At 39.8% G+C, this 287,413-nt stretch overlaps 2 protein-coding genes across 9 annotated transcripts; both read left to right on the forward strand.

The window, feature by feature from the left end:
* Positions 1–13,420: 13,420 nt before the first annotated feature.
* XPR1 (xenotropic and polytropic retrovirus receptor 1) lies at positions 13,421–215,096 on the forward strand. 2 transcript variants are annotated; one of them, XM_046682621.1, is made up of 15 exons: positions 13,421–13,649; positions 39,090–39,141; positions 139,968–140,069; positions 149,880–150,103; positions 153,016–153,165; positions 153,432–153,515; positions 158,286–158,367; positions 165,031–165,221; positions 165,432–165,611; positions 172,508–172,679; positions 174,091–174,285; positions 199,376–199,542; positions 202,957–203,096; positions 208,749–208,970; positions 211,868–215,096. In XM_046682621.1, the coding sequence occupies exons 1-15, from the start codon at positions 13,581–13,583 to the stop codon at positions 211,926–211,928; spliced, it is 2,091 nt and encodes a 696-aa protein (XP_046538577.1). In that variant the 5' UTR covers positions 13,421–13,580; the 3' UTR covers positions 211,929–215,096. The 2 variants fall into 2 exon arrangements, with proteins under 2 accessions (XP_046538577.1, XP_046538578.1); XM_046682622.1 differs by having other exon boundaries at positions 165,432–165,491.
* Positions 215,097–246,360: 31,264 nt separating this feature from the next.
* On the forward strand, positions 246,361–282,802 carry KIAA1614 (KIAA1614 ortholog). 7 transcript variants are annotated; one of them, XM_046684038.1, is made up of 10 exons: positions 246,361–246,497; positions 248,257–249,203; positions 249,938–250,001; positions 259,384–259,527; positions 267,191–268,755; positions 270,458–270,614; positions 272,293–272,551; positions 275,536–275,663; positions 276,421–276,605; positions 280,956–282,802. In XM_046684038.1, exons 1-10 carry the CDS (start codon positions 246,460–246,462, stop codon positions 281,147–281,149), a joined length of 3,681 nt encoding a protein of 1,226 aa, XP_046539994.1. In that variant the 5' UTR covers positions 246,361–246,459; the 3' UTR covers positions 281,150–282,802. The 7 variants fall into 7 exon arrangements, with proteins under 7 accessions (XP_046539994.1, XP_046539995.1, XP_046539998.1 ...); XM_046684039.1 differs by having other exon boundaries at positions 272,350–272,551; XM_046684040.1 differs by lacking the exon at positions 246,361–246,497 and adding an exon at positions 247,094–247,616.
* Positions 282,803–287,413: the final 4,611 nt, after the last annotated feature.

Genomic DNA, 287,413 nt, shown 5'->3' on the forward strand with positions numbered 1-287,413 from the left:
TATATCAACTGTATTTCTCTGGCCTCACAAATCTATGGGAAGAATTAGGGTCACGATAACAGCAATGAAACAATGTTTCTTTGGCTCTGTCCTACTCTGCAAAATTCCGCTCCTCAAATTCTGTATTCGTTTCCTAGGGCTGCTGTAACAAAGTACCACCAACGGAGGCACTTAAAACAACAGAAATTTATTGTCTCACAGTTCTGGATGCTAGAAGTCCAAAATCAAGGTGTCAGCAGGGCCGTGTTCCCTCTGAAACCTGTAGAAGAGAATCCTTCCTTGCCTCTTTCTAGTTTCCGGGGTTGTGGTCAATCCTTGGCATTCCTTGGCTTGCAGCAGGAGCCTTCCACTCTCTACTTCTCTCATCACCTGGTGTTGTCTTGGTATGTCTCTGTCTTCGCTTGGAGTTTTCCTTTTCTTATAAGGACACCAGTCACATTGGATTAGAGCCCACCCTAAGGACCATATCTTAACTTGACTACATCTGCAATGACCCTATTTCCAAGAAGGTCACATTCTGAGGTACTGTGGGTTAGTACTCCAACATATCTTTTTGGGGGACACAATTCAACCCATAATAAATTCTTTCCAAGTAGCTCTCAAAGTGCCCAGGAGTGCCCCTCGGGGTCATGAACTATACTCTTTGTTTCCACACACTTTTCTCCTCTCCTGTTTTGGTTTGTTACAGTGATGGCTCTCATGCTGCCACCAAGGTCAATATACTACTGCAAATGCTTCCAAACCTGTAAAGAAACACCAGAGGGACAATGCTCACTGAAAGTGCCAGTGTCTCCTTGATGCCACTGCAGACTCGTGTCTTCTGCACCTGCTATGATCCAGCTATGGGTTGGTCTACTGTGACCATTCCTAGTCCTCACACATTCCACATTGTGACCTGACCCTCCACCCGTACCCCCCCGATGGTTTGTAGACTGCTCTACCTTATGCTTTGCTTTTGTCCACTCTTCTGCAGGTCCTGCTCCCTAGGCTCAGCTGGGCTGGAGGACAACCACGATGACATATGCTGTTTGGGACTTAATCATCCCTCTCATTGACACTGACCTTGAACCAGAGTCCTTGAACCAAATTTGTGAGCCTTGCTGCTCTTCCCTTGGTCTGATGGTTGTTATGGTGCCCCTTGGTACAAATAAAACCTCTACTATAGCCAGACATGCCCAAAAATGTCAACAGGAATCCTAGGGTGAATGCAGATTAGCTTCTCAAGCCAAGACTATGGCTTCCTATGGTATATATTTTAATTAATTTTATACAGAAATTTATCCACAGCATGATGCGTATCATCGATACCTACTGGGTTAGGCTGTCTCCTGGATCTGCTGCTCAAGATTTGAAATATTGTCTTCTGTCCTATTAGAAAGGGCTTTCTCCACACACTTCACATTTGGTCTACTCTCCTTCTCTTTCCAAGCCCTCTGAATCCAGCGAGATGGTTGATTTCAGTCCACAGCCCCTTGTAGCCAATCATAGCCTCTCATGCACGTAACACAACCATGCCCAGTAATGTTCAGCAATAGTATGTCTTGATTTCTTTTTCCTGTAAGAGGCCCTGTCATTAAAGTAATTATAAATGTTTGTACCTAATCCTCAGTATGACAGTTTTCACTTTCACCACAGTAAGAAAAGGGTTGACTGTAATTACACCTGGGTGTCTTTGATCCTAACCTACCCCTCCAGGTGTGATACCTTTCCTGCCAACCAAACTATCAATCTAAAGTTGGCTAATCAATTAACAAATATTTTCTGAGTGTTTCTTATGCGTCCTGCAGTAGCAGAAAACAGACAAAATGATCTTTTTGGCAGTTATTATTTTAAACTCTTCAAATTCAGATGATTTCAATCATCCATTCAAGAAGTACTGAGCACTAATATGTGTCAGGTACTGTGCCAGGCACTAGGGGATACAGTAGAAGCAAAACAGACATAATCTCTATCTTCTTAGAGTCTACCATCTGTTGGGGGGCCCAGACCTTCACAATCTTACAAATAAGCATATGTTTACAAATTTTAATAAGAACTGTAAAGGAAGCATATAGGGTGCCAGGTATTATATTATAGAGAGAACCTAAGTTAGATTGGGCATGGATGGTCAATGATGTTTAAGCTGAAGTTAAAGGATGAGTGAGAAGGGAGGAGAAGAATATCTCAAGCAGAAGAATAGCACATGAGGGGTCAGCTCAGTGGTGTTGTCGTTAAGTTTGTGCACTATGCTTAGGCAGCCCAGGGTTCATGGGTTAGGATCCTGGGCATGCACATACACACCACTTGTCAAGCCATGCTGTGGAGGCATCCCAAATACAAAATAGAGGAGGATTGCCACAGATGTTAGCTCAGTGACAATTTTCCACAGGCAAAAAGAGGAGTATTGGCAACAGATGTTAGCTCAGGGCCAATCTTCCTCACCAAAAATAAAAAAAAAGAGAGAGAGAGAATAGCACATGGGAAGGCTCTGAGGTAGAAAAGAGCTTGGTGCCTCAAAGAAACTGAAGAAAGACATGGAGCAAGAGCACAGTGAATTAGGAGGAAGGTGAGAGTAGACGAAGGAGAGAGAGAGCAAGGACAGATGCTGCATGGCCATGGTAAGGATTCTGGATTCTACTATGTGAACCATGGGAAGCAATGAAAGATTTTAAGCAGGAGAAAGACGTGATGGGATTTATGGGGGACACCAGCTAGGAAGCTATTATTACAGTTAAGGTGTGAGAATATAGTGACTGGTGCTATGGACTAAGGAAGAAGTGAACAGATTCAAGAGAAATTTTGGAGATGGAGTCAACAAATTTTTTTCTAGGGGAGTATGAAAAGAAAGCATTAGCCAACATAGATCACTGAATTATTTAGGTTTGAAATGAAATAATCCAGAAGTTAACCTCCAGTTCAGCACTGAAGTCACCACTAAGAATCTGTCCCAATGTGTTTCAGGGGCTATATCATCGAGTAAGACCCAAACCTCCAGTTCACTTGCAGACAGAAAAATCAACGTACATTTTAGTGCACACTTTGCCTGGGGCTGTGTGGTCCATTTCAGGATTTCAGGAAGTGAACAGATGAAAGTTGTTTGCTCTTTTATTTTTAAGACTGTCTTCATAGACCAGCTTTCAGAGATATACAGAGAGCAGGAGCAGGAAATGATTAATGTTTTTCTTTTTTTAAGATTTAAAATTTTTTTTTTCTCCACAAAGCCCCCCAGTACATAGTTGTATATTCTTTGTTGTGGGTCCTTCTAGTTGTGGCATGTGGGACGCTGCCTCAGCGTGGTTTGATGAGCGGTGCCATGTCCGCGCCCAGGATTCGAACCAACAAAACACTGGGCCTCTGCAGCAGAGCGCGCGAACATAACCACTCAGCCATGGGGCCAGCCCCTATGAATGTTTTTCTTAAGTAGGCAGTCTTCTGCTTGATGTCTCCTCCCCCATTCTTTGCTTTTTCCTGGACATTCACTAGCAGGAGATTTTAGGAATTATCTTCAAAATACACCTAGCAATGTACACCCAAATCTACACTCCTTATGTGCTCCCAGTCACGCTGACATACTCCACTTTCCACAGACACACCCTTCTCCCTGTCTCCCCAGATGTGATTCTTTTCGTGGCCCCCTTCCCCACCCCTTCTACGCAGATCAGGCTCTCGGAAGACAGCTGGAAAGAAGTGAAATGGGATGCACTGGTGGGAAGGACAAGCTGGGCTTCCCTAACTGGTTTTTCTTAACATCAATCTGTCACTAAAAAAGAGGAACTCCTTCCCTCAGAATCAGCACAAAACATATCTTTGTTTTAATTGCCAAGTCAGAGGTTTTTGGCAGCTTGTGGAGGTGTCTTGTGAAGAGGGGGATCTTGCCTCAGAGACTGGTACCCTCATATCAGGAACACTAAAGACTTACAAGAGAGGAATACATTTCTGCTCCAACCTCTCACTTTCTCTAACCTCTCAACTATGTTAATTTAAAAAGACAAAGCTAATATGCCCAAATGTTGATAGCAGTTTCTCCTGGGTGATGAGATGGGGGTCTATTTTTTCTACTTCTTTTACACTTTTTGATGTTTTCTAAATTCTCTACAACTAGTGTGTATTCATTTGATGATTAAGGAAAAAACCTAAAATTAAAATCAAACATCCTTGAGGTTGGGAATTTTTTGATTGGCTGTATTTGCAAGCGAACAGAATACCAAAAGGCTCTTACGTACCCCAGGAGGACTCTTGGTACATTTGATAACAAGACCCCCAATCTCTGAATCTTCCGACTTGTCACTTTTCTGGATAGTCTATATCACCCCTTGCTTACAAGTCTCTCACTCTAGCTCAAGTTTCCAGCCATCCCCAGTGTTGGGGAAAGAGCCTAGATTCTAACAACATGTTTTTATAACAAGGATGGATCTGCATTGATCCAAAAATTGTCATGCTTATCACTCCTGGGGTGGGGGGGAAGCATATACTTAAGAAGATATTTATATTACTAGGTGGAGTCTACTGTGTTAAGTGCTGTTAAGAGTGAATAAAATAGGAATGGTTCCTGTCCCTAAGGAGCTAGCTGCAATTTGGGAAAGGTTATTTCTCCAACTTTATAGATGGAAGTGTTGGCAGAAAACAGCGACTCTTCTTCTTTGATCAAGACATCTGTGGGACTCATAAAAGACAAAGGCATGTCAAAGTGAGCTACATAATGGCCTGCAGCAATTTTTATAGCCTGAATAAAAGGCAAAAGCTCTTTTAAGTAACCAAAACAAATAATCTAAACCATGATTCCGTAATCATTTGGATTCAATAACAAAATAAACAAAGCTTGTACTTTTTCATTCTTTGCAGTGTTGTCTGGTTTGTTTTGCTTTTCGGTCAGAGCTTAAGTACAGATAACACAAAGCCACTGTAGCAATTTTAAGCAGGAAGACCTGAATACAAGGAACTAGGTGCTTACAAATTCATTGGACGGGCTGGAGGAGTGGGCTGCTGTCTGGGAAATCAGAAAAGCCCTAGACGAACTCCTGACTCCAAGGGGATGTTCATTCCTCTTCTAGTTTGGTCACAATACCACTTTTACATCCTATAACATAAAGTCTGACTTATAAAGTTCACCACCTCCAGCAGAGTACCATGAAATACTAGAGAAAAAGGAAAGGGTAAACAAAGGAAATTCCTGACTATATGCATGACAAAGCAAGGAAGAAAACGGGGCAGCTAGTAGAGACCTTATTTCTGCATCTGGTCCCAGGGCCATAGGTGGTATTTACAACTTTCTTCCACTCCCATCTCATTTTTTGTTTTTTACCTTCAACCAGCACCTCAGATAGTCCTGCTACTTTATCTGATGGGAAAACCCAAACTTCCATCCTAAGCGGTCTGAACCCTTGGTGATCCTGCCTGTGTTGGGCTGGTATATCTTTAATTAATTTTTGCTACTGGGCAGAGCAGCACAAGAGGGTGCTCTGGAGGTTCCCCTTAGTTCTAGATCCCCTCCTACTCATCTAGTTCATTTTTAGTGGACACTCTGTTTCCCCTTGAAAATCAGGACCAATCACTCCAGCAATACAGGAACCCCCTTGTACTTGTTGATTTAACAACATGAAGACCCATATTAGCTAAATGGCTCTCTCAACTTCCCCTTTAATGGAACCATTGTTGAGTCTTCAGGTGCAAGCAATCTTTCCCTGGGTTTTAAGCCTTCTAAATCACCAGAGAGGCAAGCATTATGAGAAACAGATACAAAAACTTTGTGATTGGCTCTTATATGTAATAAGAGATGGTACTACCCATCCACTCCTTGGTTTCTAGACTCATAACCTCTGGGAGAAGCAGTATCGTATATTGGTTATTGGTTAGAGCATTATCTCATTCTATAGCATAGCACTCCAACTACTGAGAGTAGTGTCCCCTCACTGGTACCATAACTGAGTCTTCAATAGGTTATAACACCGTTCTGTAAGGTCGTGTGCTTGTAGGTGATGGGATACACGGTGAGACCAGTGAAATCTATAGACATTTGCCCTTCCTCTGACTTCTTTGGTAGAAGAATTATTAAATGGGACACTGTCATGGTAAATAGAGACGTTCACTCACGGTATTTCTGGCAAAAACATCGTTGGCAGAAAAGGCAAATCTATATCTACAATAATTACCTACTCTAGTGAGGATAAGTTACTTCCTCTCTCCCCAACTCCTATGATGGAAAGAGATCAAGGTAATCAACCTGCTGCCAGGCATCTAACTGGTCTACCCCCACCCCAAATATGGTATTATGTTAGAGACTCAGTATTGGTCTCTGTTGGCAGGCTAAGCAATCAGCAGTTGTCAGATCAGCCTTGGAGAGGGGAAGGCAATATTTTTGAGCCCCTATGTATCCTTCATCCCTGCCACTATGAGCATTTGATCCACAAGCCCATTGACCACGACCTAGGGTAGCTGGGGAGAAAGGCAGACTGACGTTCATAAAAATCATTCCATGTATCTGATTATTGAGTACTTTCTTGGCAACAGCTATGGGTGAAGTTCTTAATCTCTATGACCCATTCAGGGTTCTTGCCCATGAACAGGGAAATCTGACTCTTGTTAACTTAAGCAGAAATAGATTTTATTGGATAGTTTTGGGTTGCTCACAGTATCAATATGCAGGCTGGTAAACAAATCTAAGAAAAAGGCAGAAGCCAAGAAAAGCTTAAGCCGAGGACAAAGCGAAAGGCAAAAGATCTTGGGTCAAACTTGATGCCTCTCTTTTGCTCACATCCCCCATCTAATCCACCAGTAAATTCTGTTCACTCTATCTTCAAAATATACTCAATTTCTAACCACTTTTCATCGCTCCACTACTAGCCGGGTCCAAATCACCATCATTTCTTCCTTGGATTATTATAATACTGTCTTTACCAGTGTTCATATGTTATGGGCTGACTTGTGTCCCTACCAAAAAGATACATCGAAATTCTAACCCCCAGTACCTGTGAATGTGATCTTATTTGGAAGTAGGTCTTAGCAGATGTAATTGAGTTATGATGAAGTCATACTCAATTATGGTGGGTCCTAATCCAATAAGACTATTGTCCTTATAAGAAGAGAAAACAGATGCAAGGAGGGAGAACAGCCCTGTGAAGATTCAGAGACACACAGGGAGAATGTCATTTGATGATGAGGGCAGAGACTGGAGTTATGCAGCTGCAAGCCAAGGAATGCCAAGAATTGCCAGCCACAATAGAAGCTAGGAGAAAGGCATGGAACAGATTTTTTGATAGAGCATTTGAGAACACATAAGGCTGCTGAAACCTTGATTTCAGACTTCTGGCCTCCAGAACTGTGAGAGACTAAATTCCTGTTGTTTTCAGCCACTCAGTTTGTGGTAATTTGTTATGATAGCCCTAGGAAACTAATTTACCTTGGTTTTTCTTTTTCTCCTCTGAAGACTACTTTCCACACAGCAAAAATATATATGATTTATCCGATTGATGATGTCACTCAAAAACTTCCATTTCCTCAAAAAGATAAACATAGAATTACCATATGATCCAGCAATTCCACTGCTAGATATATGCCCCAAAGAATTTAAAGCAGAGACTCAAGCAGATACTTGTAAACCAATGTTCATAGCAGCATTATTCACAGTAGTCAAAAGGTGGAAACAACCCAAATGTCCATCAACAGATGAGTGGAAAAACAAAATGTGGTGTATTTGTTTAGCACTAGCAAATAATATAAATGGTTAGTGATTACCACTAACAAATGGTATATTTACCACTAACAAGTGGCAACAATGGAATATTATTCAGACTTAAGAAGGAAATGCTGATACATGCTACAACAGGGATGAACCTTGAAAAGATTATATTAAAGGAAATAAACCAAATACAGAAGGACAAATATTGTATGATTCCACATATATAAGGTACCTAGAATAGGCAAATTCATAGAGACAGAAAATAGAGGTTACCAGAGGGTGGGGGGAGGAAGGAATGGAGAGTTATTGTTTAATGAGTATAGAATTTCTATTTGGGATTATGAAAAAGTTCTAGAAATAGGTAGCAATGATGGTTGTACAACATTGTGAATGTACTTAATGCCAGTGAATTGTACATTTAAATCATGGTTAAAATGGACAATTTTATGTTTTGTATATTTTACCACAAGTTTTATAAATGCACAGAAAAGAAGGATGGTTATTACCACATGTAAAGGAAAACAAAATCCCTAAAACAAAAATTTCCAAAGGCTTCAATTCACTCAGAGCCCAAGTTTTCACCTTGGCCTACAAGGCCCTGGGTGATTTGGCTTCCAACTACCTGGCTGACTTTATCTCTCCCCCTGAAACACTTTTTAACCACACTGGCATCCTTGCTCTTCCTCCAACACACTCAGCACATTCTAGTCTTGGGGCCTTTGCACTTGCTGATTCCTCTGCTTTGAAGCCTACTCCTCAACAAGACCCCCATTGTCAACCCATATCTACATAGTTCTCTCCCTCCCTTCCTTCACATCTCTGGTTGAAAGTCACCTTATCAGTAAGGCCTTTCCTGACTACCCTATATAAAATCATACAGCAATCTTCTTATCTCTCACTCTGCTTTGTCTTTCTCCATACACTTATCCCCAACTATGTGATTGCATACTAGTTGATTTATTTATTGTCTGCATCCTCCCAGTTGACTGAAATCTCCATGAGGTCAAGGACTTTGTTTTGTTCACTGTTCTATCTAGCACAGTGCCTAGAACAGTGCTTGGTAAGTAGTAGCTGCTCAATAAGGATTTGTTGAATGAATGAATGAATGAATGAATGAATATTTAAATACTCTTCTGTAACTTGCAAAATACCCTTCTTGCTCCTTAGAAAACTCAAGGTGTACTTAATCAAAACTGTGTCAAAATAAAGATATTTCTAGAAATTACTGAATTGAACTGTTTGAAACTTCATTTGTAAATGCTCTATGGTAACATTTTTTGTTGTTGAGGGGGGTGCTTAGTGCCCTGGTGCTGTTGTTCTAAATATTTTTGGGGTATGGAAACTTTTGAGAAATAATGTGGACGCTTTCTCGAGAAAAATCTTCAAATGCACAAAGTTTTGCATGTAATTTTACGGAGGTCGTGGACTGTCTGAAGCTCCTCTGTTGAACGCTATTAGGTCTATAAGCCTATCATCTTTCAAAGCTGGCCTGGGCCCCATATAATTCCGAGCCTGGGCTGCACTGGGAACGTGATCTTTTTACTCCTTTGATGCCCTAGCTTATTCAGCTTCAGTGGGAGGTGTAGCTTAAGATTTGATCCCTCTGCAGGTCAGTTCCTCACCCTTCAGCATGATCACCAGTCTCATTTGCTCAAGCAACACTTTGACTTTATATTTATCACACATAATTCTAAGCTTTAGAACAGTTACTTTGTGGTAAGTATAACTGTTCCCCAACTTAGAATTATGTGTGATAAATATAAAGTATTCAGACTCAGCACTTATGAATTTCTAGATAAATTGCTGAGTATGCTATTAAATCCTCACTTGTGGTCATCCTGCAACACGTACACAGAATAAACACAATTTAGGATGCACAAAAGCAAAATGCTGTTCACTGCTAAGCTTTCTGCAGCCCTCCATACTATCGAAGCCACTTTCACTGAGGTTACTAATGACTCTTTAATACTAAGCCCAATGGCCTAGGAGTCACTCTACTCAATTTCTTTGTAACATCTGACATTGTTGGTCACTGCCTCCCTTATGAAACTTTCATCTTTTTATGGCTTCTTTGACACTGTTTTCTCCAAATTGTCATGCTGCCCACTCTGGCCACACCCTAGCTTCCTTCCTTGTCCCATCTTCTTTATCAGGCTCAAACCAGGATGTTCCCTTGAACTTCTTTCCATTTTGGTGTATGCTCTTTCCCTGGGCAGACTTACCAGGACTTAATTATCACCTAATGTGAATGGCTCCCCAGTCTTCAGGCTTGCTCTCTCTTTCCAGTGCTCTAGATCTGCATTTCCAATTGAAGTACTACATTTCTCATAGATTCCTAACTATCGAACACATCCAATAATGCCCCAATCCTGCCTTCCACTTCCATTCCTTATCTCAGTTCATGGCAGCATCATCATAGCACCAGTCACTAGAGTTAGAGTCACATGTCACACCTCTTTCTGTCCATCACTATGACTGGCCTGGGTCATTCCATCAACAGGCAGCACAATGTAGTGGTTAAGAGCAAGACTCTGGAGCTGGATTGCCAGGGTTCAAACCCAGCTCTACCGCTTACTAGGTAGGTGGCCTTGAACCAGATTCTTAACAGCTCTGTCTCAGTTTACTCATCTCTAAAATGAGGATAATGCTAATAGCTACCTCCTGTGGTCCTTGTGATGATTAAATAAGTTTGTATTTGTAAAGCGCTTGGAACAGTGTCTGGCACAGAGTAAGTGTTACATGGGTGATTGCTAACAAACTGGTCTCTAGTTTGCCCCCACTCTAGTCCATTCTTCACACTGCTAACAGAAGTTTTTGAGGGGCTGCCAATTATTGAGTGGTCAACCAGAGGCCAGTCATTGTGGGAAGTACTTTATATACAGGATCTCATTTAATCCTCATAACAATCTGTTAGGGAGGTGTTATTCCCATCTGAGAGATGAAAAAACCGAGGTGTTAAGCGCTAACGTACTTTGCCCAAGGTCACACAGATTATAAATGCCAGGGCTGGGATTTTATTTCAGGTCTGTCTATTCCCTGCGCTAGTGTTCAAAACCAGGAAGCTATATTATATTGCTTTCCCAAGCCTGAGTTAGTCACTTATTCCTTCAAAGATCCCGCACTGCCTATACTGTCATGATCTATTCCTTCACAATCTTGTTCCCACTTAACTTGACTTCCTGAAACTTCCCTCTATGTAGACTGCCTTTTCCTCCTTCTTCCCTCTCTCTCTCCCTTCTTTATTTCCCTTATTCCTTCAACATTTATTGAATGTTTGAATGCCAGGCACCATGCTAAATTGGGGAAAACAGGAGAAATGAGCAATTTGTCTTCACAGAGCTCATAGTCTGACACAAATTATTATTGACAATATGTTGAGGGGAGTGCACCAAGGGGATATGGGACCCAGATTGAGGAAAAGAGGGGATAAGGAGAGTTCCCCTGAGGAGGTAACATTTAGCCACCTTAAAGGATACTCAGGTCAGACAACTTCTTGCCATTCTTTAACAATACTGACTTCTTGCCTTTTGCCTTTGAGATTTTTGGGGTGTCTTTCTCCCTGTCAGATCATTGTTTAAGACTGTATTTCAAAACCACTTTCTCTGGGATGCTATCCTTTCCTTCCCAGTCAGTTGGATATTGGTTTCCTTGTACATGCCTCAGTTACAGCACATATCGCATTGTAGTCTAGCTACTGGTCTATTTGCCTGCCTTTCTGACTGGATTGTGATGTCCTCCAAGGAAAAGACAGAGTCTTATTCATTTTTGAACTGTCCTTCATTTCCAAAGTGGCACGACTGGCATATCATAGTGTTCAATACAGTTTTGTTAAATGAAGAGTTATTTGCCTATTTACAAAAGAAAGTGTAAGGCAAGGGGGCCTTCTGATTCAGAGTAAAACTATTCAGTTCACCATCATCATTCGCACTACCTAGCACAGAAAGTAGGTGCTCTGCAGAAAGTAGGTGTTCCATAAATACTAAGTATGTGATGGTTCTGTGAGTGAAATATCTGATGCAATGCTAGGAATGAGGAAACATTATTAAATATGCTTTTGGAGATAAATTAAGATTTTCATGTCCAACTGAGTGTCAGGGCTCTGGATCAGCCATGAGAAAAATTAAGAATTGTTGGTTATAGAGTATTGAGGATTTCCTTTCTTCCCTGGGTTGGACCATGGTTCCAGAATCTAGTGTACAGTTAAGGCACCAAGATATGCTTCTGTTGGGAGAAGGATGCCATGGTCTACAGCAGTTGCTGCCCAGAGTCTACCATTCTAGTCCGTATCCGGCTAAAGGCTCAGCTATCACTTTTGCAGCTGTTCCTGGTTCCGTCTTCCTAGGCACACCATGCAGTCATTTCCTCTCTGTGGTTGTTCCTCCTTCCTGGGAGTGTAGCCCTCTCTTTTGCCTCTCTCTTTCTCTTGGCAACATTGACCTCCAGTAGAGGCAGCACAGTGAAATTGTTGTGGTGGCCAGAGGGCTATGGTGCTGAGGTGTGGAGAGTCCTTACTCCTTCTCTTTTTCTTCTTGTTTTTTGACCCTGATTACCCTTTCACTAGAAGTTGAGGCTTTTGTACAACAGAAGTCAGAAAGACTCATAGCCTATGCCTATTTTCCATCATGCCTCATGCCTCTTTTGAGGAAATGATTGCAGAACCCCTACTAGCATGAATTAAGAGGGAGGGAAAGGGGGAAAATACATGGAGGAAAAAAGCCAACAGTAGAGACTGATAGCTCAGAATACTGTCCTCATCACAGTAGTCCGCTAATCTCTTTGAGTCTCATCAAAATTGTGAGAATTAAAGGACGAAGTACGTGGAAGGGGTTTAGAATAGTGTTTGGTACATGGACAGTGAGTGCTTACTAAACATGAGCTATTATTATCCAGGACTCCTCCGCTCAGGAAAAGTCCTGGGTTTCTGTCCCAACTCAGGTCCTCCAGGACAATCTCTCCTACACTCATAGTGCCAAGCTGTGTGAGTGATCTATTCCCCGTGCTCCTTGAAGACAGTTCTGCCTGGATGCCAGACCCAGTTCTGGTCTCCCTAGGGGTGGGGTTACTATCGTACCTCTAGGGGATTCTCTTTCCTCTCAACATTGATTTCCCTCTCAACCGCACTCCTAATCTCTAGGAAGCTCAGCCACAAGTCAAGGTGGTACCCTCCCATCCTGGTTTTGGCCCAGGTGTTGTTACTGGTCTTTCTCGTAGCCCATGGGACTAGATAATTACACTAACATTCAGAAGCAGCATGCCAATTTTGGCACTGATGCCTTTAATTAAATTCAACAAGTATTTATTGAGCACCTAGAGCGTGTAAACTATAGTTCCTTTAAATATATTTGGCCCTTAACTATTTAGTCTGTTTCAGTTACTCAACTTGGACTAATCCTGATCCATCCTTAACGGTTTTATGAAGAATAAATATTAAAACGGAAAAATATTGCTACAGTTCTTTGCAAAAATAAATGTCTCGTGTGGATTATTGTTGCTACAGTATTAATATTAATTGCAATAACAACACTGCTGCTTCCCAAGCAGGCGGTAGAGAGCAGCTGTAACGCCAACAGGAGGCAGACGGAAGAGGTCAGGGGAGGTGCCTCCAGCACGTCCGGCCCAGAAGGGGCGGGGCCTTCAGGAACGTACCCCAACCCCACCCCTTACTCCGCCCCTTTCGTCGTGCGGCGTAGGCGGTTACCATGGCGATGACGTCTAGAGGGCGGGGCGGGGCGGGGCCATGGAGAGGAGGAGGAAGATGGCGGGAGGGCGGCTCTGAGGAGACCTCGGCGGCGGCGGAGGAGGAGAGAAGCGCAGCGCCGCGCCGCGCCGGGGCCCATGTGGGGAGGAGTCGGAGTCGCTGTTGCCGCCGCCGCCGCCGCCGCCTGTAACTGCTGGACCCGAGTGGGAGTGAGGGGGAAACGGCAGGATGAAGTTCGCCGAGCACCTCTCCGCGCACATCACTCCCGAGTGGAGGAAGCAATACATCCAGTATGAGGTACCGGCGGCGGCCCGGGTGTGGGAGGACTCGGAGGGGCCGCCGTCTCTCCAGTCCCGACCTCCACCGCCGCCTTCCGCTCCCGCTCCCGCCCCGCGCCCGGGCGGACTTTGCCCCGGTGCCGCGGGGAGCCACTGCGGCATCCCCGCCGCGGCCGGCCCCCTCCGGGCCCCGCTGACCTTCCCCTCCCCCGCAGCCCCGCCGCCGCCGGGGTAACGGATATGCAGGCGGCGGGCCGGGCGGGAGGGCACAGCCCGGCCGGGGCTGGGGAACGGTGCTGGAGGGCGAGCCGCAGGTGGGGGCGTCGGGGTGAGGGCGGCCCGGGGTCGCGGGGGGTCCGCGCCGATGCCCCCTGCCCGCGCGCCTTGACCTCGCGTCCCCACCCTGGGCGAGCGCCCCCTCGCCAAGGTTAGGTCTTACTTCTCTGCTCACCTCTCGCCGAGGAGTCCTGCTCTTCCGAGAGGAGCCCCTCCGGTGATTTCCTTCATTCCACAGAGCCCTTCGGCTTTACCCCGGTTGCCCAGTGTTGACAAAGGCTTTGTAGCAGGGTTGAAACTTGATTTAAACGTCTATCACATAGGCAGTGGTTACAGGATGCAAACGGATTGGAATCAGCTATTCTGTTTTGGTAGCAAGACGGGGACTTGTCTTTTTACTGATTGCATGAAGTGTACAAAGTAATCCCGTCTTTGGTTTGGGCTGTTCTGTTGTTTTGGAATAGAGTGACGGGGGAAGAGGAAGGTGGAAAGAAGAGAATTATTAAAATTTTCAGCTTCTCTTTCCTAAAATTTTTGTTAGCTAGGGAGCAAAGTACTATATTGTAAACAACGTACTTTTAAAACATACTTGTGTATTATAGAAGTCATGCCCCCCCCCCCCCCAATTTCTGTGATAACAGCTCCTGGGGGGGTATTTAAAAGATAGTGATGAGGAACCTAATATTGATATGGGGAAAAGTAAAGATAATGAACCCATTTATATATTCAGAAGGCAGGATACCTGAGGGGCTTTAAGCATTGCAGTAGGTTATTCTCAGTAGCTGGCAATTCAGCTCCTGGATAGAGAAAGAAAGGCTTATCTATAACCTCCAGGAATTCACATCTGTGTTATGTGCAGGAACAAAGAGTATAAAATCAATATGAACACGAATATGCTGGTTAGATTTTATGAACTAAAATCTTTTAGTTCTCCATTTAATTTCTATTTAAGTTCAGTGATAGAATGTTTAGGCAATAACATGAGTTTATTTATTTATGTAGCATTTGTAATGATTGAAGAAAACAGGGAAAGGGTAGATGGGCTAAACAGAACCTAGCAGATTGTAAAATAAACTCACCTTGTAATATACAGAATTTGATTATTGCCAGAAATGAAAGGCCTAGAATTATTAATGCTTTCTTGTCAATTAATTTTCTTACAGTGTTTTGTGGGTACATTTTGTGAGAATGAAATAAGAGACTAGCTTTTCAGCCTGTAGAGTTTTTGATTTATTGTTTCTAATAACATTCGGTCAGTTTTAAAACCTTGGCTAGAGTCCAGACGATGGTTTTTATTGAAAGGAAGGTATTGGTCTTTCATCTTTTTAGTAGTAATTTTCAGCACCACTGCCAGTTCTTCATAGATGCACAGAATACAGCATGCTGAAGCAACATCTTATAGTTATGTGGTATGGAATGCTTGGTTTGGGCAGAAGTAATAGTGGCTGGTTGTATGCTATGATTCATTTTAAGTATTACAGCACTTAATTGTTTCATAGAATTGTATTAATTTGGAATATCTGGGGCTGGAAGGGGAAGCATAAGATTTAGTTTGAAAATGCAATTACCTTTTGATTTGTAACGTCAGCTTTGTGACCATAGTAATCACAGTAATTCTGGGACTCCTCATTCATAGACTCCATTTGGATATTGGTCCTGAATGGTTACTCTAGGTGGTCACAGAGGGACAAAATTCCTGGGCATATGTGTGAGTGCATTATCTTTCCTGGGCCAATTATAAATTATTTTTTGAAGAATTCATTTATTGTGGATAATTGAAATTTTATTCTGCAGGGAGTCCCTACTGTGTGACTCCTGTTTTGGATAAGCTCATTGTTTGGTAGGCAAAATTAAATAAGGGCCACTTTTCTTTGTGAATTGGAGCCCTTGAAGACATTTTTTATAGGGTTGGGATCTGTATTGTATATTGTTTCTCAAGAGCTGGTGCTGTTCTTTTAAAAATACTTAAAGAGGCATCAGTAAGAGTATTTAGAGTCCAGGAATTTTGGCAGCTTAAAAACTTTGGGGAAAAGGGACATCATAAAAGATCTTAGCCTTTGTTAGAGAAAAGAAACTTCTCATAATGCAGCAACACGCAGTTTCTCATGTATGAAGATGATGCTCTTGAAGCACTTAGTAGAACACACTTGAATTTGTTTGTCAAGCACCAGTGGTGAAGTTTTTGTGTATTGCTCCTGATTTCTAGCCTAGGGTGCTTTCTAGTGCAGTGAACCACTATAACTGTTCAGCTTCTTTCATTTCTATGTCATTTTGCTATATTAAATTTTATTTGAAATAAGCAGAGCATTAGATAGAAGCTGAAAATTTTGTTTTACATCTGTAATTATATGTATAATGTATACACGGTCACACAGTAAGTGCTAGTTCTTGTATTTGTTAGCCATGAGACCTTGGGGACAATCTTTTTGCCTTTCCAGGGCTCTTTCCTCTTCCATAAAGTAAGAATACAGGGTCAGAGCTTTTCAAGGTCCATTGTAGTTCATACATTTTTGATTTAACTTTTAATGGTTTTTATTCCTTGGATTGCTAAAATTATTAATGTTAGTGACCCATCAGTATCCTAAAAATTATTAGAGTTTCTAATTTAAAAATGAACTGTGGAGTTCATAGACTGAGTCTTCATAGGCAGAATAAAAGAATAAATAAATAAATAAGTAAATGAATAAATAAATAAATCAAGCATAAAAGAATAGAGCAACATGGAGAAACCATATAAAGAAAATCTATTTGATCCACTTGTGAATAGTTTTTACAAAGAACAAACACAAATGAGCAGAGACTATCCAGATGTTGGTCGAGTAATCTATTTGAGTATAAATCTTGGTATATAAAATAGAACATTAATAAATCTTTATAAAAACACTTTTTTAAAATTTAGAATGAGTGATTGTATATTTTAGAGTTCTGTATTAATTAATCAAAATTAACTTAGACCCGTTGCAACCAAATAGACTAGAATGACCATGTTAATATTTTACAGAATATTAGCAAAAGAAGCAAATATATTTGGTGCCTTAGGCTGCTGACTTGTGTTTTCTTCCCTAGGGTCCTGTGCTGCTTTGGTTTCTCAGGAACCAGGAATGGTTTTTTTCATTGTATATTGTAGTTTCATAAGATACTAAAATAATGAGGTATCTGAATTTCAGGATTTTAAAGTTTAAAGGGAATTTAGAGATTATCTACCTCCTTGTTTTTTCAGGCAGGGAAACTAAGGTTCCAAGGAGGTCAAGTGGCTTGTCCAGAATCATGTATAGATAGCTAGTCTCTTGAGCAGAGAGGTATAAGCATTGGGAGTCACATCACCCTAAGCTGTGTGACCCTGAAGAAATCACTTCCTCTTTCTGTGCTTTAGGTTCTTCATCTGTAAAGTGAGACAACTGGACTTAAAGGTTCCTAAGCTCACAGCCCTATATTTTCTATGGACCCATCCAGCTCTAAATTTCCATACTTTTTTTTTTTGGAAGATTATCCCTGAGCTAATATCTGCTGCCAAACCTCCTCTTTTTGCTGAGGAAGACTGGCCCTGAGCTAATGTCTGTGCCCTTCTTCCTCTCCTTTATACATGGGTTCCCTACCACAGCATGGCTTGTCAAGCGGTGCCATGTCTGCACCTGGGATCTGAACTGGCGAACCCTGGGCCACCAAAGCAGAACATGTGCACTTAACCGCTGTGCCACTGGGCCGGCCCCGCCATACATTTTTATGGTTTAATTATGTTTGATATATGAAAAGGACAAAACTTAAAGGACTTATTAATAGCGTCCTTTTAAATTAATAGTGTTCTTTTAAAACTTTTGAAGAGAATTAAATCCGTGAATGGAAAGCTGATCCAATGAAGCTGTTTTATTTAACTGAAATGAATAGGAATTGATAGTCATGGATTGATTTTTTGTTGCAGGATTTGGGAAAGGATAGATTCTGCATAAACTGTGCATCCCTTATTTTCAAGTCTAAGGAAACATTGCTGTAACATTATTGTGATTTTCGTTTATAGAACTCTCCTGTGAGAACACTTGTGTTGCAGGCATCAATTTCCCAAAGGTATTATGTTGATTAGTTAGGGTTAACTTGCCTTGCTGGAACTTGTTTGAAATTTCCAGTTTGGCCACCCGATGGGGCACAAGCCACACTTTTTCTTTCAAGCACTTCTGCAATTGAAAGTACTGTATAGCACATTTAAGATAACACTTGTAAATGATTGTGTCAGTAAGATGCCTGGCATTTACAAATCTTTCTTAAATGAGTGAATGAATGTGGTGTAAGACAGGAAGCTATTACTGTTCTTTATTATCTTTATATAATAAGATGTGTTAGGGTGAGTATCCTGGAAAGATTATGCTTGTCCATGCATCCCTGAAGGTTGGTTTTGGATCAGCTTTTGGTTGAAGGCCCAGATCATAAGAACCTAAGAATCTTATTTGACCCGGGGTCACCATGGAAAATTAGTCCTGGCTTCAAATCCAGTACTGATCTGGAAAGCGTTTGAGAGATTGACTGAGTTGTGCTGGCTAGGGGTTTCTAGCTCCCAGAGGAGAGTACCCAAAACTCCTATGGAGTAAGAGAAGACAGTATTAGAACTCTTAGTTATGTTCATTTTTATTCATAAGGCAAAGAAGAAATAGAATTTTACTAATATTTGATAAACGGATTGATGCGGTGACCTTGTTTAGGAAGTATTCTGAGGGAAGGAACGAGAAGGATTGTTAATAGTTTCCTTTTGTTTGTTCACTTTCAGCAAATAGCAGTTAATCCAGTTTATGGTTAAATGAATTTATGGATATTATATAATTTTGACTAAACTAATCCTTATAAAATAGATGTGACTTAAAAAAGACTCCTATAAAGAAGCCTCAAAGATTATACCGGTGATGAAAGCACACGTGAACAACAAGAAAATGGCAGGGCTGCTAATTCTACTTCTAGTACTAGCTTTTTGTCAGCCAAACTACAGATACAAACAATGACGCTTTAATAGACTTGACAGGAAGTTTGCCAAAAGATTTCAAAATAATTAAGATAATTCTTTGAAATAAAGTTTTACATCCACTGTCATCCACAGTGAACTTCACCTTAAGTATATATTATGTATTAAGAGTATTCTGCCTTTGTGAGGTCTGTTTTTCAGCTTTTAGCCGTTATAATCTAGTTTCAAAGTTAACTGAATCCTGAAATTTGAAGTACACCTTTGAAATACTGTATTACAAAATGTTAAACTAAGTTTTGTTTTGTGTGTGGTTTGTTTTTTTGTTTTTGTTTTTTTTTTGCTGAGAAAGATTCCCCCTGAGCTAATATTTGTGCCAGTCTTCCTCTATTTTGTATGTGGGTCGCTGCCACAGCATGACTGATGAGTGGTGTAGGTCCGCTCCTGGGATCTGAACCTGTGAACCCAGGCCACTAAAGTGGAGTGCGTGAACTTAACTACGCCACGGGGCTGGCCCCATAAACTGAGATTTTAAAATGAAGCTTTTCAGTTATATTGTTCTCTAAAAGTATTGTTATTGATGATAATGTCTTAGATTGAAAATATTTTGTACTATTCATAAATGAAAGGTAAAAATTACTTTACCATTGTCTCATCTTTTAAATAAAACTTCTATTTAAAAAAATTTTGTTTTATAGTGTACACAGTTGTAGAAGGATATAATTTATAAATAAGCATACATATATTGGATGTGCATAGTGAACCTTTTTTGTTTTGTTTCTTTTGATAGAGGTGTGACATAAAAGAGTTTGGAAGACTTTGCTCAAGTTGTACAGCTTAACCAAAGCTGGTTTGTGGGAACTGGCTCTTGGGATTGAGAGAGTGTCAGAATTCACTGGGGTTCTTGCCCAGTTCTCTTTGCCTTTGCAGGTCTTCTCCTTACCTCATTAATGCTAAAGAAGCCAAGTAAGCAAAGCTCATCAACAGATGCCTTAAAAGATTGTTCATTCATTCAACAAACATTTATAGGGGTTCTACTATTTGCTGTAGGCTGATAAACTTTTAATTAAATTCTAGCTCTTCACTGTTTTAAAAATAGAAAAAAATAATATTTTTCAGAACATGATTATAAGTTTGGATCACCTGTGTAAATGATATGAAATATTTTTCCTTAGCTTTTCAAACTTTTGTATTATACATCTTTAAATCTAATTTGTTTATAGGAGGAAATTTAGTTACCTATTTTTTTCCCATCACCAAGCAGGTGTAGTATCTATAGAGGTTGATCAGAAAATCCTTAAAAGGTGTTTATTTATTAGAGGCCAGAGAAAAATATAAATAACTTGCTGTAAGCATAACTTATGATTTTCACATTCTCTGTAAGAAGAGGGACAATATGTTAAGAAAACATAGTCATCTCTTATTTATTGAGGATGACTCTGCCGTGTTTAGAAAGACCCTAGACCAGGAATAAAGAGATATAAGTCCTTAGACCTGGTTCTGTCACTGGTTATTCGTAAATAATTAGTGAATAAGTGATCTTTTTGAAGATTGAAGGGCTGAAATGTAAGCATACAGGAAAGTGGGAAGTTTTTAGATTACTGTGTGAATTACTTGTTTAGGCTAAATTGGTAAAGTTGTAATTCACAGAGTAATCCATGTGTTTTGTTTTCTGTATCTTAGAGCACTGGTTCTTATACTTTTTGGTCTCAGGACCACTTGAAACTCTTAGAATCTTTATTGAGGATTCCAGCGTCTCCTGATATATGCTATATGAGAAATTAAAACTGAGAAATATTTAAAACACGAGAGTATACAAGCACACCTTCTACTAGCCGTGAGACATGACATCACATTTCATGTAGCCTCTGGAAAACTCCACTGTGTACTGGTAAAAGAATGAGAGTGAAAAAAGCAAAAGAAGTTACAGTATTATTATGACAGTAGTTTTGACATTTTGGGTTCACTGAAAGGGTTTCTGAGTGTTGCTGTCGTAGAGCATGGGACTCCTTTCAGAAAGGTTGGAGATGGCCTGAGAATAAACTCTAGTCTTAGGAAGTGTATCAGAGGATAAGGGAATCCAATAGGTGAGGGTTCTCTAGCGTCTCTCCCACTACAAAGGACGATAGAGAAAAGGAAGTTGGCTTCCCTGAGATTGCCAGGTCTATTCTCTTTTCTTTGAATTGAATTAGTGGAAATGTGGTCAGCTTGTCATTAAGGCAAAAGGAATTAACATTTATTGAGCAGTTAGGAACCAAGTGTCAGCTGCTTTACATATGTTGTCATTTAATCTTCACAACAGTTTTGCAGGATAGGTGATTTATCATCTCCATTTTACTGATGAGGAAACCCAAGTTTAGAGAGATTAAACAGTTTTTTCCTGGCTACACACCTAGTAAGTAGTACAGCCAGAATTTGAAATCAAATCTGTCATACTTTGGAGCTCCTGCTTTTCTATGGGAATTGTAAACAACAACGGTGGTGGTAGCAGTGGCTGTAATGACAGCTGTTATTTTTTGAGTGCTTACTGTATGTCAGGCACTATTGCAAGTACTTTAAAAACGTTTTCTCTTTATAGCAAGCTATTTAGGTAGATTGTTAGCTCTCTTTATAGATTGGGGAGACTGAGTCTTAGAGCTGTTAAGTAACTGGTTATGTTGATACTGCTAATTGTGGATAGCAGAGATGAGATTGTAAGAGCCCCTGCTCTTAATTCCTACATCATACTGCTTTGTGTAAAATAAAAAATAAATTTGTCCATTTATACATGCATACATTTAAGCATGGTCTGACCTGTTCTTGAGCACCTGAAGTAATGGCTGGTCTAGGATTTTTAGTCCCAGGTCTTAGTCTGCATGATTTGGAGGTAGTAGAGTGTCGTCTGGAGGTCAGAGTTCACTTCTTTAATTTATATTTTCCTCAAGATTATCAGTGTAACTGTTATTAGGTGGGCAGCTGGTAAATAGAGGACCTTATGAAGATGAGCTATAAGAAAAAGATAATGAGATGTAGTGATAAGGGTAAAAAGAGGAAGCTAAAGAAAAGTAGACATAGCTGTCACTATGCCAGAGTTGTGGGTTTTGGCTTTTCGATCTTAGATCATAGAATGTTAGACCTGTAAGGAATTTCAGAGATTATTTAGCCCAATTCCCTTTTTTTTTGCTTAAATGGGAAATGAAATCCAGAGAGGTTAAATGATTCAAGATCACATGGCTTGGTTAGTGGCTGAGTTAATACAATCACCCTGATTCATTTTATTGCTTATTATTTTACGTTGTATTCTAGTATGTTAGTAATGTATACAGAGAACAAACTGAATCCAGACTGCCTAGATTCATATTCCAGCTCCACAGTTTACTAGCTGAGCGACCTCAGGCAAGTCACTTAACCTCTCTGTGCTTCAGTTTCCTCATCTGTAAAATGGGGATAATAATAGTAGTCATAAGACTTTTGTGAGGATTAAATATGAAAAGTGCCTAGAACAATGCCTGGCACATAGTAAGAGCTATATATTTGCTATTAAAATTATTTCTGCTACAGAGCTCAGCAGTATTAGATAATGTTAGGTTAACAGAATCTCTGTAAGGAAAACCGAGCCTCAAACTTTGTCCCTCTGGGCTTGTACGGGTTCATGTTTTCTTGGAAAATGGCTTCATTGGTTTTAGCTGTTACTCCTGTTATCTGTGGTATTTATACTAGTAAATTGTCCTTACCCTTTTAATACAGAGTAAGGAAACTAGATGGGAACAATTATGTAGTTTTAAAATAAATTAATTCTCCCTGGTCACTTGTAACTTGTATTCATTTCAGTTACATATAAACCGTGTCCGTGTATTCTTTTTTTTTTAAATTGGGGGAAAGGCACATGTGTATTCTTAAGTATGTCTAAATAGCTTAAGTGAGTTGCTTTCGTTTTTAGTGGATATCTAATTTTAGTTCTTTTCAATTATCTAATTAAAATTTAATTTTTAATATTAGAATTCGTTTTAGAGTTGAAAAAGAACTTCTCAACCCCTCTCTTTTACAGATAAATAAATTGAGGGCAGAGAGGCCAAGATATGTGGTCAGAGTCTCACAACCAGCTGACTATAATAAGAATATTGGCCCTTGGCTCACTGCTATACCTTGCTAAGGCTTATCACTGCTGTATAAACATTTCTTTGCTTTTAAATTTTAAGAATGAATTTTCTTTGTGCGAGTCAATATGAATTTAAATGTTCTTGTTAATGATTACTTAAATACTCTGCATTGATGCTTTTATCTGAATCTCATCCATTAGATCACATTTAAAATAGTTCTTGTATTTGCCAATTAAAAGACTGAGTAAATTATGAGACTCAAACCTTAAAAATATTATTGTCTACTCAACTACAGAAAATTAGCCATTGTCTAGGTAGAAACCTACCTTAGGTGAGATGACAGGACTGAGGAATTGTGGTAAGGCTTAAGGGGTTAGGTAGAGATGAGAGCAAGACTGAGGAAAGTTGAACAATCATTTGGCCATTCCTCTGTAACATATATGTCTGTGTTTGAATGGTAACACAGGTTACATGTGTGTTACTTGTACAGGTACAAAGGTGTACCTGTACACCTGTATACCCCCCACACTTATAACACATTACCAAGCCAAAGTCAGGGTATATATGACTAGAGAAAAACCAGAATATGTATTAAACCAATTCATTTAGTATTCGTGAGTATCCCTTCCATTTTTTTAATAATAAAATAATAATGATGATAACAACAGCTAATGTTTATTGATTGTTTCTGGTGTGTCAGGTATTTTACGTTTAATCCTTACCCTTAAAGTTAGGTTTTGTTATCCCTGTTTTAAGAAGACACTGAGTCTTAGATTAAGTAGGTTGCCTGTGGTCACAAAGTGAGTGGTAAAAAAAAAACCAGAATTCAAACACAGGTGTGTCTTTATTTCAGAGCCTGGTTTCTTAACATGGTGTTACACTGTCAGGATCATGCATGGAAAAGTAAAGATAAGTGAGTTCCTGCCCTAGAGGAGCTCACATCTTGGGTGGTCTCCTAATCATAGTATACTGTGATTAGGTTACAGAGGAATGGCCAGTTGATTTTGCTCTGGAGATCAAAGGTGTTTATCTTGGAAAGTTTCTCAGAGGTGGTATTTGAACTGGGTAGAGTAGTCCCCCCTTATTCACGGAGGATACATTCCAAGACTCCCAGTGGATGCCTGAAACTGTGGATGGTACCAAATCGTATATATACTACATTTTTTCCTGTACATGTATACCTATGATAAAGTTTAATTTATAAATTAGGCACAGTAAAAGATTAACAACAATAATAATAAAATAGAACTATTATAATAATATGCTGTAATAAAAGTTACCATAGATCTTAGCAACCTAGCATACAATTATTTTTCTTTCCTTATTGTCAAAAACTTTTCCTTTCGACTTAAAGGAAGCACTTTACGGCTTCTCTTTGGCATATCTGAATTGCCTGCATCACTACTTTTGTGCTTTGGGGCAATTTTTAAGTAAAATAAGGGTCACTTGAACAAAAGTGCTGCGGTACTGGGACACTCAATCTGATAATTGAGGTGGCTACTAAGTGACTAATGGGCAGGTAGCATATACAGTGTGGATACCCTGGACAAAGGGATGATTCATGTCCTGGGTGAGATGGCGCAAGATTTCATCATGCTACTCAGAGCAGTGCACAATTTAAAACTTAGGAATTCTTTATTTCTGGATTTTCCATTTAGTATTTTCGCGCTTTGGTTGACCACAGGTAACTGAAACTATGGAAAGTGAACCCATGGGTAACGGGGGACTACTGTACTAGAGATTGAGTAGGGTTTGGTTGATCACAAGGTGAAGAAGGGAGAGGGCACTGGGGGCCATCTAGGCAGATAGAGTAATATTGACCAAAGGCACAGATAGGTGGAAGCATGCAAGCATATTAATGAAATCTGGTTTAGTAGCTGTGTTGGAGAGCTGATAGGGTTGGAAATGTGGATTGGGAGGGATTAAGGGGTGAAGGACCTCGAATACCATACTTAGGATTTTAAACGTTTCCTGGGTGTGAACCATCAAGGATTTTAAAGAAGAGATTATAGGGGAGGGATCAGTGCAAAGTGATTTGTATAATTTAGATCTTGGAGGATGCATTGGAGAGAACAAGACCAAAGACAGGAAAACCAAATAGTATAGCCAAAAATAATGAGAACTTGAATTAATACCTTATTTAATCAATTTTAATATGTACTTTTCCCAAATTTTAACATCTAAAATCAGGATATATCTTATAATTAATGGCTGTGTTATAGATAATTGGCAGGCTTTTTTTCTTTCTTAGAAGCACATAAAATAATGATATATATTACTATTACTGGTATCTTAGATTTGATGAAATATGGTAGTAATAATATATAACATTTACTGAATGCCTACTCTGTGTCAGGTGGAATAGTAGATACCTGTCAGTATCCAGCATCTGGCAGTGTCTGGCATAGTTAGCAACTTTTTTTTTTTTTAAATAACAGAAAGTGACTGAAAGGCCATGGGATCTGCCTGAGATGTCATTAAGGGATGAGAAAGAGATTCAGAAGAGCATGGTTGAAGGCAGTGAATGGAGAAAATAAGAAAAGTTCATGTTTGTCACCTATAAGAAAAGTCATGTTTGTCACCTACAGAGTGTGGCTAGAGCTCTGGGAATGAATTACTTTGGTATCAATTTTGAGAAATTTCTTATTCTTTTAGTTTTGTTGAATTTATGCATCTTTTTGATTACACCTTTCTTTTTGAGTAGAATAAGCATATTTGAAATATGAATATTTCAAATTATGCTGCCATTAGATATTTGCTAAAGAGGGCTGCAAAATGTTTTCTCTAGGATTTATTTTCTTAGTATCATGGATTTTCAAAAATTCAGTTCTTGATAGATTGAGAAATCAGGAAATACATTGATTTAGAGACCACCGAAATTGAAATTGTAATAACCCTGTGAGCTTGGGCAAGTCTTTTAGCCTTTCTGTGCCAGAGTTTTCTCATCCTTAAACTGAGGATAATCATAATGCATACTTTAGAGAATCATGTGAAATGATACGAATTAATATTTGGAAAGCACTTAGGACAGTAAGTATAATACTTACTATGTGTAGTAACTTACTACAGTGTCCTAGTTGATTCATTTACTTTTGAGACAAGGGGGAGAGGGGTCAGTGAAACTATAACTAGGAAAAAGCAACTTAGATACTGTTCATTTCGATTTTGAACAAATGGAAGATGAAAGAATTTTACCTTTTTAAAAAAGTCTGGTATTTCATAGAACAGAAAGTTTATATTACTACTTGTTGATGGTTGTTGATGATAGTAAAAAAGATTAATTTATAAAGTTTTAAAGGTTTGTTTTTTGATAGAGATGAAAAACTGGGAAGAAAATTGATAACTTTTTCCTTTTTCATTTCACACTTTTGTTGTAGAGCCTTGTTAGAATTTCAGAATTGATTTGTAAGCATACAGTATTAGAGAAGAAAATGTTATAGGGAAAGAAATTATCATCAAATGCAGTATTTTGAAGTTCTCCGTTGACCTTTCTTACTTTCATTTTAGAGACAATATTATTTAAAATGTTTTAGGTAAGGAGCATTTATTAAATCATATTTAACCAACTATAATAACGATGATTTAAAATTTTTAACAATATGATATCAATAATTAATAGTAATTTAATGCATATTTTGTGAAGCTGCCTTGTTAAACACAGAATATCCTATTAAAGTACCATCTCCCTTCCAAATTGTGTAAGTTGCAAATGTACACAATATTTCAGTAGTTAGATGTTTTTATTCTCATTAGTATTTGAAATTAAATAAAAATATCATTGATAAAGATAAAGTAATACTATTAAACATTTTCTAGTGTATCACTTTCTGGTGGGCAGCACAGTGATTTATGTGGGTGCTTCAGTATTTGTGCTTTAAATAACAGAATTTGAATGAATAGCCAGATATAGGGAGTGAAGGAAGGAAGAATTCAATATAATGGTTTAAACTAAAGAAACTAGTACAAAATAGCTACTTTTGGGGTGGTAAACTTATGAAATTAGGTCTTAAATATCCTCATTTCAGGTGTGAAATGTTTATATGTAGAGCTATGTAGCTAAAACTTGAAAAATTGTTGAAAAGATAAGATTCATTAAAATCGAGGTAGTAGTTAAAGAATTAATTCACTAAGGGAAAGTATGTAAGGCAGGAAAATAGAGATGCAAATAGGGGAGATCTTGGAAAGACATTGTCACAGGAGTCAAGGGTCTTAAGGGTAAATGGATTAACAGCAGTGACATACTTTGTAGACAGGTCACTGAGGAGGAGGATTAAGGATAGGCCTTTGGACATGACAAAAGGAGGTCATTGGTGAACTCTGAAGGTAAATTGTCTTTTGCTAACTTTCCTCCAGGTTTTAAGAAGTTAGAGTCTTTGAGAAAACACGTGTATTTTTCATTTGAGAAATTTGGCTGTTAACAAAATGAGGAAAATAAGATAGAACCTTTAGGAAAGAGCAGGATAAAGCAAAAGGTTTTTTGACGCTACGTGAGATCTATTCACATATGGAGGCAGTAGAGAAAGTAGCTTTAATTTTATCTAAATTTTTTGCTTTAATTGCATTTCCCTCATTTATTGGCTGTGAGACCTTTAAAAAGTTATTTTATTTCTATGAATCTAGTTTTCTTGTGTGTAAAATGTAGATAATATTTGCCTTTCAAGATTGTTGTGAGAATTAGGCATAATAATATATGAAAGTGTCAGCAGGGACCTGACCCAGAGAAGATACTTTTCAATGAAGAATAGCTGTTAATTTCTATCATCATTAAAAATAAGCCATAGCGGGGCTGGCCCCGTGGCCGAGTGGTTAAGTTCGCGCACTCTGCTGCAGGCGGCCCAGTGTTTTGTTGGTTTGAATCCTGGGCGCTGACATGGCACTGCTCATCAAACCACGCTGAGGCAGCGTCCCACATGCCACAACTAGAAGGACCCACAACGAAGAATATACAACTATGTACTGGGGGGCTTTGGGGAGAAAAAGGAAAAAAAATAAAATCTTTAAAAAAAAAAATAAGCCATAGGAGTAACTTTTATTCATTTATTCAACAGACATTTATTTTAGGGTGTTGGACTCAATCTTTTAGTATAACAAGACCCTCTTTCAATGTCATGCATTTTCTTGGAAACTAAATGATGGCAGCTGGACTTTTAGAATCCATTGTTTGAGAAATTACATTCTGACAAAATGAATCAACTCTATTTCATAGATTCTAAGATTCACATTCCCCTGTTCCACATTCCAACATCTTTGAAATTGGGATTCATTGTACAGATGTCATAGTTTAATTGGTAGTCTTTTTCTTTCTTTTCTTTTCTTTTTTTTGAAGATTGGCACCTGAGCTAACAAGTGTTGCCAATCTTCTTTTTTTTTTTTCCTTCTTCCCAAAGCCCCGCAGTACATAGTTGTAGGTTCTAGTGTGAGTGCCGCTGGTTGTGCTGTGTGGGATGCTGCCTCAGCGTGGCCTGATGAGTGGTGACATGTCCGTGCCGAGGATCCGAGCTGGTGAAACCCTGGGCCGCTGAAGCAGAGCGCGTGAACTTAACCACTTGGCCTCGGGGCTGGCTCTCTTTTGTTTTTTAATGGTACATAAAATAATGGTGTGTCTTAACAATTGATGGTCTCTTAGACTTGGTGAAATATGGTAGTATTTTATTAAGTACAAATATTTTCATATATTTTGACAAGTAGTAGTATATTTGTGGGAAACATTATTTAGCCTATAGAAAATACCTAATTTATTAAGATTTTGCAGTATTGAAATTGAAGCTGTGAAGTGATCTGAGACCCATGGATTAGAAGCCATTTTTTATAGGCATATAGGAAACAGCATTGCTGAACCTTTGGGTTGCTTTTTGTTTTTTTCAGATAAACTGGCAACTAAGAGCAGGAGTGAGAATTTTATGTTGCAATAACTATTATATATTTGGGCAAAATCTAACATGTTTTACCAAGCCATATAAACCTTATATTTTAAGAGGGGTGGAAGCCAAAAGCACTGAGAACTTTTTTGTGATTGGTAAGTGAAAGAGATTTGAATTTTGTATGGAAATAAAAGATAGTGAAAATTGGGAAAAATAAGAAAGGACTGTGCATTTTGATAGTTCATGAAACTGCAAATGCTATAACTCAATAAAAATAACAATAACTAACACCTAAAAAAGTTAACTAATGTGGTGATTTTGGACTTTTAGGTTTTCCATTACAAAGTCTGTGCAGTTTATGAACATATTGTGAACTTGTGCTAGATGCTGTGGCCTGTAAAAATTGAAGTGAGATTGTTCTCTAATTTCAAAGAATTTACAACTGTTACCACAATAAATGTAAGAATGAACCATACAGATTTAATTAGTTAGAAGAGTGCATTTGTTATAACTTTATTTTATCGTCAGAATAGGATCCTTAGACAAAGAAGATGCTGATTTATTCTTCTGGTCAGTTCTGCTTCAGCTCAGAAATGTGGCTATATGACTTCTCAAGGGCATTCAGTGTAAGTTAAATCACTATGTTGGTGGCTCTGACATAGGGAAATGCAATTTTGCGTGTTATTGGTAAATAAATCACTTATTTGAAGTTGTCGTAGTTTTCCTTTCCATAATTTTATATCTTTATAGGAATACAAATCTTAGCCACTTTGATCAAAACAAGCCAAAGATGTTGGTTATGATCTAATAACGTGTACATTCTATTATATAAAAATACTTTTCAAATTTAAATTCATGTGTTAATTATCTATTGCTGTATAACAAATTACCCCAAAACTTAGTGGCTTAAAACAATAATGAACGCTTATTACCTTATACTCTGTGTGTCTGTCAAGAGTTTGGAATCAACTTAACTGGGTAGTTCTGGCTCAGACTGTTTTGTGAGGATGCAGTCAAGATGTCACCTGGGGCTGCAGTCATCTGAAAGTTTGATAGGGGCTGAAGAAGCTAATTCTAGGATGGCTCACTCAAATGGTTTGCAAATTTGTGCTCGCTTTTTTCAGGAAGCCTCAGTTCCTCACCACTTGGAGCTCTCCATAGGGCTGCTTATACTTTTTCATGGCTGGTTTCCTCTAAAGTGGGTGATCAAGAGAGCAAGATGAAAACCCAGTGTCTTGTATGACCTAGCCTTGGAAGTAGTACTTTGTCACTTATGCAATATTCTATTGGTTATATAGGTCAGCCCTATTTAGTGTGGAAGGGGATTGCACAAGAGCATTACTATCAGTAGGCAAGAATCATTGGTGGTCATCGCAGAGGCTAGTTACCATCCTTGGTGTAAAAATCTAATGGTTTGGAAAAGTGTTGGAAATAAAAGGGAGAGTATCAGAAAATTGAGAGGCCAAAATTAGAGGTAAATCTTAGAAAATAAGATTTTACTCCAAATAGTGAGCCTATGTGTCTCTTTCTCAAAGAAGCATGGATTATAGAATAAACACTACTTGGGCAAGATACTTTAATAACCTCTCTGAGTCTCAGATCGTCAGTGGTAAAGTGAGAATTATATTTTAAAGAGTTGTAGGCCTCTGTTAAAGTAGTGCATTTAAAATTTAAAATACTCCAAACAATATCTGATAGTAGGCATTCAATAAATAATTATTATCACTTTTATTGTTGATCAATATTTATGGGCATCATGTCCTCATGTGTGCTCAACGCAATCTAACCTAGCTTCTACCCTGTCACTGCTGAAACCATTTTTTGATGGTCACGAGTGAGCTCCTGATCCTCAGATCTAATTACCTCTTCTTAGTCTCTTCCTTCTTGATCTCTAAGCAACTTTTTATTTCTCTTTCCTTTAACTTAAGGTTATATTTTATTAATCTTACATGTTGATAGTTTAAGTTATATCCTGTAAAGTAGAAAGTCAGAGTCTAGGGATTCTAATGTTAGCTATTTTTCTTTCATTGTAATTCAGTTGTAGCATTCCGGTTAGATAGATAGACATGTAGACAGATAGGTAGAATAGGCCATCCAGCTCAAGAAATAGAACAATTATTAGTATAATGAACCCTTCCCTGATTGTTGTTTTATTTAACTCAGATGTTCTCAGTTTTTAAAAAAAATTTAGTTCCAGCTTTATTGAGATGTAATTGACGTATACCATTATGTAAATTTAAAGTGTACAACGTGGTGATTTGATACATTTATACATTGCAAAACGATTGCCACCATAGCTTAGCTAACACGTCTATCTCGTCACAAGTTACTGTTTCTTTTTGTGGTGAGAACATGTAAGATCTATTCTCTTTGCAACTTTCAAGTATATAGTGTAGTATTACCATAATCACCATGTTGTGCCTTTGATCCTCAGAATTTGGTAATCTTATAAATGGAAATTCGTACCCTTTGACCAGTATGTCTTCTTTTCTCCCACCCCCCCAAACCCTGGTAACCACCACTCTGTTTCTCTGAGTTTGGCTTTTTTAGATTACACATATAAGTGATATCATACAATATCTGTCTTTCTGTGATTTATTTCACTTAGCATAATCCCCTCAAGGTTTGTGCAAGTTGTTGCAAATGGCAGAATTTCCTTCTTTCTCGTGGCTGAATAATATTCTATTGTGTGTGTATATATACCCCCCAACTCACTCCCCCTTCCACTGTTTTCTTTATCCATTTATCTGTTGGTAGACACTTAGGTTGTTTTCATATCTCCGCTATTGTGGATAATGCTGCAGTGAACACGGGAGTGCAGATCTCTCTTCCCTGAGCAGTTTTTGATAGTTTTTAATCTCTCTTCCTTCTTAAAATGCTCCTTTAATTTTTGTGGCACTGTGTACATCTGAGTTTTTCCTTATTGTCTTCTCTGCTACTTTGTATTCCAAAAGATTCTGTACTTGGCCCACTTCTCACTTTCTGAGAAATTTCATTTACCTAGAGCATAGGCAGTTTCAGATCATCTTTATATAGATGATTTCCAGCTCTTAACTGCTAGCTCTTATCTGTCTTCCAAATTGTAGATCTCTGTTTTCATCTGTCTGCTGACCATCTCAGTTGTCCTGTGGATAACTAAAGTGGTTTGTCAGTGCAAACTCCTGTCTTGTCTTTGCCCAAGCTTTTTCAGCTTGGTTAATAGTATCACTAATCATCTTTCTTTTCACCTCAGCTTAGTATCTTGGAGATCTTTAATTCCCTTAGTTCATGTTTAGTTGTTTGCCTAATCTTTCTATTTTGCTTTTTGGTATCTCCTTTCTTTCCCATATTTCACCTCCTTTTTTTTTTTTTTCCCATTGCCACTACCTTACTTAGGCCTTCAATATGCTTCTTCTTTTTTTTTTTTTTTAGTATTCAACATATTGTATTATAATTTATCTATTTATATGTCTGTCTTCTCCTTGTTTGATTCATCATTATTTCTCTAGAGCCTGGCATAGAGCATGGAGTAGATATCCTCTAAGGTTCATTGAATGAATAAAGCTCATTAGCTTCCTTAATGATGATACTAAATAATCTAGAAATATTTATGGTGTGCTTCTTTTATACAAGTTGAAGCAAGGTGGCTAAAACCCTGACTTTACAGTCAAATGGGGAACAAGTGACACAGATAAATAATTAAAACATAAGGTGGAAATATTAAGTGCTATAAGTGGTTTCAAATAGAGTACTTCAAGATTTCAGAGGAGGAAGTGATGACTTCCTTCTGGAGGAATCAGGACAAAGCACAAAAGAGGTTAAATTTGATCTAGACCTTGAAGGATGGTTAAGATTTGGAAATTAGATTTAAAAGATGAAGGCAGGTGTAGAAGATTCTAGGTAGAGGCAATAGTGATAATCAAAGGCAAAGATGGAAGAAATATTGAAGACTCTAAAATGAGCAGTAAGTAATTCATTTTGGCTTGAGGGTCAGGTTGTGAAAATGAAATTGTTCTCTCCAGTTTGGAAGATAAGCCTAGAAAGATAGACTGGGCCATCCTTGGTGCCTTAGAGGCCAGCAGAGGAGTATGGGCTTTATTTTGTGGCCATTGGGAAATCCTTGTAAGTTTTTAAGCAGGAGAATCAGACTGGTGCTTTGGGAAGATTGATATGGCAGCAGTTTGTGAGATGTGTTAGAGATCTGAAAACCTATAGGTTGGTACACCAGTTGAGAGTCCGTTGAAATAGTTCAGCTGAAAGGATAGGAGAGAATGAATGTAAAAGAGGTTGTGGTAGTAGCATTGACTGAACCAGATCGCTGAACTCTGGAGTGGAAAGAGGAGAATGTAAGCATGTTAACAAGACTAGGACAGGGATTTTTATTTTCCTTGTGATGTATCCAGGTACCTAGAAAAGTACCTGGCGTGTAGCAGTTGCACAATAAATATTTGCTGAATGAGTGAGACAATGATAACTGAGATTTTGAATCTGTGTGATTTGGATACTGGCAATGACATTAACAGAAATAAAGAATGTGAGAAGAGCAGTCTTTGGGACGTAAATGAATTGAATTTTAGACATTCTGAGTTTGTATTAGCAGACATGTGGCTGAAGATATAGATTTGGGAGATATCCACAGAAATAGTAAAAGCCATTTCAGTGAATATCATTGTATGTTAGTGTAGAAATTTATAAATGTGAATATAAGATGACATATTGCAAATTAGTTCTTCCTATTATAAATGTATATGTTTTAACTTTTAATAAATTCACTAATAATTTAATGTAACAACTTTTGCGTATTAAATTGCCTTTTGCTAATGGGATACTTTTAAATTCCATGAAAATTTTGAGTCATGCAAATCATTTTAATATACTGTTGGCTTTGGATTGTTAAGTATGTACAGGAGCACATTAGTTTTAAATTTTAATATATTAGACTATAAGAATTTATGTGAGAGATTTATTGACTTTACAGATTATTTCTATGGCCCAAAATAGAGCTAGGTTAGTTTATTTCTGTGTGAGGATAGAATTGGAGATTAATTAGATGGTGATTCTTTGTACAGGACACATGAGAATACTAGATGCCCTCTTTTGAGGTTTATAATTTGATTTACAGAACTGTCCTTAGAATTTTAGTATCAGGAAAACATGACTGATTTCTAGATGATGAGACAGAAACCAGGTCAGATGTAACTGACTTCCACATTATTCACAGACTATCCAGTATTTCTGTGTGAAAAAAATTAAGAAGGGAATGCAAAAAGAGGAAGTAGAAACTGAAAAAGAGATAATTGGAGAATGTTTCTGGGGTGCTGTAAATCAGCACATGATGTATGTATTTTTAAGAATATATCAAAATTTTATTGTTCGAGAGTTCCATTTGGAAAAGTTTTCAGATAAAAAAAAGTCTGATGTAAATTTTACCCAATTGTTAAACACTAACAATATTCTTTGCCCTTCCTCTTCAAATGCCTGTGTTATTTTATTGTTTATTAATCCAGTAATTAGATTGCAGCATGCTGACTTTGAATGGATCTTGAAGCAAACGAGAACATAGGTTCTACGTTGTTATTATCACAACGTAGAAAGTGGGAATTTTTCTAGCTCCTGAACTCCTTGGTCTGTGAGATGGTCTGTGAAACCCATCTGTGCTTTGTAAAGGAGATCAGAGATCATCTACTATGGGTTATTAAAAATTAACAACATAAGAAATTTGTATTGGCAATATTATTGAATATATATGTTAAGTTTGAACTATACCCTATTTTGTACAATAGAGATGTTTCAGAAAGTTTACGTAATATAATTAGGAGATGTTGCTTTAAGCATATGTAAACTGGGATCTGCATATATTTTCTTAGGAGTTTGTAGGTTTCCTATGAGAATTAAAAATATAATGTGTTCATGTCAGCAATCATCTGAAAATGTAAAAGGAGCATATTCTAGATCATCTAGATGACCATCTTATAAACTAGTGATGCCAGCCAAGAGATTACAATCCCTATGTTTATGCTTGTTTGGTAATGTTGGCTTCAGGTACTACTCTACTACTTTGTGAAGAGTTAGTAAGAGCTGAGGCATATCTAATGTGTAAGTGATGTATTCCTGTCCAGTAGACGGCCAAATGATGCCACAGCCCACTGTATGACGTAAGTTTTGTGACAGTTCACATTCTATTAGCTAACATTCTTTGAGCATCTTCTATGTTCTAGGCACTGTTCTAAATACTCTTCATGTGTAATCATGAATCATAATTAATATAAGGATCTGTGTTTTAGGAGTTCTCAATTCTCATAACAGAGCTGTGAGGTATGTGTGATCAGTATTCCTGTTTTACAGATGAGGGCACTGAAGTACACAAAAGTTAATTTTCCCAAGCTTACACAGCTGATAGTAGAGTTGGTTTTCATACACTTTGTCTGACTCCATCGCTCCTAGCCACTCTGCTATGCTCGTTCATAGTAGAGAGAGGTACTAGGAGAATTACATCACATCTAACACAAAGTCTTACTGGCATTCCACACTCAGAAGAGGAGGTGTATTGGCAGTCAGCATTGTAGTCATGTTACCAATTGAGATTTTGTTTCAGCAAACATCTTTTTTCCTGTCATGTTAATGTTGTTGGTTGAACACTAGTGGTTTTCTGTTTGTGTTTGTATTTAATTTATAAGATTTTACTGTTATATGAGTTGTTATAAGCACTAAGAGTTTTGTTGTAGTTTATGTATGTTTCAATATCATTATTACAAAAATAATTTAACACTCAGATTACAGTGTAGAGCTGCTGATATAAAGGATTGCTTTGAATCCTTTGGAAATCAAAGAAATCTTTTGTAATGCATGTGAATACATGTTGATTTCATTTATTATACAAATTCAGAGTTATCTATGATGTATTGGATTTCTTTAAAGTGAGGCAGTATGAATCAAGGACACTCTGAGTTTGTTCTTTTTTGCATTTGGATGTAGTGCTCCCAACCCAGGCAAGTGCTCTGAGTGACTCATATTATAGACAAACAATCCATAGGTACTAATATGGACAATTCGTTGTAGGCTCTTTCCCCCTGCTAGTTCCCAATTGGAGCCTATTCTCTTGTTACAGACATAGGATGGTATCCTATTTATGGAGTTCTCTAGAAGCTATTACTGTAAAAACATAGAGGGTCTCTTTTTCAGAGGAAGACTGAAAGTAATAAGCAAAAAGAGTTGTCCCTGATTTCACTGAGAGTTGTCTTGATTTAAATCAAATTATGAGTCAGTTTTATAGTCAAAATGAAGACTATTATCATTTTTCTCTTTATAAAATTTTAATCATCTTTTAAAAACTTAATTTGGTAGCCTTTCCTTTTGAAAATTTAATTCATTTTCATTACATGTCAGAGATTCTGGTTAGTGTGCTTTCTCAGTGTGCTTTGTTAATCATCTTTAAAGTAATTTTCTCCAAGAAAGAAACCCTTCTAAATTCAGGAACTGTTTATTGAGCTTCTACTGTGTACAAGCTGCTCAGCTAGTCATTGATGGTTTATTGATAGCATCATTTAATTTGAGTACACATGCCTATTATATTCCAGAATTAGAAAAACTTCATTCAGATATTTGAGTCTCTGACATTACCTGCTCTCATGATTGATTTATTTCCATAAATATTCTCTGGCTGGATTTATTTGTTCCTTTCTTCTTCTACTTCTAGAGGTTTACTCTGCTCTGAGCAGTCTATTCATTTACCTTCTTAAAATATCCTATGGAAGAACTGTAACATAACCACCACTCTACACTTGTATAGGACTTGAATATAAAATTCCAATCTGTAAACTGAAATAAAGACTTTCTGATGTTTGATAAGATCTTCTACACTTAACTGGAACTTCAACTGGAAGTTAGTTGAGACATCTGAAATTGTAAAGAAAATAGTGAGCCTATATACATTTTTCTTAAAAGAAGTTCCATACCTTTGTCATATTCAGTTAGGGCTTTTGTATATAAATAAATTTAAGAATTAATGGTCAGTAAGCATGAGGCTGAGCTTCAAATGTAATCTTAGAAAAGCTGTGGCCCACTAATAAAGGTTTTCCAAAAAGATTTCTGTTTGCGTATTTTCTATCATGACTTCTGATCCCAAATGTGTTTCTTTTTACTGACACCAACAACCCTTTCTCCAACATCAAATGGGTGTCTAACGATTCAGTTCAATTCTGACACTAACTCTCTGGAGTTAGTACAGACTCTGTGGGTTAAGGGCTTAGTCCTGCAAGACTGCCCCTGCTTAAGATGCCAGCTGCAAATGGGGTACCCAGGCTACCCACACTTCTGCCTGGCTGACTACAAATTTGGAGATTCCCACCCCCTCACCCTCAGTTTGATAATTTGCTGGAATGACTCACAGGACTCATGAAAGTGCCATGCTTACCCTTACAGATTTATTGTAAAGAATACAACTTAACAGTCGAATGGAAGAGATGCATAGGTAATGGCGTGGGGACAGGGGTGGTGCAGAGCTTCCATGCCTTCTCCCAGCATATCAATGTGTTCATTAACCTGGAAGCTTTCTGAACCCTGACGTTTTTTGGAGCTTTTATGGAAGTTTCATTACATAGGCATGATTGATTACATCTTTGGCGCTTGGTGATTGAACTCACTCTTTAGCCACTCTCCTTTCCTCAGAGGTCTGGGAGTGGGGCTGAAAGTTTTAACCCTCTAATCACAGTAATCAGGTGGTTGGGTTTTCCTAGGTCCAACCACCATGCTGAAGCTATCTAGCCCTGCCTCCTGCCCCCCATGAGCCATCTCGTTAGTACTCAAAAGACAGTAAATCCCAAAGGTTTTTGGAGCTTTGTGCCAGGAACCTGAAACAAAGGGCAAGTATTTTTTTATTATACCACAACTGTATTACTGTATTGCCTAAAATTCTATTATAGTGAATCTTATTGAATATTTTTGGATTTAAGCATGTGTGACATCAAAATTTTTATATATACATAATTTTCCTACAAAAATTTTTTAGAAAATATAGGTTAAAATGAACAAAAATGCATTGATTTAAAATTTTTAATTTTCCTCGTTTCATTGGGAATCTTTTTTACTGTATATTGTCAGGCTTGGTTAGACAGGGAACTAACAGGTTGGTCACTAATCTAAAGTGAATGGTAAATTCACTAGGGAAGAATATAATTTACTAGATTGAATACAGAGTGGGTTACCCTGGAGGTTTATTTCTTCTTTTTTGTTTTTTATATGCTTTAATGACTCTCTGCTAGTGGTTCTGGGGAGGGCTAATTTTGTCCCCCAGGAGACATTTGGCAGTGTCTGGAGATGTTTTTGGTGGTCGCAACTTTGGAGAGGGGGGTTGCTGCTAGTATCTAGTGGGTGTCTAGATGCCAGGGATGTTATTAAAAATCCTATTATGCACGGAATAGCCCCTGACAACAAAGAATTATCTGGCCAAATGTCATTTGTACTGAGGTTGAGGAAGGCCGATTTAAGAGTGGCTAATGGTTAGATGGTATTTAAAACTTTGAAGCTATGGGACTGGATAAAGTCACCTAAGCTTATGACCAGCTCTTCAGCTCTAGAGCCTTATCCACTTAATTGATTCTCCCATTTTGATAGGTGTGGAGAAATGCTTTTCATTCCTATCTCAAAACCGCTTATTGAGAGACCAAACTGCAACCATCCAAATTACCTAAATATGATTGTTAGTTAATTTACTAGTTTGGAAAAAAGCCCCCCGAACCTGTACTATCTTTATCGTCCTGAACTCTTGTGGAGGACTTTGCAGACCTCCACTGAGAAGTATTTGTATTCAAGGTGAAAAGAATTCTGGAGATAGTCTACTCAGCAGTATGAATGTACTTAACACTACTGAACTGAAATCGTTAAGATGGTGATTTTTATGTTACGTATGTTATCACAATTAAAAAAATGTTTTTCCCAGCATTTCGTATTTTCTTATGGAGTGTTCCATTTTCTTCTTCTAGGACCATTATTCTCAGCTTCTATCACTATTTTCTTTTAGTCAAGAGAGTTTAGGATCTCTCAGGTGATTTTTTATTCTTTTCAAATGGCTTTTAATTTTTAAAGCATACAGATTAGCTTTTGTCCTAAAGATTGGACAGTACTGGATTGACATGAAAGTATAGTATTTGGGTTTTAGCTTTTTAAAAGTTATTTGAAGTATTTCACTAAGTTCTTAATTTAGGGAACCATATGTGGTCATTGTTTGGTTATTGAAAAAGAAGTAATTCAAAAGAAAAGCTTCAAATGCTTTTAGTTTAAAGATTACTCAGGATTTCATGTATTTCTTTTCTTTCTTTTAATAGGCTTTCAAGGATATGCTGTATTCAGCTCAGGACCAGGCACCTTCTGTGGAAGGTAAGATGCATTAACCCCTACATTTAGTTGCATAAAACTTCTTTCTAAGGAAAGATAATTTAAACTGCACAGTATAAAACTAATATAACCAGCCCTATTATATAGATCTTTTTTTGCTTTTTATAATATATATTATGATTACTTTGTATTTCAATTAAAATTTTTTTTTGTTTAGCTCACATTTAGTCTCTGAAGGATCTCTTAATATCCTTAAATCACCTTAGTATTGTGAATCACAGATATTGGTTTAGAGTCAAAGTTCTTATCTGTGTTGTGCCCCGCCCCCCCGCCCTGATGTAGTTTAATAACTTTCTCTCCATCCATCCATCCATCCTTCCATCCATCCTTGCTTCCTTCCATCATTCAGTGAATCATTAGTCCATAATTAGTCTGGACATCACAGCTTTTCATTTCTATTTATGCCATGTCTTTAGACTGGGACTAGTAAAACAATGGAGCATATTTACTCTGTGTGTCTGTGTGTTTTATAATCCTGTATGTGTATGCTTGTGCACAGTTTGACAGTCATAAAATGACTGACCTACAGACAGTGGTTCTCTCTCCAATTATCTTTATTGATCCTTTCTTTTCTGTTACCTCAGCTTCTGCTCACCAGCTCATTCTTTATGGGTTTAACCTTTGATAGGTTTGGAGACTTGTAAATTAAAGTTTTAGGAGTTCTTATATCAGTAAATAATTAGGAGCTAATTCAACAACTATTTCTTGAGGAAGTGTAACTTCTGAGGCTTGGTATTCTTTTAAAATTTTGCATCACATTTTTTCAGGAGAGAGGAGTGTGAAAAAGTGTATGCCAAAAATATTCTAATGTGTACAGATTTATATTTTTATGATATACCAAACTGGAATTCTATGAAGTCATTCTAGAAACAGTCTTTTGGAGGCTTATTTTTATGGCATATAACAGGTGCTGAAGTTGTTTAATAAAACTACGGATCTATAATGAAAAATCTCATTGTCTTTGATAACATAGAAATGTACATCTTTCATCTCTAACTATTCTGAATTCAAATGTGCTATCTTCAAAATCTCAAAATCTTTACCAGGGTATTGGCACTTAGATATTAGTGTTATAATATGTCACTGAATTTGGGTTACAGTATATTTTAATTTTCTAATATATAAATGAAGAGACTTAAAGATTTATCAAAATGTTTAGTTCTTTATTGGGTTGTTATCTCTTATTTTTTTTTTTTTTTAAGATTTTATTTTTTCCTTTTTCTCCCCAAAGCCCCCCGGTACATTGTTGTATATTCTTCGTTGTGGGTCCTTCTAGTTGTGGCATGTGGGACGCTGCCTCAGCGTGGTTTGATGAGCAGTGTCATGTCCGCGCCCAGGATTCGAACCAACGAAACACTGGGCCGCCTGCAGCGGAGCGCGCGAACTTAACCACTCGGCCACGGGGCCAGCCCCTGTTATCTCTTATTTTATGTGTTCTAAAGTGTACCTCCTCAAAATGTTTTAAGAATGTAAGAAAAATGAAATTACATGGAAGTTAAACTGATTCTCTCACCTTGTGTAACTTGCTTTAATGTATTTTTTTTTAGTTTTATTGTCAGATTGACCTACTTTAATTTTTTTTAAGTTTTACCATCTGATTTGTAACAAACATACTCTGAGATATGTTGTAAGTTATGATGATCTTTATTCCTCCCTCCATGCTAGATCATGTTGCTAGTAATTTTCATATACTTTTAGCAGTTACTAGAGAAAAATTGAATTCTGTGAAAGTATGCTAAAATGACAAATATTTATAGTTAAGAACTTTTCCTTTATCTTATTGCGTAGAAACATTAACTTCTTTGGACCGTGTTAGAAATAGGGAGTATTGTAGGCTGATCTTACAGAGTATGTGCTGCTTTCATACGGGAAATATTCTGCACTTGTTTGTTCTTTCTACTCTCAGATAATCAGACTAGAGCTGTGTAGTTTTTGTCTTCTTAAAATGAAATTTTCTCTTTTCAGACACTGGAGAATTGAAGGTCTTGGAAAGTGGTTTAAAGAAACATTGTATGTAGTATTGAGGTTAGAAAAAGTTATTAAAAGGACTATAATTTTGTCTCTCATTTGCTTTGTGATACTACATTAACTTACTATCTTTTATACGGTGTTAAGTTTAAATGATTATTTCTGTCATTCTTTTGTTCTTGCTGTTGAGTTTGTATCTCTAGGCTTTTATTTAGCTGTTAGCTATAAAGTAATGCAACATGAGCAGATATATCAACAAAGTCCAAAATAAGACTTTAAACTTTTAACATTTTTAAAGGGAAGAAAAGTTCAATAGACCTCCATTATTTTTTTGAATATTGTCTTTCTCTCTTTTCTTCACTCTCCTTTTTTCTACATCTGAGGTTTTAGTAGACTTAAAACCTTTGGTGCCAGTGAGAAAGTTTTCTTTTAATCTTAAAACTGTAGCATACCATAAATTGGTGGTTCTCAAATCTGCTGCACATTTAACTCAATTTACCTGTGTTTTGTTTGTTTCTTTTACAAATATTGATACTTGGTCCCCATCTCAGGCTAATTAAAATTGGATCGAGGGGTGGAACCCGGGTATTGGTAGTTTGACAGTCTCCCCAGGTGATTCTAATATTAAAGCCAAAGTTGAGAACTCCTGCCATAAATCTTAAAATAATTTTAGGTCAGTATGGTTAATGCTAACTTCTTTTACACAGTAATTAACCAGTGGGTTTATAGGCTTCTTAAGTTCATTGATAGTTTGATTACTCTGTTAGCATATGGGGAGTATTTTTTGTATGTTTATAGCATCTAGAGGACATTTATTTTTACAATGTTTATTGTATTGAATCGAATCTAAGTAATAGCTGTACTGATTATGTACATATATTAAATGGTTATAATTTAACATCATTGTTAGAATGTAAGAACATTTTTGCTGGTTTGTTACTTAAGATGAGTTATATTAAAATAAGTAGCTTTCTCATATTTCACACTACTTTAGTTTAAGATGGAGAGTGAAGATTGGTTTATTTGATAAAAGTGTATTAGATAGAAGGCATAGTATATGAAAGTTTTTGTTGATAAGAAGTTTACCACAGACACTATTTTTTATACTGTGAATTATTTTTTTCTAATTTGGTAGGACATTTTGAGATACTGCCTTTACTCTTCATTGATAAAGTGGGCTTTTTTCCCATTTGAAAGTAAACCAATCAAACAAAATAATTTTAGTGTGTTAAGAAATCAAGCAGTGTTTACTTAAAGTTGCTTTTATTACTCAAACAAATAAACATTCAGATTCATGGTTATTTTGCTTCAGTCATCTTTTGAGAGTGAATTTCATGAACTATTTTTACATTGATTCATGAAAAATAGTTCCTATTTTTATTTAAAATAAATTTCTTATGATTGTAACTGGGAAATGCTCATATTCTGAAATAATATATAAGAATATATCAATGCTTATGTAAGATTAAGAATGCTTAAAGACTTATTCAGGCATTCTTTTTTATCACTTTATATCTAATCTCCTTTGATATATATATCATGACCTACTCTGTGTAATCTCTGTTATTTTTGGTAACCATTTACATTTGGGAGTATATGACTGAGAAGATGACTTAAAATTCTGTGTTAAAGCTTATACAATGTGTTGATTTTCAAATAGTGGCATAAATAACCACACATTTTACTGTTTATTTTGTTAGCTTTTTCTGCATAAAGACTCGTAGAACAGCATGCATGACAGTAGAATAAGGGTATTAAAATGACTAGAATTGTGGATTTGTTTTTTCACGTGTTGGGGCAGACACACACTTAGAGTCCTTAGAGTCAGTCCTTCAGGGAGTAATGTTTTGAGGAATTTTTGGAAAATGATGCTGAAAACCTTTAAACTGTAACGTGTTTTTACAATTCCTGCTGTCACTGAGGTATTTGGTATTTGGGTATTTGGGACAGATTAAATTAAGCTGTAAACTAGAGGTTCCCCATGAGTGAATCAGTCACACCTTAATAATCAGGATTGTTTCGATGCAAGACAATTTATTGTAGTTATGAAAACAGAACTCTTAATCATAGTACCTGTTTGACATAGTCAAATTTGACGAAATATGACTATGTCAAATTTTCATTGATAGAGAGCAGTGGAAAATATAAATTGATGTATTTTCACCTTTTTTCTCATGCTTTTTTTGTTTCTGTTTGGTGTCTGAGTTACTTTATGGAATTAATCTACTTGGGTAAATATTCATATCTTTCTTTTGGGGGAACTTCCCCCTTCCCCAGGATACTACTGATACATATAATTTATGTACATATATATTTATGCACTATTCATATAATTTATACACTATATTAATTATTTTAGTTTTTACTCTGAATTAATTTCAAGTAAAGCTTCAAACTTTATTTTGCCATCCTCTTTTTAAAATGTAGTATCTTTTGTTTAGAAACATGAACATTTTCCATCTTATAATGGAAAAATATGAGAATCTGATAGTCAACTTAGGTCACAGAATTAAGAGATCATCGACACTTCTAATTGAAAGGGTCTTTAAAAGATTGTTTTGCCTAACCCTCGTTTTAGATTTGTGCTATCTGAGACCAAGCCAAGGTTGCGTGGCTCAGAAAAGACAATCAGGATTACTAATGCTGTATGTGACAACAAAAGGAGAATTCCAGAGACTAAACTCATATTGAAACATAAAGAGACTTTTTATATTGACTTTGCATTTTTATCCAAACGATATCTTTGGATAAAATTTTTAATTGGACATTTCCTTAGGTATCTGTATTTTATTTTATTTTATTTTTTGAAAGATTTTATTTTTTTTCCTTTTTCTCCCCAAAGCCCCCAGGTACATAGTTGTATATTCTTAGTTGTGGGTCCTTCTAGTTGTGGCATGTGGGACGCCGCCTCAGCGTGGCTCAAGATGAGCAGTGCCATGTCCACGCCCAACACTCGAACTGATGAAACCCTGGGCCTCCTGCAGCGGAGCGTGCAAGCTTAACCACTCAGCCACGGGACCGGCCCCCTGGTCTCTGTATTTTAAAAAGATTTATGAAGCATGACTTACTTTGAATAATACAGAACTGTTTGACTTGTGTCAGTTAGCTTGTATCTTTCAAGAAATCTCTTTCTACTAATTTTTTTTTATTACTCTATGTAGTTCCCAGAAGTATTGGGGAAGGTTTATAGAATTAGATAAAATATATTAGGTAACAGTAGTTACAGAGGTTAGAATAAGGGGAAAATAAAGATAGAACAGTGAGATAAAGCTCCAGTAAATTTAATTTATAGAATAGCTACCTTAAAGATCCTGGACCAGAAAAAGAACATCAGGTACAAATTAAAGAAATCTGAGTAAATCATGAACTTTCGTTAATAATGTATGATTATTGGTTTATTAATTGTGACAAATGTACCATACTCATGTAAGATGTTAATAGGGGAAACTGGGTGAGGGGTATATGGGAACTCTGGACTACCTTTGCAACTTCTCTGTAAATTTAAAACTGTTCTAAAATAAAAAGCTTATTAAAATAAATAGATGCCATAAGGTTATATGCAGTTGTCAGAATCTAATTGTAAATTCAACTGAATTTTCTGGAGTTCAGAAGATAGAGAAGAGCACGATTAATTTCAGAATTCACATAAGGCAAATTTATACCAGTTCCTCAGAAAAAGACCAGCTTTTACTAAACATGAGATTTGAAAGAAATTCTTCCTTTGGACCTTCATGAAGAGCGTTTTGTTTGGTATGGTGAGTAGTATCCCCCAAAACAATTTTACAAATAGCGTAACAGTGAGTTTCATAAGGCTACTGCTTACAATCCAAGGGTGTAATGTAAAAATGTATTATAATGACCTACAAGGTCCTAAATATTTCTAGTCTTATGTCTATGACCTCACTTGCTGCCGTTTCCCCCTTGTTCACTCGGCTTCAGTCATATTGCCTTTCTTTCTGTATCTACATCAGGCCAAGCTTGCTTTTAAATAGGACGTTTGCTCTTGCCCTGTGTCAAGAATCATTAGATCGTTCCATGGCTGTGTCCTTCAAGAGGCCATATGAATATCCCATCTTATATAGCCACTCAGTTACTTTATATTACATCATCCTGTTTTATTTATTTCTTTGCTTAGCATTTGTCGCTTTCTGATATCTTGTGTTTTTTCATTGATTTATTAATTCTCTTGAACCAATGTAAGTCCTTTTAGACCAGAGATTTTGTCTTTTTTTTTTTTTTTTTTTACTGTTTCATACCTGGTATCTAAAATATTTGCTGAGCACAGCAGTGTGTAGGAATAAAAACGAATCCTTTCCCTCAGTCTTCCTTGAAGCCAGTGTACTATTTATGGGAAAAAAAAGAGTAAATTAAGCTTAGCTTGCTTCTTTGTTTTTATTTTGGTCTTTTGATTTTTAATTTTAACTTCTCTTGATCTTTAGATGCAGAATTTTACCTCTGATTAGATTGCTAAGCGTATCATTTATTGTTGTTTTATAATGCTGACACTGTAATTTTGTAAGGTATAGTCTGAGGTGACCCATGTAGCATTTCTTTAAAACCAGTGATGATATGAGATCCCTAGTTTAAAGATTTCGTGTTTTTGTGGCATTGTATTGTCTTGATGCCAAGCATAAAGTTTCTCCTGATTGCTGAGAAATTATATTTTATAAGGTATTTAGTGACCATATAGTTTTTGTAAGACATTAAATTACGACTTCCCATGATTTTACATGTTTGGTATGCCTCCTTTCAAAGATACATAAAATAGGCATAGAGTTGAAAAATTATATATGAATTGTTGATTTTTTTCATATATGTCTACTGAGTGGAATATAGAGATTATTTGAATTAAAATGTAAAGACCTATTGACGCTTTGATTGTTTTCCTCTCACATTTTGCCTCCCTTGTTATCTTATAAAGTATTCCTTTTGCTGGGGAGTATACATAGCTAATGTTAATACTGCTCTCTGATTCACTTAGCTTAATACGGCTATCTGACTTTCTGAAATGGAGTGAACAGATAACAGCTAAGGACATAAGTCACTGGTCACTGACCACAACTAGACTAACCTCTGCTTTCTGCCATTTCTTCTTTAGTTCTCCCACTCCCTTCCCAATCTTGTGAACAGATTTTGTTGGATAATTTTTGCTTCTGTTCCCTCTGCTTATTTAACTTGGTTAGCAGATGTGTTACAGTCTCCCTAAGCTCCTTAGAATTCAGCTCTTAGTGGCGTTGAAGATGAAAGTATGCTTGTAAATTATTCATTCTGATTATACGCTCGAAAGGACAGAGTCCACTTCAGGCATCTTCTTCTACTTCACCTCTGTCCCCAGGTCTTTGTTGTTTTAACAGATGTGAGCTTGCTTTTTAGTTCTAGAGGATAGAAGACTGAATTGCATTTCTAAAATTCATGAAGTAGTTTTTGCATATATAGGATTACTGTCAAATCTATGCATTCATAATACATTACTTTTCTCATGTTATTTATAATCTTCTGTCTCCCCTTCCCCCAGTTTTCCATTTCATTATCCTGTATCACCTCTTTAAAAAATTATTTACGTGACTTTTCTGACCTGGAAATCATGTGATATTTATAATAGGGAGAGCCATATCTAATTTGCTACATTTTCAGCTGGACAGTAGCAGGAGAGTATCTTTTCTCAGTTCCACTTTTCTGTTAGTGTTATTTTGTCTAGTCATGTATTGTGGATTTTTAAAAATCCTTCTGCTTCTGGTGGGTTAATGTTGCATGATAAGACTGTGTACTAGGGACTAGTAGAGAGTTTAACCCCTAAAATGAAATGCTAGATTCATTTGTAGCTGCTGCAACCTTGTTTTGAGAGCCGTAAAAAAATGTAGATAGCTAAGAGTGGAAGTTGAGACAAGAGCCAAGGCAACAAGATAATTGTCATCTCTTCAGGAATGAAATATTTTCAGTCCTCCATTAACTTCTTATAGAAAGGATGTAAAGACCTGATTGATATTCAAAGCCATGAAATGGAGTTATTTCTGAAGGGTCTGCTTATTTCATGTTTACTCTGGAAAAGGATTGCATCTTCATTTGTATTGTGGAAGTGACAACTTCTAGATAACAAGTATTATTACCTTCAAAATAAACATGTATTCTTTAAAGATGCCACCATCCTCAAACTAGTTCACTAATAGGAAAGATGTGGTTCTGAATAGTAAATAGCATTACTATTCAAGTTGACAAAATATCTACTTCTGTTTCACAGAAAGAGAATTAAATGTAATTTAATGCTCATTGCTAGGATATCAGATGATATAAATAGGTAGTAAAATTATTGATAGAAATAATAACAGCTTTGAGTAGCATACAGGTAGGAACCTAGAAGAAATGAAGAAGAAATATTTTGAACACAATCTTGTAATCCTTTCTTTGTGACACCGAAGAGTATTTACAATATTTTTGATGTTTAAAATTTTCCTTCACTTGTAAAAATCAGTAACTTATAGAGGCACTGTATCAATTATTACACAGTGCTATTTATTTTTTTATTGTTAAGTTTGAGAGACGGTCATAAAGTAGAGAAGGGATAATTACAAAATATTAAATCATGAAACAAAAAAGGTCTAGGATTATTGGTATATATTCTACACGGTAGAGGAAAAGATAGAATACCAAAAGAGTCAATCTGGTGATTTCAGATAAAATTGCCTAAATTAGCTGTTAGAAAACTGGAACAATTGTTGAAGCTTAAAACTGGCAGAGTTTAAAGTAAGGGAAGTTCCACTTTATGCTCTTTTTTGTTTTCTTTAGGCAGGGTCCCCTTAGGTGTTTAATGAAAGAATGCCAATGAGAAAGGTAGAAAGAACCATAGAAAGTTAGGATCAGAGAGTAGTTTTCCAGCACTGAGTGAGAGTATACATCATTGAATAAAAGAACCAAGAATTCCTGACCTCAAAATGGAGAAGGTACTCTAAAAATCATTTAAATTTACAATAACTTCTAATTATTGAGGCAATCTGAGGAAGGACTAGGTAGTCAATAATTGAAAGAGTAGATAATCCCTTTTATTAGTTTTCTGTGACTGCTGTAACAATTAGCCACAAACTTGGTGGCTTAAAATAAGAGAAATTTATTCTCTCACAGTTCTGGAAGCAAGAATCTGAAATCAAGGTGTTGGCAGGGCTGCATTCCTGGAATTTGGGGAGGAGAATTTGTCTCTTCCAGCTTCTGGTGATTGCTGGCTTCTTTGGCTTGTGGCCACTTCACTTCAATCTCTCCCTTCTCCTCCATTTCTCTATTCATTTTCTGTGTATCTAAGGACATTTTTCGTTGGGTTTAAGGCCACCTAGATAATTCAGAATGGCTTCATCTCAGGATCCAAAATTATATTGCACAGACCCTTTTCCCAAATAAGATAACATCACAGAATCGGAGGATTTGACGTGGATATCTTTTGGAGGGGGTGTATTTTAAGCCTACCATATTCCTAAATGTAAATTGAAAAAATACATTGTAATGTTCTGTGTTCAAATTGTGAACCAGAGCTAGAGGTCCAAATGAAGCATTTGCTTTCACATTCTAATCTACCTGCTTTGAAAGAAGCAGTCAAATGGTGTCGAAGAAAAATTCAGCTATGACACCCAGAAAATGAAAACCTAGCTAGTAGTCAGACTTGACTGTGTAAAACTTAGTAAAGGACAGTTTATCTGCCTCTAACTGGAGTTACCTACAAATTATTCCAAACCATCCCTCTTAAGAATTTCTTTTGTATTTCCAGTATCCTTTCTTAGGGAAACCAAAAAGCAAACCCCTTTCTAGCACACAAAGTAAATGTCCCCTCCTCCACCCCAAATTTTTGTTATGGAAATTTTCAAAAACGTACAAAAGTAGATTGTGTACAGAATCCATTTACCCCCTCACCCAGCTTCAATCATTATCAATACAATACCTAATCTTGTTTCATCCTCCTTGATTATTTTGAAGCAAATTCCAGAAATTACATCATTTTATCTGTAAATGTTTCTCAAGGATAGTCTCTGCCTCCATTACCAAAATACAGTTATCACACATTAAATGTTAATAGTAATGTCTTCATATTAAATATCAGACAAGGTTTATATTTCTCTAATTACTTTATCCTTTTTAAAAAGATTTATTAGTTTGAAGAAAGACTCAAATAAGATCCATCATATGGTATGTTGTGATTGATTAATAAGTCTCTTAATTCTCCATTGTTCTATAGTGGCACCACCCAGTATGGTAGCCACTAGCCCCAGGTAGCTATTTAAATTTAAACTAATTAAAATTAAAATGAAATATTCTGATCCTCCATCACACTACCTATATATCAAATGCTCAGTAGTCACATGAGGTCAGGGGCTACCATATTGGATAGCACAGGATATGTCTCTCATCAAAGAAAGTTCTGTTGGTTAGAGCTGCTCTATATAGGTTTCCTCTCCAACTCTTTTATTTTTCTTGCGTTTTCTATTTTCCTTTTTAAAATCTTATTATTATTTTGTGGAACAAACTGGCTTGTTTGTTTTTTTTGGTCTCCCAGAGTCTAGATTTTACTGATTGTACTTCTATGGTGTACCTTAACGTGGTTTCTGTTCTCTGTATTTCCTGTAAATTTGTAGTAAATCTAGAGGCTTGATCTAATTCAGACTAAATATTATGTATGTATATATTTTCCCAAGAACACTTTATAGGTGCTAGTGTGTACTTCTGTTAGGAGGGCTATATATCATCAGATGTTTCTCTCTTTGTAATGTTACTAGCTATGGAAGATCATTGCCTAGCCCTAGATCCATGAATTCATTAAGGTTTACAAAGTGGTGATATTCTAATGCTGCTGTGTTTTATTAACCAGAATTCTATAAAAAGAAACTTCCTTCATCCACTGGTTAGCCTTAGCTACAGATTGTATAGGAAGGGTAGGGCAGTTGCCTAATTCTTTCCCTTTATTTTCTAATTTTCAAAATAATATTGGTTCTTGACATTTTTAGAGATGACCAGTGACTTTTTTTTAAGTTTCATAATGAATTAATATATTTAAACACATTTGGTGTGTTTTGGTCCAGTGTAGTTTTGGTTTTTTTTTTGGTTTTTTTTGGTGAGGAAGATAGGCCCTGAGCTAACATCTGTTGCCAGTCTTCTTTTTGCTTGAGTAAGATTGTTGCTGAGCTAACATCTGTGCCAGTCTTCCTCTATTTTGTATCTGGGACACCGCCACAGCATGGCTTGGTAAGCAGTGTGTAGGTCCACTCCTTGGATCCGAACCTGCAAACCCCGGGCTGCCAAAGCAGAGTGTGTGAACTTAACCACTATGCTACCAGGCCGGCCCCTGGTCCAGTGTAGTTTTTATCCTTATTAATGATTAAATTTTCAACTTTGGCCCAGTGAGAACCTCTTCAGGTGATTCCTTAGTCGTTTTAATATGACCCTCGTTGTAGTCGTTGATAGCTTCTTTTCTATCTGATATGATAAAATTTTCCAGACTCATCTTATATGTTTGCGGCCTGTGACCTGAGATCAACCATTTGCCAAGGAGTCTTGGTTCTTCTAGTGATAACCAATGAGTCTTAATTCCTTTAGAAGCCACATAATGGGCACTTCTTTCAAAGTGTCATTGCTACTAAGTTATTCATTGTTTTAGGTTTTCTTTTTCAGCTGAAAGAAATACATAATATATACATAATATATACCCACACATGCATGCACATAGACACATTTATAAATATTTTATATATATATATTTTTAAAGATAAAATACCTCATTCTTTAAAGCTTAGATTCTTAGTATACTTAGAACTTGAAAGTGTCTGCTCTAGCTGAAAAGGTGAGCTGTGGTGATTTTTAGGATTGAATAATACTCTTAGGCATGGTAACCACAAGTATAGCTGTTTGAGATTAGAGTGTTGGGCATAGCCTACCTATACTGATTAAATTTCCATTTTCTTCAGTGAAGGTTGAAAGGTGAAACCTAATTTTCACCTACAAGACTGTGTGCCAATTTCTGTTTCCTGATGAGAAATTGATCACCTATGTGCTTGTTATAAGAGGTGCGCACCGGTGAGGTTGGAAAAGGAAATTGTATTTATATTGGTGTGTTATCACGTGCACTTAATTTTGTCTGTATACCCAAGACACATGAATCTTATTTGAAGTTGAAATATCTATGCTTTGAATCAGGGCATTGCAAATCTAGTGTGATTAGAGATATTTAAAAGTTTCTTTTGTTGCACAATTGCTCTGCAATTCCAACATATGTTCTATTAGGCTATTCACAAAGGAATCTGTTGGTTGTTATAATGAGAAAATGAAATAGCTAAATTTGTGCATTCCTTTTACAAAGAATGGAATAAAATAAGGTAATTTATATTGTAAAATTTGTTATTTTTATACTCTTATTTTTTTGGTACAGGATCTCTGTCGTCTTAATAGAACCATGGGTTGTTAGCTTTTTAAAAGACTACAGCTAGTCTATTACGTAAAGAAATATATGATATGGTCCACTGGTGACGTGATAAATAAATTAGGGTATTTACAGCAGAGAGGGACTTTTAACAATACAAGAATAACACAGTGTATTAGGTAGATATTCTCTGGAGCAGTTTATCCACAGTGAAAGTAGTAGAAGAATGATTAATGGAGGAGTGGGGTTTGAGTTGCTTCTTGAAGCATAGTTACAGCTGTAGGAGAGGGCCTTCTAGGCACCGAGGACCAACAGGACAAAACCAACGGGATGCAAGTACATAAGGCATTCAGGGGAGATTCAGTAGAGCACTTTAAGTGAAACAGAGGGTTGTTGCAGAACAGTGAACTGAAAGAATGAGGCCGAATTTCCAAGGAGCTTAAATTTTTTTAAAAGTTGGACTTTATTTGGTAGACAGACCAGTATACCCCAACATTTAGGGCCGTTAGTCTAATGTAAATGAGAATTTAGACATCATTATGAGTTCTTCGTTCTGGTTCAGCACTATCCAAAAGTAGGTAGTCTTGGTGCTGTTTTTAACTGATTTCACAGTTAGAAGTCCAGAAGAATGCAGGCTTTAGGTATGGTACCATCTAGTCTTCAGCTCTCTTACTGTTATGATTCTTCTAGTTGTGTCCTTTTCCATGTTGGGGGTCCTCCAATTGTCTGCCAGCAATAAATAGGGCCACATGCTCCCTTCTTCAAGAGTATTGGAAAAAGCAGATTCATAATTTTTAACTAGCTATATGAACCCAGAATATGCACAGAAGGATTCTTTTTTTTTTGAGGTGAAATTGACATATTTAAAAATTAACCATGTTAAAGTGTACTGAAATCCAGTAGCATTTAGTACATTCACAGTGTTGTGCAACCATCACCTTTATCACGACACAGAGCATTCTTAAATGGAATTTAGTTAAACTGAAAACAAGATTTATGATAATATTGACATATGTTTTTGCTAGCTAATTTTTCAGTCAGTGTATGTCACTTGTAGAAATATATTTCTTTTTTGATCCTTCCTTGCATTCATATTTAAGATATATAATTTTGGGGAATCAAAAAAATAACTGTCAGGATAGAATTTTTCTTGTTTTGATAGTAATTGGAAAAATAAGCAACAAGGTCAGAAAACCTGAATGGGTTTTTTTGTTCACTTTTGAATAGAATGAAATAGTTTATTTAATAGTGGAATTGTTTTTCAAATAAGAACTATCCATGGTGGCTTTTGGATTTGGGAGGTTCTGCCTTTTAAAAGTGCTTACACAACACTATCCGAAATAGGGCTGTGAAATATAGGAGGACCTCTTTCTCCCTATTCTTATCTGTAGGTTGTGTGTTAGGGAGCTAGAAGGGTGAAGTTTGTGTTCCTAATTTCAGTTTTCTTTCTTTTTTTTTTTTTTTTACCCCAACTCTCCAAAGAATCTGCACTTTTATTTGGAACATCTCAGTAGAAGCAAAGTGTTGATTGTTGTAAACATAAATTCTGGGCATTTGTGTACAATATTTTAGAAAGATTTTAACTTCTATTTTTTACTAAGAAGAGATCTATGGGGTTCTGATTTTGCTTGTGGATATCTTCAATCTCTGTACTAATTTTTTGTCACGGTCTCTTGTTCTCTCTGTGGAGGTGGTGGTGTTGGTGCTGAAGCAGTAACATGAGGAGGATGGCAGTGGTATTTCCAATTAGTGTTTCTTATTTAGGTCTTTTAGAACCCCTAGTGAGAAATTAGAATAAAACAATTAGGTCAGATTAATTTAGAAAAGCTAAGTAGACTATTTAAGGCACTGTATTCAGTCAATATGATACTGTTTTTAGATTAATAAGTTAAAATGCAATTTAATTGGACATATATTACAAATAGGAATTTTCAGAAGTGATGGATTTAATCACTAGCCAATAGTTTTTACCTGTTGTTCTTGTGGATAGTAGCATCTGACTTTCCCATCATCTGTGATTTACAAGACTGGTTCTAAAGAAGTAGCTTTAATTTTCTGCTTTTGTTTTATTTAACACTTAGTGACTCCTGTGTGTGTTTGAGGTAATGAAAAAGTTTGGAAATAGTTGTGATGGTTGCACAACATTGTGAATGTACTTAACACCACAGAATTGTACATTTAAAAATGGTTAAAATGGTAAATTTTATGTCATGTTATTTTACCACAATTTAAAAAAAAGAAAGAAAAATCAGTAAATAGATATTTCTGGAATGATTTCTTTGTAATTATAAAATTTTTTAGGGGAGATTTTAATACAGAGTGATTTTTAATGCTATACTCCTTGCATAACTGACTCCTGCTTTTAGCCCTAAATATTCAAAAGAAGAGGAAAATGGAATCTGGTTATGACTTTTCTTAAATGTTTTTTATGAATGTATTATTTAAAATATCATGCAATTGAAAATTACAAACTATTTCATAAAGATAACAGTTAATTTTCTGTGTTGTAAAATTAAACATTTTGTTTTTATACAAAAAATTCCCCCAAATGAAATGAAGTCTAATTTGCATTTTTAAAAAGATAAGCTTCAAATACCTGTAGTCTTTCAAGCATGTAAAGTGACAAAAAAAGCAGTTTTTCTCTCTTTTTCCTGGTTAATATATATATTTAACACCTTTATTGAGGTATAATTGATATTTAAGAAACTGTATATTTGTACATTTAAAGTGTGCAATTTGATGTTATGGCATTTGTATACAGTGATGAAACCATTGCTATAAACAAGATAGTGAACATAACCATCACTCCAGAAAGTTCTCTCACACCTTTTCATAATCGCTCTTTCCCACCCCTGCAAATCCTCTTCAGTCAACCACTGATCCACTTTCTTTCACTAACCATCAGTTTGCATTTTCTAGAGTTTATGTAAATGTTTTGTTTATATAGTATGTACTCTTGTTTGTCTGCCTTCTTTGATTCAGGCTAATTATTTTGAGATCCAAAGTGGTTGTTCCATTTTACATTCCCACTTACAGTGTATGAATATTCTGTATTTTCCGTGTCCTCACCAGTACTTGGTATTGTCAGTCTTTTTGATGTTAGCTGTTTTAATAGGAACAAAGTGGTGTCTCGTGGTTTTAGTTTGCATTTCTCTAATAACTATTGATATTGAACATTTTCCTTGTGCTTATTTGCCATTTGTATATCTTCTTTGGTGAAATGTCTGTTTAAATCTTTTGCCCATTTTTAAAATTAGGTTGTCTGTTTTGTTATTCTTGAGTTTTGAGAGATGTGGGACCGTTATCAGATGTAGACTTTGCAAAGATTTTCTGCCAGTTTGTGGCTTGTCTTTTCATGTTCTTAAAAGTGTCTTCCCAGGAGTGGAAGTTTTAAAATTTTGATGTAGTCCAGTTTATCGATTTGTTCTTTTATGTGTCATGCTTTTGGTCAAATCTAAGAATTTTTTGTTTAATTCATGGTGCTATGGACTGAATGTATTCCCCCCAAATTCATATGTTGAAGCCTAATCCTTAATGTAATGGCATTTAGAGGTAGGGCCTTTGGGAGGTATTAGGTCATGAGAGTAGAGCCCTCATGAATGGGGTTAGTGCACTTATAAGAAGAAAGAGAGAGAGCTTGCCTCCTTTCGCTCTGGTCTCTGCCACGTGAAGATACAACAAGAAGGCAGCTGAATGCCACCAGAAAGAGGGTCTCATGAGAACCTGACCATGCCAGCACCCTGATCTTGGACTTCCTAGCCTCCAGAACTGTGAGAAATAGATTTCTGTTACTTAAGCCACGGTTCTGTGTTATAGTGGTCTGAACTAAGATGCACGGTCACAAAGATTTTCTTCTGTGTTTTCATCTAAAAGTTTTATAGTTTTGGGTTTTGCATTTAGGTCTACTGTCCATTTTGAATTAATTTTCTGTGTATGGTGTGCCATATGAAACAAAATCAGTTTTTTTTGCATATAGGTATCAATTGGAACATCATTTTTAGAAAAGACTATCCTTTTCTTCACTGCATTGTCTTTGCATATTTGAGAGAAATCAGTTGTCTGTATGTGTTTGGGTGTATTTCTGCATTACTATAGCTTTAATAAGTCTTGAAATCAGGTAGTGTTAGTCCTCCAGCTTTGTCCTTCTTTTCCATGGTATTTTGGGTATTCTAGGTCTTTTGCATTTCCATATTAATTTTACAATAAGGTGTCTGTTTCTACGAAAAAACCTGCTGAGATTTTGATTGAGATTCTGTTAAATCTTTAGATAAATTTGGGGAGAATTGACATCTTAACTACATGATGTCAATTCTTTTTAATCTTCTAACCTGTGAATAAGGTATATCTTTTCATTTACATATTCTTTAATTTTTGGCAACGTTTTGTAGTTTTCATTGTACAGGTTTTTTGTATCTTTAATCAGATTTATCTCTAAGTATTTAACATTTTTTGATGCTATTATAATGGTATTGTCTTTCCATTGTTAGTATAATAGAAGTACAGTGGATTTATTTGATGTATTTTTTTACCTTTATTAAGATTATCTTGTATTTACTATTTTTACCTAAAATGAAAAGAAATAAAATTACCTCATGATAGCTCAGGAGCCTCTGTGGATGTGCTGCCCTCCTACCGTCCTGCGTCCTGTCTGGAGGTGGGAGCCCAGGGAGCAGTGCTACTCTCACCAAGATCAGGAAGGAATATAATTGATTTTTGTATATTGATCTTGTATCCTGCAGCTTTCCTAAAGTTACTTCTTAGTTCTAGTAGCTTCTTTGTTGTTGTTGTTGAGGAAGCTCAGCCTTCATCTGCCAATCCTCCTCTTTTTGCTGAGGAAGACTAGCCCTAAGCTAACATCTGTGCCCATCTTCCTCTACTTTATATGTGGGATGCCTACCACAGTGTGGCCTGATGAGCGGTGCCATGTCCACACCCAGGATCCGAACTGGCGGACCCTGGGCCACCAAAGTAGAACGTACACACTTAACCGCTGCACCACTGGGCTGGCCCCAACTAGTAGCTTTTTTTGTAGATTCTATCAGATTTTCTATACAGACCATCATGTCATCTGCTAATAAAGACAGTTTTTCCTCTACCTTTCCAATCAGATGTCTTTTATTTCTTTTTCTTGCCTGATTACACTGGGCAGAATCTTTAATATAATGTTGGATAGAAGTGGTGAGAATGGACGTCCCCTCTACTCCTTGATTGCTGAGAGTTTTTATCAGGATTAAGTGGTGTTGGACTTTGTCAGAGGCTTTTCCTACATCTATTGAGGTGATCAAATAGTTTTTCTTTCCTTAGTTTGTTAATTTGGTGAGTTAGATTGATTGATTTTCAAATGTTAAATCAACCCTGCATTCCTGGGATAAACCCCATGTATTAGTCTGCTATACCAAAATACTATAAACTGAGTGGATTATAAACAACAAATGTTTATTTCTTATTGTTGTAGAGGCTGGGAAGTCCAAGGTCAATGAGCTGACAGATTTGGTGTCTGTTGAGAGCCCACTTCCTCATTAACAGCCATCTTCTCACTGTAAACCTCACATGGTGGAGGACTTGAAGGATCTCTGTGGAGTCTGTTTTTTTTTTGAAGATTTTATTTTTCCCTTTTTCTCCCCAAAGCTCGCCGGTACATAGTTGTATATTCTTCGTTGTGGGTCCTTCTAGTTGTGGCATGTGGGGCACTGCCTCAGCATGGTTTGATGAGCAGTGCCATGTCTGCGCCCAGGATTTGAAGCAACGAAACACTGGGCCGCCTGCAGTGAAGCACACTAACTTAACCACTTGGCCACGGGGCCAGCCCCTGTGGAGTCTGTTTTTTAAGAGCACTAATCCCATTGCTGAGGGCGTAACCCTCAAGACCTAAGCACCTCCCAAAGGCCCCATCTCCTAATACCATCACATTGTACATTAGGATTCATATGAATTTTGAGGGGACACAAATACTCAGTTTGTAGCACTCCACTTTGACATTGCATACCTTTTTTATATTTTGCTTAATTAGATTCACTAAAATTTCATTAAAATTTTTACATCCATATTCATACAGGATATTTGTCTATAGATGTCTTTTCTGGTAATGTCTTTGTCTTGCTTTGGCATCAAGGTAACGTTGCGCTCATAGAATGAGTTGGGAAAAATTCTTTCCTCTTCACTTTTCTGGAAGGGTTTATATTGAACTGGTATTGTTCCTGCTTAAATGTTTGATAGAATTCAGTAATGAAGTCATCTGGGCCTGAAGCTTTCTCTGTGGGGAGGTTTAAATAGGGGTATTTAGATTATCCATTTCTTCTTCAGTGAACTTTGGTAGTTGATGTCTTTCAAGGTGTTTGTACATTTAGTCTAAAGTGTTGAATTCATGGGCATAAAGTTGCTCAAAATATTCCCTTATTATTCTTTTACTAGCTTTAGAATCTGTAGCTATATTACCTTGTTCATTCCTGATATTGGCAGCTCGTCTCTTCTTTTTGTTAACTGATCAGTTTGGCTAGAGGTTTATCAATTTTATTGTTCTCCTCAAAGAACTAGCTTCTGCTTTCATTTCTTTTCACTCTCTTTTTTGTTTTCTATTTCATTGATTTCCTCTTTGATCTTCATTATTTCCTTTTTTCTGCTTACCTTGAGTTTATTTGCTTTTCTTTTTCTAGGTTTTAAAAAATTTTTATTTTATTGAGGTCATAATAGTTTATAACATTGTGAAATTTCCGTTGTACCTTATTGTTTGTCAGTCACCATATAAATGTTTAGCCCCTTTACTCCTTATGCTCACCTCCTAATCCTCTTCCCCTCTGGTAACCACTAATCTGTTCTCTTTGTCCATGTGTTTGTTTATCTTCTGCATATGAGTGAAATCACATGGTGTTTATCTTTCTCTGTCTGGCTTATTTTTCTTAACATAATACCCTCAAGGTCCATCCATGTTGTTGCAAATGGGACAATTTTGTCTTTTTTATGCCTGAGTACTATTCCATTGTGTGTGTGTGTGTGTGTGTGTGTGTGTGTGTGTGTATATACACACAACACATCTTCTTTATGTATTCATCAGTCGATGGGCACTTAGGTTGCTTCCGTGTCATGGCTATTGTGAATAATGCTGCAGTGAACATAGGAGTGCATAAGTCTCTTTGAATTTTGATTTCAAGTTCTTTGGATAAATACCCAGTAGTGGGAAGGCTGGGTTATATGGTATTTCGATTTTTAATATTTTGAGAAATCTCCATACTGTTTTCCATAGTGGCTGCATCAGTTTGCATTCCCTCTAGCAATGTATGAGGGTTCACTTTCCTCCACATCCTCTCCAACATTTGTTATTTTTTGTCTTGGTAATTATAGCTATTCCAGTGGGTGTAAGGTGATGTCTCATTGTAGTTTTGATTTGCATTTCCCTGATGATTAGTGATGTTGAACATCTTTATGTACCTGTTGGCCATCTGTATATCTTCTTTGGAAAAATGTCTGTTCATATCCTCTGACCACTTTGTGATAGGATTGTTTGTTTTTTTGTTGTTGAGTTGTGTGTGTTTTTAATATATTTTGGAGATTAACCCCTTGTTGGATATATGATTTGCAGATATTTTCTCCCAGCTGTTGGGTTGTGTTTTCGTTTTGTTCCTGGTTTCCTTTGCCTTGAAGAAGCTCTTTAGTCTGTGTCTCATTTGTTTATTTTCTCTTTTGTTTTGCTTACCTGAGTAGACATGGTATTCGAAAAGATCCTTCTAAGACTGATATCAAAGAGTGTACTGCCTATATGTTCTTCTAGGAGTCTTATGGTTTCACGTCCCACCTTCAAGTCTGTAATCCGTTTTGAGTTGATTTTTGTGTATGGTGCAAGATAATGGTGTACTTTCATTCTTTTGCATGTGGCTGTCCAGTTTTCCCAACACCATTTATTGAAGAGACTTTCCTTTCTCTATTATATGTTCTTAGCTCCTTTGTCAAAGGTTAGCTGTTGATGTGTGGTTTTATTTCTGTGATTTCAGTTCTGTCCCATTGATTTGTGTGTCTGTTTTTGTACGAGTACCATGTAGTGTTTTTTTTTGGTGAGGCAGATTAGCCCTGAGCTAACATCTGCTGCCAATCCTCCTCTTTTTGCTGAGGAAGACTGGCCCTGAGCTAATGTCTGTGCCGTCTTCCTCTATTTTATATGTGGGATGTCTGCCACAGCATGGCTTGGTAAGGGGCATGTAGGTCAGTGCCTGGGATCGGAACCTGCAAATGCTGGACCACTGAAGCAGAGCACACGACCTTAACCACTATGCCACTGGGCTGGCCCCCCATGCGGTTTTGATGACTATAGCTTTGTAGTATATTTTGAAGTCAGGGATTGTGATGTCTCTAGCTTTGTTCTTTTTTCTCAGGATTGCTTTAGCTGTTTGGGTTCTTTTCTTGCCTCATAGGAATTTTGGGATTCTTTGTTTTATTTCCATGAAGAATGTCATTGGGATTCTGATTAGGATTTCATTGAATCTGTAGATTGTTTTAGGTAGTATGGACAGTTTAACTATCTTTATTCTTCCAGTCCATGTGCATGGAATATCTTTCCATTTCTTTTTGTCATCCTCAATTTCTTTAAATAATGTCTTATAGTTTTCATTGTATAGGTCTTTCACCTCCTTGATTAAATTTATTCCTAGATATTTTATTTTTTGTTGCAATTGCAAATGGGATTTATTCTTGAGATCTCCTTCTGTTAGTTCATTATTAGAGTATAGAAGTGCAACTGAGTTTTGTAAGTTGATTTTGTACCCTGCCACATTGCTGTAGTTGTTGATTATTTCAAATAGTTTTCTGATGGATTCTTCAGGGTTTTCTATATGTAAAATCATGTCAGCTCAAATACTGAGAGTTTCATTTCTTCATTGCCAATTTGGATATGTTGTATTTCTTTTTTTTGGCCTAATTTCTCTGGCCAAAACCTCCAGTACTATTTTGAATAACAGTCGCAAGAGTGGGCACCCTTGTCTTATTCCTGTTCTCAGAGGGATGGCTTTCAGTTTTCACCTGTTGAGTTTGATGTTGGCTTATGTCATATATGACCTTTATTATATTGAGGTACTTTCTTTCTGTACCCATTTATTGAGAGTTTTTATCATAAAGGGATGTTGGATCTTTTCAGATGCTTTCTTTGCATCTATTGAGATGACCATGTGGTTTTTATTCTTCATTTTGTTAATGTGGTATATCACATTGACTGGTTTGTGGATGTTGAACCAGCCCTGCCTCCCAGGTATAAATCCAGCTTGATCATGGTGTATGATCCTTTTAATGTCTTGCTGTATTTGGTTTGCCAATGTTTTGTTGAGGATTTTTGCATCTATGTTCATCAGCAATAGTGGCCTATAATTTTCCTTCTTTGTGTTGTCCTTGTCTGGCTTTGGGATCAGGGTGATGTTGGCCTCGTAGAATATGTTAGGAAGTGTTCCGTCTTCTTTAACCTTTTGGAATAATTTGAGAAGGATAGGTATTAAATTTTCTTTGAATGTTTGGTAGAATTCTCCAGGGAAGCCATCTGGTCCTGGGCTTTTATTTTTGGGGGAGATTTTGATTAGTGTTTCAATCTTTTCACTTGTGATTGGTCTGTTGAAATTCTCTATTTCTTGATTCAGTTTTGGGATGTTGTATGAGTCAAAGTATTTGTCCATTTCTTCTAGATTGTCTAATTTGTTGGTATATAGTTTTTCATAGTATTCTTTTATAATCCTTTGTATTTCTGTGGTATCCATTGTAATTTTTCCTCTTTCATTTCTAATTTTATTTATTTGAGCCTTCTCTCTTTTTATCTTAGTGAGTCTGGCTAAAGGTTTGTCAATTTTGTTTATCTTCTCCAAGAACTAGCTCTTAGTTTCATTGATCCTTTCTTCTGTTTCTTTTGGTTTCTATTTCTTTTATTTCTACTCTCATTTTTATTATTTCCCTCCTTTTACTGACTTTGGGCTTTTTTCTTCTTTTTCTGGTTCTATTAGGTGTAGTTTAAGATTACTTATTTGAGATTTTTCTTGTTTGTTTAAGAGGGCCTCTATTGCTATGAATTTTTCTCTTACGACCTCTTTTGCTGCATTCTGTATGAGTTGGTATGGTGTATTTTCATTTTCATTTGTCTCCAGATATATTTTGATTTCTCCTTTAATTTCTTCAGTGATCTATTGGTTCTTCAGTAGCCTGTTGTTTAGTCTTCACATGTTTGTCTCTTTTCCCAGCTTTTTTCTTGTAGTTGATTTCTAGTTTCAAAGCATTATGGTTGGAAAAGAGGCTGGATATGATTTCAGTCTCCTTAAATTTGTTGAGGCTTGCCTTGTTTCCCAACATATGGTCTATCTTTGTGAATGTGCCATGTGCACTTGAGAAGACTGTGTATTCTGCTGTTTTTGGATGGAGTGTTCTATATGTAGCTATTAAGTGCATCTGGTCAAGTTTTTCATTTAATTCCACTGTTTCCTTGTTGACTTCCTTTCTGGATGATCTATCCATTGATGTAATTGAGGTGTTAATGTCCCCTACTACCACTATTTGGTTGCTGTTAATATCTCCTTTTAGGTCTGTTGATAGTTGCTTTATGTACTTTGGTGCTCCTATTTTACATGCATATGTATTTATAATTTATGTCCTTTTGGTGGAGTGTCCTTTTGTCATCATATACTGCCCCTCTGTCTCTTGTTGCCTTTTTTATCTTGAAGTCTGCTTTGTCCGATGTAAGTATGGCAACACCTACTTTCTTTTGTTTGCCATTAGCTTGGGGTATCATCTTCCATCCCTTCACTCTGAGCCTGTTTGTCTTTAGTGCTGAGATGTGTTTCCTGGAGACAGCATATTGTTGGGTCTTGTTTTTTAATCCATCAAGCCGCTCTGTGTCTTTTGGTTGGATAATTCAATCCATTTACATTTAGAGTGATTATTAATATATGAGGGCTTAATACTGACTTTTTATCACTTGTTTTCAGTTCTGTATTTCCCTTGTTTCTCGTCCCATGTATTTCCGACTACCAGTTCAGTTTGGTGGTTCTCTATGATGGTTTTCTCAGTTTTCTCTTTATTTATCATTTGTGTCTCTGTTCTGATTTTTTGTGTAGTGGTTACTGTGAAGTTTATATAAAAGATCTAGTAGATGAGATCGTCCCTTTTCTGATAGCCTCTTATTTCCTTAGTCTATGCAGGTTCCATCCCTTTCCTCATCCCCATCTAAGTTATTGTTGTTACAACTTGTTCCATTTTGTGTTGTGAGTTTGTGGTTAAAATGAAGTGATTATAGTTATTTTTGATGTTTTCCTTCCCTTTAATGTTATAATTAAGTGTTATCTAACCTGTTCTGATAGAGAGTTGCAATTTTTTTATTTTGTCTGTGTTTACCTCCTTGCTCAAGGCTTTGTAAACCCTTTCTTTTTTTTTTTCAGGTATGAGGGCCTTGTTGATCATTTCTTGTAGAGGGGGTCTTGTGGTGATGAACTCCCACAGCTTTTGTTTATTGGGGAAAGTTTTTATTTCTCCATCAAATCTGAAGGATATTTTTGCTGGATAGAGTATTCTGAAAGTTTTTGTCCTTCAGAATTGTGAATATATTATTCCACTCTCTCCTAGCCTGTGAGGTTTCTGCTGAGAAATCCGCCCAAAGCCTCATAGGGATTCCCTTGTTGGTTATTTTCTTCTGCCGTGCTGCCCTTAATATTTTTTCTTTGTTGTTGATTTTTGCCAGTCTTGCTAATATATACCTCGGAGAAGATCTTTTTGCATTGATGTAATTAGGAATTTTATTAGCTTCTTGTGCTTATAATTCCAGCTCCTTCCCCAGGTTTAAGTTATCTGCTATTATTTCTTTGAACAAGCTCTCTGCTCCTTTCTCCATCTTTTCTCCCTCTGGAATACCTGTAATCCTTATGTTACATTTCCTAATTGAGTTGGATTTTTTTCAGAGAATTTCTTTTTAGTCTTAGTTCTTTCTCCTCCTCTATCTGAAGCATTTCTGTATTTCTATCCTCTAAATTGCCAATTATGTCCTCCATAATATCAGTTCTGTTAGTTAAGGCCTCTAGGTTTTTCTTTATCTCATTCATTGTGTTTTTCATCTCCAACACTTCTGATTTTTCTTTTTATGGTTTCAGTTTCTTTTGTGAAGAATTCCCTCTGTTTGTTAATTTAATTGCTGATTTCATTGAACTGTTAAAAAGCTTGTTGAGTTTTTTTTATGATAGCTATTTTGAATTCTCTGTCATTTAGATTGTAAATTTCTGTGCCTTCAGGATTGATTTCTGTATGCGTGTTATTTTCTTCTGGTCTGGAGTGTTAATATACCTCTTCCTACTGTTTGATGGGTAGATTTGTGCCTTCGCATAGTTGTAGTATCTGATTGTGGATTCTACCTGCTGCCACTGGGTGGGCAGGAGCTGTGCATTCTCAGCCTGCTGTGTTCCCTAGCAGCTGTGCCTGTCCTTTGGAAGCTATGCTGACAGGGCCTGTCTGTGTTTGCATGCTCACCACTGCTGCTTTACAAATGTGTGCACAGACGCTCTGCTGGGGTTTCCTTGCTCTGGCTGACCCGGCCAAGTTGGGGCGCCAGGCGTGGGGAGGGGCACTCTGTTTTGAGTGCATGATCCCAGAGGCGCTGCCACTCTGCACTCGCTCTCTGCCTTTTGGGGTGCTTGGCTTGGTGAAGACGCCCCTGTGATTGCTTAGCCTCCTCGGTGTGGAACTTTCTCACAGGCTGGGAGGTACCTATGAGAGTGCAGGTGTTCTTGCAGATGGCAGCCCCCTCCTCCCTCTCCTCTCAGAGCCACATATGGTCCCATGCTGTAGGTTGCTGCCTTTGGGGGAGTGAGAGGAGATCCCTTTACCTCTTTCCACTGCCTCCCTGGGGGTTCCAGCACCTCTACCTTCAGATATATGAATATGTGGATCTCTCAGATGTCTGTTGTGTTGTGTGAATGTCATCTGTTGGTTTATGAGTGTCTTTTTCATTGTATCTTGCGGGGAGAGCCTAAGGGAAGAGCTCACTCTGCCATGATGCTAACGTCACTCCTCTTTTTCTAGTTTTTAAGGTGGTAACTTTATTTCCAGTGTTACCCTTTTCTGTTGATTACCCATTCTAATTAGCCTATGTCTTTGTTGAGAATGCTGATAGTAGTATGCTATTCAGAATCAACTTCTTCATGAGTTGGAGAGAATAACTAATATTCTGTAGTATCAGTTCGAATCCAGAAGGCTAAGATGGTGGCCTAAGTATATTAAGATGTAGGCTGATTAAGGAAAATCTCAAGTTGTATATTCAGTACCAGAAAATCAGTTTGGAAAGTATGAGATAAGTGAGACCAACATTAGCACAGTATTGGTAAGAGTGGTCAGTAGAATCCATAGTGCCTGGATACCATGTATGGTTATTTGAATGTAATGTGGCCTCAGAAAATCTAATTTGATCAAAATTTTTATTAATATAAATATAATGTTTAGAAAAAGGAAGGTAATAATCCCACTCTTTAGTGAACATTTTCTAGAATCTCATATTTAATTCTGAGCACCACACTAAAGGGTTTAGACATACTAGAACTCTTGGCCAGAGTAAGCAGATTTGTAACTGGACAAACCATTCCATGATGAGTCTTTGAATCAGATGTTAGAGTGTTTACGGATCTTAGAGACTGCCTTACGTTTCAGTTTAGGAAGCCAAAGCCAGGAACTTTGATTTACTCAATGTTACCCCAAAATCAGTGGCAAGTGTTGAAGATTTAGTTTTCTGTTTCTGGAGATCATTTCAGCATTTTTTCCTCTGAACCATCTTGTCATCAAAATATGGTCCAGAAGAGGCATTCGAAAGGTCTTGAAATCATCTGTATGAGAAAAGATCAATGATCAACACTAAAATGTTACAGTGAAATTGTTTTAGTCTTAATAGAAGATTGAGCTGTACATATGGTTCCAAGTTGTTGGAGGTAGGTAGTCAGTGAGAGACTGAACTGGACAATCCCTAGTGTGGAATGTTGTAGATGGATTCATATATCAGATAACCTTTGGGCTATATCAGCTGTAGAATTCTTTCTATCTGAGTCTTTTTCTTCTTTTGATAGCTGTCATAGTCACCATTGTGAGCATTCATGCTGCTGCGATTTCCCCCACAACTAAAGTAGTGCTGCCACCCGCTTGGAATTCCCAGGAGTGACTTGTGAAAGACAGGCACTCTTTCCACTTCTTAGGCAGAATTACTTCTTCCTGCCCACATTGGGGTCATTTTCTTCTCCTTTTATCTAGATATTAGGGAGGATCATTGGAAAGTTTTGTTACTTCTAGTTTATAAGAAGAAACAGAATTTTCTCTCTGTTTTGTTTAGAAGATGACTTTTTTTCTTCTAGAGCATTTGTGCTTCTACCCCACCTGTATTTCCCAAGTTGGTGCCTCAATTTCATTGCTCTTTATATATTTGAGTGCTAAAATGAGTCTTTTCTTTGTTTTTTTTTTAAGATTTTATTTTTCCATTTCTTTTCCTCAAAGCCCCCCGGTACATAGTTGTGTATTTTTAGTTGTGGGTCCTTCTAGTTGTGGCATGTGGGATGCTGCCTCAGCATGGCCTGATGAGCAGTGCCATGTCTGCACCCAGAATTCGAACTGGCGAAACCCTGGGCCACCGAAGCAGAGCACTCGAACTTAAACACTCGGCCACGAGGCCGGCCCCTAAAATGAGTATTTTCTAAGGGTGACATGTCTAATGACATATATGACAAATATAAACTTATACTCGCAGATGTAAGTAATAAGAGATTTTAGAGATTATTTGTCTATGTTTCATAAAGAATGTTCTCTGGTATATTGAATAATTTATGGTTTATGAACAGAAAGTGCTCTGCGGCCAAATAAGTTCGGGAAACATTCAGTAAAACAAAAATAGGATTTTTTACTATTGTTTGTTATTATTATTATTATTAATTCTAGGGAATTTTAAGGCTTTTCCTCTTTACTATTTAGTATACACTGTGAATCTCAAACAGAGGGAGATATAGTATTTAATGTTTCCCAAATTTATTTGACCTTGAAACTTTTTATCTTTTTAAGGACTAAATTTCTGTGAAGCACTTTGGGAAAGCTGACATTGTCCGTTCCCCTTAATTTTGAAGATGAGGTAACTTAGAACTAGAGAGGTGAACCATATTTCCTAGAGTCACTAGTTAGTGATTGAGTAAGAAACCACAGTTCTTCTGATCACTTTCAGCGTTCTTGCAACTACAAGATGATGTACCTTCTTTTTATATTTGACGTATTTCTCATTCAGTTACTCTTTTTCCTTACCTCTTACCCACTCTTTTTCCCTCTTTCCTACTTTTTTGCTCACTTGTCAGTCCTCTCTCATTCTGTTACATGATGAAGACATTTGAAATTGGGATTTTATATGGCTTCCAAAATCATTTTTTTCCTCTTAGAATTACGCTTTCATTTGTTGGTTGAAACCTAAATATAGTGTGTGTTTCAAAAGCAGTTTCCATTGTTCCATTTTTAAAATATATTCTCACAACTGTAGATATCTTCAAATGTATGTGAATGATTTTTAGTATTTTCTTTAATTTCTAACAATGCAAAGTAAGACACTAAGGTTACTTTCATTCTGATGTCTAATGTAGGAACTAAATATGGAAGTTTTGGTTGGTTGCTAAGTTAAGTTGGAATATGAAGTAATTTGAGAGAGTGGGTTGCTTTGAGGAGTTAAGGTCAGAGTGGAAGGTGGACCTAACTGACATGAACGTAGTCTTATTTACAGTAGTTACCTTGGGAGGCTGTTTTTTCTCCTTGCGGTTTTCAGTGAGAAAGCTGAAATCAAATGTACTTTGTTTTACTAAGATAGTGATACTGGTGTATGTAAAAATATTTTCAATATGAATTATTGAAAACATTTTTATTTTCTTGGTATTCTAAATTTCACTTGTTTAGTTTTAACTTTATAGTGAAATATAAGTAGCTACCTCTCTTTAAGAGACACTTCTAACTTTTTAACTGTGGAACACTGAGTAGGCTCAAATTGTGGTTGTGGTTACTTTTTAATTTAATTCTTTTACTGATTAATATTTGGAGTGCACTGGATGTTGCTCAGTAATAGTTGTTTCTTGGTATCGTTGACCTACAGGCACTGTATGACTTGTTGGTTTGTGTGGGAATTTAAGTAACAGTAAACATGAGTCAATTAATTCAGTGAATGATTTCAAATTCATAGGATATTGGTGAATAGTGAGCCAGTGCTTGGAAGAAAATGAGTAGAGATTGACTTAAATTCTGAGGCACTGTTGTTGTTGTTTTTTTTTAAAGATTTTATTTTTCCTCCTTCTTCCCAAAACCCCCAGTACATAGTTGTGTATTTTCAGTTGTGGATCCTTCTAGTTGTGGCATGTAGGACGCAGCCCCAGCATGGCCTGACGGGGTGGTGCTAGCTTCACCCCCAGGATCCGAACCAGCGAAACCCTGGGCTGCCGTAGCAGAGCTTGTGAACTTAACCACTCGGCCACGGGACCGGCCCCTGAGGCACTCTTGCTGGTGCTATTAACGGGTTAACAATTATCAATAAAACAGTTTCTTCCATAAGTATAAATAAAAGCTCTCTGTTGATAAATGTAATTACATGAATTTGCAACATTTTGCAGAACTTGTTAATGGATTTTGTTACCTTACAAATTAACTTTTTGTCAGTTGTGCTTTTATACTTTGTTTGTGTTTATATGAAAAGAACTGTACTTTTGGCATGGTTGCTTCAATCCTTGGCTTCTATCCTGATGTCATATAGACTCTGAATGTAGTCAAGACCACAGGGTTATAGAGTAGGAATCCAGATTATTTAATTGTGCAGATGTTTCATAGTGATTGTAAGATTTGGTAAATATTCTATGTAGCACAAATTTTCTGTTACAAGTGATTTCTTAATAGTGTTTTCAAATTAAACCTCATTTTGTTCTATAGCATTGATTTTATGACAGTTTTTAGTTTCTAAGACTTTTTAATTTTACCTTCTCAGTGTTACAGCTCTGCTTATGGTTGCTTTTGTTTGTTTGTTTTTCATAATTAACGGATAAACTTTATCGAATGGCCACTAAGATCAATAACTTTTTATCGTCAGTTCCTATGATGGTAGGTAGATATGACTGAATCTTGCTCCATGCTGCGAGTGATAGGGTTCAGGACTTTGTTTTATAAGCAGCCATTCCCTTTCTTCTGCCCTTCTTCTTACTTGCTAATTGAATTCCAGTTTTCTTCAGGTTATGAGCTGCTTTATTTATATAGTTCAGGGGAGGATGAGGCCTTCTCAGTCTCAGGGGATGAATTGCATTTGGTCTAAGCCAGACGTTCTTAAAATGTGGACCTCCTAGGGGGTCTTTGACACTTTTGAAGGGAGTATGTGACATATAAACTATTTTCATGATATGGAATAAGATGTTACTTATTTAAAAAAAAATCTCATTCTTTCTTGAGTGCATAGTGGAGTTTTCCAGAGGGTACATGACGTGTGATGCCCAACAGATATGAGAAGCCAGACATTAGAGAGATTTACAGAAACGTAAAACTTTGCCATTCTTTCCACTGTTCTTTTTCATTTTGGAAAACAGTTATGTTTCATCAATATGTTATTTGCTGTTTATTTTAAGTGGATTTATAAGTATAGTAAACATTGTCAAATTTTATTTCTATTATGGTAAATAGCGATAGGTATTATTCATATAAACTAAGCTTTTTTGGGGGTTTTTAATAATATTTAAGAGTCTATAAGAGGTCGTGAGACTAAAAAGTTTTAAAATTACTGGTCTAAGCCACTGTTTGGTTGAGGAATGAGCTTGTGACTCTTTTGCCAAATAAAACCTGAGGCAAGGGTTTCTGCAGTATAGATTTCTGTGTAGGTTCCTTGTTTTTATAAAAAGAGATACAAGAGAAGAAATAAATCCTTTCCTGCCTAGACATTTGTTGTGTGGTGATATTATGCCTGGAGCTGCTGCAGCCATCTTCTGACTATGAGGCAAACAGCTGGCATGCTGAAGGTGGCTGAGCAGAAAGTCTGAATCCTTGATGATGATGTTGACCTGAAATTAACCAACCCCGGAATTGCCCTACTTCCAGACTTCTTGTTATGTGAGATAATACATTTCTTTCTTGTTTAAGCCATTTTTATTTAGGTCTTACGTTATTTGCAGCTGAAAGCATTTTTTCTGAAACAGTTTCATTCTGACCTAACAAATTCACTAATATTTCTATATATAGTGATGTTTTTACCTGAGATATAGTTCTGTGTCAGAAACTTTTGTTTTCAGAGATAAGAATAGGGATGCTGATCTCTGGACAGACCAATTGCTTTTGCCTTTTTGATTTTCTGCATCCTGCTTCTGTGGTTTTGTTTTTTTGTTTGTTTTTTTTTAAAGATTGGCACCTGAGCTAACATCTGTTGCCAATCTTCTTTTTCTTCTTCTTCTTCTCCGCAAAGCCCCCCAGTACATGGTTGTATGTTCTAGTTGTAGGTCTTTCTGGTTGTGCTATGTGGGCTGCCGCCTCAGCATGGCTTGATGAGCGGTGCCATGTCCACACCCAGGATCTGAACTGGCAAAACCCTGGGCCACTGAAGTGGAGCACAGGAACTTAACCACTTGGCCACAGGGTCAGCCCCAGTTCTGTGGTTTTGGAATGCCCTTTCTCTTGAAATGTAACCAACAAATTCCTACTCCTAGCTAAGTGTTGTGTCCTTCTCTGATCTTTCTTCGTTTGCTTCTCATGAAACTTTTTTGCATAATTTTCTTATAGTACTGATCATATCATCATAATTATTTTTTACTTGAAGTTTTCTTCTAATAATTCAAGAATTCCTTAAAGGTAGGGCTTTATTTTATTCAACTTTATATTGCTTCGTAATATGGTTTCTGATATATAGCAGATGGACTTGTAGGAAATGTTTGAATGAAATTGCAGGGTACTTTTGGGAAGCTGACTTGGTCACATCTCACTGAACCAATTAGATTAATCTTTAAGTAAAGTGACAAAGCCTGGAGAACTGCAAACTGTTACCTGAATTTTGGATTAGATTATCTCAGAGAAAAATTCTGAGAGAGATACTCCCGTGTATGCCCTTAAACATGTAGAGGATGATAGGAGTGGTCAGCTAAAGGTAGACAGACATTATAGGGAAAGATGTAGGGAGATTTTGGCAGATGTGAGTACCCATAATTTATAAACATAATCAGCATTATGGGAAAAGATAAAGTAATAGTATGGAGAAAATTTGTCGACTAGCAGATGAGAGAGTAGTAGGAGGCATCAAGTGATATAAGTATAAGCAATTTTGTCTAAGAAATAGGAATGAAGAGAGTGAGCCAGTTTTGAGAAAAGTCGAATAATAAATTTGGCTTTGTCTAGCGTGTATATAATAATTGATTGGGTTGAACTTTTGATAGTTCTTTATTTGTTGTTTAAAGTTTAAAATAGTTTAAAGTTTAAAATCTTGTGTTTATTTAAATGTTTATTTGTCTCCCCAAATAGATTGTTAGCTTATTGAGTCTGGTGGCAGTGCAACTTAAACTTCATTATGTCTCCTTTGCTTTGCTTTGAGGATTTAATAAATGTCAACTGATTAATTTTGTTGATCAGCAAAGCACCTGATGTATTTAGAAGACCTTTCACTCATAGTCTAATAATTACCCTTGGCCTCCCAAACTTTTTGTTAAGAATGGAATCTGATTCATGTTAGGCTCAGAAGGTCAGAACATCTTTAAAAAGAGATGTGAGACACTAAGGAGCAAAAGAAGAAATTTATAAGCAGGCTTACCTGTCATCAAACTCTTATGATGAACTTGCTCCACAAATAAGATAATGATGTAGTTTGCAAAGTGAAACAGTACAGTTCTAATTTAGTGTTATAGTTATTACTGTTACTATTACTATTGCTCCCATTTTCAGATCTCTTGTATACCTTCCAAATATCACTCTGAAGAAGTAATTCTTTTCTTTTCAATAAAGTCTTAGAATATGAGTATGGAGAATGAGTATGGAGATACTGGTGGAATGGGTAGTTGTAGGTGTTGATACTGTTTATCACACTTGAGAAAGTTGCCTTCTATTCCTGTTTTACTGAGAGATTTTATTGGCAGTAAATGTTAGCATTTTTCAAATGCTTTTTCTACATCTATTGAGATAATGATATATTTTTTCTTAATTTTGTTAATATGAAACAATCAGTTACATTGGTTTAATCAAATACATTGATTTATTTTTGAATGTTAAACCCAACTTTGTTTTCCTGGGATAAATCCCACTTGGTCATGACATCATTTTATTATATATTGCTGTATTAGATTTGCTAAAATTTGAAGGATTTTTGTGTCTGTTTTCATGAGGCATATTGGTCTATAGCTTTTTTTATTAATATTTTTGGTTTTGGGATCCGGTAATGTTGGCCTCATAAAATGAGTTGAGACCTGTTTCCCCATCTTTTATGTTGTAGAAGAGTTTGTATACGAGTGGTATTATGTTTTTCCTTAAATGTTTGGTAAAATTTACCAATGAAACTGTCTAGCCCTGTAGTTTTCTTTATGAAAAGATTTTTCTTTTTTTATTGCAAGTTCAATTTATTGAGTAGGTATTACAGATATATTTCTTCTTGAGTGAGCTTTGTGGATTTTGTCTTTCAAGGAATTTCACTATTGCCTCTAAGTTGTTGAATTTATTTACAAAAGGTGTTCATAATAGTCCCATGATATCTTTTTAATGTTTCCAGGATCTGTAGTTATAGCTCTTTCATTTTGGTATTGGAAATTTGTGTATTATCTTTTTTCCTGATCATCAATAAAGGTTTATCAATTTTATCGATCTCTTTAAAGCACTATGTTTTGGTTTCATTGATTTTCTTTATTGTTTGCTGATTTGTATTTTATTGATTTCTGCTTTTTTCTTTTTCCTTCCTTCTTCCTTCTTTGGGTTGAATTTTTATTCTCTTAATTTCTTAAAGTGTAAGCTTTTGTCTCTACTAAAAACTTTGTAGTTTTGTTTTACTCCCAGCAGCAGTCCTCTGCACGTGCAAAGTCCAGGTTCTTGGCTTTATGCCAGAGCATCAAATAGCAATTGTGCAAGGCTCACTGGCTGCAGAGGGTCAACTCACCTCTCTAAGGTTCTTCCCTCTCTGGAATTAGGTCCCTTACCTCTAGTTTCTGCTCTTTCAGCAGCTATTTGCTACCTTAAAACAGATGACTTATGTATGTTATTCAGTTTTCTAGTTGTTTAACATGTGGGTGCTAATTGGCCTCCAGCTATTCCTTCCTGCTCAGAGGTGGACCTTCATTAAGTGCATTATTTTTGAGTGTTCAGTAATTTGCTCATCTTCTAGGAGTGCGTATTGGTTTACAAAACCAAGTTATGCCAAACTGACCTAATTTTCTTTTGAAGTTAGAACTTCTAATTGAATAGAATGCCAAAGGCATAAAATTTCAGGAAAATAATTTTTAAAAATCTATCATGCTATGCTTGTGGACAGGATGGAAAAATGTGAGATGAATGATAATATGGTTCAGGAGATTTGTAGCTGATTGAACAGTGTATATCAAAGAATGTTGACAGATTTGTCCCAGCCAAAAAGGAAAGTTTTAGTGTAATATTTTTAATAATGGTTGTGGTTTTTGTTTTTTGCTTTTTTTTTTTTTTTTTTGCTGAGGAAGATTAGCCCTGAGCTAGCATCTGTTGCCAATCTTCCTCTTTTTTTGCTTCAGGAAGATTAGCCCTGAGCTAACTTCTGTGCCAGTCTTCCTCTACTTTATATGTGGATCACTGCCACAGCATGGCTGACGAGTGGTGTAAGTCTATGCCCAGGCTCTGAACCCACGAACCCAGGCTGCTGAAGCAGAGTGTGTCAAACTTAACCACTATGCCACAGGGCTGGCCCCTGTAGTTATTTTAATGAACATAATTAAGTCATGGTTTAAAATTTGTGTTTCATGAAGCAATTAAAAAAATTTGTTTCTCTTGACAGAAGACACCTACAAAAAGATCTTGATGAGTTAAAACAATGATTTTTACCTGGGTGTGTCCCTCAGAACCACCAGGAAATTGTTAAAAATATACAAATACCTGGATTCCAGTCTATATGTACTGCATCAGAATCTTTGGGGTGGGGTGGGTCGGGAAACGTATTTTCAGAACAGGATTCTAAAGATTGTGATGGAAACTTGGAGGTAAGAATGATGAGTTACATTTAGTGGCGTGCTAGAGTCATTTCACATAAGCTTGTGATGATTGTCTGCATCTCTTCCCATCTCTGTCTTCAGTGTTGGTAGTTTGAAATTGGCTGTGATGGGAGTATTTACATTCCAGAAATTGGCAAATGCTACAAATCAGCCCACCACTTTGGAGAACATTTACCTGCACACTACTAGTTATCTGTAATAGGATGGGATAGATGTGAAATTTAAAATACCTGTAGGATGGAAGAATTGTAGCATGATTACAGTTAATATAAAAAATACCTGGGGATTTACCTGTTTCTTTGGTATAAGCCAGAAGTAAGATACAGCTTTCAGAAAAAGTTAATGCTCTATAATAAATTGTAGAACAAAAATGGTGATAGTACTACTGTGTGAAGCACTAAGCAGACCATCTTTTTCTGAAGTATTGTAAATGGTGATGTGTTGTGTTTTTAGAAGGATATTGAATTTTTCTAGAAATGAACTGCTAGTATATGAGAATGAGTTTGAAAATTGTCGTAAGGGTAACGATTGAAGAAAAGTTTAGTATACTTAGAGGATACTTCATGGCTCTGATGATGAACAAGAATGAGAATTATTTTATGTGACTAAATAAGGTAAAATTTGGGTCAGTGGGTATGGAATGGCAAATTTTGCTTGTTAGAACTTTCAAATAATTAACATTGCCCAAAAGTTAAATGGATTGAGATGCAGCGAATTTTGGAATTGGTTGTCAAGTGGCTACTACACAGGGATATTGGAGGGAATTTTTGCATTTGGTAGGAAGCTGACTAGATCAGTGATTCTTAACCATGGTTGCAGACTAGAGTCACTTGGGGAACATTAAAAAAACAAAAACACCTCAGTGTACAGCCTGCTTCCTAAATTGACTAAATCAGAATCTTGGGACTGGGGCATCTGTATATATTAAAACTCGTCAGCTCATTATAATGTGTGGCCAAGTGTGAGAATCACTGGATTAGATAAACTATAATTTATTTTCCAACTTAGTTTTGCAACGTAATTCTGGCCATTGGATGGTAACACTTTGTTTTTCTGCAACAGATTTTGAATCATCCTCATTTGTAGAAATACTTAGAAGACCTGGGATATATATAGGTACCAAGGAAATGCATAGACATAGATTTATTGAATCTAGGAAGAGAGGTTCTCATTCTGGAAACACTAGTTTGTATAATTGAAACATTTGTATCATAATTTCATAATGATTAGCTATAAAATAATTGATTTAAAGTCCAATATGTTTAAATCAAAATACATTTAAAAATTATAAAACAGTAAAAAAAAAAATGAATATATTTACAGCTTTATTTCCTAAGGTTAAAATGTGACGCTGATATTGGCAAAATGTTAATAGTTGAAGCTGGGCATTGGGCATGTTGAGGCTCATATTCTCTCTACTCTATGCTTTATTAATTTGAAATTTCAATAATAGCTTAAAAAAACCCAAACTAATGCTAGTCTTATTATACTTTGAAAGAGAATGTGTAGCTGGTGTGTCCTGAAAACATATGCAATAGAATTTAATATTTTCCTCTTTTAAAAAATAGGTTCCTATATAATTTTATGTGGTTATAGTCTTTCTAGGAAAAAGAAATTATTAGTACACTATATTGGATCCTTGAGGCCCCTTGGAAGCTCACAGAACTCTATGAAATTCTGTCAATGAGAATATTAATATCTGAAGTAAGAGAGTGTAAATTATATTTGCTAATAATATGCAGAGAGAGAGAGAGAGAGTTTCCCCTATAGCCATAAAAACCCCTGGCGTGCAGAGCTCAGTGTTATTAATAATGTTGTGCTAATTCCTGGCTCTTTCTCATGTGCTATTAGACTGTAGGGATCATGCCTGTAAGTAATGAATTCGTGAATACAACCCCTGCTGCCCTGGGTAGAGGTGCTGTGAGGGGAAGCTTCTTTTTCTTTCCCCTTCCACTGTCCCTGGGTTCCTTCCTTTCTTCCTGCCTGCTTTCATTTCTCCTTCTCTCCTTTGTGCCCACTGCCTCTCTGTCTCCCTTTCTTAGTCTTTTTTTCCCCTTTCACCTGCCGCTTCTCTGTCCTGGTATCTGTGCCTGTCCTTGCCTGTCTGTCTTTCTCCCCCTGACAGTTTTTCTGTGTCTCTCTGACTCACTCTTTCACTCTCCCTGTCTTTCTAATGCTATCTGATTCACCCCTGTCTGATCCTCTGTCGTGTGTCTCCCCTCATTTGTCTGTCTTTTTCTGTCTGTTGGTCTCTCTTTCCCCCCATCAGTATCTTCCCCATCCTTGACTACTGGTCAGTCTGCTTCTCTCCCTGTTTGCCTTTTGGTCGTTCTCTCTCTCCCTGTCTGTCTGTCTCCCGGTTCATCATTTTGTCTCTCCCTGTTTGTCTTTCTGTCTCTCTTTGTGCATCTGTCTCTCCCTGACCATCTGTCTCTGTCTCTTCTTGTCTTTGCCTTTTTTCTTTATTGTTCTCTCTGCTATGTTCTGTTCTATAAGCTCTCTTTGTTGCTCACTGTTGCTCTCCCATACCTCCTGTCTGTCCCTGACTCCCTTTCTCTCCCTTGCTCATTATCTGTTACTTGTTCGGTCTCTGTTACTAACCTTTCACTCATTCTTTTACAGAATAGAGTCATTGCTGATATCTGCTGTACCTGAGGTGCCCAAACTGCACAGAGATGCCCTGGGTGCTAGAGGAGTACCAGTGAGATAGTTGACATTTTTGAGGGCAATATAGCAATACTTGACATCTGTTGGAAACTGCTGAAACTACAAGTGCTAGGTAGTTCACAGTTTTAATGTTAGATCTCAGCACATTCCTTTTGATGTTATATATTCAGTGGTTTTTGAGATAAAATGCAAGTACTGTGAGAACCACTGAAATTAGAGAATGAAGATGGTGGTGTCCAATATGATTTCCATCTTTGAGAAGTTATACAGTGCCCAACATGACATAAATACTTATTAAGTTATTTGGATCTAATTACTTAGTAAATGGAAGTATTAGGTATTTCTTTGGCCTAGGGTCACCATGAAGAAATTGCTGGGACAATTGTGGTGTGATTCAGGTAGATTCTGAAACTGTGTCCCCAGAGAGGATATAAACTGTGGTATATTATGTGGCCCATATAGTGGTTATAATGGGGGACTTGATAAAAGCACAAATTCCTTGTGTGGGGGACACTTCAAGTTAGAGGTGAGTATAATTCCTGAATATAATTTCTGAGTAGGAAAAACTCACTTCTCCTGTGTGTCTCTCCTTTACTCCTCACACAGAGTGCTTCAGTTCTGATGTTTCTGGTCACCAAATGGGTAGGCCCCCCCCCCCACCCCCCCCCACCCGCTGAAGCAATTCTCTGTGAGACCAGCTGGGTGTCCTATAATTCCATTCAATTCTGATACCATCTATCTGGAGTTGTGTTAGATCCCACAGATTAAGGGCTAGTCCCACAAGACTGGTCCTCCACCCCTGCTTCAGATGCCAGTCGCAAGTCCCAGGTTATCACTTGTACTTCTGAGCAACTGGCTATAAATCAGGATTCCCACAAACCCCTCCTTGGATTTGATAATTTGCTAAAGTGGTTTACAGAATTCAGGGAAACACATAGTGTTTAGCAGTTTGTTATAAAAGGATATGATAAAGGATACAGATGGACATCCAGATGGAAGAGATACTTAGGGCAAGGCATGTGGGAAGGGGTGCAGAGCTTCCATGCCCTCTCCAGACATGCCACTCTCCCAGCAATGCAGAGACTCCTTAAGCCTTGTACCTTTGGGATTTTTATGGAGCCTTCATTATGTCTGCATGGTCAATCATTAACTTGATTTCCAGCCCCTCTCCCTTTCCTGGAGGATAGGGGATGTGGCTGAAAGTTCCAAACTTCTAATCATGGCTTAGTTTTTCTGGCGACCAGCCCCCATCCGGGAGCTCACCAACCATTCTGTCAGGTTTTATTTCACTATCCTTTTTAAAGGATATTTTCACCAGGAATATAAGGTTGACAGTTCTTCTTTCAGCACATTAAAGATGTCATTCCTTTGCTTTCTGCCTTCATTATTTTCTGATAGAAAGTTGCTTTTTTGAAAGTAATTATGTCTCCTTTCCTATGGATGCTTTTAAGGTGTTTTTCTCTGTCTTTCATTTTCAGCAGTTTTACTATAGTGGGCCTCAGTGTGGTTTTCTTTGTGTTTATTCACCTTGGAGTTTGCTGAACTTCTTGAATCTGTGGACTGGTGTTTTTTTTTTTTTTTTTTATTCATTTGGGAACTTCCTCAGCCATTATCTTGTTCAGATATTGCTTGACCCCATTCTCTCCCTCTTCTCCTTCTGAGACTCTGACTTTGTGTAGGTTAGCCCATCTCCATCCCTCACGTATCTCTAACACTCTTTGGGGATTTTCCGTTTTCTCTTTTTAACATGCTTTGGTGTTTTCTATTGAACTATTTCCAGTATCCAATCCTAGCTTCTGCCACGTCCAGTCTGCTATTAAATCCATCCATTGAATTCTTAATTTCATATATTGTACTTTTCAGTTGTACAATATCCATTTCATTTGTTTTTATATATATTGTTTTTCTGATTTTTTTATCCTTTCATCTATTACGTCTGTTTCCCTCAATATTTTCTTGAAATATTAATTATAGATATTTTAAAGTCTTTGACTTCTAAATCTAATATCTGTATGATCTGTGAGTCTGCTCTGTTGTCTGGCTTTTTTCTCTTGGTTATCATATTTTCTTGCCTATTTTTATTGTATGCAGAACACTGTGTATAAAAGAAGCTTAGAGACTTCAGATGATGTCGCCCTTTTCTGTGTTGGGCAGATAGATGAGGGGCTGAGTACCTCAGTCCAGTCAGGGATTGTGCCAGGGTTGGGCTTGGATACAGTTTTAGTAGATTCACTAAACCTCTGGATGCCCTTTTTCCTAAGTCCTGGCTTTCAGGTGCTTTTGATCGAGAGCCTGACATATTTGTCCTCTCAGTCCTGAAATGCTACAGGAAATCAGCTCCGCTTTTCAGATGTTCTCAGCCCACTCTCCAGCCTCCTGCCCAGTGTACTTTCAAAATCTGACAAATGTCTTGAGGAGCACGCATACTCATCAGTTGTGTGCTTGAGGCAAGGCCCCTCTGTCTGTCAGGTTTTGTGTCCTAAACTACTATATGCTCAAGTTTATGGTCCAGTACAACCACTAAAAGCTTTGTGGGTTTCTCTTTCCCTCATCAGAGATTCCCTCTCTGGCTAAGTCCAATCGTTAGCCCATACCCTGATTCAGAAATTGACTCAGTTTGGAAACCAAAAAACAACTGGTGATCAGCAGCTCTACCCTGAGCAGTTGTCCTCTTTTACGGCTCCCACAGCTCTGATACTTGTACAAATCAGATTTTTAAATTTATCCAGCCTTTTCTAGTTGTTGCAGTGTAAGTGTGTGCTTTGACCTACTACGTTCTTCTCAAAAGCAGAAGTCTGTAAGCATTTTTTTTTAATTAAAAGGATGCTGTAATAAGAAGCACTTTTGAAACTATAAGCCTATTTCCCATATACATGATTTAGATGAACCGTTTGTCTGTCCTCATATACACTTTTGACCTTTACTCTGACAATACCAGTCATTTTTATTCCTTCAGATACAGAATATATTTCGAAGGAAATTTTTTTTGTTTCATGATAGCAGAGGTGACTTTGGTAGCAAAAGGTAGCAGCAGAAGTAACATAACAAATTTTGCAAAGGAGCTGTCAGACAGACATGATGAGAAAAAGACAAGAGGGAGCTGGAGACTGTGGTCAGTCTAAAGTAAAAATTTTTAAAGATTTTGAAGGCAAAATACTCTAGAGGATCAAAAATTGCAGTAAGGCATAGTTTCTGTCCTCCAGATGCTTATATTCTAATTGGGAGATTTAAGATTAGGACTTAGTATATTTTAAGTGCCATTTGAGAAAAAGGGTGCAACAAGGAAGTTTATTGCTAGAGAAGGTAGTAGGGAGAAACGGTGTATATAGCTGATCTGACTGGAAGGTCAGAAAATGATATTTTCTTCATACTATTGCTGTCTGCATAGTAAGCCATTTTATTACTCTGTCATTCTTTCGGCAGTATTTATTGAGTACCTGTACTATGCAAAGAGATAAAGTTGTAAGCAAGACAGATATGGTCCCTCTGATTATCGAGTTTATAGTCTAATGATAGAGAAGCATCTGTTTGCATCTATTACAAGCATTTGCTTGTAATAAGTAATATGAAGAGGTACAGGCTTCTTTGTGAGTGTATAGTGGAAAATCTGTTGAGTTGGGGGTGAATAGTTTGAGAGAGTTTCCTTGAGGAAGTGACCTTTGAGGGATGAGGAGGAATTAACTGGGCAAGGGGTATAATTGGGGAGGTTGTATACATTGTAGGACCGGATTCAGAGAGATATCCCAAAGGTGAGAATCCCTGGGAATGCAATCTAGACATCTTCCACAAAAGTCTGTTCTATGAAATTTAATCAAATAATCAATTTACATTATTCTTACATGCTACAAAAATGTGTACATGATTATCATTTCAATAGGCAGTCTTGTGGGACATAGAATTTACTTTTTTTTAAGTGTTCAACAAATTCCTTAATAGCTGGAAATACTGTGAAAATTTGGCTTTAGCAGTTTACTCATTTATCAGTACGTAATGCATATTATAAATTTGATACCCTCTGTTACACAAGTTAAAATTTATTAGGATCTACACAAATAGGCTTTAATATTGGCAGCCATCAGTTGATTAGCCTTCAAAATAAGCATAGATTCCTTTGGAGTTTTGAAAATTTATTTTGATTTTAGCTTTATTTTGGTAGAAACTTTCCCTAATAAGTTTAGATCATTAAATTTCCTTACTTTTTTTTTTTTTAAATTTCTTTGGATTAGCAAATGAAACATCCATGAACTTTTCCCATAATTTTCTGCAGAAATAATGAAGTAAACAGTTGCAAATCAAGATTAAGCTATTCAGTCAGCATTCTAGTGCAAATTCTGTTCACTTTTATACCAAATTTGTTTCTGCCACCTTTGTAAATCACCTCAAATAGTGTCCTTTAGCCTATTGGAATTTATGAGTTCCTTTGTTTTTCTTTAATTGAGGTTTGGCTAGGTATAAGCTTAATAGCATTAATGCTCTATGTGATTTTTATGACTGCTTAAGGAATTGTATAATGAATTAGTATTTTGTATATAGTCAACTAATATGTCCAAAAAAAAAGTAGAGATAAGAGAAATATACGAATGATAAACATAAAATTGACTGATATACAGTAGTGGTCTTAGGCATCATTAACAGATAGATGGTAGTATTTAGTATCAATCAACAAGTATTTGTTGAATGCCAGAAATTTGGGAATATAGAACTGGTTCTGCCTTCAAAGATCTGATTATTTCTTTAGAAAGGTATAACTAGGTGCTCACTTGGGCAGTCCATGTTTTTGTAGTTCCCTTCCCTGGAAGACCTATCACCATGGATAGACAAATAGTATTAGATCAGATTTGAGATACCAGTCATTTTCTTGAACTCTAATTGTACAAATTTCTTTTTATTCTGCTGTATTCTTTCTTTGTGCAGAAAAATTTCTAATATTCCACCTGCTATGTGACTATAACCATAATTCTGATTCTTCCCCTCTGTGAGTACCCCAGAATTCATCTTCTGATTGCCATGTTTACCTTTACTACAACATTAGGTCTGATCATTTTATGTGAGATAAATTTGGATGCATTTTGCTTCTTTCAGCTATATCACAATAATATAATAATAATATTATAATACTGACTGCTAAATTTGATCAAATGCCTTTTCAGTATCTATTGATATGATCATATGGGTTTTCTCTTTTAATTTATTAATGTTTCACCCTCCCCCCCTTTACATTTCTGGAATAAGCCATGCCTGGTCATAGTATATTAATTATTCTTTTGAACATTGCTAGATTATATTTTATGTGGGTTTTGCTACTTGCTGTTATAGAAGTAGCCTACAAGTTACGTAAGCTCTCTGTTCCTCAGTTTCTTTACCTATAAAATATAGATTATAGTAGTTACTGTATCTAGTCTTGTATGAAGATTAATTGAGGTAATATATAAAAGTACTTAGAATGGTGCCAGGCCCATGGTAAGGTCTAGATAAATATTAGCTATCATAATCATCATTTTTTTCCTAAGTGCAGGGTGAATAAGATGGTGAAGCCATCTGATCTTGAATGATAACTTTCCGCTCATTTCTGTAGTAATTCGACTACTCCAGTGTCCCACTTATTATTGAATAGTTTTGATGTTTCGTATTTTTCTGGAAAATTGTTCATATTCTTTAAGTTTACAAATATTGCCGTGTTTGAGGTATACTTTTTTTTTTTTAATGTCTTTTTAAATCTCCTGTATCTGTGGTTCTATGTCCTTTCTCCTTCTTTAGCTTGCCTCTTTTGCTCTCCCTGTTTTCCTAATCAGGCTTTTGGATTTATTTAACACCTCCCACACCCTGTTTTGTTTTTTATTGCATTAATTGTAGCTTTTGTCTTTACTGTTTGGGCTTAATAGGTTTTGGTCCAAGATAGCCTCTTTTCCTTTTTATTGCTTTCTAGATATTTTGAAATTTCCTTTTAATATCTTCTTTTGTCCAAGGGTTACCTAAGAGTATATCTCTTAGTTTCTACGTAATTAGGATTTAAAAAAAATCATTTTTATTATTTGGTTTCAACTTTATTGGACTGTATTTAGAGGATGTAGATTTAAATATTTATGTTTTTAAAATTTATTAAGGATTTGAGAATGTTCCATAGTTTTATATGGCAGTCTGAAACTGTAAGACTCTCTTTGTATATATTTGTTGAGTTATATTTAACAATTGTATTTTTTACTTCCTTAAGCATTTTTTGTCTATTTTATTTGTTTATTTATCTTTTGGTCTATTAACTCCTGACCTGGATAGCAGGAATTTTACAGGATAGATCCGTATATGGGAATTTTTTCTCTTTAATAGTGAGTCCTCTTGGTCTACACATCTAGGTTTTTATATAATTTATTTAAATAATATATATGTGCGTGTATATATATAATTATTTGTTTAAACTTATTTAAATTGCCTCCCTTTCTAGACACCTACCATTTGCCTTTTAGGTCTCCTGGATCTGTCCTCCAAATCTCCTATCTTTTTTCTCATGTTTTCTGTATGATATTTCTTGCTCTGTGCTTAAGAGATATTTATTCCACCATCACTTCCAGGCTACAAATTTGGGTTTGAGTAGTGAACAGTTACTTAATCGTTAATCAGGAAATCGTGTTTTTTAGAAATTGAAATTTCTTGTTTCTTATACAAATTTACTTTGGTTGTCTAATTATATTTTTTGTTGTTTCATCTCCTCCTCCAGCGTTTTATTTCACTGAGTCTTCTGATTACTCTGTATTCTGTTATTCTGTATTCTGATAATTCTTATTATTTGCTTTCTTTTGGATCTCCTTGGCTTTGTTGGGCCTTTGAACTTAGGTCTGGAGGTTGGACAGTTTGAATTGGTGGGAATCCTGTGGTTGAAAGCAAAGGAGTTCGTATACCCATGGATCTATAGTGGTAAAAGACAAGTAGGTTGTTGTCAGTCTCCTTCTGATGGATCTAGAGGAATCCTTTTGTTTGCTATTCTCTCTGTAGGGAGACTCAATCCATCTGTTTAGTTTTGGGTGGTTAGGGGAGGCGTGGACCACTAATGCTAGGCTGATGTCAATATTCTCTCAGGATTCCATAGTGTTCTGAATGCCAAGGGCCTCCCGAGTTGCCTAGTTTTTCTTCCTCTTCCTGAGCTCCAGTGCTTGTCTACAATTGCTTGTCCAGCCCATGGGGGAGAAGACCACACACCAATTGTCTCTGCAGGGATCTCAGTAGATATCAAGTCCTCAGTTACACTCAATTGCTGGTCAGTCACAGCAGTCATTTGTTTCAGGAAAGTCAAATAGCTTGGAGTTAGGACTAGAGTATAAGGAAGGCTGCACTCAGGTTACCCTGTTCCCAGAATCAAATTGGCTAAAATTTTGATTGCTGAAATCATCACCATCCATTCAGCTTCCCCATTCTCCACCTCCCAAGAAGAAAATGGCTTAATAGTGACCATAATAAAAGTTTAGAAAGTTGAGGGGCTGGCTCTGTGGCTGAGTGGTTAAGTTCGCGCGCTCCGCTGCAGGCGGCCCAGTGTTTCGTTGGTTCGAATCCTGGGCGCGGACATGGCACTACTCATCAAACCACGCTGAGGCAGCGTCCCACATACCACAACTAGAAAGACCCACAACGAAGAATATACAACTGTACTGGGGGGCTTCGGGGAAAAAAAGGAAAAAATAAAATCTTTAAAAAAAAAAAGTTTAGAAAGTTGAAAATATCTTTCTTGAAGATTATTTTTATATTTTCCAAAGATGTGGCCTTGGATCGTTCAACTTACAGATTTTTTTTGATGCTATTCCCTCTTACTTAATATATGTTGATAGTTACCAAATTTTCTCAGTGACAGGCCCCTGTATAGATAGTTATGTGTATTTTTTTACTCACAAGAACAACTGAGAGGCAGACTTTGGTTATTTACATGTGAATATTTTGAAAGAGATTTTCTCAAAAATGAACAAAGTAAGTATCACTTCAAGAAAAACTGACAATATCCATTGCCAATAAAAAATTTTGAGTGTTTAACTGAAAATTAGAATTTTGAAAAACTTTTATCTGCCACTGTAAGCTTGACAGCTTCCCAATACTCAACACTTTTTTTTTAAAGATTTTTTAGTTTTAATTTTTCCTCCTTCTCCCCAAAGCCCTCCAGTTCATAGTTGTGTATTTTTTAGTTGTGAGTCCTTCTAGTTGTGGTGTGTAGGATACTGCCTCAGCATGGCCTGATGAATGGTGCCAGGTTCACGCCCAGGATCCCGACCAGTGAAACCCTGGGCTGCTGAAGCAGAGCACGTGAACTTAACCACTCGGCCACAGGGCTGGCCCCTTAACACTTTTCTTTTGAGACCAGCGGTAGTATTAACTGATGCCCTTTTTAAATGTTATATAAGGAAATGTCTCAGCTTCTGAATAATCTGTATAGCTTAGTGAACTAGTATTTTCCAAATGACCAGTGTGTGATATTATAAAATTATGAATGGATACAAGATTCATTCAAAGTATAGGATAGACAAATGAATTTTAATGTTAACAATATGAAAAAAAGATACACTTGCAACTAACCTTTAAGAAGCTACCACTTGTTGAGTTTTGGTGGTGTGTCAAAAAAAATATTCACAATGATCTGAAAAGGATATTAAAATAACTATTCTCTTGCTCAAAAACTTTTTGTTGTCTATCAGATAAAACTCATACTTGTTTACTTGGCTTTCAAATGGGTTTTCCCTAAGTTGACTTTTTAGCCATACCTCTCAGTATTCTCCGAAGTTAAACTAGATTACTTGCTGTTCCTTGAAAACTCAACATTTTTTAGTGAGTTGATTTATACTTATGCTGTATCTTCTTCCTAGAAAGAATGCAGCTGTCTTCCTATATCTTCCAATAGAAATTTTGTCTAATTTTATAAATTCATTTAAATGTCACCTTTTCCCTAAAATTTTTAAAAATTTTTTTTAAAGATTGGCACCCGAGCTAACAACTGTTGCCAATCGTTTTTTTCTTTTTCTCCTGCTTCTTCTCCCCAAATCCCCCCCATAGTTGTATATTTTAGCTGTGGGTCCTTCTAGTTGTGGCACGTGGGATGCCATCTCAATGTGGCCTAATGAGCGGTGCCATGTCTGAGCCCAGGATCCAAACCGGTGAAACCCTGGGCCACCAAAGTGGAGCGTGTGAACTTAACCACTTGGCCACGGGGCTGGCCCCTCCCTAAAATATTCTATAATACCCTTAGTCAGAAGTAATATTTTCCTAATACTCCTAGCAGTTTCTTTTTCCATCATGGCACTCATCAAATTCTAATTTGTATTGTAGTTATCTGTGTATATATCTTATTTAATAGCTTCTAAGATATTAAGGAAAGGATAGGTTTGTACATCTTCTTCCCAATATACTCTGCTTGTGTACAGTAGGTGCTCAACAAATACTGATTTTTATGGAGATTATTACTTTATGTTAGTTATGCTAGTATAAAAGGGTCTTTATGTTGCCTTTCTCAGTCTGGTAAATAATTTCAAGGCTTGTGTGGTGTTAGTTCTTTTCTTTTTCTGTTTTTAACCTAAGTCATGAGTTCAACATTATTTGTCTAGGTAAGTGGCTTTGAGTTTTGTCTGTCACATAGCTTACGTTTTAGAGCAATGTTTCCTAACATGATAGGATGTACAACAGATAGGATTATTTTGAGTAGTACACTTAGTAAACAGTTTCTATTTTAGTACTTATATGTTATTTTACTGTATAATAGAAAAAATTAGTACATCATGATTTCACAGGGAGTTAGTATTTTTTTACAAATATGTTCCAGAAATTGTTAATAGTTTTAATCTGGCTTATCCTCTGTTGGTGTAATGAGACTAAAGAAATTATGGCAAGAAAATAAGTATTTTATGATTATCATATTTCCTTAGCTAAACACATCAGATACTTTAAAAAGCCTAGTGCATTGATATGAAACAATGCAGACAAGGAAGAAATATTACCTTTGTTTTAAAATGCTTACCTATCATCATCATCATCCTTTTTTTATAGAGCAGGGAAACTGAAGGGACATTATATGTAAGAATGGGAAAAATGGTGTCTTTCTCGCAGTTTTACTCTTTCTCATATTAAGTACTGTGCTCTGTAAAACTCATTGCAACTTTTACTACCTAAGAATCGAATAGGACAGACATGTTTTTTTCAGCTCAGTGACTACAACACTTTCTTCCTGGTGTGTAGTGCATTCAGTGACATACCAGAAATTGTTTCTTAGGTTTTTTTAATTCTTTTTTTTTAAAGATGGGCACCTGAGCTAACATTTGTTGCCAATCTTTTTTTCTTCTTCTTCTTCTTCTCCCCAAAGACCCCTAGTACATAGTTGTATGTTCTAGCTGTGAGTGCCTCTGGTTGTGCTATGTGGGACGCCGCCTCAGCATGGCTTGATGAGCCGTGCCACGTCCGTGCCCAGGATCTGAACCAGCGAAACCATGGGCCACTGAAGTGAAGCGCACAAACTTAAAGCACTTGGCCACACGGCTGGCCCCTTTTAATTCTTTATTAATGTGATTTAATTATCACATTTTTCTCCATGAGTTACACACAATATTTATACATGGACTACAGGGAAGAGCTTAAACCTATATCAGAAATGAATGTATTTAACTCTGTTTTGCAACTTGATGCACTCCCATGTTCATTCTCTGGCCTTAACAGCAGAACTGGGGTTTTACTCTCACCTCTTAAATGTCATAAAAAATTAAGTCTCCATCAGGTATTACACTTATTACTTTCTATATCAGAGATGCTGTTATTCTTATTTTATCCTGCAAAGGGTTTTTGGCTTAGTTAGATTTAGCTAGTTTGAAGACAATAAATCCAGAATTACAGTATGGTCAAAGGAATTCTTAGTTTAGTCTCAGCTTTGCCTTAAACTCACTATATGACTATCTGTGGGCCTCAGTTGCCTCATCTGTAAAATGACAGGAATGGATTATATGATTGATAAAGTCCATTCCAGCTTCAATATCTTATGTTTTACCTCTTCTACTAGAAGAACTGTGAGCGTTGTAAGTATGCAGTTCTAGCCATAAGCCTTGAATCTCTCAATCCATAATAATTACAATGAGGACCCTTATTAAAACAGATAGCCATCTGCTAGCAGTGCACTGGCAGATACACATGGGGGCATAACTGACTTGGTAACATCTTAGAAATGGCCCATATAAATTAGCCACAATTCAGAGAAAATTATAAGATAAATAGTAATTCTAGCTTGTATAAACTGTTTAGTTATCCCATCTCACTTGGAGTTAGATTCTATAAATATTCTCCTTTGATCAGATAAATACCAGGGTTTAAGAGACTGACAGGTCTATAAGGGATTTGTTAAGGTTATTGTTTTGTTGTCCTCCCCCATAATCTGCATTTCTAATTTTCTCTTATCCTTCAGATAATGACTCATCTGCCATAAATATCCCTAAATCAGTCATCCAAAACTAACTGAACAGCAATATCCCCAATAAACTTTTGCACGAAGGCTACTTCTTAGGTTGCAGTAAGTGGATGGTAGGACTTAACAAGTTTCCTGAATACGTTTTGGATTTCTTCACTACCATTAATGTAATGGTTTTCATTAAAATTTTTAACTATTACTTTCACTATTAGTATTAACTAACTATTATGTGACATTATGGGAGAAAAATGTTTTGGGGAGGTGAAGCCCATTTTGAGACATGCTCTACTTATTTAATAGTGTTTTATAGTTTCCTTTCCTGGTCAGGGGTGATCCGTTAGTTTTTAATTTCTTTACCTTTAGAAAGGCACGTTTTTGCAAGGAACATTTTATTTTGGTGATACCAGTTATAAGGCTAGGAAGCCAATAAAACTGAGGGCTGTAACAAAAAAAGAAGAGTCAGAAAACTAGGAAATTTTTTTTTCTTTTAAATTAAAGAATAGACACACTGAGCAGAAAGTAACGCTGATAAAAATAATCTGGTCTTTACATAAGATCTTGTGTTAGGAAATCTTCCTGGTGTCCTTGCTGATACTTATAAATCTTAAATAATATTTTAATTTTTTTACTCCATGTGCTTTGTGCATTTAAAGTTATTTTCCCTTTGAGGGAAGTTTTTTTAACTGAGAAATTAAATAGTTCTGATGGTTTGAATCAGAATACACAATTAGAATTGTTCTTAGTTCGTTTTTTCTGTTGTGTATAGCAAATGGTTAGTATGTGTGTGTGTGCGCACACGTGCAATATCAAGACAGTGGTAATCAGATGACTTAAAATGTTTTGGTTCTTTATTTTGGATCAGGATAGTATGATGGAATGCGATGACACAGGTAATGTGGCTTAAAAGTTAAGACTTGTTCCCTACTAAATGGAATCAACCTATTCTGGTCGCAGCAGTAGTTGTTTTTCTCACTTTTATTATTGAAAAATTTATTTTGTCTGTGTAGGTCTTAGAAATAAAGAAGAGCCCTAGTGAGATATAGTATAGTTTCTAATATGAGTAAAATATAAGTGCTCTAGTAATAAATACTGCATAAGAAATCATTTTCAAATTTAAAGTGTCAGACTATATCTACTTCATTGTACTGTATATAATCTACTGTAATGGTGAGCATAGTAAAGGAGTGTTGATTGATGAGTGAAAAAGGCTGTTAATCCTCTCAGATTGTTCTTAGGACAATGTTCAGTTAAGTTAAATCTCTTGGAAATTGTAAAAAAGGATTTCTTTAATTTCCTGAATATTATTGACCATATTGGTATCAGTAGTGCTAGTTTTGTAACAGATCAACCCAAGATTCAGTGGCTTACCATAATAAAGATTTAATTCTCATCACACAAAGTCCAGTGTGGATGTGTCTGATGAGGACATTCTCCCAAATTTCTTCCAAAAAGTGATTTAAGGATTCCGTCTTCTTCCGTCATGTATTTCCACCATTTGCAACCTGTGATCTCCAAGGTCACCACAGAAACAGAAAGACAAAGTAGGATATTGTGTGGGAGATTTTAATTGCCCGGGCCTAGAAGTGGAGTATATCACTCCATCTGCATTCTGTTGGCCAGAACTCTGTCATGTGGCCCCACCTAATTGCAGAGGAACTCGAAAATATTGCTTATTTGTATGCCAGGCAGAAGAGGAGATACAATTATATTGGTAAGCAGTAGCACTCTCTTCCACACTGATGCTTAGTAAACTTGTTTATTTGTCAAAGTTGCAGTATTCAGTAAGCATTTATTGCATGCCATCTTATATGGAATGTAGTTTTCTATAAATGAAGAAATCAAAGAATTTCATAATTTTTGGGGGACAAGAAAATATACACTGAATGACTGAAAAAAGCAGTTTTTTGAAAGGTACAAAACAATATAATATATGTTTGTAGATCAAAAATGATTGGAACGAATTGAGTACAGTTGGGGAAAAGTGAGTTAATACCTGGTTCAAACTAGTTTTAAAGGTGGTATTAAGTGAAAGAGGAGAGCATAGAGCTTTTCAGTTGAGAAGGATGAAATCTAGTGGAGTGTTAGCAGGTAGACTTGCAAGAACAGGGATTATGTAAAAGAATCTGAAGGATAAGGTTGGAGGGTACGTTAGTATTCTGTCTGAGGATCAAAATGTTTGGTTTTTAATAAATATTCGTATGTTTTAGCATCTTTCTAACATTTTATTTCTTAGAGATCAATAGAGCCAAAGTGTGGTTTATGAGAAGGTAAGTGCTTCTGACAGAAGAAAGGAGAGGAGACAGTGCTAGGAGATAAGAGAGGAGCTGCTTTTTTATATGGTAATAAAGTTTATTAGATTGTCTTTTAAGAAATATTAAAAGGAAAGCAAGGTTAGTTATCTAAACCAAACTAAAGCATAGTGTCTTAGAAAATAAACCTGATTAATGAGGAATGGCAAATATAATTATATAGTGACATAGGATAGAATTTCTGAAGACTTTCAAGTTCCATTGTCTTAAAGCAGTAGGTGATGTGACAGCCCCTTAACCTTTTTGGAAGCTTTCCCTTTTTGGTAGAGGTATAACATAAAAGACTTGAGGAAATAGGCTACAGTAATTATCTATCATCCAATAAAAGAAATTTGAAAGCTGTTGGCATAAAGTAACATTTATAAATTGATGAATTAGAGCAATCTAAGGTATGATTTTGTGTGTGGGACATGAAAATGCATGTTATAATTTAACATTATTAGATCAGTGATTTTCAAATTGTGGTCCCTGGACTAGTAGTATCAGTATTACCTAGGCATTTGTTAGAAATGTGAATTCTTGGACTTCACCTCAGGTCTGCTGAATCAGGGGGTGGGGCCTGGCCATCTGTGTTTTAAGAAGCTCTTCAGGGGATTCTGATGCATGCTGAAGTTTAAAAACCACAGAGTTAGAATGTTATTGTCCTTTCTTGTACTGGCTAGTAAGTAAAATCCTGTATATATTATTCTATTCAAGAGTTGTGCCCTTATAGAGTATCTTAATCCGTTATACTATCCATATCAGAATGTTTAAAAAGTAGAATTAATCAGGGAGTAAAATCAGACCACGTAGTGGTTAGATGTCATTAGAATTTAGAAGGAAATTCCTCCATTCTGTGCTGACACTGGAGAAATCCAGGTTGTAAGATTTCAGTGTTTTAGGTAAATTTATCTTCCTATTTTTTCTTTTTGGTACCATTTGTTTACATTTGCCAACAAGGCTGAAGGGTGTTGAGTTTAACAGACTGAGAGTAGACTTAGGTAGTTGTTAGTAGTTGGTCTGGAATGGCACTTGGGATAGTATCAAAAGTAGGTCTTTGAAAGAGGTGAGGAAAGAACTTGTGCCTGTCTTGGATATGAGCAGGGGCTGGAACCATCATTTTGCCATTGGTTATGCGGCTCATAGTTTGAAAGACATTGTGCGAACATACATAAAAGACACAGTATTTCTTAGACACAGTATTAGGGCTTACATTTTTGTTATATACAATGAGCATTTAAATAGAAATGTTTAGAGGAGAGAGTTAAACCTTAAATTAGAAGCATTTAAAATGTTACTAATCTAACTTAGTTGGACAAAAATGTAATTTTATTTTGTTTTTAACTGATAATTTATGGTTATTAACCTGAGATGTGACTGTTCTTTTGAAAAATCCTGCCTAAGAAAGCTAAATGCTTGACCATCAGAAGACTGGTCCTAAAATAGAGTTCAGACTGTTTTTCAACTTGACACAGTTCTCTCTCTTGCTTTGCTTTCCTCCTGAAATGATGTTTCCATTTTTGGGATGCGAAGAGCTATGATTATTTATAGACTAGTGTATTTTGGACAGGTGGTGTGTTGACATAGATCAGTAGAATTATCAAATGTCCCCCACATTTAATGTGAATACATTTCATTTTATCATCCCTTTGTATTTAAAAGAACAAAATAGTTATGTTGGGTGAATGAAGAACATTCTCTTTAATTTTATATTTTAACACAGCAGGCATCCTCTATATATTAGGAATTTCCCACAGTTTTGGAATGATAGAGTTGCTAGTAAACCTTATAGCTTTGTCATTGAAAAATTTTAAAGACTGCTTTTGTATCTTTTTAAAGAGCATACAAATTATAGACATCTTCCCCCTCTTTCCCAGTTTATTCATTCCATTTGACAGGACTTTTTCTTTTCAGGAAGATTCTCCTTGAGCTAACATCTGTTGCCAATCTTCCTCTTTTTTTTTTTTGGCTTGAGGAAGATTAGCCCTGAGCTAACATCTGTGCCAGTGTTCCTCTGTTTTGTATACAGGTCGCCACCACAGCATGGCTGACGCGTGGTGTAGGTCCACGCCTAGGATCCGAACCCATGAACCCGGGCCACTGAAGCGGAGCATGTCGAACTTAACCACTATGCTACAGGGTGGGCCCTTTGACAGTAGTTTTTTAGGGAGTCAGACCCTGTAGGAACCTAAAGCATTCATAAATTATCAAAGCTTCCCATATTATATAATTCCAAAATTGTAGTAAAGTTGTAACTGTTGGCAATACTGTGTAACAAAAACTTTACAACTTAAAAAAACTTCTGAAGTTGAGAATGTGCACATATTTTTCAGCTCTAAAACCATTATTATATTAATTATGTAAGTAACCCTAGAGTCAATACTCCAGTTATTATACTAGGGCCATTTTGCCACAAAAGGCACCAAATGGAATTCTTTCAGTTGACCCATATATGATAGCCGTCTTCTCTAGCAAGAGTCCACATAAAAAACCTCTTTTACCTCTTCCTTGCAGTAGCCAGGCACTGCTGTCATTTTGTTACTTCTTGAGAGCCCCTGCCTCTTGAGAACCTACTCCCATCTGCTTGGAGACTGGACGATAGAATATAGTCCCATTCAGAAAGATACTGATAGTGAACAGTCTCTTCCTTTTTCTCCCCTTACCTGTCTTTAGCTCCTTCTGGAGCCTCCTCTTTGTTCTGTATCCATTAAGCCCTCATCATCCAAAGCCATCCTCAGTTTTGTCTGTTCTTAATTATACTGAGTTAACAACTAACTTATTGTAGGATCATGCAGATCCTTCATCTGCTAGGAGAAGTAGTTAGCTTGCCTCTTGAGACATTTGGCTATTTCATGATCTTGCATCACGTGGTTAAAAACCTCTTTCTATCTGGATATTGTGTGACCATTAGTGCTCATCAGTCTTTTCTCTTCTTACAGTATTTCCTCTTTTACCCTTCCTTTTATGAAGTAAGATGGAGAGAAGAAGAGTGGATTCTCTCCTGAACATGTTCACACTTAGTGTAATAAAAAACCAGAATCACATGCCAAATCCTGGAGGTGAGTGAGGGCAGGTGGTCAAAAAAAAAAGAATAGGCAATGGTTCTTATACAGGAGAAGATTCTTAAGTGTCTAATTCAATGAAGTAAATGTTGTAAGAGAAAAGAACCAAGTGCTGTGAGAGTCAAAAGGTGGCATTCTGCTCTGAGACAAATTTGGGAGGATATCAAAGAATATCTAGAGAAGGTGACATTTAAGCAGGGCCTCGAAGCAGGGCTAACTTATCTATTAGGCACTGTATGTACAGTGCCTAGGGCCTGCAGTTCTCTTAGGAGCCCACAAAAAATGTGTCAATTTTAATTTATTTTAAAATCAGAAGAAAAATGAGTGTAAGAAAAATGAATATATAACAATGAATCTGGCTTGGACTATATTCATTTTTATGCTGATGTAGTTGTAAATATAATTTTCGTTATTTTTTAAAATGGAGATGGTGTGTTACCAAGGCAGAAGTGCCTGGGACTCGCAAAAGTCATAATATGACCTGCCTTGAAGGGTAAGTAAGGGTTTGTGGGTGCTAGGGGCTGAGAGGCAAAATCTTTAGTAGGAAATTAATAATTAAATCACAGATTCACTCTGAGAATCTTAAACAAACATGATTTCTCTTACACATGTTGCAACTAGTTGAAGCACAGTGATAACTAGAGAAATAAACAGTACTTGATATGCTAAACCCCCAAATAAAGATGCCATTATTAGTTAACGAAGTAGTCATTATGTTGAGGTAATATCTACCGTAGTATTTCCTGTGTTATCATCAATTTAATGTCAGCCTTTAAGAAAAAAATTAATAAGATGTACACATCATTGATAACAGAAATGTGGTTAAAATATAGTGGTGTGGAAAGCACATCTTTGATTCTAAGAAACAAACACTGTAGTTTTTTTATTGTACAAACTCATTGCTATAAAACTCACATCTCAGCATAAAGTGAACCTCCATGGTGGAACAAGCATTGACCATTTCAGACCTTGATTTTTATTCACTATTATAAACTATAACCTGTGGGTGTAGGATAGTGATAATTATTATTTCTATTTTACAGATAAGAGAGACAAAGAAAGATTGGAGTATCTTTTCCAGGCTCAGACATTTAATAAGAAAGAAGCACGGCCAGGATTTCGACCCAAGTTGTCTTGATTCTGGAGCCTTTGCTCCTAACCATTACAATTCCAAGTTGCTAAATTCAATTTTGGACATGTTGAGTTTAACGTGTTTGTGGGATAGCCTATGGCAGATGTTCGGTATAGTGTATAAGTCTGGAAGTCAGTATGTAGTGATATGGGCCAGAGAGAAAGATTTGGGTGTCTTCCTCATATAGGTGGTAGACTTTAGGAGGAAGAACCAACTGTGAAGATTAGTATCTCAGAAACCAAGATGGAGTGAAAGAGTGTCAAGAACTATTAATGGTCAGTATTGTGAAATGCAGCAGAGGAGTCTCAGAAAATAAGGACTGAAAAGGATCTGTTGCCTTAGCAGCAACAAGGATGTCTTTGGTGACTATGATAAAAGTTAAAGTTTTACTTAATCAGCACTGCCTCTCTGTAGTACAGGAGAAGTTGGAGCATAGGAAGATTAACCTCAGAATGAGACCTTATTTGGAACTAGGGGTTTCGCAGATGTAATTAGTTAAGGATCTTGAGATCTTTGTCTGTAGTGAGCCAGTGAGGAATAACAGATACAATTTAGTTCCCTTAACTACTCGTGAGGGAGATTTTATTGTGGCTTTGTTGAATAATGCCTGTTGAAGTGCAGAAACACACTTAAATTGAGAAATACATCTTGTCAGACAGAATGTGTCTGTTCTGTATTTAATAGTCCAAGTTTGTTTGAAAACTGTGTGATCAAAGAGTGTATTTTTAAATGGTTTTAAAACAGATTTGGTGTTATATTATGGCTCTTTCTAGACATTTAACTTGTTTAGACTTAAGAAAAATTGGTTTCCAATTAACACCAGATTTCATAAGAAAGAAAATATTAGCTAAATAATTAATTGCGTGAAATGACATGTATTCCAAACAGAAACAGGCAACATCTGTTAATTCAATTGAGAGGACAAGATTGAACTCGATTGTTCAGTTTTTTAAATTTTTTTTTTTTGAGGAAGATCAGCCCTGAGCTAACAACTGCCAATCTTCCTCTTTTTGCTGAGGAAGACTGGTCCTGAGCTAACATCCGTGCCCATTTTCCTTTATTTTATACGTGGGACACCTACCACAGCATGGCTTTTGCCAAGCAGTGCCATGTCCGTACCCGGGATCCGAACCGGTGAAGCGGAGAAGTGGAACATGCGAACTTAACCGCTGTGCCACTGGGCTGGCCCCTGATTATTTAATTTTTAAATTAAGTAGTGTTTAGAATTTTTATTTCAAGTATCTTTTAAGTTCATTTAGTGACTAATACTGTATCACACCAGAACTTGAAGTATTTGATTTGTGTATGGTCATTAAATATTTTATTGGTTGATAAAATGAAAGCTGGTCAGTTGACATTCACTTAACTTGAACTCCCTGTTAAAAGCTTCCTTCATTTACAATATAATGATAATTAATTATCTTAACTCGTAATAACTCTGAGGCACTGCAGTTTTAAAAATTAACTTGTAAATAAGATAGTAAAGAATAAATTCTGTTCAGAATAGTTTTATTATATGTTCCATTGAATTCTAGTTATTTGAAATTTTGTTTTCTTTTTTAAAGATTGGCACCTGAGGTAACATCTGTTGCCAATCTTCTTCTTTTTTCTTTTTCTTCTTCTCCCCAAAGGTCCCCAGTACATAGTTGTATATTCTAGTTGTGAGTGCCTCTGGCTGTGGTATGTGGGACGCCACCTCAGCATGGCCTGATGAGCGGTGCCATGTCTGCGCCCAGGATCTGAACTGATGAAACCCCGGGCCACCGAAGCAGAACATGCAAACTTAACCACTCGGCCATGGGGCCGGCCCCTGAAATTTTGTAAAGCACATTATAATAAGATATTTCAGAAGATTTTGAAGGTCCTCTAGTTTCAGCTCCCATCCTTTGCATGAATCTCTTTTACGTTATTATTGAGATGGTCACACAGCCTTCTTTTCACACCTCCAGGGATAGGGAGATCATTACTTTTCAAGGTGTATGGCAACCACTTGTAGACGAGGAAGAAATTTTCCTCTACCTTTCTAGATTCTTCGGCTAGTCTAAGAATTAGATTGACATGAGACAGAATAACAGGAGAAAATAAAATTTAATAGGTGGAAAAACATATGGTTGGCAAACAAATGTTTGCCATGCCTTGCAAAGACAGTGGGACATGGAGAGGACTTTGATCAAATGGGCCTTGCTAGGTTCCTCCCTGTCTACCACACCTAGTTCACATTATACTATAGTTATCTATGCTGATAGCTCCTTCCTGAAACAGGCCTTCTATCTTAAATTCTTTTAGGCAGTTAGGGGGAAGGTCAAAGTTTCTTCCTGAGTCTTTTGTTCTTCAAAATAAGCCAAACAGACACTTTAAAGGGTGGCAAGTTCTAGTCCCCTATACAGTAATATGTGTCTACCACATGCTAGACGCCAGGGATGTGATACAGTAATGAACAAAATAGTCACTTGCCCTGTCTTCATGGAGTCTATAATCCAGCAGCGATTTTGAATAAGTAATTAGAAGTTTGTAAGCACTGTGAAGAAGAAATAACAGATTATAAAAGAATATAAGGGAATTTAACATAATCTCGGAGGGTCAGAGAATATTGCTGTAAGGTGTTAATGCTTTAGTGGATGATGCTTGGAGGATGAATTAGCTAGGAAAAAGGTGGGGAAGTTTTTCAAGTTGAGGAAACAGCATGTACCAAGATCTAGAGTTGAGAGCATGGCACATTCAAGGGAACCTGAAATAATTACATTGAGAGGGCTTTCTCCTCATCTCTGCAGGAACCTAGCATGTCTCTTATATATTGAGGAATATTTTGAGGACTGAAGGAACCCTTTAAGGATTTGCCGCTTTGGAAGGTCAGCATCAGCAATGGTGAAACACTTCCCTTCAGTGACTTTATAAGAGTCAGACATCAACAAAATAGGGACAGGATGTGAAGAACCTGTGAGACATTGGTGACCTCCCATAAATAACTGGGTTTGGGGTTGGGGTGGGGATTGAAGACCAAAAGGAGATTTGAGGCATTATGCAAATAAGGGCAATAAGTGGTAAACATTGGAGTTATCAGTAATACACCTACAGGTTGATAAGGCTGGAGAAAATTCAGGTTATATATTACCTAATATAGCATTTTCTAAAACAAGTGATTTGACAAACTATCTTCTTCCTCTTTCATTTCCCTCTTTGCTGGGAAATGGTCTCTTGCAATAGTAATGATAGAAATTGATGTTATTTGATTGCTTGACATTTTTTTTTGTTTACACTTATGTTCCCTTTTTTATTGAGGTAACATTGATTTATAACACCATATAAATTTCAGATGTACATCATTATATTTTGATTTCTGTATAGACTATATCATGTTCACCACCCAAAGACTAATTACCATCTGTCGCCATACACATGTGTCCTTTTACTCCTTTCATCCTCCCCTCTCCCTCTTCCCCTTTGGTAACCATCATTCTAACCTCTATATCTATGTGCTTGTTTGTTGTTGTTGTTTTTATCTTCCACATATGAGTGAAATCATGTGGTATTTGGCTTTTCTCCATCTGACTTATTTCACTTAGCATAATACCCTCAAAGTCTATCCATGTTGTCACAGGTGACAAGATTTCATCTTTTTAATGGCTGAGTAGCGTTCCAGTGTGTGTGTGTGTGTGTGTTTGTGTGTGTGTGTGTGTGTGTATACCACATCTTCTTTATCCATTCATCTGTTGATGGGCATTTAGGTTGTTTCCAAGTCTTGGCTATTGTGAATAATGCTGCAATGAACATGGTGCAAATATCTTTTTGAATTAGTGTTTTCATGTTCTTTGGATAAATACCCAGAGGTGGAATAGCTGGATCATATGGTATTTCTATTCTTAGTTTTTTGAGGAATCTCCATACTGTTTTCCATAGTATCTGTACCAGTTTATATTCCCTCCAGCAGTGTATGAGGGTTTCCTTTTCTCCACATCCTCTCCAACAGTTATTTCTTGTCTTTTTAATTATAGCCATTCTGATAGACATGAGGTGATATCTCACCGTAGTTTTGATTTGCATTTCTGTAGTAATTAGTGATGCTGAATGTCTTTTCATGTGCCTTTTGGCCATCTGTATATCTTCTTTGGGAAAATGTCTGTTCATATCCTTTGACCATTTTTTAATTGGGTTGTTTGAGGTTTTTTTGGTTGAGTTGTATGAGTTCTTTATTGACATTTTAAATGTTATTTTTTTTTAAGTTAACATGTAGTAAGGTTGACTTTTTTGGGGTGTACAGTTCTGTGAATTTTAACACGTGTAAATCCGTGTAACCATCACTACAATCAGGGTACAGAACAGTTCCATCACCCCAAAAAACTCCTTGCGCTATCCCTTTGTAGTCACACTCTCCTCCTACTCGTAACCCTGTCAACCACTGATCTATTTTCCATCAATAGTTTTGTCTTTCTGAGAATGTTATATAAATAGAATAATACAGTATGTAACTCTTTGATACTCGCTCCTTTCAATAGCATAATTCCTTTGAGAGTCATGCAAGTTGTTGCTTGTATCAATAATTCATTCTTTTTCATTGCTGACTAGTATTCCATTATAATGGATATGCTACAGTTTGTTTCCATTCATCTGCTGAAGGAGATTTGAGTTGTTTCCGGTTTTGGGTAATTATGAAAAAAACTTCTTTAAACATTTATGTACAGGTTTTTGTGTGAATGTAAGTTTTTTATTTCTCTTGATACTCAGGAGTGGGATTGCTGTGTCATTTGGTAAGTCTTTGTTTAACTTTCTAAGAAACTGCCAAACTGTTTTCCAGAGTGGCTGTACCATTTTGCCTTCCCATTGGCAACATATGAGTTCTAGTTGTTCTGCATCCTCACTAACACTTGGTATTGCATTTTTCATTTTAGCCATTCTGATAAGTGTGTAAATGATATCTCATTGTAGTTTTATTTTTTAGTGTCTTTATTATAATTTGCACAATATAAAAATTACTCATTTAAAGTCTACAATTTAGTGGTCTCTTAGTATATTCACAGTTGTGCAACTATCGCCACAATCTTAAGTTTAGAACATCTTCATCACTGTGGTTTTATTTATTTTTAACTTTTTATTGAGATTATGATAGTTTACAACCTTTTGAAATTTCAGTTGTACGTTATTGTTTGTCAGTCATGTTGTAGGTGCACCACTTCACCCTTCGTGCCCATCTTCCATCCCCCCTTTCCCCTGGTAGCCACTAATCTGTTCTCTTTGTCTACGTGTTTAACTTCCACATATGAGTGGAGTCATACAGAGATTGTCTTTCTCTGTCTGGCTTATTTCACTTAACATAATACCCTCAAGATCCATCCATGTTGTTACGAATGAGATGATTTTATCCTTTTTTATGTCTGAGTAGTATTCCATTGTATGTATATATACCATATCTTCTTTATCCAGTCATCAGTTGATGGGCACTTAGGTTGCTTCCGCATCGTGGCTATTGTACATAATGCTGCAGTGAACAGGTGTCCATGGGACTTTTGGAATTGCTGATTTCAAGCTCTTTGGGTAGATACCCAGTAGTGGGGTGGTTGGGTCATATGGTATTTCTATTTTTAATTTTTTGAGAAATCTCCATACTGTTTTCCATAGTGGCTGCACCAGTTTGCATTCACTGTGGTTTTATTTTGCATTGCTCTAATGGCTAATGGTGTTGAACATCTTTTCATGTGCTTATTTGCCATTCTTATTTCCTAGTCTTTTGCCCGTTTTTTATTTAGGTTGTCTGTATTCTTACTATTGAGTTTTGAGAGTTCCTCATATATTCTGAATATAAGTCCTTTGTTGGTTTTGTGACTTCCAGATACTTTCTCTCAGTCTATAGCTTGTCTTTCATTCTCTTAACAGTGTCCTTCGTACAACAAAAGTTTTTGATTTTGATGAAGTCCAGTTTATCAGTTTTTTCATTTTGGTGTCATGCCTAAGATCTCTTTGCCTAACCCCCAGTCACAAAGATATTCTCCTTTGTTTTCTTCTAAACGTTTTATAGTTTTTCATTTAGTTCTTTCATCCCTTTTGAGTTAATTTTTGTAAAACGTGTGAGGTTTAGGCCAGTTCATTTTTTTATATATGGATGTCAAATTGTTCTAATGGGAGTTTTTGGAAAGACTCTCCTTTCTCTTTTGAATTGCTGTTGCACTTTTGCTTTTTATACTGTTAATATGGTGGATTGTATTGCTTGATTTTCAGATGTTGAACCAGTTTTGCATTCCTGTGATCTATCCCATTTGGTTGTGGTGTAGTATTCTTTCTCTATATTACTGGATTCAATTATCTGATATTTTGTTGAGAATTTTTTACATCTCTATCCATGAGGGATATTGATCTGTCGTTTTCTTTGCTTGTACTGTCTTTGTCTAATTTTGCTATCAGGAGAACACTAATCTCCTAAAAAGAGTTGGGAAGTGTTCCCTCCTCTTCTGTTTTCCACAAGAGATTGTATAGAATTGATGTTACTGCTTTATTAATTCTTTTGTAAAATCCACCATTGAAACCATCTGGGTCGAGAAATTCCTTTTTTGGAAAGTTTTTAGTGATGATTTCTTTAGTAGTTATAAGACTCTTTAGGTTATCTGTTTCATTTGGGTTGAATTTTAGTAGTTTGTGGTTTTCCAGGAATTGGCCCATTTCATCTGAGTTGTTGAATTTATGTGCATAGAGTTATTTGTACTGTTCCTCTATTATCTTTTTAATGTCTGGGGCCTGTTGTTATATTCCTTATGTCATTTTAAGTGTTGGTAATTTGTCTCTTCTCTTCTTTTTTCTCTGTTAGTCTTGTGCTGTTTTGTTTTTTTTTTTTTAATCAATTTTATTACTCCTTACGAAGAGCCAGGTTTTAATTCTACTGTCTCTCTGCAGAGTTTTTTGTTTTCAATTTCAGTGATTTCTGTACTTATTTTTTTCTTTTTTCTGATTGCTTTGGGTTTATTTTGTTCATTTTTTAAAGTTTCTTAATGTAGAAGTTTAGATTATTGGTTTGAGACCTTTCTTCTTTTCTTATTAAACATTTTTATACCATAGATTTTCCTCTAAGCACTACTTTGCTGTATCCTTCAAATTTTGATATGTTGCGTTTTCATTTTCATTCACTTCAAAATATTTTCTGATTTCCCTTGATACTTCTTTTAGATCTATGGGTTATCTAGAAGTGTGTTTAATTTCCAAGTGGTTTTGGAGATTTTGCTGTTATTTTTTATTATTGATTTCTAATTCTTTGATGGTTTAGAAGATACTTTGTATAATTTCAGTTATTTTAAATTTACTAAGACTTATTTTGTGACCAGGATATGGTCTGTCTTGGTGAGTGTTCCAAGTGCATTTGGAAAAGAATAAATATGTAGACTTTGATGTTGTTGGGTGGAGTACTATTTAAATGTCAGATCCAATTGGTTGATGTTATTGTTCTGTTCTTCTATAATCTTGCTGATCGTATTTTACCGACTACTGAAAGAGATGTGTTGAAGTCTCCAGCTATAGTTGTGGATTTGTCTCTTTATGTCTTCTATCAGATTTGGGAAGTTTTCAACTATTATGTCTTGAAATAATTTTTTTCTGTACTGCATTCTTTTTCCTTTCCTTTTGGGACTCAGGTGACATTGATGTTAGATCTTTTGGGATCCCTCAAGTCTCTGAGCTCTTTTACCCTCCCTCTCATTTTATATTTCTCTGTGGTTCAGATTGGATAATTTCTATCGATCTATCTTTAGGTGTACTGGCTCTTTCCTGTGGCATCTCCATTCTTTTGTTGGACCCCTTCAGTGAGTTTTTATTTTAGTTGTATTTTTCACATCTAAATGTTTCGTTTGATTCTTCTTTTTATCTTCTGTTTCTTTGCTGGAGCTTTCTATCTTTACATTCCTTTCAAGTATATTTGCCCTTACTTGATGAAGCATTTTTGTAGTTTTTGTAACATAATTCCAACATGTGTGTCATCTTGGAGTTGGTGTCTGTTGTATTTCCCATGTGTGTTGAAATTTTCCTGGTTATTTGTATGCCAGGTAATTTTGGATTTTATCCTGCACATTTTGAATATTATATTATGAGACCCAGGGTCTTGCTTAAATCCTGTGTAGAACGTTCTTCTATACAGAAGACTGGCTTGTTCAGGTATAGGTACAAGTTCTAACCTTCTGTGGTTTGTGATTTTTATGTTAGCGCCTTTTGCAAAGCCTTTGTTGTGCTGTTCAGATATGTCCTATATGTATTGTCAACCAATGGCCAATCTGATACCTGGACAATTCTCAATGTCTATGTATGTTGTTTAGGTGCAGATCTTCACATATCCAGCTTAGAGGTGATCCCAGGAGTTCATAAACAAGTTTATGGGCTTGCTTTCCCAAACTCTTCTCTCTGTACATTCTCCTTGGTACTTTCCAGTTCTCTGGAGCACCCCTTTTTGGTCCTCTGGCCAGATAAACCAGGGCTGTATTTACTGCACTCTGCTGAAAAATTCCTGTGACTTTGACTGTGTCTGGGGCCAAGCAGTACAGTGAGAGAGAGAAAAATAGCAACAGGGGGCCTTCCCTCCCTTCAGTATTTTAGGCTCTGCAGGTCCCTTTTGTCCCCACTGTCACTGCCAATGCTACCACAGAATTTCTGGGGGGCTAGGGTGCAAGAGAGAGGTTGAAAGAAAAAGAAAAACAGAGATTTCCCCCACTGAGTGTGAGAGATCCCTTTGCTTCTTTTCAAGTTAGATTTTAGAGGATTTGGGGAGCTTAGTCTGTCTGAACTGTTGCCCACTTTTGGGTTTGGGCTGCGTTAAGTCCAGGCCAGCAGATATTGAAGACGAAAATATTGGTAAACTGACTGTTGGTTTGCTGTTACTCAAATTCTGGTCTTTCCCCCCAGATTGTCTGCTCCCATTTACTTTTCAGAGTCCTCAAATAACTGCTGCATGCATTGTTTAAGGTTTTATAGATGAATTCAGTGGGAGAGACTGATGGTGTTTGCTTACTGCATCTTACTCAAAACCAAAACATTCATTGCTTGATTTTTTAATAGGACATTTAAAATACTATCCCCTTCTCCTCTAAGCAAACAAAAAACTGACCTTGCTAGAACTGAGCTATTCTTTAGTAGATTTCCTTAGGTAATCTTCATAAACCTCTGAAAGAGGATCTTTTTTTTTGGATACGGGACATGAGTACAGGAATTACTCAAACATCTGTTGTTTTGTATATAAAATGCCAATTAGAACTGGCTTTAAAATATATTTATTTTGTGCAGCATGATTGAAATCAGCTTTATGATATTTATGGTTCATATTTCAAATTGAAATCTAATAATTCTATTGTTCTTATGACAAATGGTCTTTTATTCTTAATCATTAGTAATTAATATCTACTTGTTTAATATTTGCAACAACTACTTCTTCAATCACAACCTATTTAGTAGATCTGGTCAAGGAGTCTAAGTTTTATATAATTTCATCGTGTGAATCCAAAACTTAGAAATTGATATACTTTTTTTTAAAGAATAGTAATCTTAACAGTTTAGCTTCATGGAGTTATTGTAGTTGCCAATAAACAGCTTTTATCTTAGTTTTTATCTTCACTGGCTATCAGGATATGTACTGGCTTTCAGAAGATATTAAGAGTATGGGGGAGGGGCTGACTTGGCCGCATAGTGGTTGAATTCACGCACTCTGCTTCGGAGGTCCAGGGTTCGCGGGTTCGGATCCTGGGTGTGTACCTACACACTCTTCATTAGGCCATGCTGTGGAAGCATCCCACGTATGCAATAGAGGAAGATTGGCACAGGGACAGTCTTTCTCACCAAAAAAAAAAGAGTATAGGGAATAAAAAGGAAACTGATTTTAAGGCACTTATTGTTCAAAGCTCTCATCTACTCATTTGGTAATGTATTATTTATTTGTACTTTTTAGTCCATACAAGTTCACAGATGAATCTGTTATATAGTTTATAATTTGCCTTGTGTTAGATTTTTAGTATTCTTAAGTAAGTATAGGGATTATTTGTTGCTTCTTTAATACTTACTATTTTCCACTTGATAGAGATACTCAATAAGTTCTCTGGAATTTAGACAGTGAATTTTAAAAAATAAGTTAATAAGGAAAGCTTTATTACTAATTAAATATATGATACAGAAATATTATTCTGATTTTAATTGAACTTACAAGGCAGAAACATTGAGATAATGCAGATGTCTGTAGAGGGTAAATAGAGTACATATACACAGACAAAGAGAGACCTTATAGCCATAAGAGACAAGAAGACTGACCAGCCTCTCAGTTGCCATGGCTTTCCAATTCCCATGAGGTACACCTCTATCAAGATTTCTGTGGATGGAGCCCTAGCTTTCCTACCAAAATCCTTGTGGCCGTACAGCAGACCTTCTCTTATTTAAAGTGATTAGAATGTGTGTTCTTTGAAATAGAAAGAACATAACAAAAACAAATTTCCACTTAAAGATTTGTAAAGAAAAAGGTCCTTGTATAAATTTTAATATTAAAGTTTGGTATAAATTATATCTTTGATAACCTGGTATGATAGAGCACAGATTTAGAATCAGTCATACCCCAGCTTGAATCACAGTGTTACTACCATTTACCAACTATGTGATCTTGAACAAATCACTGCTGAGTTTTAGTTCCCTTGTCTGTGAAACATTTATATGGTATCCAGTATGGTATGAAACCATTTATATGGTGTCTTGTGAGCTGGCTTATACTAGCTCACAAGAGCCAATTGTTAAATTGTTAAAACTGATTGTTAAGCGCAGCCATCATTGAACATTAAATTACATAAACTTGTAATTAAATAAATTATGTTAAAAACAAATGCAATAAATGCTGAAAACTCATCACTTCCTAATTATTTTGCTACATTGTATGATTATATTTGTGTCTATTATATTTGTGTGGTGAAATACTATATAATACTGTGCTGTTACTCTTCCCAACTCTGTGTTTGGTGCTGTCACATTGGTAGTTTGATTTCTGTCATGATAGTGTTTATATCCTGGCAATTGGCAAGTACCAGTTGGCTAGAGCTAGATACATTGTTTTGTTGGTTGTCTAGATTTAAGAAAGTAATGGAGAAAATGCCAGTAAAGCAGATTTAAACTTAAAAATTTGTGGCCTGTTATTGTGAGCAGCCCAAGCAATTGAGGAAATATTCTAAACTGTTATCTAATCCAGCAAAGAAGTTGTTCATGTCATTGATGAACAAGTGAGGTTATGACATACATTTCTGTTGTTTCACTTTCTCTTATTTCTTAATGTAAATGAAAATATCAAACAATGTTAAGGTTAGAACTGCACTCATTCATCGTTGCAACCCTAGGTTGGCTTCTCATGACTTTGGTAAAATCAACAAGAACATTCTGTGAGAATCAATTTGCTCTATGAAATTTACAGTAAAGAGCATTGTATATTTTATTGTAATTTTTTGTTTTTGAGGAAGATTGGCCGTGAGCTAACTACTGCTAATCCTCCTCTTTTTGCTGAGGACGACTGGCCCTGAGCTAACATCCATGTGCCTCTTCCTCTACTTTATACGTGGGACACCTACCACAGCATGGCTTTTTGCCAAGCGGTGCCATGTCCGCACCCGGGATCCAAACCCACGGACCCCGGGCCACTGAGAAGTGGAACACACGAACTTAACCGCTGTGCCACCGGGCCAGCCCCACTCTACCTTCTTTATATGTGGGACACCTCCCACAACGTGGCTTGATAAGTGGTGCGTAGGTCCGCACTTGGGATCCAAACCGAACTCTGGGCTGCCAAAGCAGAGCGTGCGAACTTAACTGCTACAGTGCTGGGCCAGCCCCATTATTATAATTTTTTAGTTGTGTCCTGTACATCTTTTATATCAGTAAAATTTATAGTAAACACATATACATTTCATACACACACACACTCACATATACACTGAGAGCTGATTGTTAAATGCTTATCAGCACACCACCATGTCTAGCATGGGGCAGGCATTCATTAAATACTGCTTTCTCCTTTTCTTTTCTCCCCTTTGGCCTTTTCAGACAGAATGAAAATATCTGCCATACTTAGTGTAATCACAATTGGTGAAAGAAAATCTTAACACTGGCTTTAACTTCAAAGCTGTTATATCCTCTAGTATTATCACTGTCATCAGTATTAAGAATGTACCTTAGTTAAAAGGATAAATCAAGGGAGGAGGGAGTATGGTTTTCTTTTAAATTCCATATTCTGGGAGCTTTCAGATCTAAAAGTACAAATGCTTCATTATATTTCAAAAAGGTGCTTAAAGAATACAATGTGTTTTGAATATTGAAAAATAACTATGAATCATAGCACTTATCAACATTTTCTTGAAAATGTTTTCCTAAGAAATGGGAGTAATTTAAGTTTTGGTTTTAGTTTTGAAACTTTTCATTCTTTTTATCCTTTGTTCCCCTTCCAGTGTTAATAAGGAAATGATTTTATAAAAAGCATTTCAGCATTGGGTAAAGTCACAGACTGATTTTCTTTTTCAATCACTCCAAAGATTCCTTATGGATTCTTTGACAACTTTACATTTTCCGTCATTATGATGATTTTTCTTTCCATTTTTAATCTGGCATAAAACATTTTTTAAAGCCCCTATTTGACAGGTGCTTTTTTTCTTACACATTCAGAATATATCATGGGGATCATATTGTTAGTCTTCTCACTTCCCCTACCTTCATCTAGTTTAAATAAGAGAAAAGTAGCTGTATTTCTGTAGTGCATAGCTGATTGCTTTTCAGCTCCCAAAGGAAAGAAACTAATTGCTGAACATAGAGAAGATGAAACATTGAGATAGCTTTCTGTGTGGATTTAATATGTTACTAATCAGGAAAAAGTAAGCCTTTACACGTTTTAATCTTATTATTGCCAAAAGAAGAACGTGGAGTAATGGTGTTTCCTCCTCACGTGTGTTTGAAAATATACACAGGAAGGATTGAATTATGTTGGCATCTTTGTAGAAAACCAATTGACCATAGATTAGATAAGTGGGTCTATTTCTGGGCTCTCTATTGTATTCCATAGGGTTTCACTGTCTTCATTACTATAGCTTCATAGTAAGTCTTGAAATCGAATAGTATAAATCTTTCATCATTTTTTTTTTAATTTTCAGAATTGTTTGGCTATTCTAGGTTTTCTGCATTTCCAAATAAATTTTAAAATCTACGTGTCAGGTTTTGAAAAAAAGCCAGCTGGGAGTTTTATTGGGATTGTATTGAGTCTGTAGATCATTTTGGTGAGAATTGACATATTAACAGTGTTGAATATTGTAATCCGTGAACATGATATATTTCTCTGCTTATTTAGGTCTTCTTTACTTTGTCTTTCCAGCGTTTTTAGTTTTCCATATAGTTTTAGTTTTCTACATTTTTATGTACACATCTTGCACATATTGTGCTAAATTTATCCCTATGTGCTCTCCTAGATGGTCATGTTTTTAAATTTCATTTTATGATCATTGGTTGCTAATATGTAGAAATACAGTTGAATTTTGTGTATTGTCCTTATAATTTGAAACCTAGTTAAATTCATTTATTAGTTACAGCAGTGCTTTTATAGTTACATTATGCTTTTATAATGTACATATACATTATATTGTCTGTGAATTAAAACAGTTTTAATTTTTTTCATTTCTGATCCATATGCCCTATATTTTTTATAATTGTTAACCTATAAGCTACAAGGCATTTCTTATTCATTTATGTGTCTTTTGTTTGATCATTAGTAACCTCCTTAAATTGAGATTATAATGACCAAATTTTCTTGCTATTTGTAAATAGAGGAACTCTTTGGTATAGCTTTTCTTAATAAGGCCAATCATTCAAAACATGCCTTTCAAATTAGTACCTAATAAATAATACTTGGAATGAGTTCATTAGAAAAATGGAAGTTTCTAATATTTACTGCAAACTGAAGCTGTCTCTTTTAAGCTACTTTTACCTGGTACTGTTTAAAAATTTAAGATAGATATTTTATATTAGTAGATTTACTTTGTGAGCATTAACATTAGTTTTATAAGTAAATTGCAATAAAAGGGAAGCCAAACCTGCTTAGATCATTTTAAAATTTTCTGTGTGCTTTATAGTATTATAGTTGTCACGATACATTATTGTTTTATACGTTTCCTGGAAAATTTAATATGGGTAATTTTCAGAGGTAGAATAATTTCAATGAACCAATAGTTCAATTTGTGGTGGCAGACCCTCTTTCCTGTAAAATAGAAAGTGCAGATGGCAGTAATCATTGAAATAAATCTCACCAGCATGTCTACAATTTTAAGTGTGTAACGGATAGTGAGCTCATCCTTCACATAGACTATTGAAAATTGTTTCCATCAAAGAGGAAGGAGAAAGGAAGAGTTAATGTCTAGGGGAATAAATGTGTCGCCCATAAGTCTGGGGATATGAGCTTGGACTCTTATAAATATAGAAAGCAATGCAATGATAACATCATTTATGACACTTAGTAATGGAAAAAGAGGAAGGAGATAGTATGAATAAGAGTGAAAATAAGATTGAAGTTTGAAGTGAAAGTTGAATGTTTATGGCATTAGTTAACATTTACTTGCAGACTTGAATGCTAGCCATGGCTGGCAGAAGATGCAATGGGATGGAAAAGAAACTTTGGTTATAAATAAGAACAGAAGAAATATGACAAAATAAAACACAGTAGTTAGCTTAGATGACTAAATTTTAAAAAGGATTATTTATTCTTTTGTTTTTGTGGGATTATATGGCTAAATTTGTTCTCTTTGGCATAGTTTTATTGTAGATGCTAAAATTATTTGGATATAAAGTTTACCATAAAACATTAGACAATATTGGTATCTCCCTATTCTTTATCTTTTCTGAAAGCTTTAGCAATAGAACTTATTACCAAAAGTCATATAAGCTTGATTTTTGGCATATGAAACTGGCCTGATTTTCATCTTCTATACGTAACTATTCCTATCATGTTTCTTTAGAGATTTTTAGGAATTTCCCCATTGTTCAACCATACACCTTGGTTAAACAACTTGATTGTGGTGAAAAGCCTTGATTGACTATAATTTTAACTGAAGATTAACTTATTTTGATTTAACAGAGGGAGAGTGCTCATCCATAGACTGTCTTTGAAGTGTCTTGATTGTCCAGTAAAATTGAACATTGTTATTTCTTTTTAGAAATATAACAATTCCCAAATTACAGATCTTCTAGCTTGTTACTAGATCATCATAGGCGGTATCAATGTACTTTTCAAGTGTACTCAAAAATATAGAGATAAGGTTATTGATAGTGATCTTAGATAGGCAAAGTGAATCGTAGAACTAAAAAATAATTCTTCAATTTGATATTAAAACATTAAGACTTAGAAGTTGATAGAAGTACCGTATAGTAAAGAAGTATCACGTATCTAAAAGTTGCTTTAAATGATTTTAGAAAACTAAAGCAGAAGATAGTTTAGTTGTACATTATGTAGAAAGAATATGATGTTAGCAGCGGAATCCGAATTTGAAACCTGGCTGCCACCCTGTTGACTTTTCCAAATCACTGTGAGCCTAACTTTGCTCTGTACAAAATGGTAATTGGAGTTCTGACAATTCAAGATTGTTGTGTGCAGTCCTTAGCACAGGGTCTAGCATATTGTAGACCCTCCACAAATCGTAGTTGAAGCTCTTCTGAAAAAAAGTGGAACAATTAGAAAGTACTTGTTAAGGTAGTCATCTTTAAAGAGGCAGTTTTGAAAATGTTAGAACTGCAACTTCAGTTGCATTACTAATAAATAAGCTGTAGAAGACTGGGGCAAAACGGGCTTCTCATTGTCTGAGCTATGGCATTTCTCATTGGCTGGGCTGTGGAGGGTGGGGAGAGAAATCTTCCTTTAGTAGTAAAGTAGTTTACTTCCTTTTGGAGATGCTAGCATACATGTCTTCCTGTTTGGAGTAACTGATGACATATTATAGGGCATGAGCGCCCCCCCCCACAGGCATTACCGACTCTACTTTAGTTAAGGTTTCTTTTCTTAATTTCCACAGTTATCACTTTAATATATATCTGTATAATCAACATATTGTATTTTGGTTGACAGAAGGAAATGTCTTCTACTTTTAGTATCGTCCTAGCACAGTGCTAAGCATGTATTCGTATATGTGGTTGACAAATGAGTATTAAATGTATTTTAAATATCACTTTTATTTCCTCAACTTTCACAACTGATGTTCCTCTTTCCCACCACTGAAAGCTATCTTCAAACACATCAAGCTTTCTTTAGAGCCTTTGTATTTTCTGTCTTCTTTGTCCTCACATCTTTTGTTTTGTTTTGTTTTTCTTCTTCTCCCCAAAGCTCCCAAGTGCATAGTTGTGTATTCCAGTTGTAGGTCCCTGGCTCTCCTATGTGGGACACTGCCTCAGATGTACCACATCATGGCTTGATGAGTGGTACTAGGTCCACACCCAAGATCAGAACTGGAGAAACCCTGGGCCACCTAAGCGGAGCATGCAAACTTAACCACTGAGCCATGGGGCCAGACCCCTGTCCTCACATCTTTGCAAGGCTAACTACTTCTTGTCATTCAGGTCTCAGCTCAGATGCCACTTCTTCAGAGAGATGTTCTTGGACCACCATTCTAAAGTCATTCTCTCTCTACTTGTTGTACTTGAAATATTACCCAGTTTCATTTTTTCCTTAGCCATTATAGCAATCTGGAAGTATGTTAATTTATTTAATTACCTGTTTATCCTTCCTGTAGAATATGAATTCCGTAAGAGCAGGGCCCTGATATGTCTTACGCTATATAGATGACCCCTTGTGGAAAAGTTAATATCATTTTTAAGTTTTTGTGGCCGTGATATTTGAAAAATACATCTCACAAAGAAGAATAGATCCAGATGGAAAAAGTCTGCAGTGCAAACTAATTCAAATTATTTATTTTTAAACCCCATCCACTAATTAATTCAAAGAATTTTCTTTAAAATTGCCAACTAAATTTCTTTGATATATCCACTAATTGCTATTACAAACCAGTAGAATCTGTTCCATCTTTAGTTTTTTCACATGAATTGAAAACCATTCACATTCTTCATTTGGGTGATTCTTTTTTAAATCTATAAAATTGTTTCCAAATTTTTATTGTGCAGACAGGATAATTTTTATTGTGTACTTTTCAGCAACAATTAAAAAATCCAATTTCCAAGTACCCTTTTCCAAAAAGCTGTTTCTGTTAATGCAAATCACATTTGAAAAGCATATACTTTGTTACTTATTATTAAAATGTCATCTTTACTTTGAAAGGACGGATGAAATGTTTTTTAAATTTTTTTTTAAAAGATGGGCACCTGAGCTAACATCTCTTGCCAATCTTCTGTTTTTTTTTTCTTCTCCCTCCAGTACATAGTTGTATATTCTAGTTGTAGGTCCTTCTGGCTCTGCTGTGTGGGACGCCACCTCAGCATATGGCTTGATGAACAGTGCTAGGTCCGTGCCCAGGATCCAAACTGGTGAAACCCTGGCCTGCTAAGTGGAACGTGTGAACTTAACCACTTGGCCGTGGGGCTGGCCTCTGTTTTTTAATTTTAATGTCTGCTATGTAGCACACTACTGACAGCCACTTATTACAGAAAAGTTCAATAGATATGGTACTTTTTTTTCTGGTTTTAGGCTCAACAGCTGTTTAAAAGTACTTTGACATGAGGTGACCAGCACATTTTTGTGTTCAATGAAAGATATTATTACAAACTACCATATGGATTTCATTACATTTTTTCCCCACTACTTTTTAAAGGTATTTCTTTATTAAAATAATTAGTGACCTTCAGGAGTTCGTGTAGTACTTTCGGCACTTCTGACCTCAATTTCTTTATTGCAGTAGCTTGCTTAATATTGATACAATGGAGTATTTTCAGAAATTCTTTTCTTTCCCTTTTGCTCACCTTAATCCTATAATTCTTTTTATTTTAATTCCAAAGAAGCTGCTTCAGCTACATGTCAATGTTTTCTCATGAAACATTGCTTTTATTAAATAAGATTGCTATTAAGACTGTATCTTCTCTAATACATATTTCCTTAGTGTATTAACAAAAAACTTTCCTTATATATCACTATTAAAATATGGCAATTTCATAAGCTGAGACCTACGAGAAAATCTGGTTTTTATCTAACCAAGTAGTGAACATTCTTTAATTTATTCCTTCTATTTCTTCAAGGCTTCACGTGTTTCTCAAAACTACATGTTGAAAAATAAATGAGGGTTGTTTTTTTTTTTTTAAATTTTTTATTTTTCCTTTTTCTCCCCAAAGCCCCCTGGTACATAGTTGTATATTTTCAGTTGTGGGTCCTTCTAGTCGTGGCATGTGGGATACCGCCTCAGCATGGCCTGATGAGTAGTGCCATGTCTGCGCCCAGGATCCGAACTGGCGAAACCCTGGGCTGCCGAAGCGGAGCGTGCAAATTTAACCACTCAGCCATGGGGCTGGCCCCTAAATGTGTTTGTATTTCCGTGTTCTCTGTGCTTTGTCTTAGCATTTTCTTTTCATGGCAGGAAGAACCAGTTTCTTCAGTGGTATGTGGTTCTTTGTAACTGAAGAAACTGCAAAAGCAGCTTCCATATATTTTTCATTATGCTTTCTAAAAGTTTGTCAAGGTACTTTGAGTATCGTATGACTTCAAGGCATTGTTCACAAATTTATAAAGATTTATCTCCATGTTTTAGATACTTAGTTGTTAAATGCCCTGTTAATCTTAAGGGTGTCATACTTCAATTAGCTAGAAAGTGCACATCACAGTATATACCTAGGACAAAGTTTGTTGTTGATGATAATGTAAACTCATATTTCAAATAGCTTTCTGGATATTTTTGCTTTTCATTGGTCAACTTTGTCAGGTCTGGATTAGATCATTACTAATTTTGCTTCGTAATGTGACTGATTATGATCTTGTATTAGGAGTAGAAGTGTTGGCTCCACTCTTTTCATGGTGTTTGCTTGTGCTTTCATTAAGATATTCTATCCATGGTTTTGTTTTATTTTTCTGCAGTACTTTTTCTGGTAATTTAAATTAATTTTTTCAATAGGTAATATATGTAGATGGTACAAAATGCAAAATATACAAAAGTGTGTACAATTTAAGGTAAGTTTTCCTCGTATCTGTTTGCCTAGCTACCCAGTTCTCCACAGAGTAGTCACTGGTACAAGTTTCTTATGTGTTTTTGAGATATTCTCTATACAATTTTTTCTTCTGTTTTACACAATATTTTGGACCTTATTTTTTTCTACTTACTGTGTTTTGGAGATTATTCTATAAGTACACAAACAGCTCCCTTTAAAAAAATTCAGTATAGTATTCCATTGTAAAAATTTCCTATTTGTTTGGTCTTACTATAATGGACATTTAGGCTGTTTTCAGTCTTTTGATATTATGAACAATGCTATAATGACTCTTTTACATGGTTTTACACCTCTGCAGCTATATCCGTAGTGATAATTTGCTAGAAATGAAAATTGCTAAATTGCCATCCATACAAGTTGTTTATGCTTTTATCAGGAATGCATGCGTGCTTTTTTCCCTTACACCTTTATTAACACATTATACTATCAGACTTTATCTTTGCTCAATAGGTATATAAAAAGTAGGTCATTGTGTTTTAATTTGCGTTTTACTTTTGTGAATGAAACTGAGTAATCTTCATATGTTTAATAGCCATGTACGTTTCCTTTTCTCTGAATTGCCTTTTTATATTCACTACCCAGTTTTTTTCTGTTGGATTGTTGATTTTTTAAAATTGATTTCCAGAGAATCTCTTCATATGTTAAGGAAATCAGGTCTTCATTTTATGAGTTGCATATACTTTTAGCCTAGTTTGTGGTTTAGTTTTTGACTTGTGATGATTTTTTTTTTTTTTTGCCATTCAGAAAATGATTTTTAGGTAGTTCAATTTATAAAACTTTTAAATGTATAAACTTATAAACTTTTGTCTTGATTTCTTTGAGACAATTAGAACCTCGTTATTTTCTTCTGGAACTTCTGTAGTTTCACTTTCTGTGGTTACTCTTTGATCCATTTAGAATTTATTTTGGTGTAAAGTATGAGGAAAAGATTCAACTTAGTTTTCCTTTCCCAGATGGTAACTCACTTTATTTGATTGAAATGCCAAGCAGGAATATTTTTAATCTACTTACCCATTTTGTGAGGGTTAGTTTGACATTTAATAATATAGTCCACAAATCCACTTATTAGGGCACCTATTAACCTCAGCATGGACTTGAATGAATTAGCCAGGGTGTTTTTGTCAAAAGGTCTGTGTTGTAGAATTCCCAGTTCTCTATTAGGATGCCTCATGTATTGAGAATAAACATGACCATTAGACATATGGACCAAATAAGGGCACTAAATGTCTGTCTGCATTTTACATATTAGTTAAGCTTAATTAATTAATTTTTTGAATAAAATATGCAGATAGTTACTCAATTATGTTTTGGCCCACCCCAAGTGATTACTTTGCACAATTTCAATTGTGCCACTTTGGAGACCACTGATGTAGGCTATGACTATTATTAAAGTTCCAAAGAGGGGTGTTTAGCATAAATACTTTTTTTTGACAGCTACTGTGAATAACTGAATGCTTTATATTAAGTGCTGTAATGAGAATCAGATGGCATTAATGTGACATTGGCCATGTTCCTATTCCTTCTAGGTTTTTAACATCTGCATCTCTAAAATGAGTTTCATATCTGGTAATACTTCAGGTATTTTGAACTCTAAAATTATTTCATGGTATCAGAATGCTTTGTAGAGAAAGAGCTTTCAAGGATGGGTAGGTTTTAACCAAAGAATGTGCAGTCTAGGGAGAGATTATATGAATATGACTGGAATCCCTAACATACTCAGTATAATATATAAATAGATCCATTGCCTTGGAGCAGTCCTTTGTCGCTCTCACTACTCCTATATTGCTACTGTCTAGGAATAGTGAAGAGAATTAGACCTTGTGCAAACACTCAGCTAGTAAGTGGCGGTAGTAGGATTTGAACCTATGCCATCTGGCTCCAGAGTCATTTTTTACAGCCACAAATCCATCAGATTCTAAATGATCCTTCATTTGCATCAGTTCTAGCCATCTGATCTTACATATCTGTGTTGATTTCAGTGTTCATTGCCAGGTCCTTATGCAAACTGTTTCCCCTATTTGTTTATATCTCTTCTATCTCTCTGACTTCTAGATCCTTCCTAGTCTTCAGAAATCCACATAAAGGGGCCAGCCTCATGGCCGAGCGATTAAAGCTCTGCTTGCTGCACTTCGGCAGGCTGGGTTCGCAGGTTAGGATCCCAGCTGTGGACCTACTCCACTCATCACTCATGCTGTGGAGGCATCCCACGTACAAAATAGAGGAAGATTGGCACAGATGTTAGCTCAGGGCTAATCTTCCTCAAGTGAACAAAAAATCCAGATCAAGTTCCATCTGATAGTCCTTTCAAATATATGCCCCCTTTTCTGAACTATTAATGTGTTGATAGTATCATGAGTTTTACCATTTCATCATTCTTGTTTTCTTTATGGTGTTAACTTATAGTCTTCAAGGAGGTAACAAACTGTTGAAATTTAAAAGAGAGTAGAAAAAAAAGAAAAAACAAAAACAAAAGACCCCTGAGATAGAGAGAGCTTAACTGACTGTTGTCATGTATATAGCTTTATCATTAATTGACTTGAGTAGAACTTAAATGTTCTGTCTCCTGGTCGACTTTTTCATTCTTCCCTTCTGCCTCCCAATTTAGTAGGTTACAATTTAATGTTTATCTTATTTAATACCTAGGAAGATTGCATTTGTTGGTACTATAGACATACCCTAATGCTATGAGAGCAATAAGGCAAAAATGATTTTGATTTCCAGAAAATGCTATATAGGTACATAACAGATGTTTTCTGTACAATTTGGTGCTAGCAGGAAGGATTACAATTAAAATTAGCAAGAATGAGGATAGTTTTGGTAAATCACCTTGCTTTTCTGATACACACAGTGTATTGTGCTGTCATTAAGGAAAGGGACAATGAAGCTGGTGCATAATAAACATGCAGTAGACATTTTTTGGTGTGTTTAATTGTCAAATATAGTTCTAAGTAGGAGATAAACTTTTGTGCTTCTGACCCAGGTTTGAGATATAAACTTAAAGGATATGAAATGTAATTTCAAAAAATGGATTTTAAAGAAATGGTCATTACAGTCAGAATTGAATTGTTGTAAAGTATTTCTAGCATTTTTTTTAAGAAAACCTTTTGGAGAAATTGTAATTTGAAAATAAATTGTGCTTTACATTGCTGGTGGCTTAAAACTGAGAACATATTTATTCTGGAGGGAGGAAGTGATTTCAGAGGTAAAATATAAATAAAAATCATCAAGTTTTTGTTTTGTATCCCTAAATTAACATGTTTATATCTTATGCCTTTTATTTCTTATTTTGGAGTGAAAAAATTAACCAATGAACAATGACCTACAAATTTATTGGCTATTTATGAAGAGTTTTCTTCATAACTCTGTTTAATATAGCTTTTATTTATCATATAAATTTGTTCCCTATATATGGAGGCCAAAAACTCATGGTGCTGTATATAGTTTCTAATGCTAAAGCTGCAAATGTTCAACTCAAAAGAAAAGAAAAAAGCAAATTCTGAAGAACTTTCTCTTTTTCCTTCTTTTCTCTCTCCTTCCATTCCTCATTTGATGAAATTCTTGTTAGAGCCTACAAATGACTGTTTGGATTTAAGAAGGGAGAGGGAAATCTTACTAACTGAGTTCCAAACAGATAATTTCTCTTTGTTACTTTTCAATAATAAAAAAGTTTTTATGTCTTTCTAATAAAGTTTGAAATACAGCATTACAAAAATTGAATTGCTGACAGTTTAAAAGCAGTATAAGTAGGGGCCGGCCCAGTGGTGCAGCAGTTAAGCTCGCATGTCCCGCTTCTCGGTGGCCCAGGGTTCGCCGGTTCAGATCCCAGGTGCGGACATGGCACCGCTTGGCAAAAGCCATGCTGTGGTAGGCGTCCCACGCATTAAATAGAGGAAGATGGGCACAGATGTTAGCTCAGGGCCAGTCTTCCTCAGCAAAAAGAGGAAGAAGATTGGCAGTAGTTAGCTCAGGGCTGATCTTCCTCAAAAAAAAAAAAAAGCAGTATAAGTAGAAGAGCTTTAATAATAAGAAAAAACTCCCACCCACTTCCTTCAAAATAAAACCATTTTAATAGGAAATTGAATTTAGATATCATAGGCATGACTGGTTAGAAAATAATTGAAATTTTATTCATTAAAATGGAACTGGGAATTGTAGTTTTCATAAGAGAATAGACTGTTAAAAGATGGATCTATTCAGTCATCTTTATAGTGTAGAAATTAAAAAAATATGTTAACTGGTCATTCTCAGTACATTTCTCTTTTTTAGTCCCCCCTTATCTGTGGTTTTGCTTTCTGTGATTTCAGTTACCGTGGTCAGCCACAGTCTGAAAATACTAAATGGAAAATTCCAGAAGTAAACAATTTATAAGTTTTAAATTGTGTGCCATTCTTAGTAGCACGATGAAATCTCATGCTGTTCTGCTCTGCCCCACCTGGGATGTGAATCATCCCTTTGTCCAGAGTATCCACGTTGTAGACACTACGCATCCTTTAGTCACTTAGTAGCTGTCTCCTCTGCTGTCGAAGTATTGCAGTACGTGTGGTCAAATAACCCTTATTTTCCTTAATAGTGGCCCCAAAGCTCAAAAGTAGTGATGCTGACAATTCAGATGTGCCCTAAGTGAGAAGAGGCGGTAAAGTGTTTCCCTTAAGTAAGAAGGTGAAAGTTCTTGACTTAATAAGGAAAGAAAAAAAATCGTATGCTCATGTTGCTAAGATGTACGATAACTTGTATTAAGGTATATTGTTATAATTGTTCTATTTTATTATTAGTTATTGTTAATCTCTTACCGTGCTTAATTTATAAATTAAACTTTATCCTAGGTATGTACTTATAGGAAAAAACATAGGATACATAGGGTTTGGTACTATATGTGCTTTTAGGCATCCACTGGAAGTCTTGGAATGTATCCCCAGTGGAAGAGAAGAGTACTGTATATTTATTTGAAAAAATAATATTTGATGATATTTTTAATATAATAATGTCCAAGTGATCATAAGAGAGAGTGAATTAGAAAAATTGGCATATATCTGGCATGGTCATATTTTCCCCCTTCTTTTCCGAAAATTTGGGGATTTAGTTCTTGATAAAATTTGATTTGGATTAATTCCCTACCTTTTTTTTTTTTTTTGAGGAAGATTAGCCCTGACTAACATCTGCCACCAATCCTCCTCTTTTTTTTTTTTTAAGATTTTATTTTTCCTTCTTCTCCCCAAAGCCCCCCAGTACATAGTTGTATATTTTTAGTTGTGGGTCCTTCTAGTTGTAGCATGTGAGACGCCACCTCAGCGAGGCCTGATGAGCAGTGCCATGTCTGCACCCAGGATCTGAACTGGCGAGACCCTGGGTGGCCGAAGCAGAGCCCACGAACTTAACAGTCGGCCACGGGGCTGGCCCCATTCCTCCTCTTTTTGTTGAGGAAGACTGGCCCTGAGCTAACATCCATGCCCATCTTCCTCTACTTTATATGTGATACACCTGCCACAGCATGGCTTGACAAGTGATGTGTAGGTCCGCACCCGGGATCTGAACCAGTGAACTCTGGGCCACCAAAGCAGAATGTGCAAACTTTACCACTGCACCACTGGGCTGGCCCCACCTTTTTAATAGTGCTTTTACATACATCAACACATTGAGAACACAGAAACAGGTTATTGTAGGAGTTCAAAGTTTGGGCTCAAGACCTAGGCTGTAATCCTAGTTCTGCCACTTATTAGCCTTTTGTCCATGGATAAATTTACTAAGTTTTTTAGATTTGTTTTCCCATTTTTAACTGCCCAGTGGTTATAAATGTTAAGAGAAATATCTAGTTTGCCTTAGAACACAGTAAGTTTTCAGTAATTGCTAGCTGCAATTCAATTCTTCCCCCTTCTCATGAAGTCATCAGGACAGATACTATTACTTTCATTTTACAGATTTAGATTGAAGTTCAGAGAAATTCAAGTGACTTGTTGAAACTCATACATCTATTAAATGTTTAGAGGTTGGTACTCAATCACTGTTTTGACTATTCCAAGTCCAGTATGTTGATTTTACTTAACAATATTTAAATCCAGAGGTTGGGAAATTTAATGAAATTCTTCAAAAACTTTCTGTGAATAAATTACCACTTTGGGAAATCTGTTATTTATCTTGGAAATAATTTTATCACTTTTAATTACTATAATTTTCTTAAGTCTCCCTTTTAAAACTGTAAATATTCCCGTACTCTTCTTTTTTTTTTTTTGAGGAAGATTAGCCCTGAGCTAACTGCTGCCAATCCTCCTCTTTTTGCTGAGGAAGACTGGCCCTGAGCTAACATCCATGCCCGTATTCCTCTACTTTATCTGTGGGATGCCTACCACAGCATGGTGGGCCAAATGGGTACCATGTCCGCCCCTGGGATCTGAACCGGCGAACCCTGAGCCGCCAAAGTGGAACGTTCGCACTTAACCACTGTGCCACCGGGCTGGCTCCCATACTCTTTGACTTTATCTTAATAATCAGATTTATGAACAAAAAATGCAAGGGTAAAATTGTTTATTCTAGCACGGATTAAAATAGCAAAAATTTGAAAAAATAATATAAATTCCAAATAATATGAAAACAAAAACTCTAGAACATCCACATAAGAGAACATTATAAATCCATTAAAATAATGGTGTTAAAGGATATATACTAACATAGGAAAGTACGCCAAATGTAATATTACATAAAAGGGTATAAACTACGTACATAGATAATGATCCCGATTCCATACAGCACATACACATACATATATATTCATTGGAAGAATATACCGAAATGGTGGCTGAGATTGTTATGAGGTGTAGGAGTACGGATGATTTTTTTTTAATAATAAGGGCTTATTACTCTTATCACAAGAAACTTTTTTTTTTACATTTCCATTTAAACTTACTTAGTAAAGATTTGGCCTAAAACTAAGGTTTACTATGGAGTTTTATTTAGTATGAGCACTGTGTAAACACTGGAGACTGTATATTATGTCCTGTTCATAGCTTTCTAGGAAGATCTGCTTCACTCATAGAAGCTTCATATGTCTGTTTCTGAACTTTATGTGTCAAAAATAAATGGCCAGAGCTGGTGCTTCTGTATGAAGTCCTCAAGCCCCATAATTCTGTTACAACCTTATTTTGGGGGATACCACCTGAGTTTAGATTGGAGACACGACTAAGATTGCATTTATACAATTCTTTGTGACTCTGAAAAGGACAAAAGAAGAGGATTTTGTACAATGAAAAAATAATCATCAGGTATTTCACTCGGCAGGATTTATACACACTACCCTTTCACAAAGTTAAATGAAAAATATTGAATGTGAGCCTGAGGAGTACATAAACTTTGCTACAAGAATTAAAGGCTTCTTATTCCAGTGAATACATTCCACCTATTAGACATTTCAGGCTCCTTCCTTTAGTAACTGGAGCTGTTTCTTAGTGTCCTTAAGGCTCTAAGCTGTTGTTGTCAATAATGATTCTCGGAATTTTGCCCCAATAACAGAACTTTACTTCCCTTTCTGTGAATAAAAAGTCTATGACTAAAGATTTCAGTAAGTTTAGAAAAAAGCAGTGCTTTTCATTGGCTGACATTCAATAAGTTCAGTCAACTGCAGTCTGCTTGGACTAATTTGTTCCAGGCGTCCTGGAACAGGAAAGAATAGCTGTTGTATCCCCTTCTCTTTACTTCAGAGATTTTAGCATTCTAAAGCAGTAGGTCTTAACTTTCTTTAAGGTGAATAAATCCCTATAAGTATTTTAAGAAAAATGTATATGTCTTTTGGGATATTTAACATTTTACATATAGTTTCAGAAGGAATTCCTTATAGTTTATCTGAACTTCTGGGTGAGAGTGCCAGTTTTTGGGGTGTCTTTTGATTTTATTTTTATGTCTTGGGAACCACCTCTTTTTGAATAGTGTTTGTCCTTTTCTAAGGAAGAATTCCTGCCCTGTTGCTTCCTAGAAATATTGTATTAATTAATTATTTATATTTTAATACCTATTTTTCTTAGTTTGATGCTTTTTAAATGTTAAACAAAAGGTCTGATTTTCTTATGAGAGAGTCAGTGAGGTACTAATTTATGTTCAGAGTTAAACACAGAGAATGTGGAGTTGCAACCCTCTACACACACAGCGTGTCCCCCTGTTTTGCAAAGGAGCAAATCATTACTTTGAGATAGACAAAGAAAAGGTAGGATTAAATACCTCTTACTCTCAAATTAAGTGTAATCTTTATTGGAATAATTATGTCCTTTCCTAGTACTTATTAAGTAAAAGTATATGATAACATCAGGCCCCTGGGAAAAATATGGGAGCCCAGAGCTGTACAAAATCTAGTGACCTTGGCATAAGATATAAAAGAGAGCTAAAAGATGTTCAGATGAATTAAGTTTCTAATAGCTGAGTCATCTGAAGAGAATTGCATTTATACAGAGTTTGCTCATTTCTTTTAAGATCTAAATTGCATAATAAAGTTGCCTAAATGTAGAAGTTAAGTCTATAGTGTCTTGACTCCCCTAAACATGTACTGTGAGTCTCCTGGTGACAGATATCCTAAATGTAGGTAGAAATTATTCACCTCCATGGATGTATGGTGTCTTCTACCTTAAGTGTAGAAATGATTATTAGTTGAGTTCTTTCATTGCAAGCACTCGAAGTTACATGATTAAGTAAAACGAGGATTTGTTGAAGGATGTTATTATAGCACATAGAATTGAAAGAACAGAGTAGCTAGATCAACTGGAAAGAAAAAATCAGGTCAACTTTGGTGCTCCCAGGAGTAGAGCCCGTGGACTTACTTTTAGAGCATATCTATCAAATTATCTGTGGTGAAGGTCATCAATATTTGTTGGTTTTTTAAATTCAGTATTCTTTCTTTTAAATAACTATTTTTGGTTTTGAGCTTGTTACTATGTTTATATCTAAGTACTGTTAAATTTTGATAGTTTACTCTTCATTAGCCAGCATATCTCTGCAGATGTCCTTGCAGTAGCCTTTTGCTTCAGTGCTCAGTTTCTTCTTGGATTTGTGTTTTCTTGTAGGTTTTTGTCCTTTGAAGGTGTCTCTTACTAATAAGATGCCTTATTTCTTTCAGCATTTTTAGGTGTTCTGTACTGTGAAGGTTCCTCAGTGTGTCTAGTCTGCTTTGTTTCCAGAAGTGAAAGTCTCAGTCTCTTCACCCTCAACTCAAAATAATCTTGTTAAAAGTGCATCAGATTGTATTACTCCCCTGCTTACAAGTCTCACATAGCCCCTTCATCTGCCCCCTGCCTCTCTCTTCAGTCTCATTCTAGATTACTTTCTCTTTCACTTGGTCTGGTTCAGCAGTACTGGATATTTTCTCGAGTCAGCCATGCTCTCAGTTCTCACATGCTGTTACCTCTTCCTGCCCCACGTCCCTCAGTTTCTTCTTTATATCTCAACTGAAGTGTCTTTCCTCAAGAAGACTTGCCACTTTACACTGGCTTGTTAGTACCTGTTGTCATGCTTCCCCTGGCATCCTGTGCTTTCCTTTTTATTACATGCACTGCTCTTCTAATTACTTGTTGAGTATCTGTTTTCTCTCAAAGGGCAGGGACTGTGTTAACCTCTTGATGACTATATTCCTAGTCAGTAGCTCAGTGTCTGGCACACAGTAGACATTTAAAAAGTATTTACTGTTGAATATATAACATTGCTATTTAAGACTTGTTTTAGACTGTATTATAAATTAAGTAGCATGGGGAATGGTATTACAATTAAATTATTGTCTTGACTAGGTTTGAATTGTTTTTTATTTTTTAATTTGTATGCCTTCAAATCATAGACATTTCAAATTAACCTTTTTTATTTTGAAATAGTTTTTTTATTTTTGAGGAAGACTACCCCTGAGCTAACTACTGCCAATCCTCCTCTTTTTGCTGAGGAAGACTGGCCCTGAGCTAACATCCATGCCCATCTTCCTCTGCTTTATATGTGGGACGCCTACCACAGCATGGTGTGCCAAGTGGTGCCATGTGTGCACCCGGGATCTGAACCAGCCAACCCCGGGCTGCTGAAGCGGAACGTGCGCACTTAACCGCTGCGCCACTGGGCCAGCCCCTGAAATAATTTTAAACTTGTAGAAAAGTTGCAAGAATAGTACAGAGATTTCGTGTATATTCTTCACCCAGTTTCCTAAATGTTGACAGTTTACTTAACCATAGTGCGATGATCAAAACCAGGAAATTAACATTTTGATACAATATTATTGACTAAACTACAGACCTTATTAGAATTTTATGGGATTTTCTCCTTGTGTCCTTTTCTGTACAAGGATCCACTTCAGGATTCCACGTTGTACTGAGTTGTTTGTCGGTTTAGTCTCCTTCAATCTGTGACAATTCTTTAGTTATGACTTTGATACTTTGATGAATAGTATACGTTGATGAGTTATTTTGTACAATACCTCTAAGTTTATTTTTGTCTGATGTTTTTTCATTAATAGATTCAGGTTATGCCTGTTTGTCAAGAATACCACAGAAGTGATGTGTCCTTCATAGAGCACCATTTCAGGGGGAACATGATGTTGCTATGTCATACTTTATTGGTGCTGTTAACCTGGATTACTTGCCTAGATTAGCGTCCACCCAGTTTCTGCGCTGTAGTTGCTATTTTTCCCTTTGTATTGATAAATACCTTCCTGCTCCTCAAACTTTTGCCCACTGATTTTAGCACCTATGGGTGGATCTTGCCTGCAGCAGCTTAATACTTTGGTGTTTGCCTAATGATGATTTTGTATTTCTCTCATTCCTTCTACATTTTTTAATTAGAATTCTTATGCATGGGAGAACTGTCCTTTCCCCCATATTTTTTGCTTATAAATTATTTATTTATATCAATATGGACCTGTGGATATTTGCTTTATTCTATAGACTGTAATACAGTACTATCATTTTATTTTATTGCTTTGGCCATTAGGATGTGCTTCAGACTGGCTCCTATGTCTTTTTGACATGCCTCCATCCTTTTGTGAGGATTGCTTATTTTCAAGTATCACAGGGTATTCCAGGCTCATCTTGTATTTTCCCTGCTCCAACCCTGGAGTCAACCTCTTTTCATGAGAGCCATGAGTTCTTTTATTGGAGAATGGTATTTAGAAATCAAGATTTGAGTCCCAGGTGTCCTCACTGTTTTTAGAGTATCATTGCTCCTACACTCTGATAGCAGATATAGCTAGGAAATGTGTGTGTGTATTAACCCTTGCACATAGGCATATCTATATTTCTGTATGTGTCTGTCTATCTGCCTGTATATTAACAACTCTGAGTTCACATTGATATATCTCATTCCACTCCAACACACAAGGTTCATTGTAACTTTTTCCCTTTTCTGGCTCCCCAAGGCACAGTTCTCTAGTACCCTTTCTCCTATTCTGTGCCTGAAATTTACCTGATACTCCTTGTCCCCAGGGATATAGACTGTTTACAGTCAATAATTTACTGTGTTAAGTATGTTTAGAGTTGTTCCAGTCAGTCATGTCTCTCAGAACAGTTATTTAAGAGGGTAAGTGTCAGAGAACAGGTGAGATAATATGAACATGAATGTTGGGGCTGAGGGAGGAGATCGTTTTGGGATGCTTAAGGAGAAAATGTTCAGGCAGGAGAACAGCTTGTGTTAAGGTCCAAAGATAAGAAAAGTATAGCTGGTTCAAGGAACTGAATATAGTTCAGGATAGCTATAGCGGTCAAGACATAAGAGTTTCTAGTTTCATACCATTGTGGTTAGAAAAGATGCTTGATGATTTCAGCCATCTTAAGTTTAGTAAGACTTGTTTTGTGGCCTAACGTATGATCTATCCTGGCGAGTGTTCCATGTGTGCTAGAGAAGAATGTATATTCTGCTGCTGTTGGATGGAAGGTCTGTAAATGTCTGTTAGGTCCATCTGGTCTAACTTGTAGTTTTTGTCCCCTGTTTTCTTATTGATAATTCTGTCTGGATGATCTGTGCATTGTTGAAACTGGATTGTTGAAGTCCACTCCCGTTATTGTATTGCTGTCTATTTCTCCCTTAGATGGGGTGTCCAACCCCTGCTCTCCTCTGGGAGAAGCTGGGAATTGGGAGTTGAAAGTTCCTTCCTGATTGTCTGGCACTTTGCCAGGAGTGGGATTTATGGCAAGAGTATGTCTCAGCCTTTCCCACCTGTTTCGATATGGGTGAGGTGGGTGATGTGGGGATTTTTTCATTTGTCCAATGTGTAGGAGTCACTCAGCTAGTTTCTGGATTTCTTTCAGAGGGAATTCTCTGTAAGTAGCTGTAGATTCAGTGTATCTGTTGGGAAAAGGTGAATTCAGGGGCCTCCCGTGTTGCCATCTTGGATGGAACCCCTAGTCCATGTGTTGAACTAAGAGAGATTCAGCTGTAAAATATCCTTTAGTTGCCTAGATGGCAAGTTAGTCTATGTGCAATTAAGAGCCCAAACTGATTTTTTGGATCAGAAATTAGTTAATTTTTTTAAAAAGATTTTATTTTTCCTTTTTCTCCCTAAAGCCCTCCGGTACATAGTTGTCTATTTCTTTTTAGTTGTGGGCCCTTCTAGTTGTAACATGTGGGATGCTGCCTCAGCATGGCTTGATGAGCAGTGCTACGTCTGCGCCCAGGATCCGAACTGGTGAAACCCTGGGCTCCCGAAGTGGAGCATGCAAACTTAACTACTCGGCCGTGAGGCTGGCCCCTAGTTAATATTTTTTAAATTGAATTGAATATGTTCTTTTTTCCTCAAGGAAATAGACACTTTTCCACCTGTCCAAATCTTCTGTTTAAATATATAAAATCACTAAGCTTTTTTAAAAATTGCATTTTAGTAGTGAGTTGTTTCCTTAATTTCATTGTTTTATATACTTTTCCTTCGTTCTCTCATCTGTCTCAGTATGATTCTGGGATGTATTTTCTTAATTTTCTGTCAGTCATTGTCTTTATCAGACAAGTAAGTGTCTGCTTTTCTGGTCTAATTTAAAGAATACTGAATGGCCCCAGAATATAGAGGAGGAGAGAAGCATATAAAAATTTAAATACAAAACTGGCTTTGAGGGAATTTGAGCTAAGAATTTAATTTGTGTTTAGTCAGTATGTTGCTATGAAATCAGAATAAAATTTGGGAATATTGGGAAAATTTTTCAACAAAGATGTAGTTTATGGATCTTAAAGAATTAACAGAGTAAAACATACCTTGATTTTTCAATACTTTTTTTGTTACAAACTTGTGTTTCTTAGCTTTTTATATCTGACTGGAATATTGATGATATGTTCATCATAAATGTGTTCTGTCTTTAGCTACATGCCTGCCACTTGAGAGAGAAATGAGATGGTTACATAAGTGTAGTTCTTGGAAAACTTTATTCCTGGAATAAGTAAGCACAGTGGTTATAATTCTTATGGTTCATTCTTTATATTCATCTTTGCTAAAAAAAAAGACTGACAATTCAGTTAAACTAATCCTGTTCATCTTGGATAATCATCAGATATTGTGTGTTTGCTTTGTTTATAGTAACTCCAGTCTTAATAATATATATAACCTGTTGCTTTGCAGAAGTGAAAAAAACTGTGATTAGTAATAGTGCAGCTAAAGGTGGATCTAACTAGATAGATTTGATTAACAAAGTGGCTTTAAATAATGGGCATATACTTTACAGTTATATAAAATAATTAATTAGGCTAACAGAATTAGCAAATGGAAGTCCTTCAGTAAAGAATAGATAATTCTCTTGAAAATATCATCTGTATACAAATTAGTATTTGTCATGTTGGTTTAATGAAGAACAGTGCTGGGAAAAAGTCCTTTTTTATTGTCCTTTTCGGGAATCCACTTCTAGATCTTTCATGTATACTAATTCCTGAAATTGATTTGCCTGAGTTATTGCCAGCAGTCAAGGGGTCCCCTTTCAAACGGCCTTTCCCTGATTTTATAAAAGAAAGCATTGTCTCTTACTAGTTCTGAGTTTTGTTATGCTGCATTGCCTCTCTGGCCCCCTAATAAAGGACTAGCCTGAAGTACTCAAATAACTTGGTGTAGAAGTTGAGAAAGGGAGTAATTAATGGGGCAACAAATCCTTTTGAAATCAGATTGTTTTTAATGAAATTGAAGGAAGACTTAATTGTCAGCTTATAAATTATTAAAACTAATTTTTAATGATAGATCAATATGCAGTTTTTGGAAAACACTTGGAAAGAGTTCAAAGAATTGACATTGCTACAATAACCTTTGATTCTGATCTTCTTATTTATGTGACCGAAGTTTCTTAGCACTTACATCTATAAGATGAAAAATAGGGGTAGAAATGCTTCTTAATTGTCTCATTCTACAATATTCATAATCTAGTAAATAATGTAATATTAATCATTCCAGCAAATAATATAATATTTATCATTCTAGCAATACTGTAACATTTATCAATGGATATATGAACTGATTGGGAGAAAAAGCTCTACCCATTTAAATTTGAGATTTATTTTCAAATTCTCAGTAATATTTTACTTTTTATGTTTAATATTTATCAAAGTTTATTGCATATTTGTGTTGTATTGATGTAGTGTGTTCTAATCATTGTAATGATAGCCCAATCTAGAAGAAATTTTAGTATTCAGAGCTTTATGGTTAGGAAAGTTTTTGTATTTAAATTTTAATTTACATACATTTAATGGCTAGGAAGTATGATAGAATGATCAATAAATGATTTTCAAACCTAAAAATATACTAGAATAAATTATGTAATGTAATGTAGAATGGAAATAGAAGTTCAAGAAGAAAACAAAATTATGTAAAATTTCCAACTGTTAAAGAAGAGCTTATTTGTGTATTCGATAATGAATGATGGTATGGTGCTTATCATATTGCTATGACATTTAAATTCCATTAGTTACATTTAAAATAATGTCATTGTTTTAAAGTGCAAATAATTACAATGTACCAGAAATTACATTGATAATAACTATTTAAATATATTCAAAATCTTTTCTCATAAACGTAAAAATATGCAAGATACTTTTTCAAAATTCAGAGATTACAAGAGCAAAAAACATTTTAAAACACTGATATATACCACTTGCTTTCCTATTAGTTATGCCCTTGTTGGAATTATTTATTGCTATTTCATTTATTGGTATTTTTTGCCTAGCAGATGTTAGGTAAATATTCATTGGGGTGATAAATTGTTTCAGTTGTATCAGAGCTAGCTCCAGTGACGTTAATGTCATCTCAATTACGTGTCTCTATTGTGAATTAAAATAATTTTTTGTTGTTGTTCTACCAGGACTATTTTAAAAGCACATTTAATTAAAGCTCATATGGTGAAATCTGAAGATAGATCAGAAAATCTTGTTTAGGACCACTTAAGCCTAGTTGGATTCAGAATCATTTTGCAGAAATTAGCAGCTTTAATTATGGGATGTGAAATTTGGAGCTAGAGGAAGACTTAGAGATTTCCTAGTGAAATGCCCTCAGTTGTCAAAGAGAAAACACAGAGCCAGAGAGTCACTTCCTCAAACTAATACAGGTAGTTGGCAACGGAACCATATCCATTGAGTCACTAAAATCTATTGGTTTTTCCCTCCAGAATCTCTCTTGAATTTCTCTGCTTCTTTCGCTGTCTCTAGTACCCTCATTTAAGTTCAGGCTGTCAGGATCACTCACTTGATATCTACTGTACTACCTCTGATTGGCCTCCCCATATCCTTTCATTTACGAAGCATATCTGATCACAGTCATTCTTCTGCTTCAAATCCTTTAGACATGTCTCCTTGGTCATAGGAAAAAAAACTAGTCTTTTATTCTGCAAGGCTCTAACTGATCAGGCCCCTGCTTGCCTTTCTAGCCTTAACTGCCATCTCTGTCCCCCCTTGTTCCCTGAATTTCAGTCACACAGGCTTCTTCAGTTTCTCAAATGTACCATGCTCGTTTCTTTCTATGGCATCTTGTTATATGCTATTCCTGCTGCTTGAAGCGCTTCTACTGCTCTACTAAATGCCTACTTATCCTTCAGATTTCATCTCAAGTGATACTTTGATGAAGACTCCCACATCTCCCCTCCCCCCAGGCCTTGCAGACTGGATAGGTCCCATTGCTGTTTTTTCTCGTCTTTACTTTTTATTCTAAACCCATATTACAGTTTGTATATTTGTGTGATTATTTGATTAAAATCTGTTGCCCCAGATAGAGTATAATCTCTGAGGGCAGAGTTTATGTGTATTTTGCTTATCATTGTATCCCTAGCACCTGCCTCATTGCCTGGTGCATCATAGGAGGGACTCAATATTTGTTGAATGAATGACTCCCAAGTAGTTCTATTTCTACTACACCAATGATTATAGAGTAACATTTTTTATGTTTAAAATCTTCTTTGCCGTATGCTTTATATATTTCACCCATCTGTTGATGAACTAGCATTTGGGAAAAAATAGAATTTCAAGTTATTTATTCCTAATTTGTAAATCACACTTAAAAAAAAAACCAGAACACCTTCTTTTCTTAAAAGCATGAAACCAATAGTGCTAAATATTCTTCCTATATTTGATGGAACCTAGTCACATGTTAATTTTTATTCATCAGCTCTCTGATTTATGAGTACTTTTTGAGAAGCTAAGAAGTCGTAGAAATTATTGCATATGGAATATAACAAAAATGCAAACCACGTGGTGGTGATATTAAAGTAAGTGCCTCTCAAACTAGTGTTCCACAGAATAATGTTCCTGAAAATTTTAATAAATACTCACTACCCCCTCCTTTATCTTCCCCCTGCCTTTTCCACCTCCATCCCCAAGAAGGATTGTATTCTTATAGATACGTTGACAAACAACATACTACCTCTCCCTCTCATACTAGCAAAGTATATTATAGTAAAGTTTCTTTTGACTTAAAGCAGAGTTTCTCAACCTTGGCACCACTGACATTTTGGACTGGATAATTCTTTGTTGAGGTGGAGGGGAGAGAGAGGATGATGTTCTGGGCATTGTAGGATGTTTAGCAGCATCCCTGCCCTCTGTCCATTAGACTCCAGTAACACCCTCCCAGTTGCAACAGCCAAAGATGCCTCCAGATATTGTCCCCTGGAAGGCAAAATCGTCCCTAATTGAGAACTATTACCTTAAAGAAATCAGTTTAACTCTATTTATACTATTTCCCAAACTCATTTGAATTCCTTGGAATTCTTCTCCTTCTCTTTCTTCATCCATGTACCTAATGTCCTAGGAAATGCTATTTTAAATTATCATTTAGTAAAAAAACCCTGATTCTACTTTTTCCCCCTGCTATTTTAGACTCCTCCTTAAAACTCTTCAGTACTTTCCATTGTATTTAGAATCAAATCCAGGGGCTGGCCCAGTGGCGCAGCAGTTAAGTTCGTATGTTCCACTTCGGTGGCCCGGGGTTCGCCAGTTCGGATCCTGGGTGCAGACATGGCACCGCTTGGCACCCCATGCTGTGGTAGCTGTCCCATGTATAAAGTGGAGGAAGATGGGCATGGATGTGAGCTCAGGGCCAGTCTTCCTCAGCAAAAAGAGGAGAATTGGCAGCAAATGTTAGCTCAGGGCTGATCTTCCTCAAAAAAAAAAAGAATCAAATCCAAACTTAACATGGACCTTTCTGACCTTTCCGTGTGTAAAGGCCTTTGCCTACCTCCCTAACCTTAACTCCTGTCACTACCTTCTGTCAGTCCCGTTGTGGCCTGCTTTCAGATCCTCAGGCACCCCAGTTTCTTTCCTAATTTACTGTTCCTTCTGTGGGGAAGCATTTTGCACTTGCTCTTTCTTATCCATTAGGTTCAGGTTTCAGATTAAATGTCATCTCCCAAGGAAAGATCTTTTCTGATCATCCCTTACCCTGCCAAAGGACAGTCATCATTCCAGTACCTATTCTCTGTCTCAATACCCTGTTTATTGCCTTCACAACACTTTCCAGTTTGTAATTCTTTGTTTGTTTATTTGTGTGGGTTTCTTTTTGCCTTAGTCACTAGCATGCAAATTCTATGAGGGCAGAAGCCACATCTATCTTGTTCATCATTATATCCCCACATTTAACACAGAGCCTAAAATCTGATAGGCACAATAATTATTTGTTGAATAAATAAATGAATAAGTTTTAATTTATCAGTCTTTCTGTTAAAAGGTTAAACTTGGAGTTAAAGTGTATTTTTTATTGAGATATAATTCAGATACTATAAAATTCACCCTTTTAAAGTGTATAATTCAGTGGTTTCTAATATATTTAGAAAGTTTTACCACGATCACCATTATCTTAATTCCACAACATTTTCATCACGCCCCATTCCCCCTTCCCTCAGCCGATGCCAACCACTAATCTACTTTCTGTCTCTATGGATTTACCTGTTCTGGATATTTTATATAAATAGAATTATACAATATGTGGTCTTTAGTGTCTGGCTTCTTTTCCTTTGTGTAATGTTTTCAAGTTTCATTCATGTGGTAGCATGTAATAGTATGCCTCATGGCTGAATAATATTCCATTATATGGATATATGTTTTGTTTATCCATTCATCAGATGATAGACATCTGGATTGTTTCCACTTTGGGGCTATTATCAATAATGCTGCTATGGAAGTTCATGTATAAGTTTTTGTGTAAACATATGTTTTCACTTCTCTTGGGTGTATACCTAGAAGTGGAATTGCTGGATCATATGGTAACTCTATATTTAATTTTTTGAGGAACTGCCAAACTGTTTTCCAGAGTACCTGCACCGTTTTACATTCCCACCAGCAGTAGATGAGCATTCCAATTTCTCATCTTTGCCAACACTTGTTATTGTCTCTTTTTTTTATTATTGCATCCTACTGGGTATAAAGTGGCATTGTGGTTTTGATTTGCATTTCCCTAATGATTGATGATGTTGAAATGTTTTCATGTCCTTATTGGCCATTTGTGTATCTTTTGGCAAAATGTCTATTGAGATTCTTTGCCCATTTTTTTAATTGGATTATTTGTCTTTTTATTATAGAGTTCTAAGAAGTTACTTATATATTCTAGATACTAGACCCTTATCTAATAAATGGTTTGCAGATATTTTCTCCCATTCTATGATTGTCTTTTCACTTTCTTGATATTGCCCTTTTAAACATAGAAGTTTTAAATTTTGATGAAGTCCAATATGTCAGTTTTTTCTTAAATCGTTTGTGCTTTTGGTATCATATCTAAGAAACCATTTCCTCATCTAAGATCATGAAGATTTATGCCTGTTTTCTTTTGAGAGTTTTATCGATTTAGCTTTTACATTTAAATCTTTGGTCCATTTAGACAATTTTTGTATATGGTATGAGGTAGGGTTGCAAATTCATTCTTTTGCACTTGAATATCCTTTTGTTGGAGCTTTTTTAAAAAACTTTATTAAAGCATATAATTTTTACAAGAATTATTAACGTTGTTTCAACATTTACAATTCAAGAAAATAATGTATGGCGCACATACTGTGTATCAGACATTATGTTGGGCATAGGATCTATAAAGATAAACATGATATAATCCCTATCTTCAGTATGTCACAGATCTGGAAATTAAGAAAATTGAAAGTAGTAGTAAAAATATGAATGGAACATAAAAGATATTTGAAAGAATTAATAGTGGTTTTAAAGAATTGGTTTTTGAGAGATTGCATATGAAAGTAAGATGATACTTCTGGTATAAAAAAAAAATATTCCTGAAAAGTGCTGTAAAAAGCACTTGAATGGTGGTTGCTATGCAGTATGAATATTTTCCCTTGATTAGTACTCTTCAAGTCCTTTGCTGTTAGCTTAGTAATTTAGCGGGTGGGTGAGAAAGAAATTGTCTGTCATCCACAAATGTGAGATAAAAAACCACAGTAGAAATGACAAAGAAATCTCTCCCTCATTCTCTCTCTCTTTAGTGTGACTGACTAATTAGTATTGACTTAGAGCAAAGTTCTCTACAGCACTGCTCTGAGTCATTTTCACCAATTCTGGATTTTTTTCACCCCTTTGTCATCCTTTTTTTTCTCTTGATGCTACTCTTGTAATTGTTGATATATCTTGATAAGATTTGCACTTATTTATGCTAGGTTTCTTTGAACTAGGCTTAGTCTTTTGTGATAAATTAATGAATTCAGGACAATTTAAGTCCAACTTATTATTTTGCTAGGGCTGCCATAACAATACCATAGACTAGGTGCCTTAAACAACACGAATTTATGTTCTGACAGTTCTGGAGTCATGAAATGCAAGATCAAGGTGTTGGCTTTTCTGGTGAGGCCCCGCTTCCTGGCTTGCAGAGAGCCTTCTTGCTATTTCTCACATGGCCTTTCCTCAGTGTGCACCTGCACGAGATGGGGTGGGGAGGGAGGAAGAAGGGTGTTTCTGATGTCTCTTCCTCTTTTTCTTTTTTTTTAAAATTTTTTTCCCTAGTTCTATCGAGAAATAATTGGCATACGTCACTGTTTAAGGTGTACAGCGTGACGACTTGATTTACATATATTGTGAACTGATTGCCACAATAGGTTCAGTTAACATCCATCATCTTGTATAGGGACAATAAAAAGAAAAGAAAAAAATTTCTCCTTGTGATGAGAACTCTTAAGATCTATTCTTTCAATAACTTTTCTATCTATCGTGCAGCAGTGTTAATTATAGTCATCATGTTGTATATTACATACCTAGTACTTATTTGTCTTATAACTGAAAGTTTGTACCTTTTGACCACCTTCCTTATTCCCCCTCTCCCAACCCCCTGCCTCTGGTAACTACAAATTTGGTCTCTTTCTCTATGAGTTGTTTGTTGTTGTTTAGATCCCATGTGTAAGTGAGATCACACAGTATTTTTCTTTCTCTCTCTGACTTATTTCACTTAGCATGATACCTTCAAGGTCCATCCATGTTGTTGTAAATAGTAGGATTTCCTCACTTTTTACATCCATGCTATCGTAAATAGTAGGATTTCCTTGTTTTTTATGGCTGAATAATATTCCATTGTGTATATACTACAATTTCTGTGTTCATTCATCTGTCGATGGACACTTAGGTTGTTTCCATGTCTTGGTTATTGTAAATAATGCTGCTGTGAACATGGGGGTGCAGGCATCTTTTTGAGTTAGTGTTTTCATTTCTTTGGATATATTCCCAGAAGTGGAATTGCTGGATCATATTGTAGTTTTAATATTTTGAGTAATCGCTGTACTGTTTTCCATAGTGGCTGCACCAATTTACATTCCCACCAACAGTGTGGAAGTGTTCCATTTTTTCCACATCCACGCCAGCATTTGTTATCTCTTGTCTCTTTGACCGCCATTCTGACAGGCATGAGGTATTAAGGTAGTCTTCCTCTTCTAATAAGGACACCAGTCCTATTGGAATAAAGCCTCACCCTTAACGACCTCATTTAACCTTCACTCCCTACTCAAAGCCCTATCTCCAAATACAGCCACATCGGGGCTTCGGGATTCAACATAGAAGTTTGGTGGTGGGGGCACAATTCAGTCCATAACACCCATGTAACACATAGTAGTCACTTTGATATTCTTTATTTTGTAATAAGAAAACAGTGAATCTCTATAAAACTTTAGATTGTTACTGGAGGGGTAAAAAAGCTGTACTGTTATGTAGGCTCTCTACACCAGTATTTCCTTACCTATAAAACAAGGAAATTGGGTTAGTTGATTTCTGAACATGGAAATTCTCTGTTTTTCCAATTTAGAGTTACTGATTTCTAACATTATTCAGTACATAGGTTATAGGAAGAATCATATAATAGAAATTGATGTTCTGTAAATCTGCATTCTACCGACTTCTCATAACTGAATTTGAAAGGCTTAATCATTCCATGTACCTCTAAATTCTGATACAGATACTCTTTTCAAATAGCTATGCTGGTTAGGTTTTACTGTGTATAATTTAAAGATTTGGATGTGACATGTTTCTTTTTTTCTTCCAGTCAATAATACCCTTTATTTATACAATGTAATTTATTTATCCATCATGAATACATTTCATTGTGATAGATTCGAACAATACAATAAATGTAGATAGCAAAATGTGAGAATCTCTCATACCTACTTCTCTCTCAAAGGCGATAACCCCAATTAACAATTTGGCAGGCATCCTTCCAATCTTCTTTCTATGAATGTACATATGAATATTAATTTATGCACATATTTTTTCATAAGTGAGATCATGCTGTACATATTCTGTTTTTTAAACATTTTCCTCAGCAGTGTGTCTGGGTTTTTCATAGATATCAAGATGTATGTATATCATTTCTTAAATGGCTGCATAATGTTATATGATATTATTATAATTTATTTAACTATTCCCCTTTTGTTGGACATCACTTTGTTTTCTTTATCATTATTAAACATAATGGTGCATGCACATCCTTGCAGATACATCCATTTATGCAGAGATTCCTTTAGAATATATTTCCTTCATGTGGGATTGAACACACTGAAAATTTTGATAGCTACTGTCTGTCTTCCTAAAAGGAAAATTTACATTCCCACCACGGAAAGTGGGAGTGTTTATTTACCTTCACCATTCCCAAAATAATATCAGTATTTTATAATTGCTTCTAATCTGATGGTTGAAAAATTGTATTTCATTATTTTAAAGTAGCATTTATCTGATATCTGGGATGTTGAACATCCCTTTATTTGTTCGTTCTATGAATTGCTCTAATTTGCCCATTTTTCTTGTGGAATATCCTTTTAATATTGATTTGTAAGAATTTTTTTTAAATGTATTTTGCATATGAATCCTTTATTTTAAATGTTGCAAATATGTTTTTCATGTCTGTTGCTTGTCTTTTAACTTTGCTTATAGTGTCTTGTAGAATGCAGAATTTTCTCTTTTTTTAACTATTTTTACGTATATATATTTTTAGGAAGATTGGCCCTGAGCTAACATCTGTTGCCAGTCTTCCTCTGTTTTCTTTCTCCCCAAAGCCCCAGTGCATAGTTGTAAATCCTAGTTCTATGTCCTTCTAGTTCTTCTATGTGGGATGTCGCCTCAGCATGGCTTGATGAGCAGTGTGTAGGTCCACGCCCATGATCCAAGCCAGCGATCCCTAGGCCCCAAAAGCAGAACACGTGTTTACCATTATACCACCAGGCAGGCCCGGATTTTTCATTTTGTGAGAATGTCAGTTATTCCTTTTATGACCTCTGTTTTGTGTTGTGTTTAGGAAGGCCTTCCCCAGGTAGAGTTACTTAAATTTTTTTCTAATATTTTCTAATACTGTTTCTTTAATTCCATTTGGAGTTTTTAAATGGATGGCCAATTGACTCAATCCTATTTCTTATACAGTCCATTCTTTTTTCGCTGATTTGAAGCCCCTTTTATCGTAATCTAAATCTCTATATGTAGATATATTTCTAGACTCTCTATTCTGTTCTTTTTGTCGTGTTTTTTAAAAAGTCCTTTACCAATAGTGTACTTTTCATTACAGTAGATTACTGTGTCTTTTGAAATCTGAGATGACAAGAACATTTTCCTTCATTTATTTTGCACAGCTGTTCTTGCTAGTTTTATCTATAGTTTTTTTCCTCTTTTCTCTCTGTTTGCTGTTACTTAGTGTTACTATAACCTTACTCTACCCTGTTCTGATTTGTGGCTGTTATATGTGAACTAGAAAACTGGATAACAGACTGCTGGTTTTTAGATAAAACATTCTCTAAATTGAGGAAATGAAGAATTCATACAAGCTTGATTCATGGGTAGAATATTCATGCTTTAATACATAAAATTTATTTCACATGTTTTGGTTTCTCAAAGGCTTAAGTTTTTTTGTTTCTAGGTGCTTAGTAATATTTTAAATAGTTGATATTGCTGAATATGGAACCTCTATGTAAATACTAATATATGTTAAAATTATTTTCAAAACAGAATCTATGTTTAAATCACTTTGCTGAACAGCTTTGTTTATTTCTATCACTTTATGTTAATGAAAATTGTCTGTTAATAGATAAACAAAGTAAATATGAACAAACTCATTTTTTGCTTTTAGGTTTTCTCTCCTAACAATACAATGGAGAATAAAATAAAAAATTTGAAAAGTAGGTAACTAAGTAGAATAATATGTTACTCTTGTTTTAAAACAGCTATAGCTAGATTCTATTATAAGAGCAGCATCTGTTACCATGAGGCATCTTTAACTCAAGGTCAGCTTAAAAAAAAGCTTTGACGGGCTTTATGCTTTGAAAAAATAATTCTTAGTGGCCTTGGGCAGCTATAGCCTATATTGTACCTAAATTGCTGAGCTTACGTCAGGGACTTAAAATGGCCATCCCTTCTTTACTGCAAAATCGATAGAATCCTGCATTATCTGTTCAGTTCTAAAGCATAAGAGATAGGGAAGTAGATATGTATAAATAAAAGTTAAGAATTTGTGTAGTGCTAATTTGTTTTACATTTGTTTTATTCAAATTAAATTAATAGATTTGATATGCTTTTTTAGAACGTCATTTTAAGCTTTTGTTTTTCTTGAAAATATCTTTGGTACTATGAATTTGTGTGTGTGTGTGTATTGCGTATTACTCAGGGAAATATCATTTCACTTTTCTTGGACAGGTGAATTATTTAAGGGTTTCTGGAATTGCACTAAGATTTAGAGCATATAGGGGACATAAAAGACCCTATACTTTGTGTAGACGTTTCAAGCTTAGAGTGCCTCAGAGATCTAGAAATCGGATAGTTCTATATTATGTTTGGCATCTGGAGTCTAGTCATATCTCACTTGGGCAAGAGATGTACCCTTTTAGGCTTAGGGGTTCCTGAAGCTACATATATCTGTACTTATAGGATTCAGTAAATTGATAAGCTTATATGACAGAACTCACAAAGTGGATCCAACCTGCAAAGACATGTATTGATTGGCCCACATAGTGGTTCTTTTAAAGTTGAGGTCATAATAGTTTACAACATTGTGAAATTTCAGTTGTACATTATTGTCAGTCACCATATAAGTGTGCCCCTTCACCCTTTGTGCCCACTTCCCAACTCCCTTCCGTCTAGTAACCACTAAACTATTCTTTTTGTCCATGTGTTTATCTTCCACATATGAGTGAAATCATATGGTGTTTGTCTTTCTCTGTCTGGCTTATTTTGCTTAACATAATACCCTCAAGGTCCATCTATGTTGTTGGAAATGGGACGATTTTGTCTTTTTTTATGGCTGAGTACTATTGCATTGTATGTATATACACCACATCTTCTTTATCCATTCATCAGTTGATGGGCACTTGGGTTGCTCCTGCGTTTTGGCTTGTGAGTAATGCTGCAGTGAACATAGGAGTGCATAAGTCTCTTTGAATTGCTGGTTTCAAGTTCTTTGGATAAATACCCAGTAGTGGGATAGCTGGGTCATATGGTATTTCTATTTTTAATTTTCTGAGAAATCTCTATACTGTTTTCCAAAGTGGTTGAAACAGTTTACATTCCCACTGGCAGTGTACAAGGGTTCCCTTTTCTCTACAACCTCTCCAACATTTGTTATTTTCTTCTTCTTCTTCTTCTTCTTTTCTTTTTTTTGAGGAAGATTAGGCCTGGCTAACATCTGCCGCCAATCCTCCTCTTTTGCTGAGGAAGACTGGTCCCGAGCTAACATCTGTGTCCATTTTCCTCTACTTTATATGTGGGACATCCGTGCCTATCTTCCTCTACTTTATATGTGGGACGCCTGACACAGCATGACTTGACAAGTGGTGCATAGTTCTGCACCTGGGATCTGAACTGGCGAACCTTGGGCCACCAAAGCAGAATGTGCAACCTTAACTGCTGCACCACCGGGCTGGCCCTGACATTTGTTATTTTTTGTCTAGGTAATTATAGCCATTCCAATGGGTGTAAGGTGATATCTTAATGTAGTTTTGATTTACTTTTCCCTGATGATTAGTGATGTTGAACATCTTTTCAACATAGTTTTTTAAAAATATCTAGATTTATGGCTTCTCCTGAAAAATTGTAAGATCTGACAACCTGGGCCTCATATTACCACATGGCAGCAACTAACTAGATGAGCATGTGCTTTCCAGTTTGCCAGAATCCCTACCACTCCTTATCCTGAAGGTGTCAGTTGTCATTTATCACTGCACTTGCGCAATCACCCACTTGCCCAACTCATTTATCTTCCTACCCAGCAATTAAAGGTTTGGAATATCTAATTTATAATCATCAGTCTGTATGTTTTTCTCTGTGTCCGATGCACATAAAGTAAAAATGAGTAGATAGCAATTCAGTACAGTTAGAACAATCAACTCATTTTTTTCCAGAAGTGTATTACATATACATGTCTTCATTTTCTGTTGCATTTGATCACCTCTGTCTACAGTACTGTCTTCCTCTTCTGAAGTCTTAGAACACTTTTCTCCATCACTGTAAATTTATTATAGTAGAGATTTAGAGAGTCTCATTCAATTAAAAAATGGTTATGTTCCTGTGAAGAGGCCTTTGATTAATGTTTTCTTAATATGGTTCACAGGTCCTTTTTTCAGAGAAATACCTTTATTGTTGTCATTTTGGAGATTAAGAAAGTAGTAATTTAAATTTTATTCCTCTAGTTTTCCTTATTGGCCTTTGGACATTAAATTTATTGTTTTCTTTGCTTTCAGTTACAGATGAGGACACAGTAAAGAGATATTTTGCCAAGTTTGAAGAAAAATTTTTCCAAACCTGTGAAAAAGAACTTGCCAAAATCAACACATTTTATTCAGGTGAGTAGGATTTTGGTACAACACACAAAAGACAATTTCTGCTGCTCAGATAGGAGAAACCCTACCATGTCACGGTTTAAACTTCTGATCATCATTTTAAAATTGAGGCTTGTTTTCCTTGCTATACTGCACTTAAAGGATATTTTCTTTAGCTGAGGCAGGACTGCATCTGGTATCTCGATGTTTAAACCTTATGTTTTCATTGCCTAGATTCTCTGGCAGTTGAAAGGATTTCGGGACCTCAAAGTGAAGCAGTACCATGATAGAGCTTCACTGTAGCCCAGTCCAAAGCTTTAAAGAGTCAGAAACTTGGTTTTATCATTTCTCTCAGAGTTGTATTACACAATTGGAGCTTATTAATTATGTCAGTTTTGTTCCTTTCCATTCCATGGAACACTCCTATCTGTTTCTCTACAGCACAGTCTCCAGTGTGGCATCTGCGAGATGCTATTGGAGTTGAGAAGACAATATTAAAAAACAATACCTATTTGTTTATGTCTGACCCTTTTAAATTTTATTTTTATATATATTTACTCTCCTGCTCCTTTAAACATCTGTTTTTCCATCTCACAGAGCTCAACTTCCTTGACTCCCTCATTCTGTTCCAGTTGATCACGTCTCTCCCAAAACTACTTCCCTCTCCATTAATCATTTTAACCACGTTGTCCCTTGTGTTTTTAATCCCTTTACCTTGTATTGCTTCTGCCTGGTGAAACTCCAACTGTGGACCAGTTCAACCTTTTACCTTCTTCATGGCTATCCCCAGGCTGCTTAGGACACCTGGAAAAAAATTACATGGCAGAATAAGTTTGAACCACTATAAATTCATTCTTGCATTCTTAACTATGTCCTCAAAGCTGCCTGTGGGTCCTAATCATTGCTCCTTTCCATGCTCCAAAGTGCTTGTCTAAACCCTATGCTATTCTCTTGAATTCTCTGACCCCACCATCTTCCCCATCATGCTCATTATACCTCCTACTTTACAAATAAAAATAAGGCCTTCAACTCCTGTTGGTGTATAATATGCAGATCTATGCCACTTCTCCCCCTAAAATACCTGTAGGCATTCTTACCCTTACTTATCTTCTTCCAATCTTTGTAGAAAAGATATCCCTCTTCAGTCTATGGCAAATCTCTACAACTACTGACTGAATTTAAGCTCCTCAAGACCTTGCTCCAGTAGTTATTTCCTCTAAGAATTGTTGAGTAAATGCATTTTTAAGTTCCCTTTTTATTGGTTTAGTCTGCTTAGCAAGTCACTCCCTTCGAATGAAAAATAAAAAGGAAGCAAATGTCTTGACTTTATGTCCTCCTCCTCATTTTGTTTATGTCTGGACTTCTTCCTAGGCAAAGGGAACAGTTTATACAGAAGCACAGAGCCATGAAAGGGCATGGCATATATGTGTGTCCTTTTCACTATGTTACAAGCACCTAGAAGGCAGAGACAAAATAGAAATATTATTTGGAACCATGCAGATGGATAGATTTTCAGCATGGGGAAAATGTTCAGAAGGAATTGCAATGTTCAAGGATAAAGGTGATTTCCACAATTAGGAGGTTAGGAGGATAAAGAGGAACTAGCAGTGTAGACAGAGAAGGAGAAGACAGCCATGCAGAAGGAGGAAGAGGATACTAAAAGAGGAAGGCATTTCAGTGGAAAGAGTGTTTAGACTGAGAAAAGGCTGTTAGGGATGATCTAAGGCTGTAAATGAAAAAATATATAAGGTCAAGTTTATTAGCATTTTTCTTTTACTATGATTTGTTTTGGAAGGATCTCTGACCCCAACTCTAAATGGATAATTTAGATCATAAAGAATAGATAACACCTTTTAGTTTACAAGGAAAATATCTTAATAATAGATACATACTTTTTATATTTTGACTTACAGTAAAAAAATACATAAAAATTATGACCCATTACACATAGACAGATACATGTTTTATATATGTTTATGTGCATCTGTATGTGTGTATATGCAATATATTTAAATAATTTTTTATGAAACTCCTATCCTTACTACTCGTAATATATTCTATTTTCTATATTTAATTATTTCTGTTTAATTTGTTAAATACTGATTTATGATCTACTAAATTGCTTTCATGACCCCATATTGAGTTACCACCCTCAATTTAAAAAGTAGTATCTTAGACTTGGTTACTTCTCAAAAATAATTTTAAGCTTTTTATGATTAAAAATTGGGGGGCTATGATTTAATGACTTCCATTCTCTTTGTGTGTTGGCAGGGCCATTAGGGCATGTCTCTTGATGTCATCACAGAGTAGGTACAAATTGATAGTCTCCAGACTGACTTTTTCCTAGGTCAGGAAGTGATGGGTAACATGAAGACATGATTGACAGAAATAGAATTTGGCACTTGTCCTAAACAGTATCATTTTTCTCCTTATTTAGCTGCCTTCTCCATGGCAGATTGTCTTGTAGACTGCAATCCTCAGACACTAGGGCACATGAAAAACTATAAATAATACAAGAATGAGTTCAGCATATAAACCTACCTCTGCCCACTTACATCTCACAAACTATTTAATAGTCAGTTAAAAGTGGTCATTTTTTTAAGTGTGTTATGGTCTTGACTAGTACCTTTAAATACCCCAAACAAAGCATAGAATGAATACTACGAAAATGCGGATATTTCTTTTCATACCAATTCTATAACGTACCAATTACACTTTGGATTTTGAACCTTATTCTTTTTTTTAGAAGTTGTTTACCATTTAACCTTCCTAGGCCTCCAGGTACTTGGTTGTAAAATGAGCAAATTGATTCTCAGTCCTTTAGGGTTCCACATGTGAGGAGTCAGAAGCTATTTTCAATATTTCAGAAAACCTGATGTAAGTTACTTTACTGCTCTTTATTTTTTATTACATATTTTTGGTTAATAAGATATGGGCATTTATTTAGATTTATAGATTAAAATCTTTCAATATTTGAAGACCCTGGGAGGAGAGGGAACTTTTTTAAAGGAGAGATCCTTTTTGGTGATAGCATTGCTGATTAGCATTGCTACTCGTCTACCTGAAAGTCTCCCAGGCCTCCAGGCCTCTTCTAGCACTAAAATGGTATCAATCCTGAAGGCTGTCGTGTTAGATACCTTCTTTGTGGTGACCAGTATTATCCTTTTCCAATGGCACTACTAATCTTTTCATGTTACAATTATCTTTCTCTTTTCTTGAACCAGTTTGCTTTCTCTCACCATTCAAAATACTTACCTTTTAAGCAGTGTTTTTATGTGCCTACATAAAAAAAAAACTTAGAATATATCTGTTACTGTTAATATTTCACAATTAAAACAGGCAAGCCCTTTTTAGTGGTTGGAGTGTTTTAAATAGCTAAGTGCTTTTTCTTTTGTTTCTAAATAATTTCAGTTCTTTCTGACCTCATTTTTTGGCTTCAGTTACTGTAGTAGGAACTCACAGCAATGTTATGTGCTTTTCCTTTCTTTTTTTTCCTTTTAAAGATTAGCACCTAGGCTAACATCTGTTGCCACTCTTTTTTCTTTTTTTTTCTTCTCCCCAAAACCCCCCAGTACATAATTGTGTATTCTAGTTGTAGGTCCTTCTGGTTGTGCTATGTGGGATGCTGCCTCAGCCTGGCTTGATGAGCAGCGCCATGTCTGTGCCCAGGATCTGAACCGGCAAAACCCTGGGCCGCCAAAGCAGAGCGTGTGAACTTAACCCCTTGGCCACGGGGCTGGCCCATGCTTTTCCTTTCTTTACGAGGACGGACAGAAAAGGGAGGGAGGGAGGGAGGAAGGAAGGAAGAAAGGCAGGTAGGCAGGCAGAAAGGAAGGAAAGAAGAAGGGAAGGAAGGTTAGTTTCAGTGGTGTTATTTATAAGTAGGAAAATTATGGCAATAGAACCAGATTTATTTCTTGGTTGTAAAATATTTTCAGGCATCATAAGACCAATTGGATAATAATTACTCAGAACTGTTGCTATTATACAGTCTTGCTATATGTTTATTTTTCTTTATTCTTATTGAATTTGAGGCATTGTATGTTGTTATACCACTGTGTGTGTGTAGTGAAACAAAAGAACCTTTCACTGAAATACTAAATGTTCGTCTTACAAGTGATTATATGTATCTAGTACTCAAATAGCTAAACTATGACTTAGTGGCTGGTTTTGCTCTTTGCTTATATATGTGTTAAAATGTGGATTAAATATATGTTTAATTAATTAAGATGGTTATAGGTCTGTAGTATTGTTTAAAATTCCCATCGTCGGGGCTGGCCCCGTGGCTGAGTGGTTAAGTTCGCGCGCTCCGCTGCAGGCGGCCCAGTGTTTCGTTGGTTCCAATCCTGGGCGCGGACATGACACTGCTCATCAAACCATGCTGAGGCAGCATCCCACATGCCACAACTAGAAGGACCCACAACGAAGAATATACAACTATGTACCAGGGGGCTTTGGGGAGAAAAAGGAAAAAAAAAAAAAAGAGTTTAAAAAAATAAATAAAATAAAATTCCCATTGTCTTAGCATTTCTTCCTATATCATGATTCTCTTGAATTCATTACAACAGAATCAGTTACTTAAGCTATTGAAGGATTAGGAGTAGGTGGGAAGTAGGGAAAGTGAATTAAAGCAACTAACTGGTCTGTCTTGCTTTCTTGGAAAGACATCTGATGAAAGTTAAAATTATAATTATTTATCTACAATCAACAATAAATTTTGCTTTCTTCATTTTGTTAAAAAAAAGTGAGAGATTTCTATTAAAAACAAATCATGTGAAACCAACTTCATTTTCTTTCTCTATTCTTTTTTCTTTCCTCTTCCTTCCCTCCTATCTTTTCTTTCTTTCTAAGCCTGACTTGGGGAATGGCCATAGTCCTGGGGTAACAGTTTCAGCATGGTGTCTTCACAAAAAAGCAGACTATCATCTAAATTAATACTCTTTTAAACTGTAGGTTGTGACCCAATAAATTGGTCAGGAAATTAAAATACCTGGGGTCATCACAGGCATTTTCTAAAATATGAATAGAATAGATAGTAGAATAGAAAATATCAGAGTACATGTAATGTGTTTATTTATCAATTATCTGTTTTTTTAAGTTTATATACAATATGATAAATGGTATTTTAGAGTTTTGCAAAGTACTATGGAAACCGACATGAAGAAGCGTTGACTTTACTTGGAGGAAAAGAGAGGGATTGAGGGGAAAAAAAACCCTAAAAGAAGTAAGGTTTAAATTAGGTCTTAGAAAATGCGTGGGCATTTGCCATATGCTCTCGGAGGAGCGTGTTTGGGCATAGCGGTGGTGGGGGGGGGGGGTTGGAGTGTCGCGTTCCAGGGCAAGGGAAAAACCTATCCGAATGCATAGTGGCATTAAAGTACATGACATTATTTGGGGTGTGAGGAGGATAACAAATAGTTTACTGAGGCTGGAGTTGTAAGAGAATAAGAAATGAGTTGGGATTAGAGAGAAAAGTGGAAGAATAGGATGTTTTATTCGCATGTGGAGATTTCAGACTTCAATATTAGAGGTGTAACAATTTCAGGTAATAAGAATTCCAGGATCTTGAAAGTTCTCATCATAAGAAAAAGAATATTTGTAACTGTGTATGGTGATGGATGTTAACTGGAATTATTGTGGTGGTCATTTTGCCTTATATACAAATATTGAATCATTTTGTTATACACCTGAAACTAATATAATGTTATGTCAGTTATACCTCAGTTTAAAAAAAGGAATTCCAGATAAAAGCAGTACCAAAATTGCATGTAATATAACAAGATTAACTATCCTGAATCATCTACAATGGGTCAACATTCTTATAAACTTTGTATTTCAAATAACACTGAAGTCTGTAAGGCATTCCAGTTGATAGCAGTGCTAACACAAGCATTATGAGCAAGGAGGGCACATCCATATCAAGAATGGTTTCATTCTGGAAAGGACACATCTCTGCCCTGTGCATGATAGAAAGTATCCAGTGCACTCAACCTGACTCTAGGTGGCTGAGCTGTGCCAGTGGGGAATGGTTCGATATCTGCGGCTCATTGCTGGTCTTTGCTACCAGGTGAGTAGCTGCATTGTTAGGTGCATAGCTACATACCAGGTGCTAGAGGCTGTGTTGATTTGCTCTAGTGATGATGCCACATCTAGAATAGCAGCTGCCATCAAAGCTGCCATCTTACTAATTTTATAATAATCCACATTCTTCAGGATCCATCCAACTTCTGCACAGACTAAACAGATAAATGGGGATGTGATAGATATCATCCCTGTATCTTTCAAGTCTCTGATGGTGGTACTAACCTCTGAAGTTCCCCTAGGGATATGTTTTTGCTTCTGGGGTAGTATCTTGATACAGATAAGTGCCAGGAACTTCCATCAGCTCTTCCTACCATAATGGCCCTTACCCCAGCTCAGAATTAATATGGAGATTCTACCAGTGACCTGGCGTTTCTATTCCAATTATGCATTCTAGAACTAGGGAAGTAATCATAGTATGAGTCTACAGAACAACCGGGTCCACTGTGAGTTAAAACTGGTCTAATATTCCATCTATCACCTGAACACTATAAATTTCCATTTGACTGCTGGACCAAATGGCATTTGGAGTCTCCAGAAATTTGCATCAGTTCAGAATATGGTAGGCATAATTCTAAGGTGGCCTCCAAGATCCCCTCCCCATGATGTACACATACCTTCTCTCAATTATTCAATCAAACACTAACCTAGGTGCTGCTGTGAAGGGTTTTTGTGGATGTAATTAAGGTCCCGAATCAGTTCACTTTAAGAAAGAGAGATTATCCCATGTGAACCTGACCTACTCACGGTGAACCCTTAAAAGGGACTGAGTTATTCCTAAGGAGAGAGATTCAAAGCACGAGAGGGCTTTGACATGAGAGTGTCTTCTCTCTTGCTGACTATGAAGATGAAGAGGAGTAAAGGTACTCTCTAGAAGCTAAAAGCAGATCCCAGGTGACAGCCAGCAAGAAAACGAGGACCTCAGTGCTACAGCTGCAAAGAAGTGAATTCTGCTACAACCAAGTGAGCTTGGTTGTGGAACCCAAGCTCCAGATAGGAAAGCAGCCCAGCTGACACCTGGAGTTCAGTCTTATGGACCCTGACAGGACCTAGTAACATCATGCTTGGACTTTTGACCTACAAAACTGTGAGCTAAATAGTGAGTTTTGTTTAGGCCACTAAGTTTGGGGCAATTTGTTCTATAGCAATAGAAAACTAATACAAAAGGCAATAACTAGAAATCCTTGAAAAGTCTGGATATTTCCCTTTCCCCAGTGCACAGTTACTCTAGTAAATGGCCACTAGCCCCTTTGAGGAAGGCTTGGAGGAAGATTTACAGTATAGACTTTCGGCAGTGCAGCAGGAACCATCCAAAAGTGAGCCTGGCATCCCATTCAGCATGAGTCTTTGGGGGCCAGCTCTGGTGGCCTAGTGGTTAAATTTGGCACACTCTGCTTCAGCAGCCCAAGGTCAGTTCCCAGGCATGGGCTTATACCATTTGTCTGTCAGTGGCCATGCTGTGACGGTGGCTCACATACAAAAGAGAGGGAGGAAGATTGGTGATAGATGTTAGGTCAGGGTGAATCTTCCTCAGCAAAAGTAAAGATAAAAGTAAAAAAATAATGACAACCTTGTTTAAAAAAAAAAAGAGTCTGGGTCTGTGAACTTTCCAGCTTAGGTCTGGAAACTAGGCAAGAGGTCATGACTCTCTATTATGGTGACTAAAATCAAGTATTTGGTTACCAGACCTGGAGTTTTTTTATATTATATTGATTAAACAGTATTTCAGTAGGTTGTCTATGTATTTCCTTCCTAAGCATAACCATGATCAATTAACCACAGCCAAAATCTTTGTGCGGTAAAACTTTCTGATTACTGATTTGTCCTGTTGCATTTTATGGTAAATGCACCCACCTTGTCTTTGATGGTTAAGTGCTTCCATCCGACCCTTCTATTCCAGGATCCTGTCATCTCCACTGAAATCAGGGAGCCCATCTCAACGAACATATCTCCCATGGTCATACCTGGCCAACAATGGAGAGCAACCACAGAGCTTTTTGAGGATGCAGGTGCTCTCCTCACTGATGTATTTCTCTACACCTTAGTGAAAGGAGTATTTTCTGGGCCGCCTCAGCAGTTGTAGTTGGTGTTGATATTGATGGATGAAATTTACTTGGAAGGAGGAATAGAAACATGATTTGGGTTTTGAATACAATTTGAGGTCATAGGATATACAAGAAATAATAAATAGATTATCAAATGTAAGAAAAGTAAATGATTGAGGATGGAGATGAATCTTGGAAGCATCTTCTGGGAGTAATTTCTCTAAAAGAAAGAGCAGTGAAGCATGAAGAAGCAGTTAGTGACAAGATAGTGTAGCAGTATACGAACCAAGGAAGAGGAGAACTTTGAGAAAGAATTAGCTGTAAATAATACTTTGTTGTTATTGTATGATTACTATCATTATTATTGAGTGCTAGCAATGTTAGATGTTCTATGCTTCATTTCATTTAATCTTTACAACCACTTTATGAGGTAGTATCTCTATTTTGTATTGGTACTGTCTCTATTTCATCTAAGAAAGGCTTACAAGAGTTTCAAAAAAAAATCTTGACTAAAATCATACATCTAGTTAATGATGAGGCAAGGATTTGAACTGAAATTTGCCTGCGTTTAATGTACTAAATTGTAACCTTGGAAGAAAAGTTACAAGAGCATTATTTTTAAATGTAAGTACAACACAAATAAATAAATAAATAAAGTAAATCCAGCCAGGTACACCAAATATTTTTTTTCTTATGTATAGTTTGCCACTCTTAGTCTCTTCTTGTAATACGTGTCTTGGAGAATTAATGAGGTGTAGTGAGAAATGCAACTGAATAGAAATCTCGAGCCCAAATTCTAATCCTGTTTCTGCACTAACTAGAGAAGTTTCTGAATAGCTTTTTAAAAAACTTGAGATATTCACATATTATAAAATTCACGGTTTTAAAGTATACAATTCACTGGTTTTCAGTATATTCACATGGTTGTACAACCATCACCACCATCTAATTCCAGGACGTTTTCATCACCCCAAAAGACTTCATACCCATTAGCAGTCATTCCTCTTTCCTCCCTCCTCCCAGACCCTGGCAGCCACTAATCTACTTTCTGTCTCTATGGCTTTGCCTGTTCTGGACATTTCACATAAATGGAATCATACAATATGTGGCATTTTGAGTCTGGCTTATTTCACTTACCATGATGTCTTCAAGATTCATCTGTGTTGTAGCATGAATCAGTACTTCATACTTTTTTATGGTATATTCCATTGTATGTGTATACCACATTTTGTTTCTCCATTGATCAGATAATGGACATTTTGGTTGTTTCCACTTTTTGACTATTAGAAATATAAATTTGTGTATGTGTACCAGTTTTTGTGTGAACATATGTTTCAGTTCTCTTGGTTATATACCTAAGAGTGGAATTGCTGGATCTTAAGGTAACTCTGTGTTTAACCTTTTGAGAATTACGTTTGTACCATTTTGCATTCTCACTCTTAGTAGCTTTTCAATTCTATAACATAATCTATAAAAAGAAAGTGTACACCTGAGGTTTTGTAGGGAGGGAAGTGTAGGGTAGAATGAAAAGAGGGTGTTAATACCAAAACATTTTTTCCTATCCAGTTCTAAACATTAGTTGTAACATTCTTTTCCTAGAAATTTTAGGGAAACAAACTAGAATAATTAGTAAAAATTCATAAACAGTGAGAATTTTTACCAGCTTTTTTATCTTGATGATTTGACAATTCTGTTTTATTTCTTACAGAAAAGCTCGCAGAGGCTCAGCGGAGGTTTGCTACACTTCAGAATGAGCTTCAGTCGTCACTGGATGCGCAGAAAGAAAGCACTGGTGTTACTACTCTGCGCCAACGTAGAAAGCCAGTCTTCCACTTGTCCCATGAGGAACGTGTCCAACATAGGAATATTAAAGACCTTAAACTGGCCTTCAGCGAGTTCTACCTCAGTCTTATCCTGCTGCAGAACTATCAGGTACTTAGATTCTTACCCTGGAGAATGGAACCTTTACGTAACTGAGAAATTATACTAAATGGAATTACCTTAAGCTGTACTATTGGGCCAATCCAAAAAGGGAAATCCTTAGTATGTCATTATTCTTTAGGTTCTTATTGGGATTCCAGATGCTCTTATTGGCTAAAAACCATGTTTCAGAGGTGATAAATAGAGTTAGCAAGACTTGTATTTTTGGAGATTAGTTTTCTAAAACTTTTTTGTACAATATTCAGGAGTAGCCTTTGACTCAAGGACTAACAGTTTGCTTCCTATTTTTAGAGGCATCTCTGGTAGTGGTGAGTAGAAAAGAGGAATAACATATATCTACCCAACTACTGTTGGCTATGTAAGAGCTTTTATATTCCTCCTAACCTATAACAAAATTTCCACAAAAGCAACTGGACAGTTAACTTTCCTGCAACTAACACTAATAATACAAAAGATACTGACTTTTCAACTTCCCACTAAGAATCCTTGCAATTTTATTATCCAGAGGCTGCAATATAACTGAATCTTTTAAAAAAAATCTTGCAAAAGAAAAGAAATTAGATCACAGCAAATGTGTGTAGATACTGAATGTATTGCTCATATTTTTAAAACCCAATCTGAAAAATTCAACTGCTATATATACTAAATTATGGAAATACAGGGCATTCATTTATTTGTAATTCTTTATAGTTCTTTACATAGTTAAGTCTATAAAGAATTTATTGAAAAACAGATTATTTCTTCAATAATAAACATTTAAATAGGCAAAAGCATCTCCCTAATCTTTTCTCTTTTTAATTTTTTTTTGGTGAGGAAGATTGGCTGTGAGCTAACATCTGTTGCCAATCTTCCTCTTTTTGCTTGAGGAAGATTGTTGCTGAGCTAACTTCTGTGCCAGTCTTCCTCTACTTTGCGTGTGGGACACTGCAACAGCATGGCTTGACGAGCAGTGTGTAGGTCGAGCCTGGGATCCAGAACCCGTGAACCCTGGGCCGCTGAAGCAGAGTGTGCGAACCCAACCACTATGCCACTGGGCCAGCTCCAGCATCTCCCTAGTTTTAGGTAGACCTTATGCACTATTCTTTTTCCATTTTATTCTTGTGGTTATTACTTACAATCAGTGGTTAGGATCATCACAGGATGATATACTATGTAAAAACTAAAGGTTATACAACAAAAGTATTACCAAGGGTAGATATTGGAATTTTAAAATAAAAAGTAATTATAATCTTATATCTGTAGTAATCTAAGTTGTTAATGCATGAACTTATTTCCATCTCTCCTTTTCATAATTTTACTTTTTTCTTTGGTGATTTAATATTTTATCATTCAAGGAAGAACCTAGTTGGAAAATAATTTTAGAATAGAAAAGTAATTATATATGTTATATGCTGGGAAATTCCTTTCCTTTGAAATTTATCCATAGCTTTATAGTTTACTTTTTTAAAGAACAAAAATATTTTTCTTCTGTTTTATAATGCTATAAAACATTAACATTTCATATTTCGTTAATTATGCTTGCCTGTTACAAGGAAATAACCCCTGTTAAATTTTATTAACTTTCCCAGAAGCTTTTGTTTTTGGTTGTTACAGAAAGCTCCTTGGGAAAACAAAAATAATTGTTAATTATAAAAAGTTCTGATTTATCCTCTGTTCTTTGAGCCTGTCTATTCTGTAAGAATATATTTACTCTGAGAATGAGGAGAAAGGAAAATTGGTTGAAAGAAGTCTCCAAGTCATGGTGTATGCACCCCAAGGAGAGTTTAAGATGATCCGTTGAAGTATGAGGAAGAAAATTATAAACCAGCAAGCAAGCAAAGCCTAATTTTGGAGTAATGCTCAGTTTTTTTATTGATGGGAATATCTAATCAGCAAATCTGGGAGACCGCTAATATAAAGAACCTTGCAAATCCACAGTTTCCTGCTTTTTTGCATGTTGATCAAAGAACAACTGAATTTCAGAATGTAGAAAAGTATAGTACTTTGATATTGTAGAAATGGAGGAAAAGTTTGAGCTCCTACCCATTATCAGCAAAACCCTGTAAGTATGATCACTTTTTTTGTACTGCCTCTTCCTTACACTCCCATCTCCAAACTAAGAATGGATGGAAGCAAAATGAGTTAAGAGACCTGGACAATCTTCCATTTTCCATACTGATGCTTACATGTTTGCACAGTAGAAGGGAAACACATAGCTATGCCAGTCCTTCAGAGAGCAAAGAACTAATAAATTTATTCAGTGCATGATAAATCTAACATATTTTCTGAAAATATTCTTTTGATCAAAGAAGCAAAATGATATAAATTAGCTTTTTTGAGAACATGTATGTAGGAAAACAGAAATAAAATTGTTTTGAGTTTAGGACTTCCGTTAATTTACTTGAAATAGAAATAATAGGGTTCATGGGGCCGACCCTGTGGCCGAGTGGTTAAGTTTGTGTGCTCCGCTTCGGCAGCCCAGTGTTTCACCGGTTCAGATCCTGGGCACGGACGTGGCACCGCTTATCAGGCCATGTTGAGGTGGTGTCCCTCATGCCGCAACTAGAAGGTCCTACAACTAAAATATACAACTATGTATATTTTGGGGGGCTGTGGGGAGAAGAATAAAAGAAAAGATTGGCAACAATCGTTAGCTCAGGTGCCAATCTGAAAAAAAAGAAGAAGAAATAATAGAGTTCATAGTCCAGGATTCTTTGTGTTACTGATAGCATACTACCTTGAAATGAATAAATGAAATAAGAAAGAAGAGTCTTATTCTTTTAGTAGCAAATGCTTTTGTGAAAGCATTGCTATGTTCCTCGGTACTTCATCCAGTCAGCTCTGTCAGTGCATAGTGCTCACTGTGTTTCATCTTCTTTTATGGTGGTGGAAATTATAGTAGTGTTTCTCATTTCTCTCTGTAGAATCTGAATTTTACAGGGTTTCGAAAAATCCTTAAAAAACATGACAAGATCCTGGAAACATCTCGTGGAGCAGATTGGCGAGTGGCTCATGTAGAAGTGGCCCCATTTTATACATGCAAAAAAATCAACCAGCTCATCTCGGAAACTGAGGTACAGTAATTTCATTTATATGCCACATACTTTCAATAGCATTCATGTGTTATTTTTAATGAAATAGTTCTTCATTTCTATTCTCCTTTTGTAATTAGTTGCTAGCTTTGAGTACATATATTCTTGCTCAGATTTTTTTCTTTTGCCTTACCGTTATACATTCACCAAGAGGTTATTGGAATATCGTATATATAAATGGTTCAGAATTATTTATGCATTAAAGTTTAGTATAACCTGTGTCAAAATTTAATAATGTGTCTTTCTAGGCTGTAGTGACCAATGAACTTGAAGATGGTGACAGACAAAAGGCTATGAAGCGTTTACGTGTCCCTCCTTTGGGAGCTGCTCAGGTTAGTATTTGCTTTCAGTTGTTTGGTTGGTTGGTTTTGCCTGTTTCATAATCAACACAATCTGTTTAGCTGATAAAATATGCTAGTTTCATTAATTAAAAAAAAATGTTTTGGCCAAAGTTTATAAGTAGTTATTACTATTGTTATTTTTCTTTTAAAATACTGGATGATCTAATTTCATAATCTTACTTCATAATGAATTGTAGTATCTTCCCACCTTTCTCGTCTTATCCTGTACTCCTTCTCTTGTTTATTCTTATTGACAAGCTAACTTCTTGGTCTCACCAAATGATTAGGATGAGATATTTACTTGATGATATGAGGGTGGTTCATATGTGCTGGACTGCTACATAACTTCATCCAAACTGTAGTAGTTCTACCTGAAAAAGCATTTATCAAATGATATCTACACTGTAGTAATACCAAAAAACGTTTAAGTGACATCATAAAACAGGTCTCAAAGAAAGGATTTAAATCATAGAAAGAAAGTTATGTTCTCTAACCACAATGGAATGGACATCAATAACAGAAGCAGCTTCCTCATTCTAATAAAAGGCATTTATGAAAAACCTAGAACTAGTACCATACTTAACGGTGAAATACTGAATGCTTTCTCTCTGATTAAGGACAAAAAAGGATATGCACTCTTACTGCTTCTATTCAACATTATACTGAGATTATAGCCAGTGTAGTAAGGTAAGAAAAGAAATAAAGGGCCTTCAGATTAAAAAGAAAGTAGTAAGGGGGGCTGGCCCCGTGGCCAAATGGTTAAGTTCGCGTGCTCCGTTGCAGGTGGCCCAGTGTTTCATTGGTTCAAATCCTGGGCGCGGACATGGCACTGCTCATCAAACCACGCTGAGGCAGCATCCCACATGCCACAATTAGAAGGACCCACAATGAAGAATATACAACTATGTACTGTGGGGCTTTGGGAATAAAAAGGAAAAAAATCTTTAAAAAAAAAAAAGTAAAACTCGTGGGGTTTTTTTTGCTCGTGACATGATGGTCTGTGTAGAAAATCATATGAATCTATAGAATTGTCACTAGAAGTAATAAGTGAGCTTAGCAAGGTTCCAGAATACAAGCTCAATATACAAAAGTCAATTGTATTTCTATATACCATCAAGAATAATTGGAAATCAAAATTTTAAAAAACAATGCTGTTTATAATCAAAATATGAAATATTTAGGGATATATCTGACAAAAGATGTGCAAAACCTTTATACTGAAAGCTGCAGATCATTGCTGAGAGAAATTAAGATATATGAGAGATATAACATATTCATAGATTAGAAAACCCAGTATTTTTAAGATAACATTTCTTTCTAAATTGATCTATACATGTAACACAGTCCAACTCAAAATCTCAACAGAATTTTTTTTTTTATAATCGATAATCACATTTTAAAATTTATATGGAAGGGGCCAGCCTGGTGGCGCAGTGGTTAAGTTCGCACATTCTGTTTCAGCGGCCCGGGGTTCTCCAGTTCGGATCCCTGGTGCGGATATGGCACCGCTTGGCAAGCCACACTGTGGTAGGTGTCCCACATACAAAATAGAGGAAGATGGGCATGGATGTTAGCTCAGGGCCAGTCTTCGTCAGCAAAAAGAGGAGGATTGGCGGCAGATGTTAGCTCAGGGCTAATCTTCAAAAAAAAATTTATATGGAAATACAAAGGACCAAGGATAGCCAGAACAACTTTGGAACAACTAAGTTGAAGAATTAACACATCTGGTATCAAACTTATTATTAAAACTGCCGTAATCAAGATAGTGTGGTATTAGTGTCAGGAGAGGCAAATAAGTTAATGGAACAGAATAGAGAGTCCAAAAATAGACCAACAAATACATGAACAACTAATTGTCAATAACAATGCAAAGGCAGTTCAGTGGAGAAAGGATAGTCTTTTCAACAAATGGTGCTGGAGCAAATGGCTTCCATATGCAAAAAGAAAAAAAAGAAGAAACTCCACCCATACTTCACACCATATACAAAAGTTAATTCTAAGTGTATCACACACCTAAATGAAAACCTAAAACTACAAATTTTTGAAGAAAATATAGGAGAAAGTCATGGTGACTTTGGGTTATGCAAAGATTTCTTAGAAATGACACCAAAAACACTTCATCAGAATAAAAACTTCTGCTCTTCAAAAGATGATCTTCAGTGAATGAAAAGAAAAGCAACAGACTGAGAATATATTTACAAAAACATCTGATAAAAGACTTGTATCCAGAATATATAAAGAACTCCAGTACTCAATAAGACAACAAACAGCTCAACTTAAAAATGGGGGAAACATCTGAACAGACACTTAATCAATGATGTTTGGGTGGCAAATAAGCATGTGAATAGATTCTCAGTATCATTAGTAAGTAGAGAAATGCAAATTAAAATCACAGCTAACACACACCTATTAGAATGACTACAATTAAAAAGATTGACATATTAAATATTCGAGGAACAAGAACTCTAACATCTCATATGCTGCTGGTGGAATGTAAAATGATATAACCACTTTGGAAAACAGTTTGGCAGTTTCTTACAAAGTTAAACATTCACCTACCATATGAGCTAGCCATTGTACTCCTAGGTACTCACCCTAAGACAGATGAAAGCATGTGTCTGTGTAAAGACTTATACACAAATGTTCATAGCAGCTTTACTCATAATGGCCTAAAACTGAAAGCAACCCAAATATCTATCAACAGGTGAATGGAGAAACAATTTATGGTATATCTATACAATGGAATATTACTCAGCAATAAAAAGGAATAAATATTGATATGTGGAACAACATAAGTGCATCTTAAAATAATTAGGCTTGAAAGAAGCCAGATCAAAAAAGAGTGCATACTGTGTGATTTTGTTTACCTAAGACTGGAAAATGTAAGCTAAAACAGGGGCCGGCCTGGTGGCTCAGTGGTTAAGTGCATACATTCCGCTTCCATGGCCCAGGATTTGCCGGTTTGGATCCCGGGTGCGGACATGGCACTGCTTCCAAGCCATGCTATGGTAGGCGTCCTACATATAAAATAGAGGAAGATGGGCACGGATGTTAGCTCAGGGCCAGTCTTCCTCAGAAAAAAGAGGAGGATTGGCAGCAGTTAGCTCAGGCCTAATCTTCCTCAAAAAAGAAAAAGAAGAGAGAGAAAATGTAAGCTAATATATAGTGACAGAAAGCAGATCAGTGATTGCCTGAGGATGAGGTAGGTATGTTAAGAGGAAAAAGATTACAGAAGGGCATGAAAAAATTCTTGGGGTGATAGATATGTTCATTGTCTTGATTATGGTGATAGTTTCATAGGTGTTTACATGTATGAAAACTTATCAAATTTAACACTTCAAATATGTGTAGTTTATTGTATGTCAATTTAGTCAATAAAACAGTTTAAAAAAAACAGGCATATCATAGTCAAACTGCTTGAAAATAAAAGGTAAGAGAGAAATTTTTAAAGCATCCAGAGAGGAAAAGCACAAATTGTATACTTCAAATATGTGCAGTTTATTGTCTGTTACTTATATTTCAATAAAGCAGTTAAAAATAAGAAAATTAATTTTAAAAGATCAAGATATTTTGGAATGCATATAGAAGTGGTAAAGCAAAGGAAAACATGGAGGTGGTTCTCTCTCGTGAGGAGGAAGGTTTTGGGATCTGGTAGGGATAGGGACTTTAAAGGTAATGGAAGTGTTCTGTTTCTGAAGATGGGCGATAGGTTAGTATACTTTATTACTTAATTCCTAACAGTCCAAATCGTTATTTCTGTTCTTTTGTATATATGATAAATTGCATAATTTTTAAAACTAAGGAAAATTCTTTTTGAAAAATACAAATGACCATCTTCCTTCTGGATGCTTAGGATGCTAGTCCTAAGCTAACAATACAGATATCTACTACTGATAAATAATTCAGAGGTAGTCTCAGTGCGTTTTTTCATTTGAAGGTTTTTAGAAAACATTTAAAGTATCTTAAGTATAATATCATCTCTAACAATGACAAAAGTTTTTAGTAACATTTATAGCAAATATTTAAATCCATAAGATTCTCTCTCTCCATGTTTTTCATCCCTTTACGTTTAAAATATCAGGCACTTTCCTTTATTTATTTTAGAAAATAGATTTTAAAAATCATTTTCTAAATATAAAATTACGTTATAGTAGAGAAAAATATTTTTTAAGCTACAGACCCTGTAGCTTAAGATTCTTAAGCTACTTAACCTACTGTAGCTTGAGATTCTGAAACGCCAGTCTCTTGAGAATCTCTAGTGTATACTTAAAAATTCACTTTAAATTACCTCAGTATAATAGTGTAAGTACTATCAAAATAAGTGTTCTTATTTTTACCATTTTCTCTAATTATTATTCATAGTACCAACTATGTGAACTCTAATTGAGTAATACTGAGTTAGAAAGTTTAAAGAGATATACATTGTAAAAATGAAATTTCATCTTAAATCTCTCCTGTAAGAAAAACCCAGTGTGTATATATATATATATATATATATATATAATTTGATGCCTAAGATTATAATCTTTTTCATTTAGTGACTCAGATTTCTGAAAAAGAATTCGAATAACTGACAACTCTCTTCTAGTATTAGAGAATGATGAAGGATGTTATCTGTTTAGATTTATAAAAATTCAGATCATAAAATATTTTTGTTTTTGTGGTAGAATTTTCAGGCTCATACTACTGATTTATTACAGCTTATACTGAATGTATTCAGTATTTTGCCCTATACCCAAAGTGCTGTTTTTCTGTCCACAGCCTGCACCAGCATGGACTACTTTTAGAGTTGGCCTATTTTGTGGAATATTCATTGTACTGAATATTACCCTTGTGCTTGCCGGTAAGTAGTTTAAGTTTTGAATTAAATTATTCTTACTAATATGCCTTTGTCATATTCTGTCCCTCTGTAAGAAATCAAGCTTGCAACTACTAAAGCTACTGAAAGAGATCTGTCAGGGCTAAGTATTTTGTTCTTAGAAATGATGTGTTCGGGAAGAGGGATTTGGTCATTTGTTTTGGTTTGGTTTTCCCTTTGGGTATAGTTATCCTTTAAAATATTGCTAGTTTATGACTTCTTACTCTCCATCATTTTCCGGTTTTTATGTACAACTTCTTCAGACTTTTTCAGAGTTTGGTTATCAAGAACCTCAGCTCCTTTGATTATGGATGAGAGTAAATAAGATATTACAAAATTCGTATACTAAAGCTCATTCACTTTGCTTTTTGGAGACTCACATTCTTTCCAGAACCTATTTATAATTACTTTGCATATAATTTTAAGAATGTTGGTTATATAATTTCCTAGTCAGTAGCAGTTGTAAGTTAGAAAGAGGTAGGAGGAATTGCTAGAAGCAAGTACACTCCTAACATCAAGAAATAATCTAACAGCAAGGGAGGCATAATCTTACTAAACCTCCCAACAGAATTTGACATACCCCTGAGCAGCATTTGATGTTGTTGATCTCTTCTTGAAATTCTTCCTTCAATTGGTTTTGCTAGGAAATTGCACTCTGCTAGTTTTCCTGTTAAACTTCCCTGGCAGTTCTTTCCCAGTCTCCTTTGCCAGCTCTTCTTTTTTTGTGACGTCTAAATGTTGGGGAGTACCACTGGGCTCAATCCTCAAATCTCTGTAGAGAATGTCTACATTCATTTCCTACCCACGCCGTCTTATTCAAGCCTAGATAGATAGCATCTATATGCTAATGACCCCCAAGTATATATACTTTTTCCTCTGAAGGATATCTAATTGGCTACTTGGGTGTCCAATAGGCATCTCAAACTCATATGGATGTATTTTTTTTTTTACCTCCACATATGCTTTGCCTTCCATATGGCCTCACCGTTCGTGAATTTCTCAAGCCAAAAACCTTTAGCATCTGTCTTCCCTGATACCCCATCTTCAATCCATCAGCAAATCCTACTGCTCTGTCTTCAAAATATATCCTGAATCTGACCACCTCCACCAGTGTTACCCTTGTCTAAGCAACCGTTTCTTACTTAGTATACTGCAACAGTTTCTGAACTTGTCTCCCTGCAGCCACTCTTGCCTCCTTATAGCCACTAATGTCTTTTTTTTAATATAAGGTAGATCATGTCACTCTCCTCTTCAAAATCAAAATCAAAATTTGAAAAAAAAGGCTTCTCTCACAATAAAATTGAAACTTCTTACTATGGCCTATGAGACCCTACAGGATCTCACTCTTAGGGGTCTTTCTGACCTTGTATCCTAGCGTCCTCTCACATTCAGTTTCTCTTAGTTTTACTGTTTCCATCCACTCTTGTGTTGTTACTCTTCCTTCACTCCCAGATGTGAGCCCTTGCATTTGCCTAAAAGGCTCTTCCCCAAGATGTCTACCAGGCTTACTCTCTCACTTCTTATAGTCTCTATTCAAATGCCACCTCCTCAGTAAGGCCTCACCTGATCACCCTACACTAACATACCGTGTTCTATCCCTTTAGCCTACATTAGTTTTCATCAGAGTACTTGTAATTATATGACATAATATTACATATTTATGTTTCTTATCTGTTTTCCCACTGGAATGTAAGGTTCTTGTCTCTCTTGTTCACCATTATATTTCCAGCACATAGATCACTGCCTAGGACATAGTGTGGGTTCAAAAAATATTGGTAAAAATTTGAATGGATGGAAGAGAAGGACAGAGATGAAATCAAATGATATACAGAAAACACACACACAAACAGCAAGAAGACAGACTCAAAGGTTCTTGCAGTAGAGGGCTTTTAATTAAGGTAAAAAATCCTGGTATACCTCAAGAGCCTGTGTACTTATGCTTATAATGATAGCTATCATTAAGTACCCTCTGGGAGATAAATAAGGATAGACAGCTAGCTTTAACTATATTTACCCTTTCTCCCTTATACACACACAAAGATCAAACAGAAGGGTTCTGAGGTGAAAGAACATAATGCACAACGCGAAATGCATAAACCACACACATTAAATAAATCAGACTGTTTCAAAAAAACACAATCTATATTTACAAAAGAAAAAACCTTATTATCATTAATCATTAATAAATTATGCTTAGTGAAGTCTGCAAAGAATACATGACTTAGATGTTAGTGAATAAATATCCATTATATTCTGTTTTGGACTTTGAGTAATCATAATACTGCCTGAACAAGGAAGGTCTATATTACTGTTATCCTTATTCCTGACTGCAAGAACTGTATATTTTTCATTTTTGTATTTCAAGTTCCTAGCAGAGTGCCAGGCATATAGCAGATGTTTAGGAAATACGGTACTGAACTCATTATTTCTCATAAACATTCTTCTTAATTAAGATTGTCAATTGTACATTATGAAATTATAACCTAAGTTGTAATGGCTTTTCGAGAGCATATGAACTTTACCTATTACAATGTGTTTTCATTTGTATTTTTACAGTTCTCCTTCCCACCAAATACTAAAAATTAACTCTAATAATCATGGTCTACTGTAAGCTCATGATCTCATATTGGTATAATTTATGGACGTATTTTAATCTAGTTCTGTTTGTTTAGGTGAATGCAGTCTATTTAGATAGAATACATGAAGATACGACCATAAAAAACCTAGGCCAAGATTATCAAGCTAGCTGTTGTGGAAGCAACACTGACTTGGATTCAAAAGGCCTTGCCTTGGTTTCAGTCCCAGCTCCACAGTTTGTCAATTGTTTTGGTTTTAAGGACATCACTTAACTTTTCTGAAACAATTTTCTCATTTGTTAAATGAGCTTAATACCTTAAATTTACAATGTTGTTTTAGAATTCCTTCATTAAACAACTAAATTTTATGTGTCTCACAATTATGCTTGATACCCATGAGTCTTAAGATAGAAAAGAGAATCCCTTTCCTTAGGAAGCCTAGTGTTATGTCAGGGAGATTAAGACAATAATAACATAAGATGGAAAGTGTTAGATGTTCTAAGCAAAGGAACAAATGATTACTTTTAAATGAGAGCATTAGGGAAGACTTTATGGAAGAAATGGCGTTTATGCTGGACGTTGATGGAATGAAAGCATTCCAAGAGAAGGAAACAGTTGAGCAGAGATTTAGTTGAATAGGTAGAGGATGGGGCATAGGAGGAGGGAGTGGATTATGAAGGAGAGAAGTGATAAATGCACCTAGGGTGAAGGAGAGTCTTAGATGATAAGAGTGAAAAGATAGCTTGAGATCAGTTCATAGAGATCATCTAAGAACTCTCAGTAAAACATGCTTATAGTCCTGAAGCACTGCACCAATGTCGAGTATACGGTCTATGTGATGGGAGTTGTTTCTTTCTGTGGGAAAAACTAGTTGTTTGTGTGTGGAATTTTTTCTTTTATTTCCAAGATGAGCGTGGTAATAGCATCATCATCATCATTAAAATAAGAAAAAGAAAACTTCATTCTTTTTATGTGAATGAATTGAAAAGTTTTTTAAAATTCAAGGACAAGTTGAGGTTTTTTTCTTTTGTGAATATAGACTATGTTTTTTTGAAACAGTCTGATTTATTTAATGTGTGTGGTTTATGCATTTAGTATTGTGCATTATGTTCTTTCATCTCAGCACCCTTCTTTGTTTGATCTTTGTGTGTGTACAGGGGAGAAAAGGTAAATATAGTTAAAGCCAGCTGTCTATCCTTATTTATCTCCCAGAGGGTGCTTAAAAGATAACGGTGTGGAGAGTTGAGAGAGAAACACAGCAGTAGTAATGCATGTACAAGCATGATTCTTTTTTACAAACATTCACATAAAAAAAAAATAATGTGCATAATTGCTGTAGTTTCTCAAGGGGACGTGACCTGGTGTTTAATAATTTGTCTGAAAATCACATATTCCAGACATTTAGTTTCATGAAGGTGAAAAGTTGCCTGTTTAGATTTTTTTAAATTTGTTCTCTTATAGAGTCCTAGTAACTTTTACTTAATTTGATACAGTAACAGTATACCACATTTCACTTTTTGGTTTGACAAAGATAAGAGTGTGACCATTTAAAGTAAATATAGGGGTGTGAAATAGCAGGTACTCATACACTAGTAGTAAGAGTTGGTTATTGCAGTCTCTTTAGAGAAAAATTGGGCAATATATGAAAAATTTTTTAATACAGTCACTTTGATCAAGCAATTTTATTTCTAGAAATTTATCCCACAAACAGTTGTATGTGGGTGCAAAGACACATATGAAAGGAGGAGGGTATTCATTGCCACGTTGTTTATGATAGCAAAATCCTAGAAACCATTCAAATGTCCATCAGTTGGGAACTAAGTAAATAAATATTACTTTTATACAATGGAATACCATGAAGATTTTAAAATGAATGAGTGAAAATGGGTACAACACTGGAGAACCGTTTGGTAATATCTACCAAAACTGAACATATACTGTGCTGGGTTGTTTCTGCTCTTTGGCTAATGTGAATTTTGCTGCTATGAACATGTGTGTGCATGGCTTTGTACCTCTTTTCAGTTCTTCTGGATATATACCTAGGAGTGGAATTGCTCAGTTATAATTCTATGTTTAACTTTCTGAGGTACCACCAATTGTTTTCTACAGAGGCTGCACCATTTTCTCTTCCTGTGAGCAATTTCTACGGGTTCCATTTTCTCCACATCCTCACCAACACTTGTGATTTTCCTTTTGTTCTAATTATAGCCTTCTTAGTGGGTATGAAGTGGTATCTTGTTATGACTAATGATATTGAACATCTTTTCATGTGCTTGTTGGCTGTTTCTGTGTTTTCTTTGGAAAAATGTCTATCCAAGTCCTTTGCCCAATTTTTTCTTTTTTTTGAGGAAGATTAGCCCTGAGCTAACATCTGCTGCCACTCCTCTTTTTTTTTGTTCTTGAAGACTGGCCCTGAACTAACATCCATGCCCATCTTCCTCTACTTTATATGTGGGACACCTGCCACAGCTTATGGTGCCATGTCCACACCCAGGATCTGAACTGGCTAACCCTGGGCTGCTGAAGTGGAACATGCACACTTAACCACTGCACCACTGGGCCAGCCCCCTTTGCACAGTTTTTAATTGAGCTGTTTTATTGTTACAAGAGTTCTTTATATAGTCTAGATAGGAGACCCTTATAAGATATAGGATTTGCAAATATTTTCTCCCATTCTATAGATTGTCTTTTCGTTTCTTGATAATGTCCTTTGACGCACTAAAGTTTTTAATTTTGACGGAGTCCACTGAATCTATTTTTTTCTTTTGTTACTCATGTTTTGGTGTCATGTCTAAGAATACATTGCCAAATCCAAGATCATGAAAAAAGAGTTTTATAATTTTAGCTCTTATATTTAGGTCATTGATCCGTTTTGAACTAATTTTTTTGTATGGTATGAGGTAGGGGGTTCAATTTCATCCTTTTGCATTTGGCTATCCAGTTGTCCCAGAACCATTTGTTGAAGAGAATATTCTTTTCCATTGAATAGTCTTGGCCCTCTTGTTGAAAATCGACGAGCCATAGATGTATACAGTTATTTCTGAACTCTCAATTCTGTTCCATTTTGTCTACGTGTCTATTTTTATGCCAGCACCACACTGTTTTGTTGTAAATTTTGAAACCGTGAAATGTGAGTCCTCTAACTTTGTATCTTCTTTTTCAAAATGTTTTGTCTATCTGAGGCCTCTTGTAATCCACATGAATTTGAGGATCAGCTTTCTATTTCTATTAAAAAAGACCGTTGGAATTTTTCTGTGGGTTGTATTAAATCTGAAGAACACTTTGAGAAGTATTGCCATCTTAACGATATCAAGTCTTCTAATCCATAAACACAGGATTTCTTTCAGCAATGTTTTGTAGTTTTCAATGTACACATCCATCACCTCCTTGGTTAAATTTATTCCTAGATGTAGTATTCTTTTGAGTGCTGTTGTAATTAGAATTTTTTTCTTAATTTCATTTCAGGTTGTTCATTGCTAGTATATACAAAGACAACTGAATTTTGTATGTTGATCTTGTATACTCTGCAACTTTGCTGACTTTATTAGCTCTACGAGTTTTTTGAGCATTCTTTGGGATTTCTATTTATGATTTTTGTTTCCTGACTATTGTAATGTATCAGTGGTCTTTCCTTAGGAATCAGGATGTAAAACTATATATAGTTTTTTGTTTATAACCTCCTAATTAATCTTCTTGCTACTTTACTTGTTACCTTGTAGTCTATTCTTCACATAACAGCTAGAGTAGCCCTTTAAAGTTATTAATCTGGTAATTTCACTTAAGTGCGAAAACTTTCATTGGCTTTATACATTTATGCAAAACTAATGGAATAATGGACTAACATGCTAAAAGTAAAATTTTAGGAAATTTGTTCTGGTGGAAATCTGCAGAGTGAAATGAATGGGGAAAGAAACTGCAGGCAATTTTATCAGGCTCTTGAGATAATCTAGGTTTAGATTTTATTTATGAAAAATTCCTATGCCAGGGCTCTATTATTGAGAATAAAGAGAAAAGACAGTTAAAGGAGACATTATGAATTTTCTGACTAACCAATCAATTAATATTCTTTCAGCTATATTTAAACTTGAAACAGATAGAAGTATATGGCCCTTGATAAGAATCTATCGGGGTGGCTTTCTTCTGATTGAATTCCTTTTTCTACTGGGCATCAACACATATGGTTGGAGACAGGCTGGAGTAAATCATGTGCTCATCTTTGAACTTAATCCAAGAAGCAATTTGTCTCATCAACATCTCTTTGAGGTAATCAAAGCAAGACATAAAGTCCCACAAGTATAGTTTGCATTACCTGTATAGCTGGTTTAGTAAGTATTAAAATCCATCTTCTACTTGAAGAGCATTGAGTCAATAAGTAAACATTTTTCTTAGCTTTGTTTAATAAATTGAAGATATTTCTGAGTAATGGTAAAGATAAAAATAACAATTTTCTCTGTCTTTCCCGTCCTTTATCAGATCGCTGGATTCCTTGGGATATTGTGGTGCCTGAGCCTTCTGGCATGCTTCTTTGCTCCAGTTAGTGTCATACCCACATATGTGTATCCACTTGTCCTTTATGGATTTATGGTTTTCTTTCTTATCAATCCCACCAAAACTTTCTATTATAAATCCCGGTTTTGGCTGCTTAAACTGCTGGTAAGTCCAGAAACTTGTGTACCGTTTTTAGAGTGGTATATTGATCATTGGCTTCCTCTAGGATGAAATCAACACTGCTATATTATACAGCTTCAGAAGGCATGGTTCACATTGTAGTCGATGTGATGTCCCAGTTCCAGGGGCAAAGAACATAGCGTGACTGTACCCCTGACAATGCACAATGCAATGGTCCTGGGAAGAGCACTCATGCATTTTTTCCTCCTAAAATGGAGTATAAAGTGTCCAGGTGTTGAAATGATTTTGCAAGTTAATAATAATTAGTTCATGATTAATTTAATTGCTTCATTATTTAATCAGCTGTGATAACATATAATTTGTTTCCTTTTTTTAAAAGTGGTAAAACTATTATTTTCCTGTTATATTAGTGTAAGTAGTCAACCAAACATTTTTATGTAACGAAAGATTGGTTCTCTAAAAGCGGTAGGAATATCTTGCCAGATCACCAAGTTTAGTTTGAGAAACCGACTTTGATTCTTGTTTATAATAAATTCTGTGTCTTCTTCCACTTGACATATTTCTTTGTGCTGTTGTTGAGGAAGATTGGCCCTGAGCTAACATCCATGCCAGTCTTCCTCTATTTTTTAGTATGTGGGCCGTCAGCACACCATGGCCACTAAAAGAGCTGTATAGGTCCGCACCCTGGAACCAAACCTGGGCTGCCAAAGTGGAGCATGCTGAACTTAACCACTAGGCCACCCTGGGCTGGCCCCCATTTTACCTATTTCCTAATGCTCTCAAAGTCATGCAGTCTCAGCATTATGATAGAGAATTTCTTTCGAGAACGGTAGCTGTATTTTTTGTGATATTGTAAAGATAGCTCTGAGAAGGGACTTCTGCTTACTCCTATATAAAACCAGCTCTATTTTGAAAATCAGTTGTGAATGTTTCATATAATTGTTTCCTAAATTATGAATAACAATACAGTGAAAATTAGTAATTAAATTGACCAATCTCTACACAAACTTTCAAAATTCCTATATTTGCTTCACTTGTTTATCATCTCATATAGAGTATACCACTTTGAAAACTGTAGTTTTTATTTTTTTTCCTTTTGTATGCCCCTTAGGGTTAGCAGATTTTTTTTTTTGTTCTTAACAATACACTCCCTATATATAGCATTAACTAAATTTTTTAAATCTGAAAACATAAAATATGGCTTTCCTATTAAAAACTGTGTAATAAGCGCTCAACAAGTAAAAAGCAACCTATGTTCCCATATAGATAAGTATTTATAGCAATCAGGAAAAGAAAATGGCCAAATCTCCTTGATTGACTTTTTTTCCAAAGTTGATTGTTATTCGTTTCTATTTCTTATTTCTCCCCGTAGGATTTTTGTCACAAATTGAGAATCTTCCTCTTTTCCTCCAATTTAATTAAATATAAATAAATAAATAAGCAAATCATTTCCTTTAAGTGCAGCTCCTCTGGGCCTGACTTTGGGTTTGAATTTTCTGAGTGTGGAATTTAGATGTACAAGAATATTTTGATAAGTTATAAGCATACCATCATCTTTAATATGTTCTGTCATCTTCTAGAAAACATGCTTTTACAGGAGCTTTTTCAAGACAGAAGAAAAGTTTGAGCCTTTTTTTCTCTCTTGAGATTTATACTAAAAATAAATCATTTCCATTTAGTATGACGATATTGGATTACCTTTCTTATTTTGAGATTGTCATTTTGTCACTAGATTTTGTGGAGCTTTTAAACAGTTATTTGCATTAAAATTGTAGTATTCCTCTGGTTACAAAGAAGTACCTTTAAGGTTATAAAGATCTATTGTTTCCTGACTCAATTATTGTGAAATCTCTATAAAGTTCTTTTGAAATGAGGTTTGAAAGTCTCAGAAAACTCAGGTGTTAATATGATTGCATTATTGCAAAAACAGGATAATACAGTTGTGTTCATTGTGTGCTAAGTGAGCATTTCCCCTGTGCATCCTTCTTTATGTAAATAGTAAACTATGATTCATGCATGACCAGTTACTCTTATTAGCAAAACGTTTCCCTATTGAGTAGATGTTTATCTATGCATCTGCCGTGTGTTAATAAGTGAGGACTTGTTAATGGAATAGGTAGGCAATGATGATAGAATAAGGAATACTAGAATAATAAAATGTACTATCAGAAGCAGTGAAATACAGAGAGAAGCACTGTGGTTTGTTAAATTTTCCTAGTAATTGTAAACAGGAAAAATGTTATATATAGATCATTTTAATATTAATTGATTTGTCTTATTTTAATTCAAAACTCACTGAAAAAACTTACCCTTAGACTTATTTTTAGTGAGCTAAGAAGAATGTTTCACCCTGTTTGTGTTTCTCTGATAGAGCTTTTTTTTGTTTATTGAGTTCATAATAATTTACATCAATGTGAGATTCCAGGTGTACATTATTTCTTGACTGTCACCACGTAAGTGCTCCCCTTCACCCACTGTGCCCACCCCCGACCCCCCTTCCCCTGGTAACCACTGAATTGTTTTCTTTGTTCATGTATTTGTTCATATTCCACATATGAGTAAAATCATCTGGTGTTTGTCTTTCTCAGTCTGGCTTATTTTGCTTAGCATAATTCCCTCCAGGTCCTTCCATGTTGTTGCAAATGGGATAAATTTGTCTTTTTTTATGACTGAGTAGTATTCCATTGTAGATATATACCACATCTTCTTTATCCAATCATCAGTTGCTGGGCACTTGGATTGTTTCCATGTCTTGGCTGTGGTGAATAGTGCTGCAGTGAACATAGGGGTGCATATGTTACTTTGGATGGTTGATTTCAAGTTGTTTGGGTAGATACCCAGTAGTGGGATAGCTGGGTCATACGGTAGTTCTATTTTTAGTTTTCTGAGGAATCTCTATACTGTTTTCCATAGTGGCTGCACCAGTTTGAATTCCCACCAGCAGCGTGTGAGGGTTCCCTTCTCTCCACACCCTCTCCAACATTTGTTATTTTTAGTCTTAGTGATGATAGCCACTTTAACAGGTATAAGGTGGTATCTTAGTGTAGTTTTGATTTGCATTTCCCTACTGATTAGTGATGTTGAACATCTTTTCATGTGTTTATGGGCCATCTGTATATCTTTTTTGGAAAAATGTCAGTTCATATCCTCTGCCCATTTTTTGATTGGGCTGTTTGTTTTTTTATTGTTCAGTTGTATGAGTTCCTTATATATTATGGAGATTAACTCCTTGTCAGATATATGATTTGCAAATATTTTCTCCCAGTTGGTGGGTTGTCTCTTTGTTTTGATCCTAGTTTCTTTTGCCTTGCAGAAGCTCTTTAGTCTGATAGAGCTTTTTTTAAAACCTCATCCTAAAGTGAAACTACGTTTCCTTCTTTCTTTCTTTTTTTTGGTGAGGAGGATTGTCCCGGAGCTAAGATCTGTCACCAATCTTTCTCTTTTTGCTTGAGGAAGATTGTCCCTGAGCTAACATCTATGCCAATCCTCCTCTATTTTTTTGTATATGGGACGCTGCCACAGCGTGGCTTGATGAGTAGTGTGTAGGTCCTCTCCCGGGATCCAAACCTGCAAACCCTAGGCTGCCAAAGCAGAGCACACGAACTTAACCACTACACTACCAGGCTGGCCCCTACTTCTTTCTTTTTTTATTTTGCTTTTTAGTGGGAAAAGAACATATGGCACTTGGCTGTAGTGGTAGGCACTGGGTGCCATTTATATCCATATTTAATTTGAATCTGTGGAAGTGATACGCGCTATTCCCTTCCTCCCAAAAAAAACTAAAAAAATTTTTATAAGAGATTAGTTTATTTTGATATGCATATTGTATGTCAAATTAGTACAGTTTATTTATGTTCATTAGGTTATATATCCTCTCCCTGGATCTGTATCTGCCCTAGTCAGAAATCCAGTTAGGAAGTGTAAACAGTGCCCCAGATTTTCTAAACAAAAATATCAATTTATTCTTATAGAAGACTACTTAAAGTTTTTAAATTAGAATTCTTTGCTATATAATTTGGAAATCGGTTTTTCCAATATTTTCTTTATTGTATAGTAGCATTTTTACACACATCTCTGCTATAAGAATAGATTAGAGAGATGTTTTCATTTAATAATGCACTGTTCTGGACATTTTATATGTATTAATTTTTTTAATCCTTTTAATAACCCATGAGGTTGGCTATTAATCTACATTTTATAAATGAAGAAACCTGGGTTAGAAGTTAAATAAGGTTATACAGCCAGTATGTAATGGAGATGCGATATTAGCCCAGGCAGTCTGGCACCATAGTTTGCGCCCTTAAACACTAACATTTAACAGTTAGACCTGTCAGTCACTTTATCTAAGATATTTAACTTTTATCTAGTGGATCCAACTAATGGAATATAAAAAATCACATTTGGAAAGAATGTAATTATTTACAAACTTCTCAAAAGTAGAAATTAAAACTTGGTCTCCTTAACTGTTTATATCTGCATTAACTTAGAAGATGATGTTAGTGTATATTCTTTGTAATAACTTATTGGTGACTTTTTTGTGTATGTAGGTAAAACATCCGATAGCCATAATGTCTCTAGCTTTCTTAATACTGTTACTCGATGAATTATTACCATTTTAGTCAAAATCAAAAAAGGTAGAAAGTGAAAGGCCTCAGCCAGAATAAGAAAGGGAGAAGGAGAATTCTCACACGAACAAGAAAGTTCAGATAAATCTGAGATGAAGTTGACTATGTGTAAATGCCAGGGAGTTAGGTATAATCTGTTTATTTCCTCTCCCCTCACCCTACCTCTGACCAAGCTACTAGCTCCCTTCTTTGTATTTCCAGGGCATTTTGTATGTATAGTTGTAATAGAACTTACTACGTAGTACTATCGTTATTTCTTTAGATATTTATTTGCCCAACCAAACTGTGGGTCTTTGAGGGTTTTGAGAGTAGAGATTGTTTTATTAATCTTTGTACCTCCACAATGCTTGACATATAGTAAATACTTAATGTCTTTGTTAAATGCATGAATAACTATAATTATCTTCTTTCCTTCATTAGTTGTATTATACCAACATTTACTACTCCCTCTTTTCTTCCTTTGTTCATCTTCTCTCTTCTGTAAATTTTCCCTTCCCTCCAGTTTTTATTTTTATGCCATTCCCGTCCTTTTCCAGTCCCATCCCTCCAATTCTTTGTTTCTTATTTAATGCATTCTCCTCTTCTTCTGCTCTTATGGAAATTTTCTGTATTAGCTAGGTTTTGAGGCTGGTTGTGGCAGATTGTGAGGCTAATAGCAGTCTGTCTCACATCAGTTAGAAAGAAGAAATTTGCCCTAGGCTACCAGTTTCACAGAAGTCCATGACTAGAAATTGAGTTAGACTTCCTGATCCTTTGGTGTTTTATCCTAAACTATCCTTTTGTTTGTGTCTGTTTGAATCCTTTAAGTCCATTCTGCACCCTAGAGTATCTTAAAATACAATATAAACTGGCACCAAAACCTCTTTGTGCATAGATGACTAACATCTCAACCCCTAACCCTCTCCCCGCAAAAGCCATATCTGGAGCTTATGGTTGCGAACGGTATAGCTTGTGTCTCTGGCTTATTGCACAACTTATTGAAGAATAAGAGAGTGACCAAGAGACCAAGCCATGGACTCAAAATATATCAGCTCTAGAAAATAATGTCTCAAAGCCTCCATTGTGTCCTATACAAACCTGGTCTGACTTCCAAAGCTCCAAAGTAATATCTGTCATAGATAGTTGACACCCAGAATTAATTTGTAATATAGCCGTTTAGCTGCCTGAAATAATAAAAGGAAATATTTAGAGAAAGGGTAGAAAGAACCAGCCAAGCCTGAGAGTAGATAGCTATAGACTCCCAGGCTGAATGTGTCTATGAAGTGAATATAGCTAGACGGCAAGAGAGCTACAGGTTTAGACTCATTTTCTCAGAACTGCTGCTTTGTCAGAATGCCTTGTTTTAAGAGTCTGCTTTTGCCTGTATAAGGTAGAAAGGGTCTGACAGGATGAGGACTAAAGCTGCCTTCATCCCGTCTTTACTTCAGTCAAGGCCTCTCAAGGCATTCTGTACAATTTGAGTCTATTTCTGGTGATTTGCATTAGTATCCAATCCTTCCTCTCTCTGCAATGCCAGGATTTCCTTTTGCAGTGGTAAACAGACCTCCACAGATAGGTCAGAATGAGTTTGTTGTAGGTCTTCTGTAAAATGGTGATATGAATAGTACCCAGCTTATAGAATTGTTGTAGTTAATGGATTATGAGAAAGGCATTATGGGAAAAATACACATCATGCATTAGTACTCGATACATTTAGCCTAAATTCATTTATCATTGTTTTCATAACAGTGGGATGTGGGTTGATTTTTGTGGCATAATTTTAAGACAAATACAATGATCACCATGGCATTAGTGAAATGAAAGTGACTTTGGTTAGAGAATAAGGCGTGCTTCAGGTGATGTACCATCCTTCCTTTTCTATCCTTTGTAGACAGGAAGAGCTTTGTATTCATTAGCTAAGCTCCTATCCCAGCTAAGGTGGGCGAACATTTCAGAAATTATTATGGCAATTGGTCTATAGCAAAATTTACCCTAGAGCCTAACGCTAGCTGTCCTCTCAGTGCTTCTACTTTCTGCCACTTTCTGCTTTTCCACTGCAACTCTTCCCGCCTCTCCGCTTTCTAACTGTAGCTGTTCCTGCCCTTTTCCTCCGTTTAGTTTCTTTCTTAGTTATCCATTCAACTCATTCCCTTCACTTCTAATTCTCAACCTAGCCACTGTTGCCAGGTTCCTGTATGATTGGTTCATTGATTTTCATTTTATCAGATAAAGTAATCATGGTGCATGGTCGGACATGAAATAGAGAAATTTAATATGAATTGTTTCTATGTTTTCTGATTTTTTTCTTTCTCCCAGTTTCGAGTATTTACGGCCCCCTTCCATAAGGTAGGCTTTGCTGATTTCTGGCTGGCCGATCAGCTGAACAGCCTGTCAGTGATACTGATGGACCTGGAATATATGATCTGCTTCTACAGTTTTGAGCTCAAATGGGATGAAAGTGAGGGCCTGTTGCCAAATGATTCAGAAGGTAGGGTATGAATGTGAATCCACACTACTAAACTGCCAATGTAAACCAAGAAATATTGGGAATGATAACTGCAAAATTTAAGATCATGGTGAAAACTCATCCAATAATATTATAAAATTAATTAAATGTACTTGGCACTTTTTTAGCAATCTCTTTATCTGGTATAATTTGGCTCTTAAATTGTGTGTTAGGATTTTAGCCATCCATTTGCCAAGAGATTTACAACTTTATACTTAAAGAATTCTAAAACTAAAAAAAAAGTTCTAGTGCATTGGTAGTTATATCACAAATGCTTTATTGCCAACAACTGCCATCGTAGGACTGCTTTACAGTGATCAGAAACACTGATTATTCAGTTAGGTCAAGTGCTTTGAGAAAGACATTATAGATTGTTTTTCAGTTCTTATTAGGGACCTTGTTTTTCTTCTGGCTGTTTTTCCCACTCTTAGTTTATGCCAGGAGTTCAAGTTATTAAGGAATTTTCCCTTAATGACAAAGACCAAATTTAGACAAATTATGTAACATCTGATTAACAGAAGTTGATGAAGTCAGTGCCAACACATTTTCATTGATTGCCAGCAGATCACAACTCTGTTGTAGGTTGATCCCACTATTATACAGTCCCAGAATTTGAAGAAAAATTGATTTACCAACTCCATTCTCTCATTTAAAAATACACGCTCCACTCTTTTTTTTTCTTTTTTCTTTTTGTAAGGAAGATTGGCCCTGAGTAACATCTGTTGCCAGTCTTTCTCTTTTTGCTTGAGGAAAATTGTCACTGAGCTAACATCTATGTCAATCTTCCTCTATTTTATGTGGGATGCTGCCACAGCATGGCTTGACGAGCAGTGCTAGGTCCACACCCAAGATCTGAACCTGCAAACCGTGGGCTGTCAAAGCAGAGCACACAAACTTAACCACTGCGCCACCAGACCAGCCCCTTCACTCTCTTTTTAAAAAGAAAGAGGAGCAAAAGAGCATGAACAACCTATAGTGGATATATTATAGTGGTTTGGAGTTAATGAAATTGACTGGAGTCACCATTGTATTTGTAGGTTTTCCAAATGTTTCAAATGACAGAGCTAACCAGGGTTTTTTTCCCCTTTGATTAGAATACTGGTGTTCTAATTTTCTTAGAGTTTCACCACACTTCAAAGAAAAGTGATTCTAGGACAGTCAGAAATCTGAGAGGGCACATTTTCCTACTAGGTCCCCCCTCTGTATTTTACCTTCTCTCTTTGGCTTACCTACCCCTAAAATGTTTGAGAATATATTAGTTGCAAAGAAGCATGATTCTGAAACCCAGGCTCCTTGCTTTTATGGACTTGCTAGTGGTTACCATATGTGACTAAATGATGTGAACAAATTATTTTTTTAAATTGTAACTTTTTCTTCTTTGAAATCTTCACAGAACCAGAAATTTGCCACAAATATTCATATGGTGTGCGGGCCATTGTTCAGTGCATTCCTGCTTGGCTTCGCTTCATCCAGTGCCTGCGCCGATACCGAGACACAAAAAGGGCCTTTCCTCATTTAGTTAATGCTGGCAAATACTCCACAACTTTCTTCACGGTGACGTTTGCAGCCCTTTACAGCACTCATAAAGGTATTCTGTGATTGACTGTGAAGAGACTTTTCAAAACCTGGGTTTTTACTTCTTGAATCTGTTTCTTACTCTGGTTGCTTTTCTATTTTTTCTGTTCTTTTTACCTGCTGAAGTTCCAGTCCCCTCAGTGATACTAGTTTGTTCTTGAACACACTTTTAGTCTCGTTCCAGTATTTACTAATAAGTACCATTAAAAAGAATCAAAGTTGTCCAGAATAGCAAGAATTTGTAGTAATGTTTGAAATCCTGAATTATGTTTAATGGGCTCAATCTGTGGACACCTTGGGTTTTCATTTGGTTTTTTTAGACTTCTTGTTCACTAATGAGGTTGGGAAATGCTAGGTGAAAAAGATTCCCTCTGGCAATCATGTATGCTTTTAATCGCTTTCCTCCACCAAGTAGTAAGGATTGTTTCCAGCCCATTTAACTGCAAATTGAGTTCTCTGATCTCTCTAGTTTCTTATCTCCATGGCAACTAGTTATTACTTGAGACTGCTCTTCTGTTGAGAGGAGAAAAAAGCTTTTAGGTTCTGAGCCACATGCAGTCACTTCTTTTGAATTTTTAACCTTTTCCCAAGAACTGTCAATCAAGGATTTCGCCTCCTTTTACTAAAAAATGCATTCCTTCTTTGTTTACATCAATATCAGCCCACACCTTACAGGCTGCGCTCTCTCTTCTGTGGTGGTAAAGAAATGTTACTAATTGAAATTATTTTTAAATACTTTGGTAAATTTTTTTCAGTGGTTCTTTTTTTTTAATTGAGATGTTGCATTTTAGGAGCGTTAGCTAATGTTCCAGAACTACGACTTATCTAAAGTGTCTCTGATGGTCTTGAAAGATTAGGATGGTGGTTTTTTTGTGAGGCCTGCGTTTGGTCCAACAGAACACTTTATAACATACTTCCACTTTTGCAGTAGATTCTGAGATTGCCGTAATATTAATAATGCAGCCAATAATTTTACCACTTTGTAGGCACTTTTGTTAAATGATATAATTTAACTAAGTACCTCTGTGAAGGAAACACATCCTCAAAACTCCCATAATTTTAACTCTTGCTGAGGAATGTGGTTATTCAATCCTGGCATGCATCGTGAGTCAGAAGGTTGTTACTAGAGAATTTATAAATGAGGCAGTTGATTTGATACATGACTCAAGAACCCTTTACTTTTCTCCCATTCTGGGTAAAAACAAATACTGTCTTTTGATTGAATATTTTAGGCTGTAACATGTCCTTAACTATAGTGATACCATTCAGTAAGAAGCTGAAAATCTGAATTCCTCAAATCTGCAAGCACTCCACATCCAAACACCTAAAGCCAGAAGCAGCGGTCTGAGTAGTACTGCGGTCATCAGACTTGGTTTTTGCTGATGTACCTCTTCAAAAAATTTGTAAGCTATGTTGTTATTTTCTCAGACATTTTTAAGTTTACATCTGAAATGTTTCATCTTAAGTTTAAATAATTACAAAAAGTGTAGCTTCCAGTGTATTTTAAACATTCACATTTAAGAACAAAACTGCTAAATGTTTGTACTGAATGTATCCAGGTAATCTAAATATAAAAGTATGATACTCATCGTGATTTATATTTTTTAAATGAAGCAATTCTACAATAGTCCAAAATTTTACATCTCTTTCCTACTGAACTTTTTTTTAATGTTATATATTTTTATGTTTTAATGACTTTTGTTTGGTACCATATATGTAAATTGAAATTAAATTATTAATTTCCTACTACTAGAAGGTGCTAAGAGATTTTTTCTTTGTGTGTTATAATGATCATTACCCTGATTATTATCTATTGTTGATCAAAGTAACAGTACAAATGTATTACAAATTTTAATAGTTTTTACACACAAACGTTTCTTAATGAGTTAAATTTATATTACTTATTACTAATAAGTTAGTAACATAGCTAAGTACACGAGAAAAGTAAGTTTTTTTGTTGCAATGCCACTCAATTTTTTGGACAAATTCTGAGTTTATATGCCCAAAAAATTGCATAGTAGTCTAGCATCAATAATTATTTTTAGGGGCCGGCCCAGTGGCTCAGCGGTTAAGTTCACACATTCCGCTTCGGCAGCCCGGGGTTCACTGGTTGGGATCCCAGGTATGGACCTATGTGCCACTTGTCAGGCCATGCTGTGGCAGGCATCCCACATATAAAAAATAGAGGAAGATTGGCACAGATGTTAGCTCAGGGCCACTCTCCCTCAGCAAAAAGAGGAGGATTGGCGGCATATGTTGGCTCAGGGCTAATCTTCCTAAAAAAAAAAAAACTTTTAGTGATCTATAAAATTTTCTTTGTTGAAAGCAAAGAGTTGAAAATAAACTGAATAAAGTAAAGAATTGAACATATACTGAATGAAAAAAGGATTTGTTAACTAGAAACTGGAGTCATTCACTTTCTCTGTTTCTAGACAGTATACCAAAAAGCTTGAGTAGAACCAATCATATGATACTTAATTTTAGAGGCTCCTTATTTAGACCACCATTCTCAAAAAACAATTAGGAAAGTAAAAATATTGTTGATTTAAATAGGCATTTGCCAGTGCAGTATTTTTTGATGACATGCTTTTATCTTATCTTTAAGTGTATTTTTGAAAAATATCTTGGAATCACAGATTACTCTCATCCAGTTTATAGGGAATATTTGCTACATACCCTAATTGGATAACTGGTTAGCCAAATCAGAAAAAAATTTGGCTTAAATTAATATATTTATATATACCCCTGTGTAAATACCTCACTTCTTAATTCTAATTCTGACTTAGGTGGATAGATGAGTATATAGACAGACAGAGGAAGCATGCATTCAATAAGTATTATTGAGACTATTCTGTGTATCAGGTTGTACTAGATAATAAAAATAGAGCAACAAACAAAACACAATTCTTGCCCTCAAGAATTTATAATCTAGTAGAGGACAAAGACAAGTAAATTGGCATTAGTTGCTTACACAACAATGTGAATATACTTAAAACTTCTGAACTGTACACTTAGAAATTAATATGGTAAATTTTATGCTGTGTGTTTTTTACCACACACACAAAAAAAAGACATTAAAACAGAGGGTAAAGAGAGAAGCAGGTACCAGAACAGCCTACACCACAAGTCACTAACTCAGCCTCTAGGCCTCATGATGGGAAGTGTGGAGAAGACTTCCCAGAGGTGATAGTTAAACCATACCCTGTTGTCTGTATTAAATTAGGAGGATTCCAGTTATCCCATTATATCTTTTGTTCAAGGCCATGTAATTTGTGAGTGTTGGAAGGGTTACTCTTCCCAATTCTGTCCTCTTCAGCTTAGGGCTCCCCCCCACCCCCCCGCCCCCAGACAAAGCCACACCTATGAAGCTGAGATAATAGTATCTATTGTGTTTACTTTATAGATTTCTTGTAAGGATTAAATAAGGTAGTGCACATGAAATCGCCTTATAAACTCTTAACTTGCTACACAAATGGAATTTATTATTAAATGAAATATAATTCTCTTTGCTGTTTAGAGCTAGTATGTATGTGTACTCCTTTATGGGAAAGTCTTTTTAAGAGAAACCCTTATGATTACCTTGGCTGGGTGGGTTGTAGGGACTAGTATCATTTAGGGATGTGTTTGGCTTTTTGTTCAAGTAACACAGCTGTTTACTCACTGAACTTGATTCACGTGCCCACAGTCAAATTTTTTTTAAAATAAGCATACTTTTAGAGGGACCATTGGTTATATATCTTAATCATATCCCTAAATTTTTTTTTTTAAAAACCCACTTTTTGTAGTTGCTACGTATTAAATTTTTATATCACTAAATTTTTTTACCAAAAAGCCTAAAACAGAGGGAAAAAATTAGAAAGAAAACTCAGAGGAGCCATTGACAGAAAATTGCACATTGAGCAATGATTAGAAGTAGAATTTGATTCCTATTGTTTTCTTGGACAATATGTAAGAGAAAAAAGCATCAGAAAACATAGACTTTAGAAGTAATCATTGAGCCAAAAGAATAGATTCTATATGGTTAATGGAGTAGATCTTTTTCTATTGAATGCTTATGTGCTCTTGCAAAGATGAATTTAATTGGGGGGGGGGGCAGTGTAGAAGAGGGTGAGGTAGCCTTGTTCAGACTCAAGAGATCTGAATCTTTTCAGAGACCTAGCATACAAGAGCTACCATAGTAACAGCATTATTGGGGGCATTTTCAAGATTGTTCCAAAGGTTATGTCTTATGTTATACTGCATGATTTGTAAAAATGGAGGTGCAAGAGTCAATTCTCTACCTAGAGTCATTTTTTAAAGGTGAGGGAGGGGGTTTAGGCAGCTCATTTTAGGGAGGCTCTGTGATAATATTGCAGCCAGCCCTCACTTGTAGTAAAAAGGAAAACACATTTTAAACATTTCAGTGTATTTCATTTTCCATCATTGAAGTTTTAGAAACAAAAGAATTTTGTTAGCAGCCAATTTCTGTATTTTAAGAATTCGCGTTTCATTGCAAGGCTAAACTTGAAGCCAACTCCTACAAGTTTTTTGTTGGAATTAGTATTGGAGGAGACAGAAGAGTATTTTAAATGGTTTTTGTGTGTCCTTGAGGTTTCTTGGCTTTGGCAAGGAAAAGCCTGTGGGAGGTACAATAATAGAAAAAGCCATTGTGGTGGTATTTCTAACCCCTTGTTGGGGAGAGAGCACTTCATTAGATTTTCTGTTTTTCATTTATGGTTTCTAACATCCTAAAATATTGATGAATTCTTTTGGACTTAGCTCTTTGCTATTCTCTGAATATATAGGAGAAAAAGATTTCTTTTAAAAATACTTTATATTTTACTTTAGACTTTTGTGTTAGTATTTGCTAACAAGCATTTGCTACTAGGCTTTTAAAAATACTTGGGAAAAAAGAGAGATTCTCTGCTCACTTAAAAGCTGAGTTCATTTGTGTTTGCTTGGTTGTTTTCCAGCGCCCAGAGCCCTTCTTGTTGAACGTTCTCTAAGGGCTGCTGTGCCCCTAGTGAGGATTCCTCAGCAGTAGTTCAGCGCCTTTAGTGCAAAGAGCCATTTCATTGTTTTGAGTGAGCACACACGGTTCCGAAGTGCTTCCTCTCTGGGCTATGGCCAGTTTGCTACCCTGTTTCTACCCTGAAGAATAGGCTGCTATGCCAGAATTTCCAAATTTTAGTCTTGTTATACTGTATAGTATAATAGAAACACTTAGTTGTTGTTTTTTTTAATTCCCTAGGGAAATTTTTGGCTCGTTAACTTTTTTTTAAGACATGCACACAATTTTTTAAAACAACTTATTTGGATAAATGCTTTCATTTATGGCTTACTATTGAAAGTAGTTCAGATCTTTAACTCTTTTGAAATTTCATATATTCTACTTTAATTTCTCTAGCCTAACTAATGCAGACAAAAAAGTAGATTATTTTAGAATTCATCACTTATCAATATTGGTTTAAATCCTGCTGATGTTATAGAGTCAAATGTCTGAGATATTGTTTGCTTCTGATTATTAACTTGACTTTAGCAAATATTTCCTGAGTAGCTTTTATCTATTCTGCATTGTGTTAATTTTAAATGGTGTTGAATCATATGCACCTTGGACACGTTAACTGATTACACTAGTACCCACTCCATAAGAAGGAAATATGTGCAGAATTCTTTAGGGAGAAATGAGAGAACAGGGCAGAGATAGACCAGAAGTGTTACTCTAATGGGTCTCTCAACACACACAAAAAAAATCAAGAAAGGAACTAAGGGTTCCTTACTGACAAAAAGATTTATATTTTTTCCATCAGCTTTTATCCTGCTTAAAGTGATTAGAGACTGTTTAAACTTTTTATTTTTAATGAAATCTCAAAGAAGACTGATACTGCAACTGATGAGATGGTTCCTAGATGAAGTATTTGAATAGATGTTTCAGAAGTACTGGCTTTGATCCTTTTGGTAAAATTTGGGATAATACACATTTTACTCTACTTCTAAAAATATTCAATTTGAAAGAAAAAGTATCAAATGAAGGTTTCTATAAAAAGGCATCACAGTCTTGGACTGTTTCACTCTGAAATTAAGAATTGTTTCAGATGGCTTTTTTTAGATCTGATATGTTATACTAGTGTAGAATATTGGCAGGTTGTGGGAAATGCTGGAAGAAGTTTTGGCATTCCCTCTCTTTCTCTCTGTGCATGCCACCTATTATATATACTCTGACTCCCTTCTTTTTAGATCTGTTAATTAACCAAAATATGGAATATATATTATTTCTTATATTTCTAGATGACGTTTTTGTGATCTGTGTTTCTTTTTTTACTCAACTCTAATTACTGTATCCTGTTATTATAGCTGCTTAAATATGTACTCCAATTATTTCTATTTTTAAAGGTTTATAATTTTAGCTTGTGTTTATGACTTAATTTTTTACGGTTCAATTAAGAAAAAAGTTCCTGGGGCCGGCCCCGTGGCCGAGCAGTTAACTTCACACACTCCGCTTCTGTGGCCCCAGGCTTGGCCAGTTCAGATCCTGGGTATGGACGTGGCACTGCTCATGAAGCCATGTGTCCCACATAGTACAACCACAAGGACCTACAACTAGAATATACAACTATGTACTGGGGGGCTTTGGGGAGAAGAAGAAGAAAAGAAAAAAAAAAGATTGGCAACAGATGTTAGCTCAGGTGCCAATCTTAAGAAAAGAAAAGAAAAGAAAAGAAAAAAGTTCCTAACCGTATGTGTATAGTACCTGAAACTTTCTTAAAAGTTGCATAAAATAAGCACTTGAGACATTGTCAACAATTGATAAGATCTTTGTATTTCTTTGTAAAGTGATTGTGGTTGATAGCATTCCATTTAGTTAAATAAATGAAATTGTATCTTTTGCGGGAGAGAAGGCAGAAACATGTAATTTTGTCCATTCCGGAATAGTTGTTATTTAGTTATATTGTTAAAGGAGTGGGAAAAGAGAGAAATCAATCTTTAATAATCACTGAAGAGATCATTTTGCTATTGAGGAGCGAGTGAATGAGGATCTATATGAATAGTAGTAAATTGAAATAAATACAATTTAATAATTGAATTACCTTCTTGATTACAGCTATCACATCTATTTTATTCAACTGACGTTTGTAAAACACTCACAGTGTGTCAGAGACTGTGCTAGATGCTAGGTGTACATAGATGAACATGACATACCGTGTCTTTAAGACATCCTGTTGGAGCTCACAGTTTTTACTAAGGAAGAATAACAAATAACAAGAGAACACGAAAAATGTAATAGTACTGTATTATGCGTATCGTGTAGGGTACTGAGGTGGTTTGAAAGAGGGAGTGGTTAATTCAATGAGAGTTTTGATGAAGAGCCAAGTTTTTGTTTTTTATTGAGTTCATAATAGTTTACATCATTGTGAAATTTCAGTTGTACATTACTTCTTGTCCATCACCATGTAAGTGCTCCCCTTCACCCCCTGTACCCACCCCCACACCCCTTCCGCTGGTAACCACTAAACTGTTCTCTTTGTCCATGTGTTTATCTTCTACGTATGAGTGAAATCATACAGTGTTTGTCTTTCTCAGTCTGGCTTATTTCGCTTAACGTAATACCCTCCGAGCTAAGTTTTTTTTTAATTAACCTTTTTATTTTGAGATAATTGTCAGTTCACGTGTTGTTGTTAGAAATAATACAGAGAAATCCCATATACCCTTCACACAGTTTCTCCAGTGGTAAATTACAGAAATATAGTACAATATCACAACTAGGATATTGACATTGATGCAGTCAAGATACAGAACATTTCCATCATCTCTTGTTGCCTTTTTATATCACACTCTCTTCCTACTAGCCCCACTTTCTCCCTAACCCCTGGCAACCACTGATATGTTCTCCATGTTATAATTTTCCCATTTAAAGAGTGTTATATAAGTGGGATCATACAGTTCTGTAACCTTTTGAGATCTAGTTTTTCACTCAGCATAATTGTCTCAAGATTGATCCAGGTTGTTGCATAAATCAATAGTTTGTTCATTTTTGTTGTTAAGTAGTGTTCCACAGTATGAATATACCATAGTCTAACCGTTCACCCACCGAGTGACATTTGTATTGTTTCCACTTTCAGACTGTTATGAACATAGCTGCTATAAACATTCATGTACAGGTTTTTGGTGAATATAGATTGTCGTTTCTCTGGCTTAAATGCTCAAGAATGCAATTGCTGGGTAGTATAGTAGCTGCATGTTTTTTTGACAAACTGCCAAAGTATTTTTAGAATAACTGTACCATTTTACATTCTCATCAGCAGTGTATGAGTGATCCGGTTTCTCCACATCCTCACCAGCATTTGATGCTGTCACTATTTTTTATTTTAGCTGTTCTGATAGGTGTGTAGTAATATCTCATTGTGATTTTAATTTTTTGGACATCATTTCATATGCTTTTTTGCCATCTGTGTATTCTCTTCAGTGAAATGTCTGTTTGTGTCTTTTGCCCATTTTCTAATTGGATTGTTTTTTATTGAGTTTTTAGAGTTATTTATATATTTTAGATACTAGCCCTTTGTTAGATAATATTTGCTAATATTTTATCCCATTCTTCAGCTTGTCTTTTTTTTTTAATGATTACTGGGCTTGATTTTTTAGCACAGTTTTAGATTTATAGAACAATTGAGCAGATAGTACATAGAGTTCCATATACCCACCTCACCCTCATCCAACCCCACTCTCACACACAGTTTCCCCTCTTATTAACATCTTGTGTTAGTTTGGTACATTTGTTACAATTAATGAACCAATATTGATAGATTATTATTAACTGTAGTCCACAGTTTCCTTTGTGCTATACAGGTCTGTAGGTTTTGACAAAAACATAATGACCTGTATCCACCATTACAGTTTCATACAGAATACCCTAAAAATCCCCTGTGCTTCACCTCTTCATCCCTTTACTTCCTCACCCTAAGAAACCACTGATCTTTTTACTAAGTCTATAGATAGGCTTTTTCCAACATATCACATAGTTGGAACCAGATAGTATGCAGCCTTTTCAGACTGACTTTTTTCACTTAGCAATAGGCATTTAAGCTTCTTCCAATGTCTTTTCATGGCTTGATAGCACACTTCTTTTTGTTGCTGAATAATATTCCATTGTATGGATGTACCAGTTTATTTCTCCATTCACTTGCTGAAGCACATCTTAGTTACTTCTAATTTTTGACAATTGTGAATAAAGCTGCTATAAACATCCATGTGCTGGTTTTGGTAGGGTCCTAACTTTTCAACTCAACTCAGCCTGGGAGTATGATTGCTGAATCATATGGTAAGACTATCTTTAGATTTGTAAGAAAGTGCCAAACTGCCTTCCAAAGTGGCTGTACCATATTGCATTCCTACCAGCAACGAATGAAAGTTCTCATTGCTCTGCATCCTTGTTTGCATTTGACGTTTTCAGTTTTTTGGATTTTAGCCACTCTAATAGGTATGTAGAGTCATCTCATTGCTTTTTTAACTTGCACTTCCCTAATGACTTACGATGTTGAGCATCTTGTCATATACTTATTTGCCATCTGCGTATCTTCTCTGGTAAGGTGTCTCTTCAGACCTCTTGTCCATTTTCTAATTGGGTTATTTGTTTTATTATTGTTGTCTTAAGAGTTCTTTGTATATTTTTGGACACAAGTTATTAGATAATATTTGCAAATATTTTCCCAGAGTCTGCAGCTTTTCTTTTCATCCTCCTAACATGGCCTTTCACAAAGCAAAAGTTTTTAATTTTGGTGAAATCCAGCTTACCGCTTTTTCCTTTTATAAGTCATGCTTTTGGTTTCAAATCTAAGAACTCTTTGCCTAGCCCTAGATCCTGAAAGTTTTCTGTCTTTTTTCTAAGAGTTTTATGTCTTACACTTAAATTTGTGATGTATTTTGAGTTAATTTTTGTATAAGGCGTGAGACAGGTTGAGGTTCATTTTTTTTTGCCATCGGATGGCCAATTGCTCCAGCATCTTTTGCTGAAAGGGCTGTCTTTCCTCTCTTAAATTGCTTTTGTGCTTTGGCAGAAATCAGTTGAGCTCATTGGTATGGTCTGTTTCTGGGCTCTTTCTATTCATTTGCATTGATCTATGAATCTATCCCTCTTCCAGTACCACACAATCTTAATTACTCTAGCTATATAGTAAGTCTTAGAATTGGGTAGATTGATTCTTCCTACTTTATTCTTTTTTTTTGAGGAAGATCAGCTCTCAGCTAACATCTGCTACCAATCCTCCTGTTTTTGCTGAGGAAGACTGGCCCTGAGCTAACATCCGTGCCCATCTTCCTCCACTTTTTATGTGGGACACCTGCCACAGCATGGCTTGCCAAGTGGTGCCATGTCCGCACCCGGAATCCGAACCAGCGAACCCCAGGCTGCCTGAAGCAGAACATGCGCACTTAACCACTGTGCCACTGGGCCGGCCCCTACGTTATTCTTTTTCAAGACTGTTTTAGCTATTCTAGTTCCTTTGCTTTTCTATATAAATTTTTGAATAATCTTGTCTATATCTACAAAAAGTCTTGCTGCAGTTTTGGTAAGAATTGTGTTAAACCTGTTTATCAATGTGGGGAGAATTGACATCTTTACTATGTTGTGTCTTCCAGTCCATAAACACGTTAACATTTATTTAGATTTTGTGTGTGTGTGTGTGAGGAAGACTGTCCCTGAGCTAACATCTGTGCCAGTCTTCCTCTATTTTTTATGTGGGACACCACCACAGCATGGCTTGATGAGCAGTGTGTAGGTCCACAGCCAGGAACCGAACCCATGAACCCTAGGCTGCCAAAGTGAAGTGCGCTGAACTTAACCACCAGGCCAGCTCCTATTTAGATCTTCCTTCATTTCTTTCATTAGCATTTTGTATTTTTCAGTGTACAAGTCTTTTACATATTTTTTTGAGTGATCATGAATGATGATATTGTATTTTTAAATTTTGGTATCCGTGTGTTCATTAGTAGTATATAGAAATACAATTGACTTTTGTACATTTATCTTCTATCTTGTGACCATGCTGAACTCATTCATTCTAAGTCAGAGTTTTTGTATATTCCTTGGCATTATCTACATAGACAATCATGTCATCTACAGATAGGGACAGTTTTATTTCTTCCTTTCCAATCTCTGTGCCTTTACTTCTCTGTATTTTCTTTCTTTGCCTTATTGCTCTGGCTCAAGCTTCCAGTATTGTGTTGAGTAAGAGTGGTGAGAGCAGGTATCCTTGCCTTGTTTCCAGTCTTGGGGAGAAAGCGTTCAGTTTTTCACCATTAAGTATAATAAATAAAACTTGCTCAGCTAATGCTGTAGGTCTTTTGTTGAAGCTTTATCAAGTTTACAAAGTTCCCTCTATTCCTGTTTTTCTCGGAGTTTATTTTGTCATGGTTGGGTGTTAAATTTTTTTCAAATGCTTTTTCTGGATCATTTGATATGATCCTGTGATTTTTCTTCTAAACTTTAGCTCATTAATATGGTAAATTATATTATCAATTTTTGAATAATGAACCAGCCTTGCATCTCTGGAATAAACCCCACTTGGTCATGGTATATAATTCTTTTTATATATTGCTAAATTCTATTTCCTAGTATCTTGTTAAGGATTTTTGTGTCTGTATTCATGAGGGATATTGGTCTGTACTTTCCCTTTTTTTTTTTTAACTGTGTTTGGTTTTGGTATAGGTGTAAAACTAACTTCATAAAATGAATTGAGAAGTTTTCTCTCTTCTAATTTACAGAAGAGTTCTTTAAAAGTTTGGTGGAATTCTCCAGTGAAACCATCTGGACCTGGAAATTTATTTTTGAGTAGTTTTTGAATTACAAATTCAATTTCCTTAACAGTTATAGGACTCTTCAAATTATTTCAAACTGAGTGAGTTGTGATAGTCTATGTTTTTTGAGGAATTTGGTCCATTTTATCTGTTGTCTAAATTTATGAGTGTAGAGTTTTCTATAGTAATCTTTTATTATCCTTTTGATGTCTTCAAGGTCAGTAGTGATATTCCCTGTTTCATTCCTAATATTAGTAGTTTGTGTCTTCTCTCTTTTCTTTGTCAGTTGTACTAGGTTTGTTGATTTTATTGATCTTTTCGAAGAACCAGCTCTTTGTTTCATTGATTTTTAAAAATTTTTCTTTTCAATTTTATTGATTTCTGTTCTTATCTTTATTATTTCCTTCCTCCTGCTTGCTTTGGATTTATTTTGCTGTCCTTTCTCTAGATTCTTAAGGGGGGAGTTTAGATTATTGATTGGAGACTTTTTCTCTTTTCTGATTTATGCAATTGTGTGTATAATATATGTATAATACTGTGCATTTCCCTCTCAGCACTGCTTTAGCTGTGTCCCACAAACTTTGATGTGTTGTATTTTCATTTTCATTTAGTTCAATGTATTTTTAAATTTCCCTCAGACTTTCTCTTTGATCCATGAAGTATTTAGTAGTATGTTGTTTAGTTTCCAAGTGTTTAAGATTTTTTTGTGCCCCCTCAACGTATATGTTCACTGGGCACTTGAAAAGAATGTGCTATTGTCGGATGGAGTGTTTATTACATCTTCTTGGTTGATGATGTTGTTAAGTTCTATATCCTTGCTTATTTTTTATTTGTTCTATCAGTTGTTGAGGAGGAGAGTTGAAATCTCCAACCATAATTGTGAATTTGTCTATTTCTCCTTTCAATTTTATCAGTTTTTGCTTCACATATTTTACTACACTGTTGTATGATGTATACACTATTAGGATTGCTACATATTCTTGGTAGATTGACTTTTTTATCATTATATAATGCCTCTCTCTGTCTTCAGTAATTTTCTTTGCTCTGAAATCTACTTTATTTGATAGTAATATAGCCACCCTGCTTTCTTTTGATTAATGTTTATATGATATTTTTCCATCCTTTTACTCTCAAGCTACCAATAAATTATATTTGAAAGGAGTTTCTTATAGACAGAATGTAGTTGGATCGTAGTTTTTAATCCCTTCTGCCAGTCTCTTTTAACTGGTATATTTAGACCATTGACATGTAATGTAATTAGTGGTGTGTTAGAACTTAAGTATACCATTTTCTTTTTTGGTTTTCTACTCTCTCTGCTTTTTATTTCTGTTTTTAGTTGAACATTTTTAAAGTTCCATTTTGATTTGTCTATAGCATTTTTGAGTGTCTCTCTTTGTGTAGCTTCTTTAGTGGTGGTTCTAAGTATTACCTTATATATGCATAACTTATCACAGTGTCCTAGAGTCACCATTTTACCAGTTTGAGTGACTTATAGAACCTTACTTCCCTTTACATCTCTTTACCCTCTCACATTTATAAGATATTTCTTGGCTGCTTTCCTGATTTTTTTTCTTTGTCTTCAGTTTTTGGAAGTTTAATAATAATGTGTTTTGGCATGGATTTCTTTGAGTTTATTCTCTTTATGCTTTGCTCAACTTCTTGCTATTTATGGTTTATGTCTCTTATCAAATTTGGGGGAGTTTTCATCTATTTTTTCTTCAAGTACTTTTTCAGCTTCCCCCTTTTCTCTCCTTCTGGACTCTGATGACACAAATATTAGGTCATTTCTTATGGTCCCATAGGTCCCTGAATCTCTGTTCATGTTTTTAAAATCTGTTTTCTCTCTATTGTTCAGATTGGATAATTTCTATTTTCCTGTTTTCAGTTTGCTGATTCTTTCCTCTGTCTCATCTATTCTGCGACAACAATTTGCTGAAATTTTTATTTCAGTTATTGTATTTTTCAATTCTAATATATCCATTTGGTTTTTCTTTATATCTTCTATTTCTTTTCTGAGACTTTTTATTTCTTTGCTGAGGCTTTATGATTTTTCATTGTTTTGAGCATTTTATGATTGCCCATTAAAGCATTTTTATCATGACTGCTTTAAAATCTTGTCAAATAATTCCACATCTCTGTCATCTCAGTTTTGGCATCTGTTGGTTGTCTTTTTTTCAGTTAGTCTGAGATCTTCTTGGTTCTTAGTATGACTAGTAATTTTCTGTTGAAACCTGGACATTTTGGGTATTATGTTATGAGACTTTGGAGATATACACAGATACACAACCCTTTAATTATCCTTTGGATTCAGAACATTTCCTGCTTTTATATGGTAGCACTAGCTGCCAACTAACAGCTTTGACATAATCACCTTCTTTGTCACAAATATAAGTACAATTTGTGTGGTTTATTTGGGTATTGTATTTTATCCATTTTTATTAAAATGGGTGAGAGTTATAAAAGATAGTACACACCATTATTAAAAATAAATGTCTCAAATTTAATACAATTAAAACAAAGATGGAAATCATTTGGCATGCAGAAAGCAGCAACTTTTAAGCATAAGTGCAACCCTCATTGAATTTGAAGAGATTAGCCATGTTCTGTTGTAAAGGGTAAAAGCAAAGAATGTCTGTAAAATCTTGGGAATAATGTCATTAAAAGATTGTCCCTAAAAGGTAAGGAAGATATAATAAGGGGGTTTCTTTTCTTTTTTTTTTTTAGCTCTCAGGAAATAAAATCCTCACATAAAGTGTATATCTGTTACTTGACTTTTTCTTTCTTTCTTTCTTTCTTTTTGATGAGGAGGATTGGCCCTGAGCTAATATCTGTTACCAGTTTTCCCTTTTGCTTGAGGAAGATTGTTGCTGAGCCAACATCTGTACCAATTTTCTTCCATTTTGTATGTGGGATGCCGCCACAGCATGGCCTGATGAGCAGTGTGTAGGTCCATGCCCAGGATCGAAAGCAGTGAACCCCAGGCTGCCGAAGCAGAGTGCATGACTTTAACCACTATGCCACTAGGCTGGCCCCTTATTTGACTTTCTCGTGTTCACCTTTATACAGGTTTTCAGGGACAGGTTGTATGTGTAGACTACCCAGAAACCATATCACCTCCCCCAAATTCAATTTGGCAAATTATTAATTGAGTTCCTGCTACACGCAGTGTAGTGCATAGGCCCTGGAAAAATGCAGACTTGGGATCTCTCCCTAAGATGCATTACAATTTGATAGACGACTAGATATACAATTCACTCTACTGTAAAGTTAAATTCTTTTTAAAATGCTGGATAGGGTACAGTCTTACAGGAGAGAGAAAAGAAGTATGTATATATACATTGTAAAAGAATATAAACACAGGGGCTGGCCTGGTGCTGGAGTGGTTAAGTTCATGCTCTCCATTTCTGCAGCCCAGAGTTTTGCTGGTTCAAATCCTGGGCTTGGACACAGCACTTCTCATCAAGCCATGCCGAGGCAGCGTCCCACATAGCACAGCCAGAGGCACTCACAACTAGACTATACAACTATGTACTGGGGGGCTTTGGGGAGAAGGAGAAAAAAACAGAAAGAAGGAAAGAAAAAAGAAGGTTGGTAACAGATGTTAGCTCAGGTGCCACTCTTTAAAAAAGAAAAACAATATAAGCACAAACAAAATGTTTTATGAAAAGAATCTCATAGGAAGGAGAGATTACCTTCTTTCTAAACTTACATGTATTATTGTGTCCTTTGCTAACTTTTATTTTTAAATTTTTATGCATCTCAGAAATGTTAACTTGAAAGGGGGTTTTTATAACTCTCATTGCTTTTCTCAAGCCCCTAATTCAGTTCTTCCCTCTTTACTTTTCCAGACCACTTTGTCTCCTGCTACCTTGAGAAAATTGAACCTATCAGGAATCATTTTCCTTCAGCTACCTTCTGCCTACATACTTGACTTAATCCAAACCCATTCTCACCGTATTTTTCCCAGTCTTGGGTAACAAGATTTCCCTCCTAATGTACTCTGACCTCATTTCCTCCTTTCTCTTTCAAGATCTGGCTCTGGTAATCACTCCTTTTCTTTCCTAAATATTTAATCTCTTTGTCATTACTAGCTCCTTCTTTCCAGCCTCTATACATGCTCAAGAGTCTCTCACCCTAAAAAGACTTCCCTTATCTCATTAAGCCATCTGGTCTGCTCTCTTTCCCTTTCTCATTCCTGCATCTCAAACAGTAGTCTGCCTATCCTCACTGTCTGTATTCCTATACCCACAATAACTCTATATACTATTTAAACATATTTACAAACCTTGAACTGTATACAAATACAGGATTAGGATTTATATTTTGAAAAGGATAACAGAAGCTATGTAACATTTGGGAGGGCTCTTCTCTCTGGATCTTTGGTGTAAAGGAGTACAGGGAGCATAAACTCAACCAAGTTTAGTCAGATGCAGACGGCAAACTTCTATTTCTGATCGTATCCTTGCCCTTTTCACAGAAGGGGCTTGTATTTATTTTGATAGTTTCAAAATGATTTCATTGTCTACATATATATGACTCCCAAATCTGTATCTCAAACTTCTTATTTTTATTTCCAGTTGTTTCGTGGGCGTTTTCCGTCTTAATGTCTCATAGGTACCTCCAAGTCTACATGTTCAAAACTAAACTAATTTTTTCCCTTAAGCTTGCTTCAGGCGCCATGTTTACTATCTCAGTTCATGGCACTATCCCACCCATTCACCCAGATTAAAAACTAGGAGTCATCCTTGACTCTGCTGTTTATTTGTATTTCCACAGTTTGCTAATTCCTGCCAATTTTAGTTCCTAAATATTTCTCAGTTTTTTGCCTGACCTCTCTATACCGCTACTTCCTCTCAGTTCTAGTCCTCATCATTTCTCACTGGGCTCCTACAGCAGCCTTTTCATTAGTACAGTGCTTTCAAACTTGTCTCGCCTATCATCTTTAGTGCTGCACTATTCGGTAATGTAGCTGTTGGGCACTCGAAAAGTGCCTAGTCTAAACTGAGATGTGCTGTAAGTATAAAATACAAATTGGATTTTGAAGACTTAGTGTGAAAAAAAAGAGTGTAAAAGATATCATTAATAATTTTATATTGATTATGCATTAAAATATCATTTTAGATAGGTTAAATAAAATATATTATTAAAATTAATTTTACCTGTTTCTTTTTACCTTTTAAAATATGATTACTAGAAAATGTAATATTACTTATGTAACTCTTCCTCCAGCTTTTTGTGTGGGTGACTCCTTCTCATTATTCAGGCCCCAACTTAGAGACCTTCTCTGCCTGAATACTGTCTAAAGGAATTCTGCCAGTCTCAGTCATATCACTCTGTTCTGTTTTCTTTATGGCGCTTTTCACTGTCTGAAATCATCTTGTTTATTTGTATATCTGGTAATTATCTACCCCCACTAAGTAGTAAGGTTCATTGGGGCAGGAAATTTGCCATTAATGAATAAGGTTCACTACTGTGTGCCTGGTACCTAGAATAATATCTGGCATATAGTAGGTGCTCATTTATTGAATGAATGAATGAATGAATGGTTTCTCTGTTTGACATGACTCTCTCTGCCTCATAAACCCGTTTAACTCGTAATCAAGTCCCTTCATGACTCAGCTCAAGTAGCACCTCCTCCACGAAGCCTTTCCTGGCTCTTCCCCCTTCTGAAAGCCTGGATTATTGATTCCTCCTCTATGCACAGGTCTACCGTTGCCCTTACACGCTGTTTTGGTTTACTTTATATCTCTCCTCTTTTACACTTAGCCCCTAATAGTTCTTCAGTACGTCCCCATTCTCTAAAATAGACCTGGTTACCCAGTAGACGTTCAGCGTATGTTTGTTGAATATAGAAGTAAGCAAATTTTTCTTTGGAGTTAATCTTAAGCATTATAACTATATAATAAATAATGCAGCTTATAGTAGACACTCAGTCAACATTTGTCGAATGAATGAGTGAATTCCTGTGTACTGTTTTTCTTTTTTCATTATTATTATTTTATTGAGGTCATAATGGTTTATAACATTGTGAAATTTCAGGTGTACATTGTTACTTATCAGTTTCTGTATAGACTGCACTGTGCTCACCACCAACAGTCTAATTTCTATCCATCACCATATATATGTGCCACTTTACCCTTTTGCTCACTCCCCAACTCCCTTCCCCTCTGGTAACCACTGATCTGTTCTTTTTATTATAAAAACAATGTAGCAATATTATAAAGGCTTGTTTAAATCATTTATAAAATCACCACCCTAATAGGAACTATTTTCCTCAGTCCATTTTCTTCCTGTCTTTTTCCTTTTTTGAGATATAATTGACATACATTATATTAATTTCAGGCATACAACCTAATCATTTGTTTGTATATATTGAGAAATGATCCCCACAATAAGCCTAGTTAGCATCCATCACCATGCATAGTAACAGGATTTTTTTTCTTTTGATGAGAACTTTTAAGATTTACTCTCTTAGCAACTTTCAAATATGCGGTACAGTGTTATTAACTATAGTCACCATGCTGTATGTTACATCTCCATGATTGATTTATTTTATGACAGGAAGTTCATACCTTTTGACTCCCTTCACTCGTTTTGCCTTTTCCTCCACCCTCTGCTTCTGGCAACTACCAGTCTGTTCTCTGAATCTATGAGCATGGTTTGTTTTGTTTTGTTTTAGTTTCTGTTTATAAATGAGATCATATGGTGTTTGTCTTTCTCTGTCTGATTTATTTCACTTAACATAATGCTCTCAAGGTCCATCAGTGTTGTTGCAAATGATAAGATTTCACTCTTTTTTATGGCTGAATAATATTCCATTGAATATATATATATAAATATATATATATATAGATCTCTCATTTTATTTATCTATTCGTCCATTGATGGGCACTTCGGTTGTTTCCATATCTTGGCTATTATGGCTAAAAAATCTTGGCTAAATAATGCTGCAGTGAATATGCGGGTGCATATGTCTTTTCAAGTTAGTGTTTTTGTTATCTTCAAATAAATACTCAGAAGTGGAATTGCTGGATCATATGGTAGATCTTTTTTAAAATATTTTGAGGAACCTCCATATTGTTTTCTATAATGGGTGTACCAATTTACGTTCTCACCAACAGTATACAAGGGTTCCCTTTTTGCCACATCCCCATCAACACTGGTTACTTCTTTTCTTTTTGGTAGTAGCCTTTCTAACAGGTGTGAGGTCATATCTCATTGTGGTTTTGATTTGCATTTTCCTGATAATTAGTGACGTTGAGCATGTTTTGATGTACTTGTTGGCCATCTCTGTGTCTTCTTTGAAACAATATCTACTCAGATCCTCTGCCCATTTTTTAATCGGATAGTTTGGTATTTGTGATTGAATTGTATGCGTTCTTTTTGTATTTTGCATATTAACCCCTTATCAGATAAACGACTTGCAAATATTTTCTCCCATTCAGTAGGTTGTCTTTTCATTTTGTTGATGGTTTCCTTTGCTGTGCAGAAGCTTTTTAGTTTGATGTAGTCCCATTTGTTTATTTTTGCTTTTGTTGCCTTGACTTTGGGTGTCAAATCCAAAAATTCATCACCAAGACCAATTTCAGGGAGCTTACCGCTCATGTTTTCTTCTAGAAGTTTTACGGTTTCAGGTCTTACATTCAAGTCTTTAATCCATTTTGAGTTAATTTTTGTGGATGGTGTAAAATAGTGGTCCAGTTTCATTCTTTTGCATGCTGCTGTCCAGTTTTCCCAACACCACTTATTGAAGAGACTGTCTTTAGCCTATTGTATATTCTTGCTCCTTTATTGTAAATTAATTGACCATATATGTGTCAGTTTATTTCTGGGCTCTCTGTTACGTTCCATTGATCTGTGTGTCTGTTTTCATGCCAGTACCATATGTTTTGATTACTATAGCTTTGTAATATAATTTGAAATCAGGAAGCATGATGCCTCCAGCCTTGTTCTTCTTTCTCAAGATTCCTTTGGCTATTCAGGGTCTTTTGTGGTTCTATACAAATTTTGTAATTGTTTGTTCTAATTCTGTGAAAAATGCCATTGAAATTTTAATAGAGACTGCATTGAATCTGTAGATTGCTTTGGGTAGTATAGACATTTAACAATATTAATTCTTCCAATCCATGAGCATGGAATATCTTTCCACTTATTTGTGTCTTCTTTCTTTCATCAGTGTCTTATAGGTTTCAGTGTACAGGTCTTTCACCTCCTTGGTTAAATTTATTCTTGGGTATTTTATTCCTTTTAATGTAATTATGAATGGGACTGTTCTCTTAATTTCTTTTTTTGATAGTTCGTTATTAGCATATAGAAATGCAACAGATTTCTGTATATTGATTTTTATATCCTGCAACTCTACTAAATCCATTTATTAGTTCTAACAGTTTTTTGGTGGAGTCTTTAGGGTTTTCTATATATAGTATGTCTTCTGCAAATGCTGACACTTTGACTTCTTCCTTTCCAATTTGGATGCTTTTTATTTCTTTTTCTTGCCTAATTGCTCTGGCTGGGACTTCTGATATGCTGTCGAATAAAAGTGGTAAGAGTGGGTCTCCTTGTCTTGTTCCTGATCTTAGTAGAAAAGCTTTCAGCTTTTCATGGTTGAGTAGGATGTTAGCTATGGGCTTGTCATATATGGCCTGTATTATGTTGAGATTTGTTCCCTCTATACCCACTTTGTTGAGAGTTTTTGTCATAAATGGATGGTAAGTTTGGTCACACGCTTTTTCTGCATCTGTTGACATCATCATATGATTTTTATCCTTTATTTTATTATGTGGTGTATCATGTTTGATTTGTGCATGTTGAACCATCCTTGCATCCCTGGAATAAATCCCACTTGATCGTGTTGTATCGTTTTAATGTATTGTTGAATTCAGTTTGCTAATATTTTGTTGAGAATTTTTGCTTCTTTTTTCCTGTCTTTTTCTTTTCTTTTTAATTATGCAAGTAAAACTTACATACGTATCACTGTAAAAGTGAAATTCAAATAATGCAGAAATACGTAAAGTTAAAAGTGAGTCCCCTTAATAATCTTACTTCCCTCATCAAAGATAGCCACCTCTGTCTTTTCTGTAAACGTGGTTTTATATACAGTATGAGATAATAATATGTGTATAGTTTTTAAATTCTATTTTCTACATACCTTAGAAATGTTTTTAATGTTACTTCATAGTTTTATGGAACTGTTTTTTCATTTTAGAGTTGTGATAGAGAAACAACACTGTATAGTACAAAAAGTTCTTCGGATGGATTCCTATTTCTAATTTCCTCATTTATCTGTAGGCCTAATAATTTCCATTTTTGTCTCAATCATTTTAAGGTTATGAATTTTCTATAATTACAGAATTGGAAAGACTTACAGTCTGGATTCAAACACAGACTTTCTAACTTCAAATCCAGTTATCTTTGCACTTATTGACTGTCTCTCTGAACTTCAGCTTCCTTAACTGTAAAATGAGAATAATTATGTCTGTCTTGGCTGCCCTGAGGATAAATATGATAATCACTTGAGGAAGTGTAATATATGTGACCTCACATATTAACTAAAACACATTAAAGGTCAGGGAAGTATCCATGTCCGTTAATTTTTCAGAAAGCCATATTAATCTCATAATTCAGTGGTTTGATTTTTTGGGGTTGTAGGAATAAAACTAGGATTTGCTAGCTGCCAAACTTATTCATAACTCAGCTTACTGATATAGGTTTGGGCTTTGAAAAGGTGTGCAGTCTGTTTTATTTGTTTTCTTACTTCATTTCAGGTTAAAAACTAGTGAACTATTACCAGAGTAGAAATGTTTTAGTTGAAAAGAAGACTGTTCACTTTCTCTTCACTTTTGTCATTTTTAAAATATCCTCCCTGAAATATGATTTAGGATGATTTCCATGTATAATTTTTCTCATTTCTCCCTTAGTACTTTTCCTAACATGTTATTTTTCTTTGTCCTTCTGACAATGGCTATGGGTACAAAACTCTAAGAAGGTTATTTTTATTTGTTTGAGATTCAGTAGATACCATTACCGTAAATATGTCCAGTATGAATTATGTGTCTAACATGGCAGGTGTGTAATAGATAGAAGCTTAGGGTAGAATAGCAATGACTTGATTTTCTGTGATTCTGAACATCACTAACATGGGCTACCAGAGTTAGCCAAGAGAGAATTAGATGTAATTACTTGCCCAAAGTGATAATATCTTTCCAGTACATCCCCTGAATATCAATGAAGGCAGATGACTTCAGGGAGAAGCACTCCTCATTTGGGAAATGGGAAAGATCAAATAAGGGTAATAATTAAAAAGACCAAAATGTAGCATATGTAGACCAAGTGTATGCTAGTCATCATTTGAAGAAGACCGTAAGATAAAACATTTCTTATTCCAAAATACTCTGTTAAAATAATCGCATATTTGGTTTTTTAAGTCAATCAGTCCTCATGTATGTTTCATAGAAATTTATCAGAGCTTAGAAAGGAGGGAGGCTCTTGACCCACTGTACCATTTTAAGACTTATATTCTAAGGATAGGACTTGATTTTAAAATCTAGAGAAAAAAAAGAGAATTAGCACATTACTTTTAGTGTCATTATTCATTCCTTTTCGTTTTTTTTTTTTTACTTTTCCGCCCACAGTCTCCTCTTCTATAATTTGAATTGCATGATTTCTTCAATAATTAGGAAAGAAAATCAACTTTAATAAGACTTGATATTTCCTATACTCACGAGTTTATTTTGTTACCTCCTGCTGAATGTACTATTACTCTGTTCTGATTTGGTTACTCTTACTAGCAAACAAAATGATTGTTTATTGTTGCAAAAACCAAACGTGATAATATATATAAAGCACCTGGCACATAGTAAGCATTCAATAAAAAAAAGTTGCAAATATAAATTTATAGTTAATTGTCTTTATCTCCGTGTTGATCTTGTTTTGAAAATATGAGAAGAGTGTAAATTTTATTAACTTGCTGAATTTGCTTTATTCTTTGCAAACCTTAGTAGATGAGTTATAGGATTTTTTTACTGCAGCCATGTTGTTAATTATTGAACAGTGTTACTCAGCTAGACCCTGTATCTGTCTATAGAATGAAATGAATACATCAGAACATCCAACTAACTCCAGATAATAAGTAAATGTTTTGTTAGGGCTTTTAAATTGATAACTCAAATGGCACAATGTTTTAGTGTAAATATTCAACCCAATTTGATTTTGATGAAGAAAAGTTTGTGGAAATAATTTAAACCTGAAAATGTGTTTATATTCCAAGCTTGACTGTTCATTGGAATCACTTGTGGACCATTTAAAAAAATATTAGTTTGTCTTCCCTGCCACTGACATTCCAGAAGAAGAGGCTGAATAGTGGTGTGCTGGTAGATATTTAATAAACAAGCTCTTGAGTGGGAGTGGGAATAGGAGGCACTGATTTGCAGTGTTTGCTGATTTCCATCGTATAAATAACTTCCACCATAGCCAAATTCAAGCTACTAAGATAATAACATTGAATGCTCGGAAAAGATGTGTAGTAGCACAGTATTATATAGTATTTCCATCATACAGATACAATAAACGTAATCTAAAAGAATAGATAATGGCAAAATTTAGTAGAATAATTAGGAAGTCATGAATTTTGAGATTTTGCTACTTTCGTTTTTAATATAACTAATTGGAAGTTTATGTAATTTAATTTTTAAAAATGACTATGTTTACAACCAGCTTACAAAGTTTCTGAAAATTTAACAATCAGCTCTCATGAGCTGCTTTGAACTGACTAACACAACACTGTAGCTCTGATATATCTGTATTTTTTTAACCTAGTAAGTAATTCTGACGCAAGCAACCAGACCAGTTATTTTCCTAAAATACAGATCTGATTCTAAGGCCCAAGAAAGCATTCCACAGTCAGACTCAGAATGTCTTTTCCAGCCTCATTTCAAATCATCATAAATCCTTACATCTCTATATTTTCACCCACACTAGATTTAGATTATTTGCAGCTTCTCAGACACACCTTGCACTTTTCCACTCCCATGCCTTTTCATTATCTTCGTTCAGCCTTGAATGGCCTTACCTCATCTGCCTGACTTTTGCAACGCTATTTATTTATCCTTCTGGAAATAACTCAAATTCTACTTCCTCTTATTTCCTACTGTTGGAAACATTCCCATTCTCCTTGATGTTCTAATAGTAGTTTGTTTATATTCATTTTTAGCTCAAGTTTATCATCAAGAACAAACTGTTGTTTCACTTACTGGATTATAAATTCATAAAGGGCGCCTTTGACCCATACAGGACCTAACACTTTAATACCTAAAAATGATTAATAAACACGTGTTTATCTTAATAGGAAGGATTGTGGATAGCGTATGATGCATTCTTTACTCTCTGTGCCTTTGGTAAACTAACCAAAATTCAAATTTTTTTTTAATCATATGTTTTGTACCCTTTTTTCCTGATGATTGAGGATCGTATTAGTAGTTACACACCTACATTCTGTACACAGAGAACACAAATAACATCATGATGACTCTCAAACTTACCATAGAAGAATTTCATTAGAGAATATATAAAGGACTTAAGAGTGAAAAAGACTAAATCGTATAACTACATTTGCAAATTATTTTTGTTACTCTGATTTAGTGCACTTTATAGTGTTCTCAACATAAAGGCAAAAGTTACTTTATAGTATTCCCAGCATAAAGTCAAATTAGACCTTTCTATCAATAAACAACCTCTAAAAGGAGCAAAAATATACCATGCTTTGCTTTGTGAGTTGAGAGAAATTTGCTTTTACATATGTCCTTAAGGATGAATTCTGTTGCTTTCTGGCGTTTTATCTAGAATTAAAACTATCTGATTGCCTTCACAATAAGTATTGAAAAAATGTAAGTGTACAAAGGAAATGTTCTTCTAAAGTAAAAACAATCTGAGAATTTCTTGAAGTGAATGCAGCACATTCCTTGTTGGTGTTTCATATATTTTTTTTAATCTTTGACCCTAAGCTGCCACCTGATGGCAAAAATTAAAATGACATCGTTTTGTAATATTCAAAACTTCCATTGCAGTTATTTGGATTTTTACATATTCAGCATAGAGCCTCCAAAACTCCAAATGCACGTTTGTACAGATTTTATGTATTTGATAAATGTTTAATGATTACTTTGGAAGGAGAATCAGATTTATTACTTAACCTTGTTAGACAATAATCCTACTAGGTAGATTTGTTTAAAATCTTTTCTTATAGAGCTGTATAAAGAGTCTGTTTTTAAAATAGTTTTATTTAATGAAGAATTTTACTTAAATCTAGTGATTTTCTCTTTTCCTTTTTCTTTCTTCAGAACGGGGTCACTCAGACACTGTGGTGTTCTTTTACCTGTGGATCGTATTTTGCACCATCAGCTCCTGCTATACTCTGATCTGGGATCTAAAGATGGACTGGGGTCTCTTTGATAAGAATGCCGGAGAAAACACCTTCCTCCGGGAAGAGATTGTATACCCTCAAAAAGTATGTACAAAGTGTTTGCGTTTGCTAAACGAAAAAATAACTCAGGTGTTCCACCAGGTAAATCCTATTACAATGCATACCCAATCCCAACGTAATACTATAATTAGAAAAAATAATTACCAAAAATATTAATTCATTCAGTAAGCGAAAATGTGTCAAGTGTTTATTATATGCTGGGCACTAAAGAAAATAAAAACAAAGTAAAATTCTTGTTCTCAAAAAGGCCATAAACTATGTTCTAAACAGATAAGTAAAGAGATTGCAATGCAATGCGTTAAAGACTAGAAAAGAGGAATAAATAACTTATTAGAATTTATTATTTGTTTTTGAACATGCAATTCACTTTGTCTCAAATGCCCTCTCTCACCTTTGTACCTTGCAAACTCATCTTCCTTCTTTTTAAAAGTCAGTTTAAGTGTTACTTTCTCTAAGAAGCCTTTCTTTATTTCTCCAAGCATATTTACCCGTTTGTCCTAATCCCAAACTTTCATTATAGCAGTTATCACATTGTATTATAATTATCTGGTTCGGTATCCATATCTCTCACTGCCCAACATGGTGCCTGGCATATAGTAGATTTAATGTTTGTGGAATGAATGAATAAACACTTGATGGATTGAACAGTGCTATGAAAGCACAAAGGAAAGGGAGTACCTAACTCTGCTTGGGTGCATTGAAAAGACTTCTCCTTTCATTTATTTCAACCAGTTTTTGTTGAAGTGCCAATTCCATCTGAAAATATATGGATAATTCCTTAGGAAGTATTTTCGGATTTTATCTATATATGAAGAAAAGGACGAGAGAGGCCAAATTTAGAAGTCAGAAGATCAAGAGTATCTTTACTCAGATATTGAAAGAAATTAAACAACAAACTGAAAATCCTGACAAGTGAATTCTAATCCCAGCTCCCTCACTAACTAGCTGTGTAACTTTAGGCAACCAGACTCCAGTGTATTCTCTTCTATAAGGTATGGGATTATGCTAGAGACCTCTTGATCCTTTCCCAGTTCTGAAATTCTGTGATGAGGAGGGGAGTATAGATTGGGTCACTAATATTTTATACGTGTCAAAATGTCACTAGTATCTCAAAATTGTACTCTGAAAAGTGTATGAATCTGTAATACTCAATTGGTGAGTATGGCAGGCTGTTTTCAAGTGTGAGGATTGAAGATAAATGATCGGAGAGTGGATTTGAAGAATGATATGTGGGGTGATTTCAGATAAGCAAATGAAAGCAGAAAAGAGGATATCATTGACAATGATCTTCTTTTACAAAAGCAGTAGCATAAGCTCAATGTGAAAACGTTGGTTATATGACCAAGATACTAGACCTATCTTTATAAATCTCATTTGAAAAAAAATCAATAATGATGAGCAAAATTCAGAGAACAGACAGGAACTCAGGTAAATATGGTCCTTTTGTGCTCACCAAATGTATGTGTCTTATTGTTCCTTATACCATTCTTACCTTACTGAGAGATATGATACATTTATTTCTTGTTATGCTGATTGCTTAGATGAGCTGTTTGTATCTTTATATAAATGTTAATCCATTTCTCCTTTCAAATAGTTCTAACTTATTGGTTTCTATGTAATGAAATTAGTGAATAGAATCTTTCAATCAGTTTCTTTATTATTACATATTTTCATGACCCTAGAGATAAGGCATATGCTTTCCTGCATTATAATGTGCAAATTTATAAGAAAAATGTTCTGCTGGATCACCACATTCTGTTCAATTTTAAAAAGGCAAATATTGGAATAAAATTCATTCTACTTGAAGTGGGAAGAAATTATTTGTGGAGTCTAGTGGAACTTCATTTAAAAATTAAGAACACAGCTATATGGGGTCCATCCCCAGGGCCGAGTGGTTAAAGTTCCACTCACTCTGCTTTGGCAGCCCAGGGTTGTGGCTTCAGATCCCGGGTGCAGACCTACTCCACTCATCAGCCATGCTATGGAGGCATCCCACGTACACAGTGGAGGAAGATTGGCACAGATGTTAGCTCAGGGCAAATCTTCCTCACCAAAAAAAAAAAGAAGAACACAGCTATATGAACCTTAAAATCACTTCATAGGGATTAATGATGCATAATATTGAGCACCACACCCAGGTTCTGGAAGCGTTTTTGTTATCTCTATATTAAATCTTAGCTTTTCTGTGTCTCTTGACCTCAAGTGAAGTGTATTCCTCCCAAAAAACTTTCACATTTTTGATGATGTCAGCTCTCATGTCAGTCAACTATGGATCAGCTTAAGACTGACTCTTAAAGACACGTCAAATTGCAGGTCTTCACTGGGGCCTAATAATGAGTTCGCTCAATGTAGATTTATCCAAAAATTGCATTATCACTATATTGGATGGATGGGGAAGGGAACAGGGAGGTATGTTAATGTGTTAATAAAATCTTCATAAAATCTATGATAATCAGTCAATGATAATGTCTAAAATTGATTAATTAGGATATAGCAGTATACACACATTGTTTAGAAATATGGAGGATAGATACTAGGAGAAATAGCTACAAATTTTGAAGATTGTTGTCTCTAGAGAATAGGAAGAGGAGGTGGCAAGGGGACTGCTGTTTTTTTGTTAATAGCCTTTATTATAACATGACTAGTATTCCTTTGTTAAAATTTTTTAAAAATAGAGTAACTGCTATGGCTTAATACATAGCAGTTCTAGTTCCCATAAGATGTCACAACCTTTAAGTACACATATTTAAAGAGCTAATTATTCAGAGATTAATAATAAGCAAATCCATGAATTACAGTTCTGGTCTGTTGGCAGTTTGTGTACTTAAGACTTTTGTGTAGCTAAAACCGTTCTCCTAAATACTGCGTACTAGCACCTGGAAGAATTAGTTGAGTGCTGTCTTTCCCATATGAAAATGGAACTTTCCTTAAATTCAGCCATGTTTGTGAAATCCAAGCTTAATTTCATTTCCTGACATCAAAAAGCAAGGCAAAACTTCCTTCAAATGCAGGTTAAGGCAATTTGAGAATAAAAGTGCAACTAACAGTTAATAAATCTGCTCATCTTTTCTAATATTAAGTATTGAGTCATTAGCATATCAGGTGCATATTAGAATGTAATTTCAGTCAGATCAAGGATCTGATCTAGCTTGTATTTCTGGGGTCTAGAAGAGAGCCTGATATGCAATATAGGAATGAGATATATTTGTTAAATGATTACTAAAACTCAGTAAAACTTCATTTTGAATATTGCATCACTTAAGAAAAAATTAAATTGGTGAAATCTTTCTAAAATATAAAATAAAATGAAAATAAAACTTTTTCCTCTTTAACCTGTGCTTGTTGGTGGGACATGTGTGAGTCTTGTTGCTGTGATAGGTGTGCTTATTTGTGAGAAACAGGATAATAAGTGTACTCAATTTGCTTATTCTTTCTCAGGCCTATTACTACTGTGCCATCATAGAGGATGTGATTCTACGCTTTGCTTGGACTGTCCAAATCTCAATTACCTCCATGACTTTGTTGCCTCATTCTGGGGACATCATTGCTACTGTTTTTGCTCCCCTTGAGGTTTTCCGGTAAGCAAACTACCAAAAAGTTTATTAAAGATTCTTTTTACCTAAAGATGTCCAATATTTATAAATTAGAATTTTTTAAAACTTACAGGTGAAAAGCTTAGATTTTCCAATTTTTCTCAAACTTCTCGTCAGCCTCAGAGTTGGAAAAATCCTACTTGAAGGGCTAAGAGATTAATTCTTAAAAAGTTTAACTAACTACTGATGATGACTCATTATAAGCTTTTTTAGAAGTGGGCTCCATTGGAAGAATCATGAGTGAAAATTGAAAGGTAAAAAGTCTTAGAACAGAAATTAAAATTAAAATCTTCTGAGAATCATTTTTTTGCAATTTGGCAGTCTGGGTTATTCAGCCTAGCCTTCTCAGTGGAAACAATAAAAATCCCAGATCGAATGTTTTTTAAATTTTCCTGAAAACATCAATAATCTGACAACGTAGCCCAAAATCTAAAGTAGCTACCCCAAAATAAGCAGAGCACTAAAGCCTATTTTGCACTGAAGAAATTTGCCATACCTATGGGCTTCGAGATTCAGTTGTGATAGCCAATTCAGATATGTATGTATCTAATAAGATAGCTTGAAATATGTAAAGTAAAAGTTGACGTTGGTAAAAAGTAGAAGTAGACAAATTTACAATTTTAAAGTAAGATTTTAATGTACTTTTCTCAGTAATAACCAAGCAGTTAATTAACCAACTTGACCTAATTGACATATGTAGAGCACTGCATACACCTGTGAAATACGCATTCTTTTAAATGCATGTAGAACGTGTAGCAAAATTAACCATATACTGAGCCATAAAGCAAGTCTCAACCAATTTCAGAAGATGAAAATCGCAAAAAGAAACTGAAAATTCCCAAATATTTAGAAATTAAGCAGTACACGTCTAAATAACCCATGGGTCAAAGTGGAAATTGCAAAGGAAACTTTAAAATATTTTGAGCAGAATGAAATTGAAAATGTGACAAAAGAAAATATAGAATGCCGCTAAAGCCATACTTAGAGGGAAGTGTATAACCTTAAATGTGTATATTAGAAAAGTATATAGCTCAAGAAATAAGAAAAATTTAAAAACTGCAAATCAAACCCAAAACACAGTAGAAGGAAGAAAATATAAAGAACAGAAATTAATGGAATAGAAAATAAACATACAATAAAGAAAATTAACAAAGCCAAAGTTAGTTCTTTAAAAAGACTGATAAAATAGATTAAATGTTTAAACATGACTGATCAAGCAAAAAAGGAAAGAAGGCACAAATTACAAATATCAAAAATCCTAAAGATTTTTTTAAAAGACTGAGGTGATATTTTGAGTAATTTTATACTAATAAATTAAAAAACTTAGATGAAATGGACAAATTCCTCAAAAAGCACAGTTTATCAGAACCATTAAAGAAGAAATAGAAAATCTGATAGGCTTATATCTATTAAAGAAATTAAATCCATATTATAATCTTCCCCACAAAGGAAAATGCAGGCCTGGGGAATTCTTCCAAATGTATGAGGTGGAAATACTATCAGTTTTATACAAAACTCTTCCGGGGAAAAGAGGCAATAAAAGAAACACTTCCCAGTTCATTTTGTGCAGTCAGCATGACTTTGATATCTAAACCTACAAGAACATTCCAAGAAAGACTAATCTGTCTTGTGTACAGATGCAAAAATTGTGAACAAAAGATTAGCTAATGAATCCAACAGTATTTCAAAAGGATAATAAATACATCACAACCAAGTTAGGTTCATTCTAGGACTGTGAGATTTAATATTCAAAAATCATTTAACATTTAAAAATCAATCTGTGTAATTCACCATATTAACAGGAAGGAACCCTCAACATATGTAGAAAATGCCATTGTGAAAAGTCAGTAACTGTTCATGAAAAAAATAGAGATTATATACAAAAAACACAAACGAGATCATATTTAATGATAAAACACTGTAAGCTCGCCCTTGAGATCAGGAATGAGGTAAGTGTGTCTGGTGTTACCACTTCTATTTAACATCATACTGCAAGTATAGCTAGTGTAATGAAGGGAAAAGAGTATCAGGATTGGAAAGGAAAAATAAAACAATAATATTCACCAACGACGTGACTGTCTATGCAAAAAATTCAAAAACTTTGCCAATAAGTTATTAGAATGAATGTAGCTGTGTCCCTAAATATCGGGTTGATATAAATATAAATTAGTATTCTGAAAAAACAGTCACAAACAACTAGAAAATGACATTTTAAAAAACCACACCATTTTGGGGGCTGGCCCCGTGGCCGAGTGGTTAAGTTTGCGTGCTCCTCCGCTGCAGGCGGCCCAGTGTTTCGTTGGTTCGAATCCTGGGCACGGACATGGCACTGCTCATCAAACCACGCTGAGGCAGCGTCCCACATGCCACAACTAGAAGGACCCACAACGAAGAATATACAACTATGTACCGGGGGCTTTGGGGAGAAAAAGGGAAAAAATAAAATCTTTAAAAAAAAAAAAAAAAACCACACCATTTTGAATAGCATCAGAATAGTATATCAAATACCTAGGGATAGATTTAATGAAAGATGTATGCATGTGAAAATTGACAAGCTAGTTCTGTACTTTATATGGAAACAGTAAGGCTCAAGAATAGCCAAGACTATGCTGAAAAGAACAAAGTTAAAGGACTTACGCTCTCAAATATCCAGACTTATATAGCTACAGTAATTAAGACAGTGTCTGGTGGTGGTGAAAAAATAGACAAATCATCCACTGAAACAGAATAGGAAGTCCAGAAACACATCCACACATGTATTAACATTACCTGATGTGTGATGTATGACGAAGGTGGCATGACAGTGTCTGGTGGTGGTGAAAAAATAGACAGATCGTCCACTGAAACAGAATAGGAAGTCCAGAAACACATCCACACATGTATTAACATTACCTGATGTGTGATGTATGGCGAATGTGGCTAAATAACAGTGGAGAAAAAGAAGTTCTTTAATAAATGATAGTGAGTCAACTGGATAGCCATGTGGGAAAAAAATGAATCTCGACTCCTATTGCATACTGTATACAAGATCAATTCCAGGTGGATTGCAGAGCTAAACATGAAAGGTAAATCAATAAGTTCTGTAGAAGATAACATAGGAGGGGGTCATAAAGACAGCTTTGGGCATATGGTAGTGTTATATTTCTTATTTCTGAGTGGCAATTACACATATGATCACTTTATAATAATCAAGCTGCACATGTACGATTTGCACACTTTTACATATCTAATCTTTAATTAAAATGCAGATTATCTTCAAAGAACTGGCAGTTAGATTGACAGCTTTCTTATCAACAGCAATAATTAGTCAGAAGTCATTAAAGTATCTTCAGTGTGCTGAAAGAAAATAACTGCCTACCTAGAACTCTTTACCCAGTGAAAATATGTTTCACAAATGAAGATGAAATAGAGATATTTTCAGACAGATGTGTAGCATTCCTCTGAGTCAGGATATGCACATTTATCAAGATGGCCTGATAAAATCAGATAGGACCTGGAAACAAAGATAAACCTGAAAGGTAAAACTTGGATCTAGAAACTGTATGCTTGCTGTCAATGCCCTCTCCACACCATTTGTCAGCCCTCCTTCACTTCTTCACTTTCCCCAGTGTCTTAAGTCTAGGACCTGAAACTCTCCGTCACTCATCCACCCACTTCTTTCTCCTTCATGTATAATGCTTTATAAATTAAAAAAAAAAAAATTCTGGTTAAAAAAAAGCTCAATTACTTTTTTATTCTTATTTTATTTTTTAAAAACATATTTGCTTAGTAGAGTCAGATGGTCTATCACCAATTTAAAACAAGAGCAAAAAGCCTCCTTTGAATCTACTTTCCTGCTCCAACTATTGCCCATTTTTCTGCTCTCTTTTATGGCAGAACTCTTCAAGAGATGTCTATACTTGCTGTCTCCACTCTCTCACTCCTCCCCCATCTCCCTGTAATTCAACTCGTCTTTTTTCCCCAGTACTCAGCCTAAATCACTTATGTTAATAATCTGTAATAATAATAATAGTAGCAGCAAATATTTATATATTGCCTACTGTGTACCTGCCACTGTTCTAAGCCCTTTGCTTGTATTAACTTATTGAATCCTCACAGCAGTCTTACCAGGCAGCTACTGTCACTGTCTCATTTTACTGATGACACTGAAGCATAGGTTAACTAACTCATCTGAGGTCATTACACCAAGTAAGTGGTAGAACCATGATTTGAATGTAGTCAGCGTCCTAGAATCTCTGCTCTTACATCATACTTTCTCTGTTGCTGAATCCAGTGGTCAGTTCTGTGTACTTTTACTTTACCTCTCAGCAAAGCACTTTCTTCACTTGATTTCTCAGAAACTACACTCTTCTGTCTCACTGGCTCTTCCTTCTCAATTCCTTTACTGATTCTTCTTCTTCTTCCCAAGTTATAGATGTTGAAGTGCTCCAGGGTTTAATCCTCTGCCCTCTTCTCTTCTCCACTTCTATTATTCCTAAGCCCATGACTTGAAATACTGTCCAAATGCTGTCTCCAGCCCTAGACTCTCCGTTGAACTTCAGGCTCATTTCCATCTAGCTACTGAATTTTCCCCTGGATATATAATGGCTCTAGCCTAATAGGAACAACCCAGATCTCTAGTATGTGGTGTCACCATTCACTGAGACCAAAAACCTGAGACCGCTCTCATCCCATGTCAGTAAGTCATCCCATGTCAGTAAGTCCTGTCAGCTCCATCTTCATAAATAAATTCCTAGTCTATCTGCTTCTTATCACCTCTCTTATTACTACCTTAATCTAGGTCTCCATCATCTCTTTCCTGGACTACTTGCAATAGCTTCTCATTGATCTTCCTTCAGGTGTTCTTGTCTCCCTTTGATCAATTCACAGTGCAGCAGATAGAATGATCTTTTTAAGATAAATCACATCATTCTCCTGCCTAGAACTCTCCTTGTTCTCCATCACACTTAAAATCTGAACTCTTTACTATGGCTTATCAGGCCCTCTGTGGATCAGGCCACTCAATTTTCTTCTCCTGCCATTTTAACCTCCCTGTACTACTCCAGCCCCACTGACCTCCTCGCTGCTGTGTCAATACACCAAAGGCCTTTCCAACTTGGGGCCTTTTATACTAGTTATTTCCTCTGCCTAGGACACCTCTCTTCAGAATTTACATGACTCACTTCCTTGCATCATTCAGGTTTCTGCTAGATGCCGTCTCTTCAGAGAAAGATGCTCTATTCCCTTGCCCTGCTTTAGTTTCTTCAGAGTACTTAGCATTAGGCAGTTGTTTACGTGCTTATTATGTTTCTTGCTACTAAAAATTATACCCCATAAGGGCAGAGGCTTTGTCTCTCTCATTCAGTGCCTTTTCCTGTCTTATTGTAACCACTCAATAAATATTTATTCAATAAAGTAAAAGAGTGACTACTCTGAAAGTGCATTCCATGAGTCTCTTCCCTTTGCCTACTCCATTCTTGTTCCCTTCCCCTCCCCCACCACAATGCCATCCTTTTCTATCTTCTTTTAATATTTTAGCCCTTAATTCCTTGTTTTTGTTTCCATGAGTAGAAACTTGATATACTGGGAGGTTTACAGATTATAGTAATAATGTTCACAATTGTAAGTAATTTGCCTACTTTGCTGCATTTTGCTAAGGCGATTTGTGTGGAACTTCTTTCGCCTGGAGAATGAACATCTGAATAACTGTGGTGAATTCCGTGCTGTGCGGGACATCTCTGTGGCCCCTCTGAATGCAGATGATCAGACACTCCTAGAGCAGATGATGGACCAGGAGGACGGGGTACGAAACCGCCAGAAGAACCGGCCTTGGAAGTACAGCCAGAGCATATCCTTGCGCCGGCCTCGCCTTGCTTCTCAGTATGTATGGCTTCCACTTCAGTGAAATGAATTTCCTTCATGTTTAGCACTAAGTAACATTTAAGCTAAGAAGCTATCAGGTTGAACCAAATGAAATTGCTGGCATTCAACCATTTTTCACCTACAAAAAACAGCAATAACAGCAATTTTATGTGATCCAAGCTATAGAATGTCTTAATGAGCACATTGAGTAAAAAGTCATTAATATATTAATTAATGCATTAATTACTGCCCACTAATTTGACAGTAAAAGTACACTGGGGAAAATTTGTTGGAGAAAAATTTACTTGACTCTTCAGTATGTTTTATATAGAAATAATTTTCAAGCTACAAACTTTAGGAATCTTGGCTCTGCCATTTGCCGTCTATGTAACCTTGGCCAAATTATTAATGTCTCTATATTATCCCTCATCTATAAATTAGGATTAATATGGTCCCTGCTCACAGGGTGGTTAAGTGGATTAAATTTTTATGACTTAGGACCAGTTTCCTCATAGAAAGAGCTCAATAAATATAAGGTATTACTATTTTTATTTTCTTACTAATTACCTATAACAGTATTTTTATCAATCATTGACTTTATATGTCCCTAAAAGAAACAATAAATGTAGGATATGTTGTGGCTGCATTTGAAATTTGGAGAGAGTAGATATCACAGTGGATTGGAATGAAGGAAGAAACTTTAAGTCCAGCTTGAGGAGTTTTCTAAAGGATAAGGGAGTGTTTGAATAGGCTTAGAGGCACAGTAAAAACATAAAGATGGAAATGAGAGGCAGAAAGAAAAAGCATGTGACTAGAACTATAGTAGGAAAATTTAGCTGAATAGATGAAGTATGATTGTAAAAGGCTGAAAAGTGCAAGCTTGATCTTGTAGGCAGGAAGGAGTCAGGCAGAATTTTTTCGTAAAAGAATAATGTTATGAAAGTACTACTTTCCTAAGTTTTAATGACACTCTAGGATATATTGGGAAAGGGAAAACTGAAGGCCAGAAGACCAATTGGAAGGCCATTGCAGTATTCTTAAGTATGCGACATTGAGACCTTGGATTAGGATGCTTACAATAGGACTAAAAAGAATGTAACATGTTTTAAAGGAAGTAAAAAATAGGAAGTGGAAATGGTAACCCATTGATATAAGGAAGCAGAGTAGAAATTGCCCAAAGCTTTAGAGAGAATTTGGAAGTTCTCTGAAGAGGAGAAGGTAGAGAAAAGAAAAGCAGAGAGCAAGAAACTGAGTCTAAGGGAGCAAACACAAGCAAGAGGAAAAAGAACAAACAAAAGGGGTAGGAAAGAAATGGTCAGAGAGGTCAGTAGGAAGAGCATAAAAACAAAGCATGATAATATCACAGTCATACGCTGCATAACAACAGGGATATGTTGCGAGAAATGTGTCGTTAGGCTGTTTTGTCATTGTGCGAACATCACAGGGTAAACTAACACAAACCTACATAGTATAGTCTACTACACACCTAGGCTATATGGTATTAATCTTGTGGGATCACTGTCATATATGCGGTCTGTCAGTGACCGAAGTGTAGTTATGTGGCACATGACGACAGCAAGGAAGCAGAGTTTGATCAAGCAGGAGGAGGGGGTGCCGGGGCTGGTGGGATGAGCAAGGTTAAGTGCCACAAAAGGCTGAAGACAGAGCTGTAGGTGGTTGTCTCGTTGAGCTCCTAAATTTGAAAGTCTAATCCTTGTTAGTTACCAGCAGAGGGCAATCTAACATACACTGTTTCTGCTTCAGAAACAAAGAAGCTCTTTGGCAATAGATTATGATGTTCAACTGCAGGTGTTCGGTGGAAAAACACTAGGATGCTAGATTGCAACCAGAGGAAGGCATTTAGAACAATGGAGAAGGTGATGTGTAACCGAGAGAGTAGGGGGTGTAAAAGAAGAAGATAGGAATTTGAGTACTGGCTTCATGACTCATGCAACCTTTAGCATATCCTTAACCTTTTTGAATGTCAATTTCCACCTCTGTCAAATAGGAATTCTCATACCTAGTTTACCAAGTACTGCTTTCACCTTTTGAGGCTCATGAGTTGCAGTATATTTTAACATGATCTCATCCTATTTTTCATCCAGTGCAGGAATCTGTTCTATAGCGTCCTGAATAGATGGTTGTCTTATGCCATTGACAGTAGTCAATGATAATGAAGTTTATAACTATACAAGCCACCTGATTTTATTGTTGGGTAGCTATCATGGTAGATAGCTTGTGTTGGACTGAAATAGGCTCCACTGTAACTTCAACCAGTTGATCCTAGTTGGGCTCTCTAACATAGCTTAGTCTCCTCCCTTTTCTACATCATACTTTGTCAGCTGTTGGAAGACAACTGTCATGCCTCTCCTTAGGTCTTATCTTCTGCTGACTAACTCTCCTGGTTTTTCATGTGTACCTCACATGACATTATTTCTGTCTTCCTCATCCTAATTCCTTATATTTGTTTAATGCTACTGATGCTTTTTACATCCGTTTTCTGACTTGATATTCACACTACCTCCATGAGATGAAAGTAGTATTACATGAAATAGGTATTATTATTCCCGCTTTACAGAGGTGAAAATTGGCACTCAAAGAGGTTAAAGAGATACATCCTAAAATCAAAGTTAGTACTCAAACTCACATCTTATTCTAGTGTACTACTCTCTCTGTTGCACATGACCTGCCATTGTTCTTGTTATCTTCCTCTGGTTGCAGTCTAGTTTCTTAGTGTTTTTCCAATAATACCTGAAATTGATTATGAAACTCCAAGAATAGTCCATCTGGTACAGTATATAGTGCCTGTTTAGGATGTATTTTTAATGGTGGTAAGATTGGAAATGTACCTAATACTGTGATGTGTTTATATTTTAGTAGTGGACTAAGTGCTTTTTCCCCCTTATTACCACTAGATCCAAGGCTCGTGACACTAAGGTATTGATAGAAGACACAGATGATGAAGCTAACACTTGAATCCTCTGACGTCTAGATTAACATCCCTGGTTTTCCTACTCTACAATCCTTTCCTCGACCAACGCCACCTCTAGTACCTTTCCAGCTGAAAACAGGAGAAGACACATAACACATTTTCCGAGCTCTTCCAGATCGGATCCTATGGACTCCAAACAAGCTCACTGTGTTTCTTTTCTTTTCTTCTGGTTTAATTTTCATTTTCTATTTTTAAAACAAATATTTACTTCATTTTGCCAATCAGAGGACATTTTAAGGAACAAAAACATAGTATCTTATGGATTGTTTACAATCATAAGGACACAGATACCTATCAGGATGAAGAACAGGCATTGCGAGGACCCTCTGATGGGACGGTACCGAGATACTTCGGCTTCCGCTCGGCCCGGTTTTGACTGGTTGAAACCGGACATTGATTTTTAAATTTTTTGTCAGTTTATGTGGAGAATTTTTTCCTTTCCTTCATACCCAGCGCAAAAGCACTGGCCGCACTTGCAGGGAAAGTGCAACTTAGAGCAGTACCTTCATTCACGAAGCTACTTTTTAATTTGATGTAACTTTTCTTATTTTGGGGAGGGTTGCTGGGTGGGTGGGATATATGATGTATTTGTTACATATAGTTTTCTCATTATTTATGAAACTTAACCATAAAAGAATGATATAACTCCTGTGCAATGAAGGTGATAACAGTGAAAGAAGACAGGGGAAACTATTGTTGGACAGCATTTATGAGGGTTTAGTCCACAATACCTCTTTCATGAGACAACTTGCACCAGTTTGACTTTTTCTTTTCTTTCTTTTTAATTTTAAGCCAAAGTTTTATTACAGATTTTTTAAGTTGCTGCTGCTTTAGAATCCTGAGCATGTCTCTCATAGCAGAGTATCCACACACTTCCACACAACCAGTTGAAATTTACTTAAGAGGTCTGATGCCTTTTTTTTTTTAAGAACAGATATAGAATACATTTGCCCATGTTCCAGCCATAACAACTGAAGTTATGCCTTATCAAGCTTCAGCATGTAGGGTAATTGAAGTAATAACCTTTACTTATTCTGAATTAGAAGACAGAGCTATTTCAGAGACTCTCTCCACCCCCATTGGATAATTTTTCTTCTTGGCTCACTTACTTTAGCCAGAATTTGCTCAAATTAAAAGTCTGTCTTGGGGAAACCATATTTTTGAGAGCAAAGAACAAATTATCCTTCCTCTTCCACTTTACACTGATAAAACAGACCTTGGCAGCCATTTCTCCCAGCAGTTTTAAAGGTTGAACATTGGATTTCATGCCCTCCTATGATAGAAAACCTGCTTTTAAGATCTTTTGGGTCTAAACATGGTCATACACAAAAAGTATATTTCTTAGACATTTCAGACTGTCATGGTCTGTATACAATGCCCATTTTCACTTCTTTGTCTGTTTCTTTCCTGTGGTTCTGTCATCCACATAAGCCCAAAAACCATAAGGGATTTTACTTCCTTGAATGTGGTTGACATTAAATTTAGCATTTCATTATCTAACAAAATTAATATAAATACTAGTAAAAAGTAAAGTTTTAAGCCTCCCTTTCCCCCAAATGCAGATGAAGATTCCAGAGTCAGCATCAGTGGATTCATGCAAGTAAATTGCTGTTGTTGTTCATCTTAACTTTAGACAGAGGAACAAATGAGTGAAAGGGCAGCTATCATCACTTACTTAGTCTTAGAAACATGTGGTTACTGCCCCTTAATATACCCCTTTTGTCATCAGCTCTTCTCCTGTGTATCACAAGTCTTTACTCATCCCTGTCATAATTCCAGTAGATTATATTAAAGTTACTGTTACTACCAAAATTCTATCAGTTAACTGATAGTTTCTTTTTAAAGGAGTTTCTTCTATCTTTATTTTGACAAGCTTCCAAAATGTATTCCCTTTCTGAATTGAGGTGTTTTTTTTTCCTAAAAAGTCATACAACTTTGTGGCTTTTATTGCTTTTTTGTGTTTTGCCAAGTATGTTCCTTGGCCCAAAACTGAAGAGAAAAAGTTTAATTACTTTTTTTTTTTAGTTTAAATAAATTGAATCATTTACAATAATCAGCGGTAACAATTTAGTGACCCTTAATAGATTAAAGGTTGCATTATTTATATTGGGGATTTTTTAAAAAAAAACTATTCTGTTTTTGTACTTTAAAACTATGGGGGAATATCACTGGTCTGTCAAGAAATAGCATTAATCATTACTGAGTTATATAAATAAGTCCAGTGGACCAGTCATTTTTTTTGTACAAATAAAATTGGTGGTACTAATTGTGTATGCAGAGCAATCTGAATTGTCAACTTCATTCTCTATTAGTAAACCTATATAATGACACACATAAAATCTTACAGTTGACTCCTAGTATTTGAACTCCCCAGTGTTTTTACGTTAGTGTATCCTGTGGCCAATTTAGTCTTTCTTCTACTGTTATGATTCCAGATGTTATTCACTATTATTTCATAGAATGTATTCCTTTCCCATGTTTGTCCTATTAGCGTAGTCCATTCAAGAGTAAGGCTTATGTAACTTTCAGCTTACCATTATAGATGTTCAAATATGTATTGAAACACACGGCTTTATCTTCTTCCTAAAGCTGTAAAGAGAGACGAAGAGGGCTTTTCCTCATCAAGAGGAAATAGTCTGGGAGACAGAGTGTACATTTAAATTTTTTCCTCCAAAAAAGGCAATGTACATTTTTCTCTCCTAAATTTTATATGCCCTGGCAGTTGCAAATGCTCTACCCTACCTACGATTTTGTTGGAGACTCCACTACACTGAAACTCTCAATAGAACTCTTAGGAAATGAACATCACAGTCGTTTTAAAGGAGTAACAGTCTAACTAAAGGTAAAACTTATCTGATTTTAGCTTTATCTAGTTGTATTTTGTTTGAGAATCACTCAGTTTATAATGTCAGTTAAAATGCTCCCCAAAGGAATGAAAAGAAAGTATAAATAAAAGAATAAAGTTCATTTTTCATTTTATGATAGATAGTATAGAAAGCATTGATGTGTGTAGAAAAATTAGAAGACAAAAGTGGCTTATTTTCTGTGCACAAATATGTGCCTGTATGTAAGGCTACCTATACCGTTAAAATGGAATAGTTGATAATTTCATACCATACAGAGAGACAATAAAGTGATCAAATATTAAGTGATCATTGATCAGGTCATAATGGTTATTTTTGGAGTTGAGAAGAAGTTGAAAACCTACGTGCAACTGTCTTTTCCAGCATCTGCCAGTTTTCTCCTTAAGAAAGCTGCTAACTTCAGATTCAGAAGCAGTGATATGAGAAGAGAACGTCAGTCACCCCCGCAGTAACCTATGTAGACCCTTAAAGAAGGAAAATAGAGCCCAGCCCCTGGGATCCGTGACTTCCTGATATTCTCAACATAAGAGTTCTAATATTTTAACTGAGATTTTACTAGAAGTAACTTGTTGATATATTGTCTCCTTCCACCATGGTTTGACCCAAGTACAGTCATGATAACTGAAGAAAGCAGTTCATTATTTCTTAACAGGTGAATTAAGGCAAGTTAAGAACAGAAAAATGTAGCCTCTTATTAAATCATACAGACATCAGATTAACAGACATTTAGTTGAAGAGAAATAAAATAGCTGTGGAAATAGCAGAGAACAGCAAGAGGATGTTGGACCTTGGCAGTGGAAGCCAGGGCACTTAGGAAAGTATGTGAACTTGATGGCGTGGAGGTGATGCCTACTGTCTCTCCTTTCAGTGGAGTATGTTGCTGGTAGAGACCTGCCTTTATTTTCCTATCATTTCTCTCCATTACTTTCCTTACTCAGGAAAATTGCAATTTTCTAAGCAATGACTAGAAAAATTTCTTAGTGTAAGGAAAATAATTTAGAGAATAACCCTGTCCGTGGCATTATTTTATTCAAAAACTTAGGACTCTCTGAAGTGATTGTACTTTATTTGGTAAAAAAAATTTTGGATTATTATTGCTTTCTTTAATAGTTTTCATGAAATTTGCCTAACTCTCAAAAAATAAAGACTTGTTACTATATAACATATTTAGATGTTTTAGATTGATAGCCTCTCAGATTTAAAAAATAATCATGTTGTATCTATGGCTTTCTCAACTACAAAATCGCCATAATTTTCTCAAATCAGTTTAAAAGCCAGTATCATTACAGATAAAATCTATAGTTACTAGGGTAAGACAATATAAGTTCTGGTAGAACTTTGGGAAAAAAGTAAAGAATAAATCAAATTTGTCAGCTTAGTTCATTTTCTTTTTATGGTGCATGTAAACTTTATTTCTAATGATGATTAGCCGAAGCCTGGAGAGTTAAAATGAGATTTTAAAATGAGATAAATTACTAAAACACGTGCATTTCTACATTTCAGGTATTAGTCTTGTTAGTAAATTTTAAAAAGCTGACTTTCTGCATTGTATATTTAGTCTATACAATGTCAGAGCACCATGGTCATTGGGACAGAGTTATTTTAGAGCATAAGAAATTTGTGGTGGTCAGTGCTACAAACCAATAGATTAACCAGCATTAAACCACACTCTACTCACCAAATATGAAAAAGTAAAAGCATCTCATTAGATTTGGAAGTGCTTAGTTTAAGCGATATGAGAAGTTTGCCTGGTGGAGAGGAGCCTACTGATTGGTGTGGCTCATAATGCCGTTCTTATATGAACTGGCAAGAGGCTGATATTGAGTTGCCCCTTAAAAACAACCTTCCAAAATGTATTTGCTTACTTACCGTGGAAGAGGAAGTGAGAGGGACAAGATGGAGAGTTTCCCCTGAAGTGAAGAGATTCATTATACTAATTTTCATCTAAAGTATGTTTCCTTGTAGCAGACCTTTGGTTAATTTTATTATTAAATCAAAGCCACCTTCAGTTTTTTTTATGGTGCCATCAACCTAAGGAGGACAATCAAATAACCAACTGTTTGCCTTGGATTCAGTGTGTCTGCTAAGTACACAGTCTCATCTTGTATACCTTCAAACCAGTTACTTGACTAAACTTCTACCATGTTACCTTAGTTCTTCTATGCCCTTTCCTCTGTACACCCACAAATCAGAGGGAAGACTTACCACCAGAAAGATGTGGACTTCTAAGAAAGAGCAAGGATTCCATCTCACTCTCCCTTTATCATCACTCTGAAGTCCCTACCCACACTTCCTTGATTGTCCTGTAGCAACACCAGCATGGTGGGAATAGGGAGAAAGATTGTGGGGTATCCCAAAAGAGTAATTGATCATGACATTGTTATTCATTTGAAATGTAAGGTAAAATTGAGAGCCACTCACGTGCAAAAAGAGCAGAACTCTTAAGCTTTATCACATTGTGAAGATTAATTTCTTGCTATTACCTGGATTAGCACAGAAGCTTGTATCAATGAAGAGTATTTAGGAGGGGAATAGGGTGTAAAATGTATCTGTCTTTTCAAACCCTCTCCCTCTACTCATGTTTCCTTCAGCTCCTACCACATTGTGTTGGTCAAATGATACTATTCTATGAAACCCTGAGCTATGGTTGTCAAAGTAACTATGGAATGTGATTAGTCCCCTGTGGGTGCTTCTTTCCCTCTTTTTTCTCTTGCTTTCTTTCTTATTCTCTCCACTCTGGTAAATGGAAAAGGTGACGTCAAAGAATTGATGCTTGCTTGGACTCATGTTGTATCTGTGACTATGCTATTAGCTGTCTCCTTTTTCCTTCTTACATGGGTAGAATTCTTATGAAGTGTGGAGTTCCCTCCTTGATAAGTAGGTTAAATGCACAATGTGGTACTGTTTTATAGTTTCTAGATGGTTGTATAAAGCAAAAAGTTAATGTGGTTATGTGTTTTTAAAAGACAATAAGTGATTGGTTACAAAATTCTGTCCTTTTTTCATTATTACAAGCTCTCTCTGTTTTCCAACAGTTTGCTGACTCTTTTGTTGCTGGCGGACGGTTTGTGTGACTGTGTGTTTTTCTCTCTGAGTTTCCTGGCTTCCTGAACATGGTTCCTCTTAGGACTAACTTGTATGAGGGGTTAGGGCAAACATTTCAAGGGTGAACGTTTTTTAACTCTTTTGCTAGATTAAAAAATTATCTTGGGCCAGCCCTGTGGCTGAGTGGTTAAGTTTGCACACTCCGCTTCGGCGGCCCAGGGTTTCGTCAGTTCGGATCCTGGTCATAGGCATGAGCGGTGGCTCATCAGGCCGGGCTGAGGTGAGGTGGTGTCCCACGTAGCACAACTAGGAGGACCACAACTAGAATATGCAGCTATGTATTGGGGAGAAGAAGGAAAAAAAGAAAAGATTGGCAACAGTTGTTAGCTTAGGTGCCAATCTTTAAAAAAAATTATCTTAAATGGCCTTTTTTTCTTTAGGTAATGTATGAAGTGTGGCTCGCAAGCAATGGGATTGATGCAACAGGTCATTTTTTCTTTTTTTTGCTCACAAAAAGAATCTCAAATATTAGATAAAATGATATGTTAAGTTGTAGTTTGGAGAGCTGGACACCTGTTACCACTACATATCCATGCCCTCTGTGGAAAATAGAACTTTCTGTAGAATTCCTAGATTACTTATTACTCCTTATATCTGTCTAGAAAAAATTATAAAATTAACTGACCCTAAGATGAATATACTCAAAATGCAAAGAGAAAAATACTCTGTTGACTAAAGCATAAAAGCTTTTTCATTTTATTTCAATACTGCAAGCTCTGTTGTTAATATATTTCTGTGTAAGCTGAACCAGAATGTGATAATATGAGTTTCCAGGCTAAAGTCAAGATAAACTGTGAATATATATGAATCACTAGATACTCAATACCCCTTTCTAAAATCTGATAATAGTACACACTCAACATTTGTATGCCTATAGTATTTTTACATTTTTCAAACACATAGCGTCTCAGAAATGTGGGTTAACAAGTCATCTCAATTTGCAGATGAAGACAGAGCAGGTGAGTCTGCAACCCCAGAGGATTCAAGGAGGCCACTGTCTTTTATCTGTCTTAGACTTATCCAGAATCCTTGGACTTTGTTTAGTGACCTATATCTGTCTATGGACAATTTTGCTTAGATCTTTTTTCCAAGTTTATGAGAATAATTATCAATTTTATACCTTCTGATTCACTTCTTTTTCTACTTTTCCACCTTTCCCTTAGGAGAATCGAGTCCTTGAATTTTTAAAAAACTGATTTAGGGGCCATCCTGGTGGTGTAGTGGTTAAGTTTGTGCTTTGGTGGCCCAGGGTTTGCAGGTTTGGATCCCAGGTGCAGACTTACACACTGCTCATCAAGCCATGCTGTGGCGTCATCCCACATAGAAAATAGAGGAAGATTACCACAAATGTTAGCTCGGGGACAATCTTTCTCACACACACACACACAATTTATTTAGTATGTGTTTCTTGAGCTCCTATCATGTGCCAGGCATTCCTTTAAGACTTAGTTGAAATTGGTTCCATTATCATTATAGTTTTCTGGAGATAACAAGGGATCGGTGATAAAATTATTTCTAAACTACTTATCTGAAACCACTGCCAAAAAAGCCAGACGGCCCGGTTACTAGGTATCAGCACCCCAGTGTGAGCTGAATTTTCTATCTTAGGGATTCCTTCACCCCTTCCCAGACAGATGTCAAACCCTATTTCTCTGGTTGTTTAATTCATCCTTTAAAAATTAACAGTATTAGATCTGTCAAGATTTGTTTCTTCAGAGTTTTCAGTTGCCAAAAACCTGTCCTTTTAATCCATCTTATAATTCACTTATTTAGGGGTGTCTTATCTGAATGGATGTACTACTTTTTTTTTTTTAACAACTAGGAGCAGCTTCCCACACAGGAAACAAGTTTAAATGGTATCATTAAATAACACATTAGCATCAAAGTTCAACCAAGGGGCCGGCCTGGTGGCGCAGCAGTTAAGTGCACATGTTTGGGTTCCACGGCCGGGGGTTCACCCGTTTGAATCCCGGGTGCAAACATGGCACCGCTTGTCAAGCCATGCTGTGGTAGGCATCCCACATATAAAGTGGAGGAAGATGGGCATGGATGTTAGCTCAGGGCCAGTCTTCCTCAGCAAAAAGAGGAGGATTGGCAGCAGATGTTAGCTCAGGGCTAATCTACCTCAAAAAAAAAAAAAAAAAGGTAAACCAATGTTTACCTTTGTAAAATGAGATCTTTCCCCTAATTTTAGTAAACTTTATATTGACTGCATACCTGGATGAGAATGAGGATGAGTTCTAGAACATTCTGCCTTGTCCAACTAAGGCAGCCCTATGGCTTCTTTTCTACATATGTGAATAGAATACCCAAAGTCAATGTATGATTTTTGGCAGTAGGTTTACTATGCTACTCACTTTGTAATGGTAAGTTTCTCCTGTAAGGAGAAAATCATGTAATGCAAGAGAAATAGGCAAGTAGCAGAAGAGAACCAAGAGGTAGTATATTAATAATACTAACTACCAAATCCTTTGCCACTTTACTAAATTTCAGAATTACTATATTATATGTTATGTGGTTGAAATAAACAGAAATTTGCTTATTTGTGGTTTCTCAAACACTGCTCCTGACTAGATGAGCCAATAAAATTAAAAACCTTAGTTAAGCAGGGCTTCTGTGTCCCTTCTATTAAGGAAATATTAAAGATAGTTTAGAAACAGTCTGCCAAAGATTATTCCCATCAACTGTTCGATTTAGGCACTTTTTCTGCCCTTCATCGATTGTTTAGAAAACTCTTAGCCCTTCGCGGGCAGCTCCAGGTAAAAGACTTCCTGAGTAGAGTGTGTGCCCTGCTGCCAGCCATCGTGAGTGTCCTTGAGGACACGCTCTGGTTTCCTCCTGTGGCAACTCCCAGTCTGGACCAGTCTGGAACTCTGGTAGTAATACCATTCAGGAGAGAGGAGGCATTCATCTTCCAAACGTGCTTTGTTGTCACCAGGAGGTCACACCAAATCATATTTACTAAAATATTTCCAACGCCTAGTAAATAGTAGGGGTTTAATAAGTATTTGTTAAACCGAAAGGTAACTTCTGGAGCCTATCAGTAGATGAGCTGCTGAGAAAATTTAAAAGATAAGCGGCTTTTTTGATGGACTGCTACAGAGGCTGTGCCTCTTACGAATGTTGCTCACTGGCACACAGGGCAGTCTCCTCACTGTGATCCTTGTGCGAGATCAGGCTCTGTGAAACGTGATTCTGATGCCCCTTGCCGATAATTAGCAGATTCTGCTTCATCCTGTGGACCTGCTAGTCTCTGCTGCAGAGAATAAACCAGGTTCCTCAAGAGCAGAGTAGTCATGGCTGACCCTCATTGCCCACTACAGACAAGGCGCATCTCACATCGGTGTTACATCGTATGGTGTTAGCACCATTTTTGGAGGAGAAAACCAGTGTTAAGTGACTGGCCCTGGACACTGCAGGAATTACTGTACCTGGGAATGGGACTCAGCTCTGACTGGCTCTATAGCCCACATTCTCTCTCCTTTAAAGAAAAAAAAAACAGGGGAAAAAAAGGGGGGCGGGGGCTTTCCTACTTGACAGCCAAAACAAGGAAATAGCTTGTGAATTACTGCTCCTTTTGAAAGCTATACCTGGTCAGATCAGAATATAAGCATTTTAAAGAAAAGCAAAGAACACCCTCCTCCCTCCCACAAAGCACACACAGACACACACACACGCACACACACAGGTTCCTGAGCAAGCTGGGTCCTGCTGACTGCTGCTTTCTGGGAATTTGTCCTCTGCCCCTCCAGGGAAGACAAATCTTTGGATTTTTGTGTGTGTGTGTGTGTAAGGAAAATTGTCCCTGAGCTAACATCTCTGGCAGTCCTCCTCTATTTTGTATACGGAATGCCACCACAGCGTGACTTGAGCGATGTGAGTGTTAGCACCTGGGATCCGAACCTGCGAACCCTGGGCGCTGAAGTGAGGTGCACAAACTTAACCTCTATGCCACCAGACTGGCCCAGGGTTTTTCTTCTTTTCTTTTCTTTTTTAAGTACTAACAACAAATACTGCTCTCTAACTGACTGCTTCTCACAGGAGTCCTCTCCCTTGAGCCAGCCACCTTCCTTCACTCTCCTTCCACTTGTTGAAAGTTTTATCGGTGGTGAATTGGGATGGTATACTGGAGGAAGCCATGCAATTGCAGTCAGGCATTTGAGATGTAGGGAGGAGACAGTAGCTATAGGGGAATGAGATTGGATGGCTATTTCTAAGTGCCATTGATGCCTCCAAGGATAATGAACAGCTGAGGGCAAGTACCAGGCAATTGAAAGCCAGATGTGGAACCAGAGGGCCTCTGTTTGCATACAAAGAAGCTCTCATCTCCTACAGTGGGAGGGAAGAGAGTGAAGACTAAGCCCGGGGCTTAATAGAGTAGCAGAACTCCAAAGACAGTTAATTACCCAACTAAGGCAGGTCTGTTATGCAAGGTCAGGGCCCTGATTGGGAAAACCTGACACCTCAGATGCAACATCTGGCTGGATCCCCCCACCCCCGGCAAAGATTTTGACTCCCCAAACCCCTTGAAATAGTCTGATCTTACAGGCATACCTCCCCGTAATCCTCACTAGCACTCCCCATCCTCATTCCATGATGGGAGACATAGAAGAGGCCTCTCTTGTGCGAGACAACATGTGTACCCCTCAGGATCCTCCATGACAGCCGGGGACATGCTGGGCCTGCTAGGGCAGGATAGAGACTATACACTAAAGGAGCCGTGAGAAACAGCATGTACTGATAGGAGCTGGAGGAGATCCTGAGGCTGCTTGGAGGCCAGGACACAAAGTTGAATAGAGGAGAAATTTTGACTTGGACGTGCTCCCCAAGATAGAAACTTTAACTCCCTAGCAAGGGTTCCAGGAGTTGGTGCAAATTTGCTACTAGCATGGCTCCTAGAAACATGGGGGAAAAAAAACAGCCTATGTTAGGCAAAGTTAAAATTCCCTAATCGCCATAGCAAACAGTGAAGGAAGGGGCTAAAAGGCTCAGGGAAGAAGGCATGCTGGGTACCCTATGGCTGGAAGGCCAAGAGGATATACTATGGACAAAGATTATAAGGAATGCGCTGGTCAGAGGTACACCAGCACCACTAAAAGTTCAGAAGTGGCTCTCTTCTCTGAAGACGCTGCTACAGAACTGTGTTGGCTGAGAGCAATGGGGATGACAGGACTCTGAAACAATAGAGGCCAGGTAGCAGCACAAAACCATCCAAAGCCAGGCCGTCACAATTACTATAATGACTGACAAGGTCAGTGGCAGCCAAGAAGGTCAGGACTACAGAGAGTAATAAGAATGATTACTAAAACAGTGTATCTAGAGACAAAATAGATGGGCAGTTACCCAACTTGAACTACTCAGTTTATGCTAACAGAAGAAATCAAAGATGGATGACCAGGAGGCTGAGGACAGTTACCCCAATAAAAAGTCACAATCTTGCCCAATTTTTTAACCTGAGCCAATTTTCAGACCCAGAACTATTGACAGAAGAGGTGGCTGGTTCCGCAGAAGGAAAGATACCGCAGTATCGAGTGTAACCAATGATTCCCTAGATCTTCCTCACAGGGACCTGTGGCTATTTACTCAGGTAACTACGCACTAGGGAGAAGAGAATACCCAGAGATTTTGAAGACTGTTGGACGTTGGGCCTGAGTTGTCATTGATGCCCAAAGACTTGAATCATCATGGCTGCCATGCTAGAGTGGGTCCTATAATCAGTGTAGTCCTGACTGATGTCCAATTTACAGAGATCCGCAGCTTCCATGGACCCACCCACTGGTCAATTACCCAGTCTTCAAATATATAATTGGGATGACCTATTTGGCAGTTGGCCCAACCCCCATATTGTGTCCTTGGTCTGCAAAATAAGAGCTATTATATTGGAAAAGGCCAAGGGGAAGTCTCAAATTAACCCTCCCCCCAGGCGTAAATAAATAAACGTGAAGTCTTATAGTGGGAAAAGAGGGAAATACAGATTACTGCCACCTCTATCCCTTTCCTCCTCCTCTCCGTCCTTGGTTTGTTTAAAGAATCAGGCCCCTGAAGAAACTGGATCGTTTAGGAAGGGTCACTGTAGACCACCACAAGCTCAACCAAGTATAGCCCCAGTCGCAGGCACAGTGCCAGATATGGTATCTTTATTAGACCAGATCAGTGCCACCTCAAGTATATGGTATATAGCCATTGATTTGGTGAAGGCATTCTTTGCTCTTCCAATCAAAACAGAGGATCAGGGGCCAGCTCCTTGGCCGAGTGGTTAAGTTCACGCGCTCTGCTTCAGTGGTCTGGGGTTTCACCAGTTTGGATCCTGGGCACGAACATGGCACCGCTTGTCAGGCCATGCTGAGGCGGTGTCCCACATAGCAGATGCAGAAGGACCTACAACTAGAATATACAACTATGTACTGGGGGGCTTCAGGGAGAAGAAGGAAAAAAAGGGATGATTGGCAACAGATGTTAGCTCAGGTGCCAATCTTTAAAAAAAAAACAAACAGAGGATCAGAAACAATTCACATTTCCAAGGAAATGACAATATGCATTAATAGTTTTGCTCCAAGGCATGTTAAGTCTAAGGATATCTGGACCAATTAGACATCCACAGAACATCACATCGATCCGTTATATGAATGACATTATATTGATTAGGTCAGTCAAGCCGGAGAACTTTGTAAGATGTGTGTTCCAGGGGATTGGAGCTATGCCCTGAGAAAATTCAGGAGCCTGCCATATCTGTACCATTTTCAGGAGTCCAGTAATCAGGTCCAGTAACCACGACATTTTCTCCAAAGTAAAAGACAAATTATTGCATCTTGTACCTCCTACCATGAAGAAGGAAACCTAGCGCCTGGTAAGCCTCGTCAAGTTCTTGAGTCAGCATGTTCTACTCCTAGAGAGTCTGCTCTGGCTCCTGTATCAGGTAACATGAAAGGCTGCCAACTTTGAGTGAGTCCCAGAGCAGAAAAGGGCTCTGCAGCCAGCCCAGGCTGCCATGCAGGCAATCTTGCTGCTTGGGCCATATGATCTGACAGACCCTATGGGGCTAGAGGTATCAGTGGTGGGGAAAGATATCAAAGATACCATGTGGAGTTTTTGGCAAGTTCCAATGAGAGAATCACAGAGCCCTCCAGGGCTCTGCAGCAAGACCATGCCATCTGCAGAGAAGAATCATGTGCCTTTGAAAAACAATCCCTAACCTGCTAATGGGCCCTGGTAGAGAAAGAATGTCTAACCATGGGTCACCAAGTAACCTTGTGGCTAGAAACTGCCCGTCAAATGCTGGATCCTATCAGACCCAATGCGTCAGACTGGCCCAGCAACAATCCATCAAAAGGTGGAAGTGGACCTCCAGGACTGAGCATAAGGCAGATCGGAGGGCACAAGCAGGCTGCGTGAGCAGGTAACCCAGGCCACCCCCGGCAATTACTACAATTGCCCGAGAGCTCCTCCCTCAGGGCACACCCATGGCTGTATGGGGGATCCTATAAGACCAACTGAAAGAAGAGGAAGAAGCCTGAGCTTGTTTCACAGGTGGGTCAGCTGCACATGTAGGTGCAAGCTGAAATTGGACAGCAGCTGCACTGCAGCCTCACACAGGGGTGGCCTTAAAAGACAATAGTGAAGGAAAATCCTCCCAGTGGTCAGAGCTTTGTGCACTTGGTCATCCACTTGGTGTAGAAAAGAGAAATGACCCAAGGTTAGAATATATAATGGCAAATCGCCTTGCCAGCTGAAGATTAAGTATAAGGAGTCTAAGGTAGAGGTATGTAAATGGACTTATGGAAATGAGCATGAAGTGGGGAAACCTTTGTATCACCTGTTAACATCCCCAGAGAGCATCCACCACTGATGAAGAACTAAACAACCAAGTAGACAGATGACTCAGCCCACTGACCTGAGCCAGCCTCTGTCATTGGCCACTCTAGCATTGGCACAATGGAGACATGAACAAAAGGGCTGTGGGGGCAGAGATGGAGGCTGTTCATGGGCCAATGGCATGGACTCTCACTTACCAAAGGTAATTTGGTTACTGCTGCCACCAAAGTCATCCACCTGAAACAGAAACCAACACTGAGTCTCCAATATGGCACCATATTGATTGACCTTCCTCAAGAGAAAAACCAGCCACTTGGTAGTAAGTTGATTACATTAGACCCTTTCCATCCTGGAAAGTTTGTTCTTTATTCTCAGAGGAATAGATACATATTCAGGTTATGGGTTTGCCTTTCCTGACCACAGAGTCTCAACCAGCACCCCCATCTGAGGGCTTACAGAGTGTTTGATCCACTGGCATGGGATTCCACATAATATCGCCTCAGACCAGAAGACCAACTTTACAGCATAAGAGGTGTGAGAGTGAGCTCATGACCATGGGATTCACTTTATTGTAGCATGTAATTCACCACCTAGAAGCTGCCAGCCTGAAAAAGCATGGCAATGGTACACTGAATACATAGCTAAGGTGCCATACCAGAGGAACTTCTCCGTGAATATGGGTGTCATCCTCCAGGATTCAGTACGCACTTCGAATCAAAAGTTTGTATGTAGTACTGTGCCCCGAAAGGAAGGACACAAGGGTCTGAGTACACTAGAGTGGAAGCAGGAGTAGCCCCACTTACCATCACACTCATTAATCCACTTTCTGCTTTCTGTCCCCCTAACTCTGAGCTCGGCAGGATTGGAAGTCCTGGGCTCATTGAATTATGAGCTAGGACACTTTGGGCTTCCTATGTCCAGGCACCAACAGGCAAGAAGAAGAGTCACATTTTTGGCAGCGAAATTGACCCTGATCATCAGGAAGAGGAAGGGCTGCTATTATACCATGGGGCCAGGGAGGAATACGTTTGGCACCCAAGTGTAGAAAACATGTTTGTGTTTCAATGAACGCTACGCATCGTTTATAGCATACTCTTCCAGATTATAGATTCTAGGCCTGTTCCTTGTCTTCAAGCTATTTTGCAACTCTTTGTAAGTTGTAGGTAATGATATGTAAATTCTGCCTTGTCTGGTAGTGATTTTAATTGACTTCCTTCTCACTGTGGGAAAAAATTTTGTCTCTACTAGCAATTCATCCCAACATTCCTTTACGCCATACATATCTTTTGACTTTCTTGGACTTTTGTATATATACACATACCTCATTCGTCTTTATATCTATTTGAAAGTCATGATTTTATATTTTTTCTGCAGAGAAAATGATCTTTTAACACAAGTGTCTTGGGCACCCTTGGTACTTCCTTGCCCAATTGTGACTGTAAATGGAGAAATGCAGAAATTTCAGCCCAAGAAGGACCTGGTGACTAGATCTCAGGCCCCTTGGGACTGATGTCTGCGTCATACCATCAGACTAGGCTCTGAAGACAGAAGTGCTGGTAACTGATGATGAGAGGCATCTAGAATGGTTAAGTATCGATTGTGGCTCAGAGACCAACTGCACCAGAGGAGGCTGGCTCATGCTACTAACCTCCCTCTTAGGAGTTTCCCCTCAGGAAGAGAGGCTCGCCAGAATACTGGAGCAACTGCCATCTGAACATGTGTGGAAAATGAGCCAAATGGCATAAAGGGTGAACTATGGTGGACGCAGAAGTGCACTGCCCAAATCTCTCTGCAAGGAAGGACTTACTTCACAGGTATGGGGGCACAGAGGGGGCGCTGCTGTGAGCAGTGTCTCCAGCTGACGACTCCTTCAGTCTGCCTCAATGGCAGAGAGCTCCCTTGCCCAAAACCATGCCCTTCCCGGGGCAATCCACATTGAGACACTAGACAAATCCACATAGAGTGACTGTACTTTATACCAGGTGTATCAAGGCCCAGCCATCTTATCCCACGCATGACAACTCTGAGGGGCAGTATTCCTTGCTGAGTTGGCCAAGGTTTTGTCAGGCCTTCTTCACTGCAGTTCAGCTTCTCCCTCCACCCCATCCTGCTTCTCCCCCTTAATTTCACAGTTGTAGATCTCTAATAACCTTTGTACGTCCCAAACTCGCTCTCAGTGCCTTCTGCTGAAGAACCCACCCTCTGGCGCCAGTACCCTTGCTTCTAATCCATCTTCCCTCTGCAATCCAGAACTTTGTTTTTAAACACACGTCCAACCATGTCATTCCATCAGCAACTCAAAATCATCAGTGACTTCTCAGACCAGGGTATTTTTCCCCCCGGTATGCCAGGAGATATGAGAAGCCAAAATTTTACTCTCTTCTATCATTTTAAATGTTACCTACAATCTGTCCTATATATTGAAGGACATAAGACCCTTCGGAATCTGACCCCTGTCTGCTAGTTCGCTCTATCCCCTCATCTCTATCCGTCCTCAGAATGGAACCCCCACAAAGGCATATCTTTCTGCCTCCATGGCTGAGGAGGATTCTCCAGAGAATTCTCCCCTCCTGCCCTTCACCTGCCCAGGCAGTGCCAGCAAGTGCTACTTCTTCACTCACTCCTTCAAGAAGACTAAGAGGCGCCCATTCTTATATTCTGCCACACCCCCATTGGAGCCCTCCTTATCTTTATTTGGTCACTTGTCAATCTCTACCCACTGCCCTGAATCCTCCCCTCCACTCTAGACTCTTCTCAAGGGCAAGGATACTATTTTTCTATCCTCAGCCTGGTGTACACTAAGAAATATTAGATGAATAAATGAGTTGAATAAATTTGTCAAAAGATAACTGTTTGTATATGAATGTAAATAGCAGCTTTGTTCATAAATGCCAACAACTGGAAACAGCCAAATGTCCATCACCAGGAGAATGGATAAACCAATTGGGCATGTCGTCTAGTCTACTAGGGGGACCAGAACAAAATACCACACACAGGGTGGCTTATGCAACAGAAACTTGTTTCTCATTGTTCTGGAGGCTGGGAGCTCAAGATCAAGGTGTCAGCAGATTTGGTTTCTCCGCAGGCCTCTCTCCTTGCCTTGCAGATTGCTGCCTTCTTGCTGTGTCCTCACATGGTCCTTTCTCTGTGGACGCATCAAAAGATAATTTTTTAAAAAGGGCATGATCATGCCTCTCATTAGCTATAAAATGAACACATCAGAGATTTTATTTGTCATTAATTAATGAGAGAACCAGCAAAATGTTACAAACTGTTCAAAAGAGAATCCAAAATGCAGACAAGTATATAGACATCTGGAATGCTGAGAAAAATTTACAAATAAATGCAAAATCAGCAAAGCTGGTGAATATTCATGAGGAAATTCCACCAAATACAATTGGCATTTCTATGGGCAAAAGTCATTTGCGTTACTATCAGTTTTTCTACAACTTATAGAAGTGTAAAATAGCTCAGATAACCTGGAAAGATGCACAATAATATTTTTGATCCATTTCAAAGTCTTTCCTGTTTTCCCCCCGCACTTTAAGTAATGGCTAACTCCTTCACCATAAATTAGGCATTTATTTATCAGGTCATTTGATATAATTTAGAACACACGCACACACTGAAATGCTTTGTTCTCAATACCCTGTAGGAAAATCCTCTACAGTTTTAGCCAGTTAGCTAAAGCCAGCAGCCTGGTTTAGGTCCTGGGGCAGATGGAATCTGCCTCGGTTCTCCTCGTTTCCTCTAAATCTTCACAGAACTGGCCTAACTCTTAGCAAGAGATATTATTAGCAATATCGATATTAGCAAGAGAAAGATTTTTTGTGAGTTAGATGCTCCATACTGAAGAATTAGAAAAAGCTAACCACTTTCTTGGTGACACGTAGGGATCTACCAACCATGATTTTCACCGCTGCTCTCCTAGGGGGCAGAGACAAGCCTCCAGGGCCCAGGGCCCAAGGCTGCTGCCAAAGTGGAGCTGGAAGCTGGGGGAGAGGCTTAAGGGGGAAAAGGGGAGTGGGAGACTAGAGAGGCAATTCTGGATGAGCAGAATCTTGGAGGGAAAACAGCCATGAACCATACAGAGTACCTTTCCAGATGTGGCTGCTTATGACGGGGTGACATGGAGCTCAACGGGGCAGGACTTTGCACATATAAAATCACAGTTTTCAAGTGCTTAAAAATGCTCAGAACTGGCACTTCCAGAAGGCTTTCTAAGAAGTTGTATATTGGACAATCTAGAAGAAATGGATAAATTCATAGACTCATACAACCTCCTAAAACTGAATCAAGAAGAAAGAGAATCTGAATAGGCCAATCACAAGGAAAAAGATTGAAACAGTAGTCAAAAACATCCCCAAAAATAGAAGTCCAGGACCAGATGGCTTCCGTGGAGAATTCTACCAAACATTCAAAGAAGATTTAATACCTATCCTTCTCAAACTATTCCAAAAAATTGAAGAAAACAGACCTCTTCCTAACACATTTTATGAGGCCAACATCACCCTGATCCCAAAGCTAGACAAGGACAACACAAAGAGGGAAAATTACAGGCCAATATCCCTGATGAACATAGATGCAAAAATCCTCAACAAAATATGCCAAACCGAATACGGCAATACATTAAAAGGATCATACACCATGATCAAGTCAGATTTATACCTGGGAGGCACGGCTGGTTCAACATCCACAAATCAATCAATGTGATACACCACATCAACAAAATGAGGACTAAAAACCATATGGTCATCTCAATGAGATGAGATGCAGAGAAAGCGTTTGACAAGATCCAACATCCATTTATGATAAAAACTCTCAATAAATGGGTACAGAAGGAAAGTACCTCAACATAATAAAGGCCATGTATGACAAGCCCACAGCCAACATCATATTCAACAGGGGAAAACTGAAAGCCATCCCTCTGAGAACAGGAACAAGACAAGGGTGCCCACTCTCGCCAGTCTTATTCAACATAGTACTGGAGGTTTCGGCCAGAGCAATCAGTCAAGAAAAAGAAATAAAAGGTGTCCAAATTGGCAAGGAAGAAGTGAAACTCTCGCTGTTTGCAGATGATGTGATTTTATATATAGAAAACCCTAAAGAATCCATCAGAAGACTATTAGAAATAATCAACAACTACAGCAAAGTGGCAGGGTACAAAATCAACTTACAAAACTCAGTTGCATTTCTACACTCTAATAATGAACTAACAGAAAGAGATCTCAAGAATATAATCTCATTTGCAATTGCAAGAAAAAGAGTAAAATATCTAGGAATAAATTTAACCAAGGAGGTGAAAGACCCATACAATGAAAACTGTAAGACGTGACTGAAAGAAATCAAGTAAGACATAAAGGAATGGAAAGATATTCCATGCACATGGATTGGAAGAATAAACATAGTTAAAATGTCCATACTACCTAAAGCAATCTAGAGATTCATTGTAATCCAAATCAGAATCCCAGTGACATTTTTCACGGATGTAGAACAAAAAATCCTAAAATTCATGTGGGGCAATAAATCACCCCAAATAGCTTAAGCAATTCTGAGGAAAAACAACAAAGCTGGAGGCATCATAATCCCTGACTTCAAAATATGATACAAAGCTGCAGTAATCAAAACAGCATGATACTGGTACAAAAACAGGCACACAGATCAATGGAACAGAATTGAAAGCCGAGAAATAAAAACACACATCTATGAACTGCTAATCCTCAACAAAGGAGTTTAGAACATACAATGGAGAAAGGAAAGACTCTTTAATAAATGATGTTGGGGAAACTGGACAGCCACATGCAAAAGAATGAAAGTAGACCATTATCTTACACCATACTTGAAAATTAACTCAAAATGGATTACAGACTTGAAGATAGACAGGAAACCATAAAACTCCTAGGAGAAAATATAGGCAGTACACTCTGACATCAGTCTTAGAAGTATCTTTTCAAATATCACGTCTACTTGGACAAAGGAAACAAAAGAAAAAATAAGCAAATGGGATTTCATCAGACTAAAGAACTTCTGCAAAGCAAAGGAAACCAGGAACAAAACAAAAAGACAACCCACCAATTGGGAGAAAATATTTGCAAATCGTATATCCTACAAAGGGTTAATCTTCAAAATATGTAAAGAAGCAACTCAATAACAAAAAAACAAACAATCCGATCAAAAAATGGACAGAGGATATGAACAGTCATTTTTCCAAAGAAGACATACAGATGGTCAACAGGTACATGAAAAGATGTTCAACATCACTAATCATCAGGGAAATGCAAATCAAAACTACAATGAGACATCACCTCACACCTGTTAGAATAGCTATAATTACCAAGACCAAAGACAACAAATGTTGGAGAGGATGTGGAGAAAAGGGAACCCTCATACACTGCTGGTGGGAATGCAAACTGATGCAGCCACTATGGAAAACAGTATGGAGATTTCTTAAAAAATTAAAAATAGAAATACCATATGACCCAGCTATCCCACTACTGGGTATTTATCCAAAGAACTTGAAATCAACTATTCAAAGAGATTTATGCACCCCTATGTTCACTGCCGCATTATTCACAATAGCTAAGACATGGAAGCAACCCAAGTGCCCATCACTGATGATTGGATAAAGAAGATATGGTATATTCATATAAATAAAGGAATACTACTCAGCTATAAAAAGACAAAATCATCCCATTTGCAACAAGGTGGGTGGACCTTGAGGGTATTATGTTAAGCAAAATAAGCCAGACAGAGAAAGACAAACACTATGATTTCACTCATACGTGGAAGATAAACAAATGCATGGACAAAGAGAACAGGTTACCAGAGGGGAAAGGGGTTGAGGGGTGAGCATAAAGGGTAAAGGGGCACATATATATGGTGACTGACAAATAATAATGTACAAGTGAAATCTCACAATGTTATAGACTATTATGACCTCAATAAAATAAAGTTAAATTAAATTTAAAAAAATAAAGTTGTATAGAATCCACTTTGGCCTGATCCCTGAGCCCACTGGCCTGCTGGGGACTCTGAGGGCTCTGCTCTCCTCAGCTCAGTCAAGGTGGCGCTCCACACTCTGGCTCAGCCTGCTGGGACCCGGTGGAGACCCTTCCCCAGCGTGCTCTGTAGGGGCCACTGTGTCACAGCCGCTTCACACATTAACTGCACGCTTCTGCATACAACCCCATATCCCCCAGAGGCTCCTTGGGGCGGCTTCCTCCCTTGGAGCACCCCTACCTCCCTGGATCCCGGCTACCCGTTTGCTCTCCACCACAGCACTTTTAAACTGGTGTGCAACCCAACCTCCTTACCTTTTCATTACCAGCTGGTCCGTTTATTATTTCCATGGACCTGAAGTTTGTAAAGATTTTGTCCAACAAGCCAACCATATTTATTGCATAATAATCCTTGTCCCCATGACAACTGATGTTGTCACACTGAGTTGATACAATACCAGTCAAAAGCAAAGACACTTCTCATGGTAAATGTATACTTTTCATTAGACTTCTTTAAATATTGGAAATAGCTTATGCTCCCCGCCCCATTAGGTGTCTGGAGCCCCCAGGTTGGGAACTTCTGTTTCGAGGGCTAATGTTGAGTGAATGCCAACCAACTCCCCCTAGTTCTGCCTTTTCACAGATGGGCAAACTGAGGCTGTTGGTTTCAAAGTGAACTGACTTAATCAAATTGACAAAGAATCAGAGTGGAAACTGCGATTTTTAAGTCTCCCCATTTTTGGTCTCTAACTCCTCATAGCACTAGAATTTCCAGAAAAATAAAACTGGGATCGGCTGCCACTTGCCCCCCTGAGGGAGGCTTTTCTGGCCCTTTCTGTGGCATCTTAGAATTTGTGGTACAGGAGCTGCTGGCTCCCCGCCGCTGGGTGGAGGGGCCTTGGCTACCAGGCAAGAAGGAACCTGAGGGGTTATCTGGTCCATGTTGTCCCAAACTGTGTTTCCTAGGATGTTAACGGCTATTTTGAGGGAAGTGACTTCTGCGGTAATTACCCTTGAGAAAGGCAGGAGCGAAGGTAGCCTGGGTTAGTTTAATTGAGTCTAGTTTTCCTTCAGGACTTCCCTGAGCCATTGAAATGCCTTTGGGCCTGATGACCTGCCGGGAGGATGAGATGGCACATACTGTCGCCCAGACTTGTTGGACTGAACTCTCTTTTTCATAGGACACTTATTAACACCTCGTGGGACCCTGGGATTCTGAGGAACTTAGTTTGGGACCTGTTAGTCCAGTCCACCATTTTTAGATGAGGAAACGGAACTCCACCATCACTTGGTCCCACCAGTAGATGTGGCCCAGCTAGAATGGAAACGGGCTTGTCAGAGTCTAATCCTGGACTTTTCAAATTTGGGTCTTTCCCCCCATACCTCATCTACCACGTACCTTAATTTAATCCAAGAAAAACTTTTTCAATGGACCGCGGAAGTGGAGGGAATTCTGCTCAGAGAGAGGCTGCTTCTGAGGCTCATTTGTGTCCTCAGCTAAACCTCCCAGGCTGGCGGGGGCAGGATGAGGCATTGCACAGCCTGGGGGCTAGAAAGGGCTTTGCTCTGGAGGCCCCAGATAATCCTAGGTCTAGAGGGCCAGGCTGCAGCAGAGAAGTTCCAACGGCAGCTTCCACACAGGCAAAGCCCCCCCACCCTCCCGGGCCCTGCAGACTAGCTACTCTGGCAGGCGCCCCTGCGAGACCACATCTGTGGCCTGGGCCAGTTGGAGATGACCTGGCTGCAGCTGCTGGTGAGGGCTCCCAGATGTCTGTCCCCACCAAGGCGGGGACGACATCTTCAGGAGGAAGAAAGGACCCTGTGGCTTGAGGAGCAGCACCCCCAGCCAGCAGTGAACGGTTGGCAGGGCTCTGTGCTGACTCCCCTCTTGCTTGAGGCATGTTCAAGGGGCTGCCAAGAGCAGACAAACAGGCACTGGGCTCCCTGTCAAGAGCAGCCTGAGGCACCTAGTCCAGAGAAAGGACACAAAAAAGATAGAAAAATGAAGAGGGGGCTTTCCAGTGCAATAGCGCTGCCTTCTATGCAGCTGAGACATTCTGTCTTTCCCCTCGGCCCAAAGCAGCTTCTGAGCCCTGGGAGACCCTTCCCCACCCAACACCCTGGAGCCACTCTGATTGGCCAGGTTAGACCTCCACTGGCAAAGCCAGACCTCCCTCCCTCCCCACCGGCCCCCGAGAGTGTGGGAGGCGCACAGTGAGCAGCTGTCCTCCATGCCGAGGCGACTACCCCCTTGTTTTCTTTGGAGCATTAGCCAGGGGGTGGGGGTGGGGGATCTGATTTGAGAGGGAAGCAACCATGGGGTCTGCCCATCTGAGAGCACACTGGTGGGGCCACGTGTGAGGCTCTCTCCAGAAGGCTAGTCCCTGCCGTAACACAGCCAGAAATGTGGTTCCCAGGCCTGGAGTGGACCTGGGGCTGGTCACTCACCTTGTAACTTGTAACAGCCTTGTAACTGTGGACATGTTCCTAGACCTCCTTGGGTCTTAGCTTCTTCCTCCGCAAAATCTGACATGGGAGATGATTTAAAGACTGCACAGGGCCGCTCTAACGCACAGGCTGGGATCCGCCTTTCACAACAGGAGGGTAAGGCAGACGGCAGCGCTTAACTCCTGTCCCTGTGGACGTGGGAGGGTGCCCCCAACCCAAGACCCCCAGTCATCAGTCCTGAATGAAAACCTCCTTAGAGAGTTTCTTCAGCAAGTAAAATGCATTTCCATTCATTACCCTCCTCTCACTTGATCAAGCTCATACCCAGACCTGAGCTTTTCCTGCGGCCAAACCAGTCCTCAGACAATCCGTGACCTCTTGGAGGCTGTGGTGTAAGGAAACAGAGGGGAGGGGGCAGGGGGCAGCTTTCTGAGCATAGGAGCCTTTGGTTGTCGCAGGTGTGGAGGGGAATACCCGGGCTGATCCAGGGCTTACTTCAGGTCCCGCTAACAGAGAAGGGCGAGGTGACAGGGGAGTAGATGGGCCGTATGAACAAAACAGCCTCTCTTAATAGAGACTGGTTGGTCACACCACCCCTTGACAAGATCCCTGTCTAGTCACAAACATGCTTCAGAGGCAGATCACAAGCCTTTGAATCCTGAGACCACCACCTACCAGCTGGGGAAACTTAGGCAAAGTAGTTAGCCTCTCTGAGCCTCGGTTTACTCATTTATAAAATGGGGATGATAATATAAACTCTTAGGGTTGCCTTGTGAATTAGACTAAGTAACGTATGCAAAGTCAGCTGATTCCAAACCTAGGCCTCAACCTCCGCAAAGAGCTTGTGGACGCATCGAAGAGACAAATAAACCCGCCCAGAAGGTGCTGCAGACAGTGAGTGGTGTTGGGACACAGGGAAGGGGTATTTACTCTGGCTGGGGGTGATCGTGAGGGCCCCCCAGCTGGGGAAGGAGGGACCTTCGAGGTGGGAACTACAGACATGTTCATGGAACATGAATCCAGGGTGATGTGAGTGGAGCATGGGGTGTATACAGGATGTGCGGGGAGATGAGACCAGAGAAGCTGGAGAAGGGGGATTGAGGAGCTTTCATGCTGTGAGCCAAAGTCGTGGACCACACTTCACTGGTCACGAGGACTACAAGCCGGGAAGGCACGACCAGATTTCGGTTTGAGAAAGATCACCGGGCAGCTGTAAGGAGAAGGGATGGGAGCAGGGAGCCCAGGCAGGAGGTGGGTTCAGTTCTGTGATGGGAATCCTGGTGCTCTGGACTGAGGCAGCGGAGACGGGACAGGGGGTGGCTCCGAGAGATGGGAACGGGCAGCATCGCTGTCTTGGAGGGTGAGGGAGGGGGAATCCCTCAAGCTGCTGGCTTGGGTGGTTGCTGATGCAGGTCTCTGGGAGAGGGTTCAGAGAAGGTCAAGTTGAAGTGTCTGAACAGGTGGAGGTGTCCTGCACCCAGTTATGTAGCACTCAGTAGGAACTTTATAAATATCTGTTGTATAAATATGGTTGGGGTCCAGGTCTGGAGCTCAGCAGAGGCAGCCTCATGAGGGTGCAGAGTGGGGCTCTTTAGCACATAGTGGTGGAGGGCATGGATGTCTTGGGTTTAGATGATGTCCCTTAGGGAGTCTGCACAATGTAAGAGGGAGGGGTAGAGCTCTGGGTCACAGACCAGGAGCAGGAAGAGGAACCAAGAAGGAGCAGGTAGAGATGAGCAAGGAACCAGGAAAGAGAGAAGTCGTGGAAGCTGAGAGAAGAGACAGAGCCAAGAGGGGCTGAGTGACAAAGAGTGAGGGGCCCAAATCCTGCAGCCCCAGCCCTGGCACCTGGGGACAGGGAGCGATCCCTATACGGCTGCAAAGACATTCACTGTTTTTATATAAAGGAAACACTCATTCAGATCCAGAATGAGCAACATTGCCCCTTTTTAACATTATGTTTTATAACCTCCACAGAACTTGCATTCGTTTTAACCACATGACTGCACATGCAGGCCCTGGCGTTAGCTGGGAGATTTCACAGAAACTCAGGAACTCGGTCGAGAAAAGTGGTTCCGTGTGGCCCTTGGAGGCAGGCAGTGGTTCAATGTGGCCCCCACCACTTACTCGCCCTGGGTCTGAATCCTGACTCTGCCACCTACTGTAGTGTGGATTACTTGACCTTTCTATGCCTCAGTTCTTCATCTAGAAACGGGAGTTCTTACTGAAGAGCAGTATTGGGAAAATTCCCCGAAATGAAGCGTGTAAAGCACTTGGCATAGTCTTGGCATATTAGCATTCAAGAAACCTTAGCTATAATAATAATAACAATTATTATTAATCCATTCGACAAATATTTATTGAATGCCTACTGTGTGCTAGGCAATACTCTAGGGCAGAGCTGTCCACTAGAAATAGAATGCAAGCCACATATGTAATTTCAAATTACATATAATAGCCACACTCTAAAAATGTGTAATAAATTAAACATAGTCATCACATGACAAATATAATAATGTTTTATATTTAACCCAATATATCCAAAATACTATCATTTCAGCATGTAGTTAATATAAACAATTATTGGTGAGATTTTCACATTCTTGTCTTGTACTAACACTTTGGAACCCAGTGTGTGGCCATCATATTGTACAGTCTTGTTCTAGAGGCTGGAGATACAATGATAAATACAAACAGACTCCTTGCCCTCATGAAGCTTACATTTTGGAAGGAGAGATGGACAATGAGGAGGAAAATAAGTTACTGAATAAAATAATTATTGACTATAATATCTACTCCCATCCCCTCCAGGCTTAGGGGTCAGACTCAGAGGGTGAGGTTTTATCTTACTGACTTTCTGTCTCTACCCCACTGTAGGGTATGTTTGCCCAGTTCTATCTCCCTGATGTCCAGGAAATTCTAATCCTGTCCCCTGCAAGGGACAAAAAAAGCAGAGAAGATGCTTACTGAGCTGGTGAACTTAAAGACAAGCAGGTCTTTTTTTTTTTTTTTTTTTTTAAAGATTTTATTTTTTCCTTTTTCTCCCCAAAGCCCCCCGGTACATAGTTGTGTATTCTTCGTTGTGGGTCCTTCTAGTTGTGGCATGTGGGACGCTGCCTCAGCGTGGTCTGATGAGCAGTGCCATGTCCGCGCCCAGGATTCGAACTAACGAAACACTGGGCCGCCTGCAGCGGAGCGCGCGAACTTAACCACTCGGCCACGGGGCCAGCCCCTAATCAGGTCTTAAGTAAAAAGAAAAATAATCATAATATTGGTTGAGGGTCTGATTAAATCATATCCATTTTGAAGAGCCACTGCTTTTATTTGAGTTCAACAAAGGGAAGGCAGTGCGAAGTCACCCTACAAAATTAGATGGCAGAGAGAATGTCGACGCTCTTAGAAAGTTATTTCTCTAAATTCTTTTTATAATTTATTATAATGACTTCTGTTTATGAAAATGGAACATTGTAAAGAGCCTGAAAATGTCAAAAAGCATAAAGAAGAAATTACCCCAAATTCAGAGATGAACATTTTGATGTATTTTCTGTCTTATTTTATATACAGATAGATAACTATAAACGTAGATATTTGCTGACTCACTTATGTTTTATCTACTTAAGATCAAACTGTAAATTCTGTTTCATATGCTGCTTTTTTGCTTAATGTTATTGCATGAGCATATTCCTAATTACACATTTCAAAATAAACTTTACTTCTAATGGCTACATAATGCTCCACCTTAAAGAGGTACCATAATTTCTTTTCTAGTGGGACGTTTGGGTTGTTCCAATATTTTGCGACTACAAATAATGCTGAATGAACTTCCTTTTATTCAAATCTTGTTCCTCCTTTTTTATTTCCTTAGCATCGCTCTTAAGAAAGACATTGCTTTGTCAGGTGCTATGAACACACTTCAGACTTTTGCTCCACACTGTCGGTTGTGAGCCTGTTTCTGGACACTCAAGTCTGTTCTGTTTGTCTCTCCTTTCATCAATACCACACTGTCTGAATTAGAGTAATTTTATTATAAGTCTTGATATCTTCTAGCACGAGTCCCCCAGCATTGTTCTTTTTTAAGGTTGTCTTGACTATTTTATATCCTTCATACACCCACATAAACTTTAGAATGAGCTTGTCAATTTGCACCAGAAAGAGAGCTTCTTGTAATTTAGACTGGAATATACTGAATACTGTTACGGGTTAAGCTGTGTCTCCAAAAACTCTTTTGTTGAAGTTCTCACCCTCAGCGCCTCAGAATGAAATGACCTTATTTGGAAATAGGATTGTTGTGGCCGTGACTAGTTAAGTTGGAATGAAGTCGTGCTGGAGCAGGGTGAGTCTCGAATGCCTATGACTGGTGTCCTTCTGAGAAGAGGAGACCTGGACGCAGACACATATATGGCGAGAGCTCCCTGTCAAGACTGGAGTTGTGCTGCCAGGGGCCAACTACCAGAAGCTGGGAGAGAGGCCTGGAACACAGCTTCCCCGATGACTTCAGATGGAGCACGCCCCTGCTGACACCTTATTGCAGACTTCCAGCCTTCTGAACTGAGAAACAACAAATTTTTCTTGTGTAACCCACCCAGCTGGTGGAACTTTGTTACCACAGCCCTGGCAAACCAAAGCAAATACATAGATCAATTCTGGAGGACTTGCCGCCTTAACAATATTGAGCCTTCTGATCTATGAACACGGCACGGCCCTCCACTTATCTACATCGCCTTTAATCTGTCTCAGTAACGCTTTGGAGTTTTCAATATGAAAGTCTTGCTAGTAATCTTTCGTCAGATTTATTCCTAGACAGTTGATGTTTTTGATGCTTTTATTCATGGTACTGTTTTATAAATTTCCCTTTTTACTTGTTTGTTGCTCAGTGTATAGAAATACAACAGAGTTTTATATACTGATTTTGTAGCCAGAAGCCTTGCTAAATTTAGTTCTTAATTTTAAGAGTTTGTAGTTTCTTTTGGATTTTTCTATCATCATGTAAATCTGCAAAAAATGATTTTATTTCTTCCATTTCTTCTACTTTTTTTTCTTTTTCTAGTTTTATTGCACTAGATAGGGCTTGCATTTTAACATTGAATAGAAGTGGTGATATTGGACATCCTTTCTTTGTTCCCAAACTCAGGAAAAGTGTTCAATATTTCACTGAGTACCATGTTAGTTGTATATTTTTTTGGAAATACCTTTTATCAGATGAAGAAAGTTTAGGGTCTGTTTTTTACTATCCATTATGTTACACTGATCTGGTTGGCTTTTTGCATCAGTTCCTCTCTATTTTAATAGTTATAACCTTATAATACAATTTTATATTTTGTAGAATAAGTTCCCTTTCTTAACTCTTCTTTTAAAAAATTTTTCTCTTGAATACTTTTGCCTCTATATGGAATCCTGACTGAAATTCCATTTAAATCTTTAAATTGAAGGAAAATTTTCATCTTCATAATATACAATAAGGGCCATTTACTTAGGTCTTCTCTCACACACGGTAAAGCGGGTTCTTTTTCACATAGTTTCCACATATTTTTTAACATTATGAAATGTTTTGTGTGATATTATGCATTATAATTACACTCCTTTTTAATAATTATTTAAAATACCTGATGTTATTTCAGATATTAACTATATCTGAAATAATTTTCAGAACTTATAAACCACTGTTAAATGAATATGACTATGCAAAGCATCTTTGCTCAGTCCCTAATTTTGATAGGACTACCCGGGGTTTCGCCGTTTTGTAATGTGCTGGCTTCTACATGCTGGATTTGAGAGAGAGATTTTTATCGTATTCAGGAAGCCCCTACTTCTAGGTACAGTGTTGAATTTTGTCAAATACCTCTTTACCTTGCACTGAAGAATAGTAATTTTTAATTGAACTATTGGTATGAGGATTATACTAATATATTTTTTCGTAGTCTCTCATACGTGTTAAGCCAATCATTAATACTGAGCACTTTCTTTTTTCAAGATCAAAAACTGTCACAAACACAACATCAGGGTCTCAGTCCTCCTCCAACATCTTTCTCCCGAATCTGCTCTCGTTTTGTAGATGAGAAAATGGACTTGGCCAGGATGACAGTGACTATCAACAGACGGGTTAAAGTCGGGTGTCCTCTCCCAGTACTGATGATGGCCTCCCACAGGGCGGGTCGTCAAGTAGGAGGGAGAGCGTTAAACTATTTCTCTAAGCCCAGTCGTTTTCCCGTGATTAGGATCATGAGATGAAAAGCTGCAGCTTGGACTCAGGCATGGGAACAGATGCCTCACAGGGTCAGGGTAGATGCGGGGTGAGCAGGCACCGGAGGCAGTGAAGTCTGGAGTCCACATCTCCAGGGAAGGCCCCTGTGCCCTTCCTGTGGGCTCCCTGCCTGCCAGCCTTGGGGAGTGGCACAGGTTGACCCTGACCAGGTAAGAACCACACTTTTGTTCTCCTTGAGACTTAGTTCAGGCAAGTGTGGCATAGCTGTGTTCACACGTGTGTGTGTACATGTGTGTTGGAGTGTGCGGAGAGGCACAAGGAAACACGGTGGCTGCTCTCTGGACGTGCCCAGTGGTCATGTTGCCTGACTGTGTGTATCTCTGGTCCTCTCCCAGCCTATTTTTGCATGCGTCACTCTCAGTAGCTTCTCTCCCCTCCTCCATCCATTTCTTCTTCTGATAGCTATTTTATCTCCAACTTTCCAGGTTCACTCAGAACTGAAGCAAAAGGCCCACGCCAGTCGTCTCCCTGTGATTAAGATCTGTGATCAAGGACCATTGTGGGAAGGGGGGGAGGGGCAGGGGTTAGGAGGCCTGGGCATCAGGCGTACATGGGAGTCAGTTAGGGAGCAGGGGTGCAGTCCTGGGGCAGGCCCTCCGTATTGAGTGAATGAACCAAATCCCTTGGAAATGACCTGGATCCTCTTAGTAGGCAGTGGCCCTCTTTTCTCCTCTTCGGGATCCTTACCTGACAAGAATTTTTTTTTCTTTCATTTAACCATCTGGCATTTAGTCAATACCTTTTATGAGGCAGGCACGTTAGGGGCCAGGGACACAGATACGGATCAGGAAGCACTGTGCAAAGCGTCAGATTTTCACAACTCAGTGTGCTAAGTGCTCTGGCAGAAGCAGGCCCAGGATGCTCTAGCCCAGGTTGAGAGGACTGTGGAGGGTACTGGGGAGGGCTTCCCCGAGGAGGCAACGCTTGTGCTGAGTGGGGAAGGCCTAGCAGGAGACAGGCAGATTGGCAGGCGTATGAGGAGTGAAGCAGTGTCAGCCTCAGGGACACCCTGGGGAAAGGCAAGGAGACGGGAATCCGTGTGCCCAGTCAGGTGGAACTAGAAGCAATCCAACATGGCGGACACGCAGGACAGGCTGTCGTGGGGTGAGAGCTGGGGCTGGAGGGACCGGAGTGCCATATGAAGGAGCCTGAGTTTTAACCCTAGGACTTGTGCTTCTCAGAAATGACTGGGCCTCAAAATCACTGGGGAAGCTTATTAGGAAGCAGATTCCTGGGCCTTACTCCAACCTAAGGAATCAGAGTCTCCAGGAGTGAGACCTCAGAATCAGCCTTTCACCGGCGTCCCCATCCCGGGAGACTCCACACAGGCACAGGGTCAACCAGCCCCTTGGGAAGTCGTGGGAGGGTTCTAAGTAGGGGAGAGGCAGGCGCATGGGAGACCAGTCCCATTGCTCCTTGGGGCCCCGCTGGAAAGCAATGACGAGGGCCTGAGGGGGCCCCGGGGCAGTGAACAGTGTCCCCAGGAGCTGCTGCCAGGATCAGCTGCCTCCATATGCTCCTTGGACCGTGTGCCCCATGACCAAGACAAGAGCGACCAGGAAATTCGGGTTTCCAGTTGGACAAGCTCCTTCAGGCAGTGCAGTGAAGGGATGGCCGAGGTGTCCCTCCCATCTCATTCCCGCCCCACCTGGCTCTAACGCTGTGACCTTGAAGGACTCTCTCTCATCTACCCTTCACCCTAAGCGAAACCCAATTTCCACATCCCTCATGGCTCCGTTTTCAAGCTGAGTGTTCAGAGAGCGGTGGGGGAAGGTGAGGAGGAGGGGTCGGCTCATGTTTCATCCGGGCTGAGTCGGGGGAGGCTTCTCGGGATGGTGGGTTTCCCTAGTTGTTCAAACAGAGGAAGGGGACCATGTGATTGCTACTTACAATGTATCTGTGTTCCTCCTAGATTTCTCTCCAAAAGATGGGAACCAAAGAGTCTGAGACATAAGGACATAAGGTGGTTCCCCAGCCCAGAAACGTCCCCTGCGTACAGGCTGAGCCAGCTTCTAGGGACTCTCCACTTCACAGGATGGAGTCCAAGCTCCCCACCAGGACCCCAGAGGCCCTCACCTAGGCCACACCACCCCTGCCCTGCAGCCTTGGCGCTGCACGTGCCTTTCCCCGTTTAACTTTTATGCTTAGTAACACTGCAACCAGGCAGTTTCACAGCTCGATGCCTGATGCCTGTGTTTATGCTAATTTCTCCATCTGAAATGCCTTCTCCCACCCCTCTCCCTCTGTCTGGCTAATTCCTGCTCATTCTCCAAGATCCAGCTCTCCAGGAAATCCCCTCCCACCCAACATGCACCTCAATCCAGCTGTTCCTATGAGCTGACCTGCACCCCCACCCTGCCCCTACCTTGACAGGAACGCTTACATAGGAAGTTTATGTGCCTGCCCCTCCTCTGGCCCTGCCTGACCAGAAATTTCTCAAAGACAGGATCTATGCTAGAACATTTTGTCTCCCCAGAGCCTGGCACATAGTAGGAGCTTAACGGATATTTGCTGAACCCAACAGAATCCAGATGAATGAAAAGTGCCCTCAGACATGTGAATGTCGTGATAATTTAATAGCATTGAGGATTTGCTTACTGGTATCTTTAGGACCCTATATTAAGGGTAAAATAACAAATTTAATGAGTAAACTGAAGGTGATTATTCGCATCTCCAAAGGTTGGGGGGCAGGTTTCCTTTAAACATTAAGCCTTTGCTGGAACTTTCTGAAACTTGCCTTACAGATCATTAACTTCTGGGGGAGGGAGGGAGCAGGAGTCATGGAGAAGTTACCTCCAATAGTCTGAGCTCCTAGATGCCTCTGCAAGGAGGGAGCCAGGCAGGATTGGGCTCAGATTCTGACTATACTAGCTGTGCAGCCTGGGCAAGTCTCTTAACCTCTCTGTACCCCAATTTCCTTATCTCTAACATGGGAAGACACTATACTCACTTTGCAGGGTTGTGGTAAAGATCTAAAAGACCCTATGTGAAGTACCTTGGTTCATACAAGGTCCCCAGGAACAGTAACAGTACTGTTGTTGTTAGGTTGGACATTGCACATGGAGGAGAGGAAGGAGTCTTTCGAAGTTTACAGGATTTTTCCTCGGATGGCAGGAATAAGGAAGGCAGAAAGGATCCAGAAAGGAAGGGCCAGACCACCGTGAAAGCATATTTTGACTATTACCGCACTTCACAATTTTTTTGATTTTTAAACTACATCCTTCCATGTTGAACATGCAGAATGCTGTGCAAACCACACTGTGCAGTGTGGTTGATGTGAGGGTCTTGGACTCTAGAAGCCCTGCCACTTGAGCAGGTCGTCTGACTCAGTTTCCCCATCTGTAGAAAGGAGACAATAAACAGTACCCATCTCTTATGGTTGCCATGTTAGATAAGAAATGGAAAGTGCTTAGCCCAAGGCCGGGTGCACAGCCTGCCCTCCATATGGCACGGTACTGTATTATGAAGTGCTCGGTACTGATAAAGAGTGGTAAGTGCCCTGTTGGAGGAACCACTTGCTCTGGGAATATGGAGCCGGGAGGTGATTAATTGCAAGAGCACTGGCCCTAGACGTGGGAGACCACCTGTCAGGGAACTGTGTGACCTTGGGCCTGTTCTGTAACACGGAGGGTTGGCCCTAGATAATTTCTCAGGTTCCTAAATTAGCCCAAGGCCAGTCCAGGCACAGCTCCCCCAAAGAGCTGCTCTCAGGCCGGGATGCTCCTGCCCTGCCCAGACGCCCCACCTTCTGCAGGCACTCCCACTCCCTCAAGAGACGGCCTCCTGGAGCCCGTGCTTCCCTCCACCTGGCTGCAGCACTCAGCACACGGTGTGGTCCTTACTGTCGCTATGCCTGTGATCTAGGTGTGACTGCAGTGCTCAGGTACAATGGGAGAGCAGCCCGTGCGAGGGAGGGAATCTTGCAGGCTGAAGGAAAGATGAATGAGTGCTTTCCCTTTGTGGGGGTTTCCGGAATCTCCTGGGTCCTAACTCTCTTATTGTTTCCCGTCCTTTGTGGAAAAATGGAAATAGGTGAGGCTCGGTGACCTCGCTCTGAGAGGAGAGAGAAAGAGAGCTCCGCGGCTTTGGGCCACAGCTGCAGGTCAAGCCCTTCGCTGCTACTTCCTCCCGGGTCTGGAAAAGGTGACAAAGTCTCTAGAGGAGTCCCCAGGACCCTCAGAGCCGGTCCCGACCCAAGGCAGCCGGTCACGCGGGCACGGGGCTCTCCCCTTAGCAGGACAGGAGAGGGAACCCACCTCCTCTCCGGGGGACCCCCGCGCCTCTGGAACGCGGAAAAGAATGACCTTGACCTCGGAGGAAGCGGCGCCCCAGGCCGATGGGGACGGCACCGCGGACAGCGCGGCCCGACTCCTCCGGAGAAGCTGTCTAACAAAGGGCCTTGCTCCGCGGCCCCCCAGGGAGAGTCACTCGCGTTCCCGCGATGCTCGGGGGTGGCGCGGGGTGGGCCTCGCGTGCGCCCCCGGACGGCACGGATCCGGCGCGCCCTCGCCCGCAGCCCGCTCCCGCCCTCGCGCCCCGGTCCCCGCGCACGACCGGCGGCCCCGCGGTCCCAGCCTCGGGCCCGGTCCTCGCTCCTCTCCCGCCCCTCGGACGCCCGGGAGGCGCTCGCTCCCTCGCCGCCGCCGCCGGCGCCCGGAGAAGCGGCTCCGCTGGGCTCGGGCGTCCGGGCCGGGGGCGGGGGGAGGCCCGCTTCTCCAGCCCCTTCCGCTCCCCTCCTTCCCGCCCTCTCCGCCCCTCTCCTCCCTTCCCGGCCCTGCCAGGCGCCCGGCTTGGCCTCTTCCCTCTTAATGGCCAAGCCCTGAGCGAGCAGCCGATGCCACTTCCTCCCCGGCCCGCGCCCTCGCCGCGCCCCGGCGCCCGGTCAGGCCCAGAGGGAGGCCGCGGCCCGCAGCGCCGGGAGCCCCGACCCGGGCCTGGGGCGCCGCCCCCCGCAGCCCCCGAGCCCTGAAGGGGCCCGGGAGGGAGAGAGGGCTGGAGGAGGGCCTCCCCCCCGGGGCCGGAGGGGATGCAGGCGGCGGCCGATCCTGCCGGCGGCGGGCCCCCGTGAGTATGCAGGGATGGCGGGAGCGCAGAGCGGGGAGCCGGCCGCCCGCCGCCTCGGAGCGGGGACTGGGGGCCCGCCCTGCCCGTCCATCTTCATCTCAGCGTCGCTGAGTTACAGCGAATACAGTCCTTGGGCCCTAGGATCGGCGGCTCCAGTCAGCACAATCTGCCCCAAAGACTGTGCCCCAAGTCCCCCAGTGGAAGGTTCTCACTCTTTTACCGGTCCGAAAGTTCTTTTAATTTAACTGAAATTGCTCCTATTACATTCTCACTCCCTGCTTTCTGGACTGAGCTTTGGAAGAGAGAAAACGGTGGCTGGGCTGCAAAGAGAAAGTTGGTAAAATTGTAGATTAAACGAGTGGAGTAAATGATCTTGTCCTCCTAAAGACAGTCCTTAAACTCCACTGGCTTAAAACTGATGTGATATTTTGCAGTATGTGAGTATTTTGCTTTATTAAATATGTGCATTCCTGAAACATGTATAAATTGAATTGTAATGAATGACTATAGAGGGACTTGCCATTTGAGAGAATTCTATGGTGAATCTCTAGTCTATATATGAAGTGAGTAGTAAACTCCTAATTTGTAATTTAGGTAAATACGGATTTTTATACATGCAGTTTACTTCTAGTGGGATATAGCTAGATATATGATGCTTAAGGAGCATCTTCTCAGAGAGCAGGATAAATATCAAGACAGTGTGGTTAGCACAACCAGAGGCACTCACAACTAGAATATCCAACTATGTCCTGTGGGCTTTGGGATGGGGAAGGTGGGTGAGAAGAAATGCAACAATTGTTAGCTCAGGTGCCAATCTTTAAAAAAAAAAATAGACATTGTGGCATGTATGTGTGCACAAAACCTGGTAAATAAAGTCCTGTGCTCACTTTTGCTCCCTGTGAAGACATTGACATCACCCATGCCGCCAAGGAGCTGAGTGATTCTGGCGGGTCCCTTAACCTCTTCAGACGGGATATTCTCATCTACAGAATAAGGGGCAGGAGGGGTGAGCGGTCACTGAGTGCTGTGGAAGAGCCCTAGCCTTGGAAGAAGAAACTGTGCATTCCAGACTCTTATCGCTGTGTGACCTAATCTCTCTGGGCCTCAGTTTCTCTATCTGTAAGAATGAGGATAATATTCTGGTTCTGGCAACTGTGTGAGGATTGAGAGAGAATGTTTGGAAGCACTTGCAGGCTCACTGGGCACAGAGCAGATGCTGACGGGAGCTAGTGACTGATCGTGGCCACCCTTTGAGCACAGCCCCATGTTGCGGTGGTGTGGCTTGTGCACAGGGGGCAGCTCCACTGGAGGGTCAGATCCTGTGTGCTATCTTCCTGACGTGCATTGTCTGCATTGGGTCCCCTTGGAAAGGGAAGAGCTTGTTGGCTGTTAGCAGATGTTGACATCCTCCCCTGAGACCACTTGTCAGCAAAGCAAGAGGCCAGGGATTGGGGAATCTGGCCCCCATTTTCACTCTGGTCCATGTTTGGCAGAGGATTAGTTGTTGTTTGAAGTTTTCATTGTGCCCCATCTGTAAAATGGGGATAAAAAAACTAGAACACTACTCAGACTTGAAAGAGAAAGCTCAATAATGACTTATTGTTACCATCCAATGATTGGTACTTTTCAGAGTGCTTTGACATTATCTAGAGAGCATCCTTTGCTTTGCCCCCAATACCAAGGCATTCTGGGGACCCAGGAGGTTGTTGGAGCTAGCCAGGCCCTGGGTCTAAGGAGCTCTGTCTGTTTTCTCCTCCAGAGGGCTCAAAATAGGGAGCAGAACAGCCAGCTCCATGGAGGTGACCTCAGCTGTGGAGAGAAGTGACCCCGAGCCACAGCCAGATAATGGACACCTCCCAAGACCCTGGCCCTGTCCTCAAGAAGACAGAACATGCAGCCTGATGGCCCCCCAGCCTTCCAGGGCGTGGGGGATACAGTTCCAAGGCCCTTCTGTGCTGGAGTCCAAGGTGAGGGCCTTGAAGGAAAAGATGACAGCAGGCAAACAGGGAGCCAGCCCCTGCCTCACTTCCCACGAGCGCCCGTCACCCAAGAAAGCCAAAGCTAGACGAGTCAAGGTGGGTAGAGCCAAGACTCCATCAGAGGGGTCTTCCCTTCCAGATGCTGTGGTGGTCTGCCATGCTCAGAACCTGACCGATGGGCAGCTGGACAGCAGTGTCAATGAGGAAGAACCTACCAGGAACGGGGGCCCCAGGCTTTCCAAGTCGCCTGCCCCTGGGCTTGAGTGCTGGAACAGGAGGAGCCGGTGGCCTCCAGAAGCTGTAGGGACACTGCCTGACCGTGAGAGAAGTCTGCTGCCGGGGCCTGGCTCTCTGCAAGACAGTCCCACGCACAGAGTCACTCCTGGCCAGCCTCGGGACCCTGGTCCTTGTAACAAAATCACCCCCATGCCCAGACTGAGGAAAGGAAGGTCATATCCCCTTCAGGATGGTCTGGTCACAGGGGGAGACCTGGACAGCTTGTCTCTGACCTGCAAGGAGGACTTTGTCCCGAGGCCGGGCCTGCTGGGGGGGCTCTGGAGAGCTGGAGACCTGGGGGCTCTGGGTCCTGGGTACAGGGCCTTGTCCCTGTCTGATCGAGTGGAGAAGAACCGCCTTCTGCTGCAGGAGATGCTAAGTGTTGGGGGACAGGGCCTCCCCAAGGTGGGAATCCCAGCCTGGACTCCATCCTGGGACAGAGCTGTACCAGGTGAGGCTCACTCTGTAGGTCTAGGTGGGTGGGGGCAGCAGGAGGAAGCCCAAGAGGAGGAGAGGCGGGAGAGGGTCCCCACAGAGGGGTGGGTGGGAAAGGGGGGAGAGAATAGCTGCCCGTCACCAAATCATCAGGGTGTTCTTTTGTTCTTGACTTTGACCCTGATTCTTTACCACCTCACAGCCAGCCTGTCTGCTGAAGACCCCAGTGGCCCCTGAGACCAATGAGAGGCCGCCTTCTGTGCTTGGGGTGGAGGCTACCATGACTTCTTCCCTGTGGCTTGTGGCCCATTCAAGAGTGGCTTTTTGCATCTCCCTCAGATGACGTACCCTCACCCCCCGGTGGACCTCGTTGTCCTCTTGGCAGGACCCCTCCTGAGAGAACTCAAGCATCCTGTCAGGCGGGCTGAGCTCAGGCGGTAGCACTCTTGGGGTGGGCAAGGGTTCAGGCCTGAGACAGCCTTCTTTCTTTCCCCCTTCCTCATTTGAAAGCTCGTTCCTCACCCCGTGCCTGAGAGAACCCATGCGGGCCCCTCGGCCCACAGCAGCGCCCACCACAGTCACCATGACAGGCTGTGCCTCCACCTCTCAGGCCAGACACAAGCAGGGGATGGGGTTTATCTGGAGAGTAAACGCCTCTAGAGAAAACTTTCTCCTCGATATTCATTGAGTGGCAGCTGAGAGCCCAGTTTCCAGCTCTGCCCTGATCTCTGCTGCTGTTTTGGGTCCTAGAGCGACCAGCAGGGGACGTGGACTGGGACTCGGGCATCTCCCTGCAGGACTCGGACCAGAACAGGTAAGAGCTCAGGGCGCACATTTTCTCTCCCTCCCTCGTCACCGCTGTCCCTTCATTCTCCCAGCATCAGGAGGGTAGACCTGAGACAGCAAGAGGACAGGCAAGCCCCTGCACCGGGACAGTGGGCAGTGGGCCACATGGACCATCATCCCTGGGATGGCATAGATGGCACCAGTCACTCCCAGTGCCCCAGGCTGGTGCCACCTGTTATTCAAGCAAAACCATAGGGCACAGAGGCTCAGGGCAAAGAGCCTTGCAAACGACCTGCTCTGCGTTCTTGTTAGTCATTTCCCTGCCCCGGGCTCTATTTCTTTATCTTTAGAGTGGGCCATATAATATCTGTGTGGTTTACTTCACAGGACTGTTGTGAGGCTAAATGCTTGTGAAAATCATTAGGGGAAGTATAGGAATGCAAAGCAGTGGGGTGGGCAGGGGCAGTGGGCTGCCTTCCAACATGGCAGTGTCCTGAGGGCAGGATACACTCTAGGTGGGGGTGAGGGGCCATCTGCAAGTTTGAGCTGCCGCCGTGGTGCCTGCTCAGCGGTTGGCCCAGCGTCAGTATTGCTGAGCTCCTGGCTCCTGGCACACGAGTCTGAGAGTGGTCCATTTCCCTCGCTGTGCCTTGATGTCGTCCTCCTGAGGGTCTGTGGTTTCTGCTGAGGGCAAAGGTTGCTCTCTGTTATCAGGCCACTCCCTGCATAAATTCTGCTTAGTTTTGACCCCCCCCCCAAAAAAACCTGGACAGGGCCCCCCAGTCTTGCTTCACAAAGTGAGGGCTGCACAGATTCAGGCAGTTCAGCCTCTGCTCGGCTGCTGGGCTTCCCGGTGGCTTTGGCCAAGGGCCTGGTAGAGAGGGGCTGTCTAGCTCCTTCACCCCTCGTTACTTGTATTTGGCGTCCTCGTGGCCTCCCCTTCTGCCAGGGGTCTCTCCTGCCTCAATGGCTGCTGTTTTCAGCCTCTCCTCACATCTCCTCCTAGCCCTGCCACTGTGTGGAGGTGTGTGGCTGCAGAAAGGACGTGGTCCTCTGTGACACCCTGTCCCCTCCTCCTTCCCTGGGGAGCCCGCAGAGGAGACGGCTTGTCCTGCCGAGATGGCGCCTCCTCCTGTAGCCACCCCTTCCCACTAGCGCTCCCACCCTTTCCTCCCTGGGCGGGAGAAGGCCCAGCTGCAAGATGCTGCCACTGGGGGTTTTGTCCAGAGGTCACTCCTGAAAGGAGGTGCCGAACTCCTGACTCACATGTTAAATAATAAGTAATAAAAACATCCATTTTGAAGGAGGAGAACCTCAGCCACGGGGCAGGGAGGGACTTTCCCCCAGTCCTGTGAGGAGGTGGCGTTCGTGTCGAATCCTCAGGATGAGCATTTCTGTTTTACCTGCCAGGCCGTCTGTAGCATTTCAGGTTCAGGTCGGGTGTGGGTGTGCAGGTGGAGGATCTGTAGGTGTGTGCGTATATGCTGTCTGTATATACAATGGCGGTGTGTGTGTGTGTGTGTGTGTGGAGAGAGAGAAGGTGCCTTAGTGAGCTTTAGGACTCTGCTCAGCATGTATCTGGGCATAGAGCTGGCATGTGGAAAACTTTGTCCTCTGGTTTGTGTAGAAGGTCATTCAGAGTGCCCTGTTGACCTCTGTTGGCGATCCAGTCAGGCCCCTGCTGAGTGGACACCAGGCCAAAGGGCTCCTGGGCAGTTAGTAAAGTGGTCACTAAGACGCTGCAGGGGTCCATCTTTCCCCTAAGCAGGATGGCTTTATTGATGCCACTTCCCAAGAGACCTTTGAAATAAGGCACGCTTCCCTCAGCTCTGTGCCCCAGGAATGCCACATGGACCAGGGTCCTGGGTCTTAGTGTCCGTACTGAGTGGCTTAGCGAGTGTTCTGAGACGGTGGCCGCCCATCATGATGGCCATCCTGAAGGGAGCCAGCACGTCAGTCAGGACACGCTCCGGCGGTGAGCCTGTCAGATCTTCTCAGAGTTGGAGGCATAAACGGTCCTGCTCCACACTCTGTCAAGCTTAACATCAGTGCAGTTCAGTGTTGCAATCCAATAACCATTTTGACCAAGTTAACCCAACATGTATTTAATTTTGTCCACAACTGTTACTGCTCTGCGTGGTGCAAAGACAAGCTCATGAAAGGATGGTGACTGTGCAGCCCAAGACAGCAGTCACTGTCCGACTTGGGGGGCTGGCCCTGCTTGTTGGGGGGTAGTCACAGGGAGAGTCAGCCATGGAGGTGAGACTGCCAAGATGCGGAGGGAACACCAGAAATGCCCCAGGACCCTAAATGCTAAGGGTCAGATATGGAAGAGACCTCCCTCCCCCGACCCCAGGTCCCCTCTACTGAGTCCTAGAGGACCGGAACCCCCTTCCCTCCAGAAGACCATCCCAGCGCTGCCATCTTCCCGCCCAGGCACCATGCTGAGTGCTGTACCTGCATTCTCACTGTAGCCTAATGACTAACTGTGTTGATGGCTCCTGTGTCACTGACAGAGAACCCTCTGGGGAGAGGCTAAGTGACTCGCCCAGAGTCATACAGCTATTAAGTGTTGGAGGCAGGATTCGCACTCAGAGCTGCTTGGCTCCCAGGAATGTGCTGGAACCATTATGCCACATTGCCACAAGCTGTCCTGTCTGTGCCCCACGGGCTCCTTGAGTTAGAGACCTGGAGGTCTTCTGCCTCCCCTGGCCTGGTGGTCTCAGGTAGGGGCAAAGCAGTGTAGGTCACAGCTCCACAGGGTAAGCTGGTTTCTCTCCCAAGTCACTGCTGAGATGATTCAGGAAATGGGGTTTTGATTTGTGGGGAGAGGATGAGGTGAGAGGTAAGTGCTTCAGAGAGGGCAGAAGGGTCAGTGCTGTGAGCGCCTTGTTCGCAGGCTGTGTCTGGGCGCTGGACTCATTAGAGACGGGAGAGGGGAGGAAAGTGAAGTGGGCGCCCTGTTCAGGGCTGTCTCTCCCCTCATCCGTTCTTAGCAGCCCGTGGGTGTCCCATCCCCTTTCTGTAAAATGGCCAGGACCAGCTCGGCCTCTCCCATGTCTTGAGGCTCTGAGAGAGCGTGTTAATCCCAAATGAACCCAGCTTGTGCAAACAGCACGTGAAACCAGAGGGGCAGCAGCAGGTGATGCAATGCTCTCCCCAGGCCCCACACTGGAAGGTAGTCGGGCGTGCAAGGCATGCAGAAAGCACGCAGCAATGGGCTGCTGCGGGTGCCGGGGCAGCCCCTGAGGCCCGAGCCCTTCCTTGGCAGTCTCGTTGCAGAGGTAGTGCTGTGTGACCCAGGCCCGCTCTGGTTCGAATCAGGCCCTTTGTGTGTGTCATCTTGGGGGTCCCAGATCCTGAAATATGTCTACAGGGGCTGTAATTGTTGCTCCACTGTGGGAAAAATGGCGAGGAGAGGGTCTCTGGGGCTGTGTTTCATTTGTGCTATAGTGATGAGGGAATGTCAGAGGATTTCCTGGGCTGCTGATGCCCCCCATCCCTGTGGTGGAATCGTGCCCATTTCTAGATACAGAAGCTGGGGCTGAGAGGGGCAGCCCAGACCCCAGTGTGCACACTTCTTCATGAGAAGAGAGGGAGCGGAGGGCCGGCCTGCAGCAGCTCGTGCTTTTGTGGGTCCCAATTTTCAGGCCCCTGTTGGGATTGCTAGAGGTCACAACTGCCAGCCCCAAAGCAGCCAGTAGACTCCAATTTAAAGGAGGGCAGGCAGGGAGCCCTCAAGAATTTCAGAGGCCTGGCCTGTGGCTCAAGTGGTCAGACCCACAAGTGGGAGGAAATCTCTGGCTTTTAAAATTCAATATCTTAACTAGCATTTTTGGCGACTCTCCTTTGAACCGACCACTGTGTGTAACTTCAGATGAAATTTCCATTGTCGCTTTCACCGCCTGCCCTGCCTCCACCAGCTTCGGCCATAGCTGTTGCTGACGCATCTCCTTCTGGGAACTCCTTGGGACAAGAACTGTGCTGTTCTTGTCTCGGGGTCCCAGGACCTGCCAAGTATCAGCACAGAACAGGCCTTCAGAAAAGAGGTGCTCGAGCACGAGTGTAAGTGAGGGCTCGCTAAGGGCTGGGCTGCGTGGACTTGACAGGATCTGGGTGCCAACGAGAGAGGGCATTCCAGGGAGGTAAGACCTGCAGGAATGCGTGGGAGAGGCTGAGTGCAGGGTGGGAAGGCGGACTGAGGCCTTTTATGGAGAGCCTTGGAATTTAGATTTTGAGTAAGGTGGTAGGAAATGGAGAGACACGAACTGTCTTCCTCTAGCCACACCTGCTCCCTCCGTGGTGGGATGAGCTGGTCGCCTTGCAGTGCTGGGCACTTGCTACGCCCTGTGGCCTGGGACACGTGTGGTCTGGTGAGGGTGTGGGGATCACTCTGGCTCACTGTTGAGGTTCTGGATCTCCTGGGCCTCTAGTATCAGGGGGTCTTGATGAGTGCTGAGGGTGAGCATGGGAGGAGCAAGTCCCCAGGCTTCTCAGGGCGGCAGGTGTGCCTGAGGACCCCCCAAGGCCAGGGTGTAATGAAGAGCGGCCAAGCCTCTGCCTGCACTTCCCCATCCTGCCCGCCCACTCAGATATACGGACACAAGGGCACCCCCTTCCACTTCCAAACCCACCAAGACTAAAACTAAAAAGAAAACAAATTAAATGGAACCGCTCAACAGTGTTTCCAAATGCTTACAGAGCTCCCGAAGTATCTAGGGTTCTAAATCCCCGGTGGAGCAGAAGGGACGCTAACGCTTGAAGCCCTGCGCACAGCTGGTGCCGCCTGGAACTTTCATGCCAGGTCATTGTCACACTCGCATACACCCCACACTCGAAATCTCATTATGGTCCCTATCTTTAGGAATAAAGAGACTCCAGAAAGCTAATTTACCCAAGACTATTCATCTATGGGGAGTTGGGCTGAAATTCAAGATGAGGAAGCCCTCTTCCCCGGCCTCCAGAGCTAAGCAGGCCACTCTGCCGCCCACCTGGACACCTGCCTGCACACAGCGAGGCCAGGCAGCACAGGCCAGAGGGGCGGCCAGGTGGGGAATTCACTAGCTGTCCTCAAGAAGGCAGGAGTGGGGCCGGCTCCATGGCCCAGTGGTTAAGTTCGCACGCTCCGCTGCGGCGGCCAAGGGTTCAGATCTTGGGCGTGGACATGGCACTTCTCGTCAGGCCACGTTGAGGGGGTGTCCCACAACCCACAACAAGAGGGCCCTGAAACTAAGAAAAAAAACTATGTCCTGGGGGGGGGGGGTTGGGAAATAAAGCAGAAAAAAAAAAGAAGGCAGGAGCATGGCCACTCTGCTCTCCCAGTCGATGTCTTAGGGAGGCTCTGCGTGCATCCACCCAGATCCTTTTAAAGATGTTGAATGAGGCGTCTCCCACGGCAGCTGTTCTTAAGGATGCCCGCTCTTCCTTCTCTGTTGAGAGCAGCACCCGTTTGTTGTCCTGGCTGTGAAGCCCCATCAAAGGCTTTCAAAGTCTGGAGCAAAACTGCCAAACCCTCCCTAGCATCAAGATGGTTTGTCACTTCCAAACACGCCTTCCCCTTGCAGCCGACGACAAGGGGATCTCTTCGGCAGGTGACTTAGTTCATGCTCAGGGAGTCTATCCTTTATGCGGGGAGGGGGTGAGAGTAACCCAACCAAATAATGGTGCTACTCCTAAAAGCAATAATAATAATAATTGCTAACATTGATGGAATCTCACCAAGTGCCCGACTCTGTGCTAAGCTCTTTTAAGGGAATCAATCTCGTCTTAACAACTGAGCCCTTATTTAGCAGGTGAGGAAACTGAGGCTTCACCTCTAAGTAACTGGCAGGTGACACAGCTAGTAAGTGGCAGTCCAGAGTTAGCACTGGGCAGGCTGCCCCAAACCGTGCTTTTACCCACGGCCCTAGGCTCTGTCCTGTCAGTGTCTCGCAACCCTGGGGAGAAGGCGCCTGTGAGGGCGAGCCCAACACCGGCTACCCCCTCATGGAGCACGCCGTCCAGAATCCATTCCCGCCTACCTTTCCTCTTCCTCTCACTTGGGAACCTGCACCCAACATGGCAGCAGGAGAGCTCTATCCTTGGTCATCGAAAAGCTTTATAATATACAAAATATATATACATATATACACACACAAAAATAGCTGGGAACAAAAGCTAGGCAAAAAGGTTTATATATGTTCTGTCCACTGTATTTTCCGTCTACCTGCTGCATCCTGGAATCTGGGAAGTGTCAGATCTCTTATAGTCTAAATTATTTCCCTATTCATGTTCCTAGGATGAAAGGGTTAAACCCGGACTTGCTGGAGCTTATTATTTTAATCCAGGATTATGATGGCTGCGGAAAGAGGCCACTCTGTCCCCGTGACCTCGCTGGCTAGGAGAGGAATGGTGGTTGTCCTGACTGGAGATCTCAGCCTGCCTGGCTGGGAGGAGGGCTGAGGTCGGAGCTAAGCCTGTCCCTCCACCAGGAAACAGGCTCAGACGGAGAGACCGGAGGAGGAGGGGGCCACATGCAGCCCTTTGTTCTTGGGAAGCAGTTTAGGATGCTGGTGGGCGGCAGAGCGGAGGGAAGGGCCGGAATACTCACGTGGACTCCAGTTGTCCCCAACAATTAGCTCTTTGGAGGGTTTGCTGCTCTTTGAGGGCCAAACATCTGTAGTGGGAACCCCCCAGGGAGGGGACCTCAAAACACCCCCACCCCTCACCTCGTGATGCTCCAGACTACCTGGCCAAAGACCCAGACTCACAGGGTAGCAATGTGAGTCCTCTCCCCTCTCCAACTCCTACTGTTTACAGATGGGGAAACTGAGGCCCAGGGAGGAAAAGGACGCAGCCACCTGATCCCTATGCCCTAGCCACTGAGCTCATGAGCCCCAGATGTGCAAGCTTTCAAGCACGTGACAACAGCTGTCTATTCTTAGGTGGAATCCCCTTTGCCTAGCCATGACTGAATGCCCCAAGTCTTCCAGGAAATTTCCGGAGGAACTGTGGGAGCTGGGATTGTGGGTTCCAGTCCATGATGAGAAGGGTCGGCTCCAGGGCTGTGTGCCCTTGGCAGAGGCCAGGGTCAGACTAGACTGGAAAGCCTCCCTCGGCCTGCCTGGCAGGTTGGCGCCCCTTGAGGGGACCAGTATGACGCAGTGATGGGAGGCGGGTGGTTAAACTGGGACAGACTCAGCATCCCACAGCCCGGCACCTGCTTTCCCCCTGCTTCTGGGAGAAAGCCCGCCTTCCATCGGGGCTGGTTAGCGTGCACCACGACCAGGGGTTGCCTGGCCTGCTGACCTTGGCTGCCGTCTGTGAAGGTGGCTGCAGTCTCCTCCTTGCTCCGACTGTTACTGCCTGGGTGCCTCCGGGTGCCTCAAAAGCCCTGCTTTTTCTAATCAGTGAAGAAACCAGCTTTGTCTGCGAGGAACCAAAACAGGGCAGCTGAGGAGGAGGAAAAAAAAAATTAACAGCTCCAAGTAGAGGGAGCAGAAAGGAAACAGCAAAGCTGGAAAATGGCTTAAAAACCTGGGGGCAAGGCTGATCCTGGCAGCATCTGGCCAGCTGCCTGGGGGCCCTCCTGCCTGCCCACCATGTCTTGTGACAAATGCCCTCCGACAGCCGGGGAACCACAGCTGTCACCGGAAGGCTCCGAGTGTGCGGGCTGGCAGCCAGAGGCCCGCGGCTGCAGGGGCGTCTCTTCGGGCTGGTAACCTCATTATCTCTGCTGTTGGAGCGGGAGCCCCAGGGAGCACAGCTGCTCTCAGCGGTGCGTTGGAGCAGCGGCCTGCTCGGGAAGTGTGCAAAGGGAGGTCTCGCCTGCCAAAGGAGGCTTCGCAGGGCGGCGGGCCTGGAGAGTCTCTTTCACATCACTTCAGTAAAGCCCCCCCAGTTCCAAAACTGTGCCTGGGCCCTGCCAGCGTTCACAGGCACAGATGGTGCCTTTATTCTGGCAGTCCTTTTTTTTTTTTTTTCTTGGGCCCCAAAGCTGGGTTAGGTACAAATAATGAGCAAAAGAAAGAAAAAAGCGTCATCTGCGCAGAGCTTGTCCAAGGATGTCCTAAGGAGGCCTCAGAGTTGTGCCATTTTCCGCTCACGTCTCTGTCCTCCAGGAAACTACTTGGTACCTTCCCCCTGTCAGGACAAGACCCCCTTCTCCAGGTGACATATGGGGTAGGTAAGGCGTGGGAGTAGGGGGGCTGCAGTCTGAGATCTATGCCCGCTGAGCCTCCCCCTGCCTGAGTTCTTTGTGGACCCTCCCTGGTGAGGACAGCCCAGTATATGTGACAGTGAGGAGAAGGGCAGCCATGGGGGATGCTGAAGTCACATCAAAGAGCATGTCTGACTCCAGCCACAAACATCCTCAGCCCGTCCTGGGACCCAGGGTGGGGAGGGGAGAGGACGCAGAAAGGATGCTGGAGGCAGTGGGGCTGGCCGTTGTCTGCTCTGCTCTCAATTCATGTTCGACCTTGAGCAATGTGCCAAATGTTCCTCTCTGCTCCGGAACACCCTCATCTGTCAAGTGGAGAGAACACGTGCCCTCGGCCAGCCTGGCTGGGGAGAGTGAGCTCCGTGGAGAGAAACGGCTTGTCAGTGGGAGGTTGTGGGGCTGCTGTTATTGCTGTAGCCCGGTGCTGGCTGTATGTCACTGTCTGAGAGACAGCTTTGAAAAAGGGCTGCTGTCACTTTCTGCAGCTCTGGACTGGCCGAGGAGGCAGCACATCTGGTAGGTGGGGAGGGCCAGTGGAGGACCCTCATTATTATGAAAATCAAGCCATTTGCTGAGTTGGTGTGGGTCCAGCTTAATTTCTCTCAGCCCCAAACTGATGCCTGACAGGTTTGGGTTGGGACTGAGGCAAGAAAACACCAGGACTTATAAAAATGTCATTTCCTCAAAGGAGCAGAACTGTGATGGGCAGAGCCCTGATTCCTTGTGTCTGTGGAGGGAGCTCGGGGTGGTGCTGTGTGTGCTTGAGTGGGTACGTGTGGGTGCAGAGAGAGACAGAAGGAGAGAGGGAGGTGATGCGTGTAAAGACCATCTGGCTGGGCGCAGGCCCAGCCTGACAACCCCGGGCCCTTTTCTCCCCCTCCTTCCAGATAAGTCCCACTGTCTGCCCAGGGAAGGAACAATAGAATAATCCGGAGATTCCCCTACCCTTTTCTAGATCCTGCTGGGGTCTCTGCCTTCAGTCCCTGAACAGAGGTCCAAGGTGGGCCAGCTCCCCAGCCCTGTCCACCGTCACTCAGGGCCGTTTCCCAGGCCCCCAGCAGGGTGCTTTCTGTCTGGGAGCTGGACAAGGAAGGCTGCACATGCAGGGCTTTTTCTGGCAGAGCCATGCTCGACACTGTGAAAGCCCTCCTAATCCATGTTATTTTCTTCTAATCCCTCCCCACCCCGCTCTGGCCTGTGTGCCACCCTGCAGGACCTTTGGTCCCAAGCCGGAGCCCGTGCAGAGCCCCAGGCATGAGGAAGCCAAGCATCTGCTGCAGCGTGCCCGGATGAAGGCCAGGACCCGGCCCCTCCGTGCCAGCCATGATATTGTGCCCGCCATTGCCCAGGGCAGCCGGTGAGTGGGGCCCCGGGCCAGGCTGACCTGGGAGGGCTGTGCAGAGAAGGAGGCAGGGAGCAGAGACGGGATCTAGCCAAGATGCCGCTGCTCTCTCCTCCCTTCTGTCTGTGCACGTGTTTTTCCCATGTCAGGCACTTGCCTTCGTTCAGTCAGTCAGTCAGTCAACACACCTTTACTGAGGGCCTACTGAGTGTCAGGCGTTGAGGAATTGAAGATGAATGAGACAAAACCTCAGTTCCCTGGGGAGACAGAGGTCACAGTCTCCAGGGAGAAAGACTGGCAAATGGATCAATACAATTCTGTGGACGGTGGTGAGGAAAGGAAAAGGTGGTGAGGAGAGGAAGGATGTGCATGCAGAGCGGGAAACCTCTGACTCCACCTGGAAAGGATGCAGGAGGCTCTCGAGAGGAGGTGGCTTCTAAGTTGGGGCTTGAAGGAGATGTAGATGTTCACTGGGCAGGCGTGGGCGGCAGGGCGGAACCCGTGAGCAGGAGCTCGGTGCTCAGGTGTTTGGCCAGGCTGGAGCGTGAGGACATTGGCGGGGTGTGTGGTGTGACAGCCAGAGAGCTCAGGGGAGGCCAGTCTGGAGGCCATCAGGCCCACTGAGTAATTTGGATGCCTCCCATAATAGCGAGGAGCCACTGAAGGATTTTAAGCATGTGGTTAGCGTGATCACGTTTGCATTTCCACGAAGCCCTTCGGCTGCAGGGACGTGTCAGAGCTGGGGACAGTGGGAAGGCTGCACATGGTCCTGGTGAGACGAGATAGGGGGGAGGGTACGGAGACAAGAGATTGCAAAGAGCCAGAGGCAAGCAGGTTATTGAGGCAGAGAAGTGGTGAAGACTCTGGAACCAGACCACTGCATTTGAATTCTGGCTCTGCCACTTATTAGCTGTGTGCCTTTGAGGAAGTCTCTGTGCCTCAGTTTCCTGACTTGCAAAATGAGAATTATAATAGTGCCTGTCTTACAGGGTTGCCGTGAGGGTTATATGAGTTAATACAATTAAAGTGCTGAGAACAGCACCTGGCACATGGTGAGTGTTATATAAGTGTTACCTCTTACTCTTGATCATGTAATTAACTGGATATGGGAAGTATGAGAAGGGGAGGCATCCAGGATGGAGTCCAGGGTTCTGACTCCGTGTCTAGAGGTTTGCTGGGGTCCTAGCCAAGGGGTGGAGTCTAGGTGCTGTGTCAGGCTTTGGAGGGGGTTGCCCAAGGAACATCCACTGGAGATGCTTATCAGGCAGTTGGATACAGGCTCTGTAGAGGAGGAGAGAGGTTAGGACTGCAGATTTGAGCATTACTCTGATTTCACGATACATGAGCCATGGGTGAGGGTGAGCTCATCAGGGATGAAGAGATGGGAAAAGAACAAGTTCAAGGACATTCAGACCAGCACTTCACATACGTGGCTGCTCCCTGAGTGACATCCCATCCCCGTCATTGTGCCTGTTCTGTGTACGGTGCACCTCAAGGAACCACTGAGACAGAGTTCACCACACCAGAACTGGTGCACCTGGGCCTGAGATCTGGTTGCCAGCCCGTGCCACACTGTGCCTGTCCCAAGCAGGACCATCTGTGCAGCTGACAAGGCCTGTGGCTTGTTTGGCACGGTGGGCATGCTGGGTCTGCCGGTTTGCCTCACCACGTGGCACTAGAGGGAGCGAGGATTCTCAGTGGAACTGGACCACATGCTCTTGGATGGGAGATGCTGAGCCTGCTCATTAAAGGCTGAGGAGCTCATGGCACCATTGAGATGATTCCAGCACGAGCAGAGGGCTGCAGCCTGCCTCTGTTCAGCCTCATTGTCATATTTAGGAGGGGGGCTCAAGAGACCCTAAATCCTGGCAAGAGGTGCCAAACAGGCTCTGCTTTTATTTCTACATTTTGTGCCTTGTCTCCCTCTAGCTGGAGGGCACCAGTTAGGAATGGGCATAGCCTCTTTGAGGCATCCTAGCTATCCTCTGCATTTACGTGGGGCCCAGAGCCTTGGACTCCCATGAGACCCTCCCGTTCCACTTTCTGTGGGTGCTTGGGTTGGCTTGGGTAGCCTCAAAATAGGCGAGACTACCTGCACAACAGCCTGGACTGTGTAAGTGTACTCTTGGACCCCTCCTCCTCCCCAGATCACATCAGCAGCTCACAACAACCCCAATCGCTAGCCTTAAAGTAGGTTCCCTTTTGTAGGCTGCCCCTGGCCGCAGAAATGCTATAGAAATGCAAGGTGACCCACTTTAGCAGCTGCTGTGTCCAGAAACGAATTACTTTGACTTGGCAGCGCTGATGAATCCTCTGAGGGTATAGCTGAAACTCAACGCCAGATGGCTTGCTGCAGATGCTTCTAAAGGTTACGCTTGTCAGATCCCCCTGGAGAGCCACGCTGAGTTAACATGGAGATGCCACACGGGCCCCAGGCCTTGGTTAGATGCAGGAGCTCCGCCCCCCAGCCCAGGGCCATCAGCCCTTCCAAAGGGCAGCTTGGTGAAAGATGATGGAAGCCCAGGGGCAGGCAGAGCATCTCCAGAAGGCCCTCTTTATCCTCGGTCTGGCTGGAGGTGGCTGGGGGAGGCCGAACAGACAGGCTTTTCCAAGAGGTGAAGAGGTGGCAGTAGCTGCATTTTCTGGAAGCAAATCATCGTAGAAATTGAGCAGCTCCTGGAAGCACAAGCTCTTGCCTTTTGGGGACAGGTACATCTAGGTTGGTGTTCCTAGTCCTGGGAGGGCAGAACATGTCAGCAAGATGCTGGGCCTGGGAGCGTGACCCTGGAATGCTATTGGTCTGTGTCAGATGGCAGCTGTGTCAAGACTGTAGAGCTTGTGCAGGTGACATTGGTTGAAGGCAGCAATTGTTGTAGGACTACACTGGTGTAGAAAGTGGGCCTTTAGAGAGGGGCCTTCCCATGGAGGCCATTCAACCCTGGGTGCTGAGGCAGACAGAATCCCAGAATCTTCCCCTCGAGGGATGGTTGTTGGGGCATCCGCGGTGGCTGGCCTTGAGAAGCTTGGCATGTCCACTGTTTGCTTGTTGCTGAAATGCCTTATTCGCTCTGCACTTGTCTCCGAAATCCTTACCTTTATGCACGTTCCAGCACTGCTGGTGGAGGCCTCTGAGTTTCAGTAATTGAGTTGAAGCTACCTTATGTGATTAAGCTCTGCTTTTTTCCTTTTAGAACAAAACAGTTATTTCTACCTTTGACGAGAATTCTAGGCCAGCTTGATTCACTATCTTGTATGTGAAAGTTAAGGGCACTGACGTGGCTGGCAGGACCTGGACTCTCTTGTTAGATTAGGAATGTACTGTCTTTACTGGGCTTCCTTTTTTCCTCTCCAGAAAGTGCAGCCCACGTCCTGTCAGCAGAGCAGGGCGTTGCGCTCTGGGGCCTGTGCAGGAGTTGTTGTGTCTAAGCCGGGGTACCCAATCTCCCAGGAGGCCTTTCCTGCATTGGGTGGGCCTGGCCAGTCAGGGTGTCCTGCCTTTGCAGTGGGGGTAGACCTTCTGTTCCGTGGGGCTCCCCTTGTTTCTGGAAGGTGAGGTGATGCTGTTTCTCTGGCTAAAGGCTTCCTTTCCTGGGCAAGAATGTTCTGGAGAGCTGAACACATGGACAGCGACCCCACCAGAGTGAGTGTCCACAGCCCCTCCCTCAGGTCCTGAAAGGCTAAAGAGATACAGGTACCGGTGCAGGTGGGGTCCTCAGGGGCAAGGGCTTAGGGTTCCAGGGCCTCATGGTCACCAGCAGAACACGTCCCAAGGGCAGAGGGACCTCCCCAGCCCCGCTGAGACAAGCACAGAGACCCTGTACCATCTTCAGGCCGGGGAGATCCTGTCAGGAACTTTACCTCTCAGCTGTGAACCCCTCTCTGAATGGAGGCCCACGTTGTGACTTTCGGGGGCCCTGAGTACTCTTGCCTTCATGGACCCCTTCCTCAATAACAAAAGTTAAAAGCTATATTTTATGACCATGCTGGTTTAAAGGTGAATATATCAATGTTCTATATTAGACTGTTTCCTTTGACATAAAAGTTATTTATTTATTTTCTTCTGACTTTAAAAGAAATGAAAACATTTTCATGGGCTCCTGGGCACTGTGGCTGTTGTACCTGATGGATAAGTTGGCCCTGTCTGAATGTGAGTTCCGGAAAATGGGGTGACTGACAGCTCATCAACATTCCTCAAAGCAGCCCTTTTAAGCACAGGATCTGCTCAGATCTCAAAGCAGGCGGATCCACTTGCTTAGCAATAGTACTTTTCTTAAAAGAACTGCCTCCTGGAGCAGTGCTAATTGAGGAGAATACGGGAGTCAGGAGGCGTGGCACATGTGCAGGTCCCTATCGCCCACTGCATCCCAGGGCAGTGGAAATATATGGTGGACACCCAGGTGGGACTCCAGGGAGGCCCCCAGTGTGGGCACCACAGCACTTCTAAGCTGCATGATTTAGAAACTGCTAGGAGACAATGCAGTATGACATTATGACATCTGCCAGCGTGGCGTTCACAGTTGGGTGAGCACTAGCCTCTCCCCTGGTGTCATCAGAGGCCTGGGGACCAAGATTTGATGTTGCAGTCTATGTGACATGGTACAGGGAGTGAGTGCCCTAAGCCCTCAGCCACAGCTGCTTCCCAGGGTAGCTTTGCAGGGAATCAGCCTTGCACAATTTTAACTCTGACCTCTCAGTTCACCTCTGGATCCCAAAGGGTAACCTCTATACATTGTGCTCCATGCCATCAGCAATCCACACCATTCCAACCCCTCAGGGCTGGGAGGCTAGTCAGTGGCTTTGCTGTCCAGGCACAGAGGGAGGGTAGGGTTAGGAATGGCCGGTGACACCCCCAGGGCGTTCACCTGAGCCAGGCAGGCAAGGCCATTTATCCATTCAGAAAGAAACAGCCTGGAAGGTTGCCCTGTCCAGTACAGTAAACGCCATGTACGGTTCTAGAAGTCAACCAGTTCAGTGGCCGCTCTCCCCACTGGCTGGCATGTTTTAACAGTAATTCTTAAGCGCAGATGTTTCTTCCTGCTGTTATCTGAACTCCTTTCCTTTTAATTGCATGCCATATTTGTCCTTCTGTTGGGTGGCTTAAATTTGGTGAGGCAGGAACTCACGTTGAGGCAGCCTTTTTGAGAACATTGGCATCCTTCTTCCAGAATCAGTGAAGCATCCAATTAGAGGAAGGAGTAGTAAATCCACTTTTCGCTCACATACACTTTGTTAGAATAAGTTGTTGGAGAGTCGAGGCGAGCTTGAGCAAGTTGTGCTGTGTACAACATGCTACTGGAGCAGAGTTTAACTCTCTGTTCGGGGAGAGGGAGGAGGAAGCCTTCGTAGGCACGTTGAGGACGAAAAATAGTAACATAACACATAGAGTATGCCAGCATAGATAACTGTCTGTGGGTACACTTCTGGGAAATTGGAAAGGAGTGGCAGGTCCCTAACATCCAGGCCACTGCCTCTAGGCAGGACTTGACCATCAGCATAGTCCGTGTCTACTTCTATTTACATGGCTCCTTATGAGGAGAGAAAATTGCCACAGCTTGCCTTTCCCAGCTTCTCAGGTGCTAGTCAGCTGGAACTGGTCTTGTGTGGCCCATCCTTTGCAGGAATGAGGAAGGGCCACATGGTCATGCAGTCCCTTCCAGCCTTAACATCTTCTGAGTCTGTGATGACAAATGAGTGACACAGGTGTTCAGAGGAGGAGGCATTATCATGGTGTGTTAGTCAGGGTTCTCCAGAGAAGCAACCAACAGGATGTGTGCATATATAGAGAGAGAGAAAGATTTATTTTAAGGAATTGGCTCACACGATTGTGGAGGCTTGCTAAGTCCCAAATCTGCAGGGTAGGCTGGCAAGCTTAAGACCCAGGGAAGAGTTGCAGCTCGAATCCAAAGGCCGTCTGCTGGCAGAATTCCTTCTTGCTTGGGAGATCAGTCTTTGTTCTTTTAAGGCCTTCAACTGATTGGGTGAGGTCCACCACATCATGGAGGGTAAGCAGCTTTGTTCTAAGTCCACCAATTTAAATGTTAATCTTATCTAAAAAACATCTTCTTACAAACATCCAGAATAACGTTTGACCAAGTACCTGGGCACCATGGCTCAGCCAAACTGACACATAAAATTAACCGTCACAGGGGCCGGCCCAGTGGCTGAGTGGTTACAGTTCCATGTATACCACTTAGGTGGCCTGGGTTCATGGGTTCAGATCTTGGGTACAGACCTACACTGCTTACCAGCCATGCTGTGGCGGTGTCCCACACACAAAATAGAGGAAGATGGTCACAGATGTTAGCTTAGGGCTAATCTTCCTCAAGCAAAAAATAAAAAAAAACAAGAGGGAGATTGGCAACAGATGTTAGCACAGAGCAAGTCTTTCTCAGCAAAAAAAAAAAAAAAAAAAAAATTTAACCATTACACATGGTATCTCTACAGTAGGTAAGATTAATGAACAAGATTCAAATGCAGACAGGTTAAGAGGAAAGATTCCAGGAAAGGATGACAGGAGGGCTGCATGACAGGATGGAGTGGGAAGCCTGGAGGCCCTACAAGCAGGTAGTGGGGGACAGAGCTGGAGAAGAAAGCAGGGAGGAATGTGGAGGGCTGTGTATTTACCGCACAGTGTGTGAACTTGATCCTGTGCCCCCTGTGATGAAGCTGTGCTCCATGGGGACCAACAGACAGGAGGCAGCCAGGCCAGATAAGAGGCCACTGCAGGGGTCCGGTGTGAGTGATGAAGAAACGATAAGTGAGAGAAATGATGTGAATCTCTAACATTTTAGCAATAGATGGGGGGGAGGCCACTGCAGGGGAAAGGAAAGGAGAAGTAGGGTCCTCACTTAGGTGGCCTCTGAGGGGAAATGGCCTATGGGCCTGGGTCCATTTGCATAGTGGCCTGAAGCTCAGGTTCCCTGGCTCGAGGGGACCCTGGTGTGAGATTTGTGGGGGCGTTTCCTTGGGCTGAGTGGGACTTGACCGCCAGCCTCGGTGCCTCCAGAAACTGGGACTTCCCAGCACAGCTTCTCAAGGGGAGGGTGTGCGAGGGGGCTGGGGAAGGCCAGGTACAGGAGTGGGTGTCGGACAGACAAGGTGGAGAGTGCAAGGAGAGACACAGGAGTCATTCTGCCTAAATGTTGTCTAAGCAAGATGACCAGGAGTCCCGAGTGGACACTTTTGGGAGCGAGAATGCTTAGGACCCCTGACTTCAGGCCCCACACAGCCTCTGTAGAGACGTAAAATATGCTCTTCCCATTAAACCTTTGTAGGAAATACAGTGTTGCCGCAATCCATCACTACCACATGCCTGTGATGGCCGGGCTCACGTCCTCTCCTAGACGCACACACATCACACACACGAGGACTTTGGTATCATACTTCTCGACAGTCCTGAGTTTCATTATATTTCCTCTGAACTCAGGCTGAGCCTGGCAACAGAGGGGGACAAAAGGGAGGAAGGTCGTGTTGATTTTGTTTAGCACTGTGTCTCAGAGTCAGGATAGGCTTGGAAGCAACTCTGATTTGCTGCCTGACTCCCCAGGAACCTGATTTGGGGTAACTTTGGGGTTGTAGTGACCACGGAGCACTGTGGGAGACTGTACCCCAGAGTGCCTTCCTCTGCATCCTTCGGCCTGTGACCTCTCTCCGTGACCTCTCTCCTGTCTCCCATCAGAGATGGCCAGAGGAGCCCAGCCCTGGGCCCAAGGATGACCTTTGCCTGCAGAGACAACCTCCAGAACGGGAACACCAGTGACTCCTCCAGCGGGGAGAGTCCGAAGCGGGGCACCTCCCCGTCCCACGTCCGCTTCGAGGATGAGTCTGCTCGCGACGCTGAGTCCCGCTACCTGGAGCGTCTGCAGCAGCGGCAGCGCCACGTGCTCAGCTCCGCGCTGCAGACTGTGGACCAGGGCCCCCTGCGCTCCAAGCCCGAGCTCGCCGCCTACGTGAATGGGGGCTTCCAGCGCAGGGACGCCGTGGAGGGGGCCCTCCGCAGGCCGGTGGGCGGGCGGGATCGGAGGGCCCTCCCCGCGCCGCAGCCCGCACGGGGCAGGGAGAGGAGGTGCCGAGCCTGTGGCAACTGCATAGAGGACCGACGCCCCGCCCAGGGGAAGGCAGCCCCCGACCCGAGGGCCCACCAGGAGCGCAAAGCTGCCTGTGGGACGGAGAGGTTGCTGGCGGAGCCCCTTAGTGCTCGAGGCCGGAGCGCCCCCATCAGGCTCCTTCCTGTCCCCCCGGGGCTGCACGCCAAGTGGATCCGGGAGACACACATCGGAGCCCCTGTGCGCCCTGAGGAGGTGGACTCTGCCCTGGACAGCACGGACACCTCCGACAGCTGCAGGACCGACAGCGAGGAGGCTGGGACCTCTCAGCCCGACAGGACCCGCAGCCCGGCCCGAGGCAGCAGCCCCCGGCTGCCGGGCTCCAGGCCTCGAGAAGGCCACAGGTGGTTCCGGAAGGCTGAAATGGAGCTGCCCCGGTGCCCTCAGGCCCCGCACTGCCTGCCTGGGGTTGATCCCCTGGAGGTTTCAGATGAGGGGAAAGAAGGCAGAGCACACACACCCGAGGGGACTCTGTTTCCCAGAGAAGATGCTTTCTCTAAGCCTCCTGTCCTGGAATCTAAGAGGACTTCCCTGGGATCCCAGGGGCAGCCTGGACCAGAGCTGGGAAATCACTGGGCTCACCCCGTGGCTTCCCTGGCTCAGTACAGGACAGTCTGTGCCACGGCCTCTTGCATGAAGCTGGTGTCCTCGGGGCCGGGCAGGCAAGCCCAGGTTCTAGAAAGCCACCAGTCTCTGGAAACTGTCTCTGCTTCCTCCCAGCAACAGAGCCATGCAGAGCCCTCTGCCCCCCACCAGGCCGAGCAGCCAACCGCTTCCTGCTCCCCCAAAGGCTGGGTGCCAACCCCTCCCTCTTCAAGGAAAACCACCTCACCTGTGTCTCACAGGAAGGCAGCCCTGGCTGGGCCCCGCAGGCCCGGTGACCAGGGACAGCCTGCGGACACCCCTGTGCCTCCTTCAAGAAGTGTAGTTCCCAGGACCTGTGAACTCAGCCCCTCGCAGACCCAGCCCTGCAGCCCCCAAGTCAGGCACGCACTGCTGGCCCTATCCACCAACAACTGTAACAACAGCGTGCCTCGGGGGCTGCAGGAGCCCCAGGAAGGAGCCGTCCGCGAGGGCAGAGTGGAGAAGGGCCCCCGAAGCCAGGAGCCTGAGGCACCCCTGGAGAACCATGCAGATGGTAAGGGATTGCCCCTGGTCTAGGGCAGGCCTAGAGCAGAGACCCTAGGCCAGGTCTGTGGCCCACCAGGCACTCAGGGTCTTCACTTACCTTTCATCTTAATAGGTGACGTAGCCACGAACACGCCCAGCAGCCCCTTGGAGCCCCTCCGAGCAGCGGCAGGTGTTGGGCAAGCTTGGGATCTGTGGGCTGGGTGCAGGATTCAACATCAGCCTGGAGGCGGATTGGCCAGCTCCCTCCGGGGGTGCAGAGCATGGGGAGGCAGTGGTGGGAACTGCTGGGCGCCCTGAGGGGTGTTCGGAAGCTACACGCTCTGTGGCTGCTGGAGGCCTGGGCTTTAAAGGAGTTTGAATACCGACCCACAAAGCAGAAAGTGGCACCAGCTCCAGGATTTATTATTTGCTCAGAGGAGCAAATGACTAGCAATCACATGGTTGAGGCCCCGCCCCTTCAGCATCTTCATTTCATTCATGCACTCCTTCATTCATTCAGTATGGATCGAGCACCTGCTACATGCAGGCCCTGTACCAGGCACAGTGGGGAATGTGTGAACTAAGTCAGCAAGAGTCCTGCCCTTGAGACCTTCTGTGGCCAGGCAGGCATGCTGTCTGGAGGACACAGTGACCGGCGGGCAGAGCCTCCCAGACCTCTGGCCTTGCTGGGCAGGCTGGTAGGTTTCAGCAGGCAAGGCTGCTGAGGGATGTAGGATATTACCTCTGCCCTTAGAAGGGGTCCTCGTATTGTGGGCACGTGCTGAGCGTCAACAGCCTTAGGCTCTGATTCCCGATGTTGTGATTTGAGGTGAGCAACTCAGCCACTCACTCTTAGGCAGAGAAAACGAGCCCGCCCCACACACTTTGCCTTCATGTGCCATGACTCTGGCCGCCCTGGGGCTAGAGGAGGAGAGGGCACAGAGATGACAGGCCATATCGAACTTACTGAGGAGGTGGACAACCCCCGGATGTGGGTGGGGCTGACCACCCCCTCCACTGCACAGGGGGACACAGACACTTCCCCTCTCCAGCCCTTGCTCACATGAACCTTGAGGAAGCAGGCCCATCCTGAGCTCCCTCCCGCCCTGTGCTAAGGTGCGGGTGCCTTCTCTTTGGTGGGCTCCAGGCTGGCTGCTGGCTGCCCCTAACCACTTCCTGTGGGGCGTCTCTACTGAGATCTGCTGCCCTTTCTGGGCAGCCTGGCCTCCACCTCTCGGGCCTGGAGCACAGGCCAAGTGAGGCCCCTCCTCTCATTAGCCAGGAGGTCTTGGGCATGTCACCGAATCCCTCTGCGCTCCAGGCTCCTGCCCTGTTCCTGAGGGTAATACTAGGAGCTATCTCCTAGGAACCCGGACACAGTCTCTGTAGAGGGTTTAACTCATTGCCTAGCACATTGCAGCACAACAACTATCTGTTGCTATAAGAGGGTCATGACTTATCACAAGCAGCCGCTTCATCTTACAGACACTTATTAATTATCTACTGTGTACCAGGTGCTGTGCTGGGGGTGATGGGGCTACAGGGGTAAACAAGACCCCATCCCCTGCTTCGTGGATGTGTCACCACTGTATCCACTGCTCTCTTGGAGCTCCTGCCTCGGCCCAGCTTCTCTTGGCTCTCCAGCCTCTGTCATTGGGAATGACCCCTCCCCCCACCGTGACCTGTGGGGATGGGTGAGTGACACAGGAGGGATGCTGTGGTTGTTGCAGGAGGACTCCAGGGCTTTCTCGGCTCAGCAGCTGCCAGCACCATCAGCTCTAAGGGTGTCACCCTCTCCCTGGCCTCAGAGGAGCCAGAGTCCAGCCAAGAACCAGAGGGAGGCCTGCAGAGGACAGAGTTGAGTTCTGGAGGGCATGCGTCATCCCGGTAAGTGACAGGAGCAAGAACCCTGACCGCAGGACTGGGGGACCGGGGATGCTGGGTGGGGAAAGAGAGCCCCCTGGAGTGGTGGCATGACTGGCCTCACTACTCCCAAATCCTTGAAGGTTCCTGGACTGTGTCCAAGCATGGAACCCTAATACTCTTTTCCCAACCATTTTAGTCTACTATACTTGATTATTCACTCAGTGAGCATTCATTGAACAGCCTCAAGCTCCAAGGGCACAGCTGGGCACAGCCGACCAGACAGCCCCAGCCCTGAGGTGCTCCCAGGCTGGGGCTGTCTGTCTGAGAGGACTTGCTTCTGACTCTGGGCTTGGAAACAACTAGATGCTGAGGAAACTGAACCCAGCTTTCACATTTCCATTCTCTCCTGCAGCATGGAGGGTCTGAGTCCACGCTGTGGGGCCCCCCAGCCCTGGTGAGTCAGTCCTCTGGCTGGGGCCTTCAGCACTGCGCACCATTCCTGGTGACATGTGGCCCAAGGCTTCACATGCCACCAAGAGCCAAATCTCCATCTCCAGCCCAGTAGGCTCCCCAGAACTCCAGATTCGTACCTCGGGTTTCCCCTGACATCTCCACCCGGGTGTCTGAGAGGCGCCTCAGACTCAACACCACCAAACCGACATCTCATTCTCTCCTGCTCCTCCGGTCCTCCTCCCAGCAGACACACCGCCATCCACATGGTGCTCCCCCCGCACATCCGGGCTGCTCTTCTTCCTTCTCCCCCACTCGAGTCCACTGCGAGTCGTCTCCAGCTCCTCATCCCCCTGTCCCACGTTTCTCCTGCTCTGAGCTGCAGTCCCTCTTCTGTGGAACCCCTGCCTGCTCTCTGCCTTCGCTCCTGCCCCCTACAGTTCCTTCGCCACACAACAGTCAAAGGTATCTTTTTAAAACCTTAAATGATGTCATTTCTCCTGCTTAAACCCCCCAATGGCTTTTCCTCTCACGTGAAATAGAATTCGAACCCCTTACCTTGGCTTATGGCTCAGTGTAATCTGGCCTCGGCCCACTTGTCTGACCTCATCTGGCACCTGTTTCCCCCTCGCGCATTCCGTCCAAGTCCTAACGGCCTGGCCCCGTGGCGTTCTGGAACACGCCGAGCCTCTTCCTGCCCGAGAGCCGTGATGCCAGCTGTTCGCTCGCCCTGGAATGCTCCCCTCCGGGCTCGGCAGGACTGGCTCCTTCTTGCCACTCACTTCTCACTTTCAATATCACCTTCTCAGAGAGACCTTTCCTGGCCACCCTGTCGCTCTCTGCTTCACCCTACTCATCAGTCACGGACGGTTTTCCTCATTGGTTACTAGGCTTTGTTTATAAGCTCCTGAGAGTGAGGACCTTGTCTGTCTTGATTACCACGTGCCCCAGTGCCTACAACAGGCCTAGAAGAGGTCCTGAAAAAAATACTGAATGAATGAAGGAATGAATGATTAGGTGAACCCATAGTTCGGTGGGACGCCAAGGATCTTGGTTGAGCTCTTCTCCCTAAAAGCTACCCAAGCAGAGGATCCAGCAGAAGTCCGCTTGGCCTTTCTTTCTGCAGCCTGGCCCTCACATCCTCCACGAGGCATCCGTGCTGGCCCATCTGGGGCCTCTGGTGCAGTCCGCCCTGGCTTCTGCCCCCTAGCCCTCTCCTGCCCACCTCATGTCCACCCTTGCATTTCAGAGCATTACCAGGGGTCAGCGCGGCTCCTGGCCCACCCTCAGCCGCCCCTTCTGACAGGAACAAGAAAAGCAGCAGCGGCATCGCCTCCACCCTGGGGCTGAAAAAGTTCTTCTTGGCCCTGGGCCAGGGCACGCGGCCCAAGTTGGGCAAGTCGCGCAGCTACAGCGTGGAGCAGCTGCAGCCCCCTGCGCCTGGCCCAGCTTCACACACCAGCACCCCCAAAGTGAAGAGAGCCCCATCGTTACAATCCCTCCGTGTGGTGAGTCCTGAGGGCCCCAGCCGAGGGGTGTGTGAGGCCGGTGGTGGAGGAGCCGCCATTGGAGCGAAAGGGGAAAGGAGAACTGGAGCACTGAGGATGCGCCCAGGGAGCCGGAGGTGGAGGCCGGGAAGCTGCTGGCATTCCCACGGTTGATCTGGGAGACCTGGATTCCCCTGGACACGGTGGGGGTGGGCAGCCTCCCCCACTTCTGTTTTTCCACCAGCTGCCCCTGCCTGGGCTCATCCTGGACTCCTCCCTCTCCTCTGCTCAACCCTACCACCTCTGCCAAGTCCTGGAGTCTACTGCCTGGTCATTCTGGAGCCTTCTCCATGGCCACAGCGACTCCGTTAGTTGAGTACAAATCACTTCACACCTGGATTACCTCAAGGGCCTCCTGACTGGCATCTCTGCTGTGTCTTTCTCCACGTGCCTTCCAGAGTGGTCCTCTGATATGCAAATCTGGCCTTGCCACCCGCTTGCTGAACATCCGCTGTACTTTTTCATCCTCAGAATAAAGTTCAGATCACATGGCATTGCCAAAGCGTTTCTGTGATCTGACTGCTGCAGTCTCCCATCACACTGCTTCTAACACCTGACCCCGCTTCCCCTCGGCCTCCCTGCAGTTCTGTAATTAGGTCACACACTGACTTTGAATCTTCACCTGAAATCTTTCCTCCACCTTCTCTCCCTGCTAATGTCTGCTCACCCATCCACACTTCAGGCATTGCCTCCTCCAGGAAGCAGCTTCCACCCCTTCCTTGGGCTGAGCTGGGGGGCCCTGCTCTGTGTTCCCATCTCCTCTCGTACTTCCCTGCTTCACGGAACTTGTCACATAGTATTTTCACTGATGTTTGTCTTTCTCCCCTCACTGGAGTGAATTCTTTGAGGGAATGGCACTGGATCTTTATATTCCCAGTATTCAGTACAATGTTAGTATAGTGTCCATGCACAGTGAAGGAGGGAGGGAGGGACCTCAGGGCAGCGAGCTGAAGTCCTGCCTCCCCGTGGGCTGGAGGATAGACCAGCGGCAGCGCACTGACTCTCAGCTAGGTTCTGAAAACCCTGTTCTGTTGAGGTGTTTCCAGGTTTATGTTTGTTATTCTATTCCTTGCCCCCCTCCCCTGGGCACAAGGAAGCAGGTGATGTGGTCTGGGGCACTGGAGCCTTTCATTTTTCAGGCTGAAGTAGGGAAGAGAGTGCGGGCCGAATGGAGATTCCCTTGGTTGTCTTGCACGAGGAACAGCACCTGGTGCGTGGTTGGTGCTCAGTGAATATTTGCTGGAGGAATGAATGGAAGCAGAGCGATCGTAAGCTGGGGAGAAGAGCCCAGAGTGGCACTGTGCTCCAGGAATTCACTTTCCTCGTGATGTTAGATTGTCCCCTGTGCGTCTGGGCCGGGGCACCCGGACGTGTTGCCATCAGAGCTCCGATCTCTGTCCAGCCCTCCAGGGCGATGGCGTGTTAGTGTAGTAGAGGGGTTACGGCCCAGGCAGCCAAGGGGCGAAGAGAGAGTAGTCTGGCCCAGACAGGGTGGGAGCAAGTGTGGGGAGGACGGAGCAGCAGAAAGAAACATTAAGAACTGAGAGAAGAAGAGGAAAGAAGAACTCTCGCCCAGAAATATTTCTGACATATCTCAGGGTGGACTCCTTCCTGTTTGATTGTTGTGCTGCCAAGGGGGTGTGTGTGGTGAGAGGAGGTGTGTGTGGTGCTCAGGCGCAGCACCGGGTTGGTGTTCATTTTGCCCTCCTGAGTGGGCAAGTGACCTCGCACTCCTGCCCACGCTGGCTGCTCCTAGTGGCTGTGGCTCTTTGACCTTTGAACCTGCCTCTGCAAGGCTGTACCCCCTTCCCCTTCTCCCTTTCCCTAGGGACCTCCTGCTTGTCCTTCAGGTCTAGGTTGGACATGACTTATCCCAGGAAGCCCTGAACGCTGATACAAGGCCAGGCTCCCCTCTGAATCATCTTGATAATTGGCCATATTTCTTTAGAGCGTGGGTTCCAAATGTGATCCATGTGTGTAGTATTGTTTACAAGTCAGCTTCTCCCTGCCTCCATTGCCACCACTCCCACTCCCCACCTTCGGAACAGCCTCCTCATTGGGTCAGTTTCTAGAACACAGAGCTGATCTTGTGACTATCCTGATTAGCATCACTCAGTGGCTCCTTAGCAGGCCAGGTAAGGCCCTTCCAGGTCTGGCCCCTGGCTCCAGCCCATCTCCCATCACCTCTGCAGCCTAGCCACCCAGACCATGTGTATGTTCCAGAACATACCATGCTTTCTCTCGCCTCTCCGTGTCTTTGCATACACTGTTTCTTCTGCCTGGAGCACCTGTACCTCTGTCTTCACCTGGAGAGTTCGTGCTTCAGGCCTGGCTCAGGTGTCAGCTCCTCTAGTGTCCCCAAACCTCGTGAGCGGCAGTCTCTCTGCTCCCCTGCACGTCATCTGTGCTTTCCGCTGAGCACTGACAACATGCATTCAGAGCTTCTGACTTCCCTGCGCTCACCCCCACCGTGGGGTCAACTCCTCAGGGACTTTTGTCTTGTCCATCTTTTTATGCACAAGGCTTTAAGCTGCATCGATACTTAAATAAAAATTTTTGAATGTAAGCAATCATAAAAGGGAAACTAGGGAATCACAAAATAATATTTAAGATTTTAACTCTAAAACTCGGTTTATTATCTTATAATTAATTTTCTTTCATTTTTTTCTTAATCAATGAGAAATTTAGATTTTCGTAATCAATGAGATCATTAGTATTATTGTACTAAGTTGTTTAGCCAAAAAGAAAACACTCGAAGCTTCAGATCACCTGTCTAGGCCCATCCCCTTGAGTAAGTTATGGGGATTCCTGTTGAGCACGTTGAAGTAATCACAAAAGCTTGTACAATGCATTACTGTCCTAGAAGGCCCTCAGGTTGGGGTCAGGTCATGTCCACCCCTGCCAGGTGGCTTTTCTCACCTGCAATATTGGGCCTTTCCCACCAGGTGTCACCCTCTCACCAGCATCGGAAAGCTGCCTCCTTTCAGAACCTCCATTCTCTGCTGAGCGGCAAGGTGGACCGGTCCAGCCTCTACCTGGTAGGGGAGCCCGGGGCCCACAGCGCGGCTGGCAGGTAAGAGGGGGCACGTGGCTTGGAGGATAAGCCCAGAGAGTGGAGTTCTCTGGAGTGGAGCTATAAGCCTAACTCCTTCCTGCCTCAGCAGCATGGCCCTGAGTGGGAACCTGGTCCGGGAAAGTGAGGCCAACTGCCTGTGCCTCAGCTGCCACCGGAGACTTGGAGCTGCACCTCAGTGCCCTTGCCCTGCTCAACAAAGCTCTGAGAAGGGGTGGGGCCGTGCTTCCCCTGTCTCTCTACTGTCTAATGACAGACATGGAAATCAGGGTGTTCAGAGAGCTTCCTTGGCCCAGCTAAAGTTCCAGTTAAACATCCAGAGACAGGGACCCCCAGAGAGGCCCTTGACCTGTGACCCTGCCTAGAGCAGTCCCACCCTCTCTGATGAGACCCTCTGGGCTAGCTGCTCTTACCTGGGGCTCCAGGGAGGGACTTCTGGGGGTCCATTAACTCCTGGAAAGTTTATATGAAATTATGGCTTTTGTCAGATTCTCAGAGAGGTCTCTGCACCTAAAAAGATGAGAAACCACTGCTCTTGGTGGTTGGGGTGGCTTCTGGTTCTGCAGCAGGCTCCGAGGAGTCTCAGACAGCCGCGGAACCTGCTGTCTCCATCCTGGCAGGCTCTTTTTGCTGTTTGAGGCCGGTGGAGGCCCAGCCTCCAGCGCCAGTGGAGAGGCGACAGTCATCTTTAAGCCAGAGGGGCTGGCCCCAGTGCCCGGCCCTCTTTGCCCTCACTCTGTCTCCGGTCCCCTTGCAGGCCAGCCAAGGCCCCACCCCGGCGTGCCCTCAGCATCGAGGACGTGGGTGCCCCCAGCCTGGCGCGCACAGTGGGTCGCGTGGTGGAGGTCTTCCCAGATGGCACAAGCCAGCTGCAGCTGCAACGCTCCCCAGAGGGCACTTTCGGCTTCTGTGTGGCCTCGGGGAACGGGCGTCGGGACTCAGGTATGCCCCCTCCCCTTTCTGGGCCCCACAGCCCTGGGACCTTAGCAAACCCAGCAATGCCTTTTGGCTGGGGTCATTTCTGGTCTTTGGCCGAGCACGGAGCTCAGAGAGCCTCTCAGAGAGCCTCTCAGCAAAAGCCGGGATTCTCCCCTGAGGGGCTTTCCGAAGAGTCCAGGTGCCGGGCTGCTGGAGGAGGTAGACGTGGCGGCTTGACTCCACTGTCCCGCTGCTGTCTGCTGACGGCTTACAATCAGAAGTTTGAAGCCATCTCTTCATTGGCGAGCCAGAGGGAGATGGTGCTTGCTGGTTCTGGCAATCCCTTCGATGTGGCTGCTATGTTCAAATGGTTCCCTTCCTCCAGCTGCTGAGTGTGTCTGCATCCAGGCTCCTCCCCCAGGCTGGCTCCTGAGGGCTGTGTTCCCCTGGATCCTGGCCGCAGGCTGCTGGCTCGGCTGCGCGCTAGGTCTTGATCCAACACTGTGGGGTCAGGGAGGGGCTCTGGACGTCCTTCTGCACTCTGGCCAGCTCTCAGGCTGCTCCATGAGTCTTTTGGAGCAAAGTGGCTTGCCCAGGCCATTACCCGAGGTCTGTGGGCCAGAATCCATCTCAGGGCGAGGGCCCCTGAAAGATATTTCCCAGACAAGATGAGTAGGGAAGGAAGACAGTTGTTCTAGGGGTGGAAGGAGGGGAGAGAGAGGGAGAGGGAGAGAGAGAGACACGTTCAGAAGCCTGCCCTGGCCATGCTTTGATCTCCTGGGTCAGTTACTTAACCTGGAAAAGAACGTGCCTGCTGCCACATTTGCAGACGGCCGCGAGTTCTTGCATCTGCTCCACCGTCGTTGTTTCAATGAATGTGTCCTGAGCCCCTCCTCGGTGCTGTACGGAGTGGGGAGATGGCAGTAAGTGGACCAGACAAAATCCCTGTCCTCGGGAGTCCACATTCCCCTGGGGGGTACAGACTATAGCTACGAAAAGCATCCCTGTGTTATCTACTATGTGTTATATATGTCAGCTAGCGAAAAGAACTAAGAAACAAAGTGGGGTAAGGGCGGAGAGGCGAGTCTGGAAGGGAGGTGGGCGGCTTCTCTGAGAAGATGGCACTTGGAGGGAGGGAGGGAGGAGCCAGGTGGTGTCTGGGGGGCGGGCAGGCAGAGGGAACAGCAAGTGCGGAGGCCCTGAGGGTGGCAGCGAGCTTGGCCTATGGAGGAACCGCTAGGTGGTCAAGCTGGACAGAGCAGGAGGGGGCGGGAGGGGCTGAGCTCAGATCACGGGGCCTTGGCTTCCGAGTGAGACAGGAGCATGGGGGGCTTGGCGCAGAGACTGACGGGCCCGGATGCACACTTTTAATGGGTCACTGGCTGCTGTGGGAGACTGGACCCTGGTAGGATGAAGGTGGAACCAGAGAGACCAGCTTTAAAGCTACTTCAGTCATCCAGCAAAGACATGGTGGTGGTGGCCTGGCTGGGCTGGCCATGGAGACGGTGAGAAGTCGCTGGATCCTGGTTGACTTGCAAGTGGTTTTGACTCAGTTTGCTGATGGATTTTACATGCATGTGAGAGAAAGAGAGGACAAGTTTCTCCCCACTCTGGTCAGGAGGGTACATCGTCTGTCCTCACAGGGAGATGGCATTTGTCACAAATATGGATCACCATAAAGTATTCAGCAGGCTGTTAGCCACTCCGCCTTTTCCTGCAGCTTCCTCTCCCCTCAGGTCAGGGGAAATAGGCCCTCCCAGAGGCAGCGTGAAGGCATGGAGCTAGATGACATAGCATGGTTTGTACTCCAGCACCTCTGCTGGCTGTGTGACCTTGAGCAGGTTACTTACCCACTCTGAGCCTCAGTTCTCTAACCTGAAGATGATAAAATCTCCTTGGAGTGGTCATAAGGAGCATTCAATGAGGTACATAGGAAAGTGCCTAGTACTTTTCTTCCCTTCCCTCTTTAGGAAGAGAATGAACTCCAGACAGGGACGGGCATGATCTGCAGCACCTGCGCATGTGAGGTCACACACAACTAGGCAGTGTCCTCTGCCCTCCTCCTTCCCCAAAGTCCCTTTGGGCCCTTTTGCGGCAATGGGAGCCCCTCCCCCACCACCTGTCATGGAGTTCTCATGGGCAGGGGTCTCTTGGCTCTGCCCTGCCTGCTCCCCAGGGCACCCCTCCCTTGGGCTGGTGTGAGACCTTCCCTGTCCTGCCCAGGGGTGCCCTGCTCCTGTCGTTGGCCGTTGGATGTCACACAGAGATCCCCACACACACAGGACGTGGCTGGTGCTGGTGTCTCCTTGCCACAGGCTATCCTCCCACAGCCGAGGGTCACTTCTTCTGGGCCTCAGAGGGGCCTGGGCCGGGGCTGGTTTGCATTCCTCGCTGAACGTCAAGATGTGGTGTTAACTTGCTGCCTGTCACATCGATGCTACACAGCCTGTGAGAACAGCGGGCTGTGCCTTCTGCTTCTCAGTGAATACCACACTGAGACCACGCACCCTACCCGAGGCCATTGCCAGCAGACGGTCAATCCTGGAATAGCAGTCTCTCTGTCGTATTTCTGTCATAACTTTCTGTTATGAAACCTACCCCAGTCTCCCCCAAATGGCCGGCATGACATCAGGGTCTGGTCTGGCTCTGGCTGCATTCTTTGGGCTTTCCCATCACTCCCCACGCGCACATCCTGCTATTCAGGAGCCATTTCTGCAGGTTCCACCCTCCCTTCTTACCTGCCCTCTCCCCGTGCCACCAACACGCAGCAGGGCGGGCAAGTGGTTCCAGCCCCAGCTCGAGCAGTGGAATGAGGGTGCAGGCCCAGAGGGAAGCCTGTGTGGCCGCCTGGCTGACGTACCACATCAGGAGACAGCCTCGTAGGGACAGGGACCATGTCGAAAGGGTGGATGGGCTAAGCCCAGAGCTACAAACCTTCAGGTGCCTTGGAGGAGATTTCAATGCACTTCAGAACCCAGATTGCGGAGCGTGACCTCTGAAAAGCCTGACTTCTGTCGGGGCCAGAAGGTGGGCTGAACCAAGCTCCTGGGGGCTGGGTGGACCAGAGAGATGATCTCCTGCCAGTCCACGATGTGTCAAATGGCTTCAGCCAGAGACTGAGGACAGAGGAGATGCCCTTTTGGGCCCCTCTGAGGAAGCTGATTTTAGGAAAAGGAAGTAGAGAGTAATGTGGGCAGCTGCTTGCTGTTCCTAAGTTGGCGCCAGCCAGCAGCCAGGAGCCGAGCCGGCCTGTGTTGGGGAGCAGTGGGGGTGCTACGGCGGCACTTGGTGAATCTGCAGGTGTTGTCGTCCCCTGCAGCCCGCCAGCAGCCTGGGCTGAGCTCTCAGACCCCTGCATTCACCCAGAGAGCAGGCGGGGTGCCCGGCTCTTCCTGGAAGAGCCTGGGCTTCGTTTAACCTCTCAGGTGGAAGCAGCTGAAGGGAACTTTGAAAGGTTTTGCACAGGAGTTGAGGCGAGAGGGGCTCCCTCAGCAGGACTGTTCAGCGCTGTGTGGCCAGTAGAGGCCGAGGGGACCCAGCCTGGACGGCCCGAGGACCCCAGAGTCTGCCCCACTGACGTGGGCTCTGGGTCAGACCCAGGAGAGGAGGAGACACAGGTTCTTCCCGGGCTCGCTCTGCGCCTTAGAGACCCAGGGAATGGTCCTCCTGGCCAGGCACCGCCTCTCAGGGGAAGCTAGGGGAGAGGGTGTGAGTGAAGAAGGGAAAACTGAGCCACCGTGGCTTCAAATGTGGGGGTAGAACCTTTACGTTTTCTGGGCTTTTGCCCAGATGCCTCCAAATCGTAAGTGAGGAACCCCATCCGAGGAAGACTGAGGCCAGGGCTGGTCCTAGACAAGACTGTGAGGCAAACCAGGGTTGGACTTGACCTCAGCCATGTTCGCTACTCCAATGATACCGTCCCACCCCTCCAGCTACTTGAGGCCAGCAACTGGGTCTTATTTGTGAATCCCAACTAGCACAGTGCTAGGCATTGAGTATGTCTCTTTCCTAATTTTTTAAACATTACTTTCCTCCCTATTCTACAATCAAAGCTCATCTCAGAAAAAGATTAGCTCATTCACACTGGGGTATACATGAATGATAACAGCTTAAAGCATTATTTGTACTAGGAGCATTTAAAAGAAGAGATGGAGAAATGAAGTTATGCCATAGAGGCGGGCCCACTATATCTGGGTATAAGGCTAGTTGTGGTTGTGAGGTGGAAATAATGAGTGTGTGTATGTGTGTGTAGCAGTGCCCTCTATGAGCACCTGCCCCCACTATCCCAAAGAGCACCCACTAGGTCGGCCTTCCCCAGAGATGCATGTCTCTGTTTGGATTTCATGTGCTCAGTTCTCCCGTTTTCCTTTGCAGGGTTCTACGTGCAGGAGATGGCCGACGAGAGCACGGCCAAGCTGTACTCGGGGCTGCTGGGGCTGGGGGACGAGATCCTTGAGGTGAACGGGGCCAAGGTCGCGGGGCTGGGCTTGGCTCACATTCAGGAGCTCCTGGCCCATGCGGAGAGCTTGTCCATCCGCGTGCTGAGGCAGAGGCCTGTCCCACGGTGACCCAGAGGTGCTTTTGACCTCACCGTCCCCCCTTGGAAGCCCTGACCCGCCCCGGGGAGGTGGCTGGGGTGCGCTGACAGAGCTGAGCTGCTTGTTCCCCAAAAATGAAGAGCACAGTGGCACGTAACCGCCTGGGCTGTGGCAGGGCCCCCGCGATTGACCCCCCGGGGGAGAGGGAAGCAGCCTGCTGGTCTGCTTTGTGTAAGGATGTCACTTCATGCAGAGCTGGGGACAGAACGCACAGGTCTCCCTCCGCGCCCAGCCCGAGGTGGTGGCAACATCTTCCTGCACCTTTGTTGGCAGGGGGAGGAGAGGGATTCAGTGGGTCCTTCGGTTGGTCCCTGAGTGTCGCCTCCCCCCAGGTCCCGTCCCACTCTCTGTCAAGGGCTCCCCCAGCCTCTCACACTCCAGAACCAGAAAAAGTGCTTGCCCATGTTGGCCTTGAGCCTGCCTTTGTCAGTCTCTTTTCTCCCTGCTCCCATTCGGCACCTTTGCTCTTTTTCCAGAAATGGGCAAAGTGTCCTGGAGTAACAGTCTTACAGCCATTGACCGTAGCTTCCAAACCCCAAACTGGAACATGTTGGTGGTTCTAAAACTAGAACAGGTCTGGTGTGAGAACATCTGGGTGATGTTATTTGGTAGCCAAAATATTAAGAATTTCTGGGAAATTTTTGTGATACACAAGGTTGAAGGAAAAAAATGAAATCAATTTCAGGGAAGTGCAGCTGTGGCCAGTGGGACCGGCCAGACCAGCCCTACCCTCAGGGCCCGGCCCTCTGCCTTTGCCCAGAGCGAGGCTGGAGCTGCCTGGCTTCTCCTGTCGAGCTTAGACACAGGGCTGCAGCTGGTGGCAAGCTGTCCCCAGTCACGAGCTCTCTGCCCAGATTCCCTGACGGCAGCTGTGGGTGGGGGGTGGCCAGCAGAGAGAGGGCGGGGCATAGGCGGGGGTATGGGCTGTCCCCCCTGGGCGCCTCCCCGCTCTAGGCCTCAGCACTACCCAAAGAGTTGGGACGCTCTGGGAGTGGATGGCCGTGTGTCAGTCTTAAATTATTAAAAAGCAAAGCTGAAGCTTCTCCCACTCTGAGTTCTAAATTCTAGGTGGAACACTCACTTGACCTTCACTAGCTGTGGGCAGGGGCCGCGGGAGGGGGGGGAGGACACAGGCGCAGCAGTGGGGAGGCCCCGGGTGGGGTGAGGCCAGGTAGCTGCCTCATGAAGGAGGAACGGGGAGGCTCCAGCGGGTGTGCAGAGGGCCAGTGAACAGGTACTTGGGCCTTCAGGATGTGACGAGAGCGCTGGGACACCTCAGAGACCATCTGGGGCCCCCACAGCAAAGACGTGGCCCCACAGCAGGGAACTACAGGGGAGGGGAAACCCTGGCGGCTCCTGTACCCCAATTCCTGGCCTTGAGGTCATGAAACTTTGGGAAAATTTCACTGTCAAAAAAGCTTCTAGGGGCAAAAGGCACCTCTGCTTTCCCAGTATGGTGCTTTTCCAGTCCTGGCCAGGAAGAAGGTGGGGCGCTCAGGCAGGGTCAGGACAGGGCAGGGGGAGGACTCCAGGGAGAGAGAGCATCTGCTTCTATTACCTCCCAGGTGCGGGGCCAGGCTCTTGACACATGTTATTTCATCCTTAAAATCGTCCTGCCAGGTATGACCTGTTTATTGTCTTCATTTACACAGATGGAGAACCAAGGCCAGTGACAATGACAGGACATTCAGATCCAGACCCTCTGACTTGGGGCCACTCTTCCTCCTGCGCCCCCTCACCCCCCCCCCCCCCCCAGAAAAGGCGTGATGGAAGGGGGAGGGAGGGAGGCACTGGGAACTGTGTGTGAAGCAGACCAGCTCGGGGGGCGGGGAGGCGAGAGCCCTGGGAGGGGGGACGGAGGTCTGTCGCGGGCCAGGGACCAGGAGGCGACTGTGCGCGGGCAGCAGCCCCGCGACCTCCCCAAGAGGCTCCTTCACTCCGACGTGGGTGTCGCCTGCAAATCGGGGTGGCCCTGCGGGTCCGGGAGGTGCCCTCCAGCCTGGGTGCGCGCCCCTCCCCCTCGGCCGCCGGCTCCGCGCCGCCCCTTCCTCGCCTGCGGGCGCCCTGCCCGCCCCGGAGGTCCCGCCGGCCCCGGCTCGGTGAGAGCGGGGATGCAGGAGCCCGAGGGCTCACATGGCCTGGGGTCCCGGGGTTACCCGCCCCCACTCCCTACCTCCGCCACACACACGCACGACACCCGGCTGGGCGCCGGAGGCGAGATGAAGAGGACCTCGCCGAGCCCTGGAGGAGTGCGCGGTCGAGGGCGGGAGGGGCAAGGAGGCGACGCGGGGCGGGGGCGCAGTGCCCGAGGTTTCGCGCGCGATGCAGGAACCGCGGGTAACTCTCAAATTTTGGGAATCGAGCTTAACCTGGGAATTCAGGGACGTGCAGTCTCAGTGCCGTCACCCCCCTGCTCCGCCAACGTTCCAGAGCTCTGATAGGGACATTAAGGACACAATCCTGAATCCTCAGGGCAACTCTGCGAGGGAGGGACTACTGAGCCCCGGCTTACAAACTGGAGCCCGAGCCTCAAAGGTTAAATCACTCATCCAAGGCCACAGCGAATAATTCGCGGAGGATTTGAACCCGGCCCTCTGCGACTCCCAGCCTGCGGCCCTGCACCCTCCTGGGACCCTGGGGGACTCCCCTACCTCACTCAGAGGCCGTGCGACAACCCTGCCAAGCCGCCCGCCCCGCTTCCGTTTCGCAGCCAAGACATGCCATGGGCTGGGCCTCCCCACTCCCCGCCGGGGAAGGGGAGACGGACGGCAGAGCGCTTTCCAGAACAGTGTTTCCGAGCTGCAGGCACGACCCGCTCGTGGGTCACAAAAACTTATCTTGTGGGTTGAATCCAGTATTTGAAAAAAAAGAAGAAAGTATTAGTGCCCCGCACAAGGCAGGGGCAGATTTTTTTTGGGACACGCTGCTTTCAGATGTGTATGTCTTGAGTGCTAATGTCTAGTCTTGTTAAGGCCCCGCCCTGGAGGGAAGCAAAAACACGCCCCCGCCTCCATTCCGCCCCGCGCTCGCCTTCTGCCCGGCCTTCTGCCCTCCCGCTGCCTGCGGAGGCTGCTGGAAAACTTTCCCGGCCTGGTGGCTGGTCTGTGTGCCTGGCTCCTGGGGAGAAGAGGCATCCTTGATCTAACATCCTTGTGACCAAGAGGAGACCTGTGTCCCAGAGGCAAAGTGCAATGACATGACTGGACTTCCAGGTCCTGCAAACTGGCCTCTAGGCTTCCCACACGGGTATTTATTGGCGGGAGCTTCACGCTGTTGATCCCTGATCCCGGCAGGCCCCAACTCCACGCCTGCATCCACCCACCCATTCATTAAGCTTATGCCTTACAAGGGCCTTTGCTGGAAGGCCCTTCTCCTTGTCCACCCACGGACCCCCTAGCAGCCTTCAAAGATATTAGAAGTACCCACCCTGGGAAGCATTCCATGACACCTGCATGCTGACTTCGGCCCCTCCCCTTCACCACCATAGAATCTGGTACCCAGGGCTCTGTATGGCGGCTCTCTCTCTATAGAATTGCATGTTTATTCTCTACCGAACTTACCTGGCAACAACTGGACTTCCCTGGTCCATCTGCCCAATCCATTCCCCACCGTAAATCCCTAGGCTGGCTCTGCAGCTGTTCAAAAGGCCCTGCTGTCACTGATCTCCTTCATCCCCTCCTTCCCCATCATCTCTGAAGTTTCCCTCTTTCCACTAGAGCCAGAGCACCTGCTCAGACATGGCAACAGCCTTCCTTGGCAAGAAGCTCTGCCCAGCTCTCTCAGGCTGTGGGTTTGGCCAGGTCGGAGAGCTGGGCACCGAGGAAGGGGCTGCTGGGATTGGCTCTGAAACGCTGCCCATGGAGCCAGGCCTTAACAGCTGCCCTGCCAGGCCTGCAGGGATCCGGGCTCTCCTGTGGATGCCTGGCTGCCCGCTGGGCCTGCCTTTGTCTTGTCCTTCTGCAGTCTGGCCTCAGGCTCCGACTCACAGTGTGGAGCTGCCCTTAGGGGTCTGGCTAGGTGCCAGCACTGGGGAGAGGTCTGCTCTGCCTTTGAGATGCCCATGTCCCCAGGGTGGGGATAGCTACAGCTGTGAAAAAAGACAAGCCAGTGTGCCAAGGGCTATGGTGGAAGCCCCAGGCAGGAGGCTCCACTCCACCCGGTGAGAAAGGCCAGTCCCAGGCTCGCCAGCCTCCATCCAGTTCTGGGGTTAAACTCGGGAACAGGAATGATGGCAATCACGGGAGCTCACGGCAGCTCAGATGCTACAACTTTGGTTCTCATCCTGGGCGGCTCAAACTGAGTCTCCAGGCTTTTCTGAGTTTATGCAAAAAGGAGCTTGGCTGGCTGACTTTTTGCACATTACCAGCCAAATAAACAAAAGCTCCAAAACATCTGATCAGCAAGGCTGACCCGCCTGAGGTCCCTGACCAGATTTCTTGAACCCCACAGTGGGCCCACAGGGTCTGAGACATGGTCAAGTCTAAGGCAACTGGTGCCCGTGTTTATCTTTGGCACTTCTGAGTTCAGTGCTTTAACCCACTGCTACCCTGTACGACCCTCCTCCCCTCTTCTGCTTTCCTGGACCATTTCTGTGGTTGGAAAGATGGCTTAATGAAACACCTGCTTGCCGCCACTAAAATCTGAAGGGTGTCTTTTTTTTTTTTTTAGAGAGAGCCTACATAATGGTCGAGTCAGACCTGGGTTCTAATCCAGATTCTACCACTTTCTGGTTGTATCCTTGGGCAAGCTTCTTAACTGGTCTATGCCTCGGTTTTCCTGTATAAAATGGGCCTCAACAGTATTTCCCTCATGGGGTTGTGGGAATTAAATGAGAACGGTGTTTTGCTCCTCACCGGGTCCCTAATGCCTTGGTCAAAGACCTGCCTGGCACATCAGATTCTCATGAAACGTTGGCCAGAAGTGTTAGCTACTAATAACAGAAAATCTGAGAAGTTTGCTCCTGAAGAGTTGAGGACCCCTTCCCAAAGGCCAGGCAATCTTGATGTGAGCTTTAGTGAGCGGAGAGAGACAGCACTTAATAGTGTGCGTGAGGAAGGGGGATGAGGAGGGGGGAGGGAGGGACACCATCGCAAAGGTCAGAGGCCAGACTTGGGAGTAACCACCAATCCCGAGGGGGCTTGTGGAGCAGGTCACTCTCTGAGAGGCGTCCTGGTGGGCCGTTTGTGCTCAGGCTGTGCTTGGCCTGCACCAAACAGGAGCCACTGCTAACGTTCCAGGTGTCAGCACCTTGGTAGGAGGGGCCCTGTTCCCAGAGCGCCCACATCCCGGAGGTGCCAAGGCTCAAGGTTTACCGATTTGAAATGTATCCCGTTGGGCAGTGGAACATTGTGGCAGTGTGGGTGGATCTTCCACTCCTGTGGTTCCAGTTGTGCCTCAGGTCTTGCCTTTTTCCACGTCTTATGTACAACTTGCAGCCAGTGGGGCCCTTCTGATGCTGGCACTCTGCTGCCCAGCAGCTGCGAGCGGAGTTGAGGTGCCGGCGGACCGGGAAGCCTCAGCCTTGCAAACGCACTTTCTCCCCGTCCACACCACAGTCCACGCTTCCCCCTGGGGTGGCAGGAGGTGATCTGCTCTCATCAGGGGACACACGTAACCATTTCCTCTGCCTAAATCCCTTCCTTCTCAACTCTTAACCGTAACTCTGAAGCACGCCCTCATTCCTCGAGCAAGGCTGGCTGTACATTGATCTGCCTGTACCCTTCCAGCTAGATATGACGACATCTGGGGGGAACCATGCTGAGCACTCAGGAGGCACTGATGTGCCAAGTTCTGTGCCAGGCCCTGGGGGCAAGTAAGCGGCTCTGCCTCTCACCAGCTGTGTGACCTTGAGAAATTACTTCTGTGTCCCCATTTCCTCATCGGTCAATTCAAGATAATATTAGAGTGGAAACTCCACAGTTTCATGCAGTCATTTTAAGGATGATATGCATTAATACAGAGTACTGAGAACAGATCCTGGCACATGGAAGGCGCTCAATTCCTGGAGTGAGGACATGATGGGGAACGGAGTGAAGATTCCTGCTCTCTGTCACCCTGTGCCACACAGATCTGAGGGCAGGCTCTTAACTAGCGATTCACATGGCCAGTATTCTTGTCTGCCAACACATCAGTGAGGGCGGACCTAAAGGACTCGATTCCTTTTGTGTTCCAGTCTCTCTGCTCCCCTGTAACTCCTTGTCCCAACTGAAACACTCTAACACTTTGAATACACAG

This window comes from Equus quagga, chromosome 13 (genome assembly GCF_021613505.1).
Source record: "Equus quagga isolate Etosha38 chromosome 13, UCLA_HA_Equagga_1.0, whole genome shotgun sequence".
NCBI classification, from domain to species: Eukaryota; Metazoa; Chordata; class Mammalia; order Perissodactyla; family Equidae; genus Equus; species Equus quagga.

Bases quoted from the DNA above. Each gene is read 5' to 3' on its own strand.
- XPR1 (XM_046682621.1), top strand. From the start codon at position 13,581: ATGAAGTTCGCCGAGCACCTCTCCGCGCACATCACTCCCGAGTGGAGG. The intron at 150,104-153,015 runs GTACTTAGATTC...TTCTCTCTGTAG, and splicing joins TCCTGCTGCAGAACTATCAG to AATCTGAATTTTACAGGGTT. The intron at 165,612-172,507 runs GTAAGTCCAGAA...TCTTTCTCCCAG, and splicing joins TTTGGCTGCTTAAACTGCTG to TTTCGAGTATTTACGGCCCC.
- KIAA1614 (XM_046684038.1), top strand. From the start codon at position 246,460: ATGCAGGCGGCGGCCGATCCTGCCGGCGGCGGGCCCCC. The intron at 259,528-267,190 runs GTGAGTGGGGCC...GTCTCCCATCAG, and splicing joins GCCATTGCCCAGGGCAGCCG to AGATGGCCAGAGGAGCCCAG. The intron at 275,664-276,420 runs GTAAGAGGGGGC...GTCCCCTTGCAG, and splicing joins GCCCACAGCGCGGCTGGCAG to GCCAGCCAAGGCCCCACCCC.